Source organism: Bactrocera neohumeralis, chromosome 5 (genome assembly GCF_024586455.1).
Source record: "Bactrocera neohumeralis isolate Rockhampton chromosome 5, APGP_CSIRO_Bneo_wtdbg2-racon-allhic-juicebox.fasta_v2, whole genome shotgun sequence".
In the NCBI taxonomy this organism is placed as follows: domain Eukaryota; kingdom Metazoa; phylum Arthropoda; class Insecta; order Diptera; family Tephritidae; genus Bactrocera; species Bactrocera neohumeralis.
The window spans coordinates 25,512,000-25,748,595 of record NC_065922.1 but is presented as its reverse complement, the minus strand read 5'-3'; the positions used below and the strand labels follow the sequence as shown (position 1 = coordinate 25,748,595).

The following is a 236,596-nucleotide window of genomic DNA, read 5'->3' as shown; positions in this document are numbered from 1 at the left end:
GCAATTGGAAGAGTGAACTCAATGCAATACCATAAAGAAAATGGAAATGCAGCTTTCTGAATGAATTGAGTGAATTCAGCGCAAAGCTAAAAGTTTTGATAGGTGGCGCAAAGAAGCTGCACATCTTTTTAATCTTCAAGGAACTTGGGTATGGGCAAAGCTTAGTTACTACAATCCTTAAATGTAAAATAGGAGCTACTGCTTCAATGATTTAATTAGAAATATGTTACATTCATTTCTTACTGTCATCAGCCGAATGTGAAATTTTATGAGGTTCTCCAATACATCGGTGTCGTAGTTATAAAAAATAGTAATGTTTGTGTGTGTTCTATTTGAAAAGTGTAATAAATGAAAGCTTATGCTTTGAAAATTCAACATACATATGTACATATGGACAAATATAACAAACTTAAAACGATACGGTTTCACCTTGATTCCATATTTTTAAACTAATAATTTTACATATGTTGTTAAAGTGTTTAAAAATTATCGATAATTCATGTTTTTATTTTCCGGTATACACGGAAATTGAACAAAAGTTTCAACAACATTGAAAAAATATCCGTGCTATTTTACTATTAAGGATTGTGGTAACTGAGCTTTGCCCATACTCAAGTGCCTGGAAGTTTAAAAAATGTGCAGTTTTTTAGCGCCACCTATCAAAACTTTTAGCTTTGCGCTGAATTCACTCAATTCATTCACAAAGCTGCATTTCCATTTTCTTAATGGAATTCTTTGCCAAAATGAAAATAAACGTATTTATTTAATACTAATTATGAATATTGGCTTAACTTATTTTTCACTCACTTTACGTTCCTCATATTTTAAAGGAGCACTCAACTGTTAACGATTGCCTTTGCAGCCATATTGTATTGAGATGAGTCTTTCCGATTGCCGATCTGCTATTCGTTTGATGTGCTTGGAAAGTTTTGGCCATTGGAAGTTGAACAGTCATGTCCTTAAAGATTTTTACTTGTTGCAGTTTTCAATTATTCCGGAAATCTCGAAAAACATCGATTACTGCTTGATTTCAGATTATTACTAGTCGGTACTACTATATTTTCCAATTTTTAATTTTAATTGTTGTGAAATAAAATTTTGACTTAAAATAATTTGGTTTAAAAAATTTAAAATTTGATTTCAGAATGGAAAATTAAAAACATTATTAATGAAGATATCTTTCCAACTAAATAGTTTTCCTTGAAAGATCTTAATTGTAATCCTTTGTAGGTGAGCACAGAAACTCTCATAAACAGCTCATTGTCCTTTTTATATATATATTGATAGAAGATAAACATTACGGTTGTTAGCCGACCAATTTTTACCAAACCATTTTTTATTACAAAAGCATATCAACACATTATTTTTGTGCATCATACATATGTTACTGTCAGGGTTGCTTGTATTTCATTCACAATAGATGAAAATCATTTTTAACAATGTTGTCAACGAAAAAAAATCCCTAAAATTTTCAGAGTTTCTTGCAGAGAAAGCGAAAAAGCGATATTCAACAAATAAGAGATTAGTTACTGCAGTACGGTTATAGACAGATGGACTAAGGAGTTCGCGTACATATGGATAAATCAACGAACACTGAGCGTACTCTTATTATTTATATTCAGTGAAATTTTTCATAATCGAATACCCATCGTCACAGTGTTTTTGTCCGGCTATAGGAGCAATAAATAATTTCCCTGTACGTACATTTTACAAGGTTGTCGAGTTTTCTTCTGTGTGTTACATACATATTGGGATAATGTATGTATTGTATGTGTTATTTCAGTTATTTTTTCAATACATTATTTGCAACCTAGATCATCAAAAAACGATTCAGATTTTTGTATTAAAATTAATAATTTTTTAGTATTTATAGATGATAATTTATAATATTAATAATTTTTTTCCTAAATTTTAATGATTCCTTAATATTTTTATTAAAACCCAACATTCTACTTTATAATAATTTGCATTCAAATTTTGTTAAAAAGTTTAGGATTTTTATTTGTAATTTATCGATAATATTCGCTTTTTCATTTTCCGGTTTAGACGGAAATCGAGAAAAGTGTTAACGACAAAGAGAGCACATCCGCGCGGAGGCCACTGTACTACTTCCAAAAACAAACTTCCAAAAGGACCATTCCAGTGAATGCACGAACCTTCAGTATTCGATTTGAAGTTCGAGCGTGCGGTTGTGAAAATGTGATCAAAGTGAAAATCTAATTTGTAATTGTGATAAAATAATCTAATGTAATAAATGTAGTGTTTTAGTGTTTAAAGTGTTGTGTGTGGCATGTGTAAAGTGTAATAAATAAAAGTGCTTGCTTAAAATGCAAAATATGCCGAGGTTATTCAAAGTGTATGTGCGGCAGAAAAGTGAAGCCACAAGTGCATTCAAAATGGCCGCGAAGGCAAGTGCTTGAAGTTTAGTTGAATGAGAGTGTGTGAAATATTGGCTCATATTATAAAGGAAGAGCCAAAGAAAGCAGAGAGTTCGTGTTTAAATAAGTGCAAGTGTTTTGTGTGTAAATTAAAAGTGCTAATAAAAATTAACAACAAATTAAATCGGTAAATCGGTCGGTTGTAACAAAATTGTATTGAAACAAATCACACCTAAAGTTGCAGTAGATGGCGCTGATGTCATTAATTGATGCGGTTGTTTGCTATGATAAGGTGAGCTTAAGCTTTGTAAACTCAGTTGTGATATATAAGTAGTATGGGCCGAAACCATTAAATATACTTTGCATTAACTGGTGGGAGCATGTACTAATTACACTTGTGGCCACGCGAAACTTACCACTATACTTTCTTTAATTTTTCTTCAGACTTTTTCGTTCGTTCGGATTTTCTTCAATTCTTGCTTTTTTATGTTTTTAGTAAGCATAAGTAAACTAAATTATATTATCTAATTATAATTATAGCTTATAATTTATTACGTTTAATGAGTAAAACACAAAATAGCCTTTCTGTGCTTAGACAAAAGCGGACAATTTCATTGTTTTAATAGTAATAATTAATGAAAGATTAAACTTCGTATTTAATTTAAAAAAATAAAATAAAAGAAAACATCAGTTTTAATTATAGTGTAAATGAAATTTAATTAAAAAATAATATTTTTTCATCGTATGTCAGTCTCTTATTTCGACCTCACTAGCTTTCAAATGATTTTGTCTATAACTGAATGTGTTTTGTTGTTATTTTTTAATATTTTTTTAAGTAACATGTAATTAAATTATTTTTAAATAATAAAATTCTATACTGCAAAATGTCAAATATGCACAACTTTTGAAAATTTTCATTGGTAAGGTATGCGTGGCCACAGGTGCAGTTAATGAAAAGTCAACGCATGTGTTTAAATAAGATTGTCTTCGATGGCTGGCTCATCTATGAATGATTAGAAATGTTTTACACAATCCATTATACCAATAAATTTAAATAAAATAAATTATAGTTAAATTAAACTAAATTTTAATTAAAATAACCAAATGGAGGAAAATAAATAAACATGGTACAGTTGAACTTCCATAACTTGAACTTCTACAACTCGAAGATAGAAGTCAAATTTGATACAAATTGCTTCCACAAGTGTCGAAGTGTCTCTAACTCGAATTTTATGGGGATTCGAGTTATGGAAGTTCAATTGTATATGAGAAATACAAGTATATGTACATATGTATAGTTAAGAAAAGTATTTCCTGAATGGATTATGATTAACCATATTCGACATTTTGAAAATTTTATAATCACCGTAAACAGTGCTGCAAATTTTAATTAAAAAAATTTAGGATTATTTATTTACGCTATTTAGGATTGCAATTTTCATGTTTAATTATTAATCCGATTTTAAGAATAAAAGATTATTTTAATTTTTAAATCTGGTATTTGGCATATTGGGCCCACATAATAAAAAAAATTTATTAAACAATAATTCAAATGTCTGTTTAATGTATTTTTTGCAATCCTGGTTAGAAGCTAATTTTCCTACAGATAAACATATAGACATATACTATTATTTATTATTATTATTATTTAATAAATATTTGTATTATAATTATTTTAACGTAATTTCCCCTTTTGTCGAAAATATATGTAGATTGTGACAAAAAAGCACCCGGAAATTGTAAATAATACGCAAAATGTAGATGTAATACACTCAAGCCAACGATTTTTCTAGTCCTTGAAACACTTTTCATAAGCACTTTTTTTGAAGGCCTTCAGCTTCTTCAGCTAATTTTGTTTTATCTTGAAATAAAAATTGAAGTTTTATTTCTTAATACCGATGTTGTTATTACATAAAAACTAGTCTTTCAATTTTGAAAATTTGCATAAAAAATTCGCAACCCTGGTTATGGGTCTGTGTAAATGTTTTAACACTTTTATTCGCCACTGATTATCAATATGGAATATTTTTAATGGCCAAATTAGTAATCAAATTGACTTATTGAGCTTTACTTATACATTCTGAATTAATAATTAAAAGAAATTAATAACAATATAAACTAATGAGGACTTAGCTATACCCCTAAAATATATACATACTTGAATTAAAAAAAAACGCCAGGCCAAATTATAAATACTTTATCTTTATTTTAATTTTATAAATTTGTATACATATTTTTTATATTTTCAAAATAAAATAATAAAAGAAAAGAACATAAATTAATTTCAAAGCCGCAGTTTCTATGGTTTTCGAAAAATGAAATGCCATTGAAATTATTGTTTTTTCTTTTTGAAAAATTTAGCTGTGATATTTTAATCTTGGACAGGCATAGTTATTTTGCTGCTGTTTGCAAAACACGATGATTGTTAGTTGAATCGACCCGAACGGGGTTATCATCCGATTTCATCTATTTTCACACTGTCGGTAGGAGCTCTTATAATATTTGTGCTGGTGTGCTGTGCTCTTTGCTCACAGGAGCAATTTGCTACTGCGTCCCCTGTGTTCAATTACAATTTTATCTCTTAATTTAGTGCTTAGTTATGGCGCTTTATAAGGGACATATTAAGTTTGCTACGAAGTTTTTAACGCCCAGATCCTATGAAGTATATATGAGTATAAATGATAAGCGAAAAGAGCTGAGCTGAGTCTTTATATAAGCTTACTAGTCCCTCAGTTATTGAGAAATTTTGCACATGGCACAGCCGATATCGTAAGGGTATAGTTATAGAACGTCTATCAAATAGAGCGGAAGGCATGCAAAACGGCGCGGAGATCGTGAAAAGCTTGATACTTTTTGGCTAATCTCTCGGTTCTTTATTTCGTTAGATGGTCCAGTTTCACCACAGCCAGCTCTGCAGCAGAAATTTTAACATTTTGCTTGAACAGAGCAGCGCGTTTCTTAAAAATTTGTCTCAAAACTATATATTGCTCTAACAGACGTACAAATATGTATGTTCGCATGATCTTTTTGATCCATTTCTTGAGATATTGTTTATACGTTTATATGCAAACATGTGTATTCGTATGAAACCACATTCAAGTTCAGTTCTTCCATTTGTGTACATATATTTATTAATACGATACAATTGAATACATTTCCAAAATTAAATTACGGTCCAATGATTTCAGAGCATTTGTTCGTAGGTAATGCCACCAAAAAATAAAGCCTTTTTTAAATTATTTTTTGTCTTAGATATATTCATACTTATATATTTATATAACAAATTATCATAATGATAGACGTTCTCTGGGTATAGGTTATAGTTATTCTACAAACTGCACGAGCGGAATACAGTGCATGCAAAACTTTTTCATTATCGATATATATTCAAGAAATTGGGCATATAATATTGTCCAAAACAATACCACAAACTCCGAACTGTCCAGATCGGACAGCTATAGTATGTAGTTGCTATTCAAACTGACCGATCAACATCAAGAAACTGAACTTTATTTTAGAGGTAACGCTTCTAAAGTTTTGTTGATCATGAGATATATGTATGTATTTTAATGTCAAAGTCAGGTGGAAATATGAGAATGTTACGTGGCCAATGTGGTTCTTGGGATATATTTGAGTGTCATTTTTAGTCAAATATATAAAATATTTTGGAATTTTACGCTCCTATAATGGCAAAAATAATCGCCTTGTTCTATTTAGTGTGATATTGTGGACTAGTAAAATTGAAAATTGGTATCGATTTTGGTTGCATTTTTTTTAGTGGTCACAAAAGTGATCCTCAAAACTAAATATTAAACTTAATAGAGATTGAAAAAGTGCTTCGTTTATAAAACTCTCACATAAACTTTTGAAAAGTTTTTGAAATCACTCAAAAAAGTATTTTGATATTATCGCTTAACATTTTTCACACATCACTAATTATTATTTGAAAAAAAATGAGATTCACGGAGAGACTTTCTGCAGTTTTGACACCGGAATGGCGCAGTCAGTACATCAACTACGAGGTCAGTAACAGCTGAACATAATACACCATCCCATAATAACCTAAATTCTAGCAATTGAAAGAAATGCTCTTAATAGCTGTTGACAATGCGCCCACCGATCAATCAGAGTTACGTGCCATACAGTCATATCAAGCAGTTTTCGATGATAAATTCTTCGATCGCTGCGACATGGAACTGCAAAAGGTCAATACATTCTTTGCTGAAAAGTTAGCTGAAGCAAAGCGCAAGCACGTCGCCTTAATAAGTGAAGTGAAGAGATCGTTAAATGACGCAGAGCAACGTGGCCGTGTCTCAGTACCAGACCTCTTAACGGTGCTATCAAAGAAGAAGAAAAGAGAATATCGCTTCGCCTTTAGTGAATTGTATCTCAGCCTGGTGCTGTTGCAGAACTATCAATCGTTGAATCACACAGGTTTTAGAAAGATCTTAAAGAAGCACGATAAGGTCTGTACCAGTTTGTAGATATTACTATACCGAACTCGCAACTATTCCCGCCACGTTCACTTTCAGTTACTGCGCAATAGCAAAGGCAAGGAGTGGTTTCATTCAAATGTAGATAACGCATTCTTCTTCACCAATCGTGAGATAATGAATTTAATACACGACACCGAGGATGTAGTAACCAACTATTTGGAGAATGGTGATCGGCAGCGTGCCATGAAGCGTTTACGTGTACCACCGCTTGAGGATGTACACCATCCTTGGACCTCATTCCGTGTTGGCCTTTATTTGGGCGCTCTAGTGGTATTGTTCTCAGCACTGGGTATATCACGTGAGTGTTTGTTTGTGTGCATCCAACGTAGTGAGCTACTCACCAGCAAATTACTTTCAGTTTATATGACGGATTTGGATGCGACAAATTTGGAAGCCTGTATTCGCCTCTTTCGTGCGCCCTACTCCATAGCTATTTACCTTGCTTTAATTAGCGTTAATATATATGGTTGGCGCAAAGTTGGTGTTAATCACGTACTCATTTTCGAATTGGATCCACGTCAGTATCTGACTGCAGCGCATGTCATGGAAATGGCTGTCGCCTTAGCGGTACTCATTACGATTGCCATGATTGCATTCATACACTCGTCATATTTGCATACACCACGCTTTGTCTTCCCCTTGACGCTGCTCATCACAATGGTCGCACTTCTTATAAATCCTTTACCGATTATGAATTATTCTGCACGCAAATGGTTCTTAAAAGTCATGGTATCCATCGAATTTAGCATTAATCACATCTTTCACATATCTCAAAGGCTTTATCCACCGCCAGGGTCGCGTTATGTGTGCCCCATTTTTCCATGTGGGTTTCGCTGAATTTTGGTTGGGCGATCAGCTGAACTCTCTCGCTTATTGTCTGGTGGATTATGCATACACGGTCTGTTTCTATTGCACCAATTTCGATTTGAACAATGCTTCTGACCCGCCTGCGTGTTTGGCGCGGAATCAGCTACTTTTCCCAGCAGTTTTGGTACTTCCTGCTTGGTTTCGTTTCGCTCAGTGTTTAAGGCGCTATCATGACACCCGCAAAGTTTTCCCATTCATCGTGAATGCGGGCAAGTATTCGATGTCATTTCTTGTGGCATTGTTCGGTTATCTCATGGCTGGCACTCGCAGTAAGTACAAGGAGATAGCGTCAAGTACACTCTTGTTTTGACCAAATTTTGACCTTTTTAGACTCTTATGAATATTTCTTTGACAACCCCTTTGTGTGGTTCTTTATAATATCGAACGTCATGCAAACTGTTTATACTCTCGTTTGGGATATGATTATGGATTTTGGTGTCTTCAAGAAATTTAGTGGAGAAAATATTTTTCTGCGTGATCAAATACTTTATCCGGCGGTGAGTGGGAGAAATATACTTGTTAAAGCCAGGGAAATATTTATAGTTCCTTAAGGTCTATAGGTTATACAAGGTCAAGTTTTATCCCGATATATTCATTATTCATTGTTTTGCATAGGTGTAGTTGTAGTCCGATTTCTTCCATTTCGCACCGTAACATAGGCATGTTGAGGTAACATTATCTACATACCGAATTTGGTCGATATCGGTAGAGCAGATCCTAAAATATGGCGGTGCCCATCGTCCATTTTTGAGCCCGGCTCCTATGAAGTCCATTGATTTATCGACCTTTTAGCTGTTTTTAGCGGAACCTTTATAAGGAGTGTGAGTGGGCTTACAACCCAATTCCATCCAGTTTTATAGCGTCGGTTGGGCTGCTTAAGTAGTTTGTTCTGAACGAAATTGGTTATAACAGCTTCAATGTTATTATGGCTTGAATGTTATATACTAAATTTGCTTGAAATCGGTAGAGCAGGTTCCGAGGTATGTGATTCCACCTAAATGTGGGCAGTGCCACTCCCTTCATCCAATTTTGATATCCGCACTAATAAAGCTGTCTCATAAATTCCAATTTTATGTCTCTGTTGTATTTATGTATTGATTTTTTAGTTGTTTTCAACAGTACCGTTATATGGGACGGAGTTATATTCCGATTTCATCAATTTGACAGTGTCCGGAACGAATCTGGTTATTATAGCTTAAGCGGTTTAGGAGATATGTACATTAAACCCATTATAGGGTGGAGTCACGCCCATTTTTTTAATGTTTGCTGCGCAGATGCCACTTGTTACTGCGATCTCTTGTGCCAAGTTCCAGTTTCGTTTACATTTTATTGGGTCAAGGATCTTTTTGTATACATACTATGAGGTCAATGATCCTTTTTTATATTTAGCCAAGCGAACAACCTTTGTTTACATTTGGGGTCAGTGACCCTTTTGCTTACATTTTATCAGGTCATTGACCTTTTGTTTACATTTGCCTGAGATCACTGATGTTGTTAACATTTAGCCAAGTCAACAGCCATCATTTATATAATATTTAGCCGGGTTAAGAACCTTTGTTTACATTTTGGGTCAGTGACCCTTTGTTTACATTATATGAGGTCAATGAACCTTATGTTTACATATAGTCAAGTCTGCAACTTTACAATTATCCACGTCAAGAACCTTTGTCTACATTGGGGGTTAGTGATTTTTGTTTGTCAACAATCTTTATTTACATTTAGCAGAGGTCAATAAGCCTTTTTGTTTACATTTTATTTATCTTTAGTCAATCCTTTGATATTTCGGAATGTTGTCTATTTGTTCGTTTGAGTAGGTGGATGTAACCTCACATATATAATATATATGTTCATATAATCCAGCTAAATCTGTCAATTTGAAGGAATTTAAAATTTTTTTAGCACATTATACATAATTAAAAACTAACTGATCCCAATAATGCTTTCCGAAAACTCCTCTAATTTTTTGTTGAGGTGAGAAACTTCTTTGGCAAGTATTATTATCAACTATTAGTATATGTATATGCAAGGATTCCAGGAGGTTTTTCGCCAATGTAACGGGTTATGCTGACTAAATTAAATTAATTTTAAAAACTTTGTATTTTAGGGCTTCTATTACTTTGCCATAATTGAGAACTTTTTTTCTCGCATATTTTGGGCTCTTAAGCTGTACATATATCAGCAGGGCTATATGACTGTTTTCCATAGCAATTCAATAGCCAGTGGACTGGAAATGTTTAGGTAATTTCACATTATATACCCCGTGTACTTGGAAAATACTTACTATATATACTTATATGTATGTATACATTTCTTTAGACGTTATGTCTGGAATTACTTCCGTTTGGAGAATGAACATCTTTTTAATGCCGGAAAATTTCGTGCTGTGCGCGATATATTCGTAGCGCCAATTGATCCAGACGATGAAATCCAATTGCAACGCATAATGGATGAGCTCGATGGCACAACCAATCGATCTTCAGCTGAAAATGGTAATGCCATTGATATGAAGGAGGATTAAATGAGAAGGAGAGCGTAGCTACCAAAGAGCAAGGGAGATAAAAATCGTTTAAATTCTTTAAAGCGGAAGTAAACTACGGGCCCTATTCTGTATCCGAATTCGAGTAAATTTTTTTTCGAATCGAGTAGAGACAGAATAGGGCCCCAATTCTTCTTAATGTTCACCATATTTTGTTCCTAATAAATACGAAAATATTACTCATTTAAGTTTTTTTTTTATTATATAATATAATGAAATCATATGAAAATCAACATAGCATATTCATGAAATATTATCTGCAACGCCCGAAACCAATGCGGTGCCGCGTAATATCCAGAAATCAGGTGGACTACGGCTCTCCAATAATATGGAGAGTATAAAATTGGTAGAATGGCCAGTTGTTGAGAGTACACCAGAACGTGCTTGGGTCTTATAGAGTGGCGCATCATAACGATCACCTGGTGTTAGGGATAGGCAGGGTATAAAACGTACAACTGGTAAACGGCTAAAGAGTTCGCCATGTTCGGCATCCCAGAGACCACCCTTTTGCGAGTCCCAACGTGCTGCCTCAATAAATATACCATGCACATTGACGCCAGCTTCAGTCGATTCAGGTAGCGAGCCATAAAGTGCTTCGAACTAACAGAGAGAGAGAGAGAGAGAGAATTATTAGTTTAAAGAAAATTTTCAAAATTCTTATAGTTTTAGATATCTTTCGACTCACATCCTTTCCGCTAACGCGGCGCTCAAACACCGCCTGCTGTATGATAACCCAATCGAAGACTTTAAAGTCGATCTTCAGTGAATCAATGGGCAGCACACGTTTACGCGCATGCGTCTGCAGTAAACCGGTGAGAAAAGATTGTGGAAAGTAGAAACCGCTAATCCAATATGAACGTGGTCCACCATTACGTGCCCAATTTTGTATGAATTCAATGCGACGCTGAAAATCTGTGATGTAATTTGGTAGTGGCTTGATGGAGAGAAAGCTTTTCTTAGCCCATAAATTGGGCACTACATTGGTGAGCAGAGCCTTGAAGACTTCCTCCAATTGTTCGGACATCACGACAAGACCTTTAATAGCTTTAGCGAGATTTATGAGACTGTCGTGTACCACTTTCAAGCTAATATTATAACGATCAATCTCTTGCACCAACACCGTGGTCAGGGAGGGTAATTGACCCTTGGCGTCCAACTGAAATGTTTGAAAAGAAAATTAGTAGTATTTGAAAATGTTGCGTTGTACTTTGATAAACTATAAGCATCAATACTCTTACTTCCTGTTTCTTCTAAAAATTAACTTACTACTGTCAGTGATTCGTGTAGTTCATCTCGCTTTATCTTCGTCAGCAGCACGCTTTGTATATAACGAATGACATCCAACGCCGTCTCATTTTCCTCAGCTTGTCCTTCATCGGCCGCTGCGCGTGGCTGTCCCAACAACAGTGTGCTAATAAAAAAATTCGTTTCCTTCGTCTGAAATACAATATTTGCATTTTGATTCATGCCAAAGATCTCGGGATCCTCAATAGTTGGAAAGTTCTGTACATAATGTATGTATTCATCAACGGTAAATCTTTGTGGATCACAATAGTAGGGATCACCGCGCGAGTATTTGTAGCCTGGTTCGATAATTCTCGGTGACGAAAATGTCTTTCAATACGGTTTTCAGACAACGTTGATCCCAATAGTCGGTCACACGTCCACCCCATGTGATTTCGCCATTTATATAAAATATTGCATCCCACGGAATTTCTTCCACTTTCTGACGATTTATGAAAAACTCCAATGTTTTTAGACCACAATCACGATCACTTTCATTGAATTCGTACATAATATTCCAGCCGAGTGGACCGAATTTGCGACGTTCCAAAATGACCGCATGAAACATACATAGACCGAAGACGATAGCACGCCACTTCGCATGTAGCGCATGCTTTTCGAAGAAAGTTCTTTCCAAATCGTTGAGTGCACCCAAAACATTGGCTTTAATGCCCTTGGGTGGCTCATTTGTTAGTTTTACTGAGTTTTGTAGCACGCTGATAGGAAAGCTCTTTGTTGGCATAGACGAGAGGAATAAACGGAAATCGTCATGCGCCTTGCTTATGCCCAAAGTGATGTTGCGCACAATAGTTTCCATCTGACGCATCCACGATGTCGCCAAATGGCAGTTCTGTAAGAATACCCAGTGACCCAAACGTAGGCTCTTCTCAATCAAACTCTCGGCAATGGGTCCTTGTCCTTGCCCCAGCGAGATTGAATAGAATTTATCCATGTACTTCATTTCATCGGCAAACTTGAGGAAAGCAGCCATCGGATCGGAGCCGGTAGAGAGTACGAAGACCATAGGTGTGATGCTATTGGTATCTGCAAAACTAAGAAAGCAGAAAATTTAAACAATTTCGAGTCTTTAGTTTTAAACACGCCACATACACAGTTTTAAGTTGACTGCCTGCCGCAGACGTTTCCGTGAAGTATTTACCAACGGTGGCCGTTAAGTAGAGTACAACGTGTAGCAGAAAGCGCTCGCGTCGGAAAACGCGTATAAACATGAGTTTGTGAAAAATTGTTAAACGTTTGTTCCACGTGTCGACTGGTGGTTCTCTTGAGGTAGTGAAGTTGAAAACCTGTAAACAAGTTCATCAATTCAGTAGACTAGCTTCAATATACCTAAATCGCACCTCTCTGGTTTTGAGTATTTCCAGATAGAAAGGCTTAGTTAGCGCCGCCGGAAAGCCTTTGAAATATGCTGGCAATTCTTCTTCCAAAAATAGGCAAGTTTCCCAGTCTTCATCTGTTAGTGAAATATTGCTTGGCTTCTCTTTATAAGGCACGGCGCCCACACGACCGCGTGTCAGAAAATTCATGTCGGTTTGTGTTATACGACCCTCTTGTTTTTCGATTGCCGTCGCTAACAGAAAACTAAATATAATCTTATGATTCTCGAAGAGGCCACGTGAAACATTTTCGAAAATCGCCTTCAACTCATCTAATTTTAATTGATTTATGCGTTCTTCGATTGTTTGTTTCGGATGATCTTGACGTATGACATTGCAGAACACTTGCGAGAAGTACTTAAGGCTATACTGGTACATAGGATCAACATCAGCCAAACCGGCAACAACAAAGTAAAGTATGGCGCCACGTGAAGCTAGCGAGCGGTACTTTTCGCGTGTGGCCGTAATGACTTTCTCTGTTTCTTCAGTGTCGATGAGCCGAGTGGCAATAATTAATGAAGTTTCCTGTAAGCTATAGTGTTAGAGGTGTGTGTCTATAAGGAGCGGTGTGAAGCGGCACTTACCTTGGCATCATTGAGCGTTTCAACCAGCTCCTCGTCATCCAAAATATTTCCTTGTGAGTTGTAGAGCAATTTGAGCACCTTATCCTCCAAAGCCAATAACTGCTGCTTGTCTGTGTTGATTTTGACAATGAGATCATTACGCTGTACTTCCATAGCCGGTAGTTCAATGGCCACGATATCACTACAATGTTAAAAGAAAAGGAAAGGAAAATTAGAAAATGATAAGTTTAAGATGGACCGCAGCATTATAGGTGGAAATTTGACATGCACTATTTTTCGAGGCAATATTTTTTTGGTTAAATTTGTATGATAACCTAAGGATGTGTTACTCTTTACACCAACTTTTATATGCCCGAGATTATTGCCTGATTTTCTATCTGAGTTGGTTTTAATAATAAATCGGTTTTGAACCAAGGTGAGAAGGTGAATCGACCGTTTATAGAGGATCAAGGAAGGCTTTTGCTTTGTAGACTTTCCCGATTCCCAAGTTAATTTGACAATCTCAAAATCGATATGTATTTTTTATGGAAAAAGCGTCCGATAATTACTACTCATTGTCTGGAAATTTTCTACGAATATTTATAGCTTAAGTTTAAATCGCAAAACTTCAAGAATTCTTTGAAAAATAATACCCAGACGTTACTTTTAAATGCCTGTGTTAAGTTAAGCATTTTAAATATTTCCTAGTGCTGTAAACTTTGTTAATCTTAAGGAACTCACAAAGAAGTGCCAAAACTTCTTAGAACTTACGCCAGCAGTTGATCCTCCAAACCACTTTCTGTTACCAAGAAATTCACCAACGTAACATTAATACAAATCTCGGGTAGATAATGGGGGTTCGCTAATTTCGTAGTCATGTAAAGCTTGAAATGTGGATCGTAATCGATAACTACATCGCCCAACTTCAAATAGACCCGTCCTTCATGTACATATGTCTCGCGTTGCAGTATCGGCCGAATAGACGGATCAATATTTTCGTCAATATCTTCAAGCAATACCGGAAATCCTTGGCGCACAGCATTTTCCAGCGTACGCAGTAAAGTGCCGTCAGTCATTTTGCATACTATAAGGCCGTTTGCCTTTTCCATATTGCGTATCCAGCGATTAGCCTGCAATTGATACGTGAAGTCACAATCTTGTACAGACAATATATTTGTATTTATTATTGCACACCTGCTCTTGTGGATCGATCATAAGTGGCCAGCGTAGTGCACGCGTAGCGTAGAGACCGTTCTCAATTGAAACCGTGTCTTTGGGCAAGCCATCCATGGTCCATTGACGCATTTCGTATGGATCGCCGAGTACTTTGAGTAGAAAGAATTCACCGCTTGAAGGTATTTGTTGCTCCTGACATTTGGCAACCCATTGTGTGCACATTTCGTCGCGATACTCCGTCGAAAAGGCGCCAAGATAGGCGACGCAAGCCGCTGAGACCAACACATCACCCGGCACACATTGCAGATCTTGTGTTAGGGTCTGATGAAATGTGTAGAAGTGTGCCGATGTGAATAATTAAAATTTTTAGTATAATATCAATCTATAATTACCTTCACAGTTTCTTTCCAACGTATTTCCTCTTCTGATAGCGCCGACGTTAGACGTCCAGCGCGATTGATGCGCCCATAAGTCAAGTCGACAGCGTCTTGTATGGTTTTAAATTCACGATTTTTCTCCTCCAAGTCTTCTTGTAGCGCTTGTATTTTAGCTTCAACAGCAGCTAATTCCTTTTGTTTCTGCTTGAGTACCGTCATGATGGCTTTGAGCTCAGCATCCGCCGCTTCCTTGCGCTTCAATTTCGGCTCGACCACTTTATAAACTTTGGAGAATTTATCCATAGCGATAACCCACATACAAACCGACGAAGCAACTTTGCTGACCTTTTCCAATTTCTGTAGATGAGGAAGTAAAAGATATACGTAAGAGGAAGAAGTTTAAGGAGTTTTAAGTAAATTTACCGCTGGCAGAAAGTCTTTGTGCTCAATATATTTCTTTAGTTTCTTGAGCACATCTTCCTTAATGTGTTCCTTATCATACTCAAAGAGGCGTTTCAAGAAATTCACATCGGCCATGATACGCTTAGCCGAAGCCCAATCGGTTCTGAAAGTATTTTTTTAAACTATTATATTAACTATTTTTATACTTTCTATAAGCAAATAATACTTGGAGCCCAATAAAATGCACACGGCCTCCATGGTGAACTGTACCAAAGCAGGCGGTGTGGTGAAAGACTTCAGTTCATTGATATCAGCTTTGGTCAAGTTCTTTAACGCTTCGTCAGCGTCACGCAAGGCCGGCATCGCGATTTCCAAATCTTTATTGGCATCGTCTGATATCACTTTGCAGACGGCGGCTTTCTCTTTCGCTACATTCTCATCGCGCATAACGGCCTCTTTTACTTGATCCGCTTGTTTCGTATCGAAGTTGAGACGATCAACCAACTGTTTCATAATTGCAGACTTTTCGTCTAATTGTGGCACCATTACTTCCAGTTCTTTTTGCATAACAGCAATCTAGGAAAAAAAATTGTTTAAAGAAGTGGTTATGACGCGTCTTCATTAAGAGGCAAGCTTACAATATCGTTAGTCGCCAAAATTTTATTCAGACCATTGGCGATGCGCTTTCGTTTGGCGATTATCTCATCGGACTTAACCTTCAATAAATTTTGATATAGTTTCAGCAGTTCCAAGTAGCTGCTTGGTGTGGTGTAATAGTGTCGCTTCATTTCCTTGTAAAAGCGTACTGAAGCTTCTTCAACAGTCTGTGGGAAAATAATAAATGTAATAGATTAAATTTCGACGATCGAGCTCCAGAATTGCAATTTAGGTTAATATTTTGAAAACAGTTTGATGATCAATTTTGGGATTTGGAGTCTTGATAGGTTCAGTCCAACCTATTGCTGAGGATTTCGAAATTCATCAGATAAGGACGGGAAAATGGTTTAAATATGACTTCATAGACTTGGACTGTCAAACTCCGTTCCTCTTTAATGAGCAGGTCTACAGATCTGCTTAAGGTAATGGGCTATAATTTTCGAAATGAGAAAGTTTGGAGAGTTGTGAATAAGCTTTATTACAACAGAACTTTAACAGGTGACCCAGGGGGCCAAAACTCTCCAATTTTATAAAAATCGCGGTATAAGACACTTTATTCTTAAACCATTTTATGAAGAAGAAGAAAGTTCATCTTTACTGGCGTAGACCACGCTTACGCTGTATAGCCGAGTTAACTACAGCGCGACAGTTGTTTCTTCTTTTCGCAATGTGGCGCCAGTTCGAGATTCCAAGCGAAGCCTGGTCTTTCCAATAGAGCAGCGGGTTTCCTTCTCTTCTGCTTGCCCCAGCGAGTACAGCGTCCAAGTCTCACGAAAGGGACTTGCCTTGTCTGAAACCTCGTTTGGTATCGAACGGTTCGGAGAGGTCCTTCCCGATCCTAACGGAGCTTGGAGTTAAAAATTCACTTACTTTGTGCATAAACACCGTAGTGCTAGCCAAGGCGACACGATCCTTTTTATCACGCGCAATATCTTGTAACACGCCCAAAGCCACAGAATACAAGGCCTCTGTGGGCCAATTTGAGAACCAATCAATCGTAGTGCAGTTCACCAATGACGGAAACATGCGACAACGTCGTCGAAAGGCGTCACCAACCGGACTCATAGAGAGCACGACATGTAGATTATTGCGTACGCGATTGATGAAAAACTTATAAATTTCGTCACGACTGCAGCCCTGCAAAAATAAATGATAAGAATTTTAGAAATATGGCTCAAAAAGAAACCAAAGATAAATGTACCCCAGCCATTGCGGTATTACAAGCTTCGCGTGCATCTAATATTACTTTCTCATAGTCGTCGCCCTCAAAGAGATTCGGCACCTCACCCGAGTTAAGCATGTTATTTATATCTTCTAGGAACTCTTCTTCGACAATTTGTGTGTCGATCATTAGAAAGACTACCGGATTGTTTTCAATCTGGAATATGTTTATATTTAAGGGGTTATTAATTAAAAGATCTAATACATTATTAGAGGAACTCACGCCCGCAAAACGATAGATGAGTCTCAGATCCTCGTGAAATCCATTAATATCATAGTTGCGTTTCAACTCAATTTGCAGACATTTATACTCATTAACATGGGCCGCGAGCCGTGTCAACGACTGCTTACCCATACCAGCCACACCCACCAACAAACCATAACCGCGATCACTGCGCAGCAAACGCGCTAGACGCACAGTGTGCTCCAAAGCATCCTGAAAGAGTATCAAGCGCATACTCTTGCCCGTCATCGAGTTGTAATCCTCAATGTAGTCGTTGAGTATGCTCTCCAACTTCTTATGATCACCGATCTCTTCATAGATGCGTTCGTTTTTGGGCTTACCGAATATCATGAAATCACCGAAGAGTATAGGCGGTTCTTCTTTTTTCAAAACTTCCCGATTGAAATGTTTCAAACAAACTTCATGCATGATATTATTAAATATGCCCTTATCCTCATCGTTGATCAAACGATCGTGGAAGACACGTGTAGTCTCATGAAAGAAGAGACGTAAAATTTGTATCTCCTGATTATAATGCGTATTGCTCGCTTGTAGAATGCCCTGCACACACTTCGATAAATCTCTCAAATTAAATATGTAATGTGATTTATCCGGAGTTGGCAACATTTCGTTGGCAATTCTCGAGTAAACATCGACACAAGCGTTGACTATGGGTATGGAGAGCGGACGTATGACAGATGAGAAGGAGTCCAGGAAACTAAAAAAAAAAAAATAATAATAATTTCTTGTAGAAAAAGACTAAGAGTAAAACAAATGACAAAATTATACACACCCTGTAAGTATGCCAGCGAATATAGTCGTCAAGGTGTCATTATTCGGTTTAGGCAGTGAGAAGAGCGCGAAGTGGCGCACATAACTGCAGAAAAATATAGTTTAATGAGAGCTCTTGATACGACTATTACTTATTTACCGCGGCGTTAGAGGATTTCGACCACCACCTGGCGGCGCACAGGCGCAACCAAGTACCACATCCAATATCTCCTTCCAAAAGAGTTTCTCACGATCATATAAACCTTTGAAATCCAAAAATTGTCTATGGCAAGAAAACAATGTTATGGAAATGAGCTTTCTTGTGTACCTTCTCATGCTTTTTACCTCAAGAGCTCAATCGCTGGTTGACTGCCGTACGTATCCAACTTTGGCATATTCACATCGTCTATGAAAACGATCACCATTTTACCGAAGGGTGCACTAAGCTGTGTACGCTTACGTTTTTCTAGTTGCGCCTCAACCATTTCTTGGGTACGCAAGCTACCCGTTTGTGCCGAGAAATTCAGGAGCACTGGTACCACATTGCCTTTTGAAAGTTTCTTTAGTACTGAGATTGCTAGCACAGATTTGCCGACACCTGTGTCACCCGTAAACATAACGGGAAATCTGCGCATGAAAAGCAACTCTGAGACGTAGCTAAGGAATATGGAGAAATGGATCATTTTAACAGAGCTAATTGGGTACAAAGACACTATAAGTGCCGAATTTGATATATTTTATAGCACTTGAAGAACTTCCTCACACCTCAGAACTTCAAATAAGCTTGTAAACTCACTGCACTCACCCATACTTGGTTGTATCCACAGTTGGCACTTGCATATCGAAATACTTCATTTGAGGATCAAAAACAAATGTATCAATTATGGCATTCCAGTTTTCCCACTTCATAGTCTCCATACTGATATAGTAATCCCAGAGTGTGCCAGGAGGAAAGCTGTGTACGTAGAAGATCATTCATTCATTAAAAACATGCTGCAAGACCAATGTCTGTCAACTTACTCAAAGTTCGTATCATCTGCCACAATTTCTCTAATCTTTCGTTCGAAACTGTCCTTTTCGGCGTCTTTGAAGTTTGAAGCCACCGCCCACAACACAGACCAACCAAACATTTTACTCAGCAACGGTTTATACTCATTCGGCGTGCTATTAGTCCACTTTTTCTGTTCGATTAATGAAGCCAACAGTTCACAGAGTAGACAAACCTTGGCACTTGTGACCTGATGTATCATATAGGTACCATATTTGTTGGCCCATTTCAATTTCTTATCGAAATACTTGATAAAGAGCGAGTAGAGAAATTCCATTTGTTCAGCGGTCAGTTTACTCTGAACATCGCTTGCTTTCCACGAATCGACTAAGGGCAGCCAACCCAAATCATCGGGATCAACATAAACCATGCCACAGCGTGAGACCGTAGCAGGCGAGGCTTGTGCCAAATCTTGTACTTCGAAAACCATATGTACCCAGGCGGTTAATTTGATGCGCTCGGAGTTCGCTAGACACAACATTTTATTGTCGTCCAGTACGGTATTTAAATTCTCAATCCAAACTGCATCGACGGGACCATCGCATATGATCCACTGATGTATTTCCTCTGCAAAGTAGAAAAGTATGTGTTTATGGTACATTTGTTGTGTAAGCTATAGACCATTTTACCTTCACAATTCACCGCCGTACGCACAGCCAAGCCCAGCAAACCGTCTTGCCATTCGAGCGTCTTTGAATCAACATACCCATACAGCTCATTGATATGTACCGCTTTTGGGTTCATAGTTTGCATGGTCACTGGCCGAAAGTATGGACCGGGAACCTCATTTTCATACAAGTAATTCAATGCGAAAGCCAGATTGTGGAGTACTGCTGTTTTACCGCCTCCTGTCGGCCCCACCAACATGACACCCCAGCGTACGCACATTGTCTCATATAACTGTATGCCTTTACGCAGCGTGATTGCTACTGGCTGTAGATTCTTCAACTTAAGGCCCTCGATCATACCTTCCTCCAAATCGGGATGTGATGAATCCGGTAATTCGACACCCGGAAACAAATCGCTAAGTATGCCGCGAAAGAGCCCGGCATCCTCAGCCAAAAACTTCGGTATATTCGAGTCACGTAATGCGGCGATCAGTGTTATGTCTTCACGTTGATCGGGCGCGGCACGTTTCAGCGCGCCCGCCATGACCAATACAGACTTAACCGCACGCATGCCGAAATCGTAGTGATTCTGCTGACTGAGCTGCTCGCTGCATAGTTTGTACATTTGCACCATTTTGTGTGCGAGTATTTTCGGATATTCGAAACCCTCTGAGTACAAAATAACCTCTGAGATGAGCGCGTAATCCGGCACCATCATCGACATGGGACGGAAGAGCGCTTTTAGATTATCGGGCAACTCTGTGCGTCCGGCATAGCCTGGATTCATGGTGATGAAAACGGCGCAAGATTTGTTCAGCTTGATCTCACGTCCCTCAAATATGAAACTGCGTAGATATTAAAACTCTTTAGTACATATGTACAACTAGGACACAAACTGAGACACATGCTTACCGTTTGGCATTTATTACTTTGGCATTTCGTATAGTAATCAACTGCTGCGCAATGACGGACAATACTTCGATATCGATACGATTGAACTCGTCAAAGCAACACCAGGCGCCACATTGCGCCAAACCAGAGAAGAAACGTCCCATCATTTTATAGTCCAGACCCTCCGAGCAATTGAAAACGACACATTGTTTGGCCACTGCTTTGGCTAAATCCTTAGTTGTTTCCGTTTTACCCGTACCTGCTGGTCCCGCCGGTGCACCACCCAGGTCCATTTGTAAAGCACCCATCAAGCAGAGGTAACAGCGATCTGTTAGTGGTGTTAATACTAGTACACCACCGGCGCCCAAGTATTCATAGTAGTATGGTATATTGGCAGATGCCATGCGTGTATAGACGCTGTCGGTGTCAAAGCTCCAGTAGAAGCGCAACATCTTCAGCCAGTTGAAGTCAGTGCTGAGAAAGAAAAACTCTGTTAATATTGGTAGACAGAAGAGTATTAATATTTGTCGGTTATAAAATACATCCAACAAAGGGTCCTAGATTTTGACATAATATACTTATATTGGTTAGTCGAAAAAGTCTTTTCGTATTTCTAATCAAACTTCAAATTATTATTTTTTATATTTATAATGAACTTTAGTGAATCAAATGTGTACCGTTTTGGTCGACCACTTTTTTCGATTTTCCGCTAGATACAAGGAGTTCTTCATTGTTTGAAAAATGATAGTCCGATGGTGCAAGGTCAGGCCTATATGGTGGATGCATCAAAACTTCACAGCCAAGCTCTCCCAGTTTTTGCCGAGTCATCAAGGATGTGTGTGGTCTAGCGTTATCCTGATGGAAGACAAAGCCCTTTCTGTTGATCAGTTTGGCCGTTCTTATTCCAATTGCTTCCTTCAATCTCATCAGCTGTTGACAGTAAAATGTCGAATCAATCGTTCGACCAGGCTGGAGCAGCTTATAGTGGATGATTCCTTTCCAATCACACTAAAAACTCAGTATAACCTTTCGAGGCGTCTATATTGGCTTTGTGTTCATTTGTTGAGCTTCACCACGCTTGGACCATGATCTTTTTCGCACTTTATTGCCGTATTTGATCCACCTTTCGTCTCATGTTACGATAGGTCGACCAGAGCGAAATGCATCTCTCACATCGAAATTTCCACAATGGAAAGAAGCTTAAAATCTCATCTTTCCAACACTATATGGTATGACACAATGTGATTGGCAGTACTGGAGGTATACGACTGCAACGACATCTATTGACAAAATTCGAAAGGACTTTTTCGACTACCCAATATTATACGAGTAGTAAAGGTCTACCAACCTTACCGCCCAAGTGGGAAATCGAGAATAGTCTCTATTCCAAAAAAAAGTGCAGAAAGCGCTTTCTAGTAGTTAACCTAAACTTGATTTCCAAGAAATCCCAAGTCTATTTTGTATATATTCTATAAACTCACTTTTTCGTCACCTCCTTATCGATTAAAAGTGTTACCGAATCCTTGGCATGCACATCGATTGTTATGAGCGCACAAAGCACTTTACGCAGCAAGGAAGTTATGTCCTTTCGAGTCAGAGCCGCTAAGGCAGCCAAATTTTTGAAACATTTCTTTTCGAATTCCTTCATTTTTTTGAGCTTCACGGATGGATCAGCTCTTGGGCTATCCAAAATAAAATGAACATCGGCAGCCCATTGCTGCTGGGATATAGTTAACACCACCTGATTTGGATGGTCTGAAAAAACAAAAATAGTTTTTTTTTTTAATTTTTCAAATTTAAAACTCGGAATCCAATATTTACCCTGAAACCATTCATCTCGCTCCTTAGCCGGATAACACTGATAACCGAAACGCATATACCGCTTGACGGCAATAAACATTGCCTCTTCGACCTTGCTGAGCCACTCTTCGACGGCACCGCGTGCTTTGAGTCCTTTACCGAAGAGCAGCTTTTCGCCTTCGGGCGAAATGAAGGCAATTATATCATTGGTCGGTATCATTTTGCCACCATCGCCGCTCTCCTTCTGACCGAACTCCAGCCGATATATAGCGTCGAAACATTTGCGCAAGTGCGGCTGTACAGCCTGTGGCACACGTGTCTGCGCCAATATCTCGAGCAGTTCATCATTGGATAAGAAGTAGAATCTGTAATGAAAAATAATAATATTTAATATCCATAAAGAAGTCATACAATTTGTATTACCTTGGAAAGACGACGCGCTTCACTTCGAGATATGCCTCCAAACCGCGGCTAATCAAGTCCAGTAAGCGATTGTTTTCATTGATTTCATCAAAGGTATTACGATCGGTCATCACGGGCAGCGCTAGTGCAACCTTCTTCGCATGACGCATAATATTTTTGAAGCTCTTGTCGACAGCGAAAAACATTTTGGCCTCTTGCGGCAATTGCCGTTGTATATCAGGCGAGGAGAATATTGCTTCTAAGTAAATCCATGTTGTTTGACAATTCAACCAGACCTCTTTAGATGAAAATGAAGGGTAAATTAGTGAATGAAAAAATAAGGAGGCGGTTTGGAGACAAAAGCAAAATGGAAGGGTGGGGTTAGGGAGCAGGATTTAAACTTAGCTGGTTTTTATGTTCATGAATAATGTCTATATCTATTACAATCCAAAGTGGTTTTATACTGGGTTCAGCAAGTTAGAAGCTGAAAAAGTGTCATATTCTTACCCAACATCTCATTGAACAACTCCATCAGCTCAATCCACTCTTCTACTTTAGATTTTATTGGTCCGACAAACTTCGAAGCCGCAATTGTGTTGATGTTCACCGTCGAATCGTCCAAGATCACTTGCAATTCCTCCGTACCGGCTAATATAAATACGTCCTTTTGATCGTGATGGTTGACGATCGCCAATTCCGTTTCCTTCCAAATATTTTCAATAGTTTTAAGCATGGCTTCGAGCTGTGACTCGCCGGTAGCCTGTGAAGAAATTTCCATCAGTATAGCGGCCTTCTCTGGTTCGAAGGCGCCAGCCGCCTCGTAGGTGGATATACGTATGCCCTCTTCTTGGAATACGCGTATGTTTAGTGCAGTCTCTATGTCGGTCCAATGACGCTATGTTTAAAAAATAATTTAAATATGTAAAAGCATAGCGAAACAGAAATAAATGCATAAATTTACGGCCTTTAAGTTGGGATTTCGTAGGAAACCAATAACTGGCAGCTTTTGTCTGAACTCTTCGGCGGAGTTTTTCATCTTCGGCACTATATTGTTTGGTGGTAAATATTTCTCGAACTGCAGACAGTTTTTAATAATTTTCATATTCAAATTATTCATATCTTCCACATTTAAGTTATTGAATTCGGTATCAACCCAAGTGTCTAAAGCGGCAAACCATTCGTCCAGCGATTGCCATAAATTGCTGCGTAGACGGATTTCTTGGAATGTGTTGTCCATTTCGAAAAATTGCGATATGTCAATCTGCGTTTAGAGAGTAACATTTAGAAGTCAGCCACAATATTCACAGACTTTTTATAAACCTGTTCCCATTACCTTGAACTCCTTCTGATAGCCAATATACTCTTCAGCACGCTCTTTACAGTCGCTAAGCCGCTTGAACAACTCGTCCAACATGCTCTTTGCTTTGGCACTGCCGGTTTTTAACTGTTCATGGGAGTAGAAATCAATTTAAGTTATTAAGAAAAGTCTTAATACTATTTTTTCCTCCTCACTTACATCTAATAGTTCTGGGACTTGAACCGAAAGCGCTATTTCATGTATCTCTTGATACAATATCTCAATATCGGCTAGCATGCGTTCGTCTAACTGTTTTATGAACTCGGGTCGCTTCCCTTGTGCCTCCTTCAGCATATCATTACCTCTATTCACAAGATCTTCGCAATCCATATAGTCTTCGCGCCGCTCATCATCGCATGGTATTTCGAATTCTTTAATGATCATGAAGAGATCGTGCGCATAGTCGATATCGGCGAAAAGCTTAGTAAAGTCTTCATCAATACGCTCCAGCATGCGTATATGTTCGACAATTTCCAAAGTGGTTTCCGGTTCGGTGCGTATGAGGCTGATGACATCGTGTGCCTCTTGAGTAATACGATCTACCTCGTCGGCGGCTAGCCTGTAAAATATTGTAGAAGTTTTAGTAGAGGTTTTACATAGACCAAACTGAACTTAAACGAATGTGTTTCAGAGCTGCAAGATATCGCAAAACTCTGAAGGAATATTTCGAATCTTAACCTCAAATTTCACTTGAGTTTAGTATCCACATCTTCTTTGGCTCTTGAGTCCATACTCACTTTGGTATATATGTAGCAAGCACATTTGTTAGGCTATGACAGATCGGCGTAACGGTTTCTTTGAAACTCGATTGGGTCAACTTTAAGAGCCCCAAATTAACAACCGATAATATGCCATCCAAAGCGCGTACATTATTGCAGTAGCGATTACAGTAAGCCCTCAATGCATCCAAATCTTAAAAAGGAAATAAGAATTGGTACAAAAAAATAATATAATTTTTGATTTTTGAAAACACCTACCTCGCTCCGATGTAAGCAACTTCGGATCTGTCGTCATATCTATCTCATAATTGGTGCGTATAGTTTCGAAACGTTCGGCATAGAGCATCGCCTTTTCATACGCATTGCGTATGTAAGCGAATATAAGTTTACTGAGAGAGAGAGATAACCGAATTACTTCGAAACAAAATTATATGAAGTCGAATACTCACCGATCGGTTTGAAATTGGACATCGGTACGCAAGAGGAAGTTCAAATCTGGTGCGGTAATTGCTAAGCGTTCCTCCTGGCGACCCATGATGGAAGGTCTAACATAGATGTAAAGTGATTGAGAGCGAAAAACGGAGTAATAGAAAGAAAGAGATACGGGATTGCAAGAGTTTAAATTAAAAAAAGAGAATCACAGTGGTAGAAATCAACTAATTGAATATATAAGCTACATACTCTGTGTATTGGTTGAAAAGCTTGTCATCCGTGTAGTTTTCCATTTCGGTAACTGTCTCCAAAATCAACGAAGATATACGTTGGAAAATATGCTTCAGTACCTCTCTAGTGAACAAAAAAAACATTTGTGAGCTATAAAATAAATATTTCACTCTACAGTTTTATTCATACTCGGAGGGATCCACATCAATACGATCCGTTAGCATATATAGCTCTGCGATGAAGAATGGATTCTATAATAAAAGAAGACTACATAAATACCGACTTGGAGTTAATTTTTGTTGTAGTACCGCTGGTATATTTTCCGGGCGTGGAACTTCGATTTGTTCGTCTAGTCTTTGATTTTCTTGCAGTTCTTCCATAGTTGGTGCGATTTTGTGATGCATCGCCATGGATTCAACCAATGCTCGAAAGCTCTTTGCGGTTAGTTGATGCAACATATGATACATTAAATTGTCACAATAGCTGAGAAAGCTGAAAACGGATTAAGAATAATGTCTTGATGCAACAGAAAGTAAAAACTATTGCCGAATAATAAAAGATATCGCTTTTGAGATTTGAAAAAAAAATCTTTGTCGACAATGTGTTTTTAGGGCAAATGAATCTCGATCACACATTCATCCGAACTGGAAAGGACCTTTACGAGCCTTCCGATATTAAACGAGAAAGACAAAAAAATGTTTCCGTTAGGACTAAAACAATTCCGAGTAGTACTAGAAAGCACCAAAATTGGCCTGTCGAATTACTCAAAGCTAATACGAATGACGTTCATACTATCATCTACTTCAGGATTAGAAAAGACTTTTATGAGTCATCCCAAATAAAACGAGGTTTCATGAAATATGTAAATATTTCGCGTAACTTTTTCTATCCGATGTTGGAGCATAGATGAGACTCTACAGCTCTAAAAGAATTCAAGACGGTAGAAGTTGATGAGAAGAGTCTCTTTTACCTGGCTTCGCTTTGCTTGCATTTCGAATATTGAAGAAACGACCCAGGCGCGCTGTTGTTATTATAAGCAGTTTTTAGTGAAGCATCAAAATCGCTTATAAATCGGTAAATCGCCTACGCCAGTAAAGAAGAAGAAGATGTTGGAGAATTGATGAAGACTATATAGCTCTAAATGAATTCAAGGCGGTAGAAGTTGAGGATGATATGACCGAGAGCCTCTTTTACTGAAGGGACCGAAATGAGAAAAGCTTGGCTTTGTTTGTTGTCTTCGATCCGTTAGATTTGGTTATGTTCGAGGGCTGATCCAGATATCGCACTTGATTATACGTGTTCCTTTGTGAAGGCATAAAAATAGAACCCGATCTAACAAATCGGTAAAGCACCTTGTGTCTAACAGAAATTTGCTAAGGCATTTAATTTCTATTCCCACCAGCTCGGTGGGATATTTGAAAGTGTGTGCTCCCGAGTGTTTAAGTCTTGATACTGTAAACGAGAGACCATGAAGAAGGAAGTGGTGATATGTTTCCACCTCGTCTTTTTACATACAGTTAATGTAGCTGGCATCTTACAAGTTTTCCAACAGTTAATGCCGTTAGAACCGCACAGCTGAGGACAAAGAGCTCACTGAATTGATCTTTGTATAGCTCAGCTATACTGTAGTAGAATATACGAGGAAATGACTCGATGCCATTAATTGAGTGGATAGTAATTTCTCAGAAGTAGGCTGCGATTCCAAGTAAATCCATTAAGGCAGTGGCATTAACCACGACTTGGAAAACATTTCAAAGGTCAGGAAGTCTGAAGCTGAAGTTGATACAGACTTTCTGACAATATATCTTTTTACCAAGCTTTGGTCCATCCATAAAGAAGTCTCTTTCTTTTAACGGATTTTTCTCATTTCATAACTCCCTCACATGTAGGTGAGACAGAGACAGACTTTGGTTTGGCGACTCCATGATCCAAACGATCCGAAATGAATTTCAGATTCTCTCAGTCTGATAGCAACTTTCGCGACCATACACCTTTCGCCAATAACTTTGGACACTAAATCTAGAATAGCATTATGTGCCATGGTTGGAGTGGACCTTGGCGCACCTTACTTGCAGATGAACATTGTTATCGATTCGAGCTAACGAGGAAAAGTTGAGGCTAAAGGTGGACTTGGCCGAAAAGAAAAAAAACCAGGCTCGAAAAGAAACGATATCGGACCTTTCCAATATATTAAATTGACTTCCGAATAGATAAATATCACAACAAATACAATTTCTCGAACTTACTTCGAAAGCATTTTGCAAAAATTCCGCTTCTTCGCACGGTCCGTGAAATTCATGGCTTCCTTCATTTTCTTAATGGATGGAAAAAAATTAATTTCGTCCGTCGGAAAGAAACCGCGCTGTACTATAGCTGCAGTGCAGGCTTCAACTGTCGGCGACGAGATAAACAAAATTAAATAAAATACTCATTTTCACACTTCGGTATACGAAAACTCACATAACATCGTCTTTGAGCGATCGTGGAACTCGCGCAGTGTCGCTTTCATGCGTTCGTATACGCGCATTTGCGTCTCCAGAAAATAGAATGGATGCCATTCTTCAATAACTGAAATTTTAATTAAAATAACGGTACTACTGAACACCAAAAACAGCATAAACGATATAAAAACGATTACCTGCGACATTGAGAAAGGACAACTTGTTCAACTGTACAATATCTGCGCGAAACTGTAGTATCGCCTTGGCTAGTGGTGGTATGGCAATGAAAAGATGTTCCCTCAAGTAATTGCGCGCGTCATTCTGCTTGCGCCATTTCACCGTTTTCTCCCAGACTTTGAAACCCTTCCACACACGAAACACGGCAAAGCTATGTATCTTAATGATGCTCAGAAACTGTTGAAACTCCTGCTGCCATTGTGTGAGTGGGGTGAAAAAGTTCTCGGACAAATGCCAATAGGTGACGCCATGTCGGCTCATCGTGAAGTATTGATGTTTATTCGGTAGGTCTGCATATTCCACTTCCCTGTTCGAAAGATGGTGGAAATATAAAGGGTGTATGGAATAAGAAGGTTTTTCAAATAAAGTTTTATGGGCAATGTTCAACTGAAGTGGTCGCAAAAGGTATCAATCATGCATGAACTTTATAAATTCAGTATTAGAAATTTAAGAGTATTGTTTTATAAAAATAATGTCTATCTAAATTTATTAGACTAATATAATATATTTCATTCGTAGGGGTGTGAAAAAATCCAAAGATAGCACACTGTTCTTTTCCGGTACTCATAAGCCCTAAAAATCGATCTAAAACCACTTTCAGAATGTCATAAAGCATAGACTTTCCAATCACCATGGAGTAGTTCCTAAAATAATCTTAATATTTCAATTTCCTGAAATATCTCAGCGGCACATAGAGGATCTTTAAAGTTAGAATGAACATTTCGTTGTTTATGGACCAACCTATTCTAATACGTATCATCAATAGTTTCCAGAGAATCCACCATACCATCGATAAACATTGCTTTTTAATGGAGCTTAGTTGCCAAATATTGAATTAAGCTCATCAAAGCACTATTTCTGAGCTAACCTATGTCGAAATGTACAAAAATAATTGACCGAAAATGTTCGCGATTTAATTCCATTTTTTCGCCGAAATGAATATTTTAAGTTACTGTAAGCAACACAAATATTGTTCGTTTGTCAAATGTCAAGGTTTACGATAAAGTTGTGGCCGTCATACTGCAATACTGTGGTGCCCAAATCCCGAAATATAAAAGGCAACCTACGTACTCAGTATAAATTAAGGCGCATATTCCTCTATAAGTTTTAACGGCAATTGCGCTTGTATACATCCTAAATGTAGGCAACATTTTACGTTTTTATATGCTCTCAAAAAAAAAGCATTCAAGTAACTTTTGATTTGAAAAAAATATATATCCTTTCTTCATTAAAATCTGAATACCTCGCGAACGTTTTAAATTTTTACCACAAACCATATTCCACTCTTTGCAAATACTCACATCAAACTGTAGGGCGTGAAGTATTCGCTCGATTTGCTGAGCATATAAGTCAAATAGACGAAGCGGTCATCGGGATATTCGCGCGCACGATTAATTAGTTTATTCAAATCCGGTATGAGCGATGCACCTGTCTTCATCGCGACCGTTGGACGTGATGTTTTGTTATCTATGGCGCTCGCGCGTCTGCTGACTTGCGGTAAATTCGCGTGAAACGTAGCCTTCTTTCCCTGTAACGGTGCATATCGTATTTGCATTTCTTTCGCTTGAGAGCGCAACTTCTCCATTTTCCTGCGATCCATGATTTGTTATACTCCTTTTTTATTTTTTTATTTTGTTGTTGCAAATATTTGCGTTATATTTATATATATTTATTTGATTTTTCTTAATTTTTCCGTATATCAATATATTCTCACAATTTTTCTTTGTTGAAGAATAATTTTCCTTTTCTGAAAATCAAAAATCAAATCAATCAAAATTCGATTGTCGTTTAAGTTGTACAGTGGCTTTCAGTGAAAAAATATTCTACGAATTGAAAGTATTTCTTTACAGTTGCTTTCAGTGAAAAAAAAAATTCTGAAATGAAAGCAAATAATTTCTTTCCAAGTTGGCCCGCTTATCAGTGTTCACCTCGTTTTATTGGCTTTGCTATGGCAACATTGACGTTGGGAGGCACCTGTTGATTGTTTGTTTATATTTTTGTTTATTTTTCCTGAAATTTTGTTTATTGTTTATATTTTGATGTCACTTAGGCATTGCCATAGTAACGGAAGTTTGTTTAATTTGATTTTTGGTTTTTTTAGCATTTGTTCGAAATGTGTTTATTAGGGTTTATCGTGGTTGTTTTTGGCAACTAATTACTTTTGTCTATTTATTTAACATAAAAGATTCTGAGATTCTTCAACATCTTAAGTTGATATTATTGATTCGACTATCGGCATTTACAGCTCTAACGTAGAATATTAAAAAGGGCAACAATCATCCCGCGATCTATTTCTGCTTGAGAAAATTTGAATTAATTATTTACATAACATTTGGGCGTATGGATTATGCCCTTATACTAAAAGAGTTTTTTGTCTAAACACCATTGAACACAGGACCCAAATGTAAAAGAATGTCATATGTCGTACATATGTATGTATCTTACTTTTGATATTTCGTTAAATCTAGTCGTTTTGGGAATTGGTGTGATACCTGATGTCCAAGTTTTGGGCAAAATTCCTTAACAGTTGACAGTGGAAGTCCATTTTATAACCCCAGCTATTCAAATTGACCGGCATTCCTATACTGAGTTTATACCCCTACATACAATATAATTATAACGGGTGACCCAAATAGAAGTACTTTTTCAATAATTTTTTTTTTACAATCACGCGTAAGTTGTGTGAACCTGTCAACTTATTTTTGTTCAGTATTATTTGGCATTTCTTCGTGGAAAGGCAATTCTTCAACTTTATTACGAAAATTCATGTTCTGTAAAGAATGTGTTTCAGCGGTTCGCTCAACGCATGGTTAACAAAATCGGCCTACTGAGATACAATACAATCAGCATTGTTGAGATCCAACATTCATTATTGGATTATATTCGACCGAATAGAACACGTCCAGCACGCAGTTAAGAAAATTTAGCAGCCGTAGCTGAGAGTGTATATGAAGACCGTTGAGATTCGATTCGGCGCTGTTCGCAGCATCCCCTCATAGAAATTTTCACCATTTACTATATGATGGAAATCGCAATCTCGATGGGTTATTGGCTTCAACTCTGTCTTTCTTGGGCTTATTCTAAGTATGTTATTTCTTTTCTAATAGTGAAACCTTCCATAATTTCACTAATCGTAGTATAAAGGTGACGCTACTTGTCAACATTATCTGTAGATGGTACTACTTTCAATTATACGAGGTTGAGTTCAATCATTAATTCAAGTAATTCAGTGAGCGCCGGGGACTGATGAGGGACGCTATTAAATTTAATTAATCGATACATAACTTACCTTTAAGGAGTATGCTGTTCTGCTTTGGAGATCAAATAATTGTGATAGTTTTTATATTGTTGGAGGTTTCTTTCATATTCGAAAGTTCGTCATTCTATGCTGTATTTGATGTAGGAATTTTTCTAATAAACATATCACACTTTGAAAAACAGCTTTCGGTGATTAGTCTCTCATATATCAGACGTATTTGGCTGTTGGGTGAATTGTCTCTATCTGAATTAGCCTTCCAAATATTTAACCTGGAGGGAAATGGAGGGAAATGAGAACGCTTATGTGTCTGAAGTCAAATATAAAAAATAAAAGAATTATTTCATGAGCACTTTCAATTATTATTTAAGGAGTTGTTACTAATCCTTTAGATCATCTCGAAAGCAGGAAAAAAAAGTAAGGAAGTAACTTCGAACATTTTATACTCGATGTGCATTATGATTTTTTGTTGGGTTAAGAAATCCATTTAGAACGCAGAGAAAAAATTTGTATTTCTTTTTCGATCAAAAAATCCTTGGTTTCTTTAGCTCCTACAAAATTCAAGGATTTTTTCACCCAAATTAAGCTCAAATATAAATAATAAAAGAATTATTTCTGGGAGCACTTCCAATTATTATTTAAGGAATTGTTACTAATCCTGCCGCTGTAGCAGCATAGATCATCTCGAAAGCAGGAAAAAATTACAAAAAATACTTACACATCTCCCAAAAAGTTATAAATGGCTGATCGTAAAACTTTATATTTTTAAAATATATATGTATATTTATATAATTTATTATATTATTTACATAAATTTGTGTGTTAAAATTTACGACTTAAATGAAAATAAATTTTTTTACAAAAACAAAAAGGTCAAAATAAGAATTACTATTGACAAATGCATTCTCACATTAAAACTTATTGTATACATAAAATATATATTTACGCTTACATACATATTTATCTATGCATATATGTATGTATGTATGTAATAATATGTATAGCGCTTTATAATTAATGTGTAAGTTGCCGGAAATGGCACACTAATTAACAAATAAATATATATATGTATTCTCTTTTATCTAATTTGTTAACAACTAAATGCATGTGAACGTCGTATGTGTACGTGTGTGTGTGTGTGTGAAGGTTGATTGTAAATAAATACATAAAAAGATTAAATGTGGATTTTCGTTTGCTAATAAAAGACTAACAGATTTTCCTTTTTCTTGTATGGTTACTATGAATAAATCGATTCAGCTTAAAAATATGCAAAAAGGAAATTAAACTCAACCAAGCTACTCATAATTTGTGGAAAATAAAAGAAGTAGATATAAGTCGTGACAGGATATAAGAAAGTAAGCAGTAGAATGAGTGATTGGGTGTAGAGAAATTTATAGACACATTTTTGTGGAGAAAAACTTGCTGTTACAGTGACTGTCACTTTTCAGTTTCTGTTACAGATTCTGCTTCTGTTATAGTTGCTGTTTTTGCTACAGTTGTTGTTGCTGTTTCCTTTGCAGTTACATGTTCCGTTTTAGGTACAGTTCAGAATTTGCTAAAGTTTCTGTACAATTTTGTTTTCACTTTAGTTATAGTTACAGTTACATAGTTTCAGATAGAAATCTGTTTCTGTTATAGTTTCTGTTGTTGTTATAATTTCTTTTTCTGTTACAGTTTTTGTTTCCATTTGCGTTACAGTTACATTTTTCAATGCAGTTACACATATGTTTCCGTAACAATTTCTGCTACATTTTCTGTTTCTGCTACATTTTTACATTTTCTGTTTCTATTTCTGTTTCACTTTGTGCACAAATTAAAACTAATTAAACTCGAACTAAGTTAAAACAAAAAAGTGAGCTATAAATAAAAGCACTAATCCAACAAACAAATAGAGTTGCATTTTTTCATCTCTCCTTGCAACTGCTCTACACGCCTTTTCAAACCAACGCTTTTACTCCTCCAACGTAATTTTTAGGGTAATCTACTGACTGCTTATGTTTTTCGCTTTACATATTAACTATTAGAAATGTCAGCGCTAAGCATTTGCTTTTCGTACTGCCACTCACTTAGCTTAGATTGCACATAACATAGCGGTAATATTAACAAAATACATTTACTCTTAATAATTTGTGCTTAAAATGAAAAATTTTCGTTGTTCATGTGTAAATGTATCGCGTAAAAGTATCGGCTTCTCGGTCCACATTTATGGTAATCACCATGGTTGGTCAATAATGTTCGCCGCTATGTCTATGGTGCTCCCGTCTGCCAGCCGATTGATCTCGATATTCGCCATTGCGTGTGCTGCTCTTGTGATGATGGTGATGGTGGCGTTTCTTTTCGCCAGCTAATGAAATAAATTCCACATCAGATTAGGTAAGATTAATTAATTCAGCAAAATATTTATGTATGTACCTTTTAGACGGACATCGGAAACGACCATTTCAGAGTTATCACGCATGCCGTAGTTCTCACGTCCGACACTGTAAAGAAAATTAAGTTTGAGTCAAAATTAATGTTTAGGAAATGTTGTGTTGTTGAAGTGAGTGCGAGATTCTGTTCAGAAACATTTCTTTCAGAATCACAATTGTGGATTATTGTTCTACAAGTGGACCATTTTTTATTTTAATATTTAAAGAAGCTAAATTTAAGTTAGTTTAGTTTCTTCCTGAGATACTAATAATCCTAAGATATCAATCAAAAAGACCCTCGCATATCGAAAGATCGCCTTGAGCCGTCCAGACATTTATGCAAGCTGCTAATGTTAATGCCCGTCAATTCGACGGGTTCGTCGAAAATATGCCAGCAGAGATGCTTCAACCTTAGTCTGGCAAAAGCTGGAGAATGTGTCTAGATGTTTTCACATAATCTTCCTTCTTGCGACTTCTAAAGTTTTTAGCTTCACTGCGTAAGTGCCAATGGGACAGGGTTTAATAAAGACCCCTATCAGTGCGACAATGTGAACTTTGTTAAGAGTTAATAGTTCAATGAACCATTTATGTCTCACTTCGTGGCAGAAAGAATTCGCAACACCGAAAGTTCTCATTTTTGACCAACGGCTGCTGAGCTCGCGCGAAGCCCATATCATACCTCCCTAAAAGAACCCACACTTCGGAGAAGTATATACATCTGATGCAACCTTGATGACTATCACTTCAGCTTGAAAGACACTACAGTGATCCGGCAGTCTGAGGCAAGAGTTGATTGAAATCTCTTGGCAGAAGACTCCCCCCTCTAAACTACCGCTTGAGTTTCGCTCCATCCGTGAAAAAGCTCACTGCGTCTACACTCCAGCGACTAAACCCCATCACATATCTCTTTCAGGTTGTGTATGGATAAGATGTCACTAGTAGTAGGGTCCATGACGCAGTGGTTCAAGTTTTAAGAGATGCAGTCGAAGTGAGATGATTTCGGAATGTCACTTTCTGGAACCTTGTTATTGTTGTAACGATTATCTAGTCTCCGTTAGGGTCCTAAGGTTCGGATAAGTTGTCATCGAGGTCATTAAACGGTAGGCTGTGCTGTTTCGTCGGGGTTGGACCAAAGAGAAAGAGGTATCAGATGTGTAGGGTTAGCTGTGCATGCAAAGAGGTGGTTAGAGTCATGCGAGGACTCGCTGCATGCTAGATATTTATTTGCCATTTACTAAGAGGGAGTCGGTAAGTGTTTATAGCTCTGAATGGCGGTCAGTGCATGTCTGATGTTAGTTGCGTCCGAAGTTGCTCGGCGTATTGTCTTATGTAGTCGTAATAGTTGAGGAAGGGCCTCTTGATGCTCCTAGGAGGCCTCTCTGGGACCTTAAATATGTCAGGTATTCCGGAATCTAAAAATCATACACTGAATTTAATCAATTGATCAATACATTTCCTTAATGTTTAAAACTCTATATTGAGAAGAAAAGACAATAAGTCGGTTCTGTCGCACATGAACGAAGTGATAAACCAGGAGGGAGTTGAAGTAATTTATGACACTTCGAAATTTTGATGAGCTTAATCAATTCCATACTATGTGATTGTAGACGATGAAGATGATGGTTTAAGTATTCCTACTGACGTCTCTTTAGCTATTACTCATAAAGTTTGCCTATTTCATATTTTCGGGTTGGAAATTTGTAGCTTGCAAGCCGTCATGCTCACTCAAATTAAACAAAAAACATACTCACCGATCCAGATTCTCTCTGGAACGCTGCATATTATCGCGTAAATTGTCACGGGAATGCATAGTTGGTGGATCAAGCGTATCCTTGCGGCGTAAAGCATGTTGTGTGCTGCTCTTCGAAGCAGATTCATGTAGATTTTCCCAAGCTTGGCGGTAGTAACTGAAAATATTTTAGAATTTAAGTTAATATATTTGATAACAGTCATTGTTTTCTCATAAGAGTTCGAACCCCAACAGCGTGGAATATTTGTTTTTTTGAGTAAATACTTTTTTTTGAGTATATAAAAAAACTTACCGATTTAGACCATTACGTGAACCCGAAGTAGAGCTATCAAATGAGGCCACTGTATTACAGTCGGGCGAGGCGCGATGGCGATAGTGTTGGGTAGTGCGATTTCTGAGGGAAAAAGAGAGCAAACAATGAAGGGTGCAAATTAGTGGCTAGTGTTTCACAAGTTCAACGTAAACACACATAATACAGTACACATAAGTATGCAATTAATACAGGACGTGCTGTGGTAAGTGGATAACAAACACCTTAAAAATACAACAAAGTTAAGCACAACACATTTTTCGTGAAATACAAATATTTGTCTAGTAAATGCCATAAAAGTAGAAAAAGTACAGGGTGTTTGCGATATTTAATTATGCAGTTTCACAAGTAAGAAAGCGAGAAGCTGAATTTTTGGAACAAGTAAAACTTTAAGTATAGTTTTAAGTACTTCTAGTGGACTTTTCTCTAATTTGATTTGAATTTTTTTAATTAAATTACGCGAATTCTTATTTGTGGAACTGCATAACGGTACATATAATATGTGAATGGTGAGTGTTGCATGTTTGCGTGCGTTCGATTTGCGTTCAGAAGCCTTTGCCATTGGGTACAGTGTTGGGTTGTGAGGCTCAGGCCACCTTGAGCCTCTCTGGTGGTTCGATATATTTAAACATACATACACACATACACATATATATAATGGGGTTAGCATACATATACGTGCGATTAGGTACTGACGCAAGAATATTCTAAGATTTTTTGTGATTCTTTTTTATGATTTTTTTTTTGCTTTTTGTTGCTGGTTTGCATGGATGAGTGGGTGACTGGAATAAGTGTGGCTATGCTTGGATTATTTACTGATTGTTTGGATGGTTGGTTGTATGGTTGGATGGTTGTTTGATTGCGTGCACAGACAAGACAGCAAGGCGGCAGCATTGCATTTGCTTAATACGAGTTGTTTTTGGTTTGGCATTTTTATTTTAATTATTATTATTTTCTGTTTATTTATTTAATAACAACATTTCCCCCACTTGCATGAGTACACTTATCCTTAGTGAATCAGTGACGCTATTGTATGGTGTAGATATGTAAGTAAATGTTGTTGTAAGTGGCTTACATGTCTGGTGTGCTCTGCTTAGACTTAACGGTTGCTTCTTTTATTTCCCGTTTTTTTTTTGTTTAATTTTTCGTTGATTTTTTTTTAATTTTTTCTTCATTAAAATATGGCCTTTATGTTGTACTTAAAAATTCGTTTCGTTACTTGTCTATTTTTATATCCTTTGCTTCACATAAAATTGGTGTATACTATTTCAAGGTTCTTTGGCACGTTAACTCGATTTGCTTCCGTTCGATTGCTTATTGCTTTATACATATATTTAGCATAACTTGCTTCAACTCGTTACTTTTTTACTATCTACTCGTTCAATTTTCTTCCCATTTTCTATACTTTTACTCCCTTCCTCCTCCTCTACGCATATCGCTCGCTATCATCCTCATCCATGGCAATGTTCTTTTGCGTCGCGACTTTCGGCTTCTTTTCCGTTCTTTCTTGCGTTGGATAATTACTAAAGTAGCCGGCACGCGCCGTAAAACCACGTCCATAGGTGCTTAGCTCGCGTCGTCCCAATTTCTGATCATCGAAGGGCAGCGCCAATACACTGTACCACAGTGAGGGTGGTCCGGCGTAGCGTGTGGATGAGCTGATGCTACTGTGCTGATCGTAGAAACGTTGCGGGCTGATGTAGCCGTTACGTGCTATATGCGGCGGCGCTCGATGCGTTGACGCTGTACTATATTGTGTGCCAGAGGTACGTGTGTTGTTCTTGTTCTTGTTGTTGTTGTTGGGTGGTGGAGGGAATGCTAGGCGTGACCTGTGGACATGGTTGACACAATAACATTTTGCATTGTGCCGCCTGCTGTTCGTGGTGCTAAATGAATGACAACAATATACAACAACAACAATACGAGATTACAAATGCATGATTGCGAATTGTTTTTGTGATTTCTGCTCTTTTTTCTCTTATGGTATTTGCATTGAATTTTATTGCGTTTGTGCAGGTTTGCTTTGATTTGACGGTTTGGTTTGGTAAAGGATTCTTTTTGGGGTTCTTTGATGAGAAATTTCCAAATTAATTGTGAAATGTTTGAGGTTATGATCAATGAGCGCTAATCTAGATTGAGTTGAAAACCTTTTCGGAGGAAAAAGAGATGCGCTGAAAAACCTTCTCGGAAGAAAAAGCGATGAAGAGGGGTACACAATATGAAGATGTGGGGTTTGGAAAAACAATGACTATGTGGAATGAACTTCATATTCTTCTGGTTCTAGTTTTTAGATGATCTCACCTCTGTGAAAGCTGGTTTGTTATTTTGTCCAAGGCAGTTATCTCGGGGTGAATTTCTAGATATGAATATTTTTGATGTGCTTTTGGGTATATAAAGCTATCAATCAGAGGTTTGACTTAGTCAGTCGAGAACTTACAGTCGTTACTAATTTCATTAATTTAGCCAAAAATCTAAATTTCTCTATATTTAAGTCCTTTTATCTCTCTTTGTTCTTTTTTAAGTAGAAAACAACTTTCTTCAAACTGTTGTCTCATTAGACCATCTCTGTCCAAATATAAATTCGGATTCGCTTCGATTTAGAAGCCGTCCACAATCTCTATCTTCCTCTTTCTCTCTATCTCTCTCTTTCTTTCTATCTATATTTTTATCTCTCTTTCTCTCTTTTTCTCTTTACCTCTCACTTTCTCGATCCGGTTTAGTCCCAGTCCACAATCTCTATATCTTTCTTTTTCTTTTTCTCTCTCTTCATTTCTCTCGTTTTTTTATCTATCTCTTTCTTTCTAAATATTACTTTCTCTCTATCCATCTGTGCCTTTTTCTTTACTTTTGATCCAGCAAAAGCTCGATAACCCTAAGTATTGCGTAAGCTTCTATCTTTGATCGATTTAGAAGCCGATCCAGTCTAGTAGCGGATCTCTCTCTTTCTCTCTATTGATCTCTCACTTTTTCTCTCTATATCTTTCTCTTTCTCTCAATCTTTCTCTCCCTGTTTCTTAACCTTTGATCCAGTAAAAGCTTGCTAACCTTATGTCTTGCTAATGCTTGTATCTTTAATTTTTTTGACTCGTTCGAATCATATAAAAATTGTCTAAGTGAACATTGGGGCTCAGCTTTGTTCAAGAGTTAATTAAAGTAAATTAATTAGAAAGGTACTTCAACTGAACTGAAAGCTTAGCATACTCTACAACACATTTGAACGCTTAAAATACACTGACATCCCTCTTTTAGTTTTTGTTTTTTATTTACATTGGCTACCTTATATGAAAATCATTACTAAACTGTAAAGTTTTGAATACTTCGGTTTAATTGAAGAACTGCTATAAGCAGGTTGAGAATTATTAGCTGATCGGAATGAAATCTACTGAATACTTATAATGCTATTTTAAACACAGAATTTTTCTACTTAATACTTCCTGAAGACTACATGGGTCATATGAGTTTTAATTTACTATAAACAGGTTGAGAATTATTAGCTCATCGGAATGAAATCCACTGAACTAACTGATAATGAAGCTATAGTACATACCCGAACACGACTCGTCGTTGTCCCCCTCATAGCTTCCATTCAATATAAACTCATAAGTTTGCAAAAAAACGAAAACTGAGTTGGAGAACCTTATCGAAACTGGGACTTGGTTAATTCGGTAATTTTTTTTTCTAAACAAAACCAAATTGGGTCTGATGAATAAAAGGAAGGGTCTCACAAAGATCTTAAAATTAAATACAAACATTATTGAGGTGCAGGGTAGAACTCTGTCAAGGGTATGTAAAACACTGGTAATAAAAATCTAGTTTAGTAAACAATATTAATATTTACATATGTATTGAGAAACTCTTATATTTGAGGAGATTTCTCGCAATCAATAAGAAGAGTTAAAAGTTAACAAGCTCTCTCACTCACCTTCTCACCAAAATGATAATTGTCGTGATGACGGCAGCGAGGAAAACGAAACCGCCGAAAGCGCCCAAAGCAACAATGGCGCCCAAATTGAGTTTAGCCTCCTTCGTCTCCTTACGATCGGCATTGTCCACAGCGAACGGTACATTGACATTCGGCGATTGATTGTGTCGTATATTGACGCTATCGGCGATTTCATTATCCTGTGGATGTGCGTTAAGAATAATGTTCTGAGTGTTGCGAGTGGTGGACTCCACGGGCGCATAAGGACGTGGCCGGGCAGTTGTGGTGGTTGTAGTCGTTGTAGTTGGCGCATGATATGCCGGTGTGGTGCTGGAACGTTTCGGTATAGACACAGGTCGTAGGGTGCGACGTGGTGGGAATTCTTCACGCACCGTGCCGGGTACAACATAGGTGACCTCTTCATCAGAGTCTGTCGAGGTTGAAAAATAATAAAGAATTACGAAATTATTAAATTATTCATCGCTGAGAAGCTTTTATATGATGACTTACCGCCGCCAAGTAGATCCAATTGCGCTGTGGTGCTGGTGGTTTGGGTAGTGCTGGTTGTGGGTTTATAAGAAGGCTGTCTTGAAGTAGAGGTAATGCGTGGTTTGTAAGAAGTGGTCGACGGCGGAGCCGGTGATGCTGTGGGCGGTTGAGTTGGTGGACGTGTTGGTGGTAGCGTCGGTGCTGGTGTAGAGGGTTCGAGCCGTACGCAACGAGGTAAAGCACTGCTCCATTGCCCGGTAGCCAAGCAGGTGAGCACTTGTGGACCTTCGAGACGATAACCGGGTGGACAGGAGATCTCGGCTTTAGAACCGTAGTATGTGCCATTGGGTGCGGATATGATGGTGTTGTAGTAGTTGCCTGGCAGTGTGTCGCACTCGACGACTATGGAAAGAAGGAAAGACACAAATTAAATATATTTTACGGAATATAACTATTTAGTAGAGCTTACTTTCACAACGCGGCGGTGGTCCGTTCCAGCGCTCGTCAAAGTCGCAAGTAAGTACGGCACGTCCGATCATCTCATAGCCCTTAGCACAAGCATACTTCACTACACTGAGATAACCGACGGTGCCATTAATCAGATCATATGAGCCATGCGGGATAGAAGCGGGCAGTCCACATTCGATATCTGTGCAAGACAAACAATTTTACTTGCTTTTTCTTTGAAACTAGTTCCCAATTACTTACATTTACAAACCGGCGGGAATTCATTGTAGAAACCTGTCTCCAAACACGTGCGTGTAGCCGGTCCCACAAGCAAATGATTCGCATCACAAGAGTAATTGATCTGAGCACCCACTTCGAAGCCGTTTAATGCGACCATAGTTGAGTTGGGTGGCTGCTCTGGACGACCGCAGGTCTTTGGCTGATGTTGGCATATGAAATTCAGCAACATATTGCAGTTGGTGTCACTCCAGAGCCAACCCTTCGAGCCGTCGAAACGTGCGCAATCCTCATCACCACCTGGATGATTCCAAAATGAGACCGCTACTTCCTCACCATTGACCCACTTCCAGGTGCTACGATCTGTGCCATCACGTACAGCACCCATCCAGTATTGTGAGCTAATATCGGTACGATGACGACGCCACAATTCCCAACTAATGAAACCCTGCAGCGCCGGGTTGCTCTCGCTGATCAGTGTGCCACCGCGTGAGCGACAGAATGAAAGCGAATCCAAGAAGTTCAATGGCTGGCGATTATAGAAGATGTAACATTTGCCATTGTATGAAGCGAGCGCACCAGGTGGCTGGTCGCGGAAGGTGGGACAGCGTTCAATAGGCAACGCCTGATCGGTGTAAACGAAAGCCTCGCAAATGGACAATTGATTTGGTGTGTTCGTCTCCAAGTGTACGGAGACAAAAGCACCGGGCATGGGTGGATTACAAGGCAAAAATAGTGGTTGACCCTCTTCGAGTAGACCCGTGAAGCGATTACAAATCGGATTAGTGCCAAGATCGGGACGATTGTTGCCGACGCGTACCACAATCGTGGCGGGTTTGTTGCCTGCAAGCAGAGAAGTGAGAAGAAATTAAAGTTAAAATAAAAACTTTGTGAATATATGTAAATAAAAGCAAGCAAGTTTCCTTGCAGTTCATTGACCGAGCTGCGCTGCTAGAGCTCAGAGCTCATACGAACTTAGTGGGTTCAACTAAGTCTTGGCGGCGCCAGCAAAATCTGCCAGCATTTGTTTTGGTGCTACTTGTTTCAGCAACTGTAATATCAACGACCACAATAACAACAACAAAATCAATGAGAAACAACAACCACATGACCACAGCTTCATTACTTAGTGAAAGTAATCATAAATTGTGTGGAGCAACCACAGACACCGACAGTTGCGACTGCGGCTGCGGCAACTACGACAACATCCAAACTCACAAGCGATATCGACTCGTCGCGACCTCAACACTTCATTCAGCCAACTGCGCGTATGACTCACAAACCCATAACAAAACGTCGCATTGAAAGCGAACAGCCGGTGCAGACGACAATCGCGCAGACGGCAACCAGCAGCCAGCAGCTGCTGCTGTTGGCTTGTGGAAAATCGAATTTTTGCCATTTGAGAAACAATTCAAAAGGCACGAAATAGGGACCAACAACAATGTCGTTGTATAGAAATGAAGCTGGTGTCGCTGGCGGAGCTCCGAAGGTAAACAAAAATCACATAACTCCGTTGACAAACTGGCTGCTTGGCTGGCTGGCGGAATGGCTGGTTGGTCGGCTGTTTGTTTGGTCGCATTGTGTGATTAAGTGAAGTGAAAGCTAAACGAACGCTTTGGTGTGCATGTCTGATAACGCTTTACAGTGTGTCAAAGGGAGATTGTTTGGACGAAATGAAGACCCGGTTCAGACCGTACGAAATGCATATTTTGGACTGCAGTGCATATATACCATGTGAAGAAACCGATGATGACAAAATCTACCAAAGAAAGTATTAGAAAGCGACTAACTATTTCTAGAAAGAATTGTTTGGATCGTGGACGGATCTTGGAAAAGCCTTGTATAGATTGATGTAGAGAGTACATGAAAGTTCTGATCTTGAGCTCTTGGTATTAAGAATAAAAAAGTATAATTTGCCTGTTTGCAATATGAAAACTTAGAATATGAAGACAAGCCGTCTATGTGAATAAACTGTGTTCGTGGACACAACGATATAAAGATGAGCGAGCATTCAGCATCCTCAAAATCTCCAAATAAATTTTCAAGTACTATCATAGATCAGATATTAAGAAAATTATTGGAGGGAAACCCAAAAATGAGAAAAAAATGTGAGAGAGAGTTTCATAGCACCCAATCTCTTAACTTCAAATTTACCCAACACAAAAAGCTGCTATAGCTCTGGGAAATTTCTTGAAGGTTTTACTTCTGCTACTTACCACAGCATGACTTGCCAAAGTCCAAACGCACTAACTGCACCATATAAGGCTCCAGTAAATTCACATACCACCAGGGTGAACGTTCTGGTTTGGTAAGTGAGCAGGTTTCCGGTGTAAAGAATGCCGATGTTGAACCGTCGATAGCTTTTTGTGGTGCACCGGGGCCATCGGTAGAGATTTGCATTGGCGCTTTGCCGGCGGCGACATTGAGAACTAGAAGAAACAAGAAAATAACGGTATATTTAGTTAACAAACCAAAATAAATATATTTTAATTATTTTGAAAAACAATGTATTATTTATATATGGTATTTCTCCGAAATACTAATCTACAGATACAGTAGACTTCAACTTATGGGTATTATTACCAAAAATTAGCTAACTTATCTAAGGGTATATGTTTGAAGTTATTTCTGGACAACAGGTTAAGTTAGGTTAAGTTTGGTTAAGTTAATCTGGTAGGCCAATAAGCCACGCATAGACCAGTTTTGGTCCTTTGCCATACCAGATGGAGTTCAGTTGCTAGTTCCAAGAGGAGTAGTCATCTTATAGGATGTCTGCGCCTGACGTGAATTTTAACAGACTCTGCGGCCTCACTATTGATACCTCCTCCAGTGTATTCAATACCGTGGGAACCTCCTATGCTTACAGCGTAGTCTTGCCAATGCGGGACAAGTGCACAAAAGATGCTCCATTGGTTCTCTGCTCTAGGCATTTATTGCTCTCTTCTCATTCTATCAGCCCCATCTTGCGAGTGTGTGTCGCCACCAGTCAGTGACCAGTTAGTATTTCCATCATGTTCCTACAGTCTCTTTTATCGAGCGCCAATAAAAATTTTATGTACTTCCGATCTATATGACTTTTGCGGTTTTGCACCCATGTAGCTCGTTCCATTCGGCTTTGATTTTCTTTACCATACTTCTGCTGAGATCGTCATATAGGCAATTAAAGGGTTTCCCAATGCTGATCACGTTTTCAGATATTAGCCGTACACCATTCTTGGTAATCTCGTCCACTATTTCATTGCTCTCAATGACTTTGTGACCTGGCACCCAGTAGAAGTGAAGTTGCTTGCTTTTGGCAACACTTTCCACTGTTCCTGCTACCCAAGACACCTCTGGCCGATATGCGATACGAAGTTACTGCCTTGATTGCTACCTGGCTGTGTACGTAGATGTTGACTCTAGAACTACCTGCAGGTGCATTAGAGGCCAGCTCTGCGGTTTCGAAGTAGCAAAGATTTCAGTTTGAAATATACTGCAGTGGTCCGGCAACTTAAAAGGTTGCCTTATGCCTAACTCTGGACAGTATATTCTCGGAGCAGCTCCATCATCCATTTTCGAGCCATCCGTATACAGAGATCGTTGCGCGTAGCTAGCATACCTTCACGGCAGCCATCTTTTTCTACGTTTACTTTGAACCTTCTTTCCCAGTTGAAAAGTTGGGTAATTTGTCGGCGTTTGCCCAACCGCCATTACCTACCGAGCTTTGCCCGAAGGTTCTATATGTAAATTCTCTTGCAGCCAGCAGTCGTCCCGCCGATTTTGCTGCGCCGATAGATGGTTTTTCGTAGACCTGTCCACCATACTACTGCACCGTAGAGCAGAATTGGCCTTACAATAGCAGTGTAGCATGAGAGAGGGAGAGAGCTCCCAGGTTGTGCAGCTTTCCTCACTCTTTCTTCCACGTTTTGCTTCCACGGCAGTTTGGTGTCCAAGTCTACCCCAAGATATTTGGTGAGGTCTTTGAGAGAGAGAGTTGTGCCTATTTTTTTGGACATTGTTAAGATTGACTGAAGAAGTACTCATGATTTATCAATTCGTCTAGAGATTTTAGAGACTAGTATCCTAATAAGCTTTTAGAATATAACTATAATGCTAACTGTTATATGGATCCTAAGATTAGACCTCGACCTTATGACTTTTTCTGAATAACATACTCTAAAGTCTCTTATAACATCCTCTGTGCTTTGTACTGCTTTCTAGAATATAGTGTGGTATGTTGGATGAATGTTGTCTTTCGACAAAATTTTCTTCAACTTTAGCCTATTGTTTCCCACTACTAGATAGCTGGGCTTCGCAGAAGCATGGCCAGCGCTAGCCCATCATCGATACATGCGCTGTGGAAAAAGTCTTTTGGCCTAAGATCAATCGCAAGAGATCTAGTGATCTCTTTGCCCTCAGTAAGGCTAGCCTCTCCCTATTTGGGGCTGCAGAAGCTGTTTGGAAGAAGAAGAAGTGGAAACAACTCAACCCTTCCTTCTTGACTGTCCCGCGTTTGGGAGATCAAGACTTAAGCACTCGGGAGCACATACCTTCAAACATCCCCCATCGAACTGCAGGGAGTGGAAATTAAACGCCTGTGCAAATTTCTATTGACTACTAAGGGTTCTGCTAATTTTAAGATCGAACACAGGAGTTCTTCTTTTCTATGGCATAATAAAGGACTGCATATAGTAGTCCACAACCTATCTTTAATCAGCCATCTAACCTATCCTATACTCCTAAAATTATTTTTTAATTTCTATACTGATTTGTATGAAGCCACAAGGAACCCCTACTGAATTATGGTAAAAAGAAAGGTTGAAGAAAAAATTGTTAATGTAACAAGTTTTCAATGAGATAAAATTTTCAAGCTGCTCCAAAGCACTTGGTTATCAGAAGTCATAGAAGAATCTTCTAGGAAAGATAAAAAGTCTACATACGCCATTGAAGTAAGAAAAAAACCTTGCGCATATTTTTATTTTTCTTAGTAACTTTCATCCTTTACTTAAAATTTTTATTCTGAATATTTTGACTTTAGAAACTAATTTCGAAAAAAGGAGAAATTACTTTCTTTACTTATGGTTCAGTTATTTGAAAAAACTCTTCCAGAAAAAAGCTGATTTTTATTTCTAAAGATAAAATTTCATGATATTACTACTTTTTCTTTTCTTTTAGTGAAATATTTTATAATTTTGAGGTTAGTTTGGTTAAGATAAGTTTACATATGTCTGAAAAATCAGTGAAAATCGAAAACATTAAATTACAAAGCCAACAATAGCAGCGATTTATTACAATTTAATATTTAGCTAACACATCATTAACCAGTTAGCAGCGCATAAAACTGCAGCCAAGATAGATGCTAACCACCCACAGGCCGCGCGTAATTCTTGTGCGAGTCGTAAAGCAAATCCCTATAGAATTAGTGGTGGTTGCTGCTTTTGTTGACGATGTCAAGGCTGTTTGCCATACTAAAGACATATGTATGTATGAATATACACCTGTGCATATAAATATACAAAACCACATATGACTGCTTATTAATAATTACAGTCTGCTTGTGTTTTTTTTTTCCTCTGCGCTCTGTCAACGCTTTTTGTCACACACTTATTCATAACTGCCATTGTTTACCGTTTCACATGATGGCTTGCAAGAATATTTTAATTTCGCTCGTTTTTTCAACAAATTTTCATTGCCAACTGTATTTTCCTTTTCATTACAATGTTTCTGCCTTATTATTGTTGTTTTTGGTTTTTGTAAATTTGTTGCGGTTTTTCTGCATGGAAAATCGCTTTGAGTGAAGCAAGCTTGCGCTTTCGCTTTTCAAGCAATGCTTCTGACCTACAGTCGAGGATGTGGCTGTGTGTGAGTGCTCATATGAGTGGATGCAGGCATTATATGTATGCTTTTATGTATGTATGTATGTGTATTTTTGTGACCCATCCAAATCGCCGAAAGCGCAAGCGAGAAACGAATTGTTTAATTGTCATTTAAGTTTCCACCAATGCAAACAGACAAACAGCGTTGTCCTTGCCTCTCGTTACCTCTCGTTGCATTTATGCGTTTTGTAAACGCTTGTAATGAGCGTGCCTTCACATGTGCTCATAATAAATGCCCTCTTAAGCGTTTATATTTCATAATTATCTGCATTTGTTTCTTAAACTTGACGAATTCGAAATTGCTTGGCTGAACTAACTAATCTTGGCTGAATTCGTGTGCTTCGTGTTTGAGGAGTGTGAAATGTGTCAGGGTTATGGGTCTCAAAATTTTAGTGTCTTGACGCGTGCTTAGCGCAATTTTCCAACTTTATGAGGCTTTTAGTGATATTTACTATACAAATTAATTTACTACATATTATTACCACATTAAATGCATTTAAGAAAATAAATTGGCTAAGAAAATAATTTTAAATCACAAAGATTATTTTTGAGTGGAGTAAAGAGAGCGGGGAGTGTATGTCTGTAAGCTATAGAAAATTTATTGAAAAAGCACAGAATTGCAGCAATTGATATTTTTTAAATATTTTTATCAAAATTACAGTGCTGATTTATCATTTTTGCAAGTGTTGCCAGCTGCATAAAAAGGTTCTACGGCAATATGTGCGTAAAGAAAAACTGCTTATTAGAAAGTTGTTAGGGAGCATATGAAAAGTGAGAAATAAATAAGTAAAAAATATTTTCACCAGAGTTGCCATCTTTTTAAAGAAGAAAATTAACCAATAAAGTATAAATTTCTTGTAGTAATAAAGATATCAGAAAAAGGGTATTTCAGAAAGCTTTTTTAAACTAAAAATTAATACTGCTATTTGTATTTATTTGTCGAACTGAAAGCTTATTTTACTTCTATGAGAGATATATAATATTAATCTTCATTAATAGAAAATATATTAAAAAGTCGCCTATGTTAAAAAAATAAATAAGATGTTTAATAAATAAATAAGATTTGATATTTTGTGTAAATTTTTTAAAATAAATAATTAATTCTTTCTCTTAATTTTTCAGCAATCAGCATCGTATATGGTAAGTTCACTACTTCATTATATTACTAACGTAAATTAATTATATGGTTACATAAAAATATATATAAAAAATCTCAAGAGCAAATATCAAAATATTTAATTATTTATGAAATTAAAAAAAAAATAAAAAAGAACTGAATATTGAAATAATCGAAATTACTTGATATACATATATGAATATAAAAAAAAATCTATCCAATTCTATCCCTGAGTAAAGGTGTTTATTTCTTTTTTATTTGTGGATTGTAATAAAATGTATGGAAAAAGCTTGGCTTTTAATTTTAATTAATTTCAAGTGTACTTTTACAGTGTTCTTAGAAAAAAAGTCTAAAGAATTAAATCGAAAAAATTAGAAATCTCTGAGTATTTTTTAAACAAAATTTTAGTATACTTGTAATATTTTACTTGTATCATTGCCTCTATTAGCGAATTAACTAGTGCGAAAGTAGTTAACAAAAAAGAGGATTCAACGTGGAAAACGAGAAAGTCAACTTTAAAAGAAAAATTATTAAAATTAAAAAAAAGATATGAAATGATAAAATTTAAATTAAAGGTAAACATAAAATTTCCATTAAAAATTTATATTTTATATAAAATAAATAAAAAAAATTTTTATTTTATATTTTTATAAATCGAAGAATTATCATATAAAAAATTTAAAAATAATGGAAATTATAAAAATTGTATTAAAAAAATAAAAATATGTACCAAATTTTATTAAAAATAATTGTTTATTTTTTTTTAATTTACATTTTTGGCAAAAAAAAATTATTAGATTAAAAATTTAAAAGTAATGTAAATTAGAAAAAAAATTAAACAAATTAAAATTAAATATCCAAATTTTATTAAAAATAATTTTCCAAAAAATTTAAATTGCTATAAAAACTAGAATTAGTAGAATTTTAAATATAAAAAAATATTATTAAAAATTTTTATTAAAAGTAATTTTAAAAACATTATAAAAGATATAATATTAAAATTTAATTATTATTAAAAAAGAATTGTTGAAATTTTATTCCCTCTTCTGAAAAATTAATATCGAAAATTATAAAATTTTTTATTAAGAAAATTAAAAATATATGTATGTTAAATTTCTAATAAAAAATCGTAGTTAAAAATATTTTTTCAAATTATATTAAAATTTATATTTTTCTAAAAAGAAGAAAAATTCTAATAAAAATTATAACTAATGAAAATTCCAACATTTTTATGAAAAAAATTAACAATAAATATTGAATTTCTAATAAAAAGTGTTATTTTAATTTTATAAAAATTTAAATTTTAAACGAACAATTATAAATATGTATTGAAGAAATTGAAAATAAATATGCGATTTATTTTCAATATTTTTTTATTTGTTAAAAAATTATATATTTTATATTAGAAAATTTAAAATTTTTATTAAAAAAATTAAGAATAAATATTAAAATCTTAATAAAGAATATTTCTTTATAAATTTTATTAAAGTTTAAATTTTTATAAAAATTCGAATTAGCCGAATAAAAAATTGTTACCTTTGAAAATTTTAAACTTTTTATTAAAATAACAATAAATATTAAATTTCTTTTAAAAATTATTTCGTAATTTTATAAAAATTTAAATTTTTATTAATCGAATAAATTTCAGAATAAAAAATTAAAAATAATGAAAATTATAAACTTCTATTGAAAAAGTTTAAAATAAATATTTAATTTCTTTAATTTTTTTTATAAAGAAATAATATATTTCGTATTAGAAAATTGTTTAAATAGTATTTAAATGAATTTGATCTTTTTTGAAAGAAAACAAATGGTTTGGCGTATATTGGCATAAAATATTTTGAATACTGTTTTGAGAGGTTGAAAAATGGAAAAATTTTGATAACATAAAGTTTTCAAAAGGTATAAAATTTATTTTAAAAATTTTTCAATATTTTTCTATTTGTTCTTATGGAAATATTTTAAAACTTTGGAATTTGTTTGTGAAGATTAAATTTTATAAATTTTAAATTGGTTAAAATTTAAATTTTTTCATTTTGTTGCCATTTTAAAATATTAAAATAAAAATTGGATATATCTTTTTATCGATACATATTCTTAGAGCATAAAGTTTACCAACTTGCAAAATTTTAATATTTAATGAAAAAGCATTTTGTAACAAAAACCTTATGGGAAATTTTTTTTTTGAACTCTATGCTATGCCTTCCTATAAAATGGATTAAATAAACTGTCTTGATGGAACTTGCTGGTTGTCTGGCGGTTATGATAAATTAACAGTTCGTTTATATCAGATGTCAAATATCAAAATGTGAAATTGGTTCTTCGAAGATCATTTGTAGCAAGTTCGCTGCTTAAGACTTTTGTTTATACTAAGAAAATTAAATTTAATATATCAGTAAAAAAACTGGAAGTGTGTGTTTCTTCATTACTTTAGTTTATTTTAGACATTTATATAAATTTTCGAATTGATACTGGTAAGCTTTCAGCTTATATTTCTACTGAGTTTATTCTTCATATATTTATTAACTGAATTCTTTGACCGATTCAGCACGTATACGCAAGCAAGAATAAAGCCTAATCCCACACAGCTGACATTTGCCGCTCCATAATTTATTACTAAATAACCGTTATTAATTAATTCCACATAAAGTCTGACTAATTCGCCTAAAATGCGTATTAACCCATTTCACCTCCGCAAATCCGCATAATTTGCATATTTTCTCTTTGACAGAATAAAAAAAATCAATTTATTTTCTTCACTGTGCGCCAACAAAATAAATTTATTTAATTATTAAACTACTACTTCCACACAAATGCAGTTGAGATCGCCACTGGCCGCACATTTTAGCCGCGAAGGCGCCACAGCTGCCGTCTAACCGCCGCTTTAAGCCAAATTGGTGTTGGATTAAGTTGAGCAGCAGATTTGTCATTGCCAACGGTGTCACACTCGTCGTAATTAGTTACGGAAATTAATATCAAAACCATAGCAAAACCCCGCAAATTAAAAAAAAACACCAACAAATTGTGCAAAAATGCGCTCAAGCCAAACACAAGTGAGGAAAATGACGAAGATGAGCGACCGTGAATTTCGGCTTGCATGACGAATTGCGAAGCGTAGTGCGAGGCAGAGTGGCAATGAAAAGAAATTTCCATTTTCGTAAATAAGCAAAGCGAGGCAGTTGCGAAATGTGTGCGCAAAGAAGAAAGGCGGTGTGTCAAAATATGTCAACGTCAAATACAAAAGTGACTGAAAATAATAAAAAAATCACAACAACAATGTTGGTAAATGAAGTAGTCACAGCGCAGTTGACATGCAAACGTCAGCAATTAAGCACAACGCAGGGCCTGCGCAGCCGCAACACTTTGTAAGCTCTTGGACAGCATTCATTGTGACGCATACAATACTTACAAAACATTTGCTGGTGTATGTGGAAATAAATAATAATACATGTATTGGCAGAAAAACTTTGTAAAGTATGTTGTTGTTGCAAGTGACATGCCGGAAAGCAGCAATGAAATAGTTTTCCTATATAACTATAACAAGTGTATGTATATCTGTGTATTTGTAAACATTTATGTGTCAGCTGTTAGAAAAAACTTTGAGCAAATTTCACTTTTATGCGAAGCTAATTTTTTTATATGCCTATTGCACTTTTCCGCCATTTTGCTCATTGCGCTTTTTCATGCGCTCCTATTTTTTCGCGCTGCTACAACTGTGCATCTTAATAACAAACACATATTATAGTTTAAGTCAAACTACGAGAAATGTGTGCAGAAACGTACTACTTTGGAATGGAGAAAATTATTTGAAAATGTAACGGTACCTGAAAAATTTTTATTTTTTAACTAAAACAAAAGTTCAACTCAAATTTCAAAATTTGTTTGTATTTGTGTATTAAACAGTTCTTTTCTTCTTCTTCTTTTATTATGTCAATTGTATGTACTTCTGCAATAAAATAGATCTCGCTTGTAAAAATATTATATTTAAGGCTCGAAAGTGGGTGTCAAAACAGAAAAAAAATCAAACAGTTTTGTTCTAAAAAAGCGAATTACGATAGTATTAGACACTAAGTTTTACTAGCAAAGAGAGAAATCCTCTTTAGTATATGTATTTCTAAACCTTTATGTCAATGTCGAACTACCCAAATGTGAAAAATTATTTTAGAATTTGCATTACTAGCAAGTTCGCTGCTTAAGTCTTTTGTTTCTACTAAGAAAATTAAGTTTGATATTGCTATTAGTGGAAAAACTGTAAGTGAGCATGTTTCTTCATTACATTAGTATATCTTATACAGATATATTAATTTTCGAATTGATTTTGGAAAGCTTTCAGATTATACTTCTACATATATGCCAATATCGAACTACCCTAATGTGAAAAACTATTTCAGAATTTGAATTTAAATAAATTTTATGGAAAGATCACAGCCATATAAAAGGTGTTCCAAAAACAAAAAAGAGAATAGTAGATTTATAAGTTTTAAAGAACCTTCTATTTAAGTTATGAGGTATTTTAAAGAATACTGAGCTTTGGTACACTGTCCACTGGCCATGAAAATTACTTCCTAGGTGAAAACGCTGCTTAAAATATTTTTCCTTGTTCTAGTAACCCTCGATCTCACTTCATACTATGGAGGGACCACAACTATACCGGTCTATTCGCTGGTGCATACTTAATAATGCTCTTAAATAAATTGTTATCCTCTACTTAACTCATATTGGAGGGATTTTAATGAACTTTCTTGTCTATAGGTAAGGGGGGAAGCAGCATATTCAATTGGAAGCAATTTTTCGTCCTCTGATTCTTTTTTAAAACTATTAGGTTACTTCAGTAAATATTTTTAAAAATTTTACTTTGTTTACTTATTTTCATAACCTAAAAATTTAATTTGACTTGAAAGTTGGTCCAAAAATCTATAACTATACAAAAGCCTTTTTATCAAACAGAACTTTTATGGTCAACGTAAACGGATATAAATCAAATTTAAAGAAATTAGAAAATGGAGTACTATCGGTGACGTTATTTCTAATTGCATTTGAAAAAAATTAATGCTTTAATGGGAAAAGTTAATAACATATCACACTATTTATACGCGGATGACCTCTATTTTGTTTCGAAGATTAATGATGTAAATACTTACATTCATGATTTGGAAAAGTTGTCTACTTTATTTACAAATTGGTCCTTAACATCGGGTGCTTCTGTTAATTTTGAAAAGTGTAAGCACCTACATATATGCAAGAAGCGGAACTGCAATCTTCCAGATCCAGTATTTCAAAATCATTTAATAGAAAATGTGCGCTATCTTAAAATCCTTGGAATAACCTTTGATCAAAAACTGACTTGGAAATACCAAATTGAAGACTTATGTCAAGACCTCTCAAAACGTATAAATCTACTCAAAATCATATGCAGCATGATAAGTGGTGCACATACAAAGTCTCTATTAAATATTATGAAAGCTTTGATATTGGGGAAAATCTACTATGGCCTTATTATATATGGCAAAACATCCAAACGCTGTCTGCAGAAAATCAAAAAATATTACCACATGCAGCGCGCATAATTAGTCTCGCGTTTCGAACAACTCCAATTGCAAACATACTTTTTGAACTGAAACTCCCTACTATTGAAGACTGCATTTTTAAATTAACTGGGAATAAAATATATAACTGCATACAAAACTCGGATAACATCCTGTACAAAGACTTTAAGGCTTTAGCTCACTCGAAAAGATACTTAAAAATTAATTCTACAATCTCGGAAATCTTCAAAATGGCAAAGAAGATGGATATAGATTTTTCGAAGCTAAAAACTTACAAAGTTTTCAGTCCTCCCTGGAAATCTGCAGAATCTCTTTTCATCTCCAGTGGTTTTACCAAAAATAGCACGAACCCACTTGCTTTAAGGCAACTACATGCTGAGGAAGTGCAAAAATGGAAGCAAAAGAACTGGCTAATTTGGTACTGTGATGGTTCAAAGAAAGTTGAAAACACCTTTGCTATTAAAACAGAATCTAAAGAACTAATCAAAAATGGACTTTTGCCTAGCTACACCGCTATATTCACCTCGGAAATTACAGCAATTGAAGAAGCTGCAAAATTAAAACCTCAAAAGGCTGTAAACTAATAATATGCACCGATAGTCTCTCATCTATAAACGCTTTAAAATCTGCAAATATTAGTGATATTCTCACACGTAGGGTTAAGGAGACTCTCATACGAGGCAAAAATATAAAAATTTTATATACGCCAGCGCATGTAAACATTACGGGTAATGAAAATGCCGATCAATTAGCAAAAGACGCACACTCTCATCCTACTTTTTTATTAAATAACTACACCGATAAAGATATTAAAAGGTGCCTCGCAAACTTCATCAAAAAACAACGTGTCTCTAATTATGAAAACAAAATTAATGCTCATTATAAAACTATGCACCAGTTATCTCAACAGCATGGCAGTAAATCAAATTTTAAAACAAAACACCAGCAACTTGTTTTGATGAGACTTAAACTCGGCCACACAAAATTAACGCACGGATATTTACTTTCAAAAGATTCACCACCACTTTGCATGAACTACAATGATACCCTGACCATGCAACATCCAAACTGCTACAATGACACATCGCAAAATGTTGATTTGCATACCGCTATAGCCACACTGGACTACGAAAATATAAGAAAACATCTACCTGCTATATTATTAAAATTAATTTAAAATTGAAATGTTTATATAAGTAAATTAATATGTACAAAATGGGACGAAGGCCTAAGCAGCCAGTTCCTTTTTTTTCTAGTATGTTTGTAAATTGATTTACAAGTCATATTATAATAAATAAATAAATAAATAATTTGACTTGAATTTCATATCCCTAAATGTATGCTACATTTTTTAAAATGATATAAAACAACGTTGCCTACATCTAGGATCCTCTGATTTTTTTATTAGGCGTCTTCAGTACATAATTTCCAAACGTATTACAGTACTTACTTCATTTCATACCTAAAAATCGAATTCAGCTGGAATTTCTTATCAATACATGTATGCTACAATTTTTAAATTAATATAAAATTACGTTGCCTACATTTAGGAGCATTGTTAAAGTATAAGCAACAAATGATAGTTAAATTTTAATATAAAAAGTAACAAAATATGGCAAAAATATATATAAAAAAAATGTTTAATATTTCTAAAAATATATGAGTTTTTAAAAACATTTCAAAATTAAAAAATGCTTAAAAGTCGATATTAAGGAATTCTAAAACATTTTTTTAAACACCTGAATGCGGAATTTTGGCAAATGTTATACAATTTCTTTAGAGTTTTTAGAAATATTGTTTTTCTTGGATAATAATCTAAAATGACTTCTTCGAAAATTTTTAAAATTTTGAAGTACATTTTTTTCAAAATATTTTCGACATAATTATAATTGTCACTATAAGTGAGTAAATTGTACAGTGTATTTTGCTAAAATTCGGATTCAATGTAAAACATTTAAAAACATGCCATAAAAATGATTTTTTTTTTAATTTATCTAATAACTTTTTTTTTTAATGATATATATACTTTTTTTAAATCGTCATAATTTTTTTTAATTTGTTTAATATCCGATTAATGTGTTATGATTTTTTTATTTAATTAATTTAAAAAATTATTTTTAAAAATATATATTTTTTTGATCTCATAATAATTAAAAAAATATTAAAAAAAATTGTTTTTCGATTTGTTTTAATGATTTAAAATAACTTTAATAAAGGCAATAAGCGTTTTTAAAAAACTATTAATGTGAAAAAAATGCATAAAAATCCATATCAAACTCTCAGTGCTCCCAAAACGCCATAAAAAGAGGGAAAATCTATCTCTTTCCAGCTTCAATTATAATTTCCCATCATCTTCTCCACATTAGATTGCTGCATTTACAGAAGAATCTCACCATCACCGCGGCGTTGTATTATAATTATATGAATTTGCCATATCTCCAGCTGATATTTAGACAACTTATTGTCTGATTGTTTGTTGTTATTTGTGCGGCACAAAAGAGCGGTTAGAAAATCGTGCGCGCTTGAACAATTTCATTGTCAATGGCCATGCACTGCTGTCTATTATAAATAACAGACGTAAGTGTGGCAACATGTTGAGCAACAAAGCAATGTTGCTAAGCTGCCATTTACTCCAGCAGATCTAAGATATAAATTTTCTTTGACCAGCTATTTGACTTGCTCTTATTATGCATTCCGCCACTGCATAAGCAGTTAGATTACTTTGCTTATATAAAATAAATATGTATATATACACATGTATGTATAGCAAAGATATATTGCACAAGCTTCTTGCACTTGCTTCTTGTACGCAACCACTTACAATCTCCTAACACATTTTTATTGCAATGCCAGACAGTCGCTACCACCGACTTGTTGCCACTTTGCTGCTCGGCAGCATTACCTGCTATGCATAGTTGTTACATTATTGCTGCTTTGCCCACCGTTGGCGTTTGTGCTTTGCACTTGCAAGCCATTTGAATTGTTCGCATACTTTTCGCGCTGTGCAACAGTCGCCATATATGTTCTAATGCTAGTCTGTAGAGTCAACTTGATTATTATTCAATACTTTCTGGTTTAAATACCGTTAATTGCATTCTTATCTAACCGTTTGGATTTGGTCAACAATGCCATGCGTCGGCAAGCAACCGCTCGCTACGAGACTGGTGTATTATATACTAACATACTTATGTATTATATTTGTAAATATGCTTGCTCCTGCTTTCTTCAGTTAATGGCAATTTATGTTTGTTGAGAGAGGCGGTTGTTTTCAGAAATTGCAACTCTTCTGATGTCTAAATACTTTATAATAGAAAATTGTGTTTAAATATTTTTAACTAATTTATATATTTTGATACTTCATATTTGAAATATATAGCGTTTTTCATTGGAAATATCGTTTTTTAATTCGATGTCTTCGTTTAAGTTGGAGGAGCGCTTAAGTTCTGCTTTAATTTTGGGTGATTTTGTATATAAAAGAGAGTTCCAGGACTAGATTGACTTCAAAAATTTTTCAATAATTGCAAAAAAGTAAAAATTTTTGGTCAAAAAAAATGTATTTAAATATGTATATTATTATAATATGTATTAAAAAATTTGAAAATATTTTTTAAAATTTAAGTTAGAACTTTATAAATATTTATTAAAAATTTTAGTAAAAAATTTTAATCTAAAAATATTTATTATAAATTTTAAGTAAAAACATTTTACTTTTAATGTAAAAATTGTAAAATTTTACACATAATTGAACAAAGCTATAATTATTAATTTATTTAGTCAAATCACAAATCTAGCGAGTTCGTTGCTTAAGTCTTTTATATATTTCTCTTATGAGCAACCTATAAGTAAATACAAACAGTTTTTAACCAATTTTCAATAGTAAAAATTTGCGTTTTTGTTATTTTATGAACATATTTAAACAAATAAATTTATGTAATGAAAAATATATGCTTATAAGGATAAAAGTAATATTAAATATTGGTAAGGGGTAGCTTATAATCTCAGCAGTGGTCTTAGACTACTAAAATATTAGAAAAACAAGTCAGAAGGATCAACAGTTCATATTAAACTTTAAATAATGCTGATTCGAAATTAATTACTCCTATAAATATCTAAGAAATCTTAGGCGATTATTCAGAATCTGTGTAAGCTGTTACTTTTGAAGAAATTTACACCCCAACTTACAGCACGAATGTGAAAAGAACTTTGGTCAAGTGTATACAAAATTTTAAGTACATCCTAGAATAATATAGACAAGAAATTACGATGAGAAATACCACCATTTGTGACATTTAATTAGTGCTGAGATAATGTCTTATGCAATAAGGAAAAACTTTCCTCCTGATGTCCTCATTTCTAACGTCTCAACAAAGGAAAAATAATGTTTTATATATGAAAAATTATCCGTCTCGAGATTTCTACCCATAATTCACACATTCAATTCTTTTCTTCTTAAAAATGTATAACATAAGATATATATATTTTACTCTCTATCCGCTTAAAATTTTTTATTAAATATTATATATTTAGGAAAATCGGCACCGGCACTATTGATATGTACATCAATCTTCAACTAAAACTATATGATTATGTTCCGTCCTGATGTAAAAATGGGTGAGTAATAAACCAATACTATATTTTTCTTTGAGATTTTCAACAATGTTTTTCTCACATAAAAAATGAAATATTTTGTTAGAATTTTTTATTGTTACAAACATACACTATTAACAAAGAAATTCTGAAAATTAAAAAAAAAATATTCTAAACTCGGTTATTGCGAAGCCATTTACGGTGACCCCTCGATAAAAAGATGGGCCCGCGTTGGCAGAATAACTCCCTATAGGATCATCTAAAGTGAAAAGATATGTGTTTTAGTTCAAACCTTAAGGGGTCAGTAGGGTAATCTGGTCTGTTTTTTGACAATTTTTTTCAGAGAAATTTTTATTCTACAATAGAATTTTTTTCACATATCATGAGGTATATCGTGGAGTGTATAAACAATTTTTTTCGGAATGTTTCGATGACATCTGTAGGAGAAATGGCTAGATGCCTTTTTTCACTGGCGGACACGATTTCTCATGTTTGAATCATCTGAAACACAGAAACCCAATTTATTCTTAAAAAGTACGTGAATGGTTATCGTCCCTACTAGAATCATAAAAAAAATTTTGATAAATAAAAAAGTAATTAACGTTTTTTTTTTTAATTTTTCCCCATGTTTTTTTACATAAATTTTGTCATTTGATTTTTGGCAGACATTTTTTACAGAAAAATTAAAATTTCAATGAAAATTTGGCGACAGTTTTTTTGTAAATAGTTGTAATCGAAAAAAATCCTCCTTCGGTTGATTAGTTCTCGATAAATCTTGCCAACCAACTTCAAAAACACTGTTTCGAGAAAAATGCGTTTAAAGACGGCGCACTTAGCCTAGCTAGCCTCGAGCGCACAAGTTCTTCAAAGCTGTATCTCCGAAACTATTACTCGGATCAACTTGAAACATTAGGACAATATTCTAGGATTGTGGAATTTAATAAGACAATAAAAAATTTGATTTTTTGGAACCCGCAAACCTATGTAACCCTTAAATTACAGCAATGTTTATATGAGACTCTTCTGCGTCAGCTATTATGATTTGCTGGTCATTCTATACTAATCCTCTACTTGATATACAAGATTTGTTATTTCACAAAATTATTGAATGTTTTGTTAAATTTATATACCTATATACAATAAAAAATATATTCAAATAAAGATTTCATCTCACTGTGAGTGCAATAGTTGACTCTCCACTCAGTTAATGTAGTTACCATAGGTAATGACAAACGCCTGCAAAGATGGATATGCAGAATGAGTCAAAAAAATTCAGCAACAACAACAATTCTTTTACAGTTGTGTTCTCAAAATGTCGCCGATATATTATTGCTACTCTTATTGACAATTTCATAGTTGCCGCATTTTCGACTCTAACTGTTGATTGAGCGACACTTGAATGAGCACTTGATTGCTCCACTAAAGCTGCGTAATATTTAGATATTCTATTTTAACTTTTTGGCTGTTGTTCTTATTATTATTGCACGGAAAATGTAGGCCGCAATCTCAATGCAATTGCAGTCATTTAAGCATTTGTTGTTGCCGACTTATTTTAAAGTTAATTAAACCGCTTAAGAGTGGCAACAATGCGCGGCAAGTGCTGGCTGGTCAGTTTGTTCCAAGTTATTTATGTGTGTTACTTTGAAAGAAATATAATTTTTTGCAACTTTCTTCATTCTCTTTTCTTTACATTTCCCGTTTTTATTTAATTCCTTATGATTTCTTCTTTTATTACTTTCTGCTTTCCACATTTCTTATACTTTCCTGCATATAATTTTATAATGGAGTTATGTTTTTTTCTTTATTATTTCATTATTATTGTATTTTACATTCTTCTTTCGTGTTACCATGTATCTATTTGCTCTCTCAGCTGCATTAGACGACCTCTTTCTTTTTTGCTTTTTTTTCTAATTTATTTCCGCCACTTCCTCCACATCCGCATCTTCTCTCATCCTCTTTTTTTTGTTGTCTTCCGTCTTTTTTCACTTCAATTTTTTTCTTGTCTTCATGCACTTGCTCCAGTTTGTTCTTAATTGCCAACTTGTCTCTGTTCTCCATTTATTTTATTTATTTTGCTGCCGCTTTAGTGCGCACTTGCAATTCTGTTTTTGTTCCTGTTGTTGTTGTTTACTTCTTCTGTATTATTGTTGTTGTTGTTGTTGTTCATGTTTCGTCTGTAATCGATTTTCGTTGTTCTCCAAAGCACACACTTAATAAACATATTTACAATTGCTGTTGTGCGCTGTTCTTCGTTTCTGGTTCTATGTTAGCTGTCAAGTTGCTTAGTTGTTGTTTAGAAACATTGTTGCACTGTTGACAGCAACACGTATGCGATTGAAATTGTGTTTTTGGTATAATTGATTGTTTTTGTTCTTTTGTGATTTTGGATAATCTACCTCTCTGGGATGATTTGGGGTGTTTTTTTAATGTTCAACATTTTTGTTTGGAATTTTGTATTATATATTTATTTATTTATTTATTTTTTATGAAGAAATTATTGCGAAAAAGAAGTTGTGTTTATTCCAAAAGAAAAATAGTTGGTTAATATGATCTTTTGATAATTAAATTAGGTGAACTTTTGGAACACCATACAATTCCTTTTGAACATATATTCTTGTATGAGAACTTTGAGATTGTTTCTAGAATCCAAAACGATGCCTTATATCAGAAAAAATAAGAACCAGGGGTTCCCAATCTTGACAATCACTTTCACACAATAATCGAAACTACACAGTAGATCCTCAAAGCAAGAGAGGAGATGCTTTGATCGATATTTCTTGGAAATAAGGCAAGAGAGGAGAAGCTTGGGCCCAAAATGGTTTGGTAATACTTTGGATTAAACAGCAGCGATTTTAGTTCTTAAAATAAAACAAAGAATTAGTCTGAATCATACTAAACCCCTACCATAGTTTATACCTAAATTTTTCACTCTTACCTTCATGTAGTGGGTAGAACTAAAAAAATATTATTTTGTTTTTGGGGACTTTATTATTTTTGTTATTTAGAAGCTCTGAGGTTCTTAGTGATATTTTTGTGATATGCCTACGGACAGACACTTCCCGATTGTTTTTGTTAAAGTAGGAAGAATTTTTAGAAGAGTTGGGGCTCTGTGTAAGGATTTTAATGAAACTTCTTTCCATCCCAGGCAAATTTATCTAAAAGTTTGCTAATTTTGATACGACCCTAGAATTTCTTTTATTTTAAACCACGGTAAGACCCAATGTTAAGGTTTTGTCATCAATTATAGGATTTCTTGAGTTCAATAGAGTTTTTGATGCTAGTTATGCTACACTTTTCTTTTCAGAATATCATTGGTACAGATGAAGCTTTAAGCTCCTTCAGAAACTTTAAGCTTTTATATGACCCAATGGGCGCTTAAAGTTTTGATATCATTATTTTTCGTGGTCATTATTGATTTTACTGCTGGAGAGGCTGGACTATGTTTTTTAACAGAGTCGTGGCTTAGGAGCAGCAAAAATATATTTTTAAATATATAAAATATATTCGAAAGCTTTAAGCTTTTATAGGACCCAATGGACGCTTAAAGATTTGATAACATTACTTCTTTTAGGACTTTTTGAATCTAGCGCCCCCTGGTAGCGCCATCTATTTGTCGACTGCGTTAGAATCTGCTATCTTGACATTTTATTGATTGGAAGTGAAGTTATTGGGCAGCATACTGGCGGCCATACCGGCCAACGGGCTGAAACACTTGTTTCACATGCTTTTGGACCGTGCAAAAAGCTGTATTGAAGTAGAAGGAGACTATTTTGAATAAAATAAATTGATTTTTCCGAGAAAACCATTTGTTCTGTTTTTGTTTTAAGTCCTTTGGAACGTACTGTATTTCGATGCTATATGAGATATACTTTATTCTGATCCCTGGTGTAGGAAATCAGACATTTTTTCGGAAGCTTTAACCTTATATGACCCAATGGACGGTTAAGGTTTTAATATCAATTATATTATTTCACGTGGTCACTATGCTAGATAAGCTAAGCTATGCTTTCGAGTAGAATCGTTGTATAAAGAGAGTAGACAATTATCTTCAGCAGCTTTAAGCTTTCATATGACTAAAGTTTTTTTGTGGTTTTGGCGACAAGTCCAGAATTCCTCGAGATGGTTGAATATTTGAATGTTAGGTGGGTTAGACTTTACTTTTAAGAAGAGCCGTGAAAGAATCTTTCAGAGACATTTATATACACCAGTAGTAGGGTGGGTCAAAAATAACGAATACTTGTTTTTCGCTTGGTACTCTGAAAAACAATGTTTCTAGGTATGAGTGTGTATGAAAATTTAGTGAAAAATGCATTGAAAAAAAGTTCTCTCATTTTTCCTATTTCACCAAATAAAAAAGTCTAACCTAATAACTCACTTTTATGGCAATTTGGCTTATACTCAGCTTAACTATTACTGCCAAAGCTATTATTAAGGCATTAGGACTCATCATTACCCAAACAAAACACCACAAATTATCCGTTATTGAAGATCATTGCAAATTTTCATGATTTTGACTCAAAGGCAAGCAGATTTTTTTTTGAAAGTTCTCATAATTCCGACCTAAACGCAAACAGATTTTTTCCCATACAATTTTAGGCGGATTTTACTTTCTAAAAACAATAACAGAAGATAAATAGGCAATAACAACGCAAGAATCGACAGAATTCGCATAAAGGCAAAACATTCACTGTGCCACTTGCCACATTCGCCAAAGAACATTAATAAATTTATGCATACAAAGGCAGCTGCGTCTAAGCAGTGATGTGCAGTTAGGAAGCATAACAACAACAAGCATGAAAGTAACCGAGAGGCACGCTTGCATTCCCACAAAGCATAAATAATTGAGTGGGAGTTATTGTTGTTGGCGACACAGCAAGCGCTGGCAGCACTGCAAGACAACAACACGACAACATAAAAGCTGCAATTGAAAAGCAACAACAACAACAATAGCGGTAAATACAAACAACGGCATCTGCATATCAACCTTGACCTTTTTCGACGCTTGCACGTAACGGTGCATTTGTATCTAACTGCCCGACGACAAGTACTTTCGAATTAACTGCGCTAATCCCGCAATTCTTCACTCAATTCTTCTCTCTTTCTTTGTACTTATGGTTGTTGTTGCTGGTGTTGGCAATGTGTGCCGATTTCTGCCCAACGCGACTGCCTGCTCGCTGTGCCACTACTGACCTACTGCAGCCCGCCTCCGGGCGACACAGCATCGTTTTGTACATTTTCATGCTACTTAGAATAATTATATGCAACATACGAGCACACGAATGCAGCTGAGTGCAAGTGTGTGTGTGTGTGTTGCAGCATTGATGGTTACAAAGTGTCAGCGCGGTCGTTCGTTATTTGCATTCATGCCGTCAGGTTCGGCTCTGTTTGTCTGCTTGTGGTGTAATGTCGCCGTGACAGATGCTTTGATGGCTTATCTGTTGCATGCAACATGATTATCAACACCATCAACGGTGTAAGCTTAACGGTTGTGCTTGAATGCAAGTGCAATTTATGTGCATAATTTGCGAAATTTTCTATCTGAAGCGTATATTTTAGGTTACATTTTTTTTTGTCTGGATAAAGTGGGAGTTTCTTGGAGGGAGCAAATGCTTTTAGGTGTGGCAAACATAATTGAAATTTTTTTTCGTTCAAAAATTGTTAATGATTTTTTTTCTGTAAAATTATAAGATTTTGGCTTTTGGCTACGAAGACGAAAAATGTGCTGAACGGCCAAACATGTCTGTAGATGAGTAATTGAAAGCATTACTCGATGAAGACTGTTAACAAGCAAAAGGAGAGCTCGCAGAAGCTTTGGAAGTCACTTAAGCCACCATTTCAGAACAATAAAGGCACCCAAATATATTCAAAAGCAAAGAAATTGGGTGCCATATTCATTAAGGTGATACTGAACCTCCATTTTGCATATCAGAAATGCCGCTTGAACACCCAGAAAAGTCGTTTGCGCATCGGATTATGGCTGGTGATGAAAAATGGATCCATTACGACAGCCCTGAAGCAAAGAAACATATGTGAAACCGTGACACCAAGGTATATTTGGTGAAAACAGCATGGTGTGCTGTTCCTTTAAACTTCTATAACTGGGTGAAAACTTTAATGGTGGACGTTACTGACAACAACTCAACAAATTGTTGCTAGGATTGCCGCTTATTGTGCGGATTTGCGAATAGACAATAGGGCAATAATTTTTCATCATAACAACGCTTGGCCTCATTTTGAAAGATCCTTTAAAAGCTATTTGGAAAACAGCGGCTGGGAAGTTTCGCCATACCTACTATATAGCGCATATCATTCGCCTTCTGAGAACCATTCATACCGTTCGATGCAGGATCGCTTAGCTGGCATACGGTTCATAAAGAAGAGGGTATAAAAGATTCGTTTGATTATTTTGAAGCTTAAAAATGTATAAAGTAACCCTTTTAGAATATAAAAACGGGTTTACACTTTTTTCATTTTCATAAAATCATTTAAAAATTAAGAATTAATAAAAACATACAAAAATTAATATTTTTTGCTTAAATGTTTTAATTTTTTTAATTACTTTTACGATAGCAAAAGACGAAAAAATAAAAAAAAAGTACAAAACCAATTGCCACAAAAATACAATTATCATTGAGATTTGTATATGTATTACAATAAATTATGTTTCCGTTTGCTCTTTAATCATCCACTTAAGCTTAATTGCGCAATTAATTGATGCTTCAAAACATTTAAAAATTTACTTGCTCTACAAGTTTCCCCTACTTCCACCTGTACACCTCATTTTTTTGCATATTTTTTGTATTTTGAAATCCATTCGTTACTGTTTTGAGCTCATGCATCTCATAAAATTTCTTACACTCACTATCTCCGCTCGCTGTGGTGAATCGCCACCTGATTGAAAGCTTTAAAACGAAACCAGCATATGTGTTTGTCTGCAGTGAATCAACTGCCTTCCGCAATCACTTTGCATTTAGCACATTTAACACCTTTTCGCTTTTAGCGTAAACTCAAAAGACATTCTTTTCTACTTTTTAACATGCTTCTTCGCCAAGCAATTGCATTCTATTAAAAAGCCAGCAACAAATTGGCCTCTTTTAACATATTTACATATGAATACGAGCGCAAACGAAAATTTTGTGTACCAGTAATCTAATTCTGGCCAGACACGAGTGAAATATTTAACACATTTTCAAATGTGTTTATGTATTTGTGTGTGTGTGTATTTGTGCGTGTCCACATACTTAAGTTTTCAATTGGCGCTGTTCTAGTTTCGGCTGGCAGGCAGCGTGGCTCAGAAAATTGTTTTTGCGTGCATGCTCTTTTATCCTTGACACTTTGATTGCAAATATTTGTGTTAATCAAGCCAACAAATAAGTCAAGTGGATTTAGAAATAGCAGCAACAAATTGTGGAAGAGCAACACATGTAAGTTTATTTGGCTGCTTTGCGTGATAAGTGTGCTACGTTGTTGTTGCATTGGTGTGGCCCGTTAACTGATCCGTTAACGGAAGACAAAATTGCATTTAGATTTGTGGCACTTGCGTGTGGCCAGCACAAAAAGTAAAGAAATTAAAATAAGTCTGTAAAAATTTGTACGATTTATGGTGCGTGTGGCGACAATTGTCCTCTTTCTGCCACTCAAATATCCAAACAACTAATTGCTAGTTTCATTGCCTCAAGCGGCGAATATTTCATAGTAATATTTGTTTGCTCATATGTAAGTATGTAAGTTGGTAATTCTCTCATTCAATATTTGTAGATCTAATAGTTCTGATTGCTTTTAGTTAGTTTTTAAGTTATTACATTTTGCGATTTTAATTATTTATTATTTTCTTTTTCTTTATTATGATGTTTTTTAAATGGTACACTAATAATTTATCGATTTTTTATTCGATATCTGCGATATTTAGAAAATCTCAGTAGCATTTTGAAAAGTTTCATGTAGATTTTGTGATGTGAGCGTCAATACTCGTATAACATCGATAATTTATCCATTTTTTTATTCGATAACGGCGATATATCCAAAATTTTATTAAAATTGTGGCCATATTTAATGATTTATGGAGGTTTTGGGATACAAGTACGATAATTATGAAATATGAAAATTTTCTGTATGTCAATAATCGATAAATTATCGATAGAAGTGAATAATTTATATTATTTGTCTAAACAGCGAAACATTTTTCGATATTTCTAACAACCTTCTTATTTAAAGTTTTCACTTGGCGAAATAATCGATAAATATCGATGCAGTTTAAAACAAAAAGTAAATAATTCATATTATTTGTCGTAATACAAAAATTTATCGATATTTCTGACAACCTTCTTATTTACAATTTTCACATGGCGACATATTCGATAAATATTATCAAATCGGAAAATAATGATAAATGTATAGAAAATATCGTTTAGTTATTAGTACAAAGACATAAATTCATTATGATTTTTCTGTCAATTATTTGTGCACAAATGAAATTTTTCAACCGAAAATTCTATTTTTACAATTTTTACAATTTATAAAAAAAAAATAAATTAAATTTATTTTAACAATCGATTAATTTTTTTTTCGATAAATATCGATTGTTTCATTGAATTTCAAAATTTTTAATCATTTATCGATAATATGTTTATATATATATAAATTTTAAAAATATTTTATATTGTCGATTATTCCCTATATATTTTAAAGAGAAAATTTTAAAAATAGAAGAAAAAGTAAAATTTTATAAGAATAATTTTTATAGCTTTTTTCCGATACATATCGTTTGTTTCATTGAATTTCATCATTTTGAGTCTCTCTACATTGTTTAGCTTAGTTTAAAACCCGCAAATTTTGAACAGTTTAATTATCGATTATTCCCATAAATATGAGTTGTATCGAAATTTTTTTTATTTTCCAAACTTCGATTGTTAAATAAAAAATATATTTTGTTTTTTTTTTTTCGATAAATATCGTTTGTTCTACATATGAGTTGTTTTTTTTTTTAGTATCGATTATTTCGATAAATAATAGTTATCGATATACATAGTATAACATTTGTTGATATAATCGATAATTTCCATAAATATGATCTTAAGCAATGCTTAAATTGTACATTTTAAGCATTTTGATGTTATCGATTATCTCGTTAAACATTAATTTTTCGATATCTTTAGTGTAAAATTTCTATTTTATCGATAATTTCGATACATATTTGTATGTGTATGTATATTAATTTTTGTTGTATTTTAACTTACCACAAAACGGTATGCCGTCTGGCACCCATGTGCCTTTATCGCAAACACGTCGCGCCGGTCCCAGCAGCTCGAAACCGCGTTCGCATGTATAGGAAGCAACAGTGCCATGCGTCAAGTTCGCGCTGGAAAATACGACTGTGCTGTGGGCTGGTGAACCAGGAAAACTACAAGGTGGTTCTGCAATAAGAAAAATGAAATAAGATATTGATTATTAAAATTTGTTGGTATGCAAGCGACAAATGAAAAAATTGTATAAGGCAAGTCATCAAGTAATTTAAAAAGCCAGAAATTTAAAAATTAAATAAAATAAAGAAAATCCTCACACAATTTCTATTTCGCTGACTAAAAATTGCGAATTCAGTACTTGTAATTCAATTATAATTACCATTACACCACTTCCTATATGTAGGTACCCATAAATTTTGACATAAATCCACGCAAGTCAATTTCTAAAATAAAAATTAAAAATTCCACACGAATAAAGTCACTTCTCAGCCGCAATGTGTGTCCAACGCATAAATTTCACTTTTCCTGATGAATTACGCATAAAGTTGCGTAACAACGCACAGCACACAGCTGGTTTCGGCGCAGAAGTGAACTTCCTTGTGGCTGTCAGCAGTAAAGCTTTTAAGCTGTGCAACATACACCCAACTCGAAATAATGGCAGTTGCTGACGCTAACACACTAACTGACTGACAGACAACGCGAGCATTAAAAATCCTGCCTTGGAAGTGCGCCACGCGGCGCTTACATGCATTTGGAGCGATAAAACAGGGAAATTATGCACACAGGTATACCTTACATTAATCGAGAAATAATTTGGTTGTTTTAGACTTTCGTTATGTAAGTCATATTAGGCATAAAAGTCGTGCATACGCAGTAGTATACGCTAATTTTGAAAATTTCCCACGCCCCTTGGCGCTGGCGCAGCAGGGCATATATACTTTACAACTTTGAATATGCATATATATCTGTGTGTGTGTGTGTGTGATAGATGTGCGCAATAGTCATGCGCGCAGCAGTAACTGCGAGGTGATTAAGTCCAAGCAATTAGTTGGTATTGTCAAGCAACCCAAGCAAATTGCAGCAACAGTTGGACTAAGTACTACATACATATGTATACATAATTTACAAAAGTATATATACATAGCTATACATTATAGTCTCATAAGTCTCATATGCCTACCAACTGCTTTGGCTTTCAATTTCGTAATAACTAATTTGACTGCCTACTGACCGTTTTGACCTGTGGGCCGCCACTGCGTATGAGTAATCATACGATTTTGCAATAGTAAAGTATAAATTTCATATATCAACAATAAAATTTAGTTTCTTTGTATTTTTCATATATTTTCAGCATTTTATTATAGTTAGTTCCTCTTGAGTCTAACTCCAATGCATTTGCTCGGTTTCACTGCAATTTTTTAAGCTCTTTTGGTCTGCTGCGGCAATCGTTTGTTTGAGCTTCTTCAATTCACTGCCTTGCTGTGCATCGTAATTGCTCGTAACTAGCACGGAAGTGAGTTGTGTAAGCTGATAAGTTATAGGTTATAAAAAGAAATACAAGTTTGTGAATATTAAAAGATAAGTTTGTTACTTAGTTGAATTTTCTAATTCTTCGATTTTAATTTTTAGGTTTTATTATGAATGTTATGGGATTTATTGTGAAATTTAATGGTTGGTCAAGTATGTAGCAAATTATTTACGGTGAATGATAAAGACAACTGAAAGGCTTTAGAAGAATAAAAGAAGGTTATCAAGCGCCAATTGAGCATGAAGGGTAGCACTTTTTTCTTATTATTTGTAAAGGTATTGCACGGTTCCTATTTGAAATGAGGGAATATATATTTTTGTGTTCAGAAATGGTAGATATATTGGATAGTCGAAAAAGTCTTTTCGTATTTTGTCAATAGATGTCGTTGCAGTCGTATATTTCCATATGCTACCTATCGCATTGTATCATACAATATAGCGTTGAAAAGGTGAGATTTTAAGCTTCTTTTAACCCGGAAACAATTAAATTCGAGGAAGTTCAAAAAAAAGTTACAGCTGTTCAAAAATGAGTGAAAATAATGAAGAAATTCGCTATATTTTGAAATTTTTGTATAAAATAGGGAAGAATGCCACGCAAGTCACCAATGAATTTTGTGACGTTTTGGGAGACGATGCTGTATCAGGTCGTGTAGCACAACAATGGTTCGCTCGTTTCCGTTCTGGAAATTTCGATTGTCACTGATAATGTCTCTAGCGGAAAAATTGCAAAAAGTGGTCGACCTAAAATAGTACATATTTGTTTATTTAGTTATTAGTATTAATATAAAAAAATTAGTTGAAGTTTGATTAGAAATACGAAATACGAAAAGACTTTTTCGACTATCCAATATTTAGTAAAAAAAATATAAATAATTTTTCATATTTTTAAGAAGTAATGGCGATTTGAGAATATAAAAGCTTCTAGGGCTGGTCATTTGAGCTTATTTCCAGTATCAATTATGGAACCGAATATAAAATTTGTGAATGAAGTAGGTTTATAAATTTCTACTACAATTAGTGTTCTTGAATTTCTACTACTTAAAAATTATCAAGAATTTTTTTTTATTTATGGTCAATTACCCCAAATAAGTATGTCTGCGCAATGTTGGGCTGCAAATGAGATAATTATTAGTTTAGAAACACTTAAAAGGCACCGTCAGCTATATACTTCCAGCAAATTACAGAACTTGCTTAAGTTTTTGTCTAGGCTCCTAAATGTAGGCAAGATTTTTTTGCTTGTAAATTTTGATTATTATTCACCCGAATGTATGATACATACATAGTTATGTCAATTCTAATAATTCAGAAAACGGATACCAATTTTTTATAGATTTACGCTATTTTTTATTTATTATTTTGCCTTGAGGTTGTTTCTACGCCAATGAGTTTAGGCAATATCTTATTAGTTTTCTGATTACTACACTCTCGAAATAATACAAAAAATAACTCACTAATAATAGTTCTGGAAAATTTTTATAAGGTTGTTATTAAGAATTTAAGATATTTAAAATATATAAATTTTTGGAATTGTACAGATTTATACTATATTTTTTTTAATATTTTTTTTATATTTCTTTTGTGCTCAGATGTTGTCTAGGCTTCTAAATGTAGCGAAGACTTTGTTGTTCGCCAGATTTAATTATTATACACTGTACACCGAATCTATACCGTCACTATTTCGATTCTAGTAAATCTGAAAACTCAATCTGAAGTAGTTTTTAGGATTTTAGAATTTTTTTTAAATATATTTTTTGAAATGTTTGAGATTTATATAATATTATGGTTAGCCAGATTTTAATACTATACTCTCGAATTTGCCAGAATTTTAAAATAAATTTTTTCGTAATTTTTGATATTTATATTATATTTTATTCTTTATTTTGTTTCGAGATTTCATCTAGGCTCCTAAATGTAGGCAAGAGGTCATTTATTGCCAGATTTCAGAACTATACTCCCAAATTTTAAAAATGTTGAAAATATAATTTGTAGAATTTTTTAAGTTTATATTAAGTTTTTTTCAATATTTTGTTTCAAGATCTTGTTTAGGCTCCTAAATGCACGCAAAATATTATTGGTTGCCAGATTTAATTACTAAGACATATTATAAATATTTAAATTTTGATAGCTTTGTCGACACAATCAATTTTTTATTTTAAGATTAGAAGAATAACATATAATAAATATAGTTTTTTTGTAGGAAATTCTTGAGATTTTAATAGGCAAATTAGGTTTTTAAAAAATATTCCAACTTTTTTGTTTTTCTTTTAATGAATAACATTTTTATAATTGAATCGCCCACATATACTAACAATACAATAAACCAATCAGTCTTTATTATAACATAATATTTCAATGAAGGAATGCAGAAATGTTACATTTCATCCACCAAGCACTGCCATAAACCTTAACAGCAGCAGTTTGTACTTAATTCAGCAATAACTTGTAAAGTATTTAGCTTGTAATGCTTCCCGCGCAAATAGTAAATATTCACTGTTACACAATAAAATACTTAACCGATGAGTGGTGAGCATTCCTATACATACCTTCACTCGTATATATGTATATTTTTATTAGAGTTTGTGTAGAAGTTCATTTCCTCCTACCAACCGGGCACTAAAGACTTAAGACACAAACTTTCAACAACAAAAAATATGTACGTTTGTTTGCTGTAAACTGGAAATTAATTGCAAACCGGCAAACGATTAGCTTCGCCACCATGAGCTGTTAAGCGTTGCAAGCTATACCCGTGCCGTGGCGGTGCTGCAAGAAAATGCTGATCGGCTATGGCTGCGCGCACATTTTCAAGAGCAGCTAGGGGAAGAGCAAATTTACCGTTGCGTGTACAAATGTTAGCGTGTTGTTGCTGTTGTTTTTTGTAGTACTGCCCATGACGCCGTCATTGGCACATGTTCTCGCCAACCTGATGGGCGATGAGTGTGTTTTCGTAGACACACGCTCAAAACAATATGTTTGTATGTTGTGTGCGTTGTAACCGTTATGCAGTTATTGATTGCTTGATAGCGGAAAAATAATTGTTTGAAAAATTTATTACCGAAAGTTCAACAATAAAAATTATTAATAATAATTCACTTCATTCTTAAGCGTTGGGTGGCACGGTATTTGGGCTGAATAGAGTGATTGGCACTGAAAATAATTTATATTTATATAAATTTGAGAAATCGCTTGTGCGCTTGATTTAATAGGAAAAACTTTTGTGTAAAATTTTTATTTTGAAAAAAAAAAAACATTATTTTTTGTTAAAAATTTTTACTTTGACAAAAAAAAGTTATTTTTTGTTAAAAGCTTTATTTTGACAAAAAAAATATTGTTTGCTCTGTAAAAATTTTTATTTTGAAAAAATATTATTTTTTGTAAACAAGTAAAAAAAAAATTATTTTGAAAATAATTTAATTAAAAAAAAATTTTGTTGAACAATATATTTGTTTCCATTTTATAAATTTACGGAAAGATGATTATTGTAAAATAATTATTTTAGTAAAACAAAGCAATTTGTAAAAACTTGACAAATTTACCAAAATATTTTTTACATTTTACAAAAAAAATTATTTTGTAAAAAATGTATTTTTGTAACAATTTAACAAAACATATTTTTCTAACAATTTATTGTTTGAAGAAAAAAATGTAAAAAAATTGCAATTTAAAGTTTTTGTAAGAAATTTTATTTAAAAAACTTGTTCTTCGTGAAAATTTCTATTTTGCAAATTATAAATATATGATTTTATATATAAAATATATAATGTATTGTTAAAAATTTGACAAACTTACATAGAACAAAATATTTAAAAAAAATGTATTTAAAAAAATTGTAAAAATTTAACGAGTTCAAAAATAATTTTTTTTTTAACTAATTTGTTTTTAAAACATTATATTATATAAATGACAAATTTACCATAACATAATTTTTTGTAAAGTTTCGTTTAAAAAAAAAACTTGTAATTTATGTATGTATGTATATTGTAAAAAAATTAATAAATAACAATTTATGAAACAATTTATTTTACAAGGAAAAGTTTAAAAAAATTGGCAACATTACAAGAAAATAATTTGTTTGTAAATTTTTTTTATCAAATATTATTTTTTTGTTAAAATCTTACCACAACATAATTTTTTGTAAAGTTTCTTAGAAACGTAATTTTTGTAAAAGTTTTCTTAAATAATTTTTTATAAAACAATTTATTTTGCAAAAAAAATTAAACAATTTGGCAACTTTACAGAAAACAGAGTATTTGGTAAAATTTTTGAAACAAATATTATACTTTGTAATTTTTCTTAGTTTAAAAAATTTTACAATTTTACCAAAAGATTTTATATAAAACAATTTATTTTGCATCAAAAAAATTTCAATAATTTTACCAATACAATTTTTTCCTAAAATTTTATTTCTTGTAAAAAATTTTATTTTAAAATAAAAAAATATTTTATTTCTAAAAAATTGACAAATTTACCGGAACATATACATACATATGTAACAAAAAAATAAAAAAATTTTTTTGTTAAAAAATAAATTTTCCTGAAAACTCTCTGATTTATTGCATTGCCGTTTACTACCTTTCAAAATTTTAATTTTTTTTTCTTCATTGAAAATTTCCTTAAAATAATTACAAAAATCATTTATTCGAGTCCTAATTACCAAACTGAAATCCAAACCCGCAATCAAACGATATTTGAATTTAGAGAAAAATAGTGCAATAAAATGTTTTTTGTTGAAAAACATGCAACACTCGCCCGAAAACCCAATATTTTCCGCCTTTTACACTAATCACGTGTATCAGCCTACACACACATACACACATGCACACGCACACATCAAATCCAACCCGCTAAGCCCGTTCGCCATTCACTAAGTACGCGCAGTAACCACCGATAAAGGCAATTAAGCCGCTATTTATTATTATGTAAAGCACTTGCACTACTAGACGTTGGTCGCCACATTAATGGGGACGACAAGTGGCCACTAGCCGCCGCCATCGTGGCATAAACGCCACCGCTGACTTGTTACAATTCTTTTGTTTTACTTATGTGCATTGCTAAATTTTGCTGTTGGCATTCCGGTGTTGAGGTTATTGCTTGTGTGTTTGTTGTTTTTCTTGTTGTTGTGCGCTTGCTCCTTATTTGATGTAAGCGGCGCTGAATATCAGGTTACACTACTTTTCCAGCCAAGTACTGGCGGTGGTTGGGATTTTTTAGTGCCTGTTATTGTTGGTTTTGTTGTTGTAACAAGCCTGCGGCAATTTAGTGTCTGCACTAGTTTTAGCCACTTCTGGTTTGCCGTTAATCGGAGCGGCGCAAGTGTTTGATGGCATTTCACGTTGATGGTGCTTTCTTGTTGTTTTTTTATTACTTTTTTTGTTGTTTCTTGGTTTTTTGCGCGTTTGATTGCGGTGATTGTGCTAACTAAAGGTGACTAAGAGTAGTTTGTATGGTAGTCGGCATCGCTGAAATTGCTGCTTTTGATTATCTTAAAATGAAAGTTGAGTCAATTTGATTGGTTGATTATGCTGAAGTTGCATAGATACATACATATATATGGTGCTGTCCTGCTGATTTAGTGCTAATCTTATATAAGTGCGGTATTATCTGAAAAAATACATTCTACTCATCTAAACCACTTATTTGCTGTGTATAAAATGTGGTTGTCTACTTTTGAAAACCTTTTATATGCATAAATGGATTTTTGAATTAAAAAAAAATTCCCTGAGTTTGAACTTTTAGGAAATCTGAGGCTCTATATGAATCCGCAATTAACGAAAATATTTGCAATTTTTTCAAATATTATATTATAAATTTTTTTACACTTATATGCAATATTAGTTTTTTTGGGCTCACCCTAATAAGTATTTTTTCCTTTCTCTTTTTTCTTTGAGCTTATAATCTTTAATCTATTACATGTTATCTTTTACCCAAGTTGAATGTATTATGCCATTTACTGTTAGGCACTAAAAACTGTGTTTTACTTTTAGAATATAATTTATTGTTACATTTTGATCCTAAATGTATACTACGAAAAATATTTAAAAAATTTGTATAAAAAAAAATGGAAAAAATATATTTAAATCCTCTTTAAGTTGATAAGTAAAGATTTTTCAGCGATTTGGAAATAATTTTGTGCTTTCTAAGCGGCTTCTCATATTTTGTAATCGTAAAGTCGACTTTATTATTTTTTTGTGCATATAAGGAGGAAACTCCTAGATGTATACTACGAGAAATATTAGAAAAATGTTTATAGCTAAAAAAAAATTAAATATTATTGGTAAATTCTTTCCAAGGCTGTTAAAATTACTAAGCCTTCAAAAGGGTTGCCTAATAATTGTGATTTTGTAAATTTAACGCTAAACAAGCATTGGGCAGTATAATTTTTAAACACGAATGTATGTATGTATTTTTTGAAAATAAATATTTATTTTTAACAAATTAGTTTGTAAAATTGTTATGTGCATTCACAAAGGTCTACATATACCAGTCGACGTGCGATCTTCGATCAGCCATCTAACCTAACCTAACCTATTGATGACATTTTAGTTCTACCTAATCCTTTTCTTTCTAAAAATAATTGCCACTACGAAGATTAGTAAAGTCAAAGGCCATAGAAATGTATTAGCACATCGTTTTAAGAATGTATGATATAAAAGTTTCTAGTAATTTTGAATCAATATGCAATTTTTCTAATTATAATTGGGCTACTTGACATTGAAGGACTGCTAACCACAAGTTTCAGCCCTCAGCGATCAGTCAAGTAGGCCTTCTGCACGTAGAATTTCATTATCAGGTCATTCATGTTACATTAGTGCATCTCTAGCCTTTCCTCTAACCATATGCAAGTACTATATAATATTGTTTTAAATACGATTAATCGACTGAGAAGTTCTATAATGTACTACGAATGAAATTTTTTCATGTCGCCTAAAGGTATGCTTTGTGTATCGAGATATACTTTATTTAGTATATAAACGTATAGACTTGATGGTATCTTCAGCACAAATGCCGTAAATAAGCATCTAATGATAAAAGCTCAGAATATTACTGTAAAATTTAGAACTTTTTAAAATTTCAAAAAATTTAATTTTTTTTGTTATTTTTTAATATTGTGATATGTCTAGAATATTTTCTCAAAATTCCAAAGCAATCACAGTAAAAGTGTAGGAGATAGAACTTTTGGAAGAGTGGCCCGCCAGGCTAGACCGGTCGGCTGCTTCAATCTTTGATCGTGTTTTTCACGAAACTTTATTTTCTAATTCCGTGATCACGATTTCTCAGCAACTAGTAAAGCTATCTTATTTAGAGTTCTTCTAAATAAGATGACCTTGTAATTTAGTGAAGAATTGTTTTTCGAATACAACTAATTTTTTCAACGGATTTCGCGGTAACTGTTAGATTTAGAAGTATATTTTTATTTGCCGCTTTGCCAAAAAATTTTTTTTTCTTAAAACTTGCTGATAATCACGACCTACCACATACCCATCTACTAACCAATGAAGTTTGCTATTTTGATTTTAGATGAATCCTTCGTCTGTTACACCGACCACCGCCAGGAGACGTTTCTGAGTGGTGTCTCTGGAAACCAGCTGTGAATGCTTGAATTTCCAAAAAATTTAGGAAATATTAATGAAATATTATTCAAATGCTTATCTTTGAAATGCTTAGAAGTTGTAATAAAGTAACTCTTTTATTATATGAAAAAATGGTGAAAATTGCATTTTTTGGGCGTTAAAACTCATGTAATCCCTTAAGTGGAATTATTTCATAGGAGGCATTGTGCATACTTCACATCTCTAATGAAATCAAATATACAAATTTTTTTAAACTTAACTCGAATTTAGTTTTTCTGGTATGTAGGTTGCCTGCCTACGTTCAAATATGTAGAGAATTTGATTGGGAATATTTTAAAAACAATAAAGCCCTTTGCGATGATTAAAATTTGTTTTTGTTCTCTAATCCCGAAATATAAAAGGCAACCTATGTACTTAAATTCTTAGTAAGATTTTTTCGGATACTAAAAATTCTACCAAAAAAAAGCAAAATTGAGTAAATTTCAAATTGAGAATATTAAATTAACGAATGAAAAAAATTTAAATACAAAAAAATAATATTTGGGCTAATTTAAATTCGAAATTAGTTACAGTTCTGCTGTTCAAATTACAAAGCTTCCACTTGACCTGATCTGATATGCTTGCTGTTGTTGAGCATACACTGTGGAAATTAATTACATTTGTAATCGTAAATTTCTGACAGCAACTCCCACGCTGTGCAGTCACTGAAGCATTTAGATAGCCAGCAACAGACAAAATATGTTTAAGGGAGGTGAAAAGTAAATGCTGAACACAGGGGTTCCAAAAATATTTATTATTAATTTACAAAAGTATATGTAAATTAAAAACTATCGTTCTAAGCGATATTTCTGCTAAAAGGTTACAGCACTGACAAGTCCGCAAAAAGGTGTTTTCTTTTTTTTGATGAGATATTATTTTTAATTAATAAATAAAACTGATATACATTTACGCACTTGAATAAGCTTTAATAGTTGGTTATGAGTTTTAAAACAATTTTTGATTGCCCTGATGCCATAGCCGATATCCAAGAAGACTACCGAAAAAGGTGTTTAGCGGTGAGCAAGATTTTTCTGGTCAAAGTTATCTCTAATACAAAAGACGAAAAATTGTATTACTAAATATGAATATTATACTAGAGTTGATCAAAGCACTTTTCAAAATTTTGAATTTTGAAAAAATGTGGCTGATGTCGATTTTGGTTAAACAATTTACATTTTAGAGTATCCAAAAAGTTCTTATCCACAAAATCTTATGTCCTCAATCATTAGCCGACAAATTTATCTTACAAAGTCATTTAGGAATTCAAGTCTTTCGGTCCAGTCATTTCGAAGAAACTTTTCTCACGGACAACAGAGTTTCGAAAAACCAGGTTTCGATGAAGCATATCGGACATTAGTATGCTTTTTGTAGACATCCATTTGTTTTGGTGCTTGATGGATTCCAATTGTTCTGCGTTGGATCTGCGATAGCCCTGGTCATTCGCAGAGAAAGTTGAAAATTGTTTCCTTATTCTCTGGTATTTCGCAGCCTCAGCAGATATTGTTGTAGGGCATACCCATTTTGGACGCATGTTTAAAATGGTCAATGCCCTGTTATGGTAGCTGTTAGTCTGTAGATACTTTTCCTGGACCTATTTAATAAGTCGTTAGTTCTTTTCTTGTCATATATTGGCCATAACTGTTTAGTTATATTGCATTTTGTTATATTTTTCCATTTTGGTATTATCTCTGCCTCGGATTCGTTTAGGAAAGCTCTTGCCTTTGCCAACTCGTCTGCCGTTTCATTGACCCAGATCAAGCCTAGGTAGATCTTGTCTTCTAGTGAGCTCAGTGCTTTTTTGCAGTTAAGGACTATGCTGGAATTAGTCATGGGCGACGACAAGGCCAGGAGAGCCGCCTGGCTATCCGTGTATATTGCTGCTTTATGTATCTTCTCGTAGTTATTCAATAGAGCTCCGTAGGCCTTCTCTACACCCAGTGAAAACAAAAATACACTCATACCTTCAAAACTATTTGCCTCAACATCAAATTGTTTGAGAATATTTTTAAATATTTGTTCTTTTGATATACTACTTGTATGTACATTAGAGCGGGTTGGTTTACAGGGAGCCAAAAAAAACGAAAACATCTCGTATGTGGAAAATGTTCAACAGATCACTCTGCGATTTTCAATGCAGGTGCTTTTTGTCCGAATCAGATCATAATCATTAGAGTCAGATCGTACAACTATAACATGTATCTCTCATATAACCGATTATTCCGATTTTTGAAACTCGTCATAAAAAGCGCTGGCTCGAAACTGGTTTCAGACCCATAGTTTCTTATGCAAAGTTGTTTATAATGAACATAGATAATTTATCGAATACGCGATTTTAATCAAAAAAAATCGACAAGGTCTTATGTACAGGTATATTCAAAAAAAAAAGTTTGAAATTAACTAGTGGATATAATCCTGCAAACTATATATTGAAATTAGAAAAAATATTGAGTTAACTAATCCCGCACAAATTTTGATAGAAATGTTAATTCAAATAAAGATTTTCAAATATTTTATTTTAGTCGATATTAGTCCACTAGGTAAATAACCAAATAAACCCCAAACGTTGAGCTTTCTTCGATATGATAGATATGTATATAAATATATCTCAAAATTTCTCATTTCACTTTATTTCAACTCCGCATTCATAAATACAGACAAACAAACCTACATGTGCGCATGCAGGTATTTCCCTTTTTATTGAACCGAACCTAAACTTGTTGCCACACAAAGATCACATCAGTAAAATCATCACACTGATGACTGCGCAGATGGTACTTGCTCGAACACAAAAATATTCCCAACTCAATCGCGATGTGAAGCAGCAGTGAAAGTGATATCTACACCAGAGAAAACAACAAAATAAGAAGCTACAAAAACAAGCAGCAGGAGAAATAAAAGAAAAATGGAAATGAAGAAGAAAAAAAGCAACAACAAAGTCTTGTACAACTCAGAAATAAACTGGAAAAGACAACAACTGCACAGCCACAACGAAAGACGCACAACAACAACAACGCGAGAGAGAGAGGTAATACTAATTATGATTGTTAACCTACGCAGCTTTCTTATTACCCACCGAGACGACTGCAGCTGGATTGTTGGCTGCCAGACACAATCACAAACATACGCACACACACAAACATTTGCTGCTTTCGTATTTGTAATGCTAAAGCAGTTACTTTTCATTCTGTTGTTGTTGCATTTTCTATTTTTTTGGTTTCTTTTTCATTATTGCGTTTGTGAAAAGCTTTGTGCTTATGTGTTTAGGTTAGCTAACGGTAAGGTGACGATTGCTATTGGATTTCGGTCAGCAAGTGCTGGCTTACACACACAATCGCCTATAAATAGACGTTGACAAAACGGTACATATGAGTTTAATTTGTTTATGTGCGACGTGTATTTGTTGTACACGCATTCCATAATGTGTATCGAAGTATTTGCATAAATTATTCTCGTATAGGCTTTTATTTAAGGTATTTGAGGGGGGCATTTTGAAAGGAAATTTCTGACAATTTCTTTCTTCACGAAATGAAGCCAAATTTTATTAGATATGTATTAAATCTAAGAAATTTTGTGGATTATTGTGTATCATATACATTAGGGTGCACCCAAAGCCAACTTATCGAATTCATCGGTGAAAATGAACAGAGAAAAAAAAATATCCCTAAAAGAAAATTACTATTTTGTTAATTTTAGAGTGCGCTTAAAGCAAACTTATCGAATTCATCGGTGAAAATGAGCAGATAAAAAAATTTCCCTGAAAGGAAATTATTATTTTTTTAGTCTTAGGGGTGCGCCTAATGCAAAATTATCGAATTCGTCGGTGAAAAACAACAGAGAAAAAATATCCCTGAATGGGAATTATTGTTTTATTACTTTTAAGGCTTTGCCTAAAACAAACTTATCGAATTTATGGGAGAAAATAAATAAAGAAAAAATATCCCTGAAAGGAAATTATTATTTTATTAATTTTAAAAGATATCGATAATCGTTCAAAGGTTTCATATATATAAATAACAGGTAAAAAATCTGTTTTCTTTAAAAATACCGCAATTTTTTTTTAGTTCGGAATTTTTAGAACATATAATATTTTAAATTATTTTAAAAATTTTATATGAGAAATTTTGTTTGCTCACCGACACCTTTTATAATTTAGTGCAAAATTTGTCTCTGCAGCAATTTTTTTTTCTAATTTTTTTTTAAATATTTACCTTAAATCAAAAAATTTCATGAGACATGTTTTTTGCTCACCGAAACCTTTTACAATTAAGTTTAAAAAGTTTCCCTGCAGGGATATTTTTTTTCTAGTTATTTTTTTATATATATACATATATCTCAATTCAAAAATTTATATGAGAAGTTTTGTTTGCTCACTAATTTCCAATGCAGGGATGTTTTATTTCATTCTTTTCTAAAATATATACCACAATTCAAATATTTATAGGAGAAATTTCGTTTGCTCACCGACACCTTTTACAATTAAACTAAAAAATTTCCCTGCAGGGTTATTTTTTTTTAATTCTTTTCTTAAATATATACCTCAATTCAAAAATTTATATTAGAAATTTTGTTCAACACCTTTTACAATTAAGTTTAAAAATTTCCCTTGCAGGGATATTTTTTTCTCTATATACGTTAATTTTAAGTAAATTTTCTGCATAACCTCATTTCATTATTTCAAAATAATGCAACAAATCTCATCTTCATTGCTCTCAATGTAAGCTCACGTTTGTTTTTTGCTTTAAAACCAAACAAAAAGAGAAGCAACAACAAACAATTAAATGCGCACATGTAAATTTCGCAGTCCTCAAAACTAAAAAAAAATCTTTATTTACCAAACCGAACAAATGATAAAAGTAAAAAACGGCATTGCTTCGCTGATTACTTTCTTTTACCTCGTTGATCTCGAACGCACACCGAATTGGGTCAACAACTGGGTCGGCACTTGCACTTTTCAAGAAGCCAAATTGCAGACACACTCCACGACGACGAAACCACACAGCCTAGCCAAGCATTTGAAGTATAAAAAACCACATCAGATAACCAAAAGTAGACTAAGACATTGAAATCAATTTCGCCGCACAAACCGAAAGAACAAAGCTGCCTCTTGCTGGCGGGCATAATAAAGTTCAAGCAGTTTAATTGCGCCAACTGTGCAGACAAATTGCCGGCGAGTAAACACAATGGACTTGCCTGTGTGTGTAGGAGAATTAGAATAAGTGCGGGAGGGGCTCAAGTCGCACAACAACGAAATTAATTGTGGGAAGTATGATTGTTGTTTGTATTTAAGGTATTTCATATGAAGTTGAAATATAAAAAAAATATTTGTTTTATATGCTTTTATTTTTATTTTTATTTTTATTTTTTAAAGAATTTCCTGGCAAATTTTGTGGGGCGTGGAGAGTGGGCCGATTTTTTAATAGTAAATATTAAAAATTGATAAGTTTTTACAATTCAAAGGACGGACAAAGACAACCTTTCAAATTTTTAAATACCATATCAGTGCTGACTTTTAGTTTTAGGACTTACAAGTTAACAAAACTATAAGTATAAAAACATCAGATTAACTAAGACATTGATTCCAATCAATTTAACAATAAAGCTGCCTCTTTACAGTTGCGATTTTTTGTATCCATAAATCCAAATAAGTTCCTCCGAATTTGTATGATTGTTTGTATTTAACTTCTTTCTATTTCATATGAAGTTGAAAGAAAAAAATATTTGTTTTATATGTTTTTATTTTTATTTTTAAAGCATTTTCTGGCAAAACTTTAATAGTAGTAAAAATTTAGTAATTCTAATTTTTCAATTCAACAAAGTTTTTATAATTGTTAAAATACTTAACCTAAAATACCGGCAGTTTACTTTACCATATATGTATATCTGGTATCAGTGCTTTGAGTTAATATTTAAGAATTTACATGCTTTGGATCCATAAATCCAAATAAGTTCCTCCAATTTGGAGTTTCAGTTTATTATTGCCTTGGATTAATACGACAACGCTTCTTTTCAATTCAAAGCACTTTTTGGTATTTGTATATTTTCTGAATGAATAAGTTTAAACACATTCTTGACTTTTATATAACCCATTGGACGTTTTTACTTAGGTTTCAACGTAATTTCTCTTTCTACTATATATGATGGTTTTTCTGATTTGTGGTCGAAATTCGGAGTTTCAAGACTGAGAAATGTCTCCAACACAAAGCAGTTGCATTGCCAGTATCATCAGGCACTTCTTTACCGAATATTGAATGATTTCTGAATAATATATTTACACTAGTTCAAGATTTTCAGTACTTACTGATATGACGTAACCAGTAGCCAATATTAACTTCCGAAAGGTTACGTTCACGAAAAAATTGTTTTAGGCTTTTTTGGTGAGCATTCAATTTCGACCAAAAGATCTACATTATTCTGTTTGATAATAAGAACAAAATAGAAGTCTGTTAGGTGGAAGACTTACTCGTTACAATTAAAACTTCATGCTTGGAGTGCATTTCTTAGAGGTGTCTATCAGCTAACTTTTCAAAATACCAGTAGAAAAAAGACATTTGTATTTTTAGATATTATTATACCCGTTATTATACCCTTCTTAGTATACGTTATTGTATCCGTTATTATACCCGTTAATATTATGACATATTTGTCAGTTAGTATGTGTTTTCCGAAAATTAATATATTATTTTCATAGCTGTAGCTAAATCTAAGCTATTTCTAACCAGCAAATTAATAATTTTGCTTTTGAAACTGAAAACAAAGTAGAAATTTCAACTCCTTTCAACGGTGCTCTCCTGTACCAAAATTAGTTAATTAAATTAATTATACATTTCTTTCTTGCCCTGCTTACATGCCTTTCTTGCCTGCGTAACCACCTACTTAAGCAAATAGTGGTTTATGGCTTCATGCCCCTCTTTCAACTATTGTTGTTCCACATTTTTGTATTTCCACTTTGATGAGTAGCGCCTAATTACCGACATTGACCACACAAACCGGGCGCCCACCGAAGTAAAAATAAAAAAATCAGCACGTGTGTTAGTAATTTAGAGTTATATACTTTTGTATAAAGACACATTGAGGTAAGTTCTTGCAACACGCCTTTTGGCCACCAAACCACAGACGGCAACGCAGCGTTTGCGGTTAAATGGGTGAATGCGGCGCAACAAGTGAGCGAATGAATGTGATTGTGCAATATTATTAGTGCATAACGTGCTGTACATTTGATAGAGAGAAGTGAGAGGCGGCAAGAAGGAAAGTTGGATGAAGCAGAAGGCGGTGAAGGAGAAGAAAAACGCAATTACTAAATGAAAACATTAGTGACTGTGAGGTGTGCAAAGAAAGTCATTGCAATATGAGCGCATAAAAACACACACCCACACATCTACATATAAAGATATATATATGTGTACATACATATATATATAAAGCAAGTCTTGGAGCATATGGAGTAAGCGAGCATGCGCTGGATACTAGAAGGAGCCAGCCGCAGCGGTGAAGTGCAATAAAATGAATTTGCAGTTGCGATTGTTTAGGTTTACTGCTTTGTATTTATTCATGTTGTGGGTGCTTCCGTTGAATATATGCAATTTGCTTAATAAATAGTTTGCTCGCTACTAATTGCGGTAATTAAAATAACTGATTTATGAATCATATATGCACAGTTAAGAGTTTCCTATGAGTGTGTAAGTAATTAGAATGAAATTTAACACTTATTAGACGGATATTTATTATATGTATGTATATTTATTTATAGCTACATACATATTTAGCATAGAATTAAGGTTAAGTGCATTATAAATTTTTAACATAATAAAATATAAAAACACTTAGATCTGATTATAAAAATAATATTTTTAAAATATAAAAAAAACTTATGTTGAACCCTTCAAAGCTACAAAAGATTCCATATAAGAACATTGATCGGCCAGTTTTTTCTTTCAGCTGCATGCTATAGTGACTCGATCTCAACAATTTCTTTGTAGAATGGACCATTGCCTTAGGCAATAATCCCTGCCAAATTTAGTGAAAATATCTCATCAAATGAAAAAGTTTTCCATACAAGCTCTTTATTTCAATTCTTCTGTTTGTATGGCAGCTATATGCTATAGTGAAGCGATCTGAATAATTTCTTCGCATATTGGTCCTCTGCCGTAGGCAATAATCCGTGCCAAATTTAGTGAACATACATATCTCGCCAAGTGAAAAAGTTTTCGTTCGCAAAATTTCAGATCGATATTTCAAAAATGAAGGGAGTAGTTCGCTTATATACAGATAGACAGTCCAACATAACTAAATTGGACGGATGTGCTTTTTAGACGTGTGGTTTACAATAAGATGGTCTTTTTGACTGCTATTACTTTATTTATACTTAGTTCGTTTGCCATTTCAAAATGAACAGACTTAGTCCGGAACAACTGTCGAAATTTATTACCAAAATCATGATTAGACTGTGACCAGTAATTGGTGAACATAATCGTCCAGCAAAGTTCGTAATCCGACTTTTGAATCGATTTCGTACCACGTTTACTCGAGTGAATAATACTTATTCGCAGTAACATCGTACAGTGCGCACCGAAGACGCTAATGCTTCTGTGGAACAGAGTATCGAAGAAGACCAGAACGAGGCCATCCGCCATTCCTCGCAACAACTTCATGGGAAATTTTGCGAAAGGATCTTTTGCAAGAATTGAAGTTCAAAGACCAAAAAAGATCCGAACGGGTCCATCCGCCCTCCCACGTAATAATCTAGTTTGAGGCCATTCACTTCATGGAAGATTTTGTGGAAGGATCTTTTACAATGGGCCCAAAACGAGATGTTATTTTCACAAGAAAACTATGTTCAGCGATAAAGCTTACTTTTGGCTTAATGGATATGTTAATGATGATAATCCACGAGCCCTTGTTGAGACGCCGTTACTACATCTTCAAAAAATCATTGTTTGAGGGGCAGAGCGATATTTCTTCAAAAATGTAGCGAAATGAATGTTATAGTCAATGGGGAACGCTATAGAGCCATGATTTAATTATTTTTCGTGCCTGAATTCGTAAATGTTGTGAGTATAGTGATGTTGACGACCTTTTGTTTCAACAAGACGGCGCTACATGCCTCACAGCCAACGAAATCATCAATTTATTGAAGGAAACTTTTGCTGAGCGAATTATTTGGCATCGTGGGCCTGTGCCGTATCGTATGATTTAAGACTATTGTACTACTTTTTGAGATGTTATGTTAAGTTACTTGTGTACGCAGATAGGTCTGAGAGGATATCGTCTTGGAAAAGGTATCATTTGCTGCAAAAAGTGGTCTAAAATTCCACTTGACTAGAGTTTATACGAAAAAAGGTTAGAACAAATTTAAGCGAAGCATCATTCTACCATATCAGTATGAGTTGAATGCTTTCGATCATTTACCAAACAGTTAATAGGTTCAAAGAATTGTAGAAGCAATAATTTCTGTCCAATTTTTGTCACTTTAGCATATACCCATCCATCCTTATAGGTAGAAATAATAACTCGTGCTTGAAAAATTTTTAAAATTCATTTAGGAACTTTGATGAGGCCAACTTTCATCAGCGATGAGGATAATAAAAATATAAATGTCTAAATCGATACTATCCTATGATTTTGCAGGTAACTTATTCACTATAAAAAGTAGACTAATAAGCTTATACTATTTTCAGCTTTGTCCTATCAGTATCTCAGTAACGCCTTAAAAAAGACGCTCTCTATGGGAATTGTTTATAATACTATAAATGAAGATCTAGTAGTTATAGCAAAATATATAGTTTAAATGATGGATAACCAAAAAATTAGAGAAAAAAGAGAAACGACTTAAATAAGTTAAAATTGTCTTTTATAAAAAAATTTATTCTTACTTAAATATTTGACAAGAAAATTGTGTGCAACATGCACAGAAATAATGTTTACCAAGGACCATACACATATACCATAAACAGAGTATACAATATGAAGGAAAAATCGACGGATATCCCTTAAAACATATATAGTACATAAGTAGTATAGTACATATAAATTGTACATATATCGTCAACTAAAATGCAAAATAACGTAACTTCATTTTTCATAATAAGTTGTATGTATAATAGAAACCACTCAAATTAAAACAAAATTTGAGGTTTGGTTACAAAATGGTTATAAAATTGGTTGTATATTGGTTCTAAAATGGTTACATATTGGTTATCAAGCACTGATATTGAAACAAAATTTGAGTTTTGGTTACAAAATGGTTATAAAATTGTTATAAGGCGGTTATATATTGGTTATAAGTTCAAAGGCAGGAAAAACATTATCATGAAACCACTCATATTGAAACAAAATTTGAGTTTTGTTTATATTGGTTATATGAAGATTATCATGTACTCATATTGGAAAAAAAATTGAGTTTTGGTTACAAAAGGGTTATATATTGGTTATTATGTATATCTTACAGCGATTTTTAATACTTTTTTTGACGGGCTATATGTACTCTTTTGTATGAAAAGATTTTTCATTTGATGGGATATCTTCTTGTAACGAATCTTTGGTGTTTGTGAAGGGTATTATAGCTTCAGTGCAAACGAAGTCAACGATTTTTTCTTAATTTTGTCGGATATAAAATTTTACAAAGCTTTTGGAATGTCAAAAAATCTAAGAAATGAAACTCAATTGAAATTCCACTGTTATTGCTTAAAGCCTCATCCAAAATTACTAAATAAATGCAGCCAATAAAAATTGGAAAAATTGTGTCAATTAACTTTCCATTGCAACTAATTCTATTCAGCAAATAAACGCATTTATTGAAATCTGCTAACAAAACCCAAATTAACCCATTTCGTAGCGCTGCTAATTGGATAAATGCTTTAAGTTCATATACATTTTGTACTGCCGACAAACGAGTCGTGGTGCTAATGAACTTCCATAATTGTCGGTAAACACTCACACACACACAGCCACAGCCACAACATACACGCTACCGTGTTTATTGACGTTACTCCGCGCCTATAATTGAGGCAAAGATGGATTTCCGGAGCAAATGCACATGCACTTGTCGCTTGCCATCAGCTGACAGCTGTCAGTTGTTGGCCAACAGCAAGCGTTTGGCACTTGCGCAAGCACACGAGGAGGAAGCAGAACAAGAAGCAAATAAGAAGTTGCCGCAATAAAAGAATAAACAAACAAGTGAACGTCAGCCAGCAGCCAATTCACGCCTCTAAAGTGAAAAACACATACATCCAAGCACACCAACAAAAATGCTAGCATGCACGGTGCTAAAGCCAAGAATGAAGCTAGAATGCAAGAAAAGTAAAAAAAACTGAAAAAAGAAACAAAGACAACAACAACAAAACTGCTAAAAATCACACACAACTAACAACAATGCTTAAGTCGTGCTTAAGCACCACCAGCGCCACAGGCAATAAATTCTGAAGAAGACTTGGAAGACACGGTAAGAAGCGGCAGCAGCAGCAGCAGTCTCCGAACCGCTACAGCTGCAGCACGTCAGCGGCAGTGGCAGCGTTGGTATGAGTAGATGACTGTCGGTTGGACAGCTGGCTAAGTAGGTCAACTGGTGCGCGCGCCGGCAACAGCAAGCTGCGAAGAGCACAGCAAAAGAATAAAAATAAATATGCGCGAATACATGCAAGTGCGCACAGCGATGAGCTGGCGGCTGGTTGGGGGGAGCAGCGTGGAGTAGTGATGTTAAGAAAGAAAACGGTGAAATAAGAAAAGACATTTGTAGCATGTTTGTGGCTTGGAGGCACTCGGCATAAGCTGGAGAACGTCATACCTGCATACAATGTTGTCTAATATGCAAAGAATTCTAGCTTTACATTTACTAAGAGATTGCATGGGTTTCCTCGAGTAAAAAATGGCCCATTTGCAATATTTTTTTTTTCATATAAAAATAAAGTATTTGTTCAACATTTTTTATAATGCCAAAGATAACACATTTGTGAAAGATTTTGTAAAATTTCCAAAGGAAATTACTGAAATCGGTAAAAAGGTGCCTCCGCGTTGACAATAGAGCTTTCTATAGGATCATAAAAAGTAAAAAATGCCATTTTAACTACTTAAGATCATAAACGCAATATTAGACAAAGGAAAAAATAAAAAAATAAATATTGCATTTTTTGAAGATTTTTTTTTCAAAAAAAAAAAAAAAAAGAAATTCGAATTTCGACATTTTTTTAAAAAATGTTTTCGAAATTCGAATTTCAAAAAAACGAAAAAACATTTTTGAAAAATTTTCGAAATTCGAAAAATTTTTTTTTTTTAAATTGTAATCGAACAAAAAACTCTTTGTTCAAGACCTTCTAAATTATATCTCGAAAACCTGTGTAAAATTTCAATAAAATCAGTTAAGTAGTTCATGAGAAATCTTTTCAACCGATTTGGCAAGCACAGTTTGGAGAAAAACGACTTTAAAGTTGTAAATGACTAGAAAAGCGCCTTTAAAGTTTAAAATGCCTATATAACTGACCTCGAGGGCGAATTAAATGAGATATTTAAAAACCTATTACCCGCATCTACCAGAGAATTGAAGATAGTACGTATATTCTAGAGATGTTATGGAAATAAATAAGATGTTAAAAAACCTTCTGTTTCAGAAATGCACCGGGAAGTTGCAATCCCATGAGCTAAAATACGCGCTATTAATATAAGGTTTTTTTGGACAGTTTTTTTTGACAGGCATAGATTTAATTGAGGCTTTCTGCGACCTATTCATATCATGTCATGGTTTATTATTAGTAGGAAGAGTCAAGTTAAAAATGCTATTTTATTTATTTTACTTTCGAGCAACATGTTCGGAAAAAATTATTATATTTTATCAACTGGCTATCTTTTTCATCATCTGTAGGAATCTCACCTTCCTTCAGCCTATAAGCGAAAAAGCTATGGAGGTATACAACTATTTATTGCTTATAAAATCGGCTGAAAAAAAATGATGGCGACTCGGGCCTTTTGGTCAAAAATAAATAATGAATCATATACTATTTTCCTGTGAAGCGAGTCGAACTCGGTTGGAACCATTGATTTTTGATTTATTCGTCATAGAGATACTCTTTCGGGTTTACTAATAAACCAAATGAAATAATAAGAAAAAATCAATGAAGAACTGTGAAAATACAGAATTTTGTACCACGAAATGTATTCGTAAATATACTTTTGAAGTTACTTAATCGTAGATACATTATTATTATACCCAAAACTACCTAAAATTTTGCTAGTTTCTTTAGTAAATGATTTTTCTGGTACTTCGTCAGAAGTTATATTTTGCTCTTCAGATTTATACTTTATTATCTTGTTTTTGTCTTTTGTTTTCTTCTTTCTCGCTTTATTACTTTTTGCTCATATTTGTTATAGTCTCTTCATTTATATACTTTCTATAGCTTAATATGAAAGTGTTATGTGTTGGCAAAATCATATGTCTTGGCCGCCAATATGTTTACTTTCCGCTGAAATGTCGGCTTAGCATCTATTGTGTGTAGTCAACGGTAAAAGACAGTTAGCCATGACTTTGAATATGTCTGCTGTGATAGTTGGTGAAGTCATTTTTATTTATTGCGCTCTAAAAGCAGCTTAGCAAAATCGTTTTACACTTTATTGCGAAGGTGTGTTTATTTGTATTAATTTACAAAAACATTGTATTTGTTTTTTATTATTATTATTTTTGTTATGTAATTTTGACTAAATATTTTATTTGAATTTTTATATTCTTGCACTCAATTATTTTTTGCATCACTCATAACCTTAAAATGGATTACCTTTTATATACATACATATGTATATGCATATGCGAAAAATTGCCTGCAAAAACAGTCATCAAAATAAATGATTGTCCCCTTTTATTCTGCTTTTTTGTTCTCCAAACGTTGCTCAAAAAATATTTACCAAATAGCTCTTTAAGCCCTTTTGCTCACTCTTAAACACGCATAAATCACTTAGTTTGCATGGCTCAGCGAATTTGAAGGAAATCCATCACTTTACCGCTAACAAAGCTAGCGGCAACAATTTTTGCGGCTTCGCTTGTAATTTTGCCACTTAATTTGCGCGAGGAATGTAACACCTCATTCATTCAAACACTCAAAGCGACACATGTGAAGTTACCCAGTAAGCGATTTGGAGATATATTTTGTAATATTTCTAAAAATAAGTATTAATAAATAATAGTAAGAAAATTTTATATTTTTCTCAAAGCCTGAAAAAAATTTGTCAAGCAGTTTAAATTTACAATATTCAAGAGTCTTGAGATGATTTGAGAAATATTAAAAGTGGAATGAAAAATTCCATCAGGACAACTCAAAGACAACAAATTTGATGAATCGGTAAAAACTGGGAGAGCTTGGCAGAGAAGTTTTGATGCATCCACGATAGAGCCTTGACCATGCATCATCGGACTACCATTTGTTTCGGTTAATGCAGAACTCCCTTAATGAACTAAAGTTAGCTTCAAGAGAAGCCTGTGAAAATTACCTGTCGCAGTTTTTCGCTGAGAAACCAGAAAAGTTTAACACTGCGGAAAAATGTCCCTAGCAAAAAGTGGTCGACCAAAATGATACAAATGTGGTTCATTAAAGTTTATTATAAATATAAAAAAATAATTTGAAGTTTGGTTAGAAATACGAAAATATTTTTTCGACTACCTTATATTTCCGATAAATTTAAGGATTTAGCGATAAGTCTGACTTAATTATTAAATTCTTGAAAGGAAAAACAATGAAGTTTAACTGGAAAGGCTACTAAAAATGTAAAAAAACCATGTAAGATAAATTAAGAAGTGATGCTCTTATTACAATGAAGAAGTTAGGAATTTTTTAAAATATTGAGAATATATTTTCTTTTGTTAAATCAATTTCACAAGCGAATGAAACTTAAAAACAAAAAACAAATAGGTGGAATCTGTTAAAAAATAGTGGTTTTAGAAAATGTTTAGTAACAACAATTTTCTCACCTCATATAATTCATGAAATCAATTAAAGTGGTACTTAGGAGGGTAGAAAATAAATCAAAAGGACTTGAGAATAAAAAAAAACAACGCTTGAGCAATTTATTGCCAATAACAAATTTCTCAAAGCCAGACAAATCAATTATTCGTCGCTTGTGGGGTAAATCAATGCGCTAAAACTCATATGTGAACACTTGCTCTGCATATCAACCGTTTATGCTTGGAGCAGCTAAGCGTTGAAAAGATTCACACGCTGTCCAAACGCGCCACAATCAACTTTATCAAGCGCTAAACAGATTTATTCGAATTTGCAAATTAATTGCGCATAAAAACTTGTGATGCATCTCTGCTAAATACAGGCTTGGCGAGCAAGTGGACTGTCCACAACAATGGCAATAACTACATTAATAATAGAAACAACAAAAACAACAACAGCAACAACAATAATAATAGCCACAACAACAATAACAACAAAACCAACACTAATGACAGCAACAAATTCAGTAGAAATAAATGCCAAAACAAAGCAACAATTTCGAAAAGCAGCTGTAAATAGACAAGTGACTGAGTGCCGCGCAGAAGCAGAAGACGTGAAATATTTAGCCAGCGTCATTGGCCGTTAAAACAAACGAATTCATCATCGTAATGGGCAGTGCGACAGCTTAGTAACGGTACGTTAGCGTCCGAACACCTGCAGACGGTTTTCGTGGACACAGTTGTGGGCTTGTGTGTGTGTGTTTGTATCTGTGGCGGCATATGAGAGAATGCTTAGCGCCACAGGCTCTTCGCTGCTGACAGAGGCTTCTCTATCTGTAGCGGCAAACAGTTCCCTCTAAACTCCGCTCTATACTCTACTCTACCCTCTTTTCTACACTCCTCTCTTCACTTCCCTCTATACTCTACTCTTGTTTACGTTTCTTGCCAAGTGTCTACAGCTTTATTTAGCAGCATGTTATTAATGCTTTGCAGCGTTAGAAATGTTCTACCATTCTGTGGCACCTGCGCTCACCGCTTGCTCCGCATTTCGTGCCGCATCCACCTGCTGGCTGGCTGGCTAGCGGTCAGTTTCAATAAGCATAAATATTTCGCAAAAAACAGTTACATAAAGTGTTCGAGCAGAAATAATGGCATTTCACGTTGTGCCTCTTTTGTTTGTTTGAGCGCATGCGCGTGTTTGCGGACGCGTGTAAGCAAACGGTAGCAGAACAGAAAAGCACTGGAATGTGTGTGTATATTTGCAGCAACAATAACAACAAGAAAAAACGTTAACTTCGTTTGCATCAAAGCTATTATACCCTTTACAAATAAAAAAGTGACAAAAATTAATTTGGATCGATCAGTTTGTATGGCAGCTATGTATATGCTATAGTTGTTCGATCTGAACAATTTGCACGGAGATTTTATTGTTTCGTTGGACAATAATTTGTGCGAATTTTCGTAGAAAAATCTTGTCAAATAAAAAGTTTTCCATACCAAGGCTTGGTTATTATTGGTCAGTTTGTATGGCAGCTATATGCTAAAGACAGCGGATCTGAAGAATTATTTCGGAGATTATATTGTGATCTTAGACAATAATTTATGCCAGTTTTCGTAAAGATATATTGGACAATAAAAAAGTTTTCCATATAAGAACTTGTTTTTCATCTACCAGTTTGTATGGCAGCTGTATGTTATAGTTATCCGATCTAAACAATTTCTTCGGAGATTGCATTATTTTGTTACATAATAACTTACAATAAATTTCGAGAAGATATCTTGCCAAATGAAAAAGTTTTCCATACAAAAACTTGGTTTTCGCCTACAAGTTTGTATGGCAGCTATATGTTTTGGTAAGCCGATCTAGAAAATTTCTTAAGATATATGTACCTTTACTTTGGAAAATAATCTGTGACTAGTTTCGTGAAGAAAGCTTGCCAAATAAAAAGTTTTTCATACAAGGACAAAATTTGTATAAGCCAGTTTGTATGGCAGCTATGTATGTATATGTTATAGCAGTCCGATATCGCCGGTTCCGACAAGTGTATATACTTTTAAGAATCTTGAATTTTTTTCTTCGGTAAACTTTGCTGCAAAGTAAACATACCCTATTCAGGGTATAACAAGCACCACCATCAATAAGCACCAATAGCAACATGTTGCCGGCAGAATGTTGCTGATGGCTCAACTACTGTGTTTTGTCTGCTTCTGCCGCTGTTATTTTATTATTATCGTTTTTGACATTTGTTGTTGTTTGGTTGTTGCCAATGTTGCTTGCCATAAAAGTCTACGCATAAATAAGCGGCGAATTCAATGCAACAACGCTGGGTGACCAGCCGCGGCATGCTAGTAAATGGCTGGTCAACCAGAGGCCAGAGCGTCCAGCGCTATTGAGTAACAGGTTCCTTGCAACAGCTGCAATTGTCAATGATTTTGCATTGCCAATTCTGTTTGTTGTTGCGTTTGCTGTTGTTGTAATGGCATGTGCTGTAATCAGCAAACGAAGTGGTAATCGACAGCGGCAAACAAACACACGAACACGAAGCCAAACGATATGGATGCACGAATACGCACAAACACACACATGCATACAGTCACATATACACATATAAAAATAAGCCTATATACATACAATCATACACATCTGCAGATACTACAAACCTTGCAGCTATCTACACATTAGCAACCGTCTGTTGTCTTTGCAAACAGGCTTCTAACGCCGATTTCGGTCATTGGATGCGGTAAATTGGATTTGACCGCATTTTCCCGTTTAAGAACGGTGCGCGCGCCGCCGCGAAACAGCTTTAATAGCGGTGCATGTACGCATGCTGTGCAATGCCAGTGAAACAACAACAAAACAAACAGCAAAAGGTATAAATAAACGCGCGCTACAACAACAAAGCAGCGTGGAATACAGTAGGCGCTTAAAAAATGAAAATAAACACAAATGCGCGCTGGCACATGAAACGACTTTTATTGCGCCAATAAATTTTTACTCTTCACAGATTAATAGATTTAGTTGGATTTAATTTAACAAAAGAAATCAAGTTTAATTACCGTTATTTATTTGTGGTCTATTTTTAACTAAATAATTTATTAAAAAAAAGGAAATTCATAGTAACGAGTGAAAGATACCTTTTTCAATAGCCTTTTTTTGAGTCGAGTCAAGCTGTCATGTTATTTTTGTTCAGTATTGTTTGGCATTTTATCATGGAAAGACTTACGCCTGAACAAAGTCAGCGATGAGAACAATTTTTGGCTCAATGGGTATGTAAACAAGCAAAATTGCTGCATTTGGGACGAAGAGCAAACTGAAGAGATTCAACTCAAGTTTTCATTCCGAAAAACAACGGTTGTTGTGGTTTGTAGGCCGGTGGAATCATAGGTCCTTTTTTTCCAAAAATGCTGCCGAGGAAAACAGGGCCTGAAATTGAAGCTTTTGATCTCGGCGGCATTTCGATTCAACAAGCCCACTTCACACATATCCCATCAATAAATGGTTTTATTGAGAGAACACTTCGGTGAGGAGAAAATTTCACATTTTGAGACGGTCGATTGTCCACCAAGATCATGTCATATCACAACGTTAGCCTTTTTCCTGTGAGGATAGGTAAAGTCTAAAGTCCTTGCGGCCAATCGCACTTCAATTTAGGCCTTGGAGCAAAACATCACGCGTGTCATTCGCCAACTACCATTCAAAATGCTTGAACAAGTCATCGAAAATTGGACTCAACGGATGAACCATCTGAGACGTAGCCGCGTCCAGCATTTGAAAGAGATAATCTTCAATATATAAATGCCAAAGAATGTCCTTTCGAATGATAATAAACATTCCCCATTAAATTTGAAGTTTTGATTTTTTTCTTTGAAAAAGTAGGAAAACGATTATAGAAATGGATTACACTTTATACTGAAACCCATCGGAAGTGAAATGAAAGATGAAAGTAAGCGGACTTAGTATATGTAATTAAAAGTTATTTTTCTCTTAATGATAATGTAAGTATGTTCTGAGGTCGGGAAAAGGAAGCGAAGGGGCGTAAATCAATTTTTAAGGTTTGATAATTTTTCATCTCAATTTTCATCAAATCTACGGGTCCTATAGAAAAAAGTTTTATGACAATGTTGGAGGTAATGAAAATATCTATAACTTTTGTATACAGACTTTTTTCACATAATTTCAAAATTTATGTTTTTTGGAATTATTATTTTTATTTTGTACAGAAAGTAGTATTCTTTCATGAAATTTGGTGTAAAATTTCATTCATGTCCCGGGTACACTGTATTATTTACTATAGTTTAAATTAAATCATTCTGACTGGTCTGAAGATAAGTCGAGTTTTATTTAAAAATGTCGAACTGACAAAGTTTAACAAAGTTTTCTCTATAATTATTGAACTGAATATAAATTAATATATGTAAAACTCTTCTTACATTAACCTAATATCGAAAAAAACAAAAAAAAACAAATTTTCAAACAAAAATTTTCAAGTCAAAATATCTAATTTTATTTTTAAAGTCAGTATTATGTTCGCAAAAATCCATAATTTCTAAGAGAATTAATTATGCATGCCTCATATAACATAATTCGGTAGGCTGTTCATAACTGGCATAAACTCTTTTTGATTTTTGCATTGATATAGACAAATTTTCGAAGTCTTATTACATTTTGAACTTGAATACCGTAAACATTTTTGTATATTTGTTGTTTTAAATTGTTTTTAAAGTTAGGTATTGTTTAGGTTACCTTTCATTAAGAAATAAATGACCAAGTTGTGGCTCGAAACATACCTGTAAAGAAAAGAAGCAAAAGTTAGTATCTTTTGACAGAGATAGGTTTAAATCACTGGAAACCAGTTCAAAATTATATATATTGAATAAAAATTATAGTAATTGAACGCAACTTGTGTGTTGACTATAAGATATTATGCATAGTTTCAAATATAAATAAGCAGGGCTGTGTTAAATAACCAGTGTTAAGAAGTTTACTAGTAATGTCTTAAAATAATAAACTGTAAAGCATTTTTTTTTAATTTTTTATGCATATCACATACATAAGGAACCAGTGTGATACTTCCAAAAAATCGATTTGTTTTTCTTTGCTTTTTCGATAGTTTATATTTTCAAAAATATCCTGTAAATCGGCAAGACCGTATCTTGAATAAAATTTGAATGGCAGCGTTCTAAAGAGCGACCTTTCACGGGTATAAATCGATAGTTGAAACTTCAAACGCATTTTTCTCAAAACGACAGAATTGCGGACATCATAACTCAACCAGACATTGACCGATCACTTCAAATTGAAACTGAGTATTCTTAAATATATTTATTATAAAATGACATAAAATTTTTTGATTGGTTGAAAATTGTCAATTTGGCACTAAAAAACGACCAATTTTACCTAAAACAAGACATTTTTTCAGATTTTAATTTGTTTCTCTCTTTATATTTTTGAAAAGTCGTAAGTCATTGTATAGAAAATATTTCAACTTTAATAACCTTTTGAATTTCTTTGTTTTAGCTGCTCACTCGGCCGGAATCATGCCAGCAGTTGGGGCACTTTTTTTGGCCCCTCCGAAGACAGCACTTAACTCCGTTATTTTCAATATTTTTGTAAAAAAAAATCTTAAAATATAGTTGAAAATATACCTTATTATGTCCAAAAAACTTCGAAACATACGATACTCTCTTTTGAAAAAATTCCCAAAAATCGCGTAATTTTTCATGGGTTACACTGGTATAGCCCCTTAATAATACAATGTTTCCATATTCTATATTTTATATGTAGTATATTTATTATTTAATTTATTTTTAAGCGTATTTTATTAAAAAAATTTATTTTTCCAATTTTCTTTCAGTGTTAAATCGAAAGTTGGTGCGAGGGGTGAAAATTTGTGCGAAAATTTAATATTTGCTAGGTTAAGTGTAAAATAAAAGTTATGTTAGTTTGAAATTGGTGTTATAATATAAAAAGCTCGAAGCAATATATACATATATTATGGCAAGTTTTTAAAGTAAAATGTGTATTTCAGAAAAAGTGTTTAGAAAAAGTTCTTTGTAGTTAAATATGAAAGCCCAAAAGGATTTTGAAAGAAAAAAGTGTTTGCGTGTTTTTTTTTGTTGTGATAACAGTTTATGGAAATGATGGATTTTGAGTGAAAATCGCATAAGAATGGATTGGACACCATGTAACTTAAGGACTAGAATATTGATAATTGGCGATCATCAAAGGTGAGTAATTCCAGATATATTAGATATATTAGTTTCTCGTAAATATTATTCTTAGTTTTGGGGTAAAATATTTAAATAATAAATAACTACAACAACTTTTTTTGGTAAAACCTTTTAATGGTTACAAAACTAAATCAGAACTGAATTATTAGCAAACATACGATTCTTAAGCAGAAAATTCTTATGTTTAACACCCCTAAATCCTCTTATAACGGTGCTGTCAAAAACTACATTAAATTTTCCCCCGATATAATATGATAGGGCTTTAATGGTTCGACATTGGACGACGGGTGCGGCACCCACTTTTAGACGAAATCACATATCCCGAGTCCCGTCCGACCCGAAATTTGGTGCGTGACATTCCTCTGATATTTTTGTATTGAAAATCGGATTACAGCCACGCCTACTTCCCATATAACACAATTTCAAGTTTCATCAGCTTCTTTCCTTTCTGTTGTACAAATCAAGAAACAGTTAATATAACGGGATAAACGTTGAACGAAAAATGCCTTTTGGCCTTTTTGTGTGTGCTTAAAGTTGACTTTTTACCGAAAACATCGGTCAATGCATAAGGTTGTATATCATTGAAATTCAGAGAGACTCTTTTCCTGATAGTATTATAGTAAGTCTGTGTGCTAGGAATGTGTTGAATTGGGTTAATAGTTCCCTTAGCTCCCATATACCTAATACAAAGATTTTCGAATTTCCAGTTGTCCAGGAGTTATCTTAATAAAGGAGCTTATATTTCTTATAACGGTGCATATTTGTGCTTAGCATGAGTAAAATTGAATGGAAACTCCTTCTAGACCCTATATAACTAACAGGTCAAGTCTTATGTATCGGAAGGTATTACCCCAATTTTAATCCTTTAATTAATTTCGGTTATAATCGAACCCTTACTTTTGTTTATATATTTTAATACAAACATTTATCATTAGAAACGAGTTTTTTAAAGAATTTTAATTCACTATTATTGCTTATGAAATTGTAAGGTTCAGAGCAAAAGACTTAAGCGACAAACTTCTTCTGTTTTTTATATTGGAAGGTGCATATTTTATATTACTCAGTAGTGATATGCTTTGTGGCTTTTCAGTTTAGAATTTTTCTTTTGATTATGAATAATTATAAACTAAAGACTTAATTTACAATCTTGAATAATTTTTAATGAAATTTTAATTATTTCTTATTAATTTTTTTCCAATAAATTTTATTACCACATGTTTCCAGTATAGCAAAATCGTATAAAAGCTCCCAACAATGCCACATATTATGTAAATAATTACTTATTTCTGCATTAGTATGTCATTTCTTATATAAATCCGTAACTTGTTTGCGCTAATTATGCACTTCAGCTGTCAACTGTCAAACAGCGTATACAACAGTAACAGCTTCATGATATAATAGAATATTTTTATTACTTGCAATAATGGCTTTTTGCACGCGCAAACATAAATACCACTGCAATGGCAATGCAAAGAATGTGCAAACATGACACTCAAAGCCAACAGCAAAGCTGAGAACGGCGCACGAACCGGCGGAGGAAGCTGAAAAGTATACAAAATCAATAATTAAAGAAAACTAAAGCACTGAACATGTGTGCTGACATGTGAGCAGCGGCAGTCAATCGCCATAAATGCGATGCGTTGGGAATGCAAAAGTCAGAGCAACGTCTAATAAAGGTGCCTGGGAAAATCTTCCACGAGAATGTGATTAATTTTAATTTTCTATTATTGATTATTTTTCTCGTTTTATGCTTGCGTTGATTTGTGGTTGTGCGCCGTCAAACGATTGCAACTGACCACAGATGCACCCCTCTCCTCTCCAGTGCTTCAATGTAAAGCGTTGATGTTGCCATATTTTGCGTTTTTTATTTAGTTTTTAATTTTTGAAATTTTCGCATTTTTCAACTTACTTGGCTTGCCGCCTACCTTGACAGCGGCAAATTGGCTCTGCTGCGAAAACCGGCCGCCAAATAGTTGCCAAGGCAGCGCATTCCGCGATTTGTTGTTTTTTCTCGCTTTTTCTCACTTAGCCTTACGGTTTTCATTGATGCTTCGCGTGCGCACACACACACTCATGCACGCGCCTGCCTGAAAACACCTACTTATTTGCGTTGACTTGCACACGCTTGCGGTGCGCATGCGCTTGTGGCATGCCGCAAACATTTGCAACAAAGTCTAAGCAAAGATTCTAGCGCATTCTACTCGTTTGCTTACATAAGCTTGCTTTTGTTGTTGGCAGTGTGTGTGTGAAATTTTCGCAGGTGGCTTGAATTGACGGCAACAGCGTAGTTGCTGACCTAGTTTTCTCCCGATATGCATTTTTTCATAAAATATTCGCGAAGTGGCTTTAGCATGAGCATAGAAATATTTATGGATATGTTTATGCATAAACATTTATTAGCACATATATAAATATTTCATATTATATACATACATATATGAATATACATTTATGTATTAATGCAGATTTGTCTGATTTAAATTATTATAAGGCAATAAATATGCTGAAATATTTACTTGCATGCGTTAAATGTTGTCTGCGCTCAGCTTTTCAACAATTAAGGTTGCCATGTCGCATAAATAAATGTTTCGCTACGAATATTATATTTAATATTTTTTTATAAGTAATTTTTGTCTTTAATTTTGTTAGTGTATTGAAAAATTTTAATAATAATTGAAAAGGGTTGCCATATGTATAAAAAATTCAACCTAAAACTAAACAGGCGTAAATAAAGCAATTCGGCCTTAAGTTGATTTTTTTTTAGTTTTTATAGTGAAGTTTTAAATTCGACAAAAAACAGAGTTGCCACTTATTTAATAATTGTAACATCTTTTTCATTGTAAAAGCTCAAAGAGTAATGCTTACAATATTTAATATTGATTAAATGGTTTTTATTTTTTATAACTTAAATCAAAAAACAAAATAAATTTAAATTTTTTAATTAAACAACTAAAAAAAATTATAAAAACTTTTTTATTTATCTAAGACATATTTTCATACAGAGTTGTCAAAAAAAAAATTAGAGTTTTTGAATTAAGTTTTTTTTATAATTCAAATTTTTTGTAATAAAATTAATTTTCTAAAAATAATAAAAAAAATTTTTTTGTAAAAGATATTTTTGTACAGATTTTCAAACAAATGTAATTTTTTAAATTAAAATTAATTAATTTTTTTTTACTAATTTTTGTTTTTAATAAATTTTTTAAATTATTAAAATAAAAATAATAAATTTTCGTATATTCTAGTACAGAGTTGTCAAATATGACGGAAAATTATGGTACTTGAGATTTTAAATTGATTTAGTAAACAAAATTTAATTTAAATTTTAATTTAAAATAAAAACAAATTTTAATTTATGTTTTAGTATTAAATAATTTAGTTTTAAGTTTATTTTATTTATTTTTTTTTATTTAGGATATATTTTCATACAGAAATTCAAGTTCATTTTGTAAATTATTTTTTTTTTTAATTTGGTTTTAATTTTATTTAATTAAATTTTTTTTATTTAGGACATATTTTTATACAGAGATTCAAGTTCAGTTTTTAATTTAATTTTTAAGTTTGTTAAAATTATTTTAATAAAAATAATAAAAAAAACTCGTACAGAGTTTTCAAAAAAAAAATTAATTTTTTAAATTTTTAAAAATAAAATTTATTAAAAAAAAATTAATTTTTTTAATTAAAATTAATTATTTTTTATATTAAAATGTTTTCTTAGATTTTTTTAATAATTTAAATAAAAATTATAGTTGTTTTTGTTTGTAATTTTTTACCTAAGAAATATTTTTATAAAGAGTTGTCAATTAAATTTAAAAAATTAAATAAAAAAATTTTATTTAAATTTTAATTATAAAAAAGTGAATTTTATTTTTAATGTTGTATTTAAAAGTATGGTTAGGTAGCTTTTCTTAGCAGTCTAAGATAAAAAACCTACACATTAAATTATTTATCATAATATTTTTAAAATAAGCATATAAAATAGTCAAACTTAGCATAAAACATCTTTTTCTAGCTAACCGCACATTAGACTAATCTTCGAATAAAAAAAAATAATCTAAAACTTCCCTCTTCATATTCGCCGGCATCGAGTAACCAACTTTCTCGCGCTTATTAATAATCTTTCAAAGCAATAAATTGGTTCGAAAACTTAGCAACTAACAAAAAATAAGAATATTCTAACCGATTTAGGACACACAGACGTACTACTACACACATACAAACACACATAAACAAAAATTCCAAATATATTAAACTGCTTTACACTGCTTGCCCAAATACTTTTATTTCTCACACTTGCTTGATGACTTTTAATTGGCTTTGGAAGCTGCGACACAAACGAAGCTCGCTCTTTCTGGACTCACTTGTGGCTTGTGGCAAAAGCTAATGTTCACTCTAGCAATGCTGGCAAGCTACTTAATTATTACACCCATAAGTGTGCTAAGCTAATCGATATGTATACATACATATATTTACACACAGGTAGTAGTTTTGAAGACATGTGTAGTTTAAGTAGATTTGGGTGTAGAAGAACGAGGCGGCATTTAAAATAGCGACGGATGAATTTTTTTTTCCAAAAGTGAAGATAGAAAAATATGTAAATTAGTGTCGATTGGGTGACATACATATATGAGGTGAAGAAGAAAGCAATGGAAGAGTTGAAGAAAGAAGGTGAGTAAGGGGAGTAGCAGGTATATATGTATGTACATGTATATTTATTAAGGTGTGTTTAGTTAGAAATGCCTATTGCAGATATGAATCTGTATAGGTTGAAGTATTTGTGGAAGCTGTTTAGAACTTTCTTCGACAATGAAGTAAGAAATATATTATTTTAAGACTATTTTCTTATGAATATTTTCTCTATAAGCTCATTAGAAAACAGTTATTCACAGTAGGGAATAACTTATGAGCTCTGCTTTCCTCAATTCATTCGTTAAAATGGTTGTGATTATAATAAAAATTGAATATTTTGAATCTAAGGAAATTTTGGTTTGTTTGGCTGAAAGTGGATGTTGATAGGGCAACTGTAGTGAGAGCACCTAAGTCATTGGTAAGGCGAAGCAACTTTAATAATCAATTTGGAAATACTAGTTTGTGAATTAATTTCATCAATATATGCTTATTTAGAATTCTTTAGTTGACGCCACGTAAAATTTCATATGTCGGCTCAATGAAATGATTTTTTAGTTGAGAAGGCACTTGCATACATATACTATAGTAGAGCAATTTCAAGTTGCTCTTTAAAGGAAAATCACGAAAAAGATCAGAAGCATTACTTGTAATAATTCCTATGTAACTTGTATTATTATATCACTCGATTTTAGTTTCGCCCTTTTCATAGCCTTATGTACAGACATATCGTCAACTAAAATGTAAAAAAAACGTAACATCTTTTTTCATAGGTGTGCAGGCGAAGGGTAAACGATATCATAGAAACCACTCATATTGCAACAAAATTTTGTGTTTTGGTTATAAAATGGTTATATATTGGTTATATCTGATAGCGGAAGCTTAAAATTTTATGCATACATACATATATATAAATGAATAGTAAGCAATAAAAAACTCAATTTTGATTTTTTTGCTGATACGTTGTTTTAAATTTTAGGTGATGATTTATAGCTTAATAATTGAAAATAATTATTTTATACATAAAATGTTTTTTTTTTGCATTTTGAGGAAACACCACTTTTGCTATTTTTGTTCAAGTTGAATCTATTGGCTATATCCTTGTCAAATAGTTCAGTCTACATCATAAAACAACAGATTTTTTGATTTTTTTATATTTTATTTTTATATACATATTTTGTTTTGTTTATATGGTTCTACCAATTTATTTAGTTTAATTGCTTACACATAAGTTTTGCACTTAAATAAATTCGATTTGTAATATAATATAAGGCTTCATGTACTTCCCTGTTACTGTAATATATAAATATATATAAATAAGGCTTGAAATTATAGCGAGTTTTTTTATTGTCGATCGTGTTAAATGTGTTCCAAAATCACTTATAATACTTCTACTCAAATGTCATATCACACCCTTTTTTATTAAAGCCGGTTGAAATTTGTTTAAGACATAATGTTAAGGTCGGGCTAGAGCACAGTTGAAAAATTTGCCATTTTTCTGGGAGTATGGAAAGTTTTTTGTGCAAAATCTGATTGAGAAAATTTCAAGATAGGGTAAAAGACTGATTGGTCTATATGAAGACGACTGTGTTAAGTCTTTCCCAGGTTTATATATCAAGATAATATGCGACTTTTTCCATGAAATTTGATAGTGTCCAATGCTAAGAATTGCATTGAAGAGCAAAAAGAGCAGCTTTACAATAATATCTCGTAACTCAATTAGCATTTTTAAGTAATATTATCCTCTCCTGGCGACCTTTTTGGATTGAGTTCTTTTATTCTAATAATTTAAGAAGGTGGACTCGAGCGACTCGTTAGCTGTGTTCGGTAAGATGGATTGCTTAAAGTTATTCTTTGGTCAATTAGGTTAAAGTACTTTTTGTAGGCGATTTGCAAAACAATTAGCCTTTTTCTCGTTTACTTCGAGCCAAATTTCCACTCAAGTCTTGTATAGGCATGTTGAAGTCGACTGTTGGCCTCACGAACTTTTGGGCTTTCCAAAAAGAATTCTGCTTGATTGAATTTGGACACAGCTTCTTTACAAACAGTTCATTATTGAATTGTTCCTCGCGTTTAGGCGCTTAATTTAATTTACGTACTGCAGATTTCAATTGAAGCTAATTGGTCAATCTCTCAAATCTGTCGATCTCGTCTTGCTTTTCATTAACAAGCTTTTCTGTTTCTCTATTAGTGATTTTAAGGAGGCATTCCAGTCTAGATATAAAAAAATCGTCCTCTTTATAGACCTGTCCAAGTCAACAATAATTTTTTATTTAAATTTTTACTACAAAAATTGTTTTTTTTAGACAGTGGTCACTGAAAAAAAAATTTTCTTAAAATAAACAAATTTTAACTGTTAATATGTCTTACCCGGTTACGTTTACGGAAAAGCCGTGTATGACAACAAAACCCATGAAACGAAATATTTTTTCAAGTAAATAGTTGGCAGTCTGATAGTAAGAAAATCATAGAAACCTTTAAGGCGAAGAACCTATCCGTTACAATTAAGAGCTCATTAGAACATATTTTTCAGAGTAGCAAACGAAAAACAATTTAACCTTTTTGACCAAACACTGATATACATTGTGACAAAAGAGTAACTAAAGGTATGACAAAGATTTCCAGCTCTGTTGCCATCTCTCTAACATTTCCTTGACGATTTTCAATTATCATATTTTTCACTTTTGTAATATTTTCAGCAGTTGGAGAGATCGAAGGTCGTGCAGAACGAGAAGAATTTAATTACAATTTTCGGGTGCTTTTTTGTCACTGTATATAATAGAATATGTTTTGTTTTAAATGAGTAAGTTGTTAACATTTCTAAATATCGGTGGCTGCTTGAGTCTTCAAATCAAAAATTTTCTTGTTTCTTATATCTCGCTGATATTATGTAAAGTTGTGGTAACTAAATAGCTTCAATATCATTTGCAAGTTTTCCACAATTTTGTTTATTACCAATTGATATTCAGCCCCAAATTGCCTAGCACGCTTCCGTTTCCACTTGAGCGCTGCGCATTTATTGAGCAATAAGCCAAAGTGGCACTCAACGCAAAGCGGTTTCTCCGCAAAATGCAATTTAGAGAGCTTTGCGCTTTAAAAAAAATAAAATATATATATGTATGTATCTAATTGCATATCATAAACATTATTTATACATATAAGTACATATATTTAAATGCATATAAGGCAATATATATCTACATTTCAAATATTTTCCTACCTTCACATATATTCATATATATGTACTTAAAACCAAATGCTTCACTATCAAAGCAATCCACACCAGAGCAATTAGTTATAACGGTACTTTATTGTTAATTACCACCACACTTTTGCTTCCTGCAATTTGATGCCAACAAACGATTTTCAATGCATGCAATGAAATTTAAATGGAAATTACATCGTTAACACCAATCGCCCGAGTGAATGTGCGAGTTGGAGTAAAAGTGAAGCAAATTACAAAAACAATAGGAAATAATGAATAAAGCATTTATTATTGATACAGTTAAACTGACATGCACATATGTTAACACATATTCATATATAGATATAACATATAATATACGAGTATGCATGCAGCAGTTTGCCGTAGAAAAAATAATACAAATGCTCGAATTCCAATAGAAAACTTTGAATAATGATCTGCAATACATATTTTAAAAACTTTTATTTTGGCTAATGGCCTCGCTGATTACTTAGTTAGCTGGTTTAAGACATAATTAATTGTTTTTTTTTTCATAAATATTTCCTTGCCTTAAATAATATTGAGTTATTACGCGAAAATTGTGCGTGTGAGCTCGCCTACTCATAACTCAGACCCAATAAATTGTTGCACGCACATAAAAAGCGCTGCAATTGAAGATTTCTTTAAGTAAAATATTTATATAATAATTATTTATTATAGTACTTTGATATTTATGCGCACTTTCAGGTATGATTGGTTGGTAATAAATTAAAAATATGTCCTGCTTAAAAATTTTGAAAATTTTTTTAATTAAAACCTCTTAAATTTCCAAGTTTTTTGCAAAATGTTGATGGATATATTAGGGAAAATTATATAACAAGTATAATAAGAAGTACATGTGGTTATGTTGGAGGCATGACATTTTTTGGATTTTTTGAAATGAAATTTTTCTTGACTCTTATATAATACATAAAATATTGAGTAGTCGAAAAAGTCTTTTCGTATTTTGTCAATGGATGTAGTTGAAGTCGTATATCTTCAGTGCTGCCAATCACATTGTGTCATACCATATAATGTTAGAAAAGTGGGATTTTAAGCTTCATTTAACCGAAAAAAGTTATTATTCTGGGAAGTTGAAAAAAAGTTACCGCTGTTCAAAAATGAGTGAAAATAATGAAGAAATTCGCTTTATTTTGAAATTTTTATAATATATAAAAAATGTCACGCAAGCCACCAATGAAATTTGTGAAGTTTACGGAGACGATGCTGTATCAGTTCGTGTAGCACAACAATGGTTTGCTCGCTTCCGTTCTGGAAATTTCGAAATTTCGATTTACACTGATGAAAGCTTTACACTGGTGGAATAATGTCTCTAGCGGAAAAATGGCAAAAAGTGGTCGACCAAAATGGTACCTGTTTGTTTATTTATTTATTTTTATAAATATAAAAAAATAATTTGATGTTTGATTAGAAATACGAAAAGATTTTTTCGACTATCCAATACATAGCACTATCCTTTCTCGAAAAATTTAGGTATATAATCCATATCTACGCTATATCGATGACTCATAAAAACCTATTCTCCAAATTTGTGAGGAAATAAAAAGCTTTTTGTCTCGCCTTGAGTTCAGCTGTCCATAAGTGCCTTAACTAGCCACTAGGCCTTTTATTATTACATATTAAACACCTCTTTACTTGCATTGTCTTGTAATTCTATTTATGGCCATCTTTGTTTGTTCTTGTTGTTGTTCGTAGGCCGCTGCAAACGGCGTGTGAAGTGTGATTTCCATTTCAATTGCTTAGAAAAGCGCAAAACTGCGTTGCTGTTAGGGGCAGCAAGTAATGAACATGCATGTACAACAATAAAGGCAACAAATAATTATTTTTCTAAAGTGCAACAACCATCATATGAGGCGCCTTGGTGCCAAATGCAACAAAGTGCAATTATTATGTGCACCAAACTCCGCACATGGCTTGCAATGAAAAGTGCTTATTGTTCGCGTGGTGCAATGAACCTACACTAACAAATATAAAGAAATAAAATAAAATGAGAAAATTAGATGCATATGTATGTATGTATATATACAAGTGCAAATGTGTAAATCCTTCGCAGTTTATTTGCGCACAATTTCAATGCGCATGCGCCGAGGCAGGCATAAGCAAATAGACTTTTATGACTGAAGAAGCCTTGGTCGGTGATTTTCTAGGCTTTTCTTGGTTTTTCTATGATGTCTATTGTTTTTTTTTTAATATTTTTAAAAATATTTATTTATAGTACACGTAATAATTCTTTTATTCGTTAGCTTTGAGTTATATATTTACATATAGTGCCTTAACTAATTCAAAAAATATTAGTTATAACATATTTATTCCGATTTGGAAATACAAAATTTCATTCACAAAATTATCTATAAGTTTTTGAGTTATAGATCTGAAATTTTGCATACGTCCTTCCCACCAGAAGCAGCTTGTTATTTGTCGAAATCGCCAATCTACGCCTACTATTGCATATGGCTGACATACAAATTGTCAGTTCAAAATCAAATTTTTGTATGGAAAACTATTTTATTTGGCAAGATATTTTTATCAAAGTTGCCACAGTTTATTATTTAAGACAGCTCTATATTCTCCGGTTATATTGTACAGATCGGACCACTATAGCGTAACGCTGTCATACAAACTGACTGTTTAAAATAAAAAAAAAAAAATACTTCTTTGTAATATTTCATTCTATAAAAGTTGCACCAGTGAAGGTTATTATAGCTACGCTGAAGCCGCAGTTAACATTTTTTATTATTTTTGTAATAATTAAATACACTTGCAAATTACCCATAAATATTTACAATAAATTTCGCATTATACATTTATTTATTCAAATTATTTTTACTTGCTATTATCAAGCAGCCTTTCATTTTTATTACCATTTGCTCTATAATATCACACACACACATCATTAATTTCTTTTATCGAATGTTTACTTTTATAAGACAGAAAAATCGCCGCTCAATTGCACAATTATTTGAATTTGTGACTTTCATGCGATTTCTTTTCATTAATTGTTTACAAAAAAAAAATATTGTTATAAATTAATTGTTATAGTTTGCAATAAAATATGTAGCATATTCATTATTATATGTACATACATATTTATTACTTATAGAAAGTGAAAACTGCTTGTACCTGCTTGGGCAGCAGTTTCTAATGAAAGACTTAAGACACGAACCCGATAGTACTTCTGGTATATTATGTGAGCGTAGAAATTAAAATTGGACACTTTCATATTTACGACGCTTGATTCGCTTTAACAAAGTGCAATTAAATGAAAGTACATTATAACTGTTTGTTTAACTGTATTTACGTGTGTCTAAACAGCGACTCTGGTCACTGAACATTTATGTAAACATGTGCAAATATAATTGTTATACATAAATTATTGCAACGAAATTATTGCTTAGTGACTTTTTGTTCGACGTGAGAGTATATCGTCGCCAAAAATGCAAAATAACGTAATATCACTTTTCACAAGTTTACAGACGAAGGAAAAACAATATAATAGAAACCACTAATATTGAAAAAAAATTGAGTTTTGGTTATAAAATGGTTATATATTGGTTATATCTGTCAGCGAAAGCAGAAAATTTTATGCTACAAATATGTAATATGATCTAGTGAATCGTAAGGAATAAAAAATTCAATTTCGGTTTATTTGATGATACGTTCTTCTGCATTTTAGGGGACTATATGATTAGTAAAGAATAATTGTTTTTTGAGAAAATTTCTTTATAACCATATTATTATATTTTCTTGAAATGAAGTTACTCGCAGAAGTAAGTTATATTTATTTATTATTTTAAGCAGAAAATACCGAATTTACGAGGTTTTGGCATTAAAATCTACTTTTGAAATATTTGTATTTGCTTATAAATTACAAATACATTTTAGTTGGTATTTACGTCAATATTATTTCGCTTAATTATCACCACTTAGGCGACGTCGGCACGCAATTTAATAATTATATAACGCAATTAAAGTGTTAGTATGCTTATAAAATAATGTTCGCTTAGATGGTTAATATGGAATTTATTTGCTCGCTGGCTATTTTGCATATATATTTTTTTTTTAGTTAAACCAAACTCTTTTTTTTTATTTTTTGATATTTATTCCTTTTTTTTTGAAAATTTAAAATTAAATTTTTTTTAATTTTTTTAAATTTATTTTTATTTTAAATTGTTTAATTTTTGTAATATTTTTATATTTTTTTTTAAGCATATCTCAGTTAAATGACTTACCTGAAAACTCACTTTCATTAGTACCTATATATGTACACATGTAATTTTGCTGAAATCGTACACCTTGGAGATATGTATACTATATTCACAAGTAGTAAACAGTACTGGTTTTTAGATGTTACTATCAAACGCAACACCCCTCAATATACCATTCTGTAACTCCACTAACTGAATTGTTTAGTTATGTCCTAGGGCATGCCTTAGAAGTAGTTTTCTTTATAAAAAAATACTCATATTTATTAAAACGGTACTATTCTACTTAGTCTTTCATATGAATTATGTTTTCGAGAATGTTTTTTTACCACTTGGTCGTTGTTTCTACATTTTCGTCTACAGTTTAGAACTGCACGAGAAGTGGTCGTCCTTGCGTTGTCCGAACTAATTCAGTCGTAAAAACTGTTCGCGAACACACTCGCAGAAATTATCTTAGATAACAAAAAATTATGCTTAGGGAAATGTTTATGTCGACCAGATCAATGTCAAGATTTATACAAGTTGGTCTCCACATGAAAGACTACTACTGCTACTCTTCGTACAATGCTCTTGAAATAAATGCAGACTTCTTGAGTGGCACGGTGGGAAATTAACCTCAACAGTTACAAGCGGCTTCTTCAGAGGCACGCGGTCAACGACAATGGCAGTATCCTTTTTATAGTTGAAATTTTTTTAAAGAAGTTTTTAATAGACGAAGCGGCAAAATCTATCCAAAAGCTACCAAAGACGTATGCCAAGGATTCAACGTGCTCACATCCAATTGTCTAAATGGCTTGGTGAGGAGTCTCCTGTTAAGCCTTTCACCTCTACACTTCTGTGAAAAAATGGTTAAATCAGGTGTAAAATAGTGCCAACAGGATGTTTAGAAGGCGTGGTAAGGTAGTTGAGCAATAATCTCTGCAATGTAGAGCAATGTATCTTCAAGCAAAATTTTGCTCTAACACACAAAGTAAAAACTATCCCGAAGGCTTAAAAGCAATATTCCTGAATTCATGGCTGCAGATGATTGATTTTCTGGAATTCCAAATATGAAACCATTGGAACACAGTTTGTGCTCAAAGAACAGTGTCAATCGAATATCTTACAGAAATTTAAAGAATTTTAAAAAAATCTTTGCTTCCAGCAGCGTCGTCAATATCTGTAGAAGCTGCTTGTGCCACTATTGATCAACGGCCAAATCGTTTGCGGGCTTTTCGGAGAGCAAAAAGTCAACATTTTGAGACAAATTTTGTTTATCGCTCATTTAGTTATTGTTTATCGGTCATTTAGTATAAGTGTTATGAAATGAGACAAACTTCATTAAAAAAGTTTAAAGTTTCACTTTTATAATTGTCTGAACTTGTAACAGAACTTATGGCAGGATTTGGTATAACAAACACGATCTTAAAAATTTGAATTTATTTTAATTATTTGGCCTCGATGTATCTCATAACCTCATTTCAATATGATTAGTCTGATTTATTAGTTTATCTCAGTCTGTTATGGAATTATAGAAATATTATTTAGCATATAATGAAAAAAAATTCTATTGAACAAGAAAAAAAGATTGTGTTATTTAAAAAATATTTAAAATTAAAATCCTAAAATGTTTTTGTTTTTTTTCAGTATGTTGTATAAATGACATCATTAATCATAGTCAAAATTAAACAAATAGATTAAATTTATTGTTTAATTTATGCAGCAATCACTCAACTTTGCTTCACCTTTGCATTAACTTTGAAGCAATGAAATTTCATGCATCTGCTTCGTTAAGCTATCAATCTCAACTTGATCTAGGCTGCCTGTTTGCTTGGCTCACTTTTGGCTGAGTTGAAGTTTTTGAATTTTCAAAAATTTTTTAAATTTTTTTAAATTTTTATTTCAATTTTTTTTTAATTTTTATTTGTTTTTTTTTTAATTTTTTTTTTAATTTTTTTTTTGTAATTTTTATATTAATTAAGTTTTTTAATTTGTTCTTTAATTTTTTTATTTTTTTTTTAATTTTTATTTTAATTTTTTTTATATTATTTTTTTAATTTTTTTTTTAATTTTTTTAATTTTTTTTAATTTTTTTTTAATTTTTTTTAATTTTTTTTTAATTTTTTTTTTTATATTTTTTTCTATATTTTAAAATTTAATATTTTTTTTAAATTTTTTCAAGTTTGATCAATTTTTTTTTATATTTTTTACTCTTTTTGTGTTTTATGATATTTTTCCGTATTTTTTTTCTTTTTTGTTGTAATTTTTTGGCTGAACATTGCAACACAAAACGTGCAAAGTGCACCAAATTCCAGTTTCAAGCTTGTTACTGCTGTCAAAAACCAAAAAACGTCCGACCTGAGTTGCGCCAAAAACCAAAAGCGGCTTAAACGAAGTGTTTTCGGTTTTTTTTCCAATTACCATTTATACTTTTGTTCATTTGCCCAACTGCGTTCGTTTAGTTTCGAGTTGGTTGTAGAAACGCTTACGCAACTCGACGTTTTGCGACTTGTAAGTGGTGTGATGCGGCAACTCGTTGCTCGTCGCTACTTGAATTCGACTTCTGTTCATAATATTTGTTTTTTGTGCAGCGTGTACTTGCGGTGCACCCAAAATATTTACCGCTGCGCTTCTTCGTATTTGACGAGGCACTTAATTTGTCTGCCGTTTTATGGCTCATTGTTTTTAATGCGTTTTTGTTGTTTTAATTTAATTTAATTTTTTTTTATATTTTTGGTGTTTTATTTTTAATTTTGTTTTTTTTTACGTTTTGTTGGTCTGTTGCAAGCATCCGCTGCTTGATTTTGAATGATTCAAAAAAATAACGAACTGTTGCACCAATCACTGTCAGCAGTTGAAGGGCATGCGCTGCAACTTGAACAGTTGAGAAGCCGCGGTGCACATTTTATTTGCTCTTTACTATTTACACAGTTGATTATGCGACCTTTCAAAGCGACCGTGCGTTCAACGCTCATTCACTTAGCACGCAGCTGCTTTTGTTTTGACTTCTTTATTAATTATGTTTTAGTTCCATGTCTGCTTGTTTGCATAATAAAATATAGGTCATCTTTATTAATAATAACAACAATAAGACTAAAAATTTTCGGTAGCCTTATAGATTGTCTCATGTAATCTGTTCATATTTGACGAATGTTTTGTGTGGTCAACTGCTCACTGCTCACTTTCAAGCTGCGCTGAGGCAGCCTTGTGCGCCTATTTTGCATGATTTTTATTTGATTTTCCCATAGTAATGTTGGCAATTATATTCATTTGAGTGGAGGTTATTCAAATGCAATCATTCATTTATTTATTTACATATATTTCTCGCTTTCAATATTTTGAAATTCTCAGACAATTATGAAAATTTTCAGAAGCAAATTTTCCTAATTACTTTTTGATGTTCAAAAATGAATTTTATTCGAAAACAAATACTTATTTGCATACTTCAATAGAAAATATTTCTTAAATTGATTTTTTTTTTTTCATTTTAAAGTTGCATTTATTTCCTGGAAATACCAAAAGAATCCATAAACCGTATGTTTGTGTGTGTTTTTTTTGGAAAATTCAATATGTTTAGAATCAGTTTAAATGTAAAAAAGAATAACTAAATTTCATGAAAACACAATGACACGCATTAAGTAAAAAAAAACAAAAAAAATAAAATAAAATTTTAAACATAAATTGAATCGAAAGGTGAGGTCTAGCGAGTGGTACTTTTTCAATCTTCTACGTTGTAAACAATTGCCTACCAGATATATTTTCATGATTCTCCAAACGAAAGACGTAACATCTACTAAATTTTTTCGATTGTACAATTTTTGATCCCGGTCCTCCATCGTTTCTCACATAGACAGGAGTCCCCACTATGGTGCGCAGAATGTTAATTTGAAAAGTTTAAATTACTTTTAAATTTAAATATGATTTTACTCCATACTGCCAGATCGGTCTAAGCATTAGAATATAAAATAGCAACTTATTTTCAGGCTGAAGCGGGATCTACGTCTAAGGAGGCAGTATAGCTGCGCCTACTGTAATATTAGCTGAGTTCTTCTTATTTTTACGTAATCTTTTCAAATGCGTCCTCAAATATTTTGCGCATGTGTTTGTTGGTAACAACTAACCTTATAAAGCCACTTGAGAGTAATTTTTGTGCTTCAGGGTATATACTATATATACTACTAGTATGGACTTTTCGGTATTGATAACAATGTTCCATCGGGTGAGCCACGGTGCTAGTGCATTCAAGTTTTCTGGAATCAATATTAGTGTTGCCTCTTGATGCTAGCAGTGCATGATCATCAGCATAGGTTGCCGTAAATATGGAGTCAGAGTTAACCACTGGAGGGTCTGTTGTACTATAAATAATGTGGAGAACATGTGCGAGGCACGCCAGCACGAACAGGTCTCAAATTCGACTCAGCAGCACGGCATCTAACATACAACGTCCGATTGTGCAAGTAAGACTTTAGCAGCAAATAATAAGGCATTGGTAGTTTTTTTTTTAATTTGAATAATAGGCCTGGATTCCACACTTTGTCAAATGCAGAGAAGTATTCATTATTTTCTATAACATCAGTTATAAAGTGTGCTACCCTATTACATTGTGCAATTGTGCCATGAGATAACATTTGTTGTGAGCGTTAATTATTTTCTGTTAACCATACAGTCATTGAACAAACAACATAATATTTTTTCATTATGATGAAATTTTGTGTGTGTTGTGTTGAAATTTTGTACCGAAAAGTTATGATGATTTGAAAACATCCATCAACATTGGCGTCGACTGCACCGACTGCAGATCGATTCGGTAAGAAGGCAATGACCTGAGTTTGGTGGGATCGGAAGAATCTGGTATATCATGAGCTTTTAAAACCTGGTAAAACTGTTAATACTAATCGCTGTTGTCTACAAATGATCAATTCGAATTATGCATTGAATGAAAGCGAGCAGAATGAGGCAGAAGACAAGGCAAAGTAATTTTGTTACACGGCACAAAGCAAAATCGGTTCAGGATAAATGCAAAGTACGTGGCTGGAAGCTGTTAACCCAACCGTCGTATTCACCAGACTTAGCTTCCTCCGATTGTCATCGCATCACATGGTTTCATCGACGTGACACCCTAAGCAGCATTTCGATTCTTACACAGAAGTCAAAAGTTGGGTGTCTGATTTGTATGTTTCAAAAACGAAAATTCTTATTGACATGATATCAACAAATTACCATAAAGGTAGTCAAAATGTGCAAAAGGCAATGGTCTTTACTTTGAATATTTGTTTTTTTTTTACTTCTCTATTTAAAACTAGTTTTTCATTATCACTGAGGAACGCTCATTTCATACCGGTTCACCTAGTAAAGTCAACTGGAAGTTTGAAAATCTTTATATATTAACAGGTATATGGAAGCTAGCGGAATTTTAGAATACCAATATTTTCAGTAATAGGTCAGCCAAAGGCGCTGGGGTTTACAACTTGGTTATCTGGGTGATGTAACAGTTGTGGTCCGTTTTTGAGCATTTTAAAACTCAAGCTGGCATACCTTAAAACACAATTTTTATAAAGTTTTATCCCGATCTATGCATTGGCGTTTGATTTATGTACTGTAAAGTGAAGCATTCTTATGGAATTTAGATTGTTTTATATGAGAAGTAGGTGTGGTTGTGGTATACTTTGGCACATTTTTGTAATAATTTTATATTATAAGTAAATGTACTGTTACACTTAACTGTTGGTCACTGTTCGACTAGTTATTTTCAAGGAAACTGGAACATACCTGTAAGAGAAGATAAAAAAGTTGTTGTTGAATAAAATTTTAAATTACTAATTTAGGAAATAAATTATAATATATTTATGCACACATATATATATATCAGTAAACTTTTGACTAGACAAATTATCCGAACTTATATGGAATAATAATACTTATATGCAACAAAAGTACAAATAATTTTTTAAGTTATGGTTTTTTTTAAGTTTTTTTTAAGTTCTTATAAAGCATTAATTCTATTTACAGCTTGAAAGTATAAAACAACTAAGTCGAAATAATGTGTTTTATAAAATTTTCACAATTATGCACTTCAAATAATTTCTTGCTGCCTATTTGCATAAAATTGTAAAAACGCACAAGCCTTGTAATTCACCTTTGAGCTGACCTCGTATTATGCAGGTACCGCCATTAACATTTCTTTACCAATATTACTTATGGTATTTTGCATGCAGAAGACGTCTGCAAGAATTGCAAATTTTCATTAGTTATTTATTGCTTGTTTATTGACTACATATTTTAGTAATTTCTGATTTTTTTTTTTTTTTTGTGCTAATAAGCCACTCATAAGGCTTGGGCAACACTTCGTTTGCTAAGCCTCACATTTATATGCAGCGTATGGCTTGCAGGTGTAATATTTACAGCCAAGCCCAGATATGAGCATATGAATAATGGTTACATATTCATACACTTGCACGTGCTTATATGAATGTATGAAAATTCGATTTTGTTAACGGTTACTTAGTGGAAATTTTAAGATAGGAATATAATATAGTCATACATAAGTTCTGTTACAACGTCAGGCCGTTATAAAAATGAAGATATAATAAATTTTTGCGTCAGTTTTAATTCAAAACACCTTAGCAATAGACTCCCCACCAAACCATTAAAGCAGCTGGACCATTGAACCGTTAGAATAACATTGATTTGAAAAAAAAACTACATACTATTTTAGAAGGGAAATTAGTAGTGATTCCTTGGATTCATTAAACCAATCATGCAGTATTTACTGATTTTTTCATTCTTTTAAAATATAAGCTTTAAGAAATGCGCCTATTTGCCTAGCGAAAGTAAACCTTTCAAATATATATATATACTTTGCATAAACAGGGTTGCCAACTGTACTTAAAACAAGTTTAAAAAAATATGAAATAAGTCAATATCAATTTTCTTCGACATATTGATTTCCCGAACTATTACTAAATTTTTGAAAACAGAGTTGCCACCTAACAGAAAAATTAATCTTATAAAAATTGTCATGAATATAATAAAATGGTATTTAAAAGCAAAAACTCTTTGGATAATTTATTAAATAAAAAAATGGTAGGGTTGCCACTATACAAAATACTAAAAGGTTATGTTTTTGCAGCATTAAAAGCATCAATAAAAAAAAATTATTTTGAAACGACCTGCTACTACAAAATATTACAAAAATCAATTTTTTAGTGATGCCATTTTACTACATTTTAAAAAGTTTTTTTTGCCAAAGTTTTATAAGAAGATTTAGTTTGTAATATTATATATTTAAACGTTAATTTACTGGAAATAATAAACATATATTTTTTATATAGGGTTGCCGTGTCTCATATAATATATTCAGTTTGAAAACACTGAGAGCAAAATTTAAAATATTACTTAGAATGACATTTTCTGCGTCTTTGGCAGTTTTTACATAGATTTTTTTCTTTTTCTTATTAAAAGGCACTTTAACAGTGAAAATTTGTTTCAACCCAAAAAATGATACTTTCATGGCCGTTAATCGCGTGTCGCTGTGGAAGTAACTTGCATATGTTGATTATATTTTGTTTCAAGTGCGTTACCTGGGGATGAGCAGCTGAGCAACTGTAGGCTTTCATATGGAAATCATCTCGAATAAGTCTTGACAGTCTGATCTAAATAGTCAATATATGCATTTTCTATAAATTTTCTATTTTCTAAGGAGATTCCTGCGAATGAATTGGTGGGAACCGCTTCTCTTACTGTCATCATCTTTCGAAGAATTGAAAAAACAATCAATACTGCGGTATCTTCGGAATATTATATTTCTGGAGCAGCTCATAAATTTTATTTGCGCTTTTCCACTCTTCAAGCCTTAAACATAATGTCATAAACTAATTTAAAGTATCAAACAAGATATCGCAAAAAAATAGTTTCCCTAAATATTTTCTGATACATGGCTGCCCTGAACCAGAAATATAGATATTTGATCTAAACGTTGCTCTAACTTCATTGGTACCAAATGAGCAGCTCCGCCCTTATAATATAATACGTGTGCACAGCTATTTAGCAGTCCTCCCTCAATAATATTTCCTCATACCGCCACAGCTCACACTCAAGCCACTATTTGCATGCAACAACCTCAAACGCAAACACAAATATCGTATATAAACACAAGTGTCGGCGACTTCTGAGCGAAATAATTTCATAATTTTTCATTTGCTTAAAGCCGAAATGTTGCCAAAATGTGTGAGTGTGTGTGTGTGTGCGTGTGCGTGAACAAAATGTTTCCATGTTAATTAAGCGCGCAGCAGCAGGTGTGAGGGCAAATACTTTGTGCAGCAACAAACCACAAAAATAAGTGTGTGTATATAAATATATTATATTTATGTACATAATATGTACGTATGTATGTGTGCAAACAAAAGCATTGCATAAAATTATGTGTGAAGAATGCAAAGAAACTTTTACTTATTTACACACGTGTTTTTTACCTTAGCATAGCGACATACATATTATGCATACCTACACACTTGCATACACACAGACATATGTATGTTGCAAGTGTACACATGCGCTCGCATATACCGCTAATTAAGCTTAAAGCGGGCGTTACGAGCGCCATGCGCTGGACAAAAACATGTTACATAGCGGCGGCCCGAGTGAGCCACAGCGAATTTCGAAAATATTTTCGACGGCACAAAAACCTAACAACAACAACAATACAAATATTTTAAAATATATTAAAATGAAAAGAAAGCAACTAAAAAGCGGCATTGTTTACGCTGAAGCAAACTAAAGTAAATAGCGCTGACTTGAAAGCCTGAGAAAGTACACAACGAAAGACTTAAGCAACGAACCCGCCAAGTACTTGGGGCACTATAGCAATGCATTGACACAAAAAGCGCTGAATTTCGTGCAGCGTTATGGTTTTTCAATTGCATTTTTAAGTCGGTTATTTCCTTGCGGCTTGCTTGGTTTTTATTTATTTTCGATTTTTGTTTTTTTGTAATTTATTTTATGTTTATAATATTTTAGGGTAACCCTGCTCAAAATTATGTTCTTGCATAGAAAACTTTTTTATTTGAAAAGTTGTGTTTATTTAATTTGGTACATGTTATTGATTAGTAAAAAGCTATAACCTGCGTAAAAATTTTTTAGATCCGACCACTATAACATATAGCTCACATACAAATTGTTTGATTAAAATCAAGTCTTTATATGGAAAACTTTTTTATTTGACGAGATATCTTCACGAAATTTAACATGGACTATTACCGAAAGCAAAGCTATTATCTCCCGTTAAATGGATCAGATCGGATTACAAAGGCATATGGCTGCCATACAAACCGAACAATGAAAATTTAATCCTTATATGGAAAACTTTTTTATTTGACGAGATATCTTCATAAAATTCTCCTGGGATTATTTTCAAAAGTAACGGTACAATATTAAAATAAATTGTTCAGATCGGACTACTATAGCACATGGCTGCCATACAAACTGAACAATCAAAATAATTTTTTTTTTTGAAAAATTGTTTTATTTGAGGCGATGTGTCCACGAAATTTACCAAGGATTACCGTCAAAAAAAACGGCAATGTCTTTTAATAAATTGTTCAGTTCGAACTATTCTAACATATAGCTGCCATACAAACTGGCTGCTCAAAATAAAGTTCTTGTATGGAAACTATTTTATTTGTGAAGGGTGTTTTAGCTTCGTTGCAACCGAAGTTTAATTTTTTTTCTTTTTTCTAATTTTTTCTGATTTTTTATTTTTAAATTTCTTTTAATATAAAATTACTTTTTAAATTTTTTTTTGTTAATTTTCAATTAAACTTTTCTTAATTTTTTCTAAATTTTGTATACATTTTTTGTAATTTTTTTGCTTATTTTTTTGTAGTTTTTTAACTTTTTTGTTAATTTTTTCTAATTTTTTTAAATTTTAACAGTTTCTTTTAATTTTTTTTACTAACACTTCTTATAATTTATAAAATTTTTTCTATTTTTTTTTTCTAACTCCATTGTTACATATTTATTTCTTTTGCTGTTGTTTTTCTTTTTCCCTTTTTTTTTCTCATTAATCTCTCTCACTCATTAACTTGCCACACAATCCGCAACAGCAACAGCAACGCGAACGCAACTGCCTTAACCGCCTTTTCCTTGTTGCAACTTCCTCGTTGCTCGGCGCCGCGATGTTCACACTTTTCCGTCAGCAATTCAACTGTAACAATAAAATTCGTATCGAGTTTTCCTGCTGCCAGTGCCATTGTTGTTGCAGCGCGTATTTGCTTTCATTTTCATGCATTTAATTGCATTTCCCCGTCTCTCGGCTCACAGCTAATTTGAAATCATCCGAGAGCAGTGCTTGCCACGACGCGGCCGCAGAAGGGCTCAATCGCGCCGCAAACCATAACATTTCCGGTTAAAAAAAGAAACAAATTATGTGGTGTATTTATAATTTGTTGAAAATAAAAGTGGTTAACAATCAAATAAATAAAAGTGCACTTGAGAAAGGAAAAAGGAAAAAAAAACAAATGTTCACGCTTGCTCATTTGAAGTTATTAAGAAGTGAAGATGAGAAAAAAATGTGTTTCCTATGCTTTGTGCTCACACACATACACACACATGCTTGCAGACACAAAGTGGCTACAATCGCTAATTTGCGGCTTGTTGAGTTGTGTCGTTTTCACACAAAGCTTTTCACTTTCGAAATCGCAGTTGACAATTTTCGCGCATTCGCTATGCTTATGTGACGGCGTGGTCGTGGTCATTTAATGGCGAATAAGGTGGAAATTCGAAAGCACAACAATTTTAATTAAAAATACTTTTTTTTTGTAACTTGCTGAGCAATTTACACTTACTTGAGAAGAATGATTTACATGTGTTTAAACAAAGTTTGTGTAATTTATTAGGAAAGATTTCTATAATTGTAAGTTTATGCTTATAAAAAAAATACATAGTAAATTAGATGGGAAATTGGTAGTGATGCATTGACTTCATTTAAGCCTGTGACCAGTTCTGCAGTACCTATTTATTGACTTTTGCAATTTTATAAATAATAAAGCTTAAAAAAGTTCACGAATTTGTCTATCGAAGTTAAAAGTTTCAAATATATACATACATATGTACATATATATTTTTTGCATATACAAGGTTACAACTGTACTTGGAACAAATTTAAACAATTTGAATAAGTAAATATTAATTTTCTTTTGATATTTTCATTTGGAGAACGTTTACGAAATTTTTTGAAAACAGCGTTGCCACCTAACAGAAAAATTATTACCATAAAAATTGTCATTATTTCAATAAACTGATATTTAAAACTAAACCCTGTTGTTAGGATAGACTATAAAATAAAAGAAAAATTTGCAGGGTTGCCACTTAACCAAATATTGAAAGGTAATATTTTTATGGCCTTAATGGCTTCAATAAAATAATATTTTATTTTAAAACCCGTCTGTTACGATAAAAAATAACCAATGTAAAATTTTTTAGGATTGCCACGTAACTAAATTTTAAAAAGTCATCTTGTTAAAGTATCATAGTAAAATTTAGTTTGAAATATTATATATTTATTATTTAGGGAAGATAAACGATAATTTATTGGAAATAAAACATACATACATACTATGTATATGTATGGTTTTTGTTTAGGGTTGCCATCTGTCATAAAATTTTTAATTTGAGAACATTGAAGGCTAAATTCAAATATTATAAAATCCGTCTGATACGAAAAAATATAACAAAAATAAATTTTTCTATGGTTGCCACCTAACTAAATTTTAAAAAAGTTATCTTGTTAAAGCATTATAGGAAGATTAAGTTGGAATATTACATATGTACTTCTTATTAAAGGAAGATAAACGTTAATATATCGGTAAGAATACAAATATGTTTAATGTATGTTTTGTAAAAAAAAATTAAAATGGCAACCCTATTTTCGAAAAGTACCATGATTTGCAGGTAATTACAATATTGCCTCTTTGTTACTATAATTAAAATATTAAAATACATTTAAATGAAAAGAAAAACTTCTAACAGGGTTGCCATATTTTTTTGTTTTTTTTTAAGTAATCTGTAACAGATGTTTCTATGTCAAATGGCTTCTACGGTATTAAAATGCTGGGAGGCTTTTGGAAATGGCTTAAAGCCTTATAATTTGTAACAGGGTTGCCGTTTATTTATTTAATAATTTTTATTTTTATGCGACATTTTTTTTATTTCTTTATTTTTGGAGCCAGGGTTGCCATATTTGTTTATGTTTTGTACCTATTTAAATTTTCTCTTTAGTCTAAAATCGTCCCTACCGGAAATCATTACTCACAAATGCAGCTCTTAAAATACATTATTCTTTATTGTCTCATTACGCTGAGTAATACGTTTTCGAACACTATAAAAACCCGAAAAAATTCAACTCCTCTCCATTAAAAGCGTGTTCACACATTGTCGTTGTAATTGGAAGCGCACGAATTGCACTGGTTTTGCTGCCGAAACTGCACAACGCATGTTGCATGCAACATTAACGTAAGATTTACAACACGACACGCATGCGCTGTGCTGAATTTCCCATCCAGCTACCCACTCTCACACAAATGTACAAGTATATACATATACACACATACATACATATATACATGCAACCATGCGCTAAGGCAATAAAAAGAATTTTAATTACCACAAAACAACAAAAAGCTGCAAACTATGTATTTGGACGACACTTTTTAGAGCAATAAAAGCATAAGCCAAACGCGAAGTAATCGCTACACGAAAGTGTTGTTGTAGTTTTGCTTGCTTTTCCTACTTTTCTGTGCCATCTTGCCGAAGTACTCGCATGTCTGTCGACTGTGAATTATTGCTTCAGCACGCAATGGGAGCAACACGATTGGGAGACATGTCTCAAATACGAAATTATTGACGAAATCAATTCTAGCAAATATGGGAGCGAAAATGGAGTACGAAGAAGCAGCAATAAGCCAGAGTTAATGGTGTAAATTATACTGCGATTTAGGCACGAGAATTGATGGATTGTTTTTTGCCAAAAACTGTACCCTACTCAATGTAGTCATAATACAGAAATCACCTTCTGTAGCCCTTAATTACCTTAGGTCTTTTATTATGGAATAACCCTACAGGCAGCGTGTCAAATTTCGATACTTAGTTATAGTAAAAAAATCTCTGGCGGCAGCATTCGAACAAAGAAAAAAAGAAATCATAGAAAATCAGAAGTGTAAAAGTAAATGAGAAAGTACAAAGGTACATCGCAGCTTAGATTGGCCGAAGAGTGGGTAGCGTTTCGTCAGAGAGGAAAAATATAATTATGAAGAAAATAATATTTGAAAAGTAAAAGTAAGAAAGAAAAGAGTGTGACTAAATTTGCTGTAGCTGGAAATTACGAAAATTACTTTTATTTTTAAATTTGGTTTACTTCTATTGTTTTGCTATTTATTCAACACAAAAATTGTGGCAACTCTACAAGCCAAGTATTATTATACCTTTATATAATATTATTAAAAAAAATTAAAAGTAGGAAATTGAAAATACTGAGTTAGTGCGTAGTTTAAATTACTATTAAGAATTGGTTGGGTAGAGGTTGCCACCTTATTATAATTTTTTCTTGAAAATGGTTTTATCTATGAAAAAATGCGAAAATTTTTATGAAATGAATATTTATTTTTAAAATATTGCCTCAATTGAAATTAGTTCAATATGGGTTGCCACCTTATTGTTTTTCATTTTTAAAACACGATTAAATTCTCAAAAAAAAAAAAAAAAAAAAAAAATATGAAATTAAATACTAAGATGAAATATAAGAATCAGTTGAAATTTTGAAGAAGATAAAAACAATTTCGCAATTATTACCATAACATACTTTATAGAGTTGTCAATTGCCTTCGAATAAAATTTGTTTAAAATATTTTAAAATTTGGTAATTTAAAGCGTTGAAACTATATATGTAGTTTTCATCGAATTGTTTGCTTGGCATAATAAGTTAGAACAGCGTTGCCAGCTTGTTGAACTTCGAATAAAATTAGTTTAAAATTAATAAAAATGTGACCGTTTTAAATGTTGAATTTATATAGATTTTTCTAAAACGTTTAATTTGTAAAATAAATTAGAACAGGGTTGCCAGCTCGTTTAACTTTTTATTTTTTAAATAATGTATTAAAAAATAGTTGCAAATTACTCTAAGACTTATTTTTTTTATTAGAAGTTAGAACAGTGTTGCCAGCTCTTTGCATGATTTAGATTATAATTATTAAATTAAATTAAATTAAGAAAAGGAGTTGAAAATTACACTGACAATTGGCAGTTAGCTGTAAATCTTTCCAGACCGTTTAATTTAAATAAAAATTGCAACGGAGTTGCCACCTTTTTAACTTTTTAGCGTTTAATTATTAAATGTGTAAAAAAAAGATGACGCACATCACCATCACCTACGAACCAATTGCTAAATACGATAAATTTACTAAAACAAAACATTAAGTAAAGTTTTTGAATAAAATAAAGTAATGTTAGATTTTTATCTAAAAATATTTTTAAATTTAATTTTAACTTGAAAAATAATAAATAAAATTTAAAAGAAAAGAGAAGTAAAAAATATGTCAAAATATTTTATTATTTGCTCTCAAGAAATTTATTAATATACATATATATAAATATATAAAATATATAAATAAATATATAAAATATATAAATAAATATATAAATTAATAATTAAAATAATTTGTAATTTAATTCCAATTTTTTATAAATTTTTCAGAGTTCAGAATGCCATAACCAAAAGTTGACTTTATATTAGTCATATTTTATTCATGACTTTCTCATATAACACTTAAACATATGGAAATATCTATTAATATAATATAAACCGTTACTGGCTTAATTACAATGCCATGAAATCATTTATTCTACACTGCACTACTTTACCTACACATACAGACACAAATATGACACTAAACTGACAAATGCTTTGCTTTTCCTGTGTTTCATTCTCAAAATTACTAAATGCATTTCTATGCAACGCAAGCACCGTTATTCCAATATATCCCATTCAAAACATTGCTTCTTAAATTTTTCTTTACCTTGAGCTATAAACATATATGTATACATATATACGTACATACCTATATATACATATATACACATACTATACTTATTATTATCACAATAAAAAATTCTTTGGCCATGCCCCTTCCAATAAATTCATATCAACTATTTATTTACACATTATCTTCGTATTGTCTGCGACTGCTTTGTTAATGCTCGAAATTCTTTCATTGCTCATTTGCATAAAAATCTCGTAAAGCTGCCACAACGTTCTGCATTCAATTGATTATACAATGATTGGAATTTAATGTGCGAGTGTAGATTCTAAAGAATGCCACTTGTTGAATAATAAAACATAGAAGAGACAGCAGAGTTAGAGAAGTAGAAGAAATAGAAAAGTAGTGAAGAATTTCTGTAAGTACAGTTAGTGTATTAATTGGGTATATTTTTGATTTTTATTCATTTAAGTGGTTATGGATTATTGGATATTTGTGAGGTTCTTTGTATTAAAAAATTTATATGGAAATGATTAGTAGATAAAAATAATAGAAAGCTGTGTAGATAGATAATATATTAATAAAAGTAGAGTAAATGGATTTTAGCAAAGTGGAATTTCTTTTTGTTGATTCTTCTTCTTCTTCTTTATTGGCATATACACCACTTACGCAGTTAAAGCCGAGCATTTTGTTAATTACACATAAAATTAAAATTCAATGCTGCTAGTCACTAAAGACTTAAGCGACGAACTTGAGCAAACGTTTTGGGCTTCGCAGTATACTAGGTAAGAAATTTGAAAAAATTAAATTTTGTTTTCATATTTCGTTGATTTAGACATTTCAAAATATTTAAAATTTTTTTTTTTTCAATTTAAATTATTTGCAAAGTTGAAATTTCAGACACATTTTTCTTTTTTTCCTACTTTTTACGATATAAGCGTCGCGATATCTCAAGTTCTCAACAGTTAAAATACATAAAATTTAACATTAATATTTTTAAGATATCTATCAATCGTAGAAAATAACAAAAACTTAAAATTTATAGTTTCTAATATTTTCAAAATTTTTTACAAAATTCGAGAAAGCTAAAAAGGTGTGTAAAATTGACCATTAGCTTCGAATAGCCGCGATTTTATGAGTTTTTTTCAGTTTTTTGATTCACACGATAATGGAATTCGCACTGTGATATATTCAATAATCTATTTTTCTTCTTTATTGGCTTAGACACCGTTTACACGGTTATAGCCGAATTTACAACAGAGCGCCAGTCGTATACTCAACAATCTATCCTTATTTCATTTATCAGTCCAGCACAAGGGCATAGATCGTGACGATGAGAACACAGACTTTTTGACCTCTTCAACTTCAATGACTTATTTTTTAATTAATAAATCATAAAAAAATTTAAAGTAAAAGTATCGAATATTTTTTTATCAATTGTCAAAAAACGCTAGAAATTTGAGCCTCTTGTTTCTACTAACCTGCTAACTGGTGCGTTAATAAATAATATTGAGAACTTTGAATTGCGAGAGGCCAAAAGGAGACTCTTTGAGCTTTCTTGCACCATTATTGGGCTAAATTTTTGGTAGGAAAATCATATCAAGCAATGAAGCTGTCTATTGGCCTCTTAATCGATGTGATTTGATTAAAGCAAAGAATCGAAAATGCTCGAAATACTAGTCAAATCTTATAGCAGACCTTTATAAGAGACATTCTAAATAACTATAAGATAATAGAGCGAACATATTGGTAATTTCATTAAAGTGTTGCCATTTTGTTGGAAATAAGAGTTCTATGCCTCTATAAAATAGGCCTTAGGTTTAAAGTGTGAAAGAAGTGACTGCTACATAGCAGTTATAGACGCTGTTTGGAAGAAAAAGGGGTAAAAATATCTTCAGATTTTTTTCTTGACTGTGCTGCTTTTGAGAGATCAATGCTTTAATACTTTGGCAGCGCACAATTTCCGACACTTCGGCGGAGAAAAGGTTAGGGTAAATTTCAACAGACTCTGTGGCCTCACAATCGATACCTCCTCCAATGTATCATACCGTGGGGACTCCAGAATGCTTACACCGTAGTCTTGCCAATGCGGGTCAAGTGCACAAGAGATGCTCCATTGTTTCCCTGGTGCTTTGCTCTAGACATTTCCTGTTCCTATAGTCTCTTCTATCGAGACCCGAGTGCTAATAGGAATTTTGTGTACTGCCGATATTTCTTTTTCTTCTTTACTTCTGCAGTTTTGCACCCATCGGGTTTTGATTTTTTAGCATGCTTTTTCGGCGATCTGCGCTCAGACAATGCACGGATTTCCAATTGTTGACCGGTGGAGAAAAAGCGAAATAAAACATCTAAGCAGATTGGCATTGCCCTCAGAACGCATTATCGACTTCTAAGATCATTATAAAGGAGTTATATTCCATGGCTTCCTAAACAACGGTATATGCCCCAGGGCGATCTTGAGAATCAGCCAGCAAACCAACATAACTCAACCTAAGTTGACTGATGAAATTGTCAATTGAGTAATTACAAATAGTTTTCGAAACAAAATTTTGAAAATTCTCGGGAGAACGAGAGATATTGCGTTTTTTACAACGGAATATATAATAGCTATGTATATCAAATATGTCAAATAATAAAAATCAACCGCTTCATATTAAACCACTTACTACTATTTTATAATTTTTTTTTCTTTATAAAAATGGAATTAATTTCCGAACACGCCCAGCACTGACTTTGGCCATAAACTTGAGCTGCTGACAGCTGGTGGAATTTGCCACCAATAAATTCCTGCGATAATTAATTTCAACTTTTTTCATGCAAACATTAGATTGAATTTCGACGACACGACTAACGTGCAAATGGCAAAGAAAAAGTAAAAAATAGAAAAATTAAAATCATGAGAAAATTAAAAATAAATGAACGTTGAAAAAAAAACAGCGGTAAAGCATTGTAAACTTGTGAACAGTAGTAATTCGATATGGCAGCATCGCACCAGTTAGCTGTAATATATCAATGGACAACCGGTGTTTGGCAGCAAAGCTGAAGGAGTGCCACTGCCGAGCGCCAGCTGCCGCGCTGCAGCATGACAAAGCACAACACCACGCTATGTTGTTGTTGTTATTGGCACGCTGTGCGCAATTCAAGTTCAAGGCGCGCACATTGCCACCGAGCTGGTGGATATTAGTGCATTGCTATCAGCCCCTTTGATGCGCTGGGGGCCAACGCAAGCAATGTGTGCCCGTGTGTATGTGCGTGTAATTGCAGCAGCCACACACACACACATGTATGCACATAGGTGCAATAATAATAAACAATATTGCTGCACATTTGCACTTTGTTAGGCGAGTGCAACAGCCCGCCAACAACAACAACGCCATAAACAACAGTCTGCCACGGCACCCATTCATCGCCGTTTGCGTTTTTCATTTCAAATGCGGCACCTTCATGGTCGTCGGCCGCCTGGTCGGGAAGTGTTGCTGTGGAAATCGGATACAGTCGACCATAGAGCGCTGCACTCCACCACATTGACTGCACCTTTGTTGTGGTTGTTGCTGTTGCTGTTGCATGCTGTTGTTGCTGCTCTGCTTGAGTGCATCGTGCAATGTCTAGGGTGTGCAACAATCGTGCCGCTAACTGTTGCACTGGCTGGCAGTTTAAGAATCACGGAACTGAAAGTATGTGCTTCAGCGCCATTTGGGCAACAACAACAATAACATACATATTATTATATACATACATGTATGTATGTAGTATGTATAGTATATGAGTCACGTGTGGCAAGTGTTTATGCTGTTATGTGGTGTTGCAGGTGTCGCTTTGTGTGCAACAAGTGGCAATAGCGGCGAAATGTTTTCGTTTTATATTTTTTTGTGTTCTCAAATTTGCACCACTTTGGCTTTTAAAGCAGAATTTTGAAATTTGAAAAAAGCTGGCGTTCGAAAAAAAAAATTTGGCCTCAGGATGGCTACTGAATTTTTCCAATTAACAAATTTTCGATTAAGAATTGATTTTTCAAAAAAAAAAAATTGGAATTGAAATATTCTTTTATTTTATTTTTATTTCTAAAGTAGGAAAACTACATAAATAAATAATAATTTTCAAATTTGAAATGGATGAAAGAGAAAGTATTTACATATGAGAAAAGTGAAGAGTGAAACACTGTTACTAAAAGTAATTGAATTTAAGAAAGACAAACATTGTTAAGCTGTGTTGATATTTATTTAAAAATAACTTTTCTCAAACATAACACTACTCTGCAAATCTGAAGGAAGAATTCGCGACTGATGTGCCAAGAGGTCTCTGAGGTATTTGGGGTGTTGTGATTATGAATTTGAATTCAAAGGTTTACCATCACGTACAGTTATTTTTGTCATTTTAGTAATGGTGGTGGTGGTACATACCTCGACTACAACACAAAAATCCTACGTGTTGTGAAATTTGCAATTATTTTCGGTTTTAATAAAACGAAATTAGCAAGAAACAACCTTTAACGTTACAGTCGCTGAATGGCTGCAAAGTAGTGTAACAAAAATTGTGAAACACGAAGTAAGAAGACGAAAAATAATTTAAAGTACAAAAACAGAATTTTTTTCCAATTTTTCGAATTTTTGTTTATGAGCTTTTTTTCAGCATTTTCATCAGACTTTTATCCGGTACTTACAAGTATGACCAAAATTTTTCGTTTTAGAGATTAAAAATTAATTATTAGTTTTTTCCAGTTGATATAATGATATAATTAAAATTTTATGTTTCATTTTGAATCCAACTTTTGGAACGTTGGAACTTTAATTTTTTTTTATTTTTTTAGAATTATTATAATTTTTTTTCAACTCTTGGGACGTTGGAACTTTAATTTTTTTAGAATTATTAAAATTTTTTTTTTCAAAAGTTGAATTAATTCCAAAAATTTTAATTTTTTCAGTTTTAAAAAGGCTTCAGGCGTACATTATTAATGAAAGTTGTGGTAATTTTTTTAAAAACATTTTTGTTTTCAAATTTTTATTGAGATTTTAAAATTAAACTGTTTTTTCATTTTTTCTGCATTCGAAGATACGGTTACTTTTTTCCAAATATTTTTTGTTGTTATTTTTTTGATAATTTTTTAAATTCAAATTTTTTAATTTTTTTCATTCATTGATTTGCTTCAGAGAAATATAGTTTGATTGAATGTATTATAACAGCGTATAATTCGAAAATGCTTTCGTTTCAATTTTCACACGCTAGTTTATTTTTCTTTTGATCTTTTTATATTATTTTTAATTTTGCAAACCGGTACTTGTGAGTAGGAGTTGATAAATTTTTATTTATTAAAATGTAAATTAAATTTTTTTTGATGTTTACGCTGGTTTCGGGTTTATTCAACAATTTTACTTACAGTGTCCAAATATTTAGACATCACATACTGCAATATTTTATATTTTTAAGAAGAAAGTTTTTTTAATCAAAAACTATAATTTTTCCTAATTTTGAATATAATTTGAAATCTTGAAAATAACTGAAAATCTAGAGCCTTTGAGTGTAGAAGCCATTTTTATTTAATTGTACATAATATTTCATTAATTAATTTTCTTTATTTAGAATTTTAGATTTCACTGATCTTTTCACTGTGCAAAAGTTTGTTTTAAATTATAAAAATTAATAAATGTGCTTTTATTATACTCGCACTTTTATTTAATTTTGCGTTCAATTAATTCTTCTACTTGCATTATTTATTAATGCCTAACCAATTATCTTAAGCGCTTTACAAAAAATCACTTTGTTCACATTTATAATTAGAAATTTGTAATGACAAAGCACACTTTATTAAAGTGGTATAAATTAATATATAATCTCATTAATTATTTACTTAAAACTTTCGCCATTTACAGTGACGATTCTAGTAATCACAATTATTCAGTTTTTACTTTCATTTTAATTTTTATTATATCGAATTGAAATATTAAAGTTTTATAAATATTTTCAATACATGGTTGCTCACTAACTTGACATGACTTTTTTAAGCAAAAGTGATAACAAACATTAACATAACTTTTTGTTTTTATATAGCGAAATATAGCATACATATATAATCACAGTTTAACAACTGAAAATTGTCATGAAAACCAACAAAACAAACATATTTAATATGAGCAAAATATTACATATGTTCAAAATTTGGAAAAAACTTAATCAAATTAAAACTCAATCCCAAATAGGCAATTATGCAATTGTTGCTGCTTTAAAGAAAATTGTATAAGCTGTAGAACTAGAGACGCTTATATTAAATTAAATACTGTTAAAAAACTGATCAACTTGATACGACGACACAACACAATACTACTGTGGACAAAAACAATTGTTTCGAGAATTGGAAATAGCGTTGGCGCAAGTAAATTGGTGCCAAGAGGGGCTAGTTGGAGGGAACGACATTGATTTTGAAAAATAAATTAAAAAAGTCTTACTATTTTTTGCTCATAGCAGTATGTATGTCCTATTTCACATGTACAACAAAATACGGATGTTCTGATTTTGGCAAATAGTAAATATTTTGCAGGTAAAAAAAATGAAAAAGTGTAAAAAGTAAAACCACACAACAATTTGTGCATTGAACATTGAAATTTGTAAACTGAAAGAGAAAAGATTTTTCATACTGTGATTTTTGGGAATTTAAGTTTTATAAAATAATATACATTTTTGTAAAATTTCACTTTCCTGCCAGTTTCGAGCTGTGGATTAAAAATACATTTCCGTGTTTGTAAATATTATTATGATATACTCCTTTAGTATCTATTAGTCTCTATTATATTTGGAGATCCATAAAAAAAATATTTTCCCCTTACCACATATGAAATTAAAGGTTTCAGGTAAAAAGTGAGCTATTGTCATTGTTGGAATATGTTTCAAAAAAGCAAATATTTTCCATAAATAATATTTAAGCTTGTAAAATTGTATTTCGTGCTCTACCTTTTTTGAAGTAGTAAGAGCCACAGCCACAGAGCTAGACAATCCAAATTTTCTTAAGGAAAAAATCCGCAACCCTCTTTGGGTCACAATATTTGGAGGCTTTCAAAAAGTTTGTTTTTATACAGATAGCCGTTTAAAGTAGAATCGAAAAAATTTAAGAAAGACATGTGCTTCTATATATTTGGTTGTCAAAAAAGTTTTGCCGTATTTTCGCTAGTTGGCGCTGAAAGCGCGTAGTTCTAGTTTTATTCGTCGCATCGGGTCATGCTATACCTTTTTGGAAAGCTCATTTCACGCGCTAACACGTGTTTGATTGATTGTTGTTTTTCTTTTAAGTCGTTCGTGAGTTATAGCGTCGCAAACATGGAGCAAAACAAAGAAAAAATACGGCATATTTTACAGTACTACTACGATAAAGGCAAAAATGCATCTCAAGCCGCCAATAAAATTTGTGCAGTTTATGGACCCTATACAGTTTTCATTTCCACCGTACAACGATGGTTTCAACGTTTTCGTTCTGGTGTGGAGGTGGTCGAAGTTGGTGGCCACGCTCCGGAAGGCCTGTCGTCGAAAATTGCGATAAAATCTCTGAATTGGTCGAAGGAGACCGGCATAGTAGCAGCCGTAGCATCGGTCAAGAGCTGGGCATGAGTCATCAAAAATACATTTCAATTTCAATAAAAAAAAAAATTCAATAAAAATACCGCAAGACTTTTTTGACAACCCATTATTTTATATTTGTATTGTTTTTAAATAATTTTTTATTAAATTACGATTTTTTTTTTCCTTTTTAGATATTTTTCTTAATTATTTTTTATTTATATTTTTTTATTTATTCATTTAAAAGTCGACATAGAAATATTTTTTACAGTTCGCGGGGAACATATTCCAAATTTTTTTTAACAGTGTTTTTTTGAATAATAAACTTTTTGTAGTAAATTTATTGCATACAAGGCATTGAACTGGGTTTATTCGTTCATTTGTGCAATTTGTATAAAAATGCTGTTGCATAAGAATCTGTGGGCAATTTTTTATAGTCAGACAAATATTTTTCAGTTTAGTTTTTTCTCTATACTAATTATTTATAGTTATCTGGTCAAAATAGACTATTTGGTTATTTAATTTAAAGCTTTATATTTTAAAAGAGTTTGGAAGGAACTAAACTTAAAGAAATTAAACAAGTTATTTCAATAGAAATATTATTCACTTAAGGCAATTTTTCATCCTATAGTAACTACGCTCCTTTTAAATAAAAAAATAAAATAATTTTCCTATTACTTATTCTTCGGCTAAATGTTTTATTCCATACTCTGTAAAGGGAAACTCACCTGTATTTTGTGCATCGATGCGTGCGTGATAGCCCAAAAGACTGATGATCACAAGGATCAGTTGTGTGCGTATGTGTGGCATTGCAGCTTAGTTGTAGTTTTTGTAGTTTAATTGCGTAACACTGATAACGTTGAATTAATATTTATTAAAAAACAATTTTTTTTTAATTTTCAAAAATTTTTAACTTTGAAAAAATATTTTACAAAAGTTTCACTAAAAGTTTTTTGTTCGTTTTTAAGACTTGAAAAATACTAAAAAAAAAATACAAAATTGAATAAAAATAAAATATAAACAAAAATTAAAAAAATGATATTATAATCCACAGAAGTCCACTGAACGAACAAGCAAGTTTTTAAAATTTTCGCGTGAAAAATTTTTTTCGCGCATATAAAGAAATATATATGAAAATCAGTGTACAAGTTTGTTATATAAAAGTATGCACACATATATGTAGATCGTTTTGTTTTATTTATTTCTTGTTCTTGTTCTTGTTCTTTGCACCACACAGTTGCGGCGCGCGACCGCAAATTCTGCGCCAACTTGTTTCTTGAATGAACTCTTTATTATTGCTGTTGTTGTTGCTATTTTTTTCTTTCAAATATCTTTTCTGTTCTTTTTTCGCACACACCTTCGTTCTGCAATTCTATAATTTAATATTTTTTGTTGTAATTTTTCTGTGTCTGCTGCGGTGTGCGCGTTCGCCAGCGAACAGGTGAAGTTGGCGGCTGCAAAACCCGTAGTGGTAAGTATGTCACCGTTACATGTGGCGGCAGCAAAAGCAGCAAAAAAGCGCTAACACTGAAAACACCAACAAATGCTGCAGCAGCACCAGCAACAACAACAATAATAACAACGAAACAATCTGTGACGAGCGATTTCAGTGTTATTTTTGATGTTTCATATTTTGCGTTGCTGCTTTTGCGCTTTCTGCCCCATTCAAGTGTTTGCGCCAACTTTCTTTACAGTTGCGGCGTTGTGTTGTGTGTTTTTGTAACTCGTATTTAGTTTATTGTTTGATTAAATATTAAAAAAAATATGTTTTTTGAATTTTTTTGTGTTTTTGATTCGAAAGTGTTTTGAAAATTAAGAATATTCCAGTTTTGCAACGGCTAAGGGCAGATAGTGATAGCAAAAAATATTTTTTTTTTTTTTTAAATTTTTTTCAGTTTTGAAATTTTTTAGAACATTTTTCTTTGGATTCAAACTTTGAACTAATTTTAAAAATTTAAATTTTTCCAGTTTTGCAAAGCCTTCAGGCGTAGAGTGTTAATAATTTTTTCACAATTTTTAAAATTTTTGAATTTTTTTGATAATTCTTATTTTTTTTATTTAAAAGTTCCAATTTTGCAAAGGCTTCAGGCGTATAGTGTTAATGGAAGTTATAATAATCTTTTTAAATAGTTTTTTTGTAATTTAGATTTTTTTTAATATTTACACTGTTTTTTTATATTTGAAAATTATTTTTTTTCAGTCCGAAAGTTGTTTGAGATTTCAAAACTAAAAATTTTTTAGTTTTTCAGCATTTGAAATAACGGTAACTTTTTGTCAAATATTTGTTTTTGATATTTTTTGACTTTATTTTTGATATTTTTGTAAATAAATCTTTTTTTTATATATTTAAAAAAATAATTTTTCATTAAATATATTATAACTACATTTATTACACTTTTATAACTCGAAAATGCTTTCGTTTCAATTTTCACACGCTAGTTTCTTTTTTTTATGTATTTTTCTGTGGTAAACTTTTCAATTGCGTCTGCGCATGCGCACCCGTTCATTTGCCTCGCTCAACTAAAGTCAACTCCAACTTTTTGTAACTTTCGTTAAACCAAATTGGCTACAACCGCGTTGTTGTTGTTGTGTTCGATTGCCGAAGCTTTGGCGTCTCTCGAAAGACTGAGCTGTTGCAACAGCTGTTAAAGCATACCGTATAAGACGCCACCAAACTACTGTGTACGTCCACAGGAAAGCAGGAATAGCGACAAAACGAAACGGAAACGTTCAAACGGTAAACGGCGGTCAAAGTCGCGCTTAAGCGTTGCAGCCAACCGACACGTTCAGGTGGTAAAAGTCAACTGAAAGCTGTCGGACACCTTCGTAGTAGTTGCGCTTAGCGTGCGGCGCGTGTGGAGCTTGGCGCTCAGCCGTGTGTTGGCTGTGGTCTTACGGTAAACTTGGCTTACAACGTCGAACTTGGTTCAAACCTAACCTGCGCGTGCTCACACTCTCGCGCGCTCTCTTTGAAACAGCAAACATGTTGTCAACGCTTTTTCTCTCCGTTTCATTTGCTGCTCTCATTATATTTCATTACTCGTGGCTTAACGTTGCGCTCAGCGCACTATTTCACCTGCTTAAAGCGTTTCTCAAGCTCTATGCTGAGGCTGGCTTGCAGCGTGTGCATTTTCTTTTGCCAGCGGCTTCGTCTATTTTTATCCATTATTTGCCACATTTTGTTTATTTGGCTTTTTTTCTTGCCACTCGACTTTTTCTCTTTACACACTGCGCCAATTCCGATTGCAATTCAACCGCAAATTCGACTGTTTTAATTTATTTTTATTGCTTCTTTGGTAATTTTGTTTTTGTTTTTTTTTTCACAATTTATTTTTCAGTTTTTCTTTGCCACAAATGCTTTCTTTAGTTTCAGCTCTTTCAGCTTAATAGTTTAGTAACAATATTAATTACGTTTGCTGGAAATTGTGTTAAGTGGTTTAATCCAATAATTTGCAAATGACGCTGAAATCGTTTTCACAGTTAACGCCGAGACGCTTTAGCGCCGTTCGCTTGCTATTTGTGAGTTGTTTAGTTGAATATGTAGACGTTGTGACTAGTTTAGCGGCGAATCCACTTTTTGTAATTGCATTAATATGGTTGGTTTTAAATTTTAAGCTATTGAAATTTAGAAGTCTTTGTATGTGATAAATATTGGTTAAAAATTTGCAAGAACTGTATTTATATTATCGCAACATGTTGTACATAAAAAATTTTTATGCACAGCGGATCTTATTAACACTTGTACCTAATATATATACACATACATATGTATGTATACATATGATATTATAAGGTCAAATACTTAGTATATCACTAAGGAAAGAATATTTCGTATACGACAACATTTTAAATTTCATTACATTCGTTTCCTTTATGATAGATAAGCCAAGTAGTGCATGAAAGGTATGAAATTGCCATTTATACAGAGGTTTCCAAAAACAGTGATATAATTTTTTTTGAAGAAAAAACACACTAATTGGTAAGATAATTCAAATGTTTTTTCAATTAATGTGAACTACAATCAAGACAATCAAGCTCTGAACTTCGATGAACCCAATTTTCGGGTACTTTTTCCACTACATCAAGTCGTATGTCATGAAAAGCATGTTCAATATTGACTTCTAAATCTTGAAGAGAGTCTGGTTTATTTCTAAAGACCTAAATCTTCAGATAACACCACAAGAAATAGTTTAATGGTATTAACTCACAACTTCTTAAATGACACAATTTCTTGAAATAGTCGAATCTTCAAGCTTTTCTTACAATAATTCGGTTGTTGCACGTGCTGTGTAGCACGTAGCCCCGTCTTGTTGGTACCAGATGTTGTCAAGATCAACTTCATCCAATTGTGGCCATAAAAAATAGATAATAATATTAATACTGCTCTTCATTGACAATAACGGTGTCATTAGTTTCATTTCTAAACAAGTACGGACCGATGATTCCACCAGACCAAAAACATACACTACACTGTCAATTTAGGTGAATGTAATGGTTGTTAATGAATAATTTATGGTTTTTTTTCCACACCAGGATTGACAGTTTTGTTTATTTACCACTCAGATGAAGATGAGCCTCATGGGAGAAGATAATCTTTTTGAGCCATTATCGTTTTCAAGCTGTTCCAAGGCAAAATCAGCAAATTCACGACGCTTACGGTGGTTCAATGGATGCAAGCCCAAATCCTTTCTCTAAATCCGCCAGGCTGTGATTTGAAATAGTCCAAATTCTTTAGAACTTCGTGGAATCGACAAATTACGATCTTCTGCAAAATTTACCTCAACGGTATCAATATTTTCAATACTTCGAGCGTAGCTTTATCGTATTGGTACTTGAACATCACGATTATTACGATCATAAAATGGCAAAAGCGGTGAATTCAATTGAGGTTGTAGATCACTCCAGAACAAATTTCGTGAATGTCGTTCAAAATCAGCTTTTGCTCCGGAAACTCTTGATGTTGTGCGCAAACTTATATTACAACATCGTCATGTGAGCTATCGTGAGATAGAGGTAACTATGAGCATTAATGGGACTGACATACAATATTGTACGGAGATTTCATTGCACAAAAATGATGTTCTTGTTGAAGTCCACACATTTTGTCTAACGTTAAAAAAAGGCTTCTGTCGATTGGCCGAAAGAAATGTTAAAAAATACGATAGCGAAGTTTCGAAACACGCCTATGTCTTCGAGACAGAAAGACTGTTCATCACGAGTATACGAGTTCTCACACATCGACAAAAACAACTCCATTTTTGAGCACTAAAAACATCGAGTTGACTGGTCAACCACCATAAAGTTTCGACTTGGCACCAAATGACTTATTTTTATTTCTGTGCGAAAAAAATAAACTAAGTGGTCAACATTTTTCGATTCGGTCAATATGTCTGATACTTTTTTTTGTCCAGTTTCAGTGTCGTTTCCATATAAATAATTTTTGTAAAGTCGTATAAGTAAGTCCTGGCCTTAGACGAATAAAAACTCGAAAAACTCCTTAGTCGGTTGACCCTGGTTGACGGTCAGATAGCTTTTGCAATCGGTCTGGTGAAGTTGACTGGTAATATTTTAGTATGAGCTGCTCTCCTACGCCCAAACTCTTAATTTGAACCCGTATTTTGTGCCAACGTTAGGCCACCCATATCGATAGTGACACGGCGGGGTGGGTTCTTATGCAATCACCTTATAGTCCAGACCTTTCGTTAGATAATTAATTATCTGTTTCTGTTTATGGCGAATAAATGAAAACATTATCTTAAAAGATGCTTGTGAAAATGTCTGTACCAGTTTTTTCCCCAATAGAGTCAATGGTTTTTATGAAAAATGTCATCATTTAATGAAACTGATTTGATAATTTTCCTCTGGTGTAAACTGATTTTTTTTTTGGAAAAATAAAAGGTAAAGAATTTTTGGAAATCCTTTCAACGAAACACGTGCAAAATTTGTCGCTTGTAAACGAACAAAGAATATTATTCTTCCTTATTGGCGTAGACACCGCTAACGAGATTATAGCAGCAAAAATGTCTTACCGACTTAATTTCTGGAGCTATGAAAAGTTTACATGAACACCTATAAGGTCAGACGCAGTTTAGGTAGGTATTGTTATAGTTTCGCTAAACGTGCTAATATACTTTTCTGGCTTTTCTGGAGAGAGTAAAAATGTCTGCTATAATGATGTAGCAAATAATGACAGTTCAAATAAAATTTTATCAACAAAAACAGTATATGTATATAAATTTCTCAGGAAACAATTTGAATTGATCAAACATCAATTTCCTATGTAATGTAAGAAAGCATATTCAATTCCTACCAGATTCAAGAAAAAATTGCTAGGTAAACGTGTAGGCACAATGGAGCTTAAAACTGTGACCAGTTATTTTTTTCCGATTTGAGGCGTAAATTTTCATTAAACATGAATAACTGACAATTGCAGTTTTAAAATTGTTGCCACACTGAAATTTGACTCGAATGTTTTATTAATATTGACTAACCAAACTGTTTTGTGAACTTCGAAAGCTTATCTTTACATCCATAATTTCCTAAGATTTAGATTTCGAAACGAAAATTTTAAATTTTTTTGTATTGATGAAAATATTTCTGTGACATAGTATTTTGTAATAGTAAATGAAATGTTATTATACCCTGAATAGGGTATATTAAGTTTGTCACGAAGTTTGTAACACCCAGAAGGAAGATTCGGAGACCCTATAAAATATATACATAAATGATCAGTATGTTGAGCTGAGTCGATTTAGACATGTTCGTCTGTCTGTATACATATATACGAACTAGTCCCTCAGTTTTTAAGATATCGTTTTGAAATTTTGCAAACGTCATTTTCTCTTCAAGAAGCTGCTCATTTGTCGGAACTGCCGATATCGGACCACTATAACATATAGCTACCATACAAACTGAACGATCGGAATCAAGTTCTTGTATGGAAAGCTTTCACATTTGACAATGTATCTTTGGAAAAGTTGGCACATTTGATGTGGTATTTTCACAAAATTTGGCATGGTTTACTGCTTACGGTAGCAATATAATCTCCCAAAAACTGTTCAGATCAGATTACTATAGCATATAGCTTCCATACAAACTGAACTGGTTAATAAAAGAAATGCAACTGTGAAGGGTACATTAGCTTCGGTGCAGCCGAAGTTAACGTTTTTTCTTGTTTTTATATTAAGTTTTGAAATTCTCGTAATTTGCTAAAAAGACTTCAAACTGTCAAAAGCATATTTCCAAGCATATATAACTTTGATATCACTATTAACTTCAAATCTCAGGTATTTTATTATGATTTGGAAACTTCAAGCGCCCAAACAATAATTACATAAATCTGCGCTCAAGAGACCAAAAAATGCAAAAGCTCAGTTAGGGATATAAAAAATGCATATATAGTATAAAAGTATACGTGGAAACACTGTGTATGTGCATGAGCTTAATAGAATTTTAAACTTGTATACAGTTTTAGTCTGATTTTTTGCTTAACGCAAATTCTTTTTGCAAAAAAGTGTGGCATATTTTTAATTTTTCCAGTTTTTCTCGCAGCCAAATAGTTGAAAAATTCACCGAACGACTAAGTTAAATAAAAAGCAATAAAAACAACAATCACAAACAGCACTACTGCTTACATGCAGCGCGACAATTGCAAGCGCCGCATATGCCCTCATGTATATATACATATACATGCATTTATATGTATGTGTGTGCGCATAAGTTGCAAGCAATAATTTTGACAACTCGAGCTCGCATATAACCGCGTTAACGGTATTTTGCAAATAAAATCGCAATTTTAATATGTGACATATGAGAAAAAGAGCAAGCCGAAAAGGTGGTGCGCCTAAAAACCAGTGGCACAGTGGCAGGCACTGGCAGGCAGTGGCAACACCGTCACAATGCGATTTTGTGTCAAGCAGCAAAGGCGTTATAGCGTGTGTTGGCTGAAAAATAAAAACACACAGAAAACAAGGCAATCGCAATTAACAATTGGCTTTACATACTGGCGCAGAGGAAATAGTTATTTTGGCATTAATTGTGCACTTGCAACACGCCGTAAATAAATATAGGCTGCATTCGACAGCGATTCATGTAGTGGCATGTGAACGCGGACAGGTTGAGCGGGTTTGTTGCTCAAGTCTTTTTGCATTGATCATTCGCATTTTTTCGCTGCGCACGGCGACAGTGTGAAATTGCCAGGGGGCATAACCGCAAACAAACACACACATATGTATTTAAATATATTCAAGTGGCAACACCTTTTTTATTCGAATTCTGCGTAATCGATTGCTTTGATTAGTGAGTTGTCAAATTATTGATTGTTTTATGCATTGTTTGTTGAATTTTTTTTTGAAAGGTGTAGAAACGAGACAGAAGTTTGAATGTAAAGGAAATAGATTATGGAATAGGCGTGTCCATTCGTTGAATTTTGGTTGGTATTTAAATATTTATAATTAGTTAGAGGCGATCTTTCTTTTCTTCCTTTTCAACAGTAAACAGTATATGAATCTGATCGCTAATATGAGGTTAATAAACTGTCTAATATTACATTATTTCACTCTATACCTTATTTTGAGTAAAAATTTTTGTCAATTTTGGTAAAATTCCAAACTAAAATTTTTATGTTTATTTTTTTGTTCCTTAGAAATCTTTAAAATACCAGTTCATATTTGTATAAAATAAGCAGCTACCAGATATGTTGAAAAAGTCGTATTATTACAAAACTCAAAAGTTTCAGTTAGTCATACCCAAATGTTTCAGTTAGTCACATAGAAAAGTTCAAGTTAGTAGTATTAAGTTAGTCATACGCAAATATTAAGTTAATCACACACAAGTATTTCAATTAGTAACACACAAATGCTTTACTTAGTCCTATAACGGGATAATTTCATCATATGTAATAAGTTACTGTGAGTTAAGTTAAAACTTCGTTTGATGACAAAAATGTTGCAGATACCCTAAAGTCGCTTGGCGCGTATTGTTCTTCATTTTACAGAAGAAAACATATAAAAAAGCGCAAATAATTTGTCAAATGAAGTTGATCGATATAAAAGAGTGCAAAAGTTGTAGAAATGTTGAGCACGTTCCGCCAAAACCAACCATAAATTGATGGTTTTAAAATGAGTTTGAAGTAACTCATTTATATTAAACCCGAAATTTTCCATCAGTTTTATGAAACATGTATCGGAGTCAACTCGTTAATAATCTGAGTGCAAAATATTTGTAGCCATATATTTGAAATTTTTATTTAAAGTCAGGAAATTTGGCTCGGACTGAACTTCATCGAAAAAAAATTAAAAGATAAGTGATCAGTTAAGAGCGTTGCCACCCTGGGCTCAATTAGCGCTGGATGCACCATTTTGATGTACTATCCCTGGAGCTTTATAATCTTACTTTCTCGTTTGTTTCATTGCGGCGCTTAAACCATTTGATGCCCTCGGGGATCCTACTTATATCCGCTATGCTTTTTGAGGACAGCCATTCAAGTTTTGCTGCCTGATGGGTTCCAAGTATCGTTATGCAAGTCGGTGAATACTTAGTTTTAGTCTTGTCATACTTGGGCCATATCTGTTTAGTTATCTCACCGTTGGTTATTGATATCTATCTGCTCTGATATATTTGTTTAAAATGAGTATAAAGCTCTCGTTTGATCGCTGCAATGGGCATGGTATTAACTCCGCCTCGGACCCATCTAAAGCGGCCCATAGCTTTGAAACTCGACCGTTTTATCGTTGTCGAAAATATTCCAGCGATCGGAAACCCAAATTATGGACAAGTAAATTTGACCTGAGAGCGATTTTAAAGTCTTCTTGATTTTTGACTATTCTGGAGTTGATCTATGGCGTCGACAAGGCCAGCAATGCTGCCTGCTTATCCCTGTGTATGTTTGCTTTCTGCATCCTCCCGTAGTAATTCAATAGAAAATCACAGGCCTTTGCCATACCTAGCATTTCTGTTGTGAAGCTGCTGAGTGAGTTTGATAGTCAGATGGAGAGAGAAATTGAGCAGCACACTAACTTTGGTAGAAAATACTCGAATTTTCTTAAATAAACTGGTTCAGAATGGTACTATATCAGTAATCCTTCTTGTTCCAACCTTCTAATTCCTTTATTATAATAGCAGAACTTGCTACTTCTGTCCTCCTAATGGAGATATACATTAGTGCGGGTCGGTTTTTTTTATTATAAAATCGCGTAAGCGGGAAATGTCCTACGGATCATACTGAACAACTTTTTCTCAGGCACTATGGGTTAAAAAATCTGAATAATCTGTTGTTTGGGAGTTATGAGATATAATTGTTCGATCTGCCCAATTTCGGCAAATTATAATTCTATGTATATATTAATATCAAAATGCACCTATTTTCATAACCCCGAATAAACTAAATTTCATCCTAAAAATCGCTGGCTCAAAACCGGTTTTAGAGCCATGGCCTCTTTGGCAAAGTTATTCAGAATGATTCTTAGAATATTCCCGCATATGAGATTTTTCCGTTTTTTTTTGCTCCCTGTAAATCGACCCGCTCTAGTATATAATAACATGACTATATTTGGTTTAAAGTCCTAGTTATAAGCATACTATTTATTTATTCGTACGGATCAGTTTCGTTTTACTATGGTTTATATCTAATCCGTTGTTCGTGCCCAATAGCTGTAACTTTCGTAGACTTTCCTCTATAATCTCACTAATTGTGGAAGAAACCATCTCTAATAGTGTCAACACTATGTGGTTTGCTTATGATACTGCTGTCACCCCTTCTCCATTGAATGAAAGTGATATTCTATTCAGGGCCAGCACCAGAAAGCAAAAAAAACACGGAAACGGAAACGGAAGGAAACCTCTTTGAGGAGTGCCTCTGCTTACGTGACTTGAAAGCCGTTTTGATGTAAACAGTATTTTCTTTTTGCTATTGGTTATGGCTGACATGTGCTCAAGCAATGATGACTCACGAAATTGAAAAAATTGCTTGAGAAGTTTTTTTTATTACAAAATCGTGTCTTTCTTAGGCTATATAGCTTTCCCCTTATACAATATTATTAAAGCCAACTATTGCAATATATATAAGCGATCAAAAAATACTTACTGATCAATTGAAGTCTGCCAATATCGAAGTATTTTCCTCATTCAAATGAATACAATTACCGCAAATCAAGGACTTCCATGAAGAGAGAACTGGGCCAATAATTTGTCATGAGTCTCAATCTTACTGATTGTTGGTAAAACCTCAGACGATTGAAGACGAAATGCTGTTAGCTTTTACAACAATAAAGGTTCCGTCGTAAATAAAGGTTTCATAAGGCTTGGTGACCACGTCTCAGGTACACCAGATTGAAGCTATATTGGTAGTATAACTCACACTTCCCTACAAATCAAAACATTTTTGATACAAACCCACTTGGCATGAATATAACGTAAATTAAATTAATAGCGGACCACAATGAACTAGTACTGTTCCACAATGAACCAATACTGGACCAGTAACAAAGGCGTAGCAAGTAAAATTAGTAAATTTTTTTTGTAGATTTTCATCAACCCCTGCAGTGACCACACAAATGGCATACATTTTCTGGAGCTTGCCTTATGCGGTCGACTGATAACAGGAAAATATAATATTATTAATTATAATAATAATAATCGACGCACCTTCCGTGCGATAGAAGAGGGCGTGTGCGCTTTCCTGTACGTGCTGCCGCAGAAACACCGTAATCTTCGGAGCCTTATGTAGTAACACATATGCTAGCTGTTGTTTTTGTAATTGTTGTAAAGTTGTTGTCGCTGCTTGCAACTCTGCTGGAAAAACTAGATCGACACGGCCGACGTCGCTGCCGCAAATGCAGGTCAACCAACACCCAATGTAATATGACAACAACAACAGCAAGAACAACCGAGATAGGAACAACAACAAAGGCAAGAACAACAAACACAATAACAACACACGTGTAAGCCGCAAACGCACTACAAATAGCTAACAACAACTTATGACGGCAATCAACTTGCACCAGTTTTGCATTGTGCACCAATTGGCTGGTGAATTAGTCGCTCGGTTGCCTGGTTGGTGTCGGTGTGTCGGTTGGTTGGCAACGCATAACCGGCTAAATGGCGCGCTTGCGTCTTGTGATAACAACTACTAAATCAGGTTATGCAATTGCGCCAAACAAGGAAACAAAAACAAACAACAACAAAAGCAACAACAATAACACCAGCACTCATTGCAAACAAATTGCACTTTTAGTTGCTGGCACAACAACAAAGATGTGCTACCACTTTTTTTGCTTGACGTTGTTCTTGTTGTTCTTGCCACGACCATAACCATGTTGACACGCATTTCGCGTTGCACAATTGTAGAGAGGGGAGGGGGTCGAAGATTGTTGGAAAATAAATGAATGTGGCAGGGGCAGGTTGCCAGGCGGCAGAACACATGCGAGCGACACGCATGAATGGCGCAGAGCATAGAAGTGGAAACTGATACGAGAAATTTGCATGCACCCATATGTATGGGTGTGTGTATGTGTTGAAACAAAATCATAACTGTGAAACAAGTCCAAAACTGTCTGTCTGGCTCGCTCACCTTGCAACAGATGTGTAACAGATTCATTGCATATTAACAGTTATACTAATTGAAGTAAGCCAAATGGTCGCACAAAGCTGGAAAAGAGCAAACAAGTTGCTGCTATAAATGTTGCAACAACAAAAAAAATTATAATAATATAATAAAACAAAAAAACGGCGTTAATTTCGGTGGCACCGAAGCTATAATACCCTTCACAGACGCATCTCTTATGACATGACTGGGTATTGATGTTGATCGGTCGAGTTATATGAAGCTATATGCTCGGGAGAACCGAAATCGGCGATCCCGACAAATGAGCAGCTTCTAAGGGAAACAAGGTTGGGTTAGATGGCTAATCGCACGTGGACTGATATATCTAGTCCTTTGTGATGATATGTTGTTGAGTTGTTTCCACCTCATCTTCTTCCATACAGCTTCTGCAAATGGGGTCTGATGAGATTCCCAGCCTTACAGCATGGACGCTAATAAGGCAATGACCTATTAAAAGCCCCAAGAGTAAAGAGAGTTTACCCTTACTGAGGGCAAAAAAGATGACTAGATCATTTGCAGCGATTCCGCTATGGTGCGGCACCCATACCTCCTTTCTGCTATCTGAGTAAATGGTCTCTTCTCTGAAGGAGGCTGCACTTCGGAGCATTAGAACTACTGCTTCCTTAATGGGTGCAACCTCTGCTTAGAAGTCACTGCAATAGTCAGGAAGTCTGAAGCTGGAGTTGATAGAGAGCTCTCGACAGTAAACCACTCCACCAACCTGCTCCCAAGCTTTGACCCATCCGTAAAGAAGTTCACTGCTCCTCTCCTACAACGGCTTCTTCCCACCCATAGCTCCCTTGTCGGTGTAAAAGCATAGAAGGAGCCGCCATAGTTCAGTGTGGCGACTCCATGATCTAAGGGATCAGGTATGAAGTGTGTGTGGATATGTGAGTGTTCATATACGTGTTTTTTCAACAACCTAGATTCTCTTAGTCTAATAGCCACTTTCGCAGCCATACACCTTCCGATGATGTCTACAGGCAAGATGGCGTTAAGTGCCATGGTTGGAGTAGATCTTAGTACACACATGCTCGTGAGCGCCACCCGTTGAACGCTCAGGGAAACAAGGACGTGTGTAAAATTTCAGATCGATATTTCAAAAACTGAGGGAGGAGCTAGTTCGCGTATATAGAGGCAGACGGACCGAAAGAACGACCAGGCTACAATTACTCAGTTTATCATGCTGACATTCATTACTTTATAGCATTTCCGAAATTTCCTTCCGGGAGTTGCAAACTACGTGCCAATCTTTAATATCGTATTCAGGGTATAAATATAATAAAAAAATCAAAAATAAATTATTAAAAAATATTACAAAAAATATATATTATAAATATAAACAATGTATATAAGTTTGAAGGTATCAACCACGTCGTCTGCATTAGCCTTCAGCAATCATTAGTCGAGCGATCGATGCGTTTCGATTTAATGTTTGTACTCGTATGCAAAAATTGGGACGCACTACTTGTGCTGTTGCAAAGAACTTGACGTTTAGACATATTGACAAACATAAAAATAAAAGTATATATATATTTATGTTTATACATAGATATGTGTGTATATATTTGTTTGAAAAAAAATTTAACTTCAAATGGTTGCATATGAATATCAAAGCAGCAATATGTCAGCCATGAAGAAAAGCAACTAACTGTACTCATACATGCCACATGTAGGCACATCTATACTTGAAATGCTCTGCCAGCGTGTACTGTCTCCTCCATTACTATTCTTGTAGACTGTAAATGATTGTGATACTCACAAATAGCGACAGTTGCGTGAAGGTAACCCCGAGCCAGTTTACTAGATGCATAGGCAGAGTTTTCGACGGTGTTGGTAATTTTTCATGCCGTGGTTTGGAAAGACAGAGCAAAGCTGGATTAGCGTATGAATGTGTTATTTGTGTTGAATTCAGTTATTAAAAAGAAACAGTATAATCTTGAGATTACATAAGTCAAATTTATCATGATAAATAATAATATAAAGGCTTAAAACTTAAAGCTGTGTAATAATAGCTTGTTTGGTGTGATCAATTTAGTTTCTGTTTGAGTTCAGGAAGTAGTCATTCTATAATAATATCGGAATATAGAACCGAACTGAGCTAAAAATAATACATAGCGACGGTAGCTAAGCTTCTCACTCATCTTAAAGCCACATTAAAGGTCAGTTTCAGAAAGTTTCTTATCTCGAAATGTAGTCTTGTAAAATATCAAAATAAAATATCTTTTTAGAGTAATAGTAATTAGTAAGTGTAAGCACTCTTATAGACAATATATTCGACGCAATCCATACTGTAAGCGACAGAAAATTTAAACCAAAAGATCTTATTCCTTTGTATTTTGAATGCGATCATCTGCTCCGTTATTTAAATTAGATGCTCACGATACCTCTAAACACTTTTTATAAACCTCTGCAACACTTAAGTGACTCACGAGACATTCATCTCCACCTTCACCATCTTCGGTGCTCATTTTACCACGCCTTAAGCATACCATAACCAATCCATTAAGAATGATTTTTTTGGGTCAGTTTTTGGTTCAACTATTTTTTTCCCTTCAAAAAGTAATATTTTAATTCCTTATTGTAATTTTCAATTTCACAATCTAAGTTTAGTTATTTTCTTGTTTTTGGCCAACTTCTATCCATTACAACATTGTATCCACTAAAAATGGAGCTCCGGTTAATATTGCAACTTTGTATGCCCCAATAGTTAGTCAGTCGTGCACTCCCCACAATAACATACTCTGCTTAGCACTTGACTGCAATTATTTGTGACGCATATCATTAGACGCAGTTGATGGCTCTTCGATTCTTGTAGTCGCTTTTTTGACATACTTATTTCCACATCAAATGCGTCTAACTAGTTGCATACTATACTAATTCTATATATTTATTTTCTGCTTTTCTTCCAGTTGATTGCGATTTATTGACCTTGATTATGCATAAGAGACAGTCAGTGGGCGAAAAAGGCGATATTACATGGTGAGTGTCTTTTTTGATATTTTAGTTGCATTTGTGTAGTGATTTCGGTTGTCTGTATTTATAACTGAAAAGTAGATAATATTAAAATTTACTGATAAATCCATAACTAACATGTACGAATATCTTCTGAAATTAAAATAATTGGTAGTACATCTGAAAATAGAAAATACAGTCCTTAAATCTGTTGGCTCAATTGTTCATCTCACAACATATAGGTCACTTCCTGTAATGTCAAAACTTACTGTGATTGTAAGCTCTTTGTCCATTTGAGACGATATTTGAATTTTTTCCTGTTTTACTTTTATACTTAACCCATACTCGACATAAATTGAATCGAAAATCTCAGAAGGTTGCCACCTGTTAAAAATGTTGGACCAAAAAATTATAAAAAGAACAGGGAATAATACAAAATTATGAGACTTAAGAAGGCTGATATTTAAAAATATTTTAGCAGCGTTGCCACCTGTTACATAATATTAAATTCAAATTTTAAATGACCACAAATTGAGTTTTTATAAATTTGTACTGAAATTTAAATACTGTTTAAAGACTAATAAATATATACATATATATATATATGAGTGAGACCTTGTGAGGTTGCTACCTTTTATAAAAATTCAAATTTTAAATACCCTCAAATTTACTTTTATTTAATTATACTGATACCTGTTTAAAGACTAATGTAAATATGAGACTTTGTGAGGTTGCCACCTTTTGGAAAATTTAAATGTCCTAAAATAAAATAAAATAAGATAAAATAAAATAAGATAAAATGAGATAAAATAAAATGAAATGAAATCAAATAAAATAAAATAAAATAAAATAAAATTGACTGCATGAATTTGGCAAATCATTGATTAACTTATCGAATATGAACAGTTATTTACTTTGGCTGGAACTATTCATCATAGCGTGAAGCGTAACTGTTGAAACAGTTAGTCGTTGAGAAAGATAATGATATTAATTTACTACTCACAGCTGCGAAAACATTAATGACAACTGGTTATATTATGGTTATTTATATATATATAATGCATGTAATAATAAAAAATATGTAATTATTAAACTATTGACTAAATGAGTGTTTAATAATTGAGTAATGAGCAGATCGGTTTTTTGTGTGAAAGTTGCGGTTTAGTTATTGATTTGTAGTTAACAAAACAATGATAATTTTAATAACATTAATACCTAATATTTTTTTATATAAATGTATGTCAGTCAAAAATTAAAGAAACCAGGAGACTACATTTTTATCGGAATAAATCATTTCAGGGCTGACACTTTCCAAATTGGTTATAGCTCTCTGTATATATGTATATATATTCTTTTAAAACTACATATTATGAAATATCTATTTTTTTTTTTATTTTCCCCAAACTACTTCCATTTGCAGACTTTCCAGGCGCTTTGTTATACAAAAAACATTTCGCAAGCGAATTGTTGCGTATACGCCCTGCTACCATTTTCACTAACCTACACAAAATGGCAAAGAAAGCATGTAAACAAAAAATTCACCAAACAATTATATAATACATTACATTTCTCCGCACCTACAGTCTTTCAAATTGTGTGTGCGTGTGTGACTTTTTCTTGTGAATTTTGCAATCCAGCGAAATTGTTATGTGAAAATAAATTAGTGAATTGTACAATATGTTCGCAAAATCGCACTGTTACTTCAGTGCCAAATTAAATGCAGCTCAATATTGTATGAGCAATTATTATTTATGGCCACTAATGGCTGTAGGTGCAGACACACTTAAGTATGATCATGTCTATGTGTGATTATGTAGGCAGCAGCACTACCGTTGTACCACATATACATACATATGTACAGGTATACAACTATGCGCAGGTAACTGCTTTTCAGCTACATTTAACTCAAATTAATTTGAATGGCAGTTTTGCAAGGTGCACAAATATAACATATATGACTGAGTGGTGGTAAGAAATGAGTGTGACGAAAGCAAAATTTGATGTTTTGGTTGTTGTATATAATAGTATAATCAGCTGGTGAATTTTAGTTAAGCGTGTAAAATATTAATTAAGAGACAGATATCTTAATTATAATTATTAAAGTAGCGAGGCTTTGTTACTTTCCTTTAGTTCTTTCTCAGATACACCCTTAAATTGAAAGAAGTAAAAGTAGCTAAAGTATTGGCTTGTTGTGGCTGCCATCATTCTTTAACTCTTTTTATTTATACAAAATATTAAGCTTAGGCACTTTTTCCTCACTAATAAAATAATAAGTCACGGTGAATAATAGATAAATATGTAAAAATCGACTTCTTCGAATTTGATGCTTGTCCATAAGTTTAGATCTCTTATTAGTCTGGTCGTCCATCTGCCGTGACTCTCATTCTCCCACCTTCGTTGCCATGTGTTTATTGTATCTTTCTTTATTTGTTCTATTGCGCTCTTGTTCTTTACCGATATTTTCTTTACTTCCAAAAGATTTTTTCTTTCGTATGCTAGAAGGTCAATTGGGTCTTTGCCGCTGTTCGGTAGGCTGATGCAACTTTGAGATCTACGGTGCGGTGCACTCTGGCCACCACCTTACGCCGGTTTTCCTTTTTAAGCACATCTGCCCAGATCACAGCTCCGCATAATAGGACACTGATTGTCGTCCACATTAGCAGCTTTCTCTTTTCCTGCCTGCAGCCTCCTATGTTGGCCATTAATCTGCTCAGTTGGGAGGGGATTTTTGTTCCCTTTCTCTAGGGGTATATGTCGATTTGTTAGCAGTAGTAGCTCTGTTCTCTCCGTAGCGAGCTGGAGGCTGTGTGAGTCGAGCCATGCTTGCGTCCGTATTATGCCCTGGTTCAGCTTTATTCGCGCTTCTTCTGTATCCCTTGCTGTGATTACAGCTGCAATGTGGTCAGAGTAGTCAATTAAATAGGATTCATTTGGCATTTCGAGTTTTGCCCCTGAGCTACTCCTGACGTGTCCACTATCTGTCGTGATCACTCTCCAGTTTGGTACAACAGTATTCTGTTACTAAGGTAGCTCCGCACCACAGCTCTGAGGTAGTCCGGATATTAAAGCTTTTTTCGAGAGCGTCGATCATTTCCACCCATCTAGCGCTGTTGAATTCTATTCATTTGTATTTATGCCAACAACGCTGTGCGACTTCTCCACTTTCAGTGACGCATTTTATGGCCCCCAGACTTGATCTACTGGGTCTAAAGCCGTGTTGCCTAGAGAAAAGCCCTCCAACTTCATTGATAGCTGCTTCGAGTCTGGGTTTCAGTAGCCTTTCATAGGACCTTCCTGTTGTATCAGGCATGCATAGTGGGCGAAATGCTGATAGTAAGTTGGGACCTCCTTTTCCCTTGCTAATTAGCACCAGCCGTTGCTTTTTCCATGTTTCAAGGAATATTCCGGCCTCGAGGCAGGCGCTGTGCATGTTCAATAGTACTGCCGGTCGCTCTGCAGCGATTATTTTCAGGATTTCTGCTGGTAATCCGTCCGGGTCGGGTGATTTGTTAGCCTTGAGCTTGCCAGTGGCTACTTGCAGCTATTCGAAGGTAAACTAGATGATTTGCGGATACATTAGAGTCTGTTCTGAATCACTAACCATTGTTTTCGTTTGTGGGGAAGAGTGCGTTTGCGATGTGATCCATTTTGGCAGCGTTAAGTCAGGTGGTGTTTCTCAAGCGCCGAGATTCTTCATTACTATTTTATACCCAAGTCCCCAGGATTTATTTTTTGAATATCCTCTCGTACTTCCTCCCATTTTTTCTTTTTGCTATTGTCGTTGGCCTGCTTCAGCTCCTTTGTATTGCTCGGCTTCTCGGAAAGCTGTGGGAAATCTTGGGCATTGATTTTTGACAGGCTCTTGTTATATTAAGCATTGTGTTAAAGAAGGTATTTTGATAACCAAACGAACATATGTGACCAAGAAAGATATGCAGAGACAGCAAGACAAAAATTAAAAGTGATAAATATCTCCCTCTCTCTGTGGCACTCTCATGTATTAGTGTGTTTAGTGAAAAATTGAATTAAATCCAGAGCAATAACAAGTCAAATTGAAGCTTTCGGAAATTGATTTCTTATGAGGTCAAACACTCGCCTATACCTTGTCGTATCGGCTCACATTTTCTGCTCATAAAACCATTCAGAACTCAATGTGCACCCAGCTACCGCTAGTTGTACTTGCAAGGCGGTCAGGCGAAGCAAATCGAATGAGCGCCTAAAAATCAAGTGAACCTCAACTACAACAACAACAAATAAAAAAACAAATAAAATATGTATTAAGCATAAATATAAGTCATAAATGAAAGTTTGGCCTTCATTGCACGCTGTCTAAGTCAGGCAACAACAATAACAACTAGTCGCCTTATTTTTAGTTTCTTCAAATTACTATTATTATTATTTATTTTGGTAGCCTAAGTGAGTGCAGCGCAAGTAAGTTAATAGTTGAACTCTAACAACAACAACTACAAATATTAAACGTGAGCTAACAAAGCGGAAGAAGCCAGTGCAGTTCAGCATGTATTTGTATATAAGTATGTACGTGCGTGTGCGTGCCTATTCTCGTGTGTATTCACACGTTCAATTTCAGTTTCAAACGCTCGGCTTAGCAGTTGGTATCGCACCACTCGCCGGTATACTCACTTGCCTCAACCTGCCCGATTGGGCATAGCAGGTTGTATTGCTGCCATAAGTTCTTTTCACTTTACTTTGACTTCTAGTATGCGAATGCATGTTCGTGTGTGTGTGTGCGTAAGCATAGTAGTTACGCTTAATTTCTCTTTTCACTTTATAATAAGCATTCGCTTTTGCTACCGTTGTTGTTGCTTCTACATACATACAATACCTATATCGGGTTGCTCTTTTCAGACTTGTTGTTGTTTGCTAGTTAGTTGCTACCACAATTACCGGTGTATTGGTGAACATGCAAGTGCACGCATATTAATTTGAAAATTTTCGACGACGGCCAAAAGGGCAATTGGCACTTGTGCATAAGCGAGCAGCTTGTTGAACGAAGGAAAGCGTGAGCTTGTGGGTTTACAAATATTTGTGCCTTGACCGTGTAAGCGGTCGGTAGGAAATTTAGTGTTGGACTAGTTTAAATATAGAAAACATTTACAATATATATATGTAACTGTACAAAAATTGTATGCTTATTGGATGAAAAAATATTCCAGAGATTGGGTCCTAAGTATAGAAACAATATTTCTAAAACGCACAATATTTAATTATTCATCAATATTTGATTTGTCGCCTTCAAAGAAATCCCCATCAGATGTAATACACTTCTGCCAACGATTTTTTCAGTCCTCGAAACCCTTTTCATATGCGCTTTTGGAATGGACTTCAGCCCATGCAGCAAATTATGTTTTTTCCCTCCATTTCGATCATTGTTGACTTGCTTGCATGTCAAACTCATAAACACAAGTCTCATCGGCAGTTATAATGCTCTCCATGAATGTGGATCGGAATTCGCATGAGCAAGCATGTCCAAAGAGACCTATTTACGGAGCTATTTTTGAAAAAATTTCAGTTTTTTCGGAACGAGTCGAGCAAGAACGCGTTTTATACCCAAAATATCCACCAAAACGATTTGAACGGACTCACGAGATGGGACAAGCGTCAAGCTCTGTTGCCATCTCTCTAATACTTGCCGAATTTCAAGCACCATATCTTTCACTGTTGTAATAATTTCATCAGTTTAAGAGGTCAAAGGTCGTACAGAACGAAGTATATTTTCAATGATCTCTCGACCGTTTTTGAAGGCTTTGTACCACTCGTAGGCCTGTGTTTTTGAATCATCGTAAGCCCTTTCCAGCATTCGCTTCGATTCTGCACATAAAATTTTTTAGAAATACAAAATTTGAGACAAATTCTTTGTTCGATATTTTTATCCATTGTAAAAATTCCAACGCACGACTGCGGTGTACCGAATTAAGCAAATACAAAAGTCCTACCAACTTTGCAAAATACATGTTTTGAAATATCATTTACCCGGGGAATTTTATTATAATTTCTGGGTGCTTTTTTTGTCACAATGAATTTATATACCAAAATTATTAATAACGTTTTTAAAAGAAAGAACTTTTCGATTTTGGAGACCAACCACAAAACACGAAGAGAGTTTTTTTAGCTTAGAACCCAGACTGAAAAAAAAAATTTAGTTTAGTCCGAAAGTTACAGAAAAAAAGTAGATTTGAACAGGAGATAGATTTCAAAAAATATATTTATAAGAAGTAAAATTTATTGCATTGGTGCTGATAGTTAAAGACCACTTGCCGCGATATTCGGCCGATTGATCGTCTGTTTCGTGGTCGTAAGCATAGATCCATGACTCATCGTTAGTAATAATATGTAATTTTGTGATTTTGAAACCAATAGTGCTTTCACTTTTCTTATGCACAAATGATCTTTCAAAAAGGTTTTCACTAATCCTTCCAATAATCCAGCGAAGCCTTTAAAATCTCTGACTATTAATCGTCGATTCTCAAGCACCAATCCCTTTATTTTATTGACTGTTGATCATAAGTTGGTGTTGATGGCCACTCTTGACATGGTACTTCGTCAACGCGTTCTCGTACCTCTTTGAATAATGTGTAGCATCAAAAACACTTGCTCGCGGCAAACAATTTTCACCAAAGGCCTTTTCCAACATTCTGAACGTTTCGGCACCAGAAATTTGATTCCGTACAAAAAATTTAATGGAACTTTATACACTTCAGAAAGACAAGCGTACACTCAAAACCAATGATTATTTAAATATAAAATTTGGCACAGATGTCACAGAGATCAATCTAGAAATTTAAATTGAAAAGTCTTACTAATTTTTGCTCACTGCAGTACTAAATACTCATCTATCAACAATACGTTTTGAGACCAAGACTGACAGATATGTGGTGATTGATTTCAAATTCCGGATGCCTTGCTTACATGGATAAAAGCCTGAGGGACAAGGTGTTTCCAACTTATACTCTTAAATTCGAGATAGTCAATAATGAGTTACATAAATAATTGTCTCTAAGGGTCTGATTTGGTTGATGTTTTGGGTTTGAATTGATTTGATGATGGACTCGAATAAAAAAACTGAAATTTTGTGAAGGAGACATCAAGTAGAGGTCGAAACGAGGCTTTTATTTATGAAATAAGAACTAACCTGTTTGAGAGGTTTGTCGCTTTACTTGCTTACTTTTTGTGACTCGTCCTTGAAAAAGTTCTGTTGTTTGAACATAAGTTCTGGGGAACATCACATATGATTGCGGGTAAAATTAATCACTAAAAGAACTACAGCATCACTTCGATGGTCTACTATAATAAATATATGAAAATTTTACGAAATAGTAAAGTTTTGGTGTAATAATAGTTTAGAAGAAATGAGTGTCAAAATTATGGCTGCTTCTTCCCAAGTGGGCGTTTTTGAAAGGTATGGTAAAGACACATTCACGCCTGTACGCTTTCCGGCTTCAATGTTTAGATTTTTCATTAGCTTCAGGGCTAACAATTACAACACACACTATATATGTTAACCGCTTGTTGTTTTGGTTGTTGGCTATAACGCGTGCCAAATATTAAAATCATTTGCTTACGCTCGCCAACGCCAGCTTTCCACAGCTGCAAACAGACATTACAAACCAACAGCGAGAACTTTACAATGTAAGTAAACGGAGGCCACGAAATAATTGGCCGAAAAGTGAATCGCTTATGGCCATTGACGGCTGTATATGCAGACATACTAATAGATAAATAGAAGTATATGTGTGTACATATGTTTAGGTAAAAGTATATTTGTAATGAAAATGGCAGTTCAAGTTGAGGACCCCAAACAGTTCATCAACCGTGAAAGCGTGTTTAGCGGCAGGCACGTACCGGCTGCCCAGCCATATTTACCAATACACACATACACCTACAAATACAGAAACACGTACTTTGCCACGACTTAATGAGTTGATTTAAATGATTCTGCTTGGCCGTAAAAGCGTCAAAATGAATTCTGATGTGGCTTATTAAGAGCGCCGGCGCGCCAACATGCCAAACGCACACACAATCACACATACACAGTTACAACTAGACGAATTTTTATTCGTCTCGCTAAGCATTTATGACATTTCGTGTGCGTTATGAATTTTTATATGCAATTCTATTGTTCGCTCTCTTTTGTTTTTCACAATTTTATTAATATTCAATGGCAGTTGGCAATTAAATTTAACCGCCGTGCCGCATGTGCCTTAAGGAGTCGCCGCATTGTGATTTAGCCGGGGCAGTGAGCTTGGTGGAGTGCAGGGGCCTCATATATATGCTCATTAGCATATCCATAGCGTTTGCCAGAATTTCTCTTGGCACCGTTGACCATCCATTGCGGACGCGAAGAAAGTGAATACTTTGCCTCTAGTTGGTGATGTGCGAAATTCCAATGAACTATAGCGGCAAGCAAGCCAAAACTTGAACTTTTGATTTATTGAGAAATTGGACATTTTACTTTCGAAATATAGAAATAGGAAAATTAAATCGAAAATTACTTGTAGGCAGTTGTTGTTAAATTAAAAATCAATAATTATATTTATCTTTGTTTAAATTTTGTAAGGAAGACCCAAATCAGTCTCTCACACGTCGTACTCAAGCGTTGGGCAGCTCTGTGACGTCACTGTGGCAAATTTTGCAAAAGGATCTTTGTCTGCATTCTTACAAGATCAAATTGATGCAAGAACTGAAGCCGCTTGACTACCAGAATTGTCGTATGTTCGTGAATTGGGCTGAGTAATAACTTGAAAATGATCCGAATTTTAATCGAAAAATCATCTTCAGCGATGAGTCTCACTTCTGGCTGAATGGCTTCGTCAATAATGGCGTTATTGGTCAGAGAGCAATCGACACGTACTACATGAGTCATCATTGTATCCCGAAAAAATTACGGTTTGGTGTGATTTATGGGCCGGCTACCGCTCAATGATAACCGAATAGTTTTGGCCCGATTTGGATGACATGGACTTGGACAATATGTAGTTCCAACAGGAACAAGCCACACAGCAAATGTCACAATCGATTTATTGAAAACCAAGTTTGGTGAAGGTCGAATCTCACGAAATGGCCCAGTCAATTGGCTGCCTCGGTCGTACGATTTGACGCCGTTAGGCTATTTTCTGTGGGGCTACGTCAAGTCGATGGTCTATACCAACAAGCCAGCAACGATTTATGAACTTCGTACGAATATCGAATTTAAAATTGTCGCAGTATCGGCCGATTTATGTTTGAAAACCCTCGAAAATTTGGTTCAGCGGCTGCATTTCTGCAAGCGTGCCCGTGGTGGCCATGCAAAAGAAAGCTTACTATAAAGCCAAGAATATTAGATGAGGTGGGATCGAGTTTATTAAAGAGAGTGCAAAAATTCCAATAAGTAAATTTATCAGATGAAGAAAATGAGTAGAAGAAAAGAAATAATCAAGGTTACTAAAGGGTTACTAAAAATTATGAGAATATACTGCAAGCGAATTTAAAAATGTATAGAGGATTTTTACAGTGCAGGTCTTCAGTTGATAGATACCTCTTAAATTAAAATCAATCAACTGTTTTTATATTAGGCAGCAAGAAACATATTAATGATCAACAAGAACAATGATCACATTAGCGCCTAATGATTACAGTTTAATAGTCACTGGCCTTTCGCATCACTTCATTACAGCCTCAATGTGAGCTGTCACTTACATCACCCCCACCGATGACAGCAACAAATCGCATTTTAATTACAAGTCAAGTAATTTGTCAGAGCGATGATTGTACGCAGTTAAAAATTAAAGGCAGATTAGTTTGTATTTAAGTAACCATCTCTTTTGTAGCACAATATTTTTCGCCATTCAAATGTTTAACATAATATTGTTTGTAATTTTTTGCTAATAACGAGTAACAACGGCTTAACTTCCGGATCTATTGTTTCTTAAATAGTTCAAGTTATACAATATTCACTCAATCATCGAAACCAAACAATTCGCCAATTTTTCACTCAAGCCTTAATTGCGATTTCATACAGCCGGCAACAATTCGGAGATAAATGATACACTAAATGACGCAATGACACGAAATACTTAAATTTAAGTTACATATATAAAACTATGGGAATGCTAATGTATATTTATTTGGCAAAAAAGTAGCGCAATTTAATTGTAGACTAATGAAAATGACTTAATGCTTTGGAAAAAATAATAGTTTGTACTATTTTTGATGGTTGTGATGTATGACGTGATATGATATGATGTGTCTAACATGCGATATGTCTAAAATGGCCCTTCTAGGCTTGTTGTTTTCGGAATTTGAAGCATATTCTTATAAATGAATAAGTAGATGTGAAGTAAACTCATGAGATAAAAAGATGTGTTACTAAGTGATCATGTTTAATATGATGCAAGATTGTTCGATTAGCCACTATGATATCTGATCGCTCTTTAAATTCATCAAGTTAAATGCAAATTAGTAAAGTATAGATTTACCTCAACTCTCCTGGAAAATCGATAAAAGCTAATTGATTGCTGTAAAATCTTGAAAACTTGATCTAATAGAATGTCAAGAGTTGTATGTGCGATGTGATGTCTTGGCGAAGCGATCAAAAGGTGCAAAATACAATGTGAAGTAAATAGAGAGATGTAACCCGAAGTCATGTGATATAAATTAATATGATATATAAATTTAGGTTAGGTTAGGTTAATCTGGTAGGCCAATAAGCCACGCATAGACCAGTTTGGTCCTTTGCGATACCAGATGGAGTTCACTTGCTAAGTCTGACTAAAATGCTTACTCCCTTTAGAATGCCTGCATTTGACGCGAATTTTAGACTCTGCGGCTTCACCGTCGATACCTACTTCAGTATATCATATTGTGGGGACCCCAGAGGCTTACAGCGTAGCCTTGTCAATGCAAGCCAAGTACACAAGAGATGCTCGATTTCGTTCACTATTTCATTGCCCTTGTTGCCTTTGTAGCCTGGCACCGAGAGAACCAAGAAATTTTCACATAATAATGATATAATATTAACATAGGAGAATAAGAGGTGATATTATTAGGTGTTAGCATATAATGCATTATGATGTGATCAAGTAATTGCTTGGGTTATGACGTGAATAATACGATGTGATGTACCATACTGTAATAACTTATACTTTATGGGACATGATTTGAAAAGATGTCGTGAGACTTGTTAAGATGTGACTTTTTATTTTTGATGTATAGGCGATAATAGCGATACTGTTGAATTGTTAAATATTTATAGCAAGCATGTTGTCATTGGATGTGATATATAGTCAAGTCATGTGATAAAATAATATGACGTCAACTTTGTTTAATAGTTAGAACAATATGAATTTAAGCACGTGATGTCATTAAATATGATGTTATGTCATAGCAATTCATATTTACGTGACTTTATTTGATCAAGTGCGATTGATTGGGAAGGTAATTGAAGGAGGCTTCATGTAATGTGATGTGACATTAGTTTAAGTCATGTGATATGAACAGGTTTGTGATTTGCTATGTGATATGATGAGAATTGTTATATGAGATTATGAAAGGTGATTGATGGCTTCATATATTATGATGTGATATTAGTTTATGAGTTGTGTGAATTTCAAATATTCTCCTTCAAGTAATATTTACAGAATATGATAGAATTTAAATTAATTGAACATTAATAACTCGCCATCTTAAACTGATGACACAATAATGTTTGATGTGCGAATGATGTTTCATCTCATGTTATAAACTGTGATGTGAAGTGTTATTATATTATTGAATTTAAAATCATGTGATCATACGTGGCTCTATTAGGATTACGAGTTGTTGTGATATGTACATAATTATTTGATGTTTAAGCAACCGTATTCATATAATATAGGGTTTTTCAATGGCACACTACAAAATGGACCGATATGGATAGCAAAACCATATATTTTTCCTGTGGGGCTATGTCAAGTCCATAGTCTATGCCAGCGACGATTGATGAACTGTGAACGCGAAATTGCAGCAGTATCGGCCAAATTACTACATAATGGCATCGAATTTGCTTTCACAGGAATAAAGAATATCATTGATATCCCAAACTGTTTTGATCTTATTAAAAAAGAAACGTTTGAACCGCTCTAATTGAAAAATCCGCCACATATGGCATGTTAAATTACAAAATATGACATAATGGGATATAATCTTCTGAAATAGAAGTGAGCATGGCAATTTATGATGTGATATGATGATTTGATATTTTGGAATATTATTTAATATGCTGTAGAAACGGGTAATGAGATAGTTACAATTTTTTGATATAAAATCAAGTGTTGATATGATGAGATTTTGATTTAATGTAATGATAATTTGATAAGATATATCACATCAAATTGGTCATAGTGTGATATGGAAACATGTGACGAGGCATAACTTTATTATATATGACTTCATATGATGTGATGTGAAGATCATAGCTAAATCGCTTTATATCATATCAAGATAATATGATGCTTCAATTAATACTTATAACGTGATGTCAAATGTTAAAATATGATGCGATGTCATTTGATTTAGTATGGTAGAATATAAAAGACGAGCTAATGAGATAGGATGTAAGAAGAAGTAAAATATTCCAAATTTGTTTATGAGATGTTAGGCGATTTATTATAATTTTATTTGGTTATGACACTTTCTAAGTAAATTTGATGCCATTTATGGTCAAATATGATAAGTAACGACAAGAAGATTTTCATTGCAAGTTAGTTTAAAGGGTATATGTGTTAATGAAATATGTTGTAATATGATGCAATATTATGGGATAAGATGTGATGTGATGTGGTAAAACAAAAAAATCACCAACAAGATTCGATTACATGTCTTATTCAAATTAAGTGCAGGAAACTAAGAGAAAAATGCAACGAAGTGAAATAAGTTTGACCCTGAATTAAACTAACTAACATTACATAAAATACAACAAAAATCTTTGCATCTCGTGATTAATTTCAACCTTATCATGAAACATTCAGGCAATTCAGCTAACAGTTCTCCAAAATAATTGACACGCCGCAAATTCACAACAATTATCTAATAAATCAAAGCATATTCTCTCCTCGTATACTGAAAATTACCTCTACCACAACTACAACAACCAAAACGATCAGCACAAAATTAGTCAACAAGCATTTGCAGTTAACTAAAGTAGACGAGCAAATTAATAGTCACTTTAATGGGCGAGTGGACAGGCAAATTAAACAAACGCTACTTTCACCAGCTGCAAGCGAGTGCTGGCGCTGATGACCATGCCAATGGCCAAATAGTTAGTTAGACGCCTGAGCTTACAACACGCAGCGACATAGCGATGGCAGTAGACACGTGTGTGCGTGTTTGTTGTGTTTAAGCAGTGGCTGGTGAGCATATCTTTGCAATATTTGCTAAACGCGCATTTACATAATTGCCCACTAACTATTGGCCAAGCACTAACCAGTATGACCTCAATTCTTAAGACAAAAATATGAGCGACAACAAAAATGCGCGTGGAAGCTGGAAGGTTTAAATAAAGAAGATGACATTTGAATATTCATATGTATGTATGTTTTTTCATAGCTGCAGCATGAATGGAAATATAGATGGCAATAATTTGGAAAACAAATTTGGGTATTTTGAGTGTTGTGGTATTTGGTCCGTACACTGTTTGTATTCCTACAAAATATATTTTTGAAGTTGGAAGAGAATAATCGATCCCCTGAGAAAACTTTTAGCAGTTTACAGTGTTAATTAGAAAGGCTTATAGAAGAAGTCATGTGAAAGAATCCTTTAAACTGATACAGACTCGTTAGCAAATTCTATAAGAGAGTAAGAGTCTGTTCCCAAAAAGTGATGTGGGAACCTATTTTGAGACTGGAAAGCTTACAATAATTTGAGAGAGTTTCTCTAATTGCTTTTAATAACATATTGTGAACCCTTTACTTCCTCTGAACATTCTGTATCTATGTATATAGACTCATATACTTGTATATCAAGGAATGGCCTCGTTGTATCTGATGTCGGATTTGATGATCTAATATAGACCGATGAAGTCATCTAAGCTTTTGTAGTCATGCTAATAGTCACAAGTGATCCAAAGGAATTCCACAATATGATTTTATTAGGTCTGAAACCAAAATCGTACGGTTTACTAAGAAATGGCATAACATCATTATTATCCTATTGTTTCAATTGTGTATACATACATTGAAGTTTGTTCTTGAAAAATATTTTTTGCGTGAAGCTCTTTTTCTTTAATTTGTAACAATTTAAGCGTTATGATACTGGCTTGGGAGACAAAGATACTCGTGGGCGATGAACATTATTGCCAAATCCATGAAGAACTCGCGAACTTTTGGGGAGTATCTTAAGCAACTATTTCAAACAAGGATATATGAATTGAAGCCAAAAGACGTTGAAAAACGATTTTGCATGTCGACAATTCAGCTTGAACGTTACAAAAGAAGTCGGTTTTACATCGAATTTTTATTGTTGATGAGACAAGGATGGATTATAACAACCCTGAATACAAAAAATCATATGTGAAACCAGGCCAAATATACGTAATGCCCATGTAATGCTCTGAATTTGGTGGCATCAGAAAGATGTGCTGTATTATGGGCTTTTAAAGCAGCCCAACTATTAAGAGGAATGCTAACGATAACAACTCATTAAAGTAAAGCCAACGATTGTCGAAAAATACCCGGATATCGTGACCAGACCAGAGGCAATAATTTAGTATCGATGCAATGCTTGGCCACATGTTGCAATACCGGTTAAAAACTAAATGGAAAACAGTGGGTGGGAAGCTTTGTCTCACCTAGATTTTGCTGCTTCTGCCTATTACCTATATGTGTATACCAGTTGATGCAGAATGCCCTCACTGGAATACGGTTAATATCAGAACAGGGTATCAAAAATTAACTTGATTCATTCTTGAACGCAAAGCGGAAAATATTATAGCTTTACATGGATACTTCAACAGTGTTATGTTGTAACTGCTTTTCTTAAATAAACGCTCAAAAGCAAAAACGCACGAATATAGGTAGTGACCCAGTAGATATTGATTTTCACTTTAATTACCTTTTGTTTAGTAATTCTTCATTTATTAGTAGTACACATATCTAATTTTATATGAATAAAGCATCAACTAATAGCATTATAGAGCATTTGGTGATAATGGCCGAAGAAATGAAGCTCTGCTAAATGTAATCCGCTTATCCGAAATTCGATTAGGTTGCTTTGGAATTATATAATAATGCACATTTCTTTACAATTAACTATATTTTAATACTTCAGCTGAATCATCATTATTCAGACCGTATTCAAAGGGACGGATCAAGATTTGGAAGGGGCTACATGGGTTTCCTCGGGTAAAAAAGCAGTTTTTTCAATAATCTTTTTCTCAAATAAGAAATGATATATTTTGTTAGTATTTTTTATTGTTAGAAACATACACTATTAATAAAGAAACTCTAACATTTTTGGAAAAAAATATTTCAAACTCGGTCATTTGACGCTATTTGTAGTGACTCTTCGGAAAAAAGATGCGCTCCTTATAGGATCATTTAAGGAATTAGGGGTAGTTAGAATTTTAAAAATATTAATTTTTTTTTGCATTTTCGTTAAGTGTAATATCTTAAAAATATTATCTGAATATCACGTTGATCCGATAATTAGCTTTTGAGTTATTCGACAAATGAACAAAGGGCTCGGGCACTGAGCGCTGTGTGAAACTTTAAACCACTCAAAACTATGTTTTTGAATGACAACTGTAACTCGAAAGCCGCTCAGTAGATTTTAATGAAATTTATACAGTTTTTAGAATACATAATAATCTCGGGACTGATTGAAGGATTTGAATTTTCTCGAAAATTTCGATTTTTTAAGTCAATTAACTGTTGATTTTTCGCAAAAATTTTCAAAAAGTTTCAAGAATACGTTTCGGAGAAAATTGCGTTTATAACACTATTCTACAGAGTGTTGCCCAACGCTTGAGAAGACAATAAATAAATGAAAAACGAATTTTCTAAATTTTTTCTGAGAAAACTGTTAAATTTATTTCTCTAAAACTTACACATATTATGGTATCTTTTAACTGTATTTTAAGACTTAGTACTATTGAAAATATTTATTTGGAAATGAACTACAGTTGATTTCCGGGAGCTTCACTCAGAAATGACGTTTTGCGTTGACCACCATGTGCTCTGAATTTTTCAAAAATGAAATTTTAATAAAAAAAACGACTTTTTGATCGTAAATTTCTTTCCATGATGAAAAAAATATTTATCAGTGAAGAAAAATCGTCAAAAGAGCGGAGTAAAGTTGGCGTCGTTTGAACTGTCCATTTTGAGAAAGACTACTTTAAAATTTGCACTTTACATACACCCTAAAACACCTTTTAAAATCTGCGTGTAACTTCGAAAATATTCACCGGAACGATATTTATATTTAACTGACGGTTTTCAAGATATATATACATTAAACAAATCAAAAAAAAACTATTTTTAAAATTAAGTGTATATACCTATTATTTGTTTAAGTTTCAAAACTATATCAACTTAAATACTTAACAATTATTAAGTCGGTAATCAATATACAATTTACCTGTTTTTATAAAAGAACGCTAATCCACTAGATAATTTCCACCATCATTTCTTCAAAAATCAAAATGACTCTAAATGCAAAGTGCATAAGTACCGCTAATCTTGCTGCTCACATTCCAACGCTGACTTTATAGCTTTAGTTGTTAGTGTTTTCCACTCAATATTTTCCCTCCTGCAATGCCATTTCGCCGAGTTAATATTTCAGCTGTCCAACGAGCGCGACTAAACGCTTTTAATGTTCTCTGAAAGCGAAGCATTTATCGGTTGTTTGGTCGGCGCTGCGCTCGAGTGCAGATGACGCCATGGCGCTGCACACCACACGTGACCAAGTTTGTGGCCGCGGCTGTGGCTGTGAGTGTGGCTGTGCCTCGGGCCTCACTTGCATCTGCATAATGTTGGCGCTCAATATGCCATGCTTGTGCGCCGCGCCGGCGGTGCAGAGGATCTGTCATAACGGAAATATGCTTTTGCAAGTTGGCAGGTGTTGAATCTGCCTTAACGGTTGCTTTTTTGTTGGTTTTTGTTAATAAACACTTTTGATTTGTGTGTTTTGGTGGCGGATGTGTGCTTGCGCCGAAATGATTTTATAGTTTTTGGCGGAATATATTCAAAGAATGCGCACTTTCTACGGTTAGTCGTCGCTTTTAGTGTGAATTATGGAATTTGCTCATGAATTACTGCTTTAGTTTAATTAAATGTTCAAATTTGGATACTTTTTATATATACATATTTCTTTTTTTGTAATTCACTGTTGTGTGGGAGTAAAGGTAAATACAATTAGACAAGAAATTTATGTCAAATGAATTTTCATCCATCTTTTAAGGCGTCTTTTGGTTGAGTGAAGAGGTTTTCTCGAAGAAATTGCTAAACCAATGAGAATCGTATGAGCGTAGATAGCCTTAAGACAGTTATGGCCGAACGTAGTTTTAAAGCTGTTGTGGTTAATTTCCAAAAACGTGACATCAATTATATGAGAGTTAGGTCAAGTTTTCGTCCAATTATATCTATTTTAGTCAGAAAGATACATACAAATTTTGTTACGATTAAAAATGTTCTCTAATTTTCATTGAGCTAACTCAAATATTGGCCGATAGTATATCCTGCATAAATTCACCTTGAAGTTCTAGAGTCTTTATATTAGGTATATGGGGACTTGATTCAACCCATTTTTGATGCACAGTAATGTTATTATGAGGAAAATATTCTATCTGAATTTTAATTGTATATCTCACACATTTATAAAAATTGTGATTTTTGACAATATGACGGCTTTTCAAAAAAGCAAGTTTTTTGTGAAAAAACTTTCAAAATGGCTTAAAAACTTGAAATTATTGTCTAAAATCTTATTTCTTCGATTCGTATCTGACAAATGAATCTAAAAAGGTCCTGTGACCATTTATAATTAAACAATCGAGGGAGTTTAATGCTATTTTCCTTACTGACTCTACAAGCAGCGTTTTGAGAAAAGTCCTTTTACAAAAATGGCAGTCGAATACACTAAGTTAGAAATGCTTACAAATACGCTCATACTATTTTCGCTATAAGTTTTTAATATTCGGAGTATATTTTCAAATATATGTACAACCGCTATATGTACTATACATATAGGTATGCAAAAAAAGAGGAAATCTTTTGTTCATATTTCAAATAAAATAGAGCCGGCCATAATGTTATAGGAGGAATTGGAATTGGCAACATGTCATATAATCGACAAATAATTTAACCATTTAAGGAAACTTTGGTGAACGCATTATCTCCCGTCGTGGGTCTATGGCCCTTCTACCAAGATCGCCCTGCACTATTTTTGAGGTCTAATTGAAGTCGGTTCTCAATGCAAATAAGCCCGAGACATTTGAAGAGAATAGTCGGTTATTGCTCCAACGCGATTTGGGTTTTAACCATAGCCACCACGAATCTCCACAAAGGGCCAAACCCAATGAGCAGACTGGAGCGAACTCCAGGGGCTACTGATCCCCGTGGTACCAGGTTAAAGTCTTTGGTATGACCTTGTAGCCGAAGCTACGACCAGTTGAGCTTCCATACAGCCCTGGACTGGTGGCCAGGATCTTAGTCGCCTCTTACGACAGGCATGCCTTACCGCGGGTATATTCGGTTTCCCCCCCGAACCCTGAGGGGGTCCCCCCGTACTCGCAGGGAGAATTGCTGACATACCGTCCACATAGCTAAAAGACGTAATCCAAAACAGCGGGAATTTCGTTTTTTGAATTTAATTCAAGACAGCCACGACGATCACGTAGCCGAAATCATCATTAGATCAAATATGCACTTTTTGTTTGGTAACTTTTTGAAAGTTATGAAAACCCAGTCTCATTAAAATCAAACATTTTTTGCCATGACCAGAAGCAGGTAGTAATCACTCATTGAAGGAATAATAACTTAACAACAAAGCTTTACGGAGCTTCTGGTGAGTCTCCAGAGGGAACACTCCAACCTTTCCTATTGCCCAAAACTGTTCGCTTCTGGGCGATTGGTTCCTTTAAATGACCGAATTGTTGCCATTACCGAAACGAGTTAAAGGCTTAGCCTTAGGGGACCAAGTCATAGCAGATGATTTCCTGTTAATCACACCAAACATATAACAAACCTTTTCGATTTTTAATCATGTATATTACATAAATCTGGCAACCCTTCTCGTGCTCAGCTGTAAATTTGGTGCTCTGGCGAATTTATTTAATTTATATTTAAAACTTTATTGTGAAAATTTTTGTATTAAGTGATCTTTTAAGATAAGTATCAGTGTTATATTGTGCTAGTGAAGCAATTGATTTTACTTTAATTCTGTTCTGGCTAATTTTAATTTATTGTGCCGAGTCATTTTCAATTTGTTTTTGTTGCTACATTTTAAATATTTATTTTTTTTTATTGCCACACTATATACTTGCAATACGGTACACATATTTCTGACTAATTTTATAATCAATGAAAAAAATCAGAAAAAAAAACATTGAGAAAGTTTCACATGTGACTCCGTATCGAAAAATAGTATAAAAAACTAAGCACACTAATGAAGGCTCATTCAGCTGCCGCCACACCCATTGATATGACCGCCACACGTAACACAAGCCAACGCTTCATCAATTTTCCAACAATAAATAGTGACAATTTAATAAGCGCAATCAAAGTGAAGACCACAATCAAGCAATAAATAAAATTTTAAAATAACACATAAACACATAACAGAAACAAAAAAAAAAAACAGCAACAACCAGACATCGAAGCAGTTGACTATCAATGAAAATATGCGAAGAAAGAATTACGAAGTCGGCGAAAGGCCAACAGCCCTCGCAGCGGCAAGACAAACGAAACCAGTATTGGTTCACAGGCACAAGTGGATTGTGGACACACATACATACATAAACCAAAACACAACACACAACGGTGCTTGGCGCATCCCGCGGCGAGCTGGTGGCTGCTTGAGCCAACCGCAGCTTTGCCCACCAGCGGCTGCAATGTCAAATGTCAAACTTGTTTGTAGACGCGCAAAGCTGAGCTGCTTTCTTGGTTATCGTTATCGCTGTTGTTGTTGTTTTGCATTCTTTCATACGCTGTGTTTGGGCAGGCGACGCGCCCTTTCTGTTTCACGCTGCACGTTTGTTGTTGTTGTTGGACGCCTTTCTTCGGCGGCGCGCTGCGCATATGTTCAATGTTGACTGATTGTATTTGTGTACGTATGTGTGTGTAAGCGTACAAAAAAGTGTTGGAAGAGAAATGACAGAAATTGGAGGTTGGAATTTTTGGCCGGTGAAATTTCTGAGCAGCATTTTTGCAGGTTTGGCTTGGCCGCGAGCATTGTTGTTGTAATTTTTTTTAATATTGTTGTAGCAGAGCGAACAAGTGGCCATTAAAAGGTTAAATAACCACTGACAATTGTGAATTGTGAAGCGAGTAGGTTGTTTTTGCGTATACATATAAATATGTATATTTATGTATTCTATATATAACACATATACATATATATATCTATAAATATTTATAAAAATTGTAATGAGGCCACTAACACTCCATGCAAAATAAAAATTTCTACATCAAAAATAGCGATAATTCCAAGCATTGACACAAAAGACTTAAGCAACGAACTCGTTTTGATATTTCAATCAAAATTCGTTGTAGGCGCGCACGTAATCGCAAAATCACGTATTCACGTGCGTGCATATGCGTGTCGCAAGAAAGTAGAACTAAACTTTTACTTTCCAAAAATGTATGCGCACACATATGGCCAACCAGAAATTAACTCCCCTGCCACTTCCACTTGCCGCCTGCCACCGCGCTTTGCTTCAAGCCGCTTAATCACTTACTCACAGTACGTGTATTGATTTTGAGCAAACGTTTCGTTTAATTATCCGCTGCAATTATGTGCTTAAGTAGTAAAAGCGTTGAAAGAAATTAGAAAAAAGAAAACTAGCAAGAATATTGAAGCAAAGGTGTAGTTTTTGGGTGCGCTTTGTGTATGAAACGCAGCAAATTGCCCGTTATTGTCAAGTCACTTAAAAGCACAGCCGAAGCAGTGAAATATATTTTTGCTGTTGTTGTTGTTATTCAATTACTTTGAACCAAATTGTTTACTCACGGCAGCGATATGTGTCATCGGTGACACTGCCGCCAGACATGATGGGCGCATATACATATTTATATACCCTACATATGCACGTATATTTGGTAGTTATACATGTGTATAGGTGTGCGTGTGCATATGTTCGCAGGTAGCTCTGTGGTTGGGCTTGTCAGCTTAACTAGCAGAACTTTCACTTGACGCATGCTATATGAATTTATATTGAGCACTTCCACATACCTTTTAGTACATATGTATATATGTATATTTTCTATATAATTAATATATATATAAAAATTATTTTTTGTGTGTAAATATTTTTATTTATATTGTGTAGTCGAAAAAGTCTTTTCGTATTTCTAATCAAACTTCAACTTATTTTTTTATATTTATAATGAACTTTGATGAACCAAATATGTCATTTTGGTCGAGCACTTTTTGCCATTTTTCCGCTAGAGACATTATTCCACGAGTGTAAAACTTTTCTGGTTTCTGGGCAAAAAACTGCGACAAGCAATTTTCACAGTTCTCTTGACCGAAAAAAATGTTAGTCCGATGGTGCAAGATCATGTCTATATGAAGGATGCAAAATTTCACAGTCAAGCTCTCTCAGTTTCTGCCGAGTCATCAAAGATGTGTGGGGTCTACGTTGTCCTGATGAAAGACGAAACCCTTTCTGTTGATCAGTTTTGGCCGTTTTTTTCGATTGCTTGCTTCAATCTCATCAGTTGTTAACAGTAAAATGAATCAATCGTTCGACCAGGCAGAAGCAACTCATAGTGAATGATCCCACTCCCCATTTCCATTTCCCATTTCCAAACCCACCAAACACTTAGCATAACCTTTCAATCCTGGTTTTGCGAACATTTGTTGAGCTTCACCACGCTTGGACCATGATCTTTTTCGCACATTATTGTCGTATTTGATCCACTTTTCGTCTCCTGTTACCATTCGCTTCAGAAATGGTTCGATTTCATTTCGTTTCAGCAAAGAATCGCAGATGTTATTTAATTCGATCAATTCAATTTTTCACAAACAATTCATGTGGTACCCAAACATCGAGCTTTTTGCCTTTTTTAAATAGTTTAAAACCGTTTGTTGATGAATGCTAAGTTCCTTAACGATGTCATGGCTGATTATGTTACAGTCCTGGTCAGTCTTTTCCATAACTTAGTCGACTTTTTTAACGGTAGGACGACCAGAGCGAGGTCCATCTTACACATCGAAGTTTTCAGAACTTAAGCGAGCGAACCATTTTTGTGCTACACGAATTGATACAGCATCGTCTCCCTAAACTTCACAAATTTCATTGGTGGCTTGCGTGGCATTCTTTCCTTTTTAATATTTGAACAGCTGTAACTTTTTTCAACTTTCCCGAAGTTAATTTTTTTTGATAAAAAAAGCTTAAAATCTCACCTTTCCAATACTATATGGTATGCCACAATGTGATTGGTAGCACTGAAAATATCTATTGACAAAATACGAAAAGACTTTTTCGACTACCCAATATATATTATTTTAAGTTCTAAGTTCTTCTTTATTTCTGCTTGTTCCAGTGGTGTGTATATCTAGTATGGTATATATTCGATGTAGAAATGAATTTCTTATAGCAAAATATTTAAATGACAACATTTAAATGTTATTTCTTTAAAACTTTTTTGTTGTTTATTCAAAACTTATTTATTTATTTTATTTACTGTGATGTTTGTGCCTTATTTTTGCACATTTATCTTATTTATCTTTTGCCAGCAATAAACTTTCAATGGCTCTTATGCTAACTTACAAGGAAACCATGACTAATAACGAATTAGCTGAAAGCCTGACATCACACACACACGCACATAACCAAAAAGGTGCTTGTATGTTAAAAAATTTCGAACAATAAATTTTGCTGCGAAATCTCATAACAAATATTGAAGTGTAAACAATTTTTTCCTGTTCGCCTCAACTGCACACCTTCATACACACTCACATTATATGAGATTAGGTATGTATAGTATATGTATGTGCACTTGGCCAATCGCCCTGCAGCCGCAAAAACAACAGCGTGGCTCCTTTCACTTTCACACAAGTGTGCGTGGCCAAGAAAAAATAAAAGCAACAACCTTTCTTTCAACTTTTTTCTCGATAAACGGCACGCATGCGCGGGCGATGCGCCATCGATAGTTTTGCTTACGCAGCACAGTGTTGTTGTTGGCGGACGTAAGAAATAAGCATCTTCATTGCACCTTCGCACCTTTTATTCGTTTTCCTTGAATTTGTGTTCAGTTTTGTTGTTGTTGTTTTCACTTTTTATTGGTGCCTAATTTCGGTTTCGACGCTTTAGTGCTGATGGGGCAGCCGATCTTGCGTGCCAACTTGATTTTGTGGCCGACTATAAAATGTTCGAACAACCACCGCAACACCGACTGGCGCTCTTTTTTGTTGTTGTTGTCGCTACGCATGCGCAGCGAAGGCAATTTGTTTTGCTCGTTTTCATTGATTTGTTGCGGGAAGTGAGTTGACTTCATAGGTGCTGATGTGTTTGTATACTTTTATAGAAGGGACTAGATCAATGAATGGGCGGTCAAGGGAAATAAGAAAAGGAAAAGTTGATGAATGGCGCGATACTACGGGTAGTAAACTTTGCGCGTTGAAGTAGTTTCAGCATGAATTTTGTTACATGTATAGAAAGGTGAAACAGTGCTGGCTTTATTATGAACTTAATTTGTTTAATCCGAAGTAAGAATAAATTATATTGATTTATTTTTATCATAAATCGGGAACAGTCGTCCTATGATTCGAAGCTTTATATTTTAATTTTCTTGAAATTCCATTATTATAAATTCCATATATGAATCAGTTTTTAAATAATTTTTGTATCTGCATACAACTTCACGTCATAACGCGTTGACAAAAAAACTCCAGAAAAGTTTTACATTGATGGAATAATGTTCATGGTTAAAAACACTTCAAATCCATTGGAAGCAGCAGAAACACACACACACACCAATACACATAGAAAACACCACAGCTTCGTCTAAGAGTGAACACACTACTTCGATCACCAATTTCGATTGACTCTAGCGGAAAAATGGCAAAAAGTGTTCGACCAGAATAATAGCTATTTGGTTCATTAAAGTTCATTACAAATATAAAAAAGAATAAGTTGAAGTTAGTTTGGAAATACGAAAAGATTTTTTCGACTACCCAATATATTTTTTGTAATTTTTTGGTTTAAGCTTTAGTATTTTGTATTAAAATACTAGAATATTTAGTCAGTTCGGGCTAAACTTAAACTATACTATCCGTTCAAGGATGTTATAAGCTTCGACTGAGATGGCTTTCCAATTTTGTATGTTCGGTTTCGGCACGTTTTTGGTGCGCCATTTGCTAGATTGTTAAACAGTTTCGTCGTCATATCCATAAACCCAAGTCACGTTACTTACAAATAAGGAACTATTTGATGTAGGTAGGGTCCTCAGCCCCGTTGTCAACATCTCTTTTACCTGAGTTTGAAGTCGTTTTTATAAATGATTCCGTTCTTTTAGTACGAGTCTAACATTGACACTCTTCATATCCAAAACATTAACCAAAGCGTTAGATTCTCATGACTTTATGAACTTCACTGAATGCTTTTTGCCATTGAAATACTCTTGTTTGTGATAAATTGGACTCCTTGAAACACTTCTGTAATATTTTCCACCAATCCGTCATAAACAATAAGCTACCAAACACACACGAATTGGCATATGGAGATCGAAATTCACTCGAACGCAAAAAAAATTTGTGTCAATCTACGAAAAAATATCTATCGATTCGGTTTGCGCTCTCCGACCAGTCCGAGTCAAATTTGATCAGTTGGTATATTGGTTGGTACCTCATTTACTGATTCAATTTCTTTTGGCTGCAACGTCTCTAAAGCTTCGCAGCATATTTTTTCTATTTTACATAATTAAATATAAAAATGTTTAATATTTTCATCAAAAACTCAAAAAAAAGAGTGCGTGAGTACTCGAAATATAGTGCCACATTTTTGTTTGAGTGAAGTTACCGAACTAAACACCTCAACAACTATTCACTTGACTCAAATAAAACCAAATAATTTCATTTGAGTTTTTTGTTTTATTTCATTACTACACATCACCTCTACATTATCTCCATTGAAAACATTTTTGAAACCTTCAGCTTCACTACTTCACCTTCGTTGGCTATTCGGTCGAATTTTGTCCAATAATGAATGCTCGATCTCAAGATGAGTGTTGGAGTACGGTCAGTAGGCCGATTATGTTGACCATAAGTTTACCAATCCTTGCGGGAATTCAGCTGTAACTAACTACGAAAAGTGATTGATTACCTTTTCGCTTCCCAATGACTAATTTTCCTGCTGGCATTTTTTCATTTCAACGAAGAAAGCAGCTGAAGGCGAAGATGCTGTCAGCGCGTATGATATATTGCGAATTTCGTAATACGCTGCTGGCCGGACAGGCGGCGGCTGACAAAGCAAAATTAAACAGATTCTTCATTTAAGAGCGCTACAAGCCTGCCTGCCCGCCTCTCTTAATAATTTGTTTATAATTTTTCTTGTTCCAACTTCTTTTCTTTTTTGGATTCCGTTGCTGACGCATTGCGATTCGGCAATTTCACTTTCTTTTGAGTCATGGCGACGCGCACAGATTACAACAAAAAAGCATGTACACAAGCGTTTGCTGGCATTTCACGCATTTTTGCGGCAATCTGTGGCTGCCTTTATTTTATTTTATGTATTTATTATCACATTTTATTTTTTCTTGTTTTTTTATTTTCTTTTTATTTTTTTCATACTTTTTTTTATTTCTTTTTAATTTTGGTTGTACTTTTTTTTTGTTTCGTCGCCAAACCAGCGTTGGACAACAAAAATGGCCGTCGTTTACGGCGAGCAAACCTTGGCAGCAGCATCTTTCTTCAGCGTTGTCGTGTCTTCGTTGTTACAACAAAAACTTGTTTCGCTTAAATTAATGAATTTATTAAAAAATTAAATTAGTAAAAAAAATTTTGAGACGAAGAAAGTGAAAGAATGTGTAGAAGCCGCCGCAAATTATCAGGTAGAAAGCAGCAAAGGTAGAGGGAGGGGTAGTGTGTGGTGGCAGCTACAACAACTAAGCTCATTCAGTACTTTGAAGTGAATGTTGTTGTTAAGTGGCCAGCATTAATTGCTAATTGTCGCGGAATACTTCAAAACAAATATGTAAATATGTGTGTGTATGCATAATAGCTGAGCTCAGTAAAAATTACCTAACACACACACACACACAAATGCACAAGTATGCGTGCATTTTGTTCCATATTTCATTATGCGCATATTTTTCGTTTATCATTTCCACTTCCTTTTGTGTTTTGTTGGCAGCTCAACGAAATGAAAAGTGTAAATAATTTCAAAAAAAAAAAAATTAAAAAATATAATGTGAAAAGGCAAATTTAATTTAATAAAGCAATAAATTTCATTTAATGAGCTTTAAGCCTTTCAGCCGTTTGTCCCCTACAGCATTTATTACAACTTTTTTCATTAAAATTTCTTTTACTGCAGTTTCATGTTTCCTCGCTTCGCTCATATTTCATTTGCACAACAAATTTTCGGTGAATTTTTATTATTATTTTTTTGTATTTTTTTAATATATTTTTTAAATTTTTTTTTTATATTTTTTTTTAATTTTTTTTATAAAGCTTTTTTTATAACTTTTTTTAATAAAATTTTTTTTTATTATTTTCGTTTTTATTTCTATCACATTTTATCAGTTTTTTTATCACATTTTTTCGGTCAGCCACCTGAATGCGCCTCCAATTAAACGCATTTTTCGTAGACGCCTGAGAATTTTCGTAGACATTTTATTGCCATGAAATTTTTTCCGCTCACAATTAGTTACGTAAACGCCATTTTATGGGCGGTTTTATCATTTGTGCGACTTTTAGCATCAATAAAAATATTTCAATAGTTGGTGAGAAAGCTTTTTTGTTGCTGTTGCTTTATTTATATGTATATTTTGCTTAATTGGGAGCTAAAAGGTTGTAAATAAATTTCATTTTTGAAATGTTCGCACATGTTATTATATAATAAGTTGTAAATTTCTATTTGGAAAATAGTATACGATAGCAGAAATGATATATTGGGTAGTCGAAAAAAGTCTGTTCGTAATAACATAATGTGCAGATATGGTACTTTCCGATTTATGCTTCAGTTTCTTTATACAATTCCTTCTTAATACAATTATTCTAAAAACTAACTAAGTTACTAAATTATGACAAGTCAGAGTTCCTTCAAAACCAATTTTTACTTATCGTCTTTCCTGCATTTCCGATCGACATTTCTTCTAGTGTCCTATGAACATATATCTTGAACAATTATTAGTGATACAAGTGTTTTAAGTGTTTCTGCAAAGCAGCCTTTCTGATGAATTTATATCCTAAATCAAAGCCGTAAGCCATGGCAGCTAGTGCGTTTTACTCTGTAAGATAATAATTGTTTTATTATTTTCATTTAATAAATAAATAATATATCCTAAACCTTATATGTCTGCTTAAACTTGACTCGTACTGAAAAAAATTGTCACGTATTGGAATACAATTCTTCATTATCGCCTTAAAAAAAGGGGCCCCGCAGCCAATGTGAGCCTGCCAACGCTAAATTCATTTTTTCATAAACAGTGAAATTCCCCATTACGGACATTCCTCATAACCGGACGCCTCCCATAACAGGGAAAATTTGATGAACACAACGTTTTCATTAATACTTTCATACAAAACTTATTCCTATAACCGGACATAAGTACGTTCCAATGACCGAACACGGACACTATTTTGGTAATATTCGTTCAAACTATTTGTCAAGAAAAGTGGGTGAAATTTATTGTTTTTTTTAATTTTTACTAATTTTTGATGTTTTCAGACAATTTTTGTTAAGGATAATACGTAAAAAGATCGCAGTAAACAAATTGACTTGCGTTGGTGCTCTGTTACCTTCAGCGAATTTTATTTTTGGAACGTGATTGGCTAAAGGGTTAGACAGTTTCGACGTTATGTAGTACATATATGGATAGTTGTTTTTAATCATCTCTTTTGCGTCTTGCACGCGAAGTCATTTTTGCCCAAAATTCAGGTCGTTTGCTCGAATTTTTTCTAAGACCAGTGAAGAGATAGAGCATTAAGTTTATTATAATTTATTAACATATATTTCTATAGTATAAATATTAATTTTATGCTAAAAATATTTTGTAGAACATGAGTTTAATTGTTCCGAACAGCCCAAGAGCCCAACAGCTTATTCTTCGAACTGATATATCTTTTAAGCAACTTCGAATTTTTAAAAATCACTTAGCTACCGTATTCTGGACATGTTAAAGGGTTACGTGTGTGGCCTCGGATAAAAAACAGCATTGTTTTTTAATTAAATATAAAAATACGTGACTTAAAACTTTAACTTAGAACTTGGATGAAGGAAAAAAGCTGAAAATTAGTTTTTGACAGACATTTTTACAAAAAAATGGAAATTTTAGTAAACATTACGCAACATTTTTTTTTCCAAATAGTTCTAATCGAAAAAAATCGGTTGAGTAGTTTTCGAGAAATCTTGCCAACCGACTTCAAAAACACAGCTTCGAGAAATAATTAATATCGATCTCAATTACTCACGCCTTAATTATAACTATTATCCATTAAAAAGCGCGCAACATTCACCGTGAAAATAACTTTCATTTTCCAACCGAACAACCAGCGCAAATTGAGGCATACGCCCACAAAGCGTTAAAAATTAAATTAAAATATATGAGTACGCATATGTATATCAACATTATACGAGTAATTATATATTTACACACTTGAGCATTGATAGCCACAATTATGGCATTACTATGATATTTTCACTTTTATTGAGTCATTTAACATTCAACTTTTGACACAAAATGCCAGCAATTACTGGAAAGAAAATAACAACAACAAGGTAAACAGAAGAGAACAACACATTAAGGCAAGCACATATGCGACACAGGCATGCTTATAAGCACATAAGTACGTGTACTTAAGTAAACTTGGCCGCATTTCACTTTGATTGGCTCATTTGACGCTTCGCCACGGCGGAAGATGAGCGTGTAGAAGCCGCAAGAATTACGCGGCGCAGCCAGTTGACAAATAGCATTTGTTATAGTTGTAAATGTAACGATTTAAAATAATTATTTTATTTCTTTTTGACACACAGTTGAGTAATTAGAGCAATCATCAGGTAGAATCAAGTGCGTAAAAGTTTTTGAAAGAATTAAAAAAAAAAAAAAAAAATTTAAATATTAAAAAAACATGAAGAAACATTAATTCTGTTGCACCGTAAATACAATACCCTACACAGCAGCAATTTTAATTGCTTATGAGGGTATAAAACGATTTCTATCTTGATTTTCATCGTTCAGTTTGTATGGAAGCTATATGCTATAGTGACCCGATCTGAACAATTTCTTCGGAGTTTATACGGTTGGTTTGGAAAATTAGGCATGTCGAATTTCGCGAAGATATCTCGTCAAATCAAAAAGTTTTCCATACAAGAATATGATTTTGATTGGTCAGTTTGTATGACAGCTATATGCTATAGTTATCCGATCTGAACAATTTCTTCGGAGTTTATACTGTTGACTCGAAAAATAAGCCTTGTCAAATTTCGTGAAAATATCTTGTCAAATGAAAAAGTTTTCCATACAAGAACTTGATATTGATCGGTCAGTTTGTATGACAGATATATGCTATAGTGACCCGATATCAGCGATACTGATAAATAAACAGCTTCTTGAGCAAAAGAGGACGTGTGTAAAATTTAAGATCGATATCTCAAAAAACTAGGACTATTTCCCGTATATAAAGACGGATTTGGCTAATAAGTATGACTCAAGTCGTCACCGTTCCCACGTCAGTCGGGTCTAAGTTATCGGAACGGATTCGGATTTTTACGAGCATATGGTTGTCAACTCGGCACCATGCCTTGAAATGACTTCAGATATTTTTTCTGCCGCTACAACAACAACAAATAAAGTCGTCATATGATATACCATATATACATATACTTTATAGGCTTTTCGTCGGCTATTCAGGGTATAAAAATTCAAAACTACAATAACAACAAGAGTTTAACTTTTGCTTTCCTTGTAGGTCCCAAAAAATACTTTCTTTCATTTTTCATAAATACCCATAGCGACTTAACGTTTTACTTTATATATATATGTACATATATTTGTATGTATGATACGTTTATATACTATATATGTAAGTATGTATAACTCAAGGTATTTATCCACTTGGTATGTGGATTCATTGTTCTGATTTCAACAATTGCCGCTGTTCACTTTTGTGGCAATTGCCGTTGATAGTTGTTTTTGTTGTAGCTACTGTTATTGCAACAGCAGCACCACTAACACATACAACAACACTGACACATTCACACAATATCTGTGTCTTCTGTCAGCTGTCACGTCAATTGTCGTCACAACTTCGCGCACACAACGACATTTCGCCACTTCCCTTCTTCCCGCTCATTACTCTACACACTCTTCTTACCTTCTTGTCATCTGTGGCAGTGCGATTTCTATTTCGCTTTGTCGTCGCTTCTTCCTCTTTGTTTGTCATTCATTTGAGCGTCGCTTTTTGCTGCCGCTTTTCACAATTGGCTTTTATCTTTGTGACCGAATCGCGCGGCAGCCACACGAGTAGAAACGAAAAGTCAACAGTAAATAATGTGCACAACAAGTGAAAGTCGTTGTTGTTATGTTTGTTTGTTTTTGTTTTTGTCATTTTTTCCCTCACTGCACTGCATGCCGCATTGTTATGAGCCGCAGTTAGCGCCGTTTCCAGCCACTCAGTGTTCGTCTTAGTTGCCATTCGAGCGCTGCAAGCCACCTGTGCCCTGCATCTTTAAAGCGTTTTTCGAATGAAATATTCGGCACTCATAATTTTGCCACACTCACTCCTCATCATAATTGTTTCATTCCATTCTTCTTTTTGTGCTGATTAAGTCAACTCTACTATTTTGCAACTGCTTTGTTTTTGTTGCTTGCTTTTAGACTCATCTCCAGTTTGTTTGCGTACTTTGCATATGAGTTATTGCCATTTGGATTGGTGTATTGCCAAATCGGTTTCGGTTTTTGTTTATTTTTGACCGGAATTTCAACAGAGGCGGCATTGTTTCTTTATGCTTGTTGTTGTTGGTGTTTATGTTTTTGTCACAGCGTCGAAATCGCATCTTGCATTACTAAGCGTTTACGTTTCCCAATTTTCGAGGGAGTGTGTGCAATGCTGCTGTTTAGTGCACTACTCTTCTACTTCTCTTCTTCAATGACACCCCAACCATTTGAACGGTTTTGGATGAACCAAAAAATGTTACATATACAAAGATATCAGTTCCTTATTTCGCAAGGCTGCACCAATTAAATTAAGTGAAGTCAAGTTTTCTTGAACTCAGTCTTCCGAAGCTCCTTCCGGCCGCATGCTTCCTACAAAATGAACGACCTAACAGACAAACGAGAGAATCAGCAAACTTGAATTGTAAAGCGTGATGCATTTCGACGTTCCCTACTTTTTAAAATAAAAACACAGAAGCCTCAAACTTAATTGGGAATGTTTATTATCATTCGAATGAACATTTCTAGGCATTTCTTTTTTTTTTTTTTTTTGAAGTTTATCTCTTCTCGTCTCGGATGGACATCCGTTGAGTCCAATTTTCTATGGCTCGTTCGAGCACTTCGACTGGTAATTGTCGAATGACATGGGAGATGTTTTGGTCCAAGGCCTGAATCGAAGGGAAATTGTCAGCATAGAATTTAGACTTTACATGTGTCCACGGGGAAAAGTCTAATGGTGTGATATCACACGTTCTTGGTGGCCAATCGACCGGCCCAAAACTTGAAATTATCTGCTCACCGAAGTATTCTCTCAATAAATCTATTGAATGTTTCGATATGCGTCGTCTTGTTGATACCGAGTCGCCGAGTTCACGAGCTTCAATATTAGGAGCGTCATCAAAGAAATATTGACCGATGATTCCACCGGTTCATAAACATCACAAAACTATGTTTTTTTTTGACAACAGGTGCTACTTCGGACATAGTAGGCAGTTGAGAAGTAAAGCCCTCTCTAGACGAACAAAGACCAAACTCTACAAGTCACTCATCATCTCCGTCCTGCTATATGGCGCAGAGGCATGGACGATGAAAACATCTGAAGAGTCTTCGTTATGAATTTCGAGAGAAAGGTTCGGAGGAAGATTTATAGGAGAAGGTTCTGGCTACACTCTGAATCTCCACCTCTGGGGGTTCTACAATACGGGAGGATTGAATCTTGTGTTTAAAGTTCATGCAAGTGAGGAAAGTTCTCTGATTACTTTACAGCTCCGCTTAGTCTTAGGCCAAGGAGTGGCCAAAGAACAGAAACGATTCGACCCCTCTTTAGGGTTTACATATAAAAAACGCCCCCAATAAAAAGAAACAAATAACCACGAAAAGCAGCTCTTTCGATGCTTCCAGTACAACTATTTTCTCACACTGTCTTACATCAAAAACTTTCCACATAAATACCTTATATCATTTATTACGGTAATCGCTCAAAGATTGGCCTTTCAAACTCATAGATATTGATTACGAGTCATGAGAACGTGTTCGCATGTGTACTTGGCACATTTCCAATTGGAAATTACAAAGAAATTAAATTTCTTAAAACAAAAAATTAAAAAAAAATGAATTAAAATATGTGAAAAACGGTAAGTGACAGTTACAGTTAAGCGCTGCAACCTCAGCCATGAAAACCCAGCGTAAAAACTCTCCAGCTCTGCGGCGAATGCCAAATGAAATATGCATTTATTCAAATGGGAATTCGAAGGCAATCGAAGATGAGCGTTTGTCGATTGGCCAACCGGCGATAGCATTTCGGTAAGTCTCTGGGTATTTATGGCCTTTCCATTTTATCAAATGCGTCGACGACACGCACGAGTGACGTTGCCACAGAAGAAGCCTCAACGAGTGCCAAGCCGAGTTATTATTGCAGTTGGCAGTTGACAAGTGTGCAAGTTGCATGCAACACGGCCGCAGCTGCGCATACGCATGCCACAACTCTCGGCTGACTGACTGCCTGCCTGCCTGCCTGTCTAATGGCACGCTCGTCTTCAGCTGCCGATGGCGTGCTGCCAAAGCGAAAAATCAACGTCAAAGCCAAAAACCATACTCAAGCCGAGCCGCGTTGAGCGATTCACATCGAAGAAGTGCATGCGAAGCGGCAGCAGTAGAAGCAGCGACGGCAGCGAATAACTGCGACTTTGCTAGCACAGTTACTGGAGCGTGTTGCGCTTTTTAATTTTATTACGTGAGGGAAATGCTTTATTTACACTTTTCATCGGCAATGATGTGGCCGTCGCTGCCGCTGTCACTAAAGCAGTTGCTGCTGTTGTTTTTGTTGTTGCAATTGTATTCTGCCTTATGAACGCAAAGATATCTCGTTGTTGCTGTTGTCGCAGCTGCTTGCACTATGCGTTTGTTTACAATTAAAATAATGTGTGTTTTAATAAAATTATTACCCCCTTCAAACCTTTTACTGTAGCTGCATTTGTGTGGGTGTGTGTGTGTGTTAGCGCGCTCTATGAAGCCATAATGCGTCGCTGTCTTTCTGAAATATGCAATTAGTGGAAATCATAGAGTGTGCACGGCATACCCACTCGCATTTCGCAGATCGAAACCAACTGATATGGACTAAGGCACGAATATTTGAACGGCAGTGGCAGCCATTTCCTTGATTCATAACGTTACGCCAACGCAAGCAGCAAGTGCAGGTGTTGTGCGGAAGATAGGGTAGATAAAATACCTACTATGCGCCAACGACGTGACTAAGTGACACATGGAGGAAGACATATTAGCACTAATAATCAAAACCCTTCTTGAGATTAAATTGACATGGAAACCGCTATTGTGTCCTCTCCTATAATCTCACTTCATTTAATTATGAGTCAAGAAGTTTAGTAACGGTTCTTTGTTAAAGGACAGGATATGCTCTCCTTAGACTGGCTCCTATTTTTTGCAATTTGGTCCCAATCAATGAGTTTGTGTTTTGGTGTTTGTCTCATAGCCGCAGAATCGACATACATACTTAGATTTATAAAATATTAACACAATTTCTGCAGTCGAGACCTTAGTTGTTACCTCTAGAGATAACAATTAGTTACTTGAAACTTTTTGTATTGAATTCGCCCAGAAACTGCTTCGCTCTGTAAAGTCCGAGCATTTACCGTTACTAACATTTTATACAAATCTGTTCCGCCTCCGGTAAGTTTGCTTATTCAGATGACCAATCTCTCAGCATTACGGGGGAAAGCACTTAAACTGTTATATAAAGGGTAATAAATCTCGAGGTTTCCCAAATTTTTAAAGAAACTTCAAATTTAATGGTGAATGTTTATTATCATTCGAAATAACATTCTTTGGTAGTTATTTTTTGAAGATTATTTCTTTCAAATGTTGGCCGCGGTTACGTCTCAGATGGTCTATCCGATGAGTCCAGTTTTCGATAACTCGTTCGAGCATTTGGAATGGTACTGGAGAATGACACGCGAGATGTTTCGCGGGATTGTCCGAATAAACTTTGAAAATTATATGCTCACCGCAGTGTTCTCTCAATAAATTCATTGATTGATGCGATGTGTGGAAAGTCTTGTTGACCCCAAATGTCGTCGAGGTCACAAGCTTCAATTTTAGGCATAAAATAGTCGGTTATCACAGCGCATTAATGGTCGCCATTGACTGTTACGTTTTCACCGACATCATTTTTGAAGAAATATGGACCAATGATTCCACCGTCCAACAAACCTTTTCTCTTTCTTCAGATTGCTTTCGTCACAAATGCAATTCTGCTTGCTTACATACCTAAAGAGCCAGAAATGGTTCTCATCACTGAACAAAAAAACTTGGGATCTTCTTGGAACTTTTTAAGAGCTCATATCGCAATCCTTTGTGAAGCCAGTCGAAGAACTCCAGTAGTTGGATATCAGCTATCTGCAAAACGTCCTGCACTTATCATAAATCTGCTTAGGTATTTTATTTATATTTTCGCAATTTTACTTGGATATTTAAAAGTATGTATGGGTTTTTGTCTTCATCTGTAAAGCGCAAAGAGGTCCTACCCGATCTCATAGCACAATTATTGAGACCGAAGTGCATGTTCTAGCAAGTTCATTAACTGTAACCTAGAATACCGCTGATGCAGGTGCTGCAGGCACCTAAACCAGTCGATTCATAAAATAACTTGATTGCAGTTTTCAAACTCTAGGCTAATATAGCTGCCCTACTATCGGAGCTACACTCCGGAGCAATAGTATCTAACATTACGGCAGCCACCTCCGCTCGAAAGACGGTGCATTATAGGATTAACTATGATCTTCTAGAGTAAAAAAACCACATACCTTTGGTGAGAGTCCTCAACTTTTACCAAATGCTCACCTGCAGCAGCTTAGCCCGTAACACCTTTCATGATCACCCGCAAAATCGGAAAACAGGAAAATTTTCTAGCATTAGCCAACGAATCCATTTCCTTTCAGATAAAGAATGGGCTCAGCAAATATGTTAATTATTGAAAGGCTCTAAATTTTGTAATAGCGATGGCTTTCCCATATTTAGAACAATTAAATGGATCAATCTGGTCTCCCATTGCTTTTTGTACAAGGATTTTACGAAGCCATTTCAAGCAGATTGAAATTATCAATATCATCGGCATACGCCACCAGCTGTACACTCCTATAAAAGATTGTATCTGCTCTATTAAGTTCTGCAACTCGAATTATTTTTTCCAGCAGCAGGTTGAAGAAGTCGCAAGACAACGAACGGCTCGAAGAGGTCCTTACCGATCCTGGCGGACCTTTTGGTGTTGCTAAAAGTCAGTTTACGCAGCCGTATTAGTTTTGTGGGGATACCAAATTCAGACATCGCGGCATAAAGGCAGCCCCTGCACATCCTTGTAGTCCTTGACTAACTATGAGCTCACTGTCAGCAAGCTCAATTTCTGTATAATAGCTCTGCTATCGGAGTGAGTGCTTATCTCTTTAAAATCATTTATCGCTCATTCGTGGTTGTAGGAGAACTATATCCTATGAGCTATTATCTCTTCTAGAATTATTTTGTCCAATCAGTGGAATCGAATATGGTTATGAAAAACCCGGCTGGTTTAGTGAAGTTCTCAAGTAATAGCGACACTGAAGAGTTTAGATATTGAGGAATTTTCGGAAATGTGGACTTCATTTTGTTCTCTAAGAAAGCTATTATACTCTGTTGCTTTAAATTTAGGGGATAATATCTTTAGATTTAAAAATATTCATGTCTACGGGATATTCCTTAACATAGGCACTACTCTAAACTGTCACAATTTCTCTAGTTAGTTTGAAGACTTCAGTATTTTAAATATGTGAACTCCAGCGATCAGCTAATGAAATTGTGTCAAAGTAGTACACTTTCTTAAGAAAACTAGAGAACTTTCCTTTCACAAACCCTCGCTTCAAACCCTCTTTCACTTACTGTTATGATATCGCTGTGCATATATCGAAATTATAGAAATATAATGAAATTTTTTTGAACTTCCAGTCAAAAATAGTTATAAAGCTCTCATTCTGTATTCCGTCACCCACTCCTAATTCGACTGACTATACTAAACATGCCAAAGCATAGTTGTCAAAGTAGGGTAGCCAAGTTTTGCTGTTGCCAAAAATTATTCCTTTCCATTTCACATGTATATACAATTATTTGCAAGCCTTCTACTCATTTCTAGGTTATGCCGATCGCTAAGCATTAATCGCCTAACACCTACAAGCATTGACACAAATCCATTTTTGGGCATCCACACATGCGAAAAATTTCACTTACGACTATTCGTGTGCGTTGCAGCAAAAACCGACATTTTGATTTCAACAAAAAAAAAAACCGTTAAACCCAAATAAATGACCTGAAATCCACATTGTCTTTGGACATTTTCGCACACCCGCTCAGCCATTCAATCAAACGGTGCGTAGCACTTAAGCCAAATTGAAGAATTAAAATCGTAAAGGGGAGAGGGGAGAGAAGAGCGAATTAAAATTACTGTGAAAGTGACAGCAACAACAACAGTAGCTAAGCAAAATAATAAACAAGCCAGAAAATCAAAACAATATGGCATTTGTTGTTGTGCTTATAAAAAGTAAATTGATTGATAAAGGCAAACTAACGTGGTGGGCGAAGCGAACTGCGAAGAGGGTGAAGCGAAGAGCAAGAAAAAACTAGAAATGAGAAAATTCGGGTGCACCGAAGCTTTAATACCCTTCACAGGTGCATTTTTTTATTTCATAAACGGGTGGAAAAAGATGTATATCTTGATTTTGATGGTTCAGTTTGTATGGCTGCTATATGCTATAGTGGTCCGATCACAACAATTTATTCAAAGATTACAGGATTGCTTTGGGCAATAATCTAGGCCAAATTTCGTCAAGATATCTCGTCAAATAAAAAAGCTTTCCATACAAGCACTTTACTTCGATCGTTCAGTTTGTATGACAGTTATATGCTGTAGTAGTCCGATCTGAACCATTTCCTCGGAGATTGCAACATTTTCTTGGATAATCATTTGTGCTAAATTTCGTGAAGATATCTGAAGATATAAGAAAGCTTTCCATGCAAGGATAAGCTTTTTAACGTTCAGCTTGTAGGGCAGCTATATACTATAGTGGTCCGATCTTAATAATTTCTCGAGATATTGCACTATTTTCAAAGGTAATAACTCTTGCCAAATTTCGTAAAGATATCCCGTTAAATGAAAAAGTTTTTCATACAAGGACTTGATTCCGATCGTTCTGTTTGTATGGCAGCTGTAGGCTATAGTGGTCCGATATCGGCGGTTGCAACAAATGAGCAGCTTATTGGTAAGAAAAGGACGTGTGCAAAATTTCAGATTGATATCTCAAAAACCGAGGACCTAATTCGTGTCTAAACAGTTAGAGGGGTAGATAGACAGACATGGCTATACAGACTCAGCTTGTCAGTCTGATCCTTTATTATATACTTTATACATTTCTTAGGATCTCCAGCGTTTCCGTTTGGGTATTTCAAACTTATATACTTACATATACCCCATTCAGGGTATATAAACTGAAACAGTAAACGTGTGCTTGTGCTAACTTCACACCCTATCACCGCCCTCTCTTCACTCTTCATTCGCATTTCATTTCAGTTTTGACTCATTCATCAGTCGCAATTGATTTGTTGGCAATTTGACACTCCACAAAACGCCCGCAGACTCAGCAGCGCTGGTGCGCCCATTGAAGCGGTGTCAAACACTTAATTACTACACACACTTAAGTATATAAATATGTGTGTGCGTCTTGCGGTAATTTGTTATTTAACATTTCATCTCATTTGTAGTGAAATTGTTTACTTGAATGACGACTGACAGTTGTTACAACACGAGTTGCGCTTAATTTTTCTGCACCTTGGCACCCACATTGAGCACCGCTTACTCGGTAGGCAAGCCACACAAGCTGTCCCCCGCCTTCCGTAACTCTTCAAACTCTTTGCTTTTTGTAAATGAATGCTTTTATGTTTTATGAATGTTGTTGTAATATGTAGCATCAGTAATAGCACTGTTGTAGCCGCCGAAAGCTGGGAGTGTTCGTGCTTGAATTGCCTTTTGTTTTTGTAATCTGGTAGCATATGCGGTTGGCAGTTGTCGGCAGTTAGCCAAGCAGAGATGCCAATGGGAACATTTCAGTGGTTAAACCGGCTTCTGCTTTGCTTAATTCACTTTTACACCAACTGATCAAAAACGACCCGGATTGTGAAAACAATCTATACTATCGCCATCAAAATAGATAATAGATAGATGAATAACCAGATTGTTTTACAGCTTTGTTGATATATTCATAAAGCCACGTCTCGTCACTATCAATGATCCGTTTGATAAATGAGGGTCGCCAGCGTTGTAAAGCATCTCCTTGGAGACGTTCTACTCGATGCCATTTTTGCAAGGTCTTTTGCTACGAGTGTAGCATTGACGCACTTCATACCCAAAACGTTAACCAAAATGTATTTAGTCGGTCAATAAGCGGAGATCCTCTGCTACATACATATCTCTGTGATGACAACACACCGATCTTCATTTATTCATTTTTTTTGGTTTTTTTCGATTAACAGAGGTGGAAGACTGCCCTGAGGCAAGTTTTCGTTGACTTCACAACCCTTACTGAATACCTTATGCCACCCAAACACTTGTGTTCGTTGCAAAGTAAACTCCACATTCTGCAAAATTTTTAATTATTCCGTAGACATAGGATATATGTAGAAGAAGCACCATTTATATAAACCAGTGCGGGTCATTTTTGATCAAATGATAAAGCCAGATATAGGCTTTGAAACAGACATTCTACAAACTCTATCAAGTGAGGCAGACCTAAGCGACTAGAGGAGTTTTTAAAATTTTGAAGTCACTTTTAAGCTAAAGTGCTATTTTGAATTTAAACTATTGCGGTGTAAGCCCATTAATAAGTGTCTCACGCTACAAAGGTATTTGTATTAACACAAGAAGGAATCGAATCCACACTTCTTTCAACCTTAATTGTTAAAATTCTTGTTTCTCTAGTGAATGTTGTAAGATTTGGTGTGATTCAAGGTCTTAGAGACAGTCTTTACTTTATCTTTCACACTGCTTGAAATAGCACATAAGTTGTTAGATAGATAGACGAGGAATGCATCGCAGCCTTAGGTCTATTGTGCCTTCTACTAAATCAAAAAGACTCATCTAACCTTACAATATTGACAAAGTCCAATATACTTCTCGGTGCTAGCGAGACGATGTGATCCCTGTTTGAAAACATGGATCCAAGGGCTTTCAGACTGCCATACAGTCAATTAACAAGTGTTCTGGTGTTTCAGTCTCCCCGTCGCAGTATCGGCAATTCACGCAAGAAGCTAGGCCCATGTTGTATAAGTGCTTTTTTAGCTTTCAGTGGCCAGTGTAGAATGTGACAAGTAGTCTAAATTTGTCTTTAGGGAAGTTGATTACATATTTAAACCTGCTGAGGTTGTAACCCCCCCCTTAGCAACTTGGCATGGCTCATGCCTTGGAGTTGTTGCCAATATTTCTCTCTGCCTACTCCTTCTTAATTGCGGATCAGCACCTTTATGGTACGGGACCCACCGCAAGGAAAGGTTCAGATTCTACCATGTTAGTGGATGCTGGCTATACCTTTGTGACTGGGTACCCAGATGAGGTGTACTTGGTTAAGTTCCGCTAGCCTGTTCAGCCGTTTGCTACACTCCTATACCAGTAGCGATTTGATCTCAAAGGCAGAGATTGGTTTAAGTGCCGCTTGACTATCCCTAAGTATGAACGTTCGTTGCGTTGGTTGGTTTATCTCTATGCACTGACTTATGGCAAAGACTACTGCATTAAAAATGATCGGAAAACTTCCCATAGGTATTGATTTTATGCGTGGTCCTGTGACTCCTGCGCCAATTTCCTCTGACGTTTTCGAGCCGTCAGTATACCACTTGATTGTACTATCCCTAAGCAGTAGCTCGAGAGTCGAATCGTTCCATCGAGAATCTTTTTGTATTTTTTTTAATTATTTTCAAAATATTCCAAAAACGGCAACTCTGCTTGCAAACTGACATATTTCTGCGTCTGTGGCGCATGCTCACAATCCATATGACGCATTCCATCGCGTCGGAGCAGTCGGGCACCTTCGCACAGGCGGTTTTGCAGGTGTGCCTCCACTACTTAAAATAAAAATAAAATTAAATAAATAACTGTGATGCTAAATGAATGAATGGAGGAGCAATTTATGCAGAATTATTTGCGTTTTTTGTTTTTTTTTTTATTTGATAACGGTATGTTTTTTCAGAAATTGTGTCAAAAGAAGAGATAATCAGATTTTTAGTAAAAATATAAAGGTGTGTAAGAACATATTTATGTTTATCTTGGTACACGTTGCCTTTTTCTGATGTTCCGAAGTTACGTAATCGAGGAAGAAAAATAAAATAAGAAACGAAAATAGTTTTTATGGACATAAATACACTCATCTACGCGTTTACATATGTACATACATACATATGTATGAACACCTATTGCCTCCTTTCTGAACCATTTCTTGCTGTTGATGAAGTTATAAAAGGTTTTACCTGTGCAACTTTCGAGACGTCCTCAAGAAATATAAGACCTTACAATTCCATAGAAGATGTTCAATAGCACTGGTAAACAAAAATCCACTTGTTTTTGTGACAGGAATAGAACAAAGGGTTTATTTTGTAACAATTGCCACAAATACAGAAAATAGCTACATATTTCTTCTATCACCTATAGTTTTTTTGCTATGAGGATTTTAGTTAAAAAAAGCAGCGTTAGATATATTATTGATGTATTATTTTGTTAACCAAAGAGTACCTTAAAATGTTACTGTCGATGTTTTTCGGCGATATTTTGTTTTTGGAGTATCCCTTAACAATGTCCAGCAGTAATCGGCAAGCAAACTGGCACTCCACTTGCCTTGGTACCGTTTCTCCATAGCAGAAATGTCTTGGTGGAACCGTTTCCCATGTTCGTCACTTACGGCCCCTAAATTTTCGGGGAAAAAATCCAGATGGGAGTCCAGAAAGTGAATTTTAAGGGACATGTTGCAACCCATTTTTTTATAGGCAGTAAGTAGTTCAGTCACAAGATCTTTGTAATTGTCAGTTTTCACATTTCCAAGAAAATTTTTAACAATGCTTTTAAAGGCACTCCAGGCTCGTATTTCAGTTTCATTGAGCATTTCCACAAATGTTTCATCTTTCATTAGTTCTCTTATTTGCGGACCCACAAATATGCCCTCCTTAATTTTTGCTTCACTGACTCTTGGAAATTTTTGTTTCAGATACAAGAACCCTCTTCCATTTCTGTCCATTGCCTTAACAAAATTCTTCATTAAGTCTAATTTAATATGCAAAGGTGGTAGGAATACCTTTTTGGGATCAACTAGAGGTTCACTGGTAACGTTTTTTTGTCCCGGAGTGAGTGCTGGACGTACTGGCCACTGCTCGGAGTGATGTCATGTGAATTTGCTGAATAGCCAGAAGTTACACGAAGATAAGTCAGGCAAATGCGGTGGTTGTGGCACGATATTAGTTGAAAATGTGCCGAAATGATGATGAATGGTGCATTATCGCACTTCTTTGCTCAATAAATTCAGACATAGTAAAAATCGAAGCATACACTTTTAGAGCCTCACAAAACGACGCAAATCTCAAATACCAATAAATATTTTGACGTAAAATTTAGCATAAATATCACTAACAGTACTACCAACTTACAGAAAAATTAAATTTTGCTGATTCAAATTTAAGACGGTTTATACGCGATGTATAAATTAATTGAAATTAATTCACCTTTGAATTTAATCACAGTAGTATTATAAAATCTAAAGACACAACTTACAGAATATCTGTAGGTGATAGAAAAATTCTGTAGATTTGACTTCAACTTAAACGTTAGAAAAACCTAAGAAAATATCAAAAATGTGTTTTAAAAGCTGTTACAATAGTCGTTAGCATATAATGACTAGTCGAAAAAGTCTTTTCGTGTTTTATCAATAGATGTCGTTGAAGTCATATATCTCCAGTGCTACTAATCACATTGTGTCACACCATATTTTGCTGGAAAGGTGATATTTTAGGATTCATTTAACAAATAAAAAAAGTAATTTGTGAAGTTTACAGTATCAGTTCGTGTAGCTTCGCTCGCTTTCGTTCTGGAAATTTCGATGTGCAAGATGGATCTCGCTCTGGTCGATCTATCGTTGAAAAGTCGATGAAATAATGGAAAATACTGACCAGAACCGTCACATAAACAGCCATGATATCGCTAAGGAACTTAACATTCATCATCAAACGGTTTTAAACTTAAGGTTTAACGGTTTAAAAAATGCAAAAAGCCCGATGTTTTGGTACCACATGAATTGTTTGTGAAAAATTGAATGACCGAATTAACATCTGCGCTACTTTGCTGAAACGAAATGAAATCGAACCATTTCTGAAGCGAATGGTAACAGGAGACGAAAAGTGGATCAAATACGACAATAAAGTGCAAAAAAAATCATGGTACAAGCGTGGTGAAGCTCAACAAATGGTCGCAAAGCCAGGATTGACGTCTCGAAAGGTTATGCTGAGTGTTTGGTGGGATTGGAAAGGAATCATCCACTATGAGCTGCTCCAGCCTGGTCGAACCATTGATTCTACATTTTACTGTCAACAACTGATGAGATTGAAGCATGCAATCGAAAAAAACGGCCAGAACTGATCAACAGAAAGGACTTCGTCTTCCATCAGGACAACGCTAGACCACACACATCTTTGATGACTCGACAAAAACTGGGAGAGCTTGGCTGGGAAGTTTTGATGCATCCACCATATAGCCCTGACCTTGTATCACCGGACTACCATTTGTTTCGACAGAACTCCCTTAATGGAGCAAAGTTACATTCAATAGAAAATTACTTGTCGCAGTTTTTTAGAAAAGTTTTGCACTGATGGAATAATGTCTCTAGCGAAAAAATGGTAAAAAGTGATCGACCAAAATGGTACATATTTGGTTCATTAAAGTTCATTATAAATATAAAAACAAAAAGTTGAAATTTGATTAGAAATACGAAAAGCCTTTTTCGACTACCAATATTATTAAAATGTATAGGAAAAATATTATTTGACTTTTTCGCAGCACTTCAAAAATTATTTGAAATTCATGGCTCTAGACTAGAATATCCTCTTAAGAGTAAATCGAACTGATTAAACTGAGCGACAACATTTTTGAGTCGTCGAAATAATCTGAAATCCAAAAACCAGAAGAGACTTGTTATTTACTATAGATGTAGCCAGGAAATAGTCAAATTAAAATTTTTGACAAAATGTCGGCTTTCCAAAAAATTCGTCTTTTGTGAATAAATTTATACTTCAGTGCGGCCTAATAAATCGAAATCGCATTCCCTTGATCATTACCCGACAAATATATCCAAGAAAGTCGAGTGTATGTGTTTAGTTCAGTCGTTTTGGAGAAACCGGCTATGAAAACAATGTTTCAAAAAAAACGCGTTTTATGTTTACAGTAACCTTTTTAAAATAAACATATTTTTATAAAGAAAAACAAAAAAAAAATATTTAACTTATAAATTGTGATATAACTATCCAAAATATTTATTTTTTTAATTTGAATCATTTTCATTTTCAATCACATATCAAATAATATTACGAATATAACAGATTTTGGCACCTCATGAGCTATTTAAGCTTTTCAAGCGCTCATGTTCCAGTCTGATTTTTTCCATTTCGACTCTTTCTTCCTTCTCCAATCTTAGTTTCTGTAATTTGAAACTGTTTGCCTCTTTTTCTTTTTCGAAATCGAGTTTTTGTTTTTCTAATTCTAATAAATTCTTCTGAATTTCGTATAGTAAGGCAAATGAGCTCGAGCTGTCGCGTGGTCTCTTCAAATAAATTTTCGGTGTGGTGACATTGGTCGGTTTGAAAATAGCGGACGAATCGACTATATTCTCTGAAGATGCCTGCGGTAGTGTATCGGTCGCACTGGCTAATGTGCTCGAAGTAGTTGCGTCCATGTCTAACGCTATACTCAGCTCCGTTTCATTATGCTCCGCTTCATTGTGCTCCAACGATGATACAGACTCTGTGGACTGAAAGATGAATGATGGTTGGATATTTATGCGCTCTCGAAATATTGCGTGCAGCTCATCGTAAAATGGACACATCCTTTTTATGTACTCTATAACATCGCCATTCTCAAGTAAGCCTGCGTCATGCTGCTCTTTCCACTTGAGTGCGGATATAAAACTAGTTTTGAGATGCCGCATTTTGGTGCGCATAATATCCCATTTTATGTGTTTTAAGTTTGGCGCGCTTTCCGCAATCCGTTCGTAAAATTTTTGTGCAGTTGGTTTCTGGTATTGGAAGGTTAAATGTGAAATGAGCTTACTATACAAATATATATTTATAAATATTACCTCAAATAGGTCTGGATTATCCTTCACCTTGTCCGCGACAATCGTAAGCAAGTCTATCGTTTGCTGTTCTCTCCAGCGAAAAGTGCCGTTTATGCGCGCGCGTTTTTTCTATAAACACATAAACAATTTATTCCTGAATATTAACAAAATAAAGAAAAATACAGTTTTATAATGGTATGCGCTTACCTCTTTCATTTTTATTGTAAAAAAATCCCAAATGCGTGTTATGAATCAACAGCTGTTTGTGATTTGCGACAAATCGCCATGGATGCCACTGAAAACAGTCTCGCATAGTTGCCATTTTGTCGCAAGTCATGTGGCATGTAAAACTGAGCAACTGCGATATTGCCACTTTGCAATAAATGCCAACAGTTTGCTATCTTAAATGGCAACCGTCGTCCAAAGACATTGCTCACTGCATTACCATCAAGTTATGGTTGTTGTCTTGGCTGGCGATCGCTAAAGCAGTTCGTCTGATAGCGCAGTACAGAATATTGTTAATGCGCTTCGGCAACCCAGTCACACGTCAAGCTTCCGCCGCCAAACGATGAATTGAATTGGCAATTACTTCCTCCTGCGTGTAAAAAAAAATTTTCGATGGTAAGTGTTTGGTGTTTTGATTGATCGCATTTTAGTTGCCTTATTTACATTTTATTTTTGCTCTGTAGCCGGGAGAAGTTTATGAGTCTATACTAAATTGAACGTAGCCTAATATTTGTAAGGAGAATTAAGTGTCCACAGCAACAGAGTCTTACGGGTTTACATGGGTTCACGGGCTTCATAAAATGGAACTTTTTATTATCTTATTAAATTCTACAACACCTCTAGAATATTGACCTAATTTTTTTTGATCCGAGTAACTAATAGGTTCGGAGTTACAGTCTTGAGAATTTGTGCGCTTCTTTAATCGCGTTTTTCGGAACTGTGTTTTCGAAGTCGGTTGGTAAATTTTCTCGAGAACTACTCAACCGAACTTCATGAAATTTTACACAGCTCTTGGAGACACAATTCTTAAAGACAACTATTTGAAAAAAAAACAATGTCGCGAAATTTTCATTTTTTTGTAAAAATGTCTGCCATAAATCCAATTTTCAGGTTTTTTTCCTTTGCCCAAGTTCTAAGTTAAGGCTTTAACGAAAACACGTATTTTTTCACTTAAGTTGATGCTGTAAAGAGTAACCCTGCCAACGCGGGCGCATCTTTTTTACGAGGAGTCACCGGAAATGGCGTCGCAGTGGCTGAGCTTAAAATATTTTTTTGCAAAAATTTCAGGATTTCTTAATTAACGTATGTTTGTAATAATAAAAAATGCCAATAAAATATTTCAATTTTTATATGAGAAAAAAAATGTTGAAAAAAGCTTTTTTTTTACCCGAAAAAAACCCATGTAACCCTTTAAAGTACCACTTCATTCAAATATATACATATAACATTTATAAATATATAAATTTTGAAAAACAGATTGACTTTTGTAAGAGCTCTCCGGATGAATGCCTTTAAGGAATAAAGAGCTTTGAAGATTCTAATAAAAATATTATAAACCTTTCCATTCAACAAATCTTCAAATTATAAAAATGCTAGGCACAGTAGAGATACCTGTAGATAGGTAGATCACATAATTTGGTTTGAATGCGATGTCAAAAATTTGTCTCGCGATTTTTACTATGGGAAAAAATTGAACGAGTTTGTTTAAAATTTTGTGTTTCCATTGGAATGACGGCTAAGGAGTCGTTGCAAATGCCAATGTCTTTAAGTCATTGAAAACTTGCCTCAGGTGGATCACCTCTCTTAATGACGATAACGTCAAAAGAGTTATACAAACAGCACACTGAACACATTTTGGTTAATATTTTGGGTATTAAGGGAATCAATGCTAACCAAAAAAGTTGTATCTTTTGCAAAAATGACGATATTCTATTTTGAAGGTGATAAAAAAATTTGCGTGGAAATGTTGTGTTATTTTGGTCAGTCCGGGTAATATTTGATTAGATCGTATTTGAAATACCTCAGACCCCAGAATGTGTACTACAAAAGTATGTATTTTACCATACATAGGTACATACCTATCCATGAACAAAAATGTCTATTGTTTTGTTTTGATTAATAATATCACATAATATTACATATCATTCTGTGTTTCATAACTCTCCTAGTCACGAATGTTGTTGTTTACTTACATATATCCTTAAAACATGGCTTTAAAAGTATTTAGCATTAACTACTTGGGTGACTTGTCTTCGATCCACACATGTGGAAGTAAAATTTGTTGCCTGTAATCTTTTTGGCATTTACTACAATATAAAATGGTGCTCACTTCATGAATTATATTGAGAGTATAATTTGGGTTTCTCGTTTCTTTATAATTTTCATCTTTAAGAGTCTCCTAAATATTAAAATATAAAACTCTAATTTGGGTCAGGGGATTGCAGTAGCAAGGGACACTTGAGGGTAAACAATTTTGGAAAAGTGGGCTAGGTCCTGTTCTCTAATAAGTTTAAGAAAAACATCTCCCAAACGACTAAAGCCACAACAACCAAATTTGCCCAGCACAATAAATCAGTGACAGCGACAGTTTCATGGGAACCTGTGTGAAAATTTAATGATGGGCTTGGCACCGCCCACTTTTTGATGAAATCGCATATCTCGGGAACCGAGCGACTGATTTCAACTAAATTTATTATGAAGCATTTTTAACATATTCCTATGTGACAGTTTAAAAATGGGCGAAATTGTACTGCAACCATGCCTATTTTCCATATGTCAAAATTTGAAATTCCATTTGATTCCTTCACTCTCCAGTACACAAGTCCGAAAGGAATTGTTATAACGGGATACAACTTTTCACGAATAATTCCTTTTAACTATGCCACTTTATAAGTAAATCATGGCTTAATCCAACCAAAACTGTTCAAGCCCCTAGGTACCAAATATGTGGACCTCAGTATCTATAGTTGAATTTTGACTGAAAATATCGGTACATATGTGAGATATACAATTGGGAGTTTCTTCTTGATAATAATATATGCGTGTAGTTGAATCGGGTCAATACTTCTCTGAGCCCCCATATACCTAATATAAAGTTTTTCGAACTTCCGGGTGATTTTATTCCGCATATATCGGCCAATATGTGAGTTATCCCAATGAAAAGAAGAGAGCGAATTTTACTCCTAACAGTGTATCTTTGTAATCTAAAATAGATATATTTAGCTATATAGATTTAGCTAATATCAGGATTTTCGAACATCCAGCTGTCTTTACCCCATATGAATGGTGATTGTATGTGAGGTACCTTAATGAAACCCAGGGAACAACTTTTTTTTGGCATCTGGCATGTTAATAGTATGTGGTATTGGCAAAAATCGATAAAATCAGTCCGATACTACTTGCAGTCGAAATGCATGTTTGAACGCCTAGATGGCGCTACTGCAGAAGTTCGTTGATAGCTCAAATAAACAGCAAAATATTTTTTTATATCATCAGTTAATAATTTATTATGAGCTTTTAATCTTAAAATTCTAAAATACTAAATAAATCGTATCGCTTCTTATTCCCATTATCATTATAATAATAATAAGAAAATACAATAATAATAAAAATATAATATAGTTCGTAATAGCAATCATAGCGTAATTTTACTCACATTTGTCTGTATGTGTTTGTTTGTAGTAGTATGTAGTGTTCATGTGTTCGCTTCACTTTTACAAAATATATATAAACAGCATTTATATAACCAAGGAAAATGCGATGCACCAACAAATTTGATCCATCAAATAACAAAGTCGTCACCAATTCACATAGTTTAACATAATTCTAACACATCATATACAAGACTTTGCAACCGAAATATGTTTATAGGTTATGTTTGTATGTAAATATGTTTCGAGTGTTTGTAGTGTGAAAGTTGGTGTTTAGTTGAGCTTCAAATTGACAATTCGCTGCATTAAGCTGCAGCGAGTTCAAAGACTTTTCCAGCTGCATAACTGTACTTATATACAATTAAGCAGATGTAGTTAATGTGTGTTTGTATGTGTGAGTATAGTTAATTTATGTAAATCGTTATAGCTTAAAAATAAAAATATAATACAAAATGTATGTAGTATATGTGTGTGTGTTTTCGCAGTTAGTTTGTTTAGTTAGTAAGATAGTTTTACATAAAAAACTTATGCAAAAATATAATTACAACAATATTCAATTTAACTATAATAGCAGACGACGATATACTTATTGAAAGGTTGCTTTAAAATTAATTGTAATTAATCATTAATAATTTTATTAACTTAATTAATTTTATTTTATTAAATTTTAAATTCATATTTTGTATTTTCAAATTAAAATTAATTTTAATTAATTATGTTTTTTAATTTAATTAATTATATTTTATTAATTTTTAAATTCATACTTTGTATTTTCAAATTAAAATTTATTCTAATTAATAATGTTATTACTTTAATATATTAAAATTAATTGCAATTAATAATTTTGTTAATTTAATTAATTTTTTTTAATTAAGTTTTAAATTCATATTTCGTATTTTTATGTTATTTTATATTTTAATTTTTAATTAATAAAATTTTTTTTCACTGATAATTAATTAATTATTTTTTTATTATTGATAGTAATTTTTTTTATTTAATTATATTTTTAATTTGTTTTTTAATTACTGATAATTAATTACTTTTTTTTTAAATTAATTATATTTTTATAATTGTTTGCAGACCTGCTCACGCCCTTCGCACGCTGTCTACTTATAAACAATACACGCTTAATGCTGATACGCTCACTGCTTTGGTATGTTTTCCTTCAAACTTTCTTATATTTTCCTTCATTTTTTCTTTTTTTGTTCTTTGCTTGCATGATAAATGATTTTTTATAGCAATACTGTTATGCTTTTGCTAAAATGATTCGCTTTTATTATTATATTTGCTTTTGCAGATAATTATTTAATTTCAAAAAATTCGTAATGGGGTTGTGGCGATTATCGATTATGACTAAGCATTTTTTAAGCAATATTTTTTTTATAATATGATATTTTTTATAACATTTATACCCGGTTTATTAATTTTTAAAAATACATATGTGAAGTTTTAACTATTGAAAATTTTAAAATAGCAAAAAATTAAAAAATGTAAAAAATTGAATTAATAATTAAAAAATATTTTTTTGTAAAAAAAATAAGTCAGTTTTATAAACAAAATTTAATTTTTTTATAAAAACATAAACAACATTTTCGATAAAAAATGTAATTTTTAAATTTAATTAAAATTAAAAAAAAATTAAAATTAAAAAAAAAATTAAAATTAAAAAAAAATAATTTTTTGTAGAATCAAAAACAAAATTTGTTGTAAAAAAAATTAAAATAAAAAAAAAATTATTAAAATTAAAAGTTTGTAATTTTATTTTTTGATGATAGCTCGCTTATCAGAAATATGCTCATAATAATATTGAAAAACTTTCCAAATGACTACAGTTAGATTAAAGTTTAGTCCAGCGTAATGTCTGTTATTAAGCCCACATGTCTTATTGAACTAAAAGTCTTAAAATTATTAATTAAATTAATACAAAATGTTTTAATTAAGAGCAATAAATTTAATTTAATTAATTTTGTTCAATTCAAAAGAGAATAATGAGTTTTGGATTTATTTAAAGTGATTTATGGAACAAGAGCAATGAAAAATTAATTAAATTAATTTAATTTCGAACTTACTTTAATTAAATTTAATTTAATTACTATTTATATTAATTAATTAATTTTATTTAATTTCAAACTTAATTAAATTAAATTAATTAAATATTAATTCAATTAATTTTGAAATTAAATTATTCAATATTAAATTAAATTAGTTAATTAATATAGTAATTAAATTAAATTAAATTAAATTGAATTAAATTATGTTTGAAATTAAATTAAATTACTATATTAATTATTTAATTTAATTTAATTTAAATTTTTTAAATTTTAATTACATAAAAACTTTTCAATTACAATCAATTTACTTAAATTCAAGCCAATTAAATTTGAATTAATTAACTTCTATTAGCAACAAGATTTAGCCACAGTTGAAAGAAAATCTAAAAACTGACGATATATAGATATATACATACATAAAAAATATTGGATTATTTTCCTTTCATTTATTATCGCTCATTTTAGCCACAATCGATTAATCGCACATCCCTGTAGTTTTGTTATGAAAAAAATGTTCATGTTGCCATCCAATTTGAACTCTTAATATGCAAATATTTTTTAAATGCATCGCTATTTTCGAAAATGTTTTTGTAAATTTATTTTTATTATTATTTGTAATTATATATTTTTCGTTTAAATATGATCGCTTCTAATATGCAATTGATTAGTAAGTAGCTATTTAACGCTTGTGAATACCGCTAACGTTTGGATTCTAGAAAAAACCGCTTATTCGTTTTGCAGACTATATAAATCTTACACTTTCGTAATGATGGATTTGGAATGCATTTATATGGATTTGTGTGTGAGTGTGTGGGGGAATAAATATTTTGCCAATTTTTGGGATTATCAACGCTTTAAAATAATGCTTAAATCAGCTGATCGTTGTGTCTCTATATATTTGAGAATATTTTCTTATTTTATGCACTGGTATGTGTGTGGCCAAATTTCGAAAATGAAAATCGAAGTCTAAATGAGCTCAGAAAACACTTTGGTGCGCCTAGTATTTGTGCTAGGGAACCTAACCTAACTCTGTTTGGTTTAATTTAAGCTCAAACTAAGCTAATTGTGTGTACTCTATATTGTAATATATGTATATTTGTATGTGTCTGTGCTTCTAGCATTACTTTAAAAAAGTATTTGCCAAATCATAAATACTCAGTGTTGTACAGTTGTGCGCGAAATATTGGTACTTTTTGGATTTGCTGGGGTTCGAGCTCACGCCTACAAAGTAATTTTACTCCTCCAAACAAGCTGCTCTCTGCTGGTTACTCTGTAGCACCCTCTCTCTCTTTCTCTATCTCTCTCTCTTTTTCTCTCTCTCTCTCCCTTTCTCTCTCTTTGTTTGCGCTTAAACATCGATAACACTGTCGTTTTTCTTCATCTCCATCAAATGTGTCTGTTTGAGTTTCTCCTGCATCTGCGTGAGCATATCCTGCATGCGTCGTATCTCTTCGTCTTTCTGCAACAACAGACGATCGGTTTCCGAAATGGCCGCATCAAAACCATTGGTCGAGCTAATTGAGTCGCGCTTCAATTTGCCGCGCTCTCGGAGCGCATGTTGCGATATCTGTGAGATGCATTGTGCACGGAAGTTCTCGTAGTGCACATCCTGTGTGGTGTCCTTCAGATCTTGCATGTGTGTCGAGATGAGGAAAGTGCGTAACTTATTGAAATCACTATGTTCGGGATCTTCCACGTCCACCACACCCCAGGGATACTGGCGGCCGCGCACCTTTTTGCCCGCCACCTCAAGTATCGTGTTGCTGCCGACAACGGCGAATGGTATCGATGCTTTTAGATCGCGATCTTGCTGTTTGAAGTCATCATCTTCGTCCGAATCGCATTCGGGAAACTGATATAACTGTATTTTGTTATCCTCCAAATCTTGCAGTATGCGCTCCTTGAGTTTGCGCACCTCATTTTTGGTCAGACAATCCGCCTTGGCGATCACCAGCACTATATTGACCTTTCGGTGTAGGCGCCTAATGAGATCCAGATCCATCTGACGTAGACTGCAAACGCAAATTAAAGTTTAATTCAATATCAAGGCAGGCTTAACGGCAAAAGACTCACCTGTGGCCCCACGGCGGCACAAAGTACAAACAACAATGCACACGATTATCCTGTATATTGCGACGATTCAGTCCACTCTCGTCTGTGAAATATTGACGGAACTGCGCGCGCAAGTAAACGTGCAACATTAGTTTTCATACACAATTATTCTCTTTTCATGTCATCGCACTCACCTGCTCGTCGATGTAGGCGGTACAGACGCGCCAACTGTCCTCACAGTTGATGCCGTCGCCGAAACCGGGTGTATCAACTACCGTTAAGCGTAAGCGTACACCGCGTTCTTCTATATCCATTGTCTTCTTTTCGACACGCGTCGTTTTCTCGAGCCGCTCTTCAACATTGGGTACTACTCGATTTTTGTATAGGTCACCGAGAAACAGACTATTGATCAGCGTTGACTTGCCTAGGCCTGATTCACCGACAACCATGAGCGTAAATTCGAAACCACGTTTTACTGATTTCCGATGCACCTGCTCGGGTAGTGTGGCAAAGCCGATGTAGTCACGATCCTTATCGAATGACGGTGTTTTAGCTGAAAATATAAATAATATAGGGTGTTTTATTAGTCAGTTTTCTTTATAAAGTGTGAAACTTATTTTCAATGAGGCTTAAAGTATATTTCTGGAATGTCATAGCAAAGGCAGATATTTTAAGCATCTTCGAAAAGCTTACACCGGTGACGTTCGAAACATAGCTGATTTCTACAAATCATATTTTTAATTATGCAGCCATGTAGAGTCTTGTTTGTCTGATAAGCTTTTTAAGGAGACGAACGAGACTATGAGTATATAGATAAGGAAGTGAAAGCTTAGAACTATTGAAAGCTCTAACGACACTTTGCACACCACCGACTCTGCCCAATCTAGCTTTCGAAGGTAAAAGAGCGAGGAAAAAGCGGTTGCTTTATAAGCTTATCATAGTTAGTCCTCAACCTCCACACCGATTTCTTACATTTAGGATGTATCTGATATTATCCAGTGCACCGGCCACTTCCGATATTTGGAGGAGTTGTTGGGTCACCTTAGGACAATGGCTATATTCGAGAGAAATAGAGCCAATTACATCTGTTCAGTGAATCACCATTCCCGCTCACATACACATAAACTTCAAATTTAATGGGAAATATTTTTTATCATTCGAAAGAACCTTTTTTTGAATTTATTTTTTTTTACTCTTATCTCTTTCAAATGTTGGCCGCAGCTACGTATCAGATAGTCCATCTATTGAGTCCAATTTTTGATGACTTGTTCGAGCATTTGCTCAAAGGCCTGAATCGAAGCCGAGTTGTCTGCATAGACTTTAGAGTATAGTTAGTTCCTGCACAAGCTGTATTTTGTACGCTTACAATTTTAATCTCGACGATTCTGATTTGTAAACGTTGTTCAGGCGTAAGCCTTTCAATGATGAAATGCCAAACAGTACTGAACAAAAGCAACATGATATTTTGACACAGATGCACGCGGGATCTATCCAAAAAAGACTATTGAAAAAAGTATCTGTTAGATTGAGTATGATACCATACCTTTAACTTATTCCATACAAAATGTCACAAATGCTTCCAGATTGAAATTCTGATTCAGGGTTGAAGCCAACATCAGATAGAACATCTGAAGTTCAAATTAATTGCAACCGACTCAAGTTTATTTTCAAAATTAGGAACATTTTCCGATTGGAAAGTACTATTCATGTGTTTTAACAAAGGTAAGAATAATCTGTCTGTTATTCCCAAATTATATAGTCGATAATACCTCACTAAGTGTATAACTCGGACTTTGAACTCGCCATGAAACAAGCCTTGAAGAATTTGGTAATATTCCAACAAAATCCTTTGCTTGCCTTATAAACGAAGGTTCTGCGGAAACTTAGGCTACGTTGTTGTTCAAAATCTACTTTTGTCACAACTAATTTTATATTCTTGATAAAAACCTTAATAAACAAAAAAAAACCATTGAAATTTCACAAGCTTACATGCCAAATATCATATTATTCGTGAGATAAGATGTTATTAGTTAACCATTTAGTACATTGGCATATCTAAGCATTCAGAAAAGCCATTGATATTTAAATTTTTTCGACCTCGTCTGGAATACATACCGTGAACGCAGAAACAACAATAGCTGAAACGTATAATTTTTGAAATATTTGAGTTCAAGAAAATCATTACATACAAGAAAACCAACGCCATGAAAAATAGCTTTTCGAAGCCATAAAATACTACATATATGTACAAATACTACTATGCTCCAAAAGGAAGGTGGATTCGTTTATAAAAATGTAAATTCTGCATTTATACTTTTAAATCAGTTTAATTCCTTTCAAAATTCCCTTCTTCTCTCTACATCTCAAAATATTCCCTTATTCCCCGTACAATAACACCCACTTTTATCAAATTTTTTCCAGTTATCGAAACATTCCGAATAGTCTTTTTCCAGTATAGCTTTCATGCCCTTATTCTATTCGGTTTTATCTCCTCAATAGTGTCAAAACGGCATACACCGCATTGGCCTTTTGAATTTATTGAATAGCCAGAAGTTATAGGGAGTCAAATCAAGAACCAAATATTATACTTTGTTGGCAGTTTGGCCTGGAGGATGGTATTAACCACACCACGACCATCACATCACTTTAGTTTTTGATCAAATTAGTATATAGGATATCCTCTAGTATCTAGTACGGATATCCACTTAGTAAATTAGGTATCTGAAATCTAATAATACTCTCGAAGGATTCCGCGATGAAAACCAATTCACCACAAAATCGTTGATTATTTCAATGGAATATAAGATAAAATCAACGTTTTTTTAATTGTGGTCTCATGCGTGTCTCAATACATCAGAAACTAATACACAATAAAAATATTTTTTTTCTTCAGATATAGAACAGAGAAATGCGACACGGTTATAAATCATTAAATATATATATATTTTTTTTTTGGAAGCAATGGTCCACCCAGAACTGTCCTGATAAGAAGAAGAAGGAGAAAAAAGAGAGTGTGACAACCCGGGAAATTGTAATTCAATTCCCCGTGTAAATGATATTACAAAAAAATGTATTTCGCTAAGTTGGTAGGACTGTCCTTAGTTAAAGTGGCAAATATGAGCGCGATCTTTCAAGCAGTTTATTTACAACAGCTGCTTAAGTCGGTACATCTCAGTAGTGCATTGTGATTTTCACAAAGGATAAAAGTAGTGAACCCAGAATTTGTCCCAAATTTTGTAATTCTAACCAAATTTTGTTTGCGAAATCAATGCAAATATTGGAAAGGGCTTACGATGATTCAAAAACACAAGCCAACGAGTGGTACAAAGCCTTCAAAGGCGATCGAGAAATCGTTGAGGACATACCTCGTTCACCTGATGAAAATATTAGTGAAGGATATGGTGCTTGAAAATCGTCAGGCAAGTGTTAGAGAGATAGCAAGTGAGCCCGACGTCACTCGCGAGTTCGTTCAAACGACTTTGAAGGATATTTTGGGTACGAAATGCGTTCTTGCTCGACTCGTCAAGATACAGCTCATTTTTTTCAAAAACAGTACCGTAAGCAGTATCTTTGGACATGCCTCATCATGCGAATTTCAATCCCACATTCATGGAGAGAATTATTATATAACTACCGATGAGATATTAATTAATGATTTTGAAATGCAAATAAGTCAACAATTGCGGAATGGAGAGAAAAATGCGTGCCAAAACTAAAAAAACTCAAATCCGCCCAATTTTTTTTTCGATATTCGAGGTTTGGGGCATCATGAATTTTTTGCGGAGGGATAAACGGTCAATAAGTGCTATTAAATATTTTATAAGATATAAGAGGAACCTTATTAAGTAAATAAAACGACTGCGTAGGTATCAGAGAGAGAAAATCAAAAGCCTTTGCTATCTCTCTGATATTAACATCTCGATTTTCAAGCACTGTTTCTTTAACTTTTTCGAAATTATCGAAATTAACAAAGATGGATTGACTCTCATGAAGCAAGTAAACATTTTTAACGATTCCGTAGCTGTCTATTAAAAACAAACACGCAAAAATATGAGGTATCTGCTTTGTTTTATTCTATATGCTCGAGATTTTTATTCATTTTGAAAATGGCAGTTTTAATATATTCATTACCAAAAAACTCATTTGTTATAAATTTTGTTTTACATAATAGAAATTTTTGATGCATTTTATAAAAAATCCGTTAAACTTTATGAAAATCTTTGTTGGGAGGTGGGCTGTTATTCGGCATATTCTTCCATTTTTGATAACAAATGCCTGAAGAAAAAACGACTCTGTAGCTTGCTATCTACGTACAAAAACTTAGTAGCCATCTCGATTTTCAATGTAAATTATTATACTGATGAGCTTCTTTGAAGTGTACCAAGTTTCATGGCTTCAATATTAAAAATTTTATATAACCCAACTTTTGTATGTAACTGCAAAAAAAAACTAAAAGAAAAAAATGAAATTCTTGGCTTGATACTTGCAACAGCCACGCCCATTATTAACTCTGCCTGCCTAACAGTCTTCGGCATAATGACAATGCAAAGTAAAGCACCCTTTCATATTTTTTGTTTTGTTTTGTTTTGTTTGCTTGCTGCACAAACCCCTAATTAGTTGCATGCAACAACGCAACAGACAATGCACACAAATAGCGATGCTCTCGGCATTTTTACATTTTGGCACACACAGAATACAACCTCGACACTAATTTGACACAAACGCATGCCGCATGCCACACACCACAACAGCAACAAAAATCGCGATTGCCACTCACGCATATGCAAATGCCTGCACATGTAATTATGAGTGGAAATATATTTATGTACGCGGCTGTGCCTTGTGGGCGCGACAAGGAGGTCAAGTGCCGGAAGTGTGTCGTTTGCTTCGAAAAATTTCGGCTTGTAGCGTGTTTTTCAGTGATTTGAGGTGACTGTGGGGTGCAGCGCCTCAAAGTATGTTACACAATTTGGCGACAGTGTGCTTTGTAAAGACACACACACACGCACATTTGGCCACACACACGCTATTCAAGTGCCAGCAGAGCACAAAGAAACGCACAAAAGAATGTTGAGAAACAACAACAACCACAACAACACTTACACATTGCTACGCTTAGAACTGCTGCAGCACGTATGCGTTATTTACATACAACAACAACAAGTACACTTTTTATTTGCTGAATGTCTGATTTGGTGCCGTTAATAAGCTCGCTGCTAAGGATACTTGCTGGCAGTAAATATTTCTTCGCTTTCGATTTTTTTTTTTTTTTTTTTTGTTTTTGGGTGGCACCCGCTGTGTGTATCCTGGCAAAGCGCACACAGAGGTCCTACGCACGTCGATTTTTTCCTCCGTGGTTTTTGCTTTAACCACTTTGCTTTGTGTTTCCCTTACACGCTATGTTATTTCCGCTTTATAAATTATTGTCTTTTGTTATTTTGCACTTTCTTTCATTGATTGCGTAACAAAAAATTTGTTTATTGTTTAATTTTCATACATTTCCCGTTATTAATATGCCCGTCAAACCGTCATCGCCATGTTAACGTACGCCGCACACTTTTGCACCGTTGTATTTGTTGCTTTCGTCGCTCGAATTCTACTAAGCTTCTTCTATTCGCTTTATCTCATGCTTCTCAGGCTGCTCAGCCGTGTGTACACTTCACTTTAACGCCCGTGTAATTCACTAGCAATTTGTTTTCATTATAGAAATTAGTCTCCTAAACACTCAATTCACTGCAAATTTAATTATTTTAAATAATTTATTCTGTTTTTGTTGACTTAAAAAAAATTAAAAATTCTAATTGCCTTGCTAATATGCAATTTGTTGAATTTTCTTTTGTCTTTTCACTTTACTTCTGCCTTTCTTGTGGTCAATGTGTTATGGTCCGCTTTCTGGGTTGTTATCACAATTGTTGTGAGTTCTGCGCATGCGCTGCTTTTATTTATTTATTTTCTTACTTGAACTCCTTGCTTGAACGCGCTCTGGCTCTCAACCCCTTTGAGCTTGTAAACAAGTGCTTAAACCTAATATTTTTACTAAATTTTTAAAATAATATTCCAAAATAAATAAAATATCTATTAATTTTGTGCACTAAATATTTTTTTTTACAAAATTAATTTTATAAAAATGTTGAAGACTGTCAAGATTTGGTTTGCTAGTTATGTGAGTCACAAGTGAGCGATCCAGTAGGAAACTCGCTAGACAAAGTAATGCAAATATAGTGTAATGATACAATGAAGTTTTGAAAAATTGCAAATTGAAGCCTAATATTTGTTTAGTGAAACTAAATATCAAACAAATATTTTATCATATGTTATGTAACGATCTTGAGTTTATTGGCCATTTAGCAATAAACACTACTCGCAATTTACTTCGTTTAAAAATTTACGGTTTTCCAAATATTGCTCTTCGGAGCTATAACATTTTCCCAGCTTTCTGTCAATTTCTGCATTCCATCTCAATAAAGACGCGTCCGCTTGGCGACCAAGAAAGAAACAAGTAAATTTTTCTTACCCTCTTCTGATATGCACCATAAGCCAGTAACAACAATCGTTGTGATTTACGTGAGTACCTGCTGACGACGGCCTAACCTCTTCTTCTTCTTAATTGGCGTAGACACCGCTTACGCGATTATAGCCGAGCTAACAACAGCGCGCCAGTCGTTTCTTCTTTTCGCTACGTGGCGCCAATTGGATATTCCAAACGAAGCCAGGTCCTTCTCCAGGTCCTTCCAACGGAGTGGAGGTCTTCCTCTTCCTCTGCTTCTCCCGGCGGGTACTGCGTCGAATACTTTCAGAGCTGGAGTGTTTTCATCCATCCGGACAACATGACCTAGCCAGCGTAGCCGCTGTTTTTTAATTCGTTGAACTATGACGATGTCGTCGTATATCTCGTACAGCTCATCGTTCCATCGAATGCGGTATTCGCCGTGGCCGACGCGCAAAGGACCATAAATCTTTCGCAGAACTTTTCTCTCGAAAACTCGCAACGTCGACTCATTCGTTGTTGACATCGTCCAAGACTCTGCACCATACAGCAGGACGGGAATTATAAGTGACTTATAGAGTTTGGTTTTTGTTCGTCGAGAGAGGACTTTACTTTTCAATTGCCTACTCAGTCCGAAGTAGCACCTGTTGGCAAGAGCAGTCCTGCGTTGAATTTCCAGGCTGACATTATTGGTGGTGTTAATGCTGGTTCCTAAATAGACGAAATTATCTACAACTTCAAAGTTATGACTTTCAACAGTGACGTGAGAGCCAGGTCGCGAGTGCAACGACTGCCCTCGTTCACTGCCAGACTCATTTTCTGTGCTTCCTTGTCCAGCCTGGAGAAAGCAGAACTAACGGCGCGGGTGTTGAGGCCGATGATATCAATATCGTCGGCATACGCCAGCAGCTGTACACTCTTATAGAAGATGGTACCTTCTCTGTTTAGTTCTGCAGCTCGAACTATCTTTCTCCAGAAGCAGGTTGAAGAAGTCGCACGATAGGGAGTCGCCTTGTCTGAAACCTCGTTTGGTATCGAACGGCTTGGAGAGGTCCTTCCCGGTTCTAACGGAGCTTTTGGTGTTGCTCAACGTCAGTTTACACAGCCGTATCAGTTTTGGGAGGATACCAAATTCAGACATCGCGGCATAAAGGCAGCTCCTTTTCGTGCTGTCGAAAGCAGCTTTGAAATCGACGAAGAGGTGGTGTGTGTCGATTTTCCTTTCACGGGTCTTTTCCAAGATTTGGCGCATGGTGAATATCTGGTCGGTTGTTGATTTGCCCGGTCTGAAGCCACACTGATAAGGTCCAATCAGTTTGTTGACGGTGGGCTTTAATCTTTCACTCAATACGCTCGATAGAACCTTATATGCGATGTTGAGGAGGCTAATCCCACGGTAGTTGGCGCAGATTTTCTCCTTTTTTATGGATTGGGCATAGCACACTTATCTCCAATCGTTGGGCATGCTTTCGTCCGACCATATTTTACAAAGAAACTGATAAATTTCAGTTCTTCGCCGCCGTGTTTGAATAGCTCGGCTAAGCCAGTCGGCCAATGCCGCTTTGTTGTTCTTACGGGCAATTGATTCGAACTTCTTCATGTCGACGGCCTAACCTCACATTGCTTTAAAAAGCACATACATTGCTCAATACAATGCGTTGATCAGCACCCCAAATAATAAATGCCTTTTGCACGTACTTTTGGTTCCAATCGGTCTAGGGGGAGGAGACATCTTTTCCACCTTAGACAGGTTCGAGACCGATCTAAAACCTCTACCGTGCTGTGTATTTTCAATCTTATCTGCATTTAGGCTTAAACCACAATGAGCAGCGAACTTCAAGGGCTAACTGCTCCCCGTGGTACTAGCTTTAAGTCTCCGGTCAGACCTTGTAGCTTATGCTACTACCAGTTGAGAACCCGACAACTCAATGACTGGTAACATTTGTCGCTTGAACTTCCAATATCTTTTCTGTAGAAGGAATCTCATTCAAAGCCTATAATTTCATTTCAGGCTGAGTATTATAGCACTATTTCTGACAAGGACTATGCTAAAATTTCAAGGCAAGCCAAAAATACAGACACAGTGCATATGGCTTTTAGTCGTCTCTTACGAAAGACATACTTTGCCGCCGAGCAAATTCTATCCCCTGTCTGCTGGGGGATAATCAAGTAAGGATGTTTTTCAACGCCGGGAAAATATAGTAGTCAGAAGTGGCAAGGTCTGTTTAGATCGAAGAAGGCAAAACTTCACAGTCGCTGATAGTTTTTAACCGGCTTTGTAACATGTAACGCGACATGCGTTGTCATCATGGAAAATTATTTCTTTTTGTTTTTTCGTGAATCTCGTTGTTTTTTCCAATCGCTCGCTTCAATTTGATGAGTTGTTATTGTTGTTGTGGTAGCGGCAGAAATCTGTCGAGTTGACAGTCTTTAGTCGGATATAAACTCCCGGTCTGTTCCGGTAACATAGACCCGATTTTCATGGGAACGGCACGAGTTGTTGACGGTAGCGTTCCTCATTGATGATTTCAGCCGAGCTTAGAAGCTCATAATACAGCACGCTCATCTAATCCCACCAAATACAGAGCTTTGGCGTCTTAGATATTCGGCATTAACATTGATTTGGCTGCTTGACCAGGTTTCACCTGTGATTTTTGTGTGTGTTTGTGTTCGATGTCTAAATTTTATTTGCGTTCAAGCAATATTTTTGACATGCAAAGTCGTCTTTCGACATCATTTGGCTTCAATTCATATTCAATATAAATACATACATATACCGAGAAAGTTGTCTTTTAGACCTTTGTCATAACCTACAGAACCTATAGCAAACTTGAATGCCACATTTTGTTCAAAATACAGGTCATGAGGGCAATGAGGTCCAGCAGGCCTTGGGCTACCACAAATAATCCTTAATAGCTGAATGTTGTACTCCAAAACTTGAATTTCTCCTTGACTCTAACTTGTAGCTTTCAATTTTGAAAAAAAAAAATATATATTATTTGAAGGATAATTTTTCCTTAATTTTGTTAGAATACAGTTAATTGAAATCTTTACTAAATCTTAGATTACTTTATATGTATGTGTATGGCTTTATAAAATATGTTTCATCTCTCTCCTTTTAACTACAACACTTTTCAAATTCCCAGCAAGTGTTTGCGTTCAGCCACACACATTCATCAACTTTAAAACTTATCGATAACATAATCGTTTTATGAAATGTTATTAGAGATGGCAACTGTTAGAAAATCGATACTTATTAAGTGAACAAAGGTTTTAACTTTAAATACAAAAGACATTGGATATGCTTGGGATTTTCAGCATTTATTCAAGCGGGTAACAATCCTTTATTTTTACGCATTAGACCTACTATATACGAGTACATATACATATGTTATATACATATACTTATGTGGGTGCGTAAATAACCTTGCATTGTTGAGGGTGCTTTTGGGGTTTAAATGCAATTGCAGCACAATGGTTACAGTTATCCGTTTAAAATTCAAATGGGGTAGTTAGCATGCGTATGTCACATACGAAGTGTTAGTTAGACCAAAATACAAAGGGGTGCTATTTCAAATTGGTGTATTTAATTATGAGACAGACACGCTGTCTGAGTGGGGTTAAATTTTTGGTTAGAGAATTATTTGGCATTAAAGGTGTCATTCTCGTACAAAAAATATACAATGTGTTCAACAAAAGAAAAATGCTTGAAAGTTGTACTTATAATTCAGTGCTGCTGCTGGTAGGCCATCACATACCGATCCCATCAACCTTGATACCTCTCCTCTATGGTTTTAAGGTCCCGGTGAAACCACTCACCTTGTTCTTCGCTATAGAATAGAAGATTCTCTGGAAATTGATACAGATGACTGTGGAGGTAGTGCACATTGATGGACAAACGAAGTCCACGCAGTTTGTTCCAAATCATTCATCGAACTTAAGAAATCAGTATCCCTAATTAATATTCTTATCTTTGGACTATCAAAAACTCCTGCTTTTAACTTTTGTATGCTTAGACCAGTAATTTTCCTTGATATATAAGAAAAACATTTTCCATTTTCAACCAGCGTCTTAACAAATTGTTTCATTTAGCCTAGTTTTATGTGCATGGGGGGCAATATAATTTTATTTCTTCAAACCAAAGGTGCGTTGATGACATTTTACAGGCCAATCTCTTTTTTCCCACTGTTGATGGCTATTTGGTGTATCCACTCTGCTGTCCTAATAAGAAATTGAATATTTTAATATCAACACAAATACTCCTTTGATGTCTAACACGAGTACTATATTTTGATACCCCTCTTTTAATTTTGTTGAATGAGCAAGTAGAACTGACTCATACGGTTTCTTTGACCGCTGAACCACTGTCTCAAGTATTCACAACATATTTTATAAACCATTTGAGGTATCCACGGCTTGTATTCCTCCATAATTTTTGAGTTAAAATAAGAAAAATAGGCACTTTTTACAAAATCCGTTATAGGTTTTCCACATTTTTATACTCTCGCAACAAAGTTGCTAAGGAGAGTATTATAGTTTTGTTCACATAACGGTTGTTTATAAGTCCTAAAACTAAAAGAGTCCGATATAGGGTTATATATACCAAAGTGATCAGGGTGACGAGTAGAGTTGAAATCCGGATGTCTGTCCGTCCGTCCGTCCGTCCGTGCAAGCTGTAACTTGAGTAAAAATTGAGATATCATGATGAAACTTGGTACACGTATTCCTTGGCTCCATAAGAAGGTTAAGTTTGAAGATGGGCAAAATCGACCCACTGCCACGCCCACAAAATGGCGAAAACCGAAAACCTATAAAGTGTCATAACTAAGCCATAAATAAAGATATTAAAGTGAAATTTGGCACAAAGGATCGCATTAGGGAGGGGCATATTTGGACGTAATTTTTTTGGAAAAGTGGGCGTGGGTTTTTTGTACATATCTCGGAAACTACTATAGCTACATATGTCAACCAAACTCTATAGAGTCGTTTCCTTCAGGCATTTCCAAATACAGTTCAAAAATGGAAGAAATCGGACAATAACCACGCCCACCTCCCATACAAAAGTTATGTTGAAAATCACTAAAAGTGCGTTAACCGACTAACAAAAAACGTTAGAAACACTAAATTTTACGGAAGAAATGGCAGAAGGAAGCTGCACTCAGGCTTTTTTTAAAAATTGAAAATGGGCGTGGCGTCGCCCACTTATGGACCAAAAACCATATCTCAGGAACTACTAATCTAATTAATTTTACACCAAAATAAAAATAAAAAAAATATGTAAATCACTTTATCATGCGAGAGTATAAAATGTTCGGTGACAACCGAACTTAGCGCTTCCTTACTTGTTTAACTGTGTATTCATCACAGTTGAAATAAAACACATTTGGCTCCTTAAGACAACTTCTTCGCGATGAAGACATGATGTTAAAACAAATATATTTACACAAATATTCCGATAAGTTAGCAAAAAGAAGTAGTTAATGTACTGATTACAACCAATGGTCAAAAGTGAGCGTAGATCGGAAACGACATGTAGGAAAAAACAAATTAAAAATAATTTAGTTTTACCAATTGACACTTAGTCCAAAACCGTTGACACCATATCTGCACCAAATTTTTTTTTTCTTTTTGTAGGCCAGTGTTATTATTCAAGATATTGCTACAATCTCCGAATAAAATTCCATATATTTCATTTACGAATTTTGTAATACTCCAGCTTTTTAACACTCTTATATCTGGATAATCATTTCCACTATTAGTATATACATATGTAGTATTAGTAAAAGACATTGACCTTACAGGCCGCCCCTTAAATTGTGTTAAGTTATTTCGACCAAACTTCTAAGAGATGTGCTGATAGTTTCTGCTATAAAGATATTGAAATCAGAGGCAAACAGTGGCTTGGCGTTTTATCTTAAAGGCTCCTCTTCACGACAATCAAAACCGATCACGCGATTTGTATTTCTTCTTTTAGATTAAATTATGTGATTTATATAAACATTTTTCATAAAAAGGGCTTTAAATAATGCTTGAATCAAAGGCCGTGAAAAAGAGTATTTATTAAAAAATGTAAAGACGTTGTTTCTAAAGAACAATTATTATAGACTTAGAACCTTGAAAAATTCTGTTAAAACACTTCTAAATCTGTTTCAGTGATTTTTGTTGTATGTTGGCTATATGCTTCTTTACTTTGGTTTCCATGCAGCCTGAGTTTGACGATTAAACTATGTGTGATGCCGTATTCTTAAACGCTCTGTGTGAGCCCACCTACCGTGGGTTATTAGAAAGCTCGAAAATCGATAAGGTTTTAAGATCTCAGTAGGAAGGTTTTTAGTGATACTCGCGATATTCTTATTTTAAAATGGACGCATATACCATTTCGCTTTGAAAATCTTATTGGGAAGGTTTTGCAGATTTTACGATCCAACTGGTATTCAACTGTCTTCACTTCAAAAGATAGTTTTTTGTTTTGTCATCTATTAGTTTTTGTAGTTGGACAGATCTCTGCTGGTTACTTGGTCGAGCTTTTTCTATTAATTATTGTGTGTTATCTACAAATGAAAAAACTTACAGATTTTACGTAAGAAGAAGATCACTGAACGGTTCTAAAAGAAAATTTTCACGATTAAAATACATTTTATGATTGGCAGTCGCTCGTTTAGTACGGATCACTATACCATATATTTTTTATGTTTAACTTTTAGATCTTTGTGATGAGCAGCGAATCACCACTTCTCTCTCCCAGTACTTGATGCATGATATTATTCACCTTAAATCGTATTATATATCTTCTTACTTGGTTTAGCGTATAAGTTACTAACACTCAACTTGATACAATCGAATTTGTTCGTAATCTATATTGACCTCTCATGCACACACACACACTTATAAATAAACTGTAAATAATTCAATCAGAGCGCACCAATTTACCAGCACTTGGCAGCTTTGCAGCGTCGAGGCAAACACTTCGGAGTAAAGTGAAAATAATCCTCCAGCTGGCAGCGAGTCAGCGAGTAAATTGAGATGCAGGTTCAAAATCCAGCTAAAACTGCAATAATAACAAAATAATGCAAAAGCAAAAGAAAAAAAATCGAAAGGTGAAGGTGGAAAGCCATACCGAAACAGAGCGTGTGACACATACATATGTATGTACATATGTATATGTACAAGCGACGTCGCTGTGTGCGTGGGTGTGCATTTACAGTATATGTGTATGTGCATGTATGTGTGTATGTGTGAATGCTTGTGTTGGCATCAATCGTTGCAACTGCTAAGCCGTTGTGGGCAGCGCAGCGGAAATCTCATATTCCTCAGCGTCTATGCCGATGTCTGAACAACAACAACACCAGCTGCAGCAACAAACTAGAAAGCAGTTGCGCTCAAATTGCTTGATATTAAATTTACAATTTTATAATATTAATTTTTTTGTTGTTTTGGTTTTCACTCTGCCTTTTCTATGGCTTTCATCTGCTCTTCTTAATATTCTTCAACGATTAACCTACATTCATAGTTGTCAGCGCAATAGCAACAACAACAACAATATGTAGGCGTTTATTAAATCAAAGTGTTGATTGAACTTAATACCGTTGTATAGAATTTTACTTTTTTATACCCTGAACATTTTGTTCCGCTTTTTCAAAGTTTATAAAATCCAGAAACATCGGAGACCCCCTATAGTATATAATTTAGAGAGCTGAGTCGATTTATCGTGCTGAAATTTTGCACAAGTCTTTTTCTCTTCAAGAAGGTGCTCATTTGTCGGAACCACCGATATCGGATTAATATAGCGTATAGCTGTCATACAAACTGAACGATCAGAATCAAGCTTTTGTATGGAAAACTTTTTTATTTGAAAAGATATCTTCATGAAATTCTGTATGAGATATTGTCTAAGGTAACGATATAATCTCTAAAGAATTTGTTCAGATCGAATCACTATAACATATAGCTGCCATACAAACTGACCAATCAAAATCAAGTTTTTGTATGGAAATCTTTTTTATTTTAAAAGATCTCTTTATCAAATTCGGCAGGGAGTATTGCCTATGATAACGGTACAATTTCTAAAGAAATTGGTCAGATCGAACCACTATAGCATATAGCTGCCATATAAACTGAATGTTAAAAATCAAGTTTTTGTATGTAAAAGTTTTTTATTTCAAAAGATATCTTCATAAAATGTGGTATACATTATTGCCTGAGGTAACGGTGTAATATCCGAATAAATTAGTCAGATCGAACCACTATAGCATATGGCTGCCATACAAACTGAATGTTTAAAATCAAGTTTTTGTATGGAAAAGTTGTTTATTTCAAGAGATATCTTTATCGAATTCGGCTTGAAGTATTACCTAAAGTAACGGTACAATGTTTAAGGAAATTGTTCAAATCGAACCACTATAGCATATAGCTGTCATATAAACTTTTTTTTTATTTCCAAAGGGTATTATAGCTTCAGTGCAGCCAAGTTAGTTTTGTTGTTTTTTTTCTTGTTTTTATTTTTCGCTTGGAAAGCTTAAACACCAACGCAAATATTATTAAAATGGAAATTTAAGCCGAGAAATATTTTCATGGAAATTTATGCAGCAATATTACTAGGCAAGAAAACTTCTTCAAGCATTTTGATATAAGCTTCGCTTGCCACCTTGCCACACATTCCTACATGTACATATGTATGTACGTATAATTAAATATTTAAGCTTTAGTAGCATATTGTCAACTACCTGACTCTCAGGCGGGGTCAACCACCAAGCAAATAGCCAAACAACCACCTAAACGCTGAACAACGGTACATCAGCCAACAGCCAACAGCCGCCAGCCACCAGTGGCCACTCAGTCACTCAGTCAGTCGCATAAAAGCTGCGAAGTGCTTTCTTCAAGTGTTTCGCGCCTGCTTTCCTTCCGTTCCTTGCAATGGCACGCAACTTCAAGTGGCATGGCTTGCAACAGCAAGAACAAGAGGGCAGCTAGAAGCGCAGCAGTCAAAAGGGGTTAGCAATTGCTAAAGCAAACATTTGCAGAGAAATGGAATTTTGCAAGCCCCTTAGTGCTTTTGGGGTGAAATTGCCGCAATTCCATGCAACACACAGCGCCACGCATGCGGCACAGTCTGTTTATATTCCATGAAAGGCTATTTTTACCCTAAAAAGTATAAAAATTGCGAATGAAATCGATTTGTAGACTCGGGCAAAGTAAAGCACAGCACTGACTTCCATTGTTTTACAATTTTTCACTGAAAATATTTGCACAATTTTCGTATGTAAAATACTTTCAAAGTCACGCAAGGCACTCGAGCACGCACACACACAAGCACATGTATTTTACAAGGACTTTGTGTTACATGCTTTCATGAGTGTGTGTATAAATACTTGCTTGTGCATACAATTTTTTAGAGAGGCAACTTTTGTCACGTGTGGCATATATGATACAGTTAATATTGGGTAGTCGAAAAAGTCATTTCGTATTTGTAATAAAAATTGAACTTATTTTTTTATATTTATAATGAACTTTAATGAACAAAATATGTATCATTTTGATCTACCATTTTTGCCATTTTTACGCTAGAAACATTATTCAATCAGTGTAAAACTTTTCTAGTTTCTCGGCGAAAAACTGCGACAAGTAATTTTCACAGGCTTCTCTTGAAGCACACTTAACTCCATGAAGGGAGTTCTGCATTGACGGAAACAAATGGTAGTCCGATGGTGCAAGGTCAGAGCTATATGGTAGATACATCAAAACATCCCAGTCAAGCTCTCACAGTTTTTGCCGAGTCATCAAAGATGTGTGTGGTCTAGCGTTGTCCTGATTGAAGACCAAGCCTTTTCTGTTGATCAGTTGTAGCCGTTTTTGTTCCAATTGCTTGCTTCAACCTCATCAGTTGTTGACAGTAAAATGTAGAATCAATCGTTCGACCAGGCTGGAGCAGCTTATAGTGAATGATTCCTTTCCAATCCCACCAAACACTCAGCATAACCTTTCGAGGCGTCAATCCTGGCTTTGCGACCATTTCTTGAACTTCACCACGCTTGGACTATGATCATTTTCGCACATTATTGTCTTATTTGATCCAATTTTCGTCTCTTGTTACCATTCGCTTCAGAAATGGTTCGATTTCATTTCGTTTCAGCAAAGAATCGCAGATTTATATACGGTCTATTAAATTTTTCACAGACAATCCGTATGGTACCAAAACATCGAGCTTCTTTTTGCAGCCAGCCTTTTTTAAATGGTTCAAAACGGTTTGCTGATAAATGTTAAGTTCCTTAGCGATGTCATGGCTGCTTATGTGACGGTCCTGGTCAATCTTTTCCATAATTTCATCGACTTTTTCAACGATAGGTCCACCAGAGCGAGGTTCATCTTGCACAACGGAATTTCCAGAATGGAAATGAGTAAACCATTGTTGTGCTACATGAACTGATACAGCATCGTCTCTGTAAACTTCACAAATTTCATTAGTGGTTTGCGGTTCCCTTTCTTATACAAAAATTTCAAAATATAGCGAATTTCTTCATTATTTCACTAATTTTTGAACAGCACTAACTTTTTTTCAACTTCCCCGAATTTAATTTTTTTTGCTAAATGAAGCCTAAAATCTCCCCTTTCCAACACTATATGGTATAACACAATATGATTGGAAGCACTGGAGATTTACGACTGCAACGACATCTATTGACAAAATACGAAAAAACATTTCCTGAACCTCCATCTGACATTACTGAGGGCTTGTAGATCTATGTACGGCGTGATAGCCGGTCGGTATAACCTAACCTAACTTAGAATATTGGAGGCATCCTTATGAAATGCAAGGAATATAAAGCAGCATTACAAACGAGAGGTGACATTCGTATTTGATCAATAGCTGGGTCTTTTTATATTAAAAAGTTTACCAGTCTTAAAAGCATCAATGCGAAAGGAATAAAAGTCTCATGCTGACATAGGTCTGAAATCGATATACTTTAACAACAATTAGTCATTCGATGATATCATAAGCTCATTGTTCCATCTTGTGAATTATTTTCTGTTGTCAAACATGAAATCCAAATTTCTTATCTTCCTGTGCTGCTAATTTTTGTTACAATATATTTCGATAAGCATGATGATAGAATTTTAAGGGCACTTGAATGACTATTCCGAGTAATATCGAGTTTGCATAACTGAAACTTATCCCAGTGAAGGAATATAAATTCGGCAGCACTTTTCAATACTATTAGGATACTATTTTTTGATGCTACAACAACAAAAATTATTCACAGGAAACTTCATTTCTCAATTGTCTATTCAGCGTAAACACCATTATAGTTCCCACGACAGTTGGGCTACGTAACCGGAACTGATCCGGACTCTTAAACGTTTAAGAACTTCAAACTCGACAACATTCCTTCCAATTATTGTTTTCAGTTTTGCAAAGTGCGCAAAAGTGTGTTCCATATTGATTCTTGACGAGTTTAGGCGTATCTACTTGCTTTATGACAGAAACCTCACAAATACTGATCTTTGCCGAAATCTAATTTCGATTAAGTGGGTTCTGGACACCATTTACCCTATACTGACTAGGTTGGTGGTTTTCTTTGACATTTTGTAAAGCAAACTTCACTTCGCGCTCTAAACAACATGCAATAAATAACTAATTAGTATCAATGAACATCTCCTAGTTCTTGGTCAGTTACACCTCGTAGGTTTAAATCTATATAACGACGGATCAGTCCTTCGATGGTGGGTCTTATTTGATAAGTTAACATGTAGGATCTTCTATTCGGTTCTTTCAACTCAATTGTAAGATCACTTTCAGATTAGATAAAGTATAGTTTGTTTTTAAATGCCAGTGTTAGAACGAAGTCTTTCATTGAAGAAATCATAAAGTTCTTAAAATTCCATCCACTGGCAAAATCGTGACAAAATGGGCACAAATATATCAATTACTATATAAAGTTACTTTTTTTAGAGTTTGTAAAGAGCATTAGTAGCCTATTGACGTGTAAAGTCCACTAGTTCCCAGTTCTTAGCTTATTTTGGTACAAATTGATAGTGGCTTTAAAATAGACTAATTTTGGCTCATATTTGTGGCGATAGATAGATCTTTGAACAATCTGAACAGCAGTTTTATAAACCCAGGTCTCTTTACTAGTTATAATGTGTTTGATGAAAGCAGTATCTTCAGGTATATTGTTAAGGAATATCTTTTACGACCTCTACTCGACATCATTTTGCAAAGTGTTCAGATATTTTTTGGTAGTCTACCATTGACTCGCTTCATATCGAAAATATTTACCAAAATGTGTTGAATCGATCCAATAGAGATGTGAAATCTCACTCCCGACTCTCTCTCCGTGAATGGCGTACTTGGAGTCAAACCAACACCCATTGCAGATGAAGAGCTTGAGTTGCCGCGAGAAACGAGAGTGACACTTGCGCAGTTTTGTTCTAAATACTGTAGCAGGTTAAACGTCTACTTATACAGAATAGACCCTGCCATATCAAATATATGTCCAGCGTGCAATGAGTCCTCGCATGACACTAGTCAGCTCTTTGCATGCTCTGCTAACCCTACTTATCTGACACCTTTCTTCCTTTGGTCCGACCCGTCGAAACTGCACGCTTCCTGGGCCTACCGTTGGTTGATGTCGACGACAACTTATCTAATCCTTACCATCATAACGGGGATTAGGTACCCGTTGCAATAACAACATCAACAACAGGTGTGAAATTCTCTGTTATCTCTGTGATCCTAACATGGCGCTTTTGAAGCACTGTTCCTTTAAACTTTTTGACGTTATCTTCTTTAACCAAGTTTGTAGTTGAACGAGTCATATGAGGAAAGTTTTCGATGACTTCACGAGCTTCAATAAATGCTATGTAGTTTACAGTTTATATAGTGAGTCCGGGTTAAATTTGATCAGATGCTGTGTGTTGCAAGTTAACGTATTTATATATGGGAAGTCGAAAAAGTCTTTTCGTATTTCGTTAATACAGTAAGTCAAGTAAGAGCGTGGTCGTGTTAATTTATAAAAAAAAATATTTTATGAAACTTTCATATTTATATATACAGTGGACATATTACAAGCAATGATGCAATTTGGTCAATAATGTGTAAAGTCACCACCGGCGTCGATAATTGCCTGGCATCTTCGAGGCATGCTTTCTACTAATTTGACGGCGTATTCTAGTGGCAAGGATCTCCAGATCCGACGAATTTCGTAAGACAACTGCTTCAAAAAGTATGTGCGTCTTCCACAAAGCTTCTGTTTAATATATACCCACACATTTTCAATAGGGTTTGCATCGGGCGACTGCGACGGCCAATCCAATGTAACGATGCCAGATTGAGTTTTCGACTGAGTACAGAGTTTTTCAGTCAACAGAGGCTTCTTCATTGTGTTGCGCGATTTCAGATCATGAGTATGAAGAAGGGTTCGGATAGTTTTGTAGGATATATCTAAACTTTTTGCCATTAATTTTGCTTGTCCTTGCCGCAGTGTTAAAGCAGGATTCCGCGAAAACAGTTTCACTATTCTTTTTTCATCTTTTTTGTTCACTTTTCCTATCGAACCACGTTCTGGTAAATCATTGACATTTTTAGCCACTTTATATCGCTGTATCCACTTCTGTACAAATGCCTTCGACTTTCTCATAAATTTAGCAGCCGCTGATTGCGACATTTTGGGACCTTTCGGGTGGATGCAAAGGAACACAGCCTCATAGCGCGACGGGTACTTAGCACTCATGGCGCTTAACGTGATTCTCTTTCAAAAGATCAACGACAACTGAACCTTTGTTGACAATGCATCAAGGACAAAGCTTCCCTATATCGGCTAGCGAAGGAATTAGAGTGAAATCTTTCATTAACTGTCGGTAAAGTTGACCACGCTCTTACTTGACTTACTGTAGATGTGGTTGCAATCGATATACCATATAGTGTTGGAATGATCAGATTTTAAGCTTCATTTATTAAAAAAATTAAATTCGCGGAAGTTGATAAAAAAGGGAAGAATGTCATGCAAGCCACCAATGAAACTTGTGAAGTTTACGGAGACGATGCAGTATCAGTTTGTGTAGCACAACAATGGTTCGCTCGCTTCCGTTCTGGAAAACTCGATTTACACTGATGAAAGTTTTACACCGGTGGAATAATGTCTCTAGCGGAAAAAAGGTAAAAAGTGGTCGACCAAAATGATACATATTTGTTCATTTATTTATTAGTATAAATATAAAAAAAAAACAAATTGAAGTTTGATTAGAAATACGAAAAGACTTTTTCGACTACCCAATATGTAAATTTTCATGAGGATAAAATATGCAAATAACGGTAAAGCTATGGATAAATTTTGCAAAGTTTTTAACATACTGCCATAATTAAAATTTAATATTGTATGTAGCCATATCGAACTTTCTGCAGCCAAATATCCACAACTTTGTTTACTTTCGGCTTATCTACATGGATTCCAGTATGTATATAGTTAACTGTGTATTTTTACCTATATATATGTTTATGTGTACCAAAGCATAAGTCCATTGAATAACAATTAGAACATTTGTTTCGAAATTAATAATTTTGTTATCACTTTTGCGTTCCAGTTTATTAGTATTGCCCAAGCAAATCGAACTACAAACAGTAAGGTGTGCTTAACTAAGTACATGCCTATGGACATTTGAACATATATATATTTATATATAGTCTCATATCTGCGATAGACAATTTACGCTTAAGTGATTCGGAAAAAAGTAATATTTTTATAAACAAAGCCGATAAGATAAAGCGCTGGAGTTAGTCACTAACAATATTTTCTGAGCACAAGTGTATAAAGAGATAATGGTATAAATACATATGTGATCACATTGGTATGTATGTATACACTAGTATATATATCTATATATACATAATATGGTATTTTACTATGATTATATCACCGACTTAGCTATGAACAGCAACTTACTAAGCGGTGGCGTGGCAAGTGCGCAACGTCTTGTACGAAATTATTTTACAAATTTAATTTTGCAACTATATATACTACGTGTGTGTGCGTAAAGATAACAACAAAAACATTTTCTAACAACAATTTCATGCCATAAATTAAGGCTGCGAAAATTTAGCGCTCAACTCGCACGTTTCTATTGGATTATCTGCCATTGAGTATACACACACATAGCCACATCTATATACTATACACATACATACATGTAAATGTATAAATGTACGTGTTTGCATTGCAATTATGAATTTAAAGTGTTTTCTTTGCGTTCGCCTCATTTGCATTCGCCGCCTGCCTGACTGCTAACCTTTCCCAGGCTGGAAGCGCTTAAGCGTTGACCTGCTTTCGACACTCCAATGATGCAAATGAACGCCTTGCCACTTGCCACTTGCCGCTTAGTGCTGCCGTTATGACTTTATGCAATTGCATAAGCGTGTGCGTGTGTGTGTGTGTGGGCTATGGCGCTGTGGCGAGTGTGCTTCATGCAAAACTTTGTTCGTGTCGGCCGCTTCGCTCGATTTATATTTTCTAATAACTCTATTAGCACATCTCAATGACTCAAAGCGCTAAGCGGCGCCGTCGAGCGGTTGGGGCGTGGTGAGAGGGAGAAGTTGTTAAAGAAGCGAAAAATAGTGCATTTTAACAGTCATCGCGTTGCTGGATCCAGTTTGTATAAGCGACTGCCAAAAGTCGGAGGGTTGAGTACGTGACTATCAGTCCATGTCACTGGTAGCCTCAGCACCTAGTTTTTGTAAAATTTCGCAGAAAAGAACATTTATAAACTTTAGGAAATGTCTTCAGAAAGATGAGATCAAAATGCATATAAAAAATAACACGACATACTGGATCCAAGTTCGGAAATTGTACCCCCCTTGCTAATACTAAATTGTATAATAACTTTTTCCTTACGAAATAACACTCAAAGATTAGTCATTGCCAGCTAACATAAGTAATATAGTAAATGCTAAGAGAGATCTAATTTGCACAGATTATAACGCCGGCTCCTTGTGGTACCAAGACCTCCCATAAAATTGATCATAAAGACCCTCATAAGTCGACAAACTGTTTGGAGCCGATCACAAATCTATTGAGGCGTAGGAAAATGTCAACTCCGGTTTCTGGTTTCCTGGTTCGCCAAAGCTATGACTGCCGAGATATTTCAACTTCAACCTCAGTCCTGCAAACGGTGGACAATGGATGTGGCTAGGCAACTTTAACAGTTTACGTTCGACTGGGTTTTAAACCTTACAGCAAGAATGCTTATTGAACAATGAACAGTAAAAACTCCAACGATAGCGGCAATACGAACTTTGCTAAGAGCAAGTAGTTCAGAAGATATCCTGCGTTCTTTCTAGGCCATAGGGATCTCGTGGTCTCTCAAGAACTTGTTATCGACCAAAGCCTGCTAATCGCACTCTATGTCCGTAGATCCAGAGATAGTATGCAATATGAAAAAGGAGATTCAACTCGTTTCCACTCTGATTTGAGTGGGGTACGGCCGCCCCTTATTTTTAGTTCATCGACTTATAGATGACTCTCCCTTCAATTTTCTCTTCTAGCTCGACGCATCCGTAAAAAAGCTCACTGCGTTTTTTCAGCGACTTCTGCCCACCCACATACATATGTATACCTCGTCAGTATGTGAGAAGAGTAACCGTCGCGAAGAGTAGTTTCTGTGAAGCAGTAGTTCAAGTTTTCAGGCATACAATTGAAGAAGGTGAGAGTTTCAACGTAACTCTATTTGAACCCTTTCATATTCCCAGCTTCAGTTGTCATATAAAACTTGTTTAATGTTGACTGAAAGCTGGAATCAAAAGCAGGTCCTGTTTAGAGGTAAATACTTCGATATTTCGGTTCTATCAAATAATTTTGTAACTCCAATATAGTATGGTTAGACTCGTTTTAGAAAATTTTTGTTCTCAGACGGCTGTATCGACAGTCTTGTGTCTTCCGATTTCAGTGTCTTAACTGGAATCGCGAAAAATAAAAATGATTTCCGTAATAGAAGTATCGCCGCCATATCTTCTTCTTAGGAAGATTTCTGATACTGTAATTATCTTTAGAAAACGTTCAGACCAAGCTTCACTATTACAGTAAGCTTCGGATATATGTATGTTTAAATCTGACTGATTCCATATTTCAACCTCTGATATAAGCATATTACCTTGACGGCAATAAGATTCTAATTATAGCTCTGCCTGGCAATCACATCTAACAGTAATATACCCAAAAGCCTTAATTGTGAAACTTCAAAGCGGAAAATTGGCAAATTTCTCAAATTTAGTTAATATTTTCATATTATTTTGTGGCATTCCACAAAAACTATAAATGCACGAATCTCACATTGCCACACGGCGTTGTTGCGTCAATATGTCTGGCACATCCGTCAGCAGCGAAGACGCCACCGCACTTACTACTCATACCGTATATAGTTGTGTGTGTGCCTTCAACAGCTTCATTCCCTTCGTCGAGCGTTGAGTTTGCGCTTGCAAAATACGCCATAGCCGCCGCTGCTTTCGAAATGCTACGCTTCAATTAAGTTCAATTGAGATTTTATTGCGCTGAAAAGAACAATGGCATACACAATCATACACACGTAAATGGGTAGTGTGGATAAATGAGCTCGGTTGCAATCAATAAAGCGAATCTCAGCGGCGGCAAAACAGCAGATGCTCGTGTGTGGAGCAATCACGACAAGATACTACGTGATGACTAATAATAAAAGCAGAAGGAATCATATTTCTGAATGCCCAACAATAACAACAAACACAGCTAGTCTAAACATATGGAGCTTGAGCAATGCACAGTGGTGCGGATGGCGGGAGTTTGCGGTACTATTATTCACAAATTATATATACTATATGTATATATTTCATATAATATAAATCCTTTGCCGCAATTTCTCTATAAATCACTTTACTTTAAATTTTTTAATCTTTACTGAGGTCCCAATAAAAATGCCGAGAATCTAAGCGTCAAAACCTAAGCACATGGAAAATGACTTCAAGAGAAATACTTCACCGACTCAACACGTTTTGGTTATTGTTTTAGGTATGGTGCGTGTCAATACTAGACTCTTACCAAAAAACCTGAATCCTTAGCAAAAATAAGTCGAGGTATATACGTCTCAAAAAAGGTCTTCGCAACGTAGCTGAAGACCCTATGTACATTCATCCAATACATCACTACGGATGATGAGATGTGGGTTTATGAAGAAGGCAACGAAAATGTCTAACAATCTAGCTTCACAAAGGACTACATATAGCAGTCCACGTGCGATCTCTCTAGATCAGCTATCTAACCTAACCCTAATCTAACCTACGCCTGAATAAAATTTACAAATCGTTCAACTTTATTACGAAAATACTTGTTCTGTAAGGAATGTGTTTCGCGCGCTTCGCTCAACTGATGATCAACATAATCAGCCTACTGAGCGTACTATCCAGCACCCATCTTGAACAAGCCAATGTTATCCATGTCTCTTGAGACCAAGCATTCGGCGCGATAAGCAGATAAACGACTTAGCGCATTTGCTTTGCGATCAAGAACTTAAAGCGGATAAAGTACAGCTTGCGCAAGAACTGACGCTGATCGACCTTTCCAAGCGACATCGCTTCGTTCTAAGAGCTCTTGAAAAGTTCCAAGAAGAACCGACGTTTTCGAGCCAAATTTTGTTCAACAATGAGTCCCATTTTAGCTTCAATTGTTGTGTAAACAAGCTCAATTGCCGCATTTCGGACGAAAAGCAACCTGAGGAGATTCAAGAACTGCCTTTTCATCCAGAAAAACACGTACTGCATAATTGAGTCAGTTTTAAATATATTGTCCTCAACAACGAAGTTTAGTCAATAAGTCAACATTTAACAATCTTAGTGACCAAAAGATTTATTAACCTTTAAAATATTTAAATATAAAACGTTGCCTAAAATTAGGTGCAATTTTAATTTATATCACATATAGTATTTTAGCCAAGACACATACCTAACCTAAAAATAACTGTTTTGAATATATTCAATTAAGCTTAACAACATGTTCTGTTGCAGAATCAAGATTCACTTAGAAAGAAATTGTCTCAGAATGGAGTTCATCAAACGAAAAACAAAAAATTACGAAATTATCCTTTCTTATTCTCCTCAACTTTTTGTATGAAATGAACCACTGTACTTTGCTGTAAACAATATCGATCAGCAAACTATCGACTGCTAACCAGTCAGTCACGTGATTAAAAATGAATACTAAGAATGACTATTAAAAGTGCAATGAATAGCGCTGTAGATATAGAATCTGCAGAATATGTAGAATTCATTCAGCGATTTCAGCTTTATAACTGTTAATTTTGCACATGGATCAAATTTTCATATAGTTTATTGTTGTTGGACGTTTTTTTGTTACAAACAGAAACAAAAACCCTGCGATTTTAAAAGGGCTACGAAAAAAAAACGATAACAGCAAATGGAAGACCAGATGCTGTTTTGGCGATCGCTGCTAACTGAAGTCTGAATATAGAAATTTATACACTAAAGAATAAAACGGCGGCAGACCGTATTAGGCTGTTAATAGAAGACTCACAACTCAATCCAAAGCTTTGCGAAACAATATCTTTTAGTTGTCTGCTTTTAGCTGCTAACACAACTGCAATTGGTGGCATGCAATTCTGTCTGTTGCAATTTCTTTTGTGCTTGTTTACGCCCTCCTCCGCGCTTGCTTCGCTTTCTTTAGATTTCTGAATGCAAGCAGCAATTGTTGCGGACGCCTGCTGCTGTGGCATTTCGCTCTGATTTGTTGCTTTTGTTGTTGTGGCGATCTGTTTGCCATTGACATAGAATACCTTCGCTGGTGGAAATCGGAAATGTATCGCTTTGCCATAAATAGTTGCATTAGCATACACATACACACAAACAAATCGATGAAGGGACGTCAGTATACATATGTATGTGTGTGAGTGGGAATTTGCGTTCCTATACGCTGCTCCATGCAATTCAGTTGACATCTTAGAATGTTCATGGGAATTTCCATTGGCTGGGTATGCGGTGTTGCATTTTCACCGCCTTTGGCTATAAATCAGCTGTTGCTGGCGTTAAGTATTTGCTAGTAATGTGAAAAGCCTGGACCACTTGAAATTGGATCCATGTATACGTCCAAAAGGGGGCTAAGAAATTTTTTAAATTTATTTCATTGGAATTGTCTGAATTTTAGAAAATTTTGTCCGCTTTGCAAGAGTTTTAAATATTTTTAAATACATTTTCTTTTCACTTATGAACAATGCAACGGTTCGCTCTTCAAAAATAGCCTACATTTAAGCGCTTTGCCCATAAGCCTAATGATAGAGACAAAATTCAATTGAGCGAAATGACAAATATGCTATTAATTCTACCAAATCCCTGCTGATTTCGGAAACAAAGGACTAAGAGCAAGTAGTTCAAAAGACTCTTGCGTTCTATTCTAGGCCAAAACGAGTCGCACAGGAACGGATCTCGCCCAGTGCCTGCTAGTCATACATAAGGTAATTTGATCAAGTGTTAAAACGAAAGATGCCAATGGAGATCCAACCCGTTCCCATTCCATTGTGACACTAGGACAAGGGTGTCGCCTTTAACTGGCTCACCGGCTTTTCAGTTACCGGTCAACGATTCACCTATGACCAGCCATCCAAACACTTATGATGATGAAGTAGCTTGAAACTATTTTTAGTGAAGACAAATACTCCTTAACCAGATTTGAGCGCACACTTAGCGATCTCATCGGTAGTATTGCTACTCTCCTGTTGGGGTGAATGCTCACCTCCCTGCAAGAAGCTGCACTTCGTAGTAGTACATCTACTGGCTCTTCAATGGTAGCTATTTAGTATGTCTGAAAACCACTACTGTGATCGGGTAGTCAAACGCTAAGATTAATTTAGAGCTTCTTCTAGAAATTCACTCTCCAACTTTCTACTCTAGTTTCGACCCATCAATGCAGAAGCTAACTGCGCTTCTACTCCTGATATCCCTCGTCGATATGTGAGCAGGGAAATAGCCGCCACAAGACTCACAATGACTCTGTTATACTTGGGTGGTAGACAGTTTCTAAAGGTTATAATAGACTTATGTTTTGGTAGTATCTGATAAAATTCAATCAAAACTAATAAAAAAAAACACATTTCACGTAATACAAATATTTATTATTACCGTCAAAATACTTAAGCCTCTGAGCCAATATAAGCATTGCAATACTTATGGTCTCGGATCGCTAAATTGTTGGGTAGCTTCGACGTCGTATTCATAAATTCACGCTTCTCCAACTGTAATGATGAGTTTGAAAGAATGGTCTTCAGCTACGTTGTCGATAATCTCTTTTCCGAGCCCTAATTGCTTCTGTTTGTGTACAAATAGGAAATAAAAAACTCCCCAAGGCATTTTTGGAAAATTTTCAATGTTCCTGTAGTCGTGATTTAATTGAAAACATAAAATTTCAAATAAACTGGTTGTTTAATTTTTTTTCGTAAAATTCGATAGACGCGTGCAATAGAAAATACAGTTCGGGTCAAATTTGATCAAGTTACGTGGACTTAATTAGAACATAATGATGACAACTTAGGATGTATAAGGAGAATATACAAAATCTCAGATGAAATATATATTACGATATCTAAGGAGAAAGATAAGAAATCTCAGGAGAACCTACAAAATTTCAGATGAAGTACCTATTACGTAATAAAATATCTTTCATGGTCAAAATTCTTAAAATTGTCCCATCATATCATCTGAATGGTTCTCGTTATAAAATGTCTACCATACTCCTTGCAAAGAGATGATTTTTCCTCAGTTTTGGTGTCTAAAGTCATTTGATGTGCATAAATAACCTATAGTTGTCTCGCTTCTCTTTAGTTTGGTTCAATGAGAGGCGGTTGTTGCAAAATATGAGCACGAGAAAGTAACAGTAGACGGTAGATAAAAGTTTCACCGAGCTCATAAGCAGGAACTCTGTTCTCAGACGAAATTTAAAGTCACTTTTCAGGCAATATTTAAATATTTAGATTATGAAATTCATTATACCATATAATCAATTCTTATAATTTATTCGCTATATATGACGCACCTGCTCTAACTAATAGTTTTTGGACTTTGTATGGAGGTTTTAAAGAATTGTTCAAGCCTATTTTCTTCATTTGTAATAAACAGTTTTTATTGAAATCCAGGAAGGTCTTGATTGGAGTGAGCAGGCAATCCAGCAGTAACGTACATAACTTCTAATTATGCTTTATAGGACACGGTGTGGATCAATAATACACGGGAAATCTCAGAGTAAACAGTTCATTTTATTCTTTGGGAATCCAAAACTTTAAGATATGACTTGAGAAAATTTAGTATTGAGTTTTGTTTTAGAGGAAACCGATCACGAATAAATCTATAGGAAACGATAACACTATAGCCGCCACTTGAGTGTAAAAAGCTCGAAATTTAATATCCACAAGTATCATCACAACTTAAAAGGAAAAGCCGATTAACAAAAGTCTAATAGCCTTTTCGCACAGGAATTAATTGATCAACTATCCAGTCTTTGCTCGATTAAAGCGCTAATTGAGATCGACTTGTCATACAAAATATAAATCTCATTTCACTACATTAATTCTAAATCGAATTGAAATCGCGGTTAAATTGGACTGCATTCGCCGGGTTGTTGTCCACACTGTAATTATGGTTGTGTGCATCGATAAAACAGGAATGAGCTGATGAATTTTAATCATCACAGCATAAAGAACACAAGGAATTTATACTTCTAATCGTTACGGGGTTACCTGGGTTTCCTACGGTAAAAAACAAAATTTTTTTTCTCAGATAAAAAGTTATGTATTTAATATATTAATAATTATTAGAAATTAAATATTTCATTAGAATTTTTTTTATTGTTACAAACATACACTATTAACAAAGAAATTCTGAAATTTTTGGAAAAAAATATGTCAAACTCGACCCTAGTGGAGGAAAAAAATTCTTCATTCAAGTCTTTAAGAATTGTATCTCAAAGACCTGTGTAAAATTTCATGAAAATCGGTTGAGTAGTTCTCGAGAAATCTTGCCAACTGACTTCAAAAACTCAGTTTCGAGAAAAATGCGTTTAAAGACGGCGCATTTAGCTTAGCTAGCCTCGAGCAGATAAGTTTTAAAGGCTGTATCTCCGAAACTGTTACTCGGTTCAACTTGAAAATTTAGAACAATATTCTAGAGGTATTGCAGAATTTAATAAGACAATAATTTTTTTTTTGTAATCCGTAAATCCATGTAAGCCCTTAATCGAGCCTAACGTTGATGGAGTAGCAGGCTGTGCGAAAGGCAAGAAGTGGTTTCTCAATTATAATCTTAAAGTACTAAATTAATTTGGCTGTGCGAAAAGGTTTATTACAAGAAGTTTTGAATAGAGCCATCTATACAAAGAATATAACGATTGATGAGCTTTTAATTTGAGTACAACAAAAAATTAAGTACAAGTATTTATCAATCAATGTCGACAAAGATCACAAGGAAGCTGTTAAGTAACTTATAAATTTAAAGCATGTCTCCAAATCTTTTTGTTATCTTTCTGATGTGAAAGCTTTTCGGATAATATTTTAAGCTTAAAAGCTCAATGTCACAAGTCTTTCAACTGAAAATTTTCTTCATCGCTCCTTTAACCACAGAGCATGAAAGAACATTATTCTTCAACACTTAAAGAGCTATCACCGCTATGAAAAAAGCGCACAAGGTATTTCATCGAATATGTGTGTAGATATGTATGCACACGCGCTCTCGAAACAACACATTCATAACAATGTAAATATGTGGCAGCACATTTTTGTTGTCTGCCATAAATTTACAAGTTGAATGAATGCAGCTACAACACAGAGCTAACAATAGGTTAATAACAACAGCAACAACAACAACAAACTAAGGCAAATGACAAAAACTATTAGTGCGCAAAACTGTGGCACAGACGCGCTTGACAACAACAACAACAGCAAGAATTCTGAAAGCAAAACGAAAGCAGGGAAAACATTTTAATAACACAAACATATTTTTAGTTAAAATACCGCAAGCGCACAAAGAGGGGGCGCAGGTGAGGGTGAGGGGGGCGGCGCTTGCCGTACCGGGAACTGCCAGGGAGCACTTAACGTTCAATCGGGCGTGTGCAGGGTGAGCGTCGGGTGGCGGCGGCGGGAGCTAAAGTGTGCAGTGAGAAAGCTGCTAAGTGGGTGGAGCGGGCCGTGGAGGGGGCGGCGGCTGCTGCTGCTGTAACAACGTGATGAATGCATTTGTCATGACATGAGAAATAAAATTTGTTGGAAAATATGTCAACGGTGTGTTAACACAGATTTTTCATTGCAGTTTAGTTGGTTAAGTGCTCTACAGTCCGTCTCCTCCCGCACCATTCCGCTGATCGCCAGCAAACGCTCGGCAGCTGGTTCATCGCTGCACTCTTCATTTTGTTACTTCCGCTTTGCTGGTTTTGCTGGCAATTTGTGTTGTTGAAATTGAGCACCATTTGCTCACTTTTCGTGTTCTTTCGTTTGCCTTTTGTTAATGTTGTTGGTTGGCATTTTTAGTCCATCGCTTTTGTGCTGCTCATAATTGTACGATAAACTGCAGCACAATGGCATGGAGTTGTTGTTGGATATCTATGAATTATTGCAGAGTTGGTGAATATTGTTGTTATTGTATATTTGTGTTTTTGCGGTTTCTGGAGCGCATTTCAGCAGTTCAACCGTTTTGTGGCAAACTGTGTTTGGACGGTTGAATGGTCGGCTGATGTTCCGCTTTTCACCGTTGCAGCTAATTGATGCTAATCGCTGGTGTCAGTGCTTGTTCTGAAGTGTTTTAGCTATGAGAAGCATGAGCTAGTATTTCACGGGTTAACAACTTTATTTGCAGTGCTTTATTGTGGTCAGAAGTGGTCGTAGACTAGAAGCTTTGATGTTAGTGGTCGGAAAAATTTCTTTAGGAAACCTGGTAAATTCGGAGTATCCATCCGATAAAATTAAACGTTAGGTTAGATTAATCTGGTAGGCCAATAAGCCACGAATAGACCAGTTTGGTCCTTTGCGATACCAGATGGAGTTCAGTTGTTAAGTCCAAGAGGAGTAGTCATGCTTTAGGATACCTGTGCCAGATGCTTACAGCGTAGTCTTGCCAATGCGAGATAAGTGCGCAAAAGATGCTCCATTGTTCCTCTCTCAGCTCCATCCAGCGGGCGTGTGACCACCAGACAGTGACCAGTTAATATTCCCATCATGTTCCTACAGTCTCTTCTATCGAGTGCTAATAGGATCTACTTCTGCTCCGTTTTGCACATGACTTTTGCGGTTTTGCACCTGGTAACCTTTTTCATTGGGTTTTGATTTTCTTCACCATGGTTCTGTTGAAATCTTCGTAGACATAATATGGGTTTCCCAATATTGATCAATCAATCTCGCCCACTATTTCATTGCCCTCTATGCCTTTGTGACCTGGCATACAGTAGAAGTGAAGTTACTGTCTTCTGGTAACACTTTCCCTTGCTGCCCTGCTTCCCAAGTCACTTCTATCCGATATGCAATACGAGGTTTCTGCCTTGATTGCTGCTTGGCTGTCTACGTAGATGTTGACTCTAGAATTGCCTGCAGGTGCATTAGAGGCCAGCTCTGCGGCTTTCGCAATAGCAAAAACCTCAGTGTTAACTTGAAATATACTGCAGTGGTCTGACAACTTAAAAGGTTGCTTTATGCCTAACTCTGGATAGTATATTCCCGCAACAACTGCACTGTCTATTTTCGAGCCATTAGTATAGTGTTTAGTGTATTGCGGGTAACTAGCATACTTTTACGCCAGCCATCTCTTTCTATGTTTACTTTGAACATTCTTTCCCAGTTGAAAAGTGCGGTCATGTAGTCGGTGTTTCCCCAACCGCCATAACCCACCGAGCTATGCCCAAATTTCTATACAAGTATGTAAATTCTCCTGCAGCCAGTAGTCGTCCCGCCGATGTTTTTGTGCAGTTTTCAGCGAAGTGGTCTATAGGTGGCAATTTTAGTAACAGTTCAAAAGCCGCATTTGGAGTTGTTCTTAAAGCTCCCGTTATGCATAGCGCAGCGCGCCTCTGAACCCTTTTCATTGGCTTCCGGTAGGTTCATTTCCGTACGCCTATCCACCATACTACTGCACTGTAGAGCAGAAATGATCAGTTCATGAGCGAGGAAGAGGGGGGCTCACTTGTGCCGAGCACCTGCCTACATGCATATAAAGGACTGGTAGCTGTTCTCACTTTTCCTTCCACGTTGTGCTTCCACAGAAGTTTGCTGTCTAAGACTGCCCCAAAGTACTTGGTGCGGTCCGTCGAAGGGACCGCCATAGAGAAAGTTTGTGCTTTCTTGTGAACACAAGCAGACCCGTTATTAAGATGGCAATGTCGTTCGTATATGTCTTAGGAGCTTTGCCTTCAAAGTTTTTTAACAGTTTATTTACCACCAATGTACATAGAAGCGGAGATAGCACTCCACCTTGGTAATTTTAGCTTCGTTCTTTTTTCTGCTCTTTCCGTCTAGAGGTTAAAAAGCGTTGTATAGCAAGATCAACGACTGGATTCTATTCGGAATAGATTTTACTTATATAGAGAGGCTTAAAGGTTTATAGCCACTTCTGTAGTTTAAATACATGCATGTAAATATATTTAAAAACATTCTTCGAAAATTTGAATCTGGATCTGGCTAATAGTTTCGGAAATATAAGAGAATTTGTAAAAAAATTTTTAACTTAGTGTAATCGGTTCCCAAAACTTCAGTGTCAGGAAGGAAAACTTCTTCAAAACGGCTAGACCGATCGAATGAAATTGGAAAAAAAATCGATAAAACGTGTTTTAATTGACTTGTAAATGGATATAACTTCTTAGGAAGTAAAACTATCGTGTCATCAAAATTATCTAATAAAGTTTGGAATGATATATGAGTATCAGAGATGATATTCTAACGTTTTCTCTTCCACGATATACCCTAAACTATCCCACAAAATTTCTTCGGGCAAACGACAACCAACCATCAAAGTAATGTCTCTGACCACACTCAACGAAAGTTATTCCTTGCTACTCTCTACATTATTTTAAATGGTGATCTAAGACCCGAGTTTCTTGAAAATTGGAAGAACTCTTCCTACTTGTTTTTTACTTTTCTACCTATATGATCGTTGACTCAACTGTTGCCCACTGAGTTCTTCACTGCTGGCACACTAATAATCCTTCAAATAATTGTATATCGTCACCTGAAATGCAAAATAACGTAACAACATTTTCGAACATTTACAGTGGCATATATGGAACATGATATATATACTGGCTTATATCTATATGTTGAACATATGTAATATATTGTATGTAATTTGAAGTCGTGAAGCGTAAGCAATAAGACACCCAATTTCGAATTTTTTGATGATACGTTATTTTGCATTTCAGGTGACGATATGAACATATATATATTATATATATTGATATATATATATCTATCCTTAAGCCAAAACCCCCGACAGCCATCACTATCACTAGGTCCTCCTCCGCAGAAGTTGTGGTTTGTTTTAGCTTCGAGCTCACTTTCTACTTTAGTGGTTCGTTAGGCACGGTCAGTAGCTAATCAATTACTAGCATCGCTCTTGCGGAGCTTGGCTCTACGTTCCAACCGAAGTTAAAGGAAATAATATACATATATAATAATAATATACAAGTATATTCCAAATTTGTTCAAAGTTTTTTGTGAGGATTTTCCTTAGGAAATAATTTATATTGGAGATTGGTAATAAATAATTTATTGAAACTGTTGTGGACTAAAGTCATTGATTAGTAGACACATACTAATTTTTTAGAAGCGATAGTTATTTTACTTGGTAGATTTGGTTCTCAAAACATATACCTTTGATATTACGATAACATATGGAAAAAATTCAAAATCCATATTCTTCGGAATGAAAATCCCTCATAAACAAAATTTATATAATGTTTTTTTTTAAATACACATACATATGTAAGTCGTAAATTCTTTCCATTATTGAAATTTTTCCACCACTTGACGTCACATATTCCAACATGCCTAGCGCTCCCTTCCTTCTAAGTATAGTTACTTACAAAGGCAATGTACTTATATGCCGATCCCTCTCCCTTAAGCCCTTGATATAACGAAACTACAACAACAAGTTGTTGTATCAAGCTCAGTTATTCATTCAATTGATGTCACTTTGCGCATAAATAAAATAAATACACACCACTACATGCATATATTAATATACACATATGTATATATTTATATATACACATATATATCTATATATATATATATCTAGTGGGTATATAACTCGCATTTACAACTTGCACACAATTTATTCACTGCATATTTGTGCATATGTTCAGCTGTCCCATTTGTCTAAAACTAATTTTCCGCTTATATGATTATGTAAAAATGCTACTACACACACACACATACATACATATAATCTATAGTTTGTAGCGCCGCAGCGGAGCTCACGTTCTTACGATTAAGCGCATAATTTCTAATCGAACTTATTGACACGTCCATGTTTACAACCACACATACAAGCATATTTACAGGCATTTTTGTTGTCTTAAATATTTTCTGCTTTACCGTAAATGGCTTCGAGCGCATAAAACACATTAGGAATGTGGCCAAATGCCATTAACTTTCCGATTTCAAGTTTATAAAAATGTAAACGGAAGTTAAGAAAGAGTAAGAATATTATTTTGGAAAGAAAGTAAAATTCTCTGAGAAATTATGCCTTGCAGCAACGGTCTAAGCTGGCACTATTTCCATGCGCAAAACTGTATATACATTTTGACTAATGGGAAAATTTATTAAAATATCTGAACCTTATTATTAAAATTTTATATTTTTACAATTAATTAAACTTTTGTTTACTTCTTTTATATGTGTATATACATACATAAATATTTGTACATACAAAAGCACATGATATATGAAAAAATTTTTTTCGAAAAAAAAAAATCACAATTAAACGTTCGCCAGCACTTATCTTAATTGCCTTTAGTCAACTCGTTCACACGTCGCTGTACTCACATTACAGCAACAACAG

General features: G+C 34.5%; 5 protein-coding genes across 6 annotated transcripts; 1 reads left to right on the top strand and 4 right to left on the bottom strand.

Annotated features, from left to right (window-relative positions):
* The first annotated feature begins 6,331 nt into the window (after nt 1–6,331).
* On the top strand, nt 6,332–10,259 carry LOC126760147 (xenotropic and polytropic retrovirus receptor 1 homolog). Its single transcript, XM_050475585.1, has 8 exons — nt 6,332–6,400; nt 6,452–6,844; nt 6,911–7,172; nt 7,233–7,603; nt 7,668–8,010; nt 8,072–8,238; nt 9,846–9,979; nt 10,058–10,259. The coding sequence occupies exons 1-8, from the start codon at nt 6,332–6,334 to the stop codon at nt 10,257–10,259; spliced, it is 1,941 nt and encodes a 646-aa protein (XP_050331542.1).
* A 261-nt stretch (nt 10,260–10,520) lies between these two features.
* On the bottom strand, nt 10,521–30,111 carry LOC126760140 (dynein axonemal heavy chain 6). The gene is given in 40 exon segments (XM_050475578.1): nt 10,521–10,877; nt 10,963–11,433; nt 11,544–11,894; nt 11,896–12,613; nt 12,672–12,865; nt 12,920–13,480; nt 13,540–13,720; nt 14,290–14,648; nt 14,713–15,015; nt 15,087–15,428; nt 15,495–15,636; nt 15,700–16,049; nt 16,112–16,297; nt 17,001–17,267; nt 17,332–17,508; nt 17,575–18,292; nt 18,368–18,451; nt 18,506–18,628; nt 18,691–19,002; nt 19,151–19,300; nt 19,366–19,960; nt 20,023–20,846; nt 20,914–21,366; nt 22,374–22,647; nt 22,714–23,057; nt 23,116–23,392; nt 23,602–23,989; nt 24,056–24,355; nt 24,428–24,538; nt 24,611–25,010; nt 25,189–25,363; nt 25,429–25,559; nt 25,620–25,715; nt 25,852–25,956; nt 26,023–26,084; nt 26,142–26,325; nt 28,080–28,224; nt 28,294–28,401; nt 28,472–28,818; nt 29,813–30,111. Coding segments are annotated over 40 exon segments (11,964 nt in total).
* Nucleotides 30,112–32,594: 2,483 nt separating this feature from the next.
* On the bottom strand, nt 32,595–135,360 carry LOC126760141 (uncharacterized). Of its 2 annotated transcripts, none has more exons than XM_050475580.1 (12): nt 134,969–135,360; nt 133,304–133,555; nt 67,672–67,848; nt 43,547–43,759; nt 41,355–42,173; nt 41,116–41,295; nt 40,668–41,048; nt 40,158–40,587; nt 36,218–36,319; nt 35,927–36,082; nt 34,180–34,247; nt 32,595–34,111 (listed from the first exon to the last, which is right to left on the bottom strand). In XM_050475580.1, the coding sequence occupies exons 2-12, from the start codon at nt 133,383–133,385 to the stop codon at nt 33,993–33,995; spliced, it is 2,727 nt and encodes a 908-aa protein (XP_050331537.1). In that variant the 5' UTR covers nt 133,386–133,555; nt 134,969–135,360; the 3' UTR covers nt 32,595–33,992. The 2 variants fall into 2 exon arrangements, with proteins under 2 accessions (XP_050331537.1, XP_050331536.1); XM_050475579.1 differs by having other exon boundaries at nt 135,232–135,360.
* A 57,106-nt stretch (nt 135,361–192,466) lies between these two features.
* Nucleotides 192,467–193,899, bottom strand: LOC126758001 (uncharacterized). Its single transcript, XM_050471964.1, has 3 exons — nt 193,511–193,899; nt 193,325–193,432; nt 192,467–193,261 (listed from the first exon to the last, which is right to left on the bottom strand). The coding sequence occupies exons 1-3, from the start codon at nt 193,517–193,519 to the stop codon at nt 192,581–192,583; spliced, it is 798 nt and encodes a 265-aa protein (XP_050327921.1). The 5' UTR covers nt 193,520–193,899; the 3' UTR covers nt 192,467–192,580.
* Nucleotides 193,900–196,785: 2,886 nt separating this feature from the next.
* Nucleotides 196,786–206,909, bottom strand: LOC126757933 (septin-2). The gene is made up of 4 exons (XM_050471859.1): nt 206,166–206,909; nt 201,257–201,615; nt 201,084–201,184; nt 196,786–201,022 (listed from the first exon to the last, which is right to left on the bottom strand). The coding sequence occupies exons 1-4, from the start codon at nt 206,167–206,169 to the stop codon at nt 200,359–200,361; spliced, it is 1,128 nt and encodes a 375-aa protein (XP_050327816.1). The 5' UTR covers nt 206,170–206,909; the 3' UTR covers nt 196,786–200,358.
* Between the last annotated feature and the right edge of the window lie 29,687 nt (nt 206,910–236,596).

Coding starts and splice junctions, on each gene's coding strand:
- LOC126758001 (XM_050471964.1), bottom strand. Junction 193,262..193,324: donor ATAATCCAGACCTATTTGAG/GTAATATTTATA, acceptor TTCCAATACCAG/AAACCAACTGCACAAAAATT.
- LOC126757933 (XM_050471859.1), bottom strand. Junction 201,185..201,256: donor CCGCCTACATCGACGAGCAG/GTGAGTGCGATG, acceptor TTGCGCGCGCAG/TTCCGTCAATATTTCACAGA. Junction 201,023..201,083: donor GTGCCGCCGTGGGGCCACAG/GTGAGTCTTTTG, acceptor TTGCGTTTGCAG/TCTACGTCAGATGGATCTGG.
- LOC126760147 (XM_050475585.1), top strand. CDS start 6,332: ATGAGATTCACGGAGAGACTTTCTGCAGTTTTGACACCGGAATGGCGC. Junction 7,173..7,232: donor CTCAGCACTGGGTATATCAC/GTGAGTGTTTGT, acceptor AATTACTTTCAG/TTTATATGACGGATTTGGAT. Junction 8,011..8,071: donor TCTCATGGCTGGCACTCGCA/GTAAGTACAAGG, acceptor TGACCTTTTTAG/ACTCTTATGAATATTTCTTT.
- LOC126760141 (XM_050475580.1), bottom strand. CDS start 133,385: ATGCCACACATACGCACACAACTGATCCTTGTGATCATCAGTCTTTTG. Junction 43,760..67,671: donor AGACGGCATACCGTTTTGTG/GTAAGTTAAAAT, acceptor TGTTTCTTCTAG/TTCTCAATGTCGCCGCCGGC. Junction 41,049..41,115: donor ACCACCGCCGCGTTGTGAAA/GTAAGCTCTACT, acceptor TTCTTTCCATAG/TCGTCGAGTGCGACACACTG.